At 44.7% G+C, this 205,907-nt stretch overlaps 4 protein-coding genes across 12 annotated transcripts; 2 read left to right on the plus strand and 2 right to left on the minus strand.

Annotated features, from left to right (window-relative positions):
* Window positions 1-4,614: 4,614 nt before the first annotated feature.
* On the minus strand, window positions 4,615-69,079 carry LOC115640988 (pseudouridine-metabolizing bifunctional protein C1861.05-like). Its single transcript, XM_030544047.1, has 20 exons — window positions 69,001-69,079; window positions 56,793-56,984; window positions 54,437-54,540; window positions 53,053-53,167; window positions 50,804-50,978; window positions 48,578-48,689; window positions 47,380-47,486; window positions 45,241-45,367; window positions 42,380-42,500; window positions 41,480-41,565; window positions 40,534-40,658; window positions 38,974-39,033; window positions 21,521-21,587; window positions 19,287-19,381; window positions 18,478-18,606; window positions 15,419-15,533; window positions 14,438-14,575; window positions 12,888-13,054; window positions 11,222-11,310; window positions 4,615-7,257 (listed from the first exon to the last, which is right to left on the minus strand). The coding sequence occupies exons 2-20, from the start codon at window positions 56,921-56,923 to the stop codon at window positions 7,062-7,064; spliced, it is 2,259 nt and encodes a 752-aa protein (XP_030399907.1). The 5' UTR covers window positions 56,924-56,984; window positions 69,001-69,079; the 3' UTR covers window positions 4,615-7,061.
* Window positions 68,687-97,494, plus strand: MKRN1 (makorin ring finger protein 1). 2 transcript variants are annotated; one of them, XM_030544056.1, is made up of 8 exons: window positions 68,688-68,876; window positions 84,132-84,260; window positions 86,102-86,328; window positions 93,894-94,120; window positions 94,615-94,829; window positions 95,551-95,661; window positions 96,140-96,278; window positions 96,603-97,494. In XM_030544056.1, exons 1-8 carry the CDS (start codon window positions 68,728-68,730, stop codon window positions 96,813-96,815), a joined length of 1,410 nt encoding a protein of 469 aa, XP_030399916.1. In that variant the 5' UTR covers window positions 68,688-68,727; the 3' UTR covers window positions 96,816-97,494. The 2 variants fall into 2 exon arrangements, with proteins under 2 accessions (XP_030399922.1, XP_030399916.1); XM_030544062.1 differs by lacking the exon at window positions 95,551-95,661 and having other exon boundaries at window positions 68,687-68,876.
* RAB19 (RAB19, member RAS oncogene family) lies at window positions 84,270-114,440 on the minus strand. 4 transcript variants are annotated; one of them, XM_030544090.1, is made up of 5 exons: window positions 114,138-114,440; window positions 113,325-113,548; window positions 111,071-111,254; window positions 107,521-107,737; window positions 84,270-84,345 (listed from the first exon to the last, which is right to left on the minus strand). In XM_030544090.1, the coding sequence occupies exons 2-5, from the start codon at window positions 113,514-113,516 to the stop codon at window positions 84,282-84,284; spliced, it is 657 nt and encodes a 218-aa protein (XP_030399950.1). In that variant the 5' UTR covers window positions 113,517-113,548; window positions 114,138-114,440; the 3' UTR covers window positions 84,270-84,281. The 4 variants fall into 4 exon arrangements, with proteins under 4 accessions (XP_030399950.1, XP_030399935.1, XP_030399942.1 ...); XM_030544075.1 differs by having other exon boundaries at window positions 113,319-113,548; window positions 114,138-114,437; XM_030544082.1 differs by lacking the exon at window positions 114,138-114,440 and adding an exon at window positions 113,903-114,124 and having other exon boundaries at window positions 113,319-113,548.
* A 2,371-nt stretch (window positions 114,441-116,811) lies between these two features.
* SLC37A3 (solute carrier family 37 member 3) lies at window positions 116,812-155,562 on the plus strand. Of its 5 annotated transcripts, XM_030544131.1 has the most exons (17): window positions 116,830-116,899; window positions 118,017-118,073; window positions 119,981-120,045; window positions 123,585-123,758; window positions 124,913-125,027; window positions 129,696-129,788; window positions 131,117-131,200; window positions 133,535-133,680; window positions 134,725-134,821; window positions 139,952-140,036; window positions 141,160-141,338; window positions 146,399-146,540; window positions 147,743-147,844; window positions 148,652-148,699; window positions 149,370-149,521; window positions 151,331-151,396; window positions 153,223-155,562. In XM_030544131.1, exons 4-17 carry the CDS (start codon window positions 123,658-123,660, stop codon window positions 153,313-153,315), a joined length of 1,503 nt encoding a protein of 500 aa, XP_030399991.1. In that variant the 5' UTR covers window positions 116,830-116,899; window positions 118,017-118,073; window positions 119,981-120,045; window positions 123,585-123,657; the 3' UTR covers window positions 153,316-155,562. The 5 variants fall into 5 exon arrangements, with proteins under 5 accessions (XP_030399988.1, XP_030400014.1, XP_030399991.1 ...); XM_030544141.1 differs by lacking the exon at window positions 119,981-120,045; XM_030544149.1 differs by lacking the exon at window positions 118,017-118,073 and having other exon boundaries at window positions 116,835-116,899.
* The last annotated feature ends 50,345 nt before the right edge of the window (window positions 155,563-205,907 follow it).

Below are 205,907 nucleotides of genomic sequence, written 5' to 3' on the forward strand. Positions count from 1 at the left end.
ACTCAGGGGCGGCTCCAGGCACCAGCATGCCAAGCGCGTGCCTGGGGCAGCAAGCCCAGGGGGGCGCTCTGCTGGTCGCCGCAAGGGCGGCGGACAGGTTGCCTTCGGCGGCATGTCTGCGGAGGGTCTGCTGGTCCCGCGGCTTCGGTGGACCTCCCGCAGGCGCGCTACCGAATCCACGGGACCGGAGACTTCCCGCAGGCAAGCTGCCGAAGGCAGCCTGCCTGCCATGCTTGGGGTGGCAAAATACCTAGAGCCGCCCTGATCCTACTTAAAAGGTGTATCTTAGTGCATATATGCTCAAGTGGGCTTAATGGTGATTGCACACGCAAGCTTAATTCTGGCATTTTCTAACTTGAGTGTTTAACTTTGCAACCCAAATCACTCAGGGTTTGTCTTCAATACAGAGTTAACGGAGGCTAGCTAGTGCCCCATTACTGCCCTGCCTGTAGCTCACTTGTTGAAACTTGGAGGAGTTGTTATGTGCAACACAAAGAGAGGTTTTGAAAAAGTCCAGTGTGGCATTTTGGTGTTGGGTTTTTTAAGTGACACATGTAAAGCCTCTACTGTTTGGCCATCTGTAATGAGCCCCTGATGCGTTCATTGCTGCATTGGGCTGGCTGACATGGGAGTTGTGCAGTACCTGTTTTCCTGGAAACAGCTTTCAAACCACACTTCCCCCTAGGCAGTTTGCAGGTGTAGAGACCTAAGCAGCCATCACAGTCTGAGGGTTTCTGGCAGGTCTTAGACTGAATCCCAGGACAGGAATACTGGAAGGAGAAAGAGAGAGTGAGAGAGAGAGGCTGTCATACCAACACACTTCCTCTGCAACCAACTCCCAGCCCAAGTGATCCCCACACCCTCAAACTATACTGAACTTTAATTCAGGTTTCTAGTGGTTACACTAGTAAATGCACTGAATTCCCCCCAGTTGAGGGGAGGGTTATCTCTAAACATAAACATTTACTTTCTACATAGGCCTTTTCCCATGAAAGTGTGGATCCTGATCTAAATTTCATTTCCTCCTTCTACCCCCGGTATTTGGATCTGGTGGTTTGGTTTGGCTTGTCTTGCTCTAGCACTGAGGAACAGCCATGACATCAGTATCTAGGGTCCAATTTCGAAGCTCCCTTCAGTCCAAAGTTTGGGGTTTCCACAGTTGGAGGTTTAGTTAAGGCCCATCTCTGCACTTCAGGTTAATATTCAAACATTGTGAGGTGGGACTGAGCCCCTGATTCCTCCCTCCTTCCCCTTGGTGGTGCTCACTTTCTTCTAAAACTCTCTAAAGTTGCAGGGTGAGGATTTCAGAGTCCTTAAAACCTGGATTGATCTGGGTCAGGACTGTCTTTTTGTTAAAGTGTGCATGGTGCCTAGCACTGCGGGGCCTCTCGGAACTACAGCCGTGCAAATAATGATCCATCCAAATAAAGTTCTCTTCTTCTCTAGGCATAGCTGCAAATCAATCATAGGGACTAATAAGGCTAGCTCCACAGGGACTTCCTGTTTTTAATTTAGCAAATTATATAACAGCCCTATCTTGTGTAGGCCGCTTAGCAACAACCACATTTAATTACTTGCTCCAGGGCTGAAACATGACAGCAGCTTCTCTTAAAGCTAACTACTTTCCTGGCAGAGGCATGGCAGAGGCAAAAGCATAGACTTTTCACAGCCATTAAGGGCAGGCAGGCACCTAATTGCCATTTGTGCCTTTTAAAAAATCGACCCTAAAGCCACTAAAAGGAGCTTCTGTTTAAAGCTGTACAGCTACCGTGCCATTACTAATTGTGGCTGGCTTCTAAATTGAGCTGCAAAAAGCCATTTAGTCCATTGTTCAGTTTTATCCGTGTCAGTCAATCTCAGGGATTGCACTTGTCATGTGCCATTGTCTCCAGCACTTGCAAATTGACAGCAATAGGGTGTTTGGAAATTAGATGAGCTGAGAAGATCCACTTAATCTCTCCCAGAGAGCTGGAGGGATCTTTAATGAATCCAGGAGAAAATGAAGCCAAGTTGCAAAGTTGACTATGAAGTAATGTGATGAGCATTTGCTGCCTGTTCTGGGCTCCTCACTTCATTTTTCTTAAATGGTCTGGATGTACAATCTACATTAGCTAGACCTTGGCTCTATTTAGATTACCAGGATCTAGAAAGGTCCAGGGGCTTCAGTTCCCATTTTTACAAACATAACAAGCAATGAAGGTAGGACCATGGTTCTAGATCCCTGCTCTCTCCAGGTGGCGTAGCTCTCTTCCATCAATACTGTGCCTCCCAGTGCACCTGGGTATCTAGTATAGCCACACACCTTGTTCTGTGGTGTTGCTTACTGTGATAAAACAGTGTGTCTATAGAGAGAAGTTATAATTTTCTCTCTCTCTTTGGCTGTGTGGATATATATAAAATCTCCTCATCCATTTGAAATTTGCTGGAATGAACCTGCAGGAAGAAACCACCCATATCTCTATAGAGTTGAACTCCAATGTAGAGAGCTAGGAGAAAGAGGTCTGAGTAGGTCTGGATGAACTGAAAATAGTACATGTGGACACCCAGTGCAAGGACATGGACAATGAGCTGGGTTTTATTAGATAAGAACCAATCCCTACCAGAAAGAAGGACATGCAATTGTGGGAGAAGTTGTTGACCAGCTCTCTCCTGGATACCTGCCATTGAGCTAGGGAGGGCGAAGGGGGAAAAAAGCAAAGGGTGCAGACAGGGGACTCTGGCTTGTACAGTTACCTCTACCATCCTTTAGTTTTTGCAATTACGACCCATTGCAGCTGGGTTTGTGTAGTCATTACTTAGACAAAGTTCAAGAAGATGCTTTTCTTTATTGGATTTCTTGGTTTATCCATTTCTTCATTCTCTTAAACAGTATCCTTTCTAAATACAACTCTAATTTGACTTTGACTGTTAATACTGAGTAGGATAAGTTTGAGCTATTGACAGACAACAGAGCCTATGTGTCACTGGCGCCTCCTCCTGGTCGTGCTGGGAATTAGCTTGAGACTAATGCCCCCAACCGTGGTGTGCACACTGGCACTCTGTCTCTGCTCCTGCCTATGGCTCCTCTCTCAGCTCCCAGAACCGCAGTGTCATCTTCTCAACTCAGCCCCCAATTAGATTGCCATCCTTTTTTCCCCTTGCAAGGTGTGGGGGGAAGGATATCTCTGTCCAACAGTCCTGCCACTTCCCCACTGGTGAGTGGGGGGTGACCCAGGCCCGCCTGCTACTCCAAGCCCCAACCCTGGGACCCTGTAAATAGCAGCCTCCTGTTGCTTCTCTGTAACCTTGGTCAATGCTGCTCTGTTTCCCTTGGCCACTTCCCATGGCCCCAGCCCCTAATCTTAGGGCCTCAGCTATTCAGTCCCAGGAACTAGTCACTGCTCTGTCCAAGGTGCTTACAGTTCACTCACCCCTCCAGGAACACAGTCCTTGTTCCCTGGGCTCCCAGCAACAACTGCCCCTACCCTGCAACTCCCTTTTATATGGACCCTCTGGACCCTGATTGGCTGTTCCTCCCAGTTCCTCTCCTCCTGGCTGTTTCCCACGCAGAAGAAAATTTCTGTTTTTTTTTTTTCTTGTTTTGGCAAGGGAACACTGAAGAAAAAAAAACTCGTTTTGGTTTAATGACAGACCCAGATCTTCGGTGACATCACTTTAAGCCCTGCAGACAGAGGAGCTAGACTGGATCACAAAACTGTATGCGCGCATACCACACAGACTAGCTGGTTGTTAGGCAGGCACAGAGACCTCCCAAGAACTCTTTCGTTCTGACTCTCTCATACAGACCCTCAGTATGCCAGCTCCTTCAGGACGGGATGGCTGGGGGAAGAGGATATTCTCTGTTGTCTCCCCAAACCTTAATAATTGGTTTTTATTTCATCCTCTGATAAGATGAACCAGGGTCACTTTCCCACCTCCCCAGAGGCAGCTGTTAGGCAGGGACAAGGTTTGAGGTGGCAGCAAGACAGAGGTGGAGGGCAGTGCTGTGGCGTTATACTCACAGTGTCAGTATTGAATTTTCCATGGCCTTCCAAGTGGTTGCTGGATCCTGGGCTCTTGGGGAGCTGCAGCTGGGGGCTCTGCTGCTTGCTAGTGGCCTTCTGTTTACTGCTTTCTCGCTGTGGCTTGCTCAGCAATTTGCTGTGAGACCTTGCTCCAACTCCAGCGTCTCCTGCCTTCTTCTGCACTCTGGCAGCAGGCTGACACCTCACTGAGCTGCCTTCTGGTGCTTTCTCTCCTCCATCTGATGGCTGAGGTGCTTTTCTCGCTCTCTCAGCTCCCACCTGCCTCTCTGGAGCTACCAACCCTTTCCCATCCCCAGCCTGAACCAGGAAAGAGAGCTGCACCCAGAGGACAGCAATAGTGGTCACTGCATAAACCTTCATCCTTGGGCTCTGGCTTCTTCCCAGCTACTGTGTGTTCCTGTGCCCAGCCCAGGTGCTTGTAGGGAGGATCAGAGCTGCCTATTCCTCAGTTTGGGCAGCTGAAACCCTTTTATAAAGCAGAGCTCTCCCTCCACCCCACCCCTCTTTCTGGGTGTCAATGACACTGAAATTCTAGCTTTCATCTTATACCTGCAAACCTGGCTGCTACTGCTGGGAAACTCCCCCTCCCCCAAACTCTCTCACAGCCCTCCCACTAGCAACACCCCCTGCCCTCTTTCCAAAGGTATCTGTGCACGTCTAGTGTACTCTTTCCCAGTTGTGATCATGGAATATTTTGGCTAAATTATTTGCAGGCAGATTTGAGATAAATAAATATATCTGCAGGCAAACTGTGCACATCAGGTGCAGGGAGGTGCATGAGAGGAAGGGGCTAATTTGGTCTCAAAGGCATCTTTTACAACCATACATTTTTAAATACCTTAGATGACTAATTATGCACTTTCACCACTGGGATATTGGGAGTGCCTGTTTCTTTCACTGGTTCCAATGGAAAGACCCTTGGTCCGCCCACTCTGGTTAGGCTGAGGTTGCCCCCTGAGTACACAAAGGTGGTGGGGAAAGATGTTAGCTCGATGGGAGCTCGTGCAAGTATGTGTACACAAGTAGGGAATCACACCCCCAGCTCATAGTGTAGACATAGTCTTAGTGAAAAATTAATACCCCAGAGACTGTATAACAGGCAGAGAAGATTCCTGCTTTTTTTCCTGTGGTGCAAAGCGCAACTTCCAGTGCTCAGAGGTGAGAAAAAAGTTATTCCTCTACCTTAGCTGGCCTTGCTGCTGAATTTAGCCAATGAATTGCTAACACCACCCGCTGATTTTGAAGAGGAGGAAGGTTGGGCCACTGTAATACTGGAGGGCTAATGCTACACACATACACCCCACAATGGCTCTCTATCAATAAGGGCACCAGTGCAGGAGGTTTAATTGCACAGACAACCACCAGTCCACTTAACTCTGAAGCTGAAAATTGAATAACCCCAAGGAGCAGTGCTTAAAGTTGTAAGGTTGGAAATTAGAGACCCAGTGAGGGAAAAATTGAGCTGGATCACATACACACACACACACACACACACACACACTTTAAGCACTGTCTTACCACAGCTGCTGCTCCCAGCTTACGTGAAACCTCCCACTTTTTTAAGACTACTTTAAGCACTGCCAGCAAGTTCAGGCTGACACATAACAGGATGTTTCACTAACCATATACTTCCATCTAACTTGTAAAACCCCATGGATGTCTTCTGAGCATTTGGAACTGAAAACACATGGACTTGCATAGTGGCTCTTGTGAGGTGAGCTAGGATTTGGTCTTAAAATCATCACCTTCATTGTCACTTGTGACCTGAAAATGGTTTGAGGTGATATCTAGCCCCAGGTCCTCTGAGGTATTTAGGCTCCTGTGACACAGCGGCCCAGCGGTAGTTCACTACTGTGTCTCGGTGACTCTTGTCAGGCCTGACAACCTCATACACCTCTCACACCAGTTATATTTATATAAAAGGTGACATGTAATATACTGTTGGAAATCTACTAACACACTGGTCATTAATGTCACTGTGAAATGTTTGTAACAGCACTCTAAGTGAGATTATAGAGCCTCTGTCTGATACTATGTCTTGGAGACTGAACAGACAAAGGAGACAAAACAGAACTTTTTTCCAAATGAAGGGAACAGAATATGGTGGCAGAAGTCTCATCCAGGAAAGGGGGTCTGACTTGTTGCCTCCAGGTGAGCCAGTGGCTAACCCTCCTGCAGCTTTATAAGGGGGGGAGATGTGACCCTAAGAGCTCCCCAGTGCCAGATGGAATAAAGCTACTTCTCATAGGTTTGTTCTCTCAGTGGTCAGAGGATTAGCAACTTGCCAGAAGCTGAAGGACTGTATCTAATTTGTATTAATGGTGCAAATTGTTACTGCCCTCAGTAATAAAAAGTTGGATGCCAGAAAAGCCATAGGTAGAAGGATGGTCTTGTGGTTAAGCACTGGGCTGGGAACTGGTAAATCTTGGTTCCGTTCCCAGCTGTGCTATAGACTCACTGAGGCCTTGGGGAAGTCACTTAATCTCTGTGCCTCCATCCCCCATTTGTAATACAAGAACGGTGCTTTCCCACCTCAGTGAGGAGATGTGAGGTTATGTTCATATGTGTTTTGGAAGCACTTGGACATTGCAGAGGGGCTATAGAAGTTTCTAGATATTTAAGTCCCAGCGTACAATGCTCTACTTTGATCATGGGGCCATGGTCTAGAACTGTGTGCCAGTGGGCTGCTGTTTGGCCAGCGCATATATAATAAGCATATTGTCTGAGCTATCCATTGTTTTGCCGAAGTGGTGGCTGAGCAGGGCGGTTCAAAGGAGTTTGGTTCAACTCTCTGGGCTGGAGGAACAGCTGACTACGCTACAAATATGGGAGGAAGAAATACAAGCTTTTTCAGGAAGGTGCAACCCAAGCTGTTTAAGCACCCTGATTTTTTGCTTTCTGGGAGATGCAGTACCAGATATTGGCTGTGTTGCATTGGGGGACTGACAGTGGGGGGTAGAAATATGAAGTCATGTTGCGCTTCAGGTGTGGTTGGAATGGCGAGGTAACATCTGCTAGAGCTCTAGAGCACAAGCTCTAATTCATCTTCCACATCTTCACCTCTGGCCAGCTCCTAGCCCTGACCTGTTCCAGGTTCACGCTGACAGAACTGATCTCCTGGGAGATGGGCTCGTATGAACGGAGGGAGAGGCAGGCAGCGAGCAGGCCCATCCGGACGCAGGTATCTGTGTCATGCCCAGCAAGTAGCCCAGCGATTATCCCTGCCATTAAACTGGAAAGAGAAAGAAAAGGCAGTTTTGGACACTGAGGCATGGTTTTGATTCTGCAGAACTTGCCATCTCAGAGAGAGACTAAAGTGTCTCTACTCACAAAACAAAGCTAAGAGCCAAGGGTTCCTACAGCAAATCAACTTACAGGCAACAGAAACTGGGATGGGGGAGATGAGGGTCTAACAAGGGGTTTGGGTATCTGTAAGGAAGACTGAAAGTCCCCTCTCTTGTCGTGTCCCACAGACATTATCCTTTTAATGGAGAAGGGTATCATGTCCTGGAGATGTTCCTTCTTAGGTTCATGACAAGACTTTAAAACAGTGAGTGTCCCCTCATTTTATACTGTCCCAGCATGCCACTGGCTTTGGAAATAGAGATGCCAACCTTCCAGGATTGTCCTGGAGTCTCCAGAAATTAAAGAGTAACCTTTAATTAAAGATTATATTATGAGATGAAACCTCCAGGAATAGGTCCAACCAAAATTGGCACCCCTATTTGGGAGGTTAGTCCGTGCTGCATGGCTACTCAGTGCAGTCATGACCATTAGAGCTCAAAATACGTAGCACAGGTGCCAGAACTGGGGGTGCTAATGCACCCCCTGGCTTGAAGTGGTTTCCATCATGTACAGGGTTTACAGTTTGGTTCAGTGTCTCTCAGCACCCCCAATATACAAATTATTCCAGCACCCCTGATATGTAGCTCACTATTGAGCCTCAGTGCTTTAATTTAAGTACCATTGGGATGTGAAAAAGAGAGACAGAACTTCCATTAGAGACTCTGAGTGATGTTTCTTACCATAACAGAGGAGTTAACAGGAGAAATTCCTTCCTTTGTCATGTGCACAACTGGCTTCTCCCAGTCTCCTAGGGCAGAGTGCACTGCCTCTGAGATGTCTGTGAAATTGGTTTTTAATTTTCTGAGACAAGGTGGGTGAGGTAATATCTTTTATTGGACCAACCTTGGTTTGTGAGAGAGACAAGCTTTGGAGTTACATAGAGCTCTTCTTCAGATCTGGGAAAGGTACTCCCAGCATCACAGCTAAGTACAAGGTGGAACAGACTGCTTAGTGTAAGGAGTTACCACATGTTGCAAGAGACCATGCAAGATCTTTTCCCCCATAGGCATTTAACAATAGGGGTAGGGAATAGTTAGGGTAAAGGTAAGGAATTGTTGGAGTTGGACAATGGGGGATGGGAGTATGAGCTTCTAAGCTGCTGACTTGCTGGTGGCTGGTTCTATTGACTTCTGCTGCTGCATGTGGGGCATTCTGTGCGATGTATTCAAGTTCTATCAAGGGCATCTGGGTATGTGGATAGAAGCCTCTTTCTAGCAGTTGTACATATCTAAATAAATAACTACTGAGACAGAGGAAACAGCAGTGAAGACGAGGCAGAAGAGGAAGAAGGGGAAAAGGAAAGATGAGGAAGAGAGAAGGTGATGGAAATCATAAGAGGAGAAAAAGGGTGGTGATGTGAAGGAGATGGAGAGTGGGGAAGATGAATGGGAAGTCCTAGGAGAATGGAGGAGATAGTACTAATATCAGGGGAAGGGCTTAGGGCTCTAAAACAGAGCTCCCATGTTGGCTGGGGGAAGGGAGTCCTCTACAGATAAAGTAGTCTGTCAGCTTTCAGCCAGTGGTTCATCTAAGGTCTCTGCAGGCCTCATCTGCCTAGTAAAGGCAACAGCAGGTGCAGGTGGCATGTAGCGCTAGAGCCTCATCGGGTCTGGAGAGCTGCACTTAGAGTGCTTGCCTGCACAGGACAAAGGTAGTTATGGGCCAGTAGAGATTTACACTCAGTACCAGCATGGCCTTCCACTCTGGAGAGCGACTACTGCTAAGAGCTTCCAGGTGCTTCTCACTACATCCTAGGGGATGGGAAGGAAAAACTTCCATTTCTTACTTAGATGAATTACCTCAGTTTCTGTTTAACAAAAAGCACAGAACTTTGTGGTTTGTGATGACCTTTCAATCTCTCAACAGCTCCTGAGACTTGGAATAAATATTTGGGGGGGATTATTCCTCTGCAGTGCTGTGTACATGCACGCACTGTTATGTTGTCACAGCAACCAGGGTGCAGGGAGCAAACAGTTTCCACAGACTGACAACGGACCCAGCCATCTGGGCAGGGATTCCAAGAGAACCTTACGATACAAATGACCTGCACGTTCCTCTTGAGCCAGTGCCCCTAACTACACCATTCCCTCCAGTGCCTCCTGCTGGGAGAGACTAAGACTGGAGTAGCTCTGAGCACCTTCCCCAAGTCAGAGCTTTGGCACCATTAACTACAGCACAGTGAACCTTGCTGGATCCCAGCACAGAATTTAAAAGGTGAAACTAACTGAGACATGAATGTGTTGGCTACTTCTGGTTAGATTCCATTGTTCAGTCCCTTGAAACTGCTCACCTCCACCCTGTACGCTGGGGGTTTATACAGCTTTGGTTTCTCAGCACATGTAACCTGTGTGAGCATTGGTCTTAAAGGCCTGGCAACAAGGAGTCTGTTCTTGCACTCAGCACTGTATGGAACAGAGGATTTCTGCAGAGCAAAGCAACACCCATTAGACAGCAGGAGAAGGAAATTACCATAGAAACTAGAAGATTTTGAGAAATGTCAAATGGACTCAGAGAAATTGAGCTTCATGAGAGCAGACCAATTTAACTAATAGGACTACAGTAATACAGATACTAATGGGCCTGAACTTTCAGGGTCCTCTAGGAAGAAAAAGCTAGGCGTCATCAGACATATCATGGACAATGTCTGGCAGGGGAGCAGCTTAAAGCAAATAGGAAGCTTAGGTAAATTTTAAGAGAGCAAATGATAAGATATTAGGCCACTTATAACAATTATTCCAGAGGAGGTTAGGTCATTGTTCAACGTATCGTGCCCAGTTGTGGCCACTCCACCTTCAAGATGTGGCTGAGATTGAAAAAGTCTAGCGAAATGCAATGCAGAGGGATAGAGATATGGCAGGATGATATGAGGAGTGATCAGAAACACTGTGATTATTTAGTCTGGAAAGGAGAAAATCGAGGAGAGTTGACTGAAGTACTCAGAATTACTAAGGTTCCCATGAAACTAACCAGTCCCTTTTTATGCTGTCCTCCAGCATGAGAAAGCAGGAGGCTAATCACTCCTTTAAATTAGTGGCAAATAAATGTGGAAAAATCTGCCTCAGACAGACTTCCTAGACAGTTCACTGCAGTAAACTATCAGTCGTTGCAGTTTATGAAAAAAGGTCTGGATAATTATGACTGTATCACATGTAGTTATACAAGACGAGGATAATAAAGATGTAAGTTGATCACTATGAGGTCAGTAAGTAATGCCTGTCCCCTCCAACCCCAATGTACGGCATTGCATCAATGATTAGGTAAGGTTTGGTGAGAACTCTAAGCATAAGGTACCAGCTACTCCCACAGGCAGAAAACTGGACTTGATGAACTGAACTTGTACTGCGGCAACTGCCTTTAAGGCACTTCCTGGCTTTGGTGGGTCCCACTTTTAGCAAACCCTTACAACGAAGGTTAAGTCTCACTTCCATTGGAGAGAAACGAATTCAGCTTTGTCTTAAGGTCGTTTACTTTATTTTGACTACTGCCATGGTACTTCAGTAGCCAATAAACTTCAAGAAGTTTGGCAGCCCCGCCCAGAGTAATTCAGAACTTGTAGCTGTACTGTTGGGACCTAGGATGCTGTAGCATATGTTCAAGCCAGTTCTGGGAAAAGGAGGATAAGTGGCCAGACTGGCTTCAATAGACATTAAGCTGTTATAGGCAAATTCTTAGTACATGTTGTGGGGATTTATGTTCCTTACTCCTTATTGGGTGGATTTAGTGTTTTATTCCCAAGTATCAGAGTGAAATCAGTCTTCATGGTAGTATTAAAAATTCCAGATTGGAATTCAGCTGCAGAAAATAAAGGAATCCCATAACTGCATCTTTTCTCTGAGTAATTAGTAATATACCTGTCACCCGCTCCTGAGACATTCACTATCTCTTCCCTGGAGATGGGGATTGCTGGGTAGTGGGTGGCACAGAGCTCGCCTGCAGCATTCTATAGAGAGGGAGAGGAGGAGTGACATTACTGGCAACTCACTGAAGTCTAGAAGCAATATTTCGACCTGGCTGATCTTGTCCACAACTGCCTCAATACTTAGAGTCCAAATAATATTTCTTTACATTTTGAATCACATTCACTTTGCCCCTGTTTGCACCCTTTTCGGGTTCGCTTTCCACCACGATTTGTGCAACTGAGTTTTACTAGCATGTAGGTCCATGGAGAGTGTGTTTTAAACTTGCATTCTTTAATTACTGAAGGGAAAGCACATTTTAAATGATTACTTTCTGTGATCACTCCACAGATATGAATCACTGTATGATAGGATGGCCCTTCCTGGAGCGCCCTCCTATGTCAAGCTACAGCATGACTGAGGCACCTGCCTCAGTTTCCCTTTCAGAATCCCCAGTAACTCCTTGCAAGCTTACCCTCCAGTCCTTTGATGTGGTTTATTACCAAAAACATATTTTAAATAATCCAAAACAAAAGTACCAAACATAGTCCATTTCTCACATCCCAGTATATAGAGTCTTTAAAAATCCAACGACATGACACCCCAAATACTACACTCCAGAATTTTCCATCACACCTAGGCTTCTTGTCAGTCCTCTGCTGTCCTTCTGCCAAGACAGCCACCCCAGCCCTTAAGGGTAAGCCCTACTCTCCCCGGCAGGAACCCCCAGAGCCTTGCCAGGGGAGCATCCCTCACTCCCCCTGGCCCTCTTGCTGCTTCCCTGAGGCCAGCTCTTCCGTGTGGAAGGGGGTAAGCCCTGCTGCTATTTCCATCTTCAGCCCTCTCCAGCCCTGGGCTGCAACTTAGATGTCAGCAGGCAACTCCCACTGCTGCTTTCTGGCCTCCAGCCTTGGTCCTCTGGCTTAGGGACACGTGCCAGCCACCAAACCCTTCTTGCTGCTCTCCTGTCTTTAGCCTTTTCCCAAAAACCAACTACAGCTTCCTTCCAGGACCATGCACCATCCCCCTGGTGTGTGGAAGCTCTCACCTGCCCTTTTCCTGACTGACTCAGTTTGTGCTCTAAGACCGCTTTCACTCACCGAGTCTCCTTCCTCTTTCAGATTCTCCTTGATCCTTTATAGTTAGGGCCCTACCAAATTTATGGTCAATTTCATGGTCATAAGATTTTAAAAAATTGTAAGTTTCATGATTTCAGCTACTTAAATCTGAAATTTCACAATGTTGTAATTGTAGGGATCAAGGAGCTGAGGGGGAGGGGGGTCACAAGGTTATTGTAGGGTGGGTTGCGGTACTGCTACCCTTACTTCTGCACTGCTGCTGGCAGGGCACTGCCTTCAGAGCTGGGCGCTTGGCCAACAGCCAGTACTTTCCAGCCACCCACCTCTGAAGGCAGTGCAGAAGTAAGGGTGGCAATGCTATGACCACAGCTAAAATAACCTTGCGACCCCCTGCAGCTCCCCTTTGAACAAGACCCCCAGTTTGAGAACGCTGGTCTCCCCTGTGAAATCTGTATAGTATAGAGTCACTACTATGCCGGTGCTCCCAGACACAAGGGAATGAGAACTCCTTGCCACTCAGTTGGTCTTCTTGAGCCCCCTACCTGTTTGCGAGTTCCAGGGCACAGCGAGACACTCCCTTCCACTCTTCTGCCGCACAAGAGGACTCCATGCATGCCGAGTGTCACCACCACACAATGCAGTTGTGTCAGCAAAGGGTGGGTTAGGGTCATCGCAGTCCTAACAACATCCTCCAGCCTGGATGGCAGCTCTTTAGATAGCAGTGGAAGAAAAGCTGCAACATCACTTCAGACCTCAAAACTACTGACTTGAGCTTTCCATGTCATGGGATGTTGGCCTATTTGTGAGTGGTTTTCAAAGTCTAGCCTGGAGTTTACAATGCTCATGGAAAATGCTGACAGCATGGATCAGAGGCAGCCTCAGAGCTGACATACTGTGCAAAATTCCTACTCACAGCTCTGCCATGTGCTTCTCACTCCTGACCTGCAATCCTCCCCCTACCTGCTATTCCAATCCTGGGCTTCTACGTAGCCCCTCCAGTGCACCTCCATTCTGAAATGAGGGTACCGCCTCTAATGAGTTTACATGTGTGCGTGTGCACAGGGGCACAAAATAACTGTCATGTTGTCGGTATCTTAATGTCATTGCGTTGGTGTCAGCATAGGGCAATGTTTCATCTCCTATAGAGACAGCATCACAGTCTGAAGACAAATACCATCATACTGTGATGCTTCACGGCATCTGAAATAAACTAGTGATCCTCTTTGCTTGGTTGGGCTTATAGCGTGCATGACAAAAACAGTGACTCAGACTCTAGGATATGTAGCCAGGGCCAGCTCCAGGCACCAGCCCAGCAAGCAGGTGCTAGGGGCAGCACGTCCAGCTCTTCGGCAGCAATTCGGCGGCGGGTCCCTCAGTCCCTCTCAGAGTGAAGGACCAGCCACCAAATTGCTGCCAAAGACTGAAGCGGCGGCGGTAGTGCCGCAGATCGCGATCACGGCTTTTTTTTTTCTTGCTGCGTCGGGCGGCAAAAACCCTGGAGCCAGCCCTGTATGTAGCAACCCCAAACCTGCAGCACCCTCTGCTGGACTAGTTTTTTGCCTTATCTGAATCAAGTTTTAGAACTTGTTGAGATTTTGTGAGGTGGTCTAGGAGCCTCATTAGTTAACCAGGGTCTTTATGTTCAGTGTATTTGTTTTAACACACACAGAAACCAAAAAGGGACTAAAACAGAAATTAATTAAAATACAAGTCTGTGTACTAACCCTGGAAAATCCATGTTCTTTCAAAACACACACAGTGGTCACCAGCTCCTCTGCTTCAGTGAACTGCAGCTTCTACGCTAGTTCATCACTCCCCTGCCCAAAGCTGGCCTTCCCTGATTCGTCGGCTTTGTAAAATCTCCAGCTGCTCTAGCTGTTTTGGTAACCAACGTTAACTCTTCTGGAGGCAGTACTAAGACAAACAGCTCTGCTGCTTCTAGAAGTACTGATTCAGCACAGTGAGGGACTTGTGGTGAGTGGGAGCACTTAGTCTGAAATGGCGGCAGGGGTGGGGAAAACCCAGCTCCTGATGCAGTGTCTAGGTTAATCTGAAAGTATTTGTCTCTCATTACCACTTCACTATACTGTACCTGCTGGCACAGGGTGCCCGAGGGTCCGATTTATTGCCCTTAGTTCTCGCAGATTCGGGGAGATGTAGGTCAGCGCTTTCCAGCTGTCTGAAAGGAATGGCTTAGAAGCCTTGTTCTCATCTGTTGGCTCATAGCACACTTCAAAAAAACATTGTAGTTGGTTAGCTGGTGTAACAATCGCTCTGCTTCAGGACAGACAGCTATTTGGAATGCTCACTGTGATTTTTACAATGTTTGGTATCTACCTTTATTATAGCTCGGAAAGGATAGGCTATCTTCAAGCTCCCTTTCTACTGCAACAGTAATGATTAAACTGCTTCTGGCTCTGGGGTGATGCGATGAGAGGCACAGTCAGGAATGGGCATTTAGTTCGATAGACAGGCCAGTGAGCCAGCCAGCCAGCAGGAGCTATCTTTGTAGTCGCTGCTCACTGGCTGAGTCTAGAGAACTGTCTCCCCCTACAGAGCTTACTTCTGAAGAAGGTGGGGGAACAATTCTGAAGTCTTAAGATGGGTTGTGAAGAGTCTTCAGCAAACCAAGATTTTCACAGGGAGTGGGGGTGGGGGGCCAGAATCATTTTTAAAAACAGATAAGTTAAAATGTATTGCTTTGCTGAATGCCACAAACCATGGGAGGCATATAGCGTACAAGTCTGTGCCTGCCTCAGCTTTCAGCTTAGCATTTCAGTTCACCTTTAACTTTTGCTGGTTTTCTGTCAGTGCTAGGAGTCGTAGATGTTACCCTGATAGAAATCTGACATAGTTGCAGAATAAGAAAAACTAAGAATATGTGAAATATGTTTTTAAAAAAACATGGGGAAAGAGGGGAATAACTTGAGATGCAAGATAGCGTTGGTGCCTTCAACTCTCAGTCTCTCACTGAAGTCAGCAGGAGCAGAGGATGCTCAGCACCTTGTGGGCCATGTTTCAGAACACGCAGGATTATGCCCCAAGGGGTCGGCTTGCAGTGAGTTCTCCTTACCGGGTATCTGGTGCTCTGTAGCAATTTCACAGACGTACTGAATGGTGGCAACTGGCACGTTCCCATCAATACATACCAGTGGGGCCAAGCACAGACTCTCCTTGAACCTGGACACCTAGTGAAAATGCAGAACACAGAACAGGGGCAGCTTGATCCAGCTTGACTCAACTGGACAAGAATGAAATATGCCAACCTAGCACATCTTGCTGATTGACTCAGGTGACTAGGATGTATTTGCAATATCAATTTTTGTGGAAACTATTAGACACAGGCTTGACGTGAACCAAGAAGAGCATTTTCCTAGAGAAAGCGGGTCTTACAGGTTCTCAATTTTTTAACTTCTATTTCCCATCCTCCAGGATCAAGCCTTGTACCAGACCAGCCTGTCCTCACAGAGGAAGGTTGCTGGTGGCTCCCACTTAAGATCTTTACTGCTGCTCCTATATCAACTGAAGGTCTCTAGTGAGCAAAATAAGATGCTTCCTCCTCTTGGATTTCCAGTAGGGTGCCTCTACAGAGCTCCCAATCTCAGCTAGACCAGAGAGCAAGGGACCAAATCTCATTCTCAGATCCCCATGTGTTAGTCCATTGCAATATCAACACTAAATTGCAGGACCATCTTGGAGAGGAGCCATTAAAATTTACAACATGTCCCATGGTCAAGCCAGAATGATTAGAGAGGGCAGTTTATTCAGACCCTTGAAAATATTTTATTTCAATGGCAGCTAGACACCTAAATATCTTTTGAGATCTGGCCCTTTTCAAACAACTGTTCTAAACCAAAACAATAGAAATAACAGGCCACATTCAGATTTGATATAAACAAATGCACCAGGTCTGAATTCAGCCCAACATATTTTCCTCATCTCTCTGAAACCTTGTGAAGGTATAAATAGAAGATATGAGTACAAAGGTGACAAAAGACTGATTTGAGTTAGGAGAGGACATCCCAACATATAATGGTAACAGAGCCATCAGTCTAGCACCAAATTCCTTTATCATAATGAGTACCTGCCACCCAAGAAATCCTACCAAATGCATTACCTGCATATGAAGCCTATGCTGAAATTCAGAAGGAAAAGAGGTTCGCATTCAACCCATTTGGGGAGAAGAGCTAGCTAGAAATTGCCTGCACACTATGAAGGCCAAGAAGAAACCACCAAAACCAGACCAACTTTCTAGCCAAGACTTTCAGAAGTGGGGTGCTTAAAGTTAGGCTCCAAATGCCATATTTAGCTAATGGGAACCTCTAGGTGCTCATTACCTTGGAAAATCAGACCACTTTTTAGGAGCATAAATATGGACACCGGAGTCTAATTTTAAGCACTGTCTTAAGCCTTTGAGCTCCTCTGTGTGTTGCACTGAACATATTCCACTCAAAGGCCTTCAGACTCCCATATTCTTACTTAACTCTCTATATTCCTGGGTCTTCAAATCATTCCCCTTCTCTCTGTGTTTGTGTCTATTACTCCATTTGCAAGCCTTCAGATGCCCCCAATTTTTTATTGTTAACTGGCCTTTAAACATCCATTCAGGGAATCATATTTCCCCTCTGCCTTTATCTCTCAGGTCTGAGGCCTCACCTCAGTGCAATCTTTCCCTCCAGTGAGAACGGAATTGAGATTCTCTTCAGCATGCATCATCTCTGCTGCTCCCTAATTACCCAAAGGGGTCACAGGTGTGAGATCAAGATTTCCCTCTCCCAGGGGCTGAAGATACTGTCTCTACGGTACTTCCAGATCTTGACCCCCTCGGGGGTGAATGGCAGCAGAGAGCAGAGGGACTGATCACTTAAGTAAGCAGCCCAGCATTTCTTGTTACTTTTTATTGTTAACTGGCCTTTAAACATCCATTCAGGAAATCAAAATATTAAGGTACAACATTTTAGCAAACGCTTCCTATCACAGGAAGCCATCTCCCACAACCCTGGCATACCTGAGGCAGACGTACAGAATTCAGAGACACTGCGGGAATGTGTGTCCCAGCCCTGCTGTGGCTCTTTCTGGCTGGCGTGACAACACATTGCACAAATGGCTGCCATAGACTTCGTCCCTGCTCCAGTAGTCTCTCTCTCACATATGTCTCTGCTAAATTTCCTTGACGTAAACATCACCACAATGCAGCTTTCATCAGTAGCTAGGTTCAGAGTTTCCATTGGTTATTTTGCAAAGCTCATGAGGATTAACCCATCATATAAAGGTTTTGTTTTCCTGTCTGATGGAAAGGCGTAGGGAGGGGAAGGGTGGAGATGGAAGTGGGAGCAATGACCACTTTCCTTCCCCCCCCCCCCCGCCCCAGGAATTCTGAACCTCCTGGGGGTCCTGCTGATAAGTAAATTACACTTGCCTTCCAAATCACCATCAGTTGTTAAGTACAGGCTCTTGTTTTGTCAATAGTGGAATTAGTGGGGGAAGCAGGTACGGCTGTGGGGGTTTGTTTGAATCAACATCACTTCCATTAGTGTCCTGAAACCTTCCCTAACCACCAGGCTGAGAAGCAGAATCTGTTTAGCTGTGTTTAAATAGCTCAGCATGTAGAAACAGAGGACGGGGGAGTACAGAGAAGGTGATAGGACAGGAAAATGGGCTTTGGGGGATCTATCCATGCTACTTATTTTGGTTTCCAAAGGAGAAACACCATCTCCAGGCTCGTGGGCATGAAGTTACTGGGGGCTCAAAGGGGCCTAGAGAAATAGGCTGCCTTGAATTAGTTTTCGAGACGTCTGTGGCATAGACATTGTGGCTAGGGCAGCATTGATGACCCTCAGTTGGGAAAAGAGTGTTTTCTGTTTCCATCTGGCTAGCTGGAAATAAGTAGCTTTGGCTGGCCAGCAGCTTGCTGCAGTGCCATTTCACTGAGCCAAGTTTGAGGCTACCCTTAGGGTTCCACAGTTGATGCTGCTTTCAGTATGCTGCCACTTGCAATGTATAATGATGTTATCTAGACATCCTCCACCCACACACACATTATCTCGCACCCTTGCACTAGATGCTTGCTGCTGTCACACATCCAGCCTCCTCCTCGTGAATGAAGGAGTATAGGTCAGAGGGCGTCCTTACGTATTGCTCTGTTATCTGCTGGTGGATGTCCATGTCTCCCAAGCCAAGGCTGAGCTCCCCGCTGCCTGTAATCACTGCACAGTAGGTAGCTGTACTGTGCCCTGCAAGCTGAAGGACTCCTGCCATGTCCTAAAACAGGAGGAAAAGTCATAAATGGAGTAAATTTCCCATCTCTGCCACACTCAGCTGACTTCAGGTTTCTCTTTCCCCAGCAGACAGCTTCGTGGCAGCCCACCTATCTGTTCTCGGTTTCACATCCTCCCTATCTTGAGCTGAGCAACATCAGTGAGGAATCCCATAATACCCAACGTGGACAGTACTGGTTGGTGGTTTGTTTTTCATGGGTGTAAGGCACCCAGGCTCCATGGAGATAGGTGCCTTATACATTATTTAGCAAAGGAAGTGACAGATCTCTCCAATAGAGTTTGGTAGAGCCCTGCTCCCACCTCTTTCTGATGCTCTGCCTGAGGAAGGAAGGGGATCTCTGACTTCTGGTATTTATATGGATGATGAGCCAGACACATCCCAGTGATGCACAATACAGTTAGTGGGTTGAAGAAAGCCAGCTAGTTCCCTCCCAGTCCTGGCAGTTTTGGTCCAATGTTCTAATGCAAGCAAGTACCGCTAAGCTATTATCCCAGGTAGATTAGTTCTGCCTGCATTCAGGAGAATGATGACACAGGTTAGAGAGCTGTGTACATTTGGATGAGGGTAGGGGATTATACACATGCAACTCTGGGGTTTCTGTACACCAAAGAAGTTCAATTATCATCTGTCTTCCTCTGGGGAACTGTCATTGCATGACCTACCATGTGATGACAGTAACGCAAGATGGACTCTGAATGTTCATCCTTCCCCAGAGCTGAGATAAAGAGAGGGGTCTTCCCAAGACGGCTTAAACAATCTATAAAAACAAATCGCAAAGGAGCCAGATTATAATCCCAGCAGAGGACCGCACCCTTGAGCGCAAATTCCAACCGTCGAATCTTTGAGCATTTGTAGGAAGGTCCTTCTTGGAAAAACTGGTGCCCTTCTCCACACCCACCAGTCCCTTGCTAGTATGTCTTCAGCAGAACTCTCTATCAGGGCTTCCTGTGGCTGCCCATCAGTCTGTCTGGCATGGGAAAAAGACAAGTTGATATGCTGGTCTTCTGCCACAGAAACTACTGGCTGTGTGGCTAGTTTGAATTGATAATGGGGGAAGTGGAGAGGTGGGCAAGGGAAGAAACACCCCCAAACAACACCTTTCTTCTTTGGGATTCCACCTGCAGAAGTGCAACCCAGAGTTCCCTCCTATCATTTCTATGCACGGACTCTGTGTATATGTCTACACTGCATTTTATCTACACTGCAAGCCTGGGTCGACAGACTCAGAATAGTGCTCTAAAAATGGCTGTGTAGACAGCACTTTGTGGCTTGGATTCTGAAGTCTATAGAAGGGGATGGACTTCAGAACCCGAGTTCCAGCCTGAGCTGCACCTTCAGAGTGCCATCTACACAGCTATTTTTAGAGCACTAGCGCAAGCCCCGCTAACCTGAATCTATCAACTCAGACTGGGAGACTTGCTCCAAAATGCTGTGTAGACATACCCTACAACTGCTAGACTTCTCACTCCACTGCTGTAGCTGTACCTTGGACTAGAACTGACTTCTAGAGGAGAATGTTTCCCAAGCTGTCACAAATATTTCACTGGCATGGAGGGTTTTTTTTAAGCCAATCCATTCCTTGCTCTGAGGTGATGGCAGATTCACGTTAGCATGATTTGGGGACTGAACGCAAAGCTTAAACTTCAGGGTTCACAGATTCTAAGGCCAGAAGGAACCACTGAGATCAGTCTTATACTCAGGTTATACTAGTCTGACCTCCAGTATAACACAGGCCAGAGAACTTCTCCAAAATAATTCCTAGAGTAGATCTTTTAGAAAAACATCCAATCTTGATTACGGTCTGTATGCACCTACGTGGGGAACAAATATTTGGTAATGGACTCTTCAATCTAGCAGAGAAAGGTCTAACAGGATCCAATGGTTGGAAGTTGAAATAGACAAATTCGGACTGGAAATAAGGCATAAATGCTTAGCAGTGAGGGTAATTAACAATTGGAAGAACTTACCAAAGGTTATGGTGGATTCTCCACCATTGACAATTTTTAAATCAAGTCACCCCTTAACCTTCTCTTTGATAAGCTAAATAGATAGACTCAATAAGATCAATCACTACAAGGCACATTTTCTAATCCTTTAATGATTCTCGTGTCTCTTCTCTGAACTGTCTCCAATTTATCAACATCCTTCTTGAATTATGGACACCAGAACTTTGGATATAGTATTCCAGCAACAGTCAAACCAATGCCAAATACAGAGGTGAAATAACTTCTCTGCTCATACATCAGATACATTAGATTTTTTTTCTTTAAACCTTCTCTCCTTTCCCCAAATAAACAAAATATCAAGCTCTGCACATTATGGCACTGGTAATTCCAATAATCTAAACCTGAACTACTGGAGTGGTGTCAAGGACTTCACAGCACATATCTTATTAGGTCACCCTAATGATCACAGCCTTGATGGACCCTTTGTCTGCTTCTCCCATAGATATTTCCATGCTTGCCCGTTATGCTTGGAATGTCCTCCCTGAGTTAATTTCTAAAGCTACTGTGGCTCCTCTAGGAAGTCAGCTAACTAATGCTGATTAGGTTTACAGCAGTTATCAGGGAAGACTGATGTTTGTTGGTTTAATTCTGATTTTGGAGCCACTGCGCTATAAGTAGTTACTGCATGTAATTGCAAGACCTTATTTGCATTACCCTTCCTGACTTCCAGCCCTCCCCTTCTATTTCTTGTAACGTCCATTTATTGCGTTTGGTTTCCTAATAGATCGTAAGTTCTTCAGGGCATGGACTGTGTCCACTTGTGGGTTTGTACAGTGTCTAGCACTGTGGGGCTCTGATCCTGATTGGGGCTTAGTCACTCCTGCAATACAAACAATACACAACAAACCATTATTTGACAGCCCCCACAAACAAAACCCACCACTAAGCACCTGCCAGGTTTCTCCCCACACCTCCGAAAGATTGGCTCACTTGCCCAGCGTTTGTCTGTCCGCCAGCCTGCAAGAGTAAATTGCAAGTTAGGAGAGTTGGGTAAGTTGAATAGAACAGACAGAATTTCTCTGAATATGTTTAAAGTGCTTCTGAAATGATAGGCTTGACACAGCTGTGGAGACTGATATCCTCTAGCTTCAGAACAGAAAACTGTGCACGCTTTCTTATCCTACCCACCTACTTCAACTCTGAGCAGAAAGGACCACTCCTGGGGTAGATCAGAGGGCAGTTCATGCTTCTAGTTCAGTGTTTCCCAAACTGTGTTCCGCGGAACACTGGGGTTCCGAACGATGTGAATAGGGGTTCCGTGAAAGAATCATAATTAGAAAAAAGGGTCTTTATGTTTTTTTTTTAATTTTAAATTTGGCATATTTGAAACGTAGTTTACAACTCTTTTTGAATGACTATAGTTTAACATAAAACTCTTTTTTCTGGTTATTGATAGATCTCGTATTGAATATCATGGTGTAAAAAGAACGTGGCACGCAAGCATGTTGACGTCTACCCCTTTCGGGCACGTTTCAGTTAGTGACATCGTACCCCTTCCACTCAAGGCTGCGTGAACTGCAGTGGTATGTACACACCATTCTCTTTACGCCATGTTGAATATAACATATTCACTCAACACGTTCAAACCTGTGGGTCTTTACGTGTGTGCGATAAGTACAACTAAACTAGCTTCGCTTGAAACAATATAAATATTTGTGACAAACAAAATTTGACAAAAATCAGTATTTCTAAATATTGTTACTAAACTTAATCACCATGGATTTGTGGCTTTGAAATGAAAAGCAAGTTCTTCTGGTACTCCAACTGTGGCCGAAATGAACAAGCAAAATATTGTGACACTTCAAAGTGAGGATGAACAATCGCAGTCTTTTGTTGCCGAAAAATCTGTTAGTACTAGTGAGTTATCCAAGGTGAAAGAATTTCCACTGAAGTATATCAAAAAACAAGGAGAAGCAGGTGTTAAAAGACCAAAACAAAAGTATGATGACAGTTATTTGTCTTTTGGTTTTACGTGTGTTGGAAATAAAGATGTTCCTGAAGCACAGTGCGTCATGTGCAACAAAATACTAGCAAATAATTCATTGACTCCTGCTAAACTTCGTAGGCATTTGGAAACCAAGCATGCTGAATACAAAGATAAAAGTTTTTTCAAGAGGAAGCGTGACTCACTTGGAAATTGTAAACTTTCGATGATTAAAATTGCTAAAACAGACAACAAAAGTGCAACAGAGACATCTTATTGAGTAAGTTACCGTATAGCGCTTGCACTATTGGAGAAACGCTTATCAAGCCTTGTGCAAAAGATATTGTAATGTGCATGTTGAGTGAGCAGTCTGGTAAAAAATTTGATGCTGTACAGTTGTCAAATAATACTGTTGCACACAGTATTAAAGATCTTGCCGATGACATAGAAAAAGAGCTAGTTTGCCAACTAAAAATTTGCCAAGAGTATTCATTGCAACTAGATGAGTCCACTGACATTTCAGGACTTGCTGTGCTACTAGTATTTGTCCAATATAGTGTGACAGACCCAGACTAGTGGGGTACAGGAGTCTGGTAGAGGGCAAATATACTGATCACCGGCTGAGTAGTTTTCTGTTCCCTGAGTGACCAGAGCAGGGGCTGCACTAGCGTAATCAGGAACCTGCTAGAACCAATTAAGACGGACAGGCTGATTAGAACACCTGCAGCCAATCAAGGCAGGCTAATCAGGGCACCTGGGTTTAAAAAGGAGCTCACTCCAGTCAGGTGAGGAGGAGCCAGAGGAGAGGAAGTGTGTGTGAGGAGCTGGGAGCAAGAGGTGCAAGGAGCTGAGAGTGAGAGGCTGTGCTGCTGGAGGACTAAGGAATACAAGTGTTATTAGACACCAGGAGGAAGGTCCTGTGGTGAGGATAAAAAAGGAGTTTGGAGGAGGCCATGGGGAAGTAGCCCGAAGAGTTGTAGCTGTCATGCAGCTGTTACAAGAGGCACTATAGACAGCAGCAATCCACAGGGCCCTGGGCTGGAACCCAGAGTAGAGAGCGGGCCTGGGTTCCCCCCAAACCTCTCAACTCCTGATAAGACACAGGAGGAGTTGATCCAGACTGTGGGGAAGATCACTGAGGTGAGCAAATCTGCCAATAAGCGAAGGACCCATCAAGGTAGAGGAGGAACTTTGTCACAACTGGTGTCAAGCGTGGGATTTGATGTGCGCAGCACGGCAGAAGAAGGAAAGTGATTTAAAAAAAAAGATAGAGCGTTTTTTCTTTTCCACCACAATGGATGACTTAGTATAGGCATTGATATAAGCTCCGGCAGCCCAGCAGGAGGCTACCCGTGTCCAGGCAGCTGCCCAACAGGAGGCAGTGCGGCTGCAGCAAGAGACTAATCACCTGCTGATGGACCAGGCTTCTCAAGACCGGGTTATGTTGCGGGAACTGGTAAACCAGGTAAAGACCCTTACAGAGCTGAACCGCGGCCATGATGGGACGCAGATCATACAGGCCAGCCATTAGCTGCAGAAAATGACGCGGGAGGATGATGCAGAGGCATACCTTCTGGCCTTTGAGAGGACAGCCCTATGGGAGGCCTAGCCTCAAGATCAGTGGTCTGGCATCCTTGCCCCATTCCTGTGTGGGGAGGCCCAGAAGGCTTACTATGATCTGCCTGAAGAGGCTGCAGCAGACTACCCCCAGCTGAAAGCAGAGATCCTGGCCAGATCTGGGGTAACGACCGCAGTGCGAGCCCAACAATATCACAAGTTGGAAGTACCAGGAAAACAAAACTCCGCGGTCCCAATTGTATGACCTCATCCATCTCACACGAAAGTGGTTGCGAATGGAGTCCCAGAGTCCGGAAGAGATACTAGAGGTTCTGGTCATCGACCGATACATGAGGAGACTACCACCAGTCCTTCGTGCCTGGGTAAGCCAGAACGAACCCTCCACCTATGATGAGGTTGTTGCACCGGTAGAGAGGTGAAGGATGGCAAGGGAGCTGACCCGACCAGTTAAGGAAGAGGCACCCCGGGTTAATCTAGCAGCACCAAACCCTAGAGCTCGGGTGACTGGGCCACCAGGAGGGCCCAGGTGGAAAAAGAGAGGTGCTGAAGACCCACCAGAGGCCACAAAGAGTTGAAGCATGGAGGGAGAAGAGGATCATGATGTTAGATTGCTCAAACCAAGAGACCGGGGAATGCCTTGGGCTCCATACAGATGTTATGCCTGTGGGGAGTGGGGACATATAGCTGCACAGTGTCCCAATGCTGAGGAGTTGATGCCGTGTAACCTGGGGAACTGGGCAGACCCATGCTCCCTAATCCACCTTGTGGGGGTCTCACTAACCCCACATATGTACACCAGACCAGTGAAACTAAATGGGGTAGAGACCGCGGCACTGGTTGATTTGGGGAGTGCTATCACGCTTGTCTCGGGGAAGCTCGTCAAGTGTAGTCAGCTGCTGTGGGCTAAGCATACAGGGATAACATGCGTCCATGGGACAGTTGATTATTACCCCACCATCCCAGTAAAACTCGAGATTCAGGGGAACACTACTGAGGTAGCAGCAGGTGTAGTCCCTAAACTCCCATACCCGGTGCTCATAGGGAGGGACTTCCCAGGGTTTGGAAACTTACTCTCAGTAAGAGGATTGGAGGAAAAGGGGAACCCTGAAGTTAGTGAGGCATCCACAGTAGACTGTCAACCCCCAGTCTTCTCTGAAATATCCCCAGATTTATTTTCCGTTTCCAGACAGGGTAGAAAGTCAAAAAGGGAAAGGAGAGCAGCTAAGGCCTTGGGAACCGGAATACTGACTCAAAGCCAGAGGGTCGCTCTCGTAGGTAGGCGGACCTGAGCAGCTGGAAAGGAGGCCACCCAGGAGGGAGAAGCACCTGAGTCTGACCCCCACTCTAACACTTCTGAACCAGTAGAGGCAACAGAGATTGGGCCCCTAGATCTTGGGCAGATTAGCTCCAGGAAAGGAAATTTTGGACGGGACCAGGCTGAAGACCCAAGGTACGACAACATTAGGAAGGAGGTGACTGAAATAGGTGGGGTCCCCGTGGAAGGGAAAACCTAGGGACCAGGACCCTAATTCATAATGAAGAAGAATCTCTTGTACCGGGTTGCACCAGTACAGGGGCAGAAGGTACAGCAGATCCTAGTACCTCAAAACCACCAGAACGCTATATTAAGTCTTGCTCATAATCATTTTTTTGGGGGGCAATTGGGGGTAAAGAAGACCCTGGCACGAGTCCTACAACATTTCTTCTGGTCCAGAGTACATGAAGAAGTGTGGAGGTACTGTGTGTCCTGCCCAGAATGTCAGCTGCACAGTTGCCGTCCCCACCTGAGGGCACCTTTAGTACCCCTTCCCATCATAGAAGTCCCCTTTGAGCGAATAGCCATGGACCTAGTGGGACCCCTGGAGAAGACGGCTCGGGGCCACCAATATATACGTGTTGTTTTGGACTATGCTACTCGCTACTGAGAAGCCGTCCCCCTGTGGAACACAGCCTCTAAAACGATAACCAAAGAGCTGGTGGGGATCTTTGCCCGAGTGGGGCTACCAAAAGAGATATTAACAGACCAAGGAACCTCATTTATGTCAAAGCTAATGAAGGACCTCTGTATGCTGCTCCATATACATACCCTGAGAACTTCAGTCTACCATCCGCAGACTGATGGGTTGGTAGAAAAGTTTAACCGAACCCTCAAAGCTATGATACGGAAGGTGGTAAGTCGGGACGGGAAGGATTGGGACACCCTACTAGCCTATCTTATGTTCGCTATCCGGGAGGTACCTCAGGCCTCAACTGGGTTTTCTCCCTTCGAGTTATTATACAGGCGTCACCCCTGTGGCATACTAGATATCGCCAAAGAGATCTGGGAAGAGGAACCCAATGAGGGGAGAAATATAATAGAACATGTAATACAGATGCGAGACCGGATAGTGCGGGTCACCCCTATTGTACGGGAACATTTGGAAAAGGCACAGGAGGCCCAGAGAACCCATTACAATCGCCAGGCAAAAGTCCGACAGTTCCAACCAGGGGATCGGGTGATGGTATTGGTACCCACGGCAGAAAGCAAGCTTTTGGCCCAATGGCAGGGACCCTATGAGATGGTTGAACCCGTGGGCGAAGGAACCTAAAAGGTGCGGCAACCAGGACGCCGAAAACAAGAACAGATTTATCACATCAACCTTCTGAAACCCTGGCATGCACAGGAGGTGTGCATAACTGTCCAAAAAGACCTAACCCAGGAAAACAAGCCTTCTAAACAGGTGAGAGTGTCTCCCAATTTAACACCAGACCAGAAGAATGAAGTGTCTGAGATGATCTTCCGGAACCAAGATGTGTTCTCGGCAAAACCGGCTCGAACAGCTGAGACATATCACCACATCGTCGCGAACCCTGGGGCCAGAATAACAATGAGGCCCTATCGGGTGCCAGCGGCCAAAAGGGAGGAAATAAAAGCAGAAGTAAAAAAATGTTGGAGTTGGGGATCATCGAAGAATCCCACAGTCAGTGGTCGAGCCCAATCATGCTGGCACCCAAACCTGATGGCACCATAAGGTTTTGCAACGACTTCCGGCGACTAAACGAAGTATCCCAGTTCAATGCGTACCCCATACCTCGCATAGATGAGCTAGTGGACCATCTGGGTAATGCCTGGTATTTGACTACTCTAGACTTGACAAAGGGGTACTGGCAGATTCCCCTTGCAGAAGACGCAAAGGAAAAGACTGCGTTCTCTACACCAGAGGGTCTTTTTCAATATACTGTCCTCCCTTGGATCACATGGGGCCCCAGCTACTTTCCAGCATCTCATGGACAAGCTATTATGCCCGCATAACAGTTATGCTGCTGCCTACTTGGACGATGTGATCATTCACACCGCAGATTGGGAAACCCACCTAGAGAAGGTGGAGGCAGTTCTTGATATCTTCAGGCGAGTTGGCCTTACAGCAAACCCTGTCAAGTGCGCTGTAGGGTTTACAGAGGCCAGATATCTTGGCTACATTTGTGGGAAAAGGTCTAGTAAAACCCCAAGTGACCAAGTTGGAGGCTATCCAAAATTGGCCCCAACCACATCACAAGAAACAAGTCCGGGCATTCCTAGGTGTAGTGGGGTATTACCGACGATTTATCCCCCACTTTGCCACAAGGGCAAGCCCCTTGACAGACCTAGTGAAAGCCCGTGGACCTGATCTGGTGAGATGGTCTGACGCAGCAGAGGAAGCATTCACAGACCTACGGACTGCCCTCTGCAGTAAACTTGTACTGATAGCCCCTGATTTCACCAAGGAATTTATCCTGCAGACAGATGCATCGGAAGTAGGGTTGGGAGCCGTTCTATCACAGATGGTCGGGGAGGAGGAACACCCAATTCTCTACCTCAGTAGGAAACTCCTTCCGAGGGAACAAAAATATGCACTGGTGGAGAGAGAATGCCTCGCCGTAAAATGGGCCATGGAAGCATTGCGCTACTACTTGCTCGGGCACAGATTTGTCCTCGTGACCGACCATGCCCCTCTTCAATGGATGCAGCAGAACAAGAAGAACACAAGGGTGACCAGGTGGTTCTTATCCCTCCAACCTTTCCAGTTCCATGTGCAACACAGAGCAGGGAGCTGTCACGGCAATGCCAATGGCTTGTCACATGTGCACTGTCTGGCTTCCCAAGCTGCCCAACCCCTTGGTGTTGAGCAGGGGGGAAGGATATGTGACAGACCCAGACCAGTGGGGTACAGGAGTCTGGTAGAGGGCAAATATACTGATCACTGGCTGAGTAGTTTTCTGTTCCCTGAGTGACCAGAGCAGGGGCTGCACTAGAGTAATCAGGAACCTGCTAGAACCAATTAAGACAGACAGGCTGATTAGAACACTTGCAGCCAATCAAGGCAGGCTAATCAGGGCACCCGGGTTTAAAAAGGAGCTCACTCCAGTCAGGCGAGGAGGAGCCAGAGGAGAGGAAGTGTGTGTGAGGAGCTGGGAGCAAGAGGGACAAGGAGCTGAGAGTGAGAGGCTGTGCTGCTGGAGGACTACGGAGTACAAGCGTTATTAGACACCAGGAGGAAGGTCCTGTGGTGAGGATAAAGAAGGTGTTTGGAGGAGGCCATGGGGAAGTAGCCCAGGGAGTTGTAGCTGTCATGCAGCTGTTACAAGAGGTACTATAGACAGCAGCAATCCACAGGGCCCTGGGCTGGAACCCGGAGTAGAAGGCGGGCCCGGGTTCCCCCCAAACCTCCCAACTCCTGATCAGACACAGGAGGAGTTGATCCAGACTGTGGGGAAGATCACTGAGGTGAGCAAATCTGCCAGTAAGCGCAGGACCCACCAAGGTAGAGGAGGAACTTTGTCACAATAGATTTAATAATATTATTGAAGAGGACCTGCTCTTATGTGAATCTCTGCAGAGCAACACAACTGGCGAAGAAATATTCAACTGCATCAATAATTTTATCAGAAAGCATGAAATTAGTTGGGGGAAATGTACTGATGTATGTACTGACGATGCTCGGGCAATGATTGGTAAGATGAAGGGAGCTGTAACACGAATCGTAAGTGTGGCACCAGAAAGCACTAAGAGCCATTGTGTTTTACACAGACTGGCACTTGCAGTTAAAAAAATACCAGCATATCTGAAAATTGTGCTCTATGAAGCAGTACAAATTATCAATTTTGTCAAATCTCAACCATTTCAATCCAGGTTATTTAAAATTTTGTGTGAGGAAATGGGTAGTCAGCACAAAGCGCTTCTTTTACATATGGAAATGAGGTGGCTATCCAGAGGAAAAGTGCTTGTGAGCACAGGCGGCGGGTTATATGGGCTCGAGGTGCCCGGGCTCCAGGAATATTCAGGGCCGAGTGTCCTGCTCCAGCAAATTTGGAGCTGGGTCTCTCCTCTGGCCCTGCCTGGATCAGGCCCCGGCCCCTGCTCCCGCGGGTCTTCCCTCACCGCCCCGTCCCTCCGCATCCCTGCCTGGAGCGGGTCCCGTCCTCCGCCTTCCACCCCTCCCCCTGATTTGAAACAAAAGTTTAAGGATCTTCTGCTGAATAATTTCTGGAGCAGCCTAATAGAAGAGTACCCTAATGTGGCTAAACGTGAAGTTCGAGCGCTCCTTCCTTTTGCTACAACTTATTTGTGTGAGAGGGGATTTTCGTATTATACTGCAACAAAAACGAAATATAGGATAGACTTGATGCTGCGCCTGACATGAGGATTCAATTTTCCAGCATTATTCCTAATATTAAGCGCTTTTGTGATAGAAAAACGCAGAAACACCAATCCCATTAAATCCAAATTTGTATTTCTGTTTATAAAAATAGATTTTCCTAGTAAAAATCTAATTTGTTTGGTGTTCATGTATATATAAAAACCGTTTTTTTAAGTAGAACGCTGTTTTTAATTTTGACTCTTGCACTTGATTTTTGTACTACTTTATACGCGCTTTCCAGTTAGAAATCATTAGTTCAAGTTATTTTAAATTTGTATTTTTCCTTTGTTTTATAAAATAAAATATATTTGAGCATAAATAACGCAATTTTTTATTTGAGAAACAAACGACTACAAAATGTGTTCCGTGGCCAAAAAAGTTTGGGAAATGCTGTTCTAGTTCATTGAATATATTGGCCTTATGTGCTGAGATTACTTACACTATACAACTGTAGTGTTTTATGTGATCTGAACAGTTCTGTGCTAAGACAGTGACCAACTCAGACCGGACTGGAACCACTGGCCCTTGGGCAAAAGGCTCTGTATTCCATTACCAGCCTCCAACCCATTCAGTCCCTCATTTAAGCAGTGTAGGAATATCCTTCTTAAATCATTTAATAGATCGTGTTGGATTAATCCTCTGCTTTGCAAGGTCTGCCTGTGCTGTGCATCCTTCTCTCTGTCCCCAGAAGTGTCTGCTTCACTATCTATATATCCTTTCCCCCTCCATTCTCTCCCCAAATGTCTCCGTTCTCATGAATGCCCTTCTGTTCCATCTGTCTGGCTGCTGCTTTCTCTCTCCTCCTGCCCATTCCTTCAACTTTCTCTTGCTTTCTTTAAAGTGCTCTGTCAGTCTGTCACACATATTGTCAGATTCTGGGCTGTGGAACAAATTCTTCTTTCCCCCACCAGTATGTTACCTCACCTGGCTCCTGCTGAGATGAGCAGCAGCCCCAAATCCTCCAGCTAGAAGCAGGACAGGCTACTTGCCTCACCCACCTGGCGAGTGAAAGATCTTTCTCAAGATAGTTGGGGTGTCATCGCTTATTATCAACAGCTCTTAGCGCTCTTAGTGCATGAACCGGAGAAACACGTGTCATAAATGTACACAGGGCAGCTGTACTGAATTGCCTTACCTGTAAGGGGTTAATCAGTTCAGTTAACCTAGTTGGCACCTAACCGGAAGGACCAATGGGGAAAGAAGATACTTTCAAATGGGGGTGGCACAGGGAAAGTTTTGCTTTTGCTCTCTTTGGTTGTTCCCTCTCTCGACGGAGAGAGGGTCCAGGCAGGAAAAGCATCTCCTGGAAACAAACCTGAAATGAGCATCTAAGATTACAAAAACTGTAAGTAAGGCAAGGAAATGTGTTAGATTATCTTTTGTTTTAGTTCGTGAATTTTCCCTATGCTAAGAGGTAATTTCATTCCTGTTTTGTAACTGGAAAGCAGAGTCAGAGGGGAATCCTCTGTGTTTTAAATCTTTTTATTTACCCTGTAAAGTTACCTTCTATCCTGATTTTGCAGGTATGATTCTTTTACTTTTTTTTGTTATAAATAAAATTATTCTTTTAAGAACCTGATTGATTTTCAGTGTCCTAAAAACCAAGGGGGTTGGTTTGTGCTCACATTGTAACCAATTGGTTGGTATACTATTCTCAAGCCTCCCCCAGGAAAGGGGGTGAATGGGCTTGGTGGAATATTTTGGGGAAACAGGGACTCCAAGTGGCCCTTTTTCCTGAATTTGTGTCTAAATCACTTGGTGATGGCAGCAGTACCATCCAAGGACAAGGAAAGGATTTGTGCCCTGGTGAAGTTTTAACCTAAGCTGGTAAAAATAAGCTTAGGGGGTCTTTTATGCAGGTCTCCACATCTGTACCCTAGAGTTCAGTGTGAGGAGGGAACCCTGACATGGTGGCAGCACGGAGGGATCATTTTGAACCAGATGCACAGACCTCAGGATCTTAAAAGGACACATTTTTTCCTTTTTGGCTGCTTGAAAAGGAGCACCTTAAATTCATATAGCCCCTTATGGGTGATGAAGGCTGACCTTTTCTTGGTGGATTCATGTAGCGGTACTTGCCAGTACCCCTTGGTTAAGGGTAAAGTAGAGATAAACTGGGCATGTCCCAGTTTCTCCAATAGCTCATCTATGTGTGGTATTGGAAAGTTGCGAAATGCACCCGCCACCTTCCAGGAAAGGATTTGTGCCTCGGGTGCATTTTAACTAAGCTGGTAAAAATAAGCTTAGGGGATCTTTCATGTGGGTCCCCGCATCTGTACCCTAAAGTTCAGAGTGATGAGGGAACCCTAACAACACGTTTTCCTGTTCTTTCAGGGGAGGTCGTGAGGATTATCATTGCTCTGGAAATCCCAGAGATTTCAAGGAGGGGAGGAATATTTTCTAAGCATACATTTAAACACGAGTGCCGAGGGCTAAAATGCATCCCCAGCCAGCCCCCTGTAGGTGCCAGAGACAGGGGCAAAAGGACCACTGCTCCCACCCCTTTTAAAAAACCTGAAATGCTCATGGCCAATGGCACAATTTAGGTGGAAGGGAAGTTGCCCCCTACCCAGTGATCCTGCATCCTGGGGAGCCCTGGCTGAGGTGAAGTGTAGATTCCCTGGGTTGCAAATGAACTGCATCCCTTTCCCCCTGAGCCGGGAGGCCTGGCTGCAGTTGATGAGCTATGCTAACCCCAGGGTTGCTCCAGAACCCTGCCCTCACCCGGAGAGCCACGACTGACCTCCCCATGCTGAACCCAATGTGTCTGCAGCATCTGCAATCATTCAAATGTCTGACTTAACAGAACAAACTAGTAGGGTCATCCTTTCATAAAGGAGGGATAGCTCAGTGGTTTGAGCATTGGCCTGCTAAAGTCAGGGTTGTGAGTTCAATCCTTAAGGGGGCCATTTAGGGAACTGGGGTAAACATTTGTCTGGGGATTAGTCCTGCTTTGAGCAGGGGGTTGGACTAGATGATCTCCTGAGGTCCCTTCCGATTCTATGATTTCAACCAACTGTACTGTAGATCTAAGTTGGGAAATGTTGTCTGCAAATGCTCAGACAAAGAGGATGAACTGGAGGACCAATAGCCAGACTTTATGCAGCCCACAATGATGCAGAGACAGGCAGTTTGCTGCATATAGAAGTGAAATGAGCAATCGAGTTCCAGAGTCCTGTAGAAGATACACAGTCATCTTCATACCACTGGGTCTTTGCCACCTTACAGAGAATTCGGCTACATAGCTGTTATCACTAACCAAATGAACTCATACAGCCTCCCAGTGGCTGCTGGAGATGCTTACAGTCAGAGAAGTTACTAGACACATTTTCTGGCACTGCCATTGGAACCAAACTTTCTGATGTCACATAAATAGCCTGAAAAATACCTTTGTAACAGTCCTCACATTGGGTCATTTGCATGGACTGAATCTGGAGCATCAGCACCAAAAGCCAGGCCCCTACCACATGAGCTAAACATGTAATGCCATTAGCTGGTATTACAAGTAGGCTTTTATCTTGTAAATGCCTATTACTGCTACCAACTACCAGATTTACTCATTTAACTGGTAGAGGAGCAGTAGACTCATCCTCTATGTGGAGCAGCCGTTAGAGAGGGACAAAACATAACCAGTGTGTTATACCTTTAACGTGTGGTTTAATACAAATCCAACTTACTGTATTCAGGGAAATATTTCCAAATACAGAATGTATTTTTATGGAGTATTTCCCACTGCAGACTGCCACCTATTCACAATAGCAACAGTAGTTGTTGAGAAATGTGTCGCTATGCTATAGCTCACAAAAGAATCTTATGATTTAAGGTGAGACTAGACAACATACCAGGAAAAGTGGGCTTTAGAAAAAGCTACTACTCACAACATAAAATTTCAAACTGAAATACGGACACAGAATAATTCCAGCCTTCCAGGAAAAATATCCCAACAGAAATCAAGGCCCCATTGTACTACAAACTAGACAGGAGAGACAGAAAGACGGGAAGAAAGAATTACCATTATCCTCATTTTAGATACAGGGAAATAAGCACAGAAAAATTAAGTTTGTGTCAGATTCAAGGAATTAAACTCTTCTCTCCTGATGTCTAGGCCAATGCTGTAATCACAAGGCTACCCTACCTTCCCAAGTTTTCAGTCACCTGCATTTCTGCCTGCTGCTTGTTTACCAGTTCATGCTCTATTGCACTATGCACACTGGAAGCTGGAAAAAAGCCAGTAACAATAAATTGTTAATATCCTGGGGTTACTACCTGATCTCATCATTTAATTGAGTAACTGCCTGTATAGTCTGTGAATCTAACAGCTTTCACAGTTGTGTACAATCCCTTAATACACACACAAACAGTTATTTAAAAGGAAAGAAACTCGTCTTGTCCATAGCATATACCGAACAGCAAATGCTCATTTTGCCTAGCTGCAATGACCAACCCAGCAATGACCTAATCCTTTGGCATCTATTACATCTTTGTATCTTTTTTTATATTTTGACCCCATTTTAAATAAAACTGGTTTATAGTACTTTAAAAGAAAGTGCTGGCACTTCACTCCTGCAGGGAAAGGGTGTCAGAATGCAGGGCTCATCAATGAGAGATTTACACTTTTTCAGTTGTTCTGGGCCTAGTCTAAAAGTGTTGCTCCTTTCCTCTGCCCCTCTCTCCCCCCTACGTATAAGGCTGGGATGTAAAAGTATTGTCCCTGAGAGCACAGCATCAGATCTGGCAAACAGTCAAAACTTCACATATTCACAAGTATGTATTGAATACTGTCCCAGAAATCAGAGAGCCTTATGTAAGGGGACTCTTATCCCCTTACTAAAACTCAGTGGGGGTATTTTGGTTGGCTAGCTCCCAGTACCAAAAGAAAGGGGAAAGATTGATGTGAAATCAGGACCCCGAGACTCACAGTCCCCAGGAGCAATGGGGAGAGACCAATGCTCCACATCAGCCTGATTGACAGGGCAGGCAGGTTAATCAGGGAGTCAGGGGGTCCATCCTCCATGTGAGCTAGAATTGCCTGGGACAGACAGACAGTGAGGCTGAGCTAAGGAGAAAGCAGGGGCTCAAACTGAGCTGGGGAACAGAGCCGTGCCAGATTGGGAGGGGCCAGAAAAGTAGCCCAGGAAGCAGGTCAGTGCTGGGAGCAGAGTCACAGAAGCAGCCCACAGAGCAGACCTGTACTGGGAGCAGAACTGCAGCAACCAGAGCCAGAGGGGCCAGAGAAGCAGCCCAGGTTGCTGGAGACAAGGCAGCAGCAGCAGCTGTGCTGAGGCAGAGAGCTGGAGCTGGAGCAGAGGCACAGTGGAGCTGGAGTTAGAGCTGGAGCAGTCCGGAGCCAGGTGCGGTGAACAGCTGGGGAGTACGAGGGGGACCCTGGGCAATGGGCCCAGCGCAGGGAGATGGCCCCAGCCAAAAGGCCTTGCAGGTCAGACTTGAAGGGGGATCATAACCCCGATGGGGCGGGGCAATGTTTGGAAGAAGGGTCCTCCCACCTAGAGCCTGAGAGCGTGTGGCCACCGCCAGAGCAAGTGTCCAACCTGCAGCATCCCTGCAGCACAGCCAGGGCCGGAGGCCTGGGACATGTGAGGAACAGACTGAACTTCCCTTACGTTCCAGAGATGCTGGTTGTTATGTCCCTGTGCCACAGAGCGGGGTGATGTGTTATCCTTTAACCTTTCCCATTTTTTCCTTATTTTTTTTAATTGATTGTTTAATCAATTGTATTTGCTTTGAACTGTATGTAGTGATCAATGCGTCAGGAAAGCATCCAGTGCAGACAGAGTACCCCGGAGTGGGGACACCCTAACCCCTGTCTTAGGTGACCATAGCAGGGTTGGGGGTTGAGCCCCCCAGGAATCCTGGGCCCAGCCTTGTTGGGGTTACAATGACTCTGCCAGACAGGAGAGTGGAAGGGGAGTCCTGAAGGGCAGGGAGGCCTCTGGGTAAAGGAAGTGGGAGCGAGGACTCAGATTCTTTGGTTAGCCAACTTCACTGGGGTAGTGTGTAAGCCAGGAAATTTCCCCACACTAGCGGGACCATTCCACCACTCACACTTAGCCGGTTAAACACACAACTGAGTGAAATCAAAATGGAAACATTTTATAATAAAGCGCCTGGGTATCCCTTCAGTCTTTCTCCCCTACCATTGACTGTTGCTCGTCATTTACTATTGCCTCTGGCCTTCACCCACCTGGCCCATAGGTTAAATTTGTCAATGGTACCTGTGAATTCCTGCTTGCTTTCAGCACTACCAGGAGTAAAGAATTTCCTCCTCTACTTTCCCTAAGTGCTTGCCTATATGAATGCTGCAAGGTTTACATAGCCCCATCTGACGCAGCAGATTTTCAAAGCATTAAGCATGGCTATTTTAACTCTTGACACCCACTGTCAGCAATAGATGTAGCCTCAAAAAATCCCACCAAGGAGCTAAAAGCCAGGATGCTTGTCTGAGTGAGTCAAGGGCACTGCTTTGAAAACTCATCCCTATGTTAACGTTAAAGCAACCTGCTCACAGTGTGAATCCACTGAAAAGCAAATAATTCATTTTCCAGCAATCCCAGTTACATAGATTTCAAAACTGGCTCCAGTAAGAATATTGAAAGGTGCTCACATGCCCAATTCTTCAATCCCTACTTCATTCTTCCCATCACAGCAAACCCTGCAAATTCCTGGTATTATTCAGTCTCCTGAAACAGAGTGCAGCCGCTACAATTCTTTTACCATCACTTTGTGCATAGATCACAGCATGTGAAGCTTTGTCACCCCCCCTTCCCGCCCCCAAGGTTCGTCAGGCATATAGCAGCGGAGAGAAATTAAACCGAACATCTTTTTAAAGCAGCAGGTGATTACTGTTATGGAAAAACTAGCAACCTGCTTTCACAGCAAAAACAGACGACTCCATGTGGAACAGGTTCTGGATCTCCTTGGACAATTATGAGGGTGATACTCAGCTCTCTCTCCCTTTTTTTTTTTTTGCTGAGCCCTGACAGAGCCTGTTTCCTTTTGTTTTTCTAAGATAGAAACTGGATAAAAACCTGCTCACTTGAGCTTATTCAAGACAAGACAGAGGTGATGCTTGCTGGCAGGAGAAAGCATTTGGAGGAACTAAATAGGGACTATGATTTCATTGCTATTGAGGGCCTTTATCCACCTCTTGTCAAGGTGGTGTGCATTCTAGGGGAAAAGAATAGACTCTTCTCTGCTTCTGGATTTCCACATACCATGGTAGCTGCATTGCCTCCCCCTGCATCTTTATCTGGCTAAAAAATTGTGGCCATTCTGCCGCAGGCTAGATTACTTTCCTTTTCAAGCACTCTATTTTGGGCTACCCTTGAGAGTCACTCAGAAGCTACAACCAGTACAGAATGCAACTGTCTTCTTGTTAAAAGGGACAGCATGATGAGAATGCATCACACCCGTGCTCTGATATGAATAGGCAATGCAGAACAATGAGAGCTCTTTTAACAATCTGGCCCTGAAAGCCTTAATAGACTAGGGATCTTGTATTTTACAGTTGGCTTCTTCCTCTGTGCCCTGTCACAGCTGCTGTCACTAAGGCTATTTCTGATGTCAGTTTCCAGATAAAACTCCTGGGGACCAGCAACAGGGTGTTCTCAGCTCTAGAATTCACTCTCAGTGATCTGGCATGGCCCACATCTCATTACATTTGTGTGCAATATAACTTCTTCTTTCCTGTTCCCTAGCTATGAATGCTGAATTCCTCCAGCAATTACTCCCCTGCACAGGTGCAGAGAGCAGGATACCATATTCAAGAGCAGGATTTTGCCCCTAGTCCCTAATTCAGCAATCAGTGTATTGTAATTTAAGCCAGGCCAACCAGGAGTACCATTCAACCTCACATAAATGCATAAAGCCATATTCAGCTGTACTGTACATTACCTCCCATCAGAAACCAAAAAAATAAAAAATACATATACATTTTAAAGGCAAGCAGACATGCTTTGAAATGGAGATGACACAGTTCTTTTCCAGACAAAGCTCTTGAGACATCAAATAGATTTTAAAAGATACTTCCTTAAAAAAAAAAAGTGAGAGAATGACTTGTTGGTGACATTTACAACTTGATTTTTTTTTTTAACTAAAAGTGATTTCCCATCCAAATCCAAGTTAGTTAAGCAGATTTGCTGTTAACTGGAACATCAGGGCTTTTGTGAAAGACTTCTTAAGATTTGTTTCTGTGCAGACAGGCGTTCCCCCTATGTAAATGTTCTCTACCCATACAAACATGCTTCCTGTACACACCCCCAGAACTGTATTATACACTTACTCGCCACGCTATAGTCTGTGCAGTTTGACACACTGATATGCGCTATACACACAAATAAAAATTAACCTACCCTCACTACTCTACATACAGACATTGGACCAGATTTTGGCTCCTACTCCCATTGGTTTGCATCGCTATGGTTTGGCAACAAAAAGGACAAAAAACTTCCTCCTGAGAAGTGCCAGTGTATAAGGGTTATCCTAGGGTGCTGCAGAAGTAGCATAGCTGTTCCATAGCCTCATTTCCAGCATCTGGTACCGGGGAAGTGACTGGAGAAAATGGGAGCCTGGCAGGGCAGCTTTGTGCACCAGCTGTTCTGCTAGAACAGCCCCTTGGGCTTGGGAGCAGCTGGATGTAAATTTGAGCTGCCTTAACTTACACAGCTGGATCAGAGCAGCCTCCAGAAGACAGCCTCTGAACATGAGGTTCACAAAGGTGGTATATTGCCACTTTTGTGCCTCCTCTCCTGCCATGAAATGCACTGAGATCAGGTTGGATGCAGGTCAGATTAGGTTATGATGTGTGCCCACAAACACATATTACACCAGAGGTAGTCAATTATTTTTTGTCAAGGTCCCAATGTCTTGGTCAAGGTATAGTCAATGTCTAGACTTGAGAAAATAATTAAAAGAAAAAAACAATGATGATAATAAGTTAATAAAAATATTCCAGGGTCCATACAAAAGCATCTGGTGGTCTGTATTTGACCCACAGTCCACCTACTGACCACCCTGGTATTACAACAATACATGACATTGTACCCTCCCCATATATAAAGGCACATTAGGCACCCACTCTGCACTTCCATATTCAGATACATGTTTGGTAAACTCGCATGAAAGTGGTTGAGAATGGTAGTGTCTACGCGTGCTTTAGATACAGTACCTGTATGGTGGTATTCCTCGCCTTGGCTATGAAGTCCACATTGATGCCTCCAATCACCACCTTAATAAGAGGGGGAGGGGAGAGTGGAGGAAAAAATTGGCTGGAAGAAGTGCTGAGTTTTGTTTGCTTTTCTCAAGCCAGCTACAGAAGAATAAATTGCTTGGGGCATGCAGGGTATTAGATGCATACACAACACCAAAAATACAAAGTTTTGTCGGCATAGCTATGTTGGTTATGAGTGTGGAAAAAACAATTACCCCCCCCCCAACAAATAGTGTAAATGCAACTAGGCTGACAGAAGAGTGCTTCTGTCAGCCTAGCTAATGTTGTTTGTGGAAGGGGTGTAGCTATGCCAGCAGAATAACTCTTTCTGCAAATTTACACTGTCCCTACAATAGGGGGCTTTGCCAGCATAGCTATATTGGCCAAGGCTCTATATCCAGGGTCTCAAACACACGGCCTATTTCCTACGGCCCACCATAGGCGCTGATTCCACCAGCAGCCAAGCTCCCCTCACTTCCCGGCGGAGCGTGCCACATCCCTGCTCCTCCGCCTACCTCCCAGCGCTTCCCGTCGCAAACAGCTGTTTGCCTGTTTGGTGGCACTTAGGACTTTCCAGGAGGGAGGGGGGAGGAGCGGGGACATAGCGCACTCAGGCAAGGAGGCGGAGAAGATGTGGGGCCGGGGCCGGGGCCGGGATTTGGAATAGGAGCAGAGAAGGGGCAGAGTTGAGGCGGGGACTTTGGGAAAGAGGTTGGAATGGGGGCGGGGAAGGGGTAGGAAGAGGCGGGGCTGGGGTGGGGCCTCATGGAAGGGGTGGAGTGGGGGCGGGGCCGAAGGCAGAGATGGGGGCTTTAACCAAAGTAATTCTAAAAGTAAATGCATGTTTTGTCCTTTGAATGAGTTGCATTACTGAGTGTTTATATTTTATTAAAACCCTTCTTTGCATTACCGTTTTTGAAAAGTGAATACATTGCCTTTTAATAGCATACTATATTACTCTTCAGTTTTTTCAATTTTGACTATACTTTTGTATTATTGTATGAAAAGGTGTCAGTGATGCAGCCCTTGGGCCAATGCACTAGTCCTCATGTGGCCCCCGTGGTGATTTGAGTTTGAAACCCCTGCTCTATAGTGCAGACATGACCTTACCTTGCATTGACATCAACTGAGTTGATGTGTGTGTTGGGAAAGGTTATCTTTGTGGGGGGAAGGGAGGAAATGTGAAAACAAGATAGGACCTTAAAGGCATTTGTAGGAAACCCAAGCTGAATGTGCTAGGGGTCCACTTTGATGACTAAGGCCAATGCCAGTACTAATCACTGAGGCCTCTGGCTTACAGAAACTTTTAGAAAGAGGGAATGAAAATAAAGAGTGAAGATCATTTTAAAAGCACCTGAGGGAAATTAGAGAGCGAAGATTGATTCTCCAACTGTTTACAGCGGAATGAATGGTCCTTGCCCCACAGTGAAGAGTCACCATGTTTTGGACACTGGCTGTGAACTTATCTATAATGCTATTTGTAGATAGGCACTATACACGGAAGAGCAGAGAACTCACAGGCCTAAGTGCAGTTACTTTCTCACACCGAAGCAGGTTGCCCTTCCCTGTGGCAGTTTGGATCTTGCTCAGGGCCACAGCTATGCGGCTGCCCACTCTGGCATTGTTCTGGATCAGAGCAATGTCTGAATGGAAATTCTTTTTTAAAGAAATAAACAGCAAGAACCCGGCCTGGGAGAAGCCTGTGTAGGAACTTCCCTTCCCTAAGGGGAAGAAAACAGGAAGTGGAGGCTGGGACAACAACACAGGGGGACCTCTCGGTCCTGATTCACCCCACTCTAGTTATTGTACATATGCCAGATTCCCCTACTGCGTGGAAACTTCACAATCTTTAAAGGCATTTATCTTTACCACACACCTCGGACTCAGGGAAATGCTATCAGATGGGGAGTCTAACAGTTAGGTGCCTAAATACCTTTGAGGATCTGGCCCTACCTGACTTGCCTAAGATCACACAGGAAGTCTGTAGAGGACTAGGGAATTGAATCCATGTCTCCCAAGTGCACTCCCTCACTGCTGGGACATCCTTTTTCTCCCCAAATGCAGGGTGGTTGATCATACTCCAGTACGCTCAAGCACAAATGCTACTCAAGTGACATATGATAATTATGCCCAGAGTCTTCTCTCTAAGACAGAGGAAGCCTGGCAGCTTGGGTGTTTGGTGTATTGCCTGTCCTGAAAATTGCAGGAGAGCCTTGGCTTTAGAACACCTCCTCTCCTTGCCAGTCACCAGTTTTTATAGCAGAAATTGAGGGAGACAGAGTGTTATTAACAAGTTTAACAACTGTTTCTGTGCATTCAGCTGTTTTGAAATGCTACAGTATTTGCCCTTTCAAGTTTCCAGATTAGCAGCAGTGACAGTATTTTGTGGTCAACCTGTCCAATTAAATTTGGGGCGGGGGGGGGGAGGTTTGTGGCATATTTTTTTTCTTTAGTAAAAGGATACTGGAGTCCAGCGATTTTCCACTAGTCAGTTCATTCACCTTCTGTAGCATAAAGGGAGTCAGCTCTTTCCCTGTGATCCCTTTCGATCTGCAAACAAAAAGAAAATGCCTTTTGATAAGAAGTGAGCTAGCAGGGCATCAGAGTGGATGCACTGGATACTAACAGATAATCTAACTATATAACTGCATGCCATCTAAGGCCCAATAAACAAGCCTCAGTACACAGTACATAGAACTATAGTGAAAATCATATCGGAGTCACCCAGACCTGAGATTAAGGACATAGTCTGCACTATAGCCTTGTTGCAGTATAGGTTAGAAAAATGATCACAGCAAGAGTAATCTGGGGCCCCTGAAATCTGCAACATAATATAAGTATAGGTTTTAAATTACTACTCATTTTTCAATGCAAATAGTTAGAAAAACATTTCCTCCTTTTACTTAGCTGTTAAAAATTGTGTTCTGGGTTTCCCTCACCTCCAAAGAACAGTATTTTTCTGCACTTCCTTAGCTTGCCTTATGAGTTATTACTGATATGGAGTGAAATTCACCTCTCTGCAGAAGAAGGTTCAAGTAGTACATAGATCTTGTTTTGGCCATCTGCACAAGGGTGAATTTCACACATAATGAATAGTTGCAGGGGAAAGTGAAAGGGGGAGCTAATTTTCAAATCGTTTTTGTTTTGAAATATAAATGTATTTACAGTTTCTATGTGTGCCCATAAATTCTGATTTAGGAAAGGAGATGGGAATATTTAATTTTTTTACGGCAATGCTGTTCTCTTTTAAAATGCCCATCCCTGGTCTGTGCCAAGGAGTTGAGTACTTATGATATGCGCTGGAGCCCTTTACATAGTCACAACCACAGAGTAAATGAAGGACAAAGTTTGGAGTGTTTCTCACCGGGCGTTGCTCAGAGCTTCTTGGATGGCATCTTCAATGATCTGTCCTGAAGCAGCGTCCTCCTTAGGGCAGGGCACTGCAATCAGAACTCCACTGCCCAGGCCCAGTGCCAATGTACTGGCTGAGAGAGGAGAGACAGCTGTTAGTTGTGTCTGTGTGAGCTGAATAATCCAATCAAACTGTGAAACACCAAGGTATAGGAGAGAGAGAGCGCGCACACATAAGTGTGATGGAATGTTCCCTTACATCAAGGATTGAACCAATGATCTCCAGAGCTGAAAGCACAAGTCTCTGCAGACTGAGCTAAGAAGAATCAGGCCTCATAGCAGGAGGCTATAACACACATTCTTTGTGGGTTAGGCACAGCTGGGAACACATAAATTACACGAGTCTGTAGGTTGTACGTGTAAACTCTGATGCAGGGCTGGGAGGTCTGTGTATATGTCAGGTGTATGTGTGAGGAAAGCAGAGACGTGAAGGCAACATTTTAAAAAGAGGCTCCCTTGTTGTCTACACCTGCTTTGAGCAGGGTTAGATGAGTGGGTGGTAGTAACACCTGTGCGTCTGTGCTCTGTCTACACTAGTGCTCCCACTGTTGCTGCCAATGGTGGTGCTGCAGCAGTGGGAAATTTCCTAAAAATGGCTAGTTTAGACTTTAGACTAAGCAGTTCCCTTGCCTGGCAGCTGGTCCTCACATTGGCAATGCTGGCAGACAAGATTTTCTGTGGCCTTGATTGTGGGATGGTTGAGTGTGTGGATAGCAGTTCTCTGCTGGCAGTGGGCTGGGTAGTCATTTGGGGAATAAATTCCTTTTGGTTCTTAAGGTGGGCAGGTCTCCCCTGGCCACTGGAGGTCCCTTCTAGCTGGTTTGTATGTAAGTAAGACTGTCTCCCCAATATGGTGAAGTATGAGGATGGGTGGGAGAGTGAGTGGGAGAATGTGGCTCCACACTCCCTCCTAATACCAGCTCTTCTGACTTCAGGCTGGGGCTGGGCAGACATATAATCTCTGGCCAGAATAGTAGGTTGCTGTGGCCACAAGACTCCCATACAGTGCTATAGCAGCTTGGTCCTGTCTCCTCATTCACTGTCAGGGATGGTCTAGAAAATGCTTGGCCCTGCCTTGAGTGCAGGGAGTAGATGACCTCTTGAGATCTCTTCCAATCCTATGATTCTATGACTGCTGGTGGAAGTTTGGAGGGGCTTGCAGGGACCATGTGGGTTCTCCCCCATGACAGGAGACATAAGGAGAGAATTCCCTTTGCAGTAGCTGCAGCCATCGCAGCAATCATGGCTGAATTCAGAGAGGGCTGAAGAGTTTAATGAGCAGAGCCAGCTTCATGTTCCTGGGCAGATTGCAAAACAATTTCTTGTCCCCCTATCTGTAACCAGTTTCTTTCCACAATTATACCATGCATGGGGCTGCACTGAGGATTTTGAGGGAGAGTTTGAGAGATGCTTCTTCAGGATATACCCAAACTAAACTCCAGAGCTGTGCTGGTCCCAAATATTTCATTCCAGGGGGAGTTTCACAATTTCAAAATTGTTTCATCCCAGAAGGGATTGAAAACAAAAAACTCCCTACAAACAAATATTCCAAAAAAAGAAAAAAAGTGTTTTGGGTCAACTGAACTGTTTTGTTTTGACAGAGTAAAATAGTTTGGTTCTGATTTTGACTTTTTTATGACTTCTCGTTTCAATTTTTTCATTTTGTCTTATGAAATCTAATAGAAAATAAAAAAATTGAAACAAAAAGTCATTTTGAAACAGCGGATCAAAACATTCTGTTCTGAAAAAAATCAAAATGGCATGTTTCAACCTTATTGAAATGCTTTTTTTCTATTTTTGTCTCAAAACTGATTTTCATCAAAGGTGACATGATGCATTTCTGCAAAACATTTTGCTTTTCATAGATTATCAGGGTTGGAAGGGACCTCAGGAGATCATCTAGTCCAACCCCCTGCTCAAAGCAGGACCAATCCTTAAATGACCCCCTTAGGGATTGAACTCACAACCCTGGGGGGGGTTAAGTAGGCTAGGGCTCAAACCACTGAGCTATCCCTCCCTCAGCAAATCAATGAGAAACATTTCATTGGAAAATTTCCAAAGCCTCCTCCAGAAGTGGAGCCCAGGGGTGGGTGGCTGGGTGACTGAGAGAGAGATAGAGTGTGCATGCATGCGTGGTAGAGGGAAATCTGTTTGTATTCCCAGCCTGCTCCAGAAGTGGAGACCAGCTGCACAGTCCCTTCAGCCCTAGCAATCAGTTTGCATCAGCTTATGTTTTCAAGTCCATCTTTGCAATGAAAAGGGACAGAGACTACTTCTTACTTTTTTTTTTTTTTTTTAAATAGCTGTGATTCTTCTTCCTGAGGTCCAGAGGCCAGCTTTGTTAACAAGGGGCTCACCTGAAACCCCTCCAAATCCTCAGAGCAGGCAAACTGCATGTATGTGAGAGTGCCAGGGTGTGTGCAAATAATTCTGTGCAACTCAGAGCACAGATGTTGGAACTGGGGCTGCTGGGGGTGCTGCCACACCCCCTGGCTTGAAGTGGTTTCCATCATATACAGGGTTTACAGTTTGGTTCAGTGGGTCTCAGCACTCCCACTATACAAACTGTTCCATAAGCCTTGTCTCAGGGCATATGTAACTTCTGCTTAGTTGGTGCCATCTAAAGGCTGACCCTTTTCTCCTTCTCTGCTTCCAAAGCAAAGGGACAGAAAAGGCTTTCTTCTGGACAGCCACTTCTTCAGGTGAAATTAACACAGAAAGAACATCATTAAAACACAGCAATCCGTGTGAACCTCTGCCTCCTGATCCAAATCTGAACTTCACAGCTTGGGCCTTTCTCCACTGCAAACTCACCAATAAGTTTGGCAGCCTCCTCCTCATTCTGCACCTGACACGGTGCTTGGAAACCACTCTGGCGGGAGAAGAAGGCAGGGAATTCCCTTGAGTCTCCAAAGGCAGCCACACAGACACCCTGAGTTTCCTACAACAGTGAAGATGAGATGAACAAATAATCAGCAGATGGAATGAAGAGCCACCAATAGCGGCTACTTTCCCACCTACCCAGCTAAGAGTTGCCACACCGTGGAACAGAATTTGGTTAGTTTTACACATCTTCTTTTCTACTCTAGATATTGCACAGTAATTTTCAAAGCAAGGAATCAGATACGTAACTGTGGAGGCAAATGCGGTGACCTTAGAACAGAGGTCGGAAACCTTTCAGAAGTGGTGTGCTGAGTATTCATTTATTCATTCTATTCTAATTTAAGGTTTCGCGTGTCGGTAATACATTTTAATGTTTTTTAGAAGGTCTCTCTCTATAAGTCTATATATTATGTAACTAAACTAGTGTTGTATTGTAAAATAAACAAGGTTTTCAAAATGTTTAAGAGGCATCATTTAAAATGAAATTAAAATGTTGATCTTACACTGCTGGCCCGCTCAGCGCGCTGCTGGTCTGGGGTTCTGTTCACCTAGGCTGGCAGCGGGCTGAGCGAGGCCTGTGGCTGGGACCCTGGCTGGCAAGGGTCTGGCAGCCAGAACTCCAGACCAGCAGAGGGCTGTGCAGGGCCGGTGGCCAGGACCCAGAGGGCTGGGGGCAGAGGGCTGGAGTCAGGGCTGGGGGCTCGAGGTGTCAGAGCGGGGGGGGGTTGGTATGAGTGGGGGTGCCAGAGTCAAGGCTAGGGTTGTGTGGCGGGGGGGGGGGAAGAAGGAGTCAAGCAGAGGGCTGGGTGTGTATGAGGGAGGTACAGGGCTCAGGGCAGGGGCCTGGGAGGTGTGCGGGGCTCAGGGCAGAGGGCGTGGTGTGTGTGGGGGGTGGGGCGGGTCAGGGCTCAGGGGAGAGGGTTGGGTGACTGCCCCCCTAAGAACTCCCACCCCCGCTGCTCCTTGTCCCCTGACTACCCCCTCCTGGGACCCCTGCCCCCAACTGCCCCCAAGGACCCCACCCCCTATCTAAGCCTCCCTGTTCCTTGTCCCTGTACTGGACCCTACCCCCTACCTGACCCCTGACTGCCCTGATCCTTATCCACACCCCCGTGCCCAGACAGACCCCCAGGACTCCCATGCCCCATCCAACCGCTCCCCGCCCCCTGACAGGACCCCAGACCTCCCGATCCATCCAACCCCCTCCACTCCCTGCTTTCCCCAACCCCTCTCCACACCCCTGCCTCCTGACAGGACCCCCAGAACTCCCAACTCATACAACCCCCCCCCAGCTCCTTGTCCCCACCACCCCCTCCAGAGACCCCCCCACTCTAACTGCCCCCCAGGACCCTCCTTGCTCCCGGTCCCCTAACTGCCCTGACCCCTATCCACCCCTGCCCCCTCAAAAACCCTGGGACTCCCATGCCCCATCCAACCCCCCCCTTCTCCCTGACCACCCCCTCCAGAGACCCCCACCCCTAGCCATCCCCCCCGGATCCCACCCCGTCCTCCAACCCACCCTGCTCTCTGTCCCCTGACTGCCCCCACCCCTTATCCAACCCCTGCAGCCCTGGGCCCTTTACCTTGAGGCTCCATGCAGAGCCAGACATGCTGCCCCACGGGAACACGCAGCCCGACCCCCAGAGCGCTGCACGTGGCAGCAGGGCTCCAGGGGAGGGGAGAAGGCAGGGGAGGGGCTGGAAGCTTGCTGCACTCGGCCCGGGAGCGCGGACCCCGCGGCTTGCCGTGCCAGGAGAGTGGGGCTATTTGCTCACCCTGTGTGCACGGCTATGCTTCTGCTCCCTACCCCCGCAGGGGTGAGTAGAGGAAAGTGGGCCTGGCTAGGCAGGATTTTTAATGGCATGCTGGAGTCCCGGTAGGCTCCAGCGTGCCATTAAAAATTGGCTCGTGTGCCGTCTTTGGCACGCGTGCCATAGGTTGCCAACCCCTGGCCTTAGAACCTGGTTTAGTGAGACAATGTTGACAAGAATAATGCGGCTATCGGGGGTTGACTGGTTCTCTTCTCTGCCCACATTTTCAGCAGCCCACACAACAACTTGTGCTACCTACCAGATATTCCAGTGTTCTACCAATGTCCAGAATAGACTTAACGCCTGCAGAAACTACAGCAACTGCAGTGCGTCCTAGCTCGGTCAGGTCAGCACTCACATCCATAGCTGTTAAGGAAAAAGTAGTCTTTGTGTTAGTGACAGAGTTGCATTCCTAATTGTTATGCTCTCCTCACTTGCTGGGGAGATGGAAGTGAAGAAGAATGTTGTGTCCAATTAAAATTGCAGGGCAAATTTTACATAAGAGGAATATAATTTGCTAAATTTGGACATTGGCCAGAATACAATGAGTCATACCCCCTCACTTGAAAAATGTGCTGTGGGATCTTGATCACAAGGGATCATGGTCTTGGTTTTACATCTCATCTGAAAGGCAGCCCTTTCAGCAGCACAGTGCCTCCAACACTATGCTTTAGCATTTGGTTCTGTACTGATTCAGAAGAGAGAATGCCACTAAAAAGTCATGTTCCTACAGCATCCTAGGTTGTCCTTTATGGGTCATCCATCCTAAGCAGTGATCAGGGCCCAATTCTGGTCACTTGCAAGACAGTCTCACCTGAGTACAGAGAGCCAAGCATATTTATCCGTATTCCCAATAACTTCAGCTTCCCTGATAGTCTGTATCAGCATAGCTTGCTACTACAAAGGGTGCAGCCGGCTCCCATTGGACTGAATTACTGGCTAGCAAGCAACATCAAATGGTATACACACTATTCTGTGGATGGGAGAAAGGTCAAGAGAAGCTCCCACCTCCCTTGGGGAATATAGGTGTCCCAGAAAAAGAAGTTGAACCTTGTGGAGAGAAAGAATGGGAAAGAAAGGCAGGTGAAATATCAGAGGTCCTGACGACACTCATGCTGAAACCATGCCAGCATCAACTATGTGTCTACAGGCCTGTTCCTGGTAGGATTCTTGTATGATTTCCCTGGCCAGTGTAGTCAGGGATATTTTTCTGAGAAGTGTGCTAATTAAACTTTGTGCTATAGATACCAAGCATAGTGGGGTCAGAACCTTAGTGTAGATTTATCCCCATCTTTGGAATGAGGCTGAGGGTGTTTGTTTTACTCTTCCCAGCAGGAGAATACGGTGGACCTATACAGACTGATCAGAAAAGAGGGAAAAGGTGGATGTAAACAAATAAAACTGTAACATTTAATTCAACAACAAAGAGCCAATATGAAGTGCAATGCTCCTCTTACTCTTCTCTCCTTCGCGATGGACCCCTCCGATCCCTCCTGTCACAAACACGGGGATTCCTGCTTTGTGTGCCACAATCATTGTCCCTGACACAGTGGTACCGCCAGACAAACCCTGTAATGGAACAGTCAGTCATAATCCACACACTATGTGACATGGGGAACTGTATGTTCATGGACAAACTACCAGCAGTTGCAAAACATTCTGCTGTGCCCAGTTTGCAGGTAACAGAGAACTGCTACAGTATTCTTTTTAACAAATCCTCAGGAAAACCAAAAACGTTCCTTTGCAATAATAAACAATAGGGCATACTCAGAGATGGTGTCATACCTTAAATTCCCTTACGCAGCCTGACTCCTAAGGGCACTCAAATAGTACAGAGAGTGCGTGCGTGTGTGTGTGCGCGCGCAATATATGAACTGTGATGGAAAAGTAAGTGCTGAGGAACTTATTCTGATGTAACTGATACACTGCAGAGTGTCTTTAACTTCCACATTCTTGCACCTTGATGGATGTTGCTTTTCTTGCTATAGCCCTCTCTTTTGTATAGCCAGTTATACTATTGTATCTACTGAGAGGCCAGAAGATACAGTATGTGAATTACACTAACTTGGGCTCCTTAACATATCAGTAAGTGGGTGTAAATAGGTCTGAGGAAGTCTAACTGAGTGTAAGAGAGTCTGTCTTATGCCATCTTACATTTGGCACACAGTACAAAACACAAGATGCTGAGCTGCAAAAATAGGGTAACTAATGCAGCCTGGCTCTTGCCATTTTTCAGTGGAGTGGGGAGGTCTAATAGGACTATGGAGGCTGTGGTCTAATAGGACTTTTCCATGTCTAACTTCTGTGAGGGATGTATCTGCTACCATGTTCATGACGTATTCATTATTATTATAAGGTAAGCTTGTGCTCTGGATAGCAGTAGTGATTACCTGGTTAATAAAAAGGTTAATGAGGCATGATTCATACAAGAAAAGGAATGATTGTGACTGGTGTGAGATAAGACGCTGTTAGATATTGCTGATAAGATGTGGAATAATGAAATGATGTGGCTCCCAAAGGATAGCGTTACATGTCTGCTGTTGCCAGAGGTATCAGGTCAAATGGAATCAATGGGGCTGTGTCCATTGACACCAGCAGAGAATTTGATCCATCATTTCTCTATCAGGCATCCTTTCTTGTCAGTATTGCTATTCATGGGTACTATGGTCTCTAGATGCTCATGCAGGCAGACATATTGATGTTGGGCTCCAGAGGTCAGCACTAGACACACGAGCCATAAGAACACCAGGAAGAGAAAGGAGTCTTTCATCATGAGTGGAGAGGAAGTCTCTTGAGTCTTCCTGTATAGACTGTTTAGATGGAGCATCTGTGTCACAAATCTTTGTCCAAGCTATTGGGAAGGAAGACAAGCAAGAAGCCTCAAATTCATGAGGTTTTACTGTAAATATTTGTTTAAAAAATCCTAGTAATGGCTCGTCACCAAACTGAATCCAGTCCAGACAAATAACAACCTAAAGTCATTGCTGTCTTATTGCTGTTCATTGGCCTATGCAAAATGAGCAGATGGTCTCAGTCTAATTCCTAGTGGACAGTCATCCACATCATTAAAAAACAAAACAAAAACCCCACCATAATAATTGGCACCTTCTTAACAATCCCAGCAGAGGGGGCAAAGAAGGAACTCCCCTTCATTCCTGGAAGTGTTCCCATTATACCAGGATTAAGGCACGTTGGCAAGTCTATGTGAGGAGTCTTGTACTGCTGACATTTTTTGCCATGCATGCTTTGCCGATAAACAGAAGATTTCAGGCACCAGGGCTTTCAAATTGGCAACTCTCCTGAGCAGTTAAAATCACTTTAACAGTTGTGTGCATGTTTAAAGTGTATGGCCTATCATTGTTGTTGCATTGACCATCATTTGCAACACACCAGTACTTTTTCACTATAATGTGTATACCCTAAGCCAAGCCTCACTTTTCATGCTGGGAGCCAACACAGAATGATTTCCTTGGGGAAATGGCTATCAAATTGTGATTTCCTAGCTCTACTAGTGTGGAATCTAGTTAGGGACATGTTTTGTGAACATGTCATCTTAATAATAGAAAATTGTATATGACGTCTTCAAGACAATGAGAAGTACTTTTCCCACCTGGGTTTAGGCTGGGGTAGCATAACATTGCTATAAAAAAAATTTGATGGCAATGAAGATCTACATACAGTACCTGGCTGAGAACGTAGGGCAGGTCCCTCCGAGATACCTTAACTAAATTTTTGCTCTTTGCCAGAAACTGAAGTTCCTCATCATTGAGGCCGATGTGGATCCTGCCATTTAAAATGCCCACGGTTGCAGGTACTGACCCATTTGTCCTTACAATCTCTTCCACCTCTCTGGCCATGCTGGAATAATACAGACAGAGCAACAAAAAATAAAACAGAAAAATGATAAGGTGGGAAATATTTTCAGATCTCTCTGCCACCATGTTGCAGTTCCTACTTTATAACATTCCCTCAACTTCTGCTAAATCTGATTCCTCTCCTGAACCTTACAACTAGCAGAAGTCTTTGGATCTCATTGCCAGAGGTGCAGCTCACATTGCCACGTTGCCACATTGCCAATGTTCAGTAGCTCTGAAAATCGGGCCCTTTATATGTTTAGTTTCCAGCGGGTGTCTGAAGGTCTGACCTGCCTGTCTGTGTTGCATAGATTAGAGGAGATATGATTTGTGGTGGAGATGTTTAATTATAGTCTTCCCTAATATGCACCCAGGTCTATTCTGTGGCCAGTGAACAAAAAAGTGCTATATGTCCCGAGTCACTTATCAGTTCTGACTTCATCCTAAAAGGTAAACCAGGGCAGGTATAGGTGGAAGAGACTGAGAACTCTTCCTAAATTGTGCCATAGATTATTTGTGTAAAAGTGGCTTTCCATGTCGCAAAGCAAACAGGTGTGGATGGGATTTGTTTCCATTAATTTGATTTACTGTACTCTGCCAGCTTTTCTGTCCGCCGAACAGCTGAAGGTGAATATCATGGAGAAACGAAGGGTAATGATTTAGTATGTTAAGGAAGCAATTACACATAATCTGGCATGTGCTTATATTAGGTACTTCCATACCTCTTTTGTAAGACATGAAGATGTAGGCCAGGGGCTCTCAAACTGGGGGTCGGGAACCCTCAGAGGGTGGCAAGGGCATTACATGGGGCATCGTGAGCTGTCAGTCTCCACTCCAAACCCCGCTTTGTCTCTAGCATTTATAATGGTGTTAAATATATTCAAAAGTTTTTTTTAATTTATAAGAGGGGTCGCACTCAGAGGCTTCTGTGTAAAAGAGGTCACCAGTACAAACGTTTAAGAACTACTGATGTAGGCCAAGTGCTGTCAGCTCCCTGAAAAGTGAGGGTATTTAGTGCAAATGATCCTCTCGAAGTATGGGATTGTTTTTTATAAAACATATTGTATCAACTGGCTAATGAGTCACAGCTCATACACCTTTACTGGATAGCCACCTATTCCAAGTCTTCATTAGACACTCAAATTCCTCCTCGCATAGTGCTGACTTTGGATATGGACAGTGAAAGGCATGGGATACTGAAAGGCTGCAAGTTGGGGCTTCCTCATCTTTGCAGGCTTTTTATTTACTAATTTGTGAGACTACTTCATTTCTTGTTGAGCAGAATGCAGATTTGGCAGGTCCTTCTGCCCCTGGGGCTTCTGTACCTGTCCTAGGCTGCCTTCTCACTAAAACAGAACTCACTGCATTCTGATCTCTAAGGAACAGCACCAGAGGAAAATAATGGCTGTATAAGAAACTAATAGAAAATTCAGTACAGTAACCTTCCTCTGCCATAGCTCGGTAGCTAAGCAGAAGTATGGGAGATTGCTTACATGTTTGGCATTGTCCCTCAGAGGAATACTTATATAGAGGGTACGCACAAGTAAAGAGTTGGTTGCAGAGATGGGGTTCCTTGGCACAGTGCTGCCTTAGTGTAGGCCAACAATAGAGTCCAGAACATTGCAGTGGCATTTACAGCCAATGTTCTTACAGGTACAGATGAGCAGAGGTCATCACTCTATTCCAGTAACTTTTCCATTATAAAAGATGTAGCCAAAGAAACTGATGAGTACTTGCAAGGTCTCCACAAGCGATACAGCCACAAATGCCTGAGCTCTCTATCCAGATGAGGCAACGTCGTCATTTGCTGCCACTTTGTGAAGAGACCCAGGGATTTGATGCTACAGATGGATATGTATAGTACATGTAAATCTAGGGTTTGTCATGTAGTTCTGATGTCTTTGGAAGCCCAGATGCAGCTGTTTTGTAACCAAAGTCATATTCTGCATGCTTACCACACCCTCAGTTCCCATTAATTGTAGTGGCAGCTTTGGGTGAACCACAAAACAGAAACAGGCCCACAGATTATCAGACACAACTGTACAATTTTGCTGCAATAGGGTCATCAAATCTACAACCTCAAATTCTGGGGATAGGGCATGCCATGTGTAATGATGGTACTCTCCAAGGCTACGATTGGTCTCCCATCAGTCAGAGCTTCCTCCACAGAAGATGAAACCCTGAAATGAGTTCCTAGGAATAAAATATAGGAAAACCATTTATATTTTAAGGTGACGATAGACTTTTTGATTTATCAAACTGATCTACATTAGGCAGCGTGGGGATAGCTGAATAGGGAGATGGAGGATCAAACTGGGATGAGCACATAACCTAATTTTTATGGGACAGTCCCAATTTTTGTGAATCTGTCCTGTGTCCTGCAAAGCCATGCGAAAGCAAAACCTGCTTGAAATGATTAAATCATTTGGGTAAGGAAAAAACCTTTTATGCTTTACAACGTAATTTCGTCACACAATCAGTGTGTTTTTCTCTTCCTGCAGAACAAGATGGGAAAGGTGGTAACACACCAGCATTTGGAGTCCTGAACCCTATGCCTCTCTTGAATACACCAAAAACCCAATAAAATCAAAAAGGGCTGAACAGAGAGTTTTATTCCATATTTTCAGTGGCATCAGATTGTAAAAGAGCAAATGTAGAACTGTTTTGCATATATGGTAATTCAGTATGGACTTTACAGGATTTTTTTTAAAGCTAAATGGTTTACTAAAATTATTCAGACTTTTCAAGTAAATATACTACTTAGTGCCACAAACCAGAAAAGAATTCATCATTTTGAGACCAATTTTAGGGGAAATTTTGAGAAGAGAAAGCTATGAATTTATTCTGTATCAGCTCAGCACCTACAGTACTCGCCACAGGCAGGAATTCAGATAGTCCAAGATCAGATCAATGCCCAAAGTGCCATGAAATTTAGACAAACAATTTTTTTAGGAGTAATGTAGAGCTTGAAGAGTGATTAGGATCCTTTTAATCCGAGGATTATTCTTTATTATTTTTTGTATTGCACTAGCATCAAAGGGTCCCAGTCATGCTTCTCCTGAAATCTGAACTGTGAAGTCAATTGTCAATCAATTTCATATTGAACATTATAGGCCTCATTATCCTCTCCCACCAATTTTATAGCTTATAACTCCAGGGACTTCAATGAAGCTAATCCCAATTTACACTGGTGTAAGTGAGAGGAGAACTGGGCTTTGCAAGTCTGCCATGATTTGGGAAGGGTGTGGTAAAAATACCACCACAGCCAAGACATTACAGTATCATGCACTGAAATTCCCTTGCCCCATACTTTTTCCTATAAATGCCATAAAACAGAAGCTCTCTGTGAAATGGGTTTTAAAAGGCCTCAGGCTACCTTGAGTGAGCTGCCTCTGCATTGTTCCCAGACAGGATCCTGGTTGCATTCCGCTAACAGGGACTTTTTTAGAGGACACTACTCACCATGTAGGAATCTTCTCATCTGGATGATCCTAGGAGCCACAGCACCTGTTTGTCTTCCCAAGGTACAGGCCAGATTTCCAATCATGCTGTGTGCAGGGATGGCACTGTCAGGAGAGCAATGCCATGTCAAATGAAAGTAGTATAGAAGGCAGTGACCTTATTGTTTCCCAAACTGCTTGTTAATCATGAACTGCAGCCCAGCTCCCTGTGATCTCCAGATTGAGAAAACAAGTTGTATGTGTTGTAGAGGATGGGCTAGCAGACGGAAAAATCCTATGTGTAGATGAACTGGGGTTTTGGGTGCCTTAGACAAAGTGGTAAGCAGTATGGTAAAATGTGCAAAGAAAGAAACCTGCAGACAAAGAGAAAGCCAGTTGGCAGCAGGGTCGGTGCAAGGAAGTTTCGCGCCCTAGGCAAAACTTCCACCTTGTGCCCCCCCAGCCCTGCAGCAGCTCCCCTCTGCCCTGAGGTGCCCTCCCCCCCACGGCAGCTCCCAACCCCCAGGCCCGGGGAGCCCTGCGGTACCTCCCCACCCTAGCTCACCTCTGCTCCGCGTCCTCTCTCAGCACGCTGTCCTGCTCTAATTCTCCTCTCAGGCTTGTGGCGCCAAACAGCTGATTGGCACCGCAAGCCTGGGAGGCGGGAGAAGCAAAGCAGTGACTGCACGGTGGAACCCCAGGCTGCTGGCAGTGGCGCGCTGACCCCGGGGAACCCCAGGCTGCCGACAGTGGCACGCTGACCCAGGGGAACCCCTGGGCTGCCGGCGGCAGCACGCTGACCCAGGGGAACCCCTGGGCTGCCGGCGGCAGCTCAGACTCCCTCTCCCTCCCAGGGCAGTGGCCGTTCAAACACTTAAAAGAAAAATTGGAGGGCGCCGCTTTTTGGCGCCCCCAAATCCTGGCGTCCTAGGCAACCGCCTAGTCTGCCTAAATGGTAGCACCGGCCCTGGATGGCAGATAGTAAATACAGAGAGACAGACTAGCTTCCCCAGAAACAAGAGGGCTGAATAATCTCTTACTTTATGTAATCACTACATAAAAAGGTACAAAGGGCTGGAAATGGGGAGTTTCAGTTCAACTCCAACAATAGTTCCTTCAGTCCTTCTCCAGAAGCTATTCTTTTCTCTGAACAACTTCTGTTAATGTCTGTGAAACTATTCCTTCATTCTAAAAAACTTATATATCTAAATAGAAAGTTAGTTGCATAGAAAGAGATGGGCTTGTGGTGAAGGCAATGGACTGGGAGTCAGGAGCAATTCTTGGCTCCTTCACAGACTTCCTGTGTGAACCAGGGCAAGTCTCTTAATCCTCTGGGTCTCGGTTTTCCAGCTGTGAAATGGGATAATACTTCCTTTGTCTATCTTGTCCAGTTAGACTGTAAATTCTTCAGGACAGGAAGTGTCTTTTTACTACGGGTTCATGCAGTGCCTAGCACAGTGAGGCCCTGTTCTCAGTTGGGACCTCTAGGCATTACTATAATAGAAATAATTAATAATAATTAATATATACACACTCAGTAGGTGATTTTTGATAGAATCTCAGAAATCCACCTGTAAGGAAGGAATGGGTCTGTTTGGTATAAAGGGGGGAATAGTTCTTACAGACATTCTCTCTCAAGCCACCAAACATCAGTTGCCAAGAGAGATGAGACACTCCTGACCTAAACAGTGGGCCAAATCCAGATGTCAATACTCCTCTTTTAATTTGTCCTTACTAAAACAAAACCTCTATTTCATTAAATGTTTGGAATCAGATATGATATCTGGGGAGCAAAATCCCCCTTCTATATATGTGCTCTTTATTAGATCTGTGCTAAACTCCAACAGTTTGGGATCCCCAAGGGTTCACACGAACTTTCTAGTTTTGAGTTGTTAGCCTGCCACCCACAGGCCAAATTCAGCCCTCGTGTAACCCCTTTGAAGACAGTTGGATATCAGGTCACTCCAGTTTGGTGCTGAGTTTCCAGTTTTAAATAAGCCCCCAAACTGAATGTGAAACATCAGCTGAAATTGCCAAGTTGCACCTGTTTGGGAATCAAAACCAACTTGTTTCCACTCAAAGCCCTACATTACTTCAGGTTTACTAGAAACTATTCAGCCAACATTCACTTAATATTCAGACTAGGTTTACTGAGAGATTTTTGAACTTGGCAGACATTTTAGCAAACCCTGCCTGAACTTTTGGTTTATAACAAAAGATATGAAGTTTCATTACAAAAGTTTCACACAGTTCTAGTTTAAACTAGCTTTTCCCCAAGTAACCCTCCCCCAAACCCTCCCAGCTAGAAGCTCTTTGTTATGTGCCATCAGCATTTTGATTTCATTAAGTGGTGGACTGGTATGTTGTCAGTCTCTTACCTCTGAGTTTCTGTCTGACATACATGGGCTGTTGTCTGCACTAAATTGTCACTCAAGCAGCTCTGCAGGGAGGTGGGACTGGTGGGGCTTGCAGCAGAATTGGCTTGAGCTGTTCCGCATTCCAGCCACATGCTCAACGCTGAGATAGTCTATCATTAACAGCCTAAGCAGCTGGGGCTCTGCAACTGGTCCCTGCATAGGGGGTAGGAGAGAATTTCACAACTGAATGGGGATTTCTTTTGCTAACTCGGTGCCAAATATTTTCCCCTCTTTTCACATCACTTTTTTTTTTCACTTTTCATGTTCCTTTGTTCTTTGTATGGGTCTTAAACATGAACTTAGTGCTGGTGAAAGTCAGTAAATGGAGAGCCCTGGAGATTTAAGTTCTACTTATTTATCCACAGACAGTGCAGAAAGTAGCAACACAAGCTTCCTTTACAGCCCTCCCAACATGGGAGGTGTTAAACCCATCTTTGGAGGAGAGCAGGTAATTCACTCTAAATGCCCGTTCAGTCCTTGAAGGCTCCGCAAGGAATGCTGCTGGAGTTGGTGCCAGGTTTGGTTATACTCAGAGGTGAAAGTAAGCCAGTACGGTCTGGTATGGGGTACCGGCAAGAGCCAGTACGCCGTGCCGGAAGCATCGACTTCCATGGTGGGGATTGAAAGGGCTCTGGGCTGCCCGCAGCTGCAGGCAGCCCAGAGCCCTTTGAATCCTGGCCACGGCTCTGGCGGCCGGGCCGGAGCTGGGATTTAAAGGGCTCAAAGCTCCCCGCGGCTGTGGTCAGCCCAGAGCCCTTTAAATCCCGGCCGCGGCTCCAGTGGCAGGGCTGGGGCCGGGATTTAAAGGGCTCAGAGCTCCCCATGGCTGCGGCAGCCCAGAGCTCTTTGACTCCCGCCACACCTCTGGCGGCTGGGCTGGGGCCAGGATTTAAAGGGCTCCAGGCTTCCCTCAGTGACAGGAGCTCTGGGCCCTTTAAATCCCTGCCCCAGCCCCACAAAGCTTGGGGTTCCCCCTGGTGGCCAGAGCCTTGGGCCCTTTAATTTGCCCCTTAGGCTCCCAGTCACCTCTGCAGCTAGGAGCCCCTGGTTGATTTAAAGGCTCTGGGTCTCCCAGCCACAGCTAGTTCCCCAGGGCCTTTAAATCTTGAGAGGACACACCTCTTCCAGATGAGGCCACGCCTCTTCTGGATGAGGCCACACCCCCTCAGGACTCCGGCAGTACCAGTAAGTCCTGTAAGTTGCTTTCACCCCTGGTTATACTTTTTCTGACATGGATACCTGTCCCCTGGGACATTTACAGAGAACACTAGCTCATTTCACAAAAGCCACTGGATAGCTCTCAAGCTGTAATGACTTTCAGACCCTACAGATCTGAGCTGGATTCAGACTTGGAACTAGAATTGAAATAGTCTTTATCCCCTTTCCAAAATAAAAGCTTACATGAAGCTATATAAAATGGAGAGCCCTGGAGATTTACAAACACAGTGTTTGTTTAGATGAATCAAATAAAAACCTCTAGAAAGAACTAAACAATTAAAATAAACAATATGTCATATTTTCACGAGATTATATCAAATTTAAGGTCAGGGTGGATCTCATAACTTATCATAACATCACAGTTTCTCAAACACCATGAATTTTAGTCTGGAAATTCCAATCTAAATTTAAATCTACTTTAAATTCCAAGTTAAAGTTCCACTTTACAGAACAAGCAAACAAATAAAGTCGAAAGCTTTGGGAAGATACAAATATACAGAGTCACGCACACAAATTCTGCCCTGTGGTACCTTCCTGAGCACAATGAGTCACTCTAAGTTAACCTCATTCATCTATATCACAGGTTCCTCTGATTAGTGACCATCAAAAGGACCTTACCAGAGTCCCCTGTGATCACTGATCCAATCCCAAACTCTTAGGCTGGAGGAGGTTCTACACAAACTGCCTTATCACTGGACCCATCTTTTTCTTCTGTGTACTTTTTTTCTGAAGGGGATGCTAGTCTGCAGCCTAGGGTTAAACACGTTACTATCCATTACTTTTGTTGGCAATCCTTTTATCTGGTATGAATTATAATCTCATGGGATCCATCCAGTACAGCCACAATCTTTCTGTGCAACTTCCATGCAGAACATAAAAGTAACTAAAGTAATCAGTAGCCTATTATTTCTATACCAAGTAAGCAGTAATATGTAACTGATTCCACTGAAACTCCATAATCAGTAAATCCTAGAAGATTAATTTGGAAAGTAACATATATGCCTTGCAGTTACCCTTTCCAAATAGAGCTGTCTACAATTTTGCTAATGATAGCAGTAGTGTTTCCTTCTCCCTCAACTGTTTCAATAAAACACCTCAAGAAAACTGCATGCAAAAATATGTACGTGATCCAATTCTGACTTGCACACACTGCAAGGGAATTTAACTGCAGGGAAAGATAGGGTGTGCCCACAAATACAGTAAGTGGATATTGCACATTTCTTGAATTAATGTAATATTTTGTGGGGAGTATACGTAGTTCATTTGCTTTATTTCACATTCAGGAAGGTTTTCTTGGAAACATGACAGTACTGTAGAAACTTAGCTGGGCTATCACTTTATTTTTTAGAGACACCAGGTGGAGGTAATATCTTTTATTGGACCAACTTTTATTGGTGAAACACACACGCGTTCAAGCTTACACAAAGCTCTTCTTCAGGTCTGGGAAAGGTATTCAGAGTGTCCCAGCCTAAATCTTTGCAGGCTACCATACAAATCAATTTGGAAATCAAGCTGCATAACCAGTTGTTGACCCCTGTTCTAGTAAAATGACACTTTTGCCAAGGCTGTTCTCATTCAATGTGACCTCAGCATGCAGTTCATCATATCAGGAAATCCGAGTTTAACAGTTCTGAAGAAAATGCAGCCTTCCGTGTATGTTTTCTTCTGTTATTTTTCTCCCCAAACCAAATGGAAACCATTCTCTCTGTGGGTGTCAGAATTGCAGCTCAGCTCTGCAACTTAGCCATGTAAAGCACAGGTGTCACTATACTACCCTGGTCATGTGCTGGTAATCTTACACTTCTTGTAACCTTACACCTCAGATATCTGGAGTACATATTTTAGGTTTGCCATAATGAACATATGAACTTTCGTGAACAATACTGGGAGCCCAGTTCTTCCCTCAGTTCAATTTAAAGCCATTAGGCTTCATAATCAGTGAAAGAGAATAAATGACTTTGATACTGAATACTCCTCCATATAAGAGGCAGACTAGCAGCAATGTTCTAGAGAGAACAGAAGCTTCTGGGATGGGGAATACAGTGAGTAATGTCAGAAGGACCAGAGACAGGGGCAGGAGTGGGGTGGAGAGTCTAAAAGACAGTGACAGCTGGAGTCAGTCAAAGAGAGGAAAACTGCTCAGGAAGGATAGACAGGGGAAAAAGGGAGGAGGTGTTGCCTTATATATTAAAAATGTATACACTTGGCCTGAGGTGGAGATGGACATAGGAGACGGAAGTGTGGAGAGTCTCTGGGTTAGGCTAAAAGGGGTAAAAAACACAGGTGATGTCGTGCTGGGAGTCTACTACAGGCCACCTAATCAGGTGGAAGAGGTGGATGAGGCTTTTTTCAAACAACTAACAAAATCACCCAAAGCCCAAGATTTGGTGGTGATGGGGGACTTCAACTATCCAGATATATGTTGGGAAAATAACACCGCGGGGCACAGACTATCCAATAAGTTCCTGGACTGCATTGCAGACAACTTTTTATTTCAGAAAGTTGAAAAAGCTACTGGGGGGAAGCTGTTCTAGACATGATTTTAACAAATAGGGAGGAACTTGTTGAGAATTTGAAAGTAGAAGGAAGCTTGGAACTTGTTGAGAATTTGAAAGTAGAAGGAAGCTTGGGTGAAAGTGATCATGAAATCATAGAATTTGCAATTCTAAGGAAGGGTAGAAGGGAGTACAGCAGAATAGAAACAATGGATTTCAGGAAGGCAGATTTTGGTAAGCTCAGAGAGCTGATAGGTAAGGTCCCATGGGAATTAAGACTAAGGGGAAAAACAACTGAGGAAAGTTGGCAGTTTTTCAAAGGGACGCTATTAAGGGCCCAAAAGCAAGTTATTCCGATGGTTAGGAAAGATAGAAAATGTGGCAAAAGACCACCTTGGCTTACCCTTGAGATCTTGCGTGACATACAAAATAAAAAGGCGTCATATAAAAAATGGAAACTAGGTCAGATTACAAAGGATGAATATAGGCAAATAACACAGGAATGCAGAGGCTAGATTAGAAAAGCAAAGGCACAAAATGAACTCAAACTAGCTATGGGAATAAAGGGAAACAAGAAGACTTTTTATCAATACATTAGAAGCAAGAGGAAGACCAAAGACAGGGTAGGCCCACTGCTCAATGAGGAGGGGGAAACAGTAACGGGAGACTTGGAAATGGCAGAGATGCTTAATGACTTCTTTGTCTCAGTCTTCACTGAGAAGTCTGAAGGAATGTCTAGTATAGTGAATGCTTACGGGAAGAGGGTAGGTTTAGAAGATAAAATAAGAAAAGAGCAAGTAAAAAATCACTTAGAAGAGTTAGATGCCTGCAAGTCACCAGGGCCTGATGAAATGCATCCTAGAATACTCAAGGAGTTAATAGAAGAGGTATCTGAGCCTCTAGCTATTATCTTTGGGAAATCATGGGAGACGGGGGAGATTCCAGAAGACTGGAAGGGGGCAAATATAGTGCCCATCTATAAAAAGGGAAATAAAAACAACCCAGGAAACTACAGACCAGTTAGTTTAACTTCTGTGCCAGGGAAGATAATGGAGCAGGTAATCAAAGAAATCATCTGCAAACACTTGGAAGGTGGTAAGGTGATAGGGAATAGCCAGCATGGATTTGTAAAGAACAAATCGTGTCAAACTAATCTGATAGCGTTCTTTGATAGGATAACGAGCCTTGTGGATAAGGGAGAAGCGGTGGATGTGATATACCTAGACTTTAGTAAGGCATTTGATACAGTCTCGCATGATATTCTTATAGATAAACTAGGAAAGTACAATTTAGATGGGGCTACTATAAGGTGGGTGCATAACTGGCTGGATAACCGTACTCAGAGAGTAGTTGTTAATGGCTCCCAATCCTGCTGGAAAGGTATAACAAGTGGGGTTCCGCAGGGGTCTGTTTTGGGACCGGTTCTGTTCAATATCTTCATCAACGATTTAGATGTTGGCATAGAAAGTACGCTTATTAAGTTTGCGGAAGATACCAAACTGGGAGGGATTGCAACTGCTTTGGAGGACAGGGTCAAAATTCAAAATGATCTGGACAAATTGGAGAAATGGTCTGAGGTAAACAGGATGAAGTTCAATAAAGATAAATGCAAAGTGCTCCACCTAGGAAGGAACAATCAGTTTCACACATACAGAATGGGAAGAGAATGTCTAGGAAAGAGTATGGCAGAAAGAGATCTAGGGGTCATAGTGGACCACAAGCTTAATATGAGTCAACAGTGTGATACTGTTGCAAAAAAAGCAAACGTGATTCTGGGATGCATTAACAGGTGTGTTGTAAACAAGACACGAGAAGTCATTCTTCCGCTTTACTCTGCGCTGGTTAGGCCTCAATTGGAGTACTGTGTCCAGTTCTGGGCACCACATTTCAAGAAAGATGTGGAGAAATTTGAGAGGGTCCAGAGAAGAGCAACAAGAATGATTAAAGGTCTTGAGAACATGACCTATGAAGGAAGGCTGAAGGAATTGGGTTTGTTTAGTTTGGAAAAGAGAAGACTGAGAGGGGACCTGATAGCAGTTTTCAGGTATCTAAAAGGGTGTCATCAGGAGGAGGGAGAAAACTTGTTCACCTTAGCCTCCAATGATAGAACAAGAAGCAATGGGCTTAAACTGCAGCAAGGGAGATTTAGGTTGGACATTAGGAAAAAGTTCCTGTCAGGGTAGTTAAACACTGGAATAAATTGCCTAGGGAGGTTGTGGAATCTCCATCTCTGGAGATATTTAAGAGTAGGTTAGATAAATGTCTATTAGGGATGGTCTAGACAGTATTTGGTCCTGCCATGAGGGCAGGGAACTGGACTCGATGACCTCTCGAGGTCCCTTCCAGTCCTAGAGTCTATGAGTCTATGACTGTCATTTGGGAGCCAGCAGATCAGACTCTAAACTGAAGTAAGTTGTTTCCCAAAGCCCTAAGGAAAGGGAGTTTGCCGCTAGAACTGGTTGGGAATTTTCTGAGGTATTCATTGGAAAATGACAATTCATGGAAAGCAAAATGTTACACAGAAATTAGGGCTGTCAAGCGATTAAAATGATTAATTGTGTGATTAATCGAACATTTAAACAATAATTGAATACCATTTACTTAAATATTTTTGGATGTTTTCTACATTTTCAAATATATTGATTTCAGTTACAACACAGAATACAAAGTATACAGTGCTCACTTAATATTTAGTTTTGATTACAAGTATTTGCACTGTAAAAAAACAAAAAAAAATAGTATTTTGCAATTCACCTAATACAACTACTGTAGTACAATCTCTTTATCATGAAAGTTGAACTTACAAATGTAGAATTATGTACAAAATAAACTGCATTCAAAAATAAAACAATGTAAAATTTTAGAGCCTGAAAGTCCACTCAGTCCTACTTCTAGTTCAGACAAACAAGTTTGTTTACATTTTAGGAGATAATGCTGCCCACTTCTTGCTTACAATGTCACTTGAAAGTGAGAACAGGCATTCTCATGGCACTGTTGTGGCTGCTGCTGCAAGATATTTACGTGCCAGATGTGCTAAAGATTCATATGTCCCTTCATACTTCAACCTCCATTCCAGGGGACATGCGTCCATGCTGATGACAGGTTCTGCTCGATAATAACCCAAAGCAGTGTGCGCCGACGCATGTTCATTTTTATTATCTCGGTCAGATGCCACCAGCAGAAGGTTGATATTCTTTTTTGGTGGTTTTGCTGTTTCTGTAGTTTCCACATTGGAGTGTTACTCTTTTAAGACTTCTGAAAGCAAACTCCACACCTCATCCCTCTCAGGTTTTGGAAGGCACTTGAGATTCTTAAAACTTGTGTCAAGTGCTGTAGCTATCTTTAGAAATCTCACATTGGTACCTTCTTTGCATTCTGTCAAATCTGCAGTGAAAGTGTTTCTAAAATGAACCACATGTTCGGGGTCATCATCTGAGACTGCTGTAACATGAAATATATAGCAGAATGCAGATAAAACAGTGCATGGGACATACAATTCTCCCCCAAGGAGATCAGTCACAAATTTAATTAACACATTATTTTTTTAATGAGCGTCATCAGCATGGAAGCATGTCCTCTAGAATGATGGCCAAAGCACAAAGGGGCAAACGAATGTTCATGTTTAGCATATCTGGAACGTAAATACCTTGCAATGCCGGCTACAAAAGTAGGAGCGTTGCCAGCAGATCGAGGGAAGTGATTACTGCCCTCTATTTGGCACTGGTGAGGCCACATCTGGAATACTATATCCAGTTTTGGGCCCTCACTATAGAAAGGATGTGGAGAAATTGGAGAGTCCTGCAGAGGGCAACGAAAATGATTAGGGGGCTGGGGCACATGACTTATGAGGAGAGGCTGAGGGAACTGGGCTTATTTAGTCTCCAGAAGAGATGAGTGAGTGGAGATTTGATAGCAGCCTTCAACTACGTGAAGGGTGGGTGTGATGTTATTGATATGAACTGTGAGCATATAGATCATTGTTGCAACCAAAGTCATATAGTTGCACCAAATCTTGTACAAAAGAGGTCAAGTAAGATGTCTATGAAAAGGTTATGATTTGCTGTTTATGATTTTGCTATCTCTATGAATGTATCATTTTTGTATTTAAAGTTATAAGTATTGGCTCTATACTGTATTTCAAACTTGTGCTATGATTCTGGGTGACACCCCAGACAATTTGGCATCAGCACTGCCTAGCCTGTTTGATGGCCCATTAAGGACCATCAGCTATACAAATGACCCATTGAGAGAGGGCAGATACACCTTGTTACTCAGCAAAGCATGCAGGGACATGCCTATGAACAGAACTCTAAAGTTTTTCCATGCCATGTGCTGGGTAGCTTTTGTTTGGAACAAAGGAAGCACAAGCCACATGGCAAAAGGACTGTAAAAAGCAGCTGCACCATCTCCATTTTGTCTTCAGTCCTGCTTCTTACCTCTGGAGGAACTTTGCTACACTGAAGCTCTGAACAGAGAACTGAATGACCCATCCAAGCTTTGGATTTGAGTCTGCAGTTTATTCCATCACTGCTACAAACCTGAACCGAGAACTTTGCCATTGCTGTATGTAATTGATTACTTTGACCATTGTTTGCTTTCATCTATATTTATTTTTTTGAACAAACCTTTAGATTTTAGATTTTAAAGGATTGGCATAAGCATGATTTATGGGTAAGATCTGACTCAGAGGTGAAAGTAACTTACAGGACTTACCAATGCTGCTGGAGTCCTGAAAGGGGCGTGGCCTCAACTGGAAGAGGCGTGGCCTCAGCTGGAGGAGTTGGGGCCTCTCGAGATTTGAAGGGCCTGGGGCACCGGCAGTGGCTGGGAGCCCCAGGGCCTTTAAATCAACCCGGGGCTCTCAGCTGCACAGATGGCTGGGAGCCCCCGGGGCTCAGAGGCAAATTAAAGAACCCAAGGCTCCAGCCCCTTTCAATCCCCACCACAGCTCCGGCAGCTGGAGCCGCAGGCAGGATTTAAAGTACTCTGGGCTGACCGCAGCCGCGGCAGCCCAGAGCCCTTTAAATCCAGCCCCAACTCGGCCGCCAGAGCCACTGCAGTGTGTGTGTGGGTGTTAAAGGGCTTTGGGCTGACCGCAGCTGCGGTAGCCCACAGCCCTTTAAATCTGGCCCCAGCTCGGCCGCCGGAGCCGCGGGTGGGGGGTTTCAGGGCTCTGGGCTGCCTGCAGCCGTGGCAGCCCAGAGCCCTTTAAATCCGACCCCAGCACAGCCGCCCGAGCTGCAGGCGGGATTCTAAGGGCTCTGGGCTGCCCGCAGCCACGGTGAGCTCTGAGCCCTTTAAATCCCCCCCGCGGAAGCCGGTGCTGTCTGGCATGGTGTACTGGCTCTTGCCAGTACGCTGTACCGGACCATACCGGCTTACTTTCACCTCTGATCTGACTTATATATTGTCCTGGGTCTGCAGCTTGGTCCTTTGGGATCAGGAGATCCTTTTTCCTTTTACTTGGATATTGGTTTTCATAACCATTCATCCCCATAAGGAGTGGTGCTGGTAGTGATAAAGGGAACAGGAGTATTTGAGGGAATTGCTTGTATGACTTCTGGTTAGCCAGTGGGGTAAAACCAAAGTCCTCTCTGTTTGGCTGGTTTGGCGTGCCTTAATAGTAAAGGAACTCCAGCTTTGGGCTGTAACTGCCCTGCTCTAAGCAATTTGTCCTGAACAAGGAGTAGTGGTCTCAAGTTGCAGTGGGGGAGGTCTAGGTTGGATATTAGGAAAAACTATTTCACTAGGAGGGTGGTAAAGCACTGGAATGGGTTACCTAGGGAGGTGGTGGAATCTGCATCCTTAGAGGTTTTAAAGGGCCTGCTTGACAAAGCCCTGGCTGGGATGATTTAGTTGGGGTTGGTCCAGCTTTGAGCAGGGAGTTGGACTAGATGACCTCCTGAGGTCTCTTCCAACCCTAATCTTCTATGATTCTAAGAAGAGGGCAGCATTATCTCCTGTAAATGTAAACAAACTTGTTTGTTTTAGCGATTGGCTGAGCATGGAGGAGGACTGAGTGGACTTGTAGGCTCTGAAGTTTTACTTTGTTTTGTTTTTGTACACTTTTTGATTTCAGTTACAGCACAGAATACAATATATATGAAAATGTAGAAGAACATCCAAAATATTTAATAAATTTCAATTAGTATTCTATTGTTTAACAGTGTGACTAAAACTGCCATTAATTGTGATTAATTTTTTAAATTTGTTAATTTTAAGTTAATCACGTGAGTTAACTGCAATTAATTGAAAGCCCTAACACAAATGTTTTTATTAACTTCTGATGAAACACATGGAGCTGTCCATAAGTTTCCCTCCAGTTCACAAGGGCGTCCAGTTGTGCAGCTCCAGGGCACCCTGCTTTGCAGGGCTGCCCCAAGGTCAGAGATCCCTGTGATGCCAGAGCTTCCGGGTTCCCATTTCTGTGACAGAGTATCTGGAAGCCTGGGGAACCCCAGCTCCCAAATTCTGAGGCTCCTGGTTCAGGCATGGTTCACTGGGCTTCTAGGCTTCCAGCTCCCTATCAGTCCATGCTGCCAGGGAGCTGGGAACTTAGAAGCCCCTTAAGCCACGACTGAGCAAGGAATCGCAGAGCTTGGGCTCCATGGCTCAATTTTGTTTCAAAACTTTTGAAATGGAAAGTTTCTAACATTGCTAAATGATTTTTTTTTCAGACTTTCCCTTCCACAAGAAATTCTGAAAATTCTACTTTTGGTTCAAAAGAGGACCGGATCTTTCTGCAGAATTTCCTACAGAATGTAAGTTCCAACTTTCAATGATCTCCAATAACAGGAAAAAACTGTTTTTAAAAGTATGTCCTGCATGACTATTTTACCTATAATTGTAGGTAGTCCTATCTTAACCCAGATTTCTAATCTCTGGGGTTTGGATCTCAGCAAGTTCCCCAACAGTCTCTGTTTCCCCCAACCACCCCCCATCTCCATGCCCTGAGGCAGGGCCGGCTCTAGCAATTTCACCACCCCAAGCACAGCGGCACGCCGCGGGGGGGTGCTCTGCCACTCGCCGGTCCCATGGCTCCGGTGGACCTCCCGCAGGCGTGCCTGCGGATGCTCCACCGGAGCCGCGGGAACAGCAGACCCTCCGCAGGCATGCCTGCGGGAGCTCCACTGGAGCCGCCTGCCGCCCTCCCAGCAACCGACAGAGGCCTCTGTTAATGCCCAGAGCAGGTACAGCATGGGCAGCATCTGTGTGGGCTTCCCAAGTGGCTGGCCAGTGTGCCTCCCCAATTCTAGCGTGAGAGGATTATGATGCTTCTGTGCTAGGGTGACCAGGCATCCTGATATTTAGGTGTTTGTCTCGCAATTTCTCTCTGCTGGCAACACTCAGGTTTTTTTTTTCTCTGCCAGCGGACCCCCCCCCCCCATGTGTCCCGATATTTTCTCCCTCTCATTTGATCACCCTATTTTGTGCACATTGAGGCTGTGGCTTCCCTGATGCTGCGGACAGGGTGAGGTCCCTGTCTGGCTGCCGCACCTGTGTGGCTGACAATGTGGCAACACCACACTGTGGGGTACAGCACCGTGCACAAGGCTGACACATTGGAACCCCTCCCCAGGGGTGTTAGCTCCGCTGGGGCCCCAGCAAACGTGATGTGCTGGGCCTCAAACTGCCCTGCAGCTCCTGAGCCCAGCCCCTGCCACTGGGGCACTGCCTAAGGCAGCCCCCTGTGCCACAGGCTAAGCTCCGTCCCGCTGCTGCCCTGGGGTCGGGTCAGGCGGCCACAGCCAGCCAGGCAGTGAAGAGGCTGGGTATGGGGGGGGCGGGAGGAAGCAGGCTACGGAGATCGCCGAACCCTTTCGCTCCCCGGTTCCCGCGGCTTTCATTCTACGGGCGAGTGGGCGTGGCCAAATGGTTCCAAACGCCCCGCCCACCGAGATCGTGACCGCGCCCCTCCCGGCCTCACACGTCGCGCTCCTGAGTGGGCGTTACTAATGCGCCGATCCACCAATCAGCGTTGTCCTTCCGAGTGGGCGGTTCCACGGTGTGTTCTTCCCGAGCTTACGCCTGCCCGCCAGGCCCCCCCCAGCAAAACAAAGGGGCGGGGCCACAGGGGTCCCCTGAGGCCCTCCAGACTCGTCCGCTCGCCCTCCCTCCCCCGCCTGACCGGAAGGATGTGCTCCCGGAAGTTCCGGTGCCGTCGCTGTGTGGGATAAACAGTAATGGCGGAGGCTGCGGCTCCGGGAACAACAGCGGCAACACCGGGAGCAGCGGCCACGGCCTCCAGCCCCACAGCCGCGCCCCTCGCGCCGCCGGCTGCAGCGGGCTCGGGAGGAGGCGGCGGCGGCTGGACCAAGCAGGTCACCTGCAGGTAACGCGCTTTCAGGGGAGCGGAGTGGCACCGGGGACCCCTCGGGGCTGCTGCCCTTTCCCCGCCTGGGTCCCCGGCGGCTGCAGCCGGGCCGGCTCCTTCCCAGTTCCTGCCCCCACCTCACCTCTGTCTGGGCCCCCCGGCAGCGGTCCGGCTAGGGAGGCATCGTCTCTGTGTAGCCTTGCACCGCCGTGACTGTGCCCAGGAGGGGCCCCCGCCAGACCGGGCTCCGCCTCTAATCCAGCAGCTCCTCACCCATCCCGGCGCCGGCCCGGGCCCGGGCCCCTGTACAATTGGTCAAACTTCTTATGTTGTTGTGAAGAAGCTGGCGCTGCCTGCCCTCTGGGCGCTGCCGTGTAAACAAGAGTGAGGAATCGGATCTGCTCTCTGAGGCTGAGGGAGGGAGGGAGAGAATTTTTTTTTAAATGCCTCCCTCCCCTCCAACATCTCAGTGACCCAAATTTGCCAAAGCGACTAGAGATTTTGCTGATCCAATTGGAGATCTCTTAAAGAGGTCTGTTTTTTCAGAAAATGTTGGGTGTCCTTACAGTTTAAACATCAGGCTCTTTTAAGGTATCTCAAACTGGACATCCAAAAATCAAAATAATACAAATGGCTCGATGTGATGAAAAATCCAGTGTGTTTGGGTTTTGTTTTAAATCGGAGGCAGACCTTATCCTATCTCATTCAAGTTGGAATGGTGGGAGAGAAGTAGGTATTGCCCAAAAAGAAAATAACCAGCTCATGTAAGATGCATTTAATTGCAGCGTCTTCCAAATGGAAAATGCTGAAAGGTGGAACTTGCTGCAGCAGATGGGTGGGGAAGGGTTGACAGGGTGTTCTTCCTGGCTGCTGGTTTACCTGGTTCAACTGTGGGAATGACCTATTCTGAGTATCTCTTTAAAGTGTCTGGGCAGGTAGTTGCATGGAGAAATGACTACAGCTGAACCAACTGGCTGTTCTTGGTTCGACAGCAGGAGCTGTTTCTTTGTGTGGGATTATGTCCCACCAATGATGGATGCACATAGCTGTCAGGACACAATGTGGAAGACCCACAGTGATGATCCAAAGAGGATGATAAATGCAGGAAGTGTAAAATGTGGGAGCATTACATTCTCGGTTTCAGATATAAATAATGTAGCATTTACTAAAATATTGGATTTATGGCTGACCTGCCCAAATCTTGACATTTAATAAACAATGACACAGGAGAAAGCTACAAAAAAGTAGGGAAATTTCTCACTTTTGCAGTACATTATGTTGATCTTTGGCACGCTGTATGATTCTTTTATATAATTTTGCTTCCTTCAAGCTTATTTTATTTCTGCAGGACCATCAGAAATACAGAGATTTGACACATTCTGCTGAGACTTTTTCAGTTTACAGAAATCTGCAAATTATAAACTCTACAGGGCAAGATTGGCAGAATGGGCTGCTTTTGAACCATCTATTGTAGGGATGCTTGCAAGTAGAAATAAATGTGAAATATTGCTGTTTTGGTAATTCACAATAATTAAGGTAAAAATCAGGTCATACTGCAGTCTGCAATAATTCAAATACTACAATATACACAGCAAAACAAAAATTCAAGCTGATAGCTGGGCTCATTCTTTTAATTTCTTGGCATATAAATATGTTTGACATTGCAAAGGTAAAAAAGTATTCCTCTCTTGGATTAACAGGTAGATTGTGTCATTCTGCAATACCATATTCCTTGTTGCTTTGTACAACGATTAAACAAAAGAGACCATTCTCTAAGTTAGAAGACATGCAACATTGCAATTGCTATCAGAGAGTGTAGCTTGGAGTGTTTTGCCCATTAATAACAATAGTTCTGTAAGTGTACATAGAGCTTTACAAACCACAAAGATGCTTCAGGTTCCTGACCTGAAGAGTTCATAATCACTTTCTGATAATAAGGTACGCAAGATGACAGTCCAGTCATGAGCAGGTCTATGAAAATTTTCCTGTGATCTTTAATCCTTAATATTTTGTTCTGATAATCAGAATTGATATGAGTGGATGTTGTTGTAGTTCTAACTCTTATTCTGAGAGGGGAGAAATGTATTTCATTTCACAAGCTAATTTTTTAGCTTTGCTGACTTTAAAATCTAATTCTAAGTGGAACATACAACACTTGTTTCATTAAAGTAGGGGTGTGAAATTTGACATATCACATTTTACTGTCACTTCTTTAACTATAAGTGGGATTACCAAAAAAAACACAGAGAAAAACTGAAGAGTATTTTGACAGCGACAAATAATTTCCTGTCTTGAAAGTCAACTGCTGACTGTACTAGAGAACATTAAGTAATGATATCAGACTTTTAGCAATTAGCAAGAGAAATACTGTCAAGTTTCATCTAAACATTTAAATAAAATCAGTTGTTTAGAAAGTAAGAATGTCAAGTTATACAGAAGCATAATTAAGGAACTGCTCAGCTTGCGGGCAAAGTCTGCTGAATTGCAATTAAAATGGGCATATTTAATATACTGTAGTAAAAATATTCCAAAACCACATGGGGAGGTAAAATAGAGAACTATTCTTGGGAGGGAAGTATAAAGAACAAATTCTAGCTTTGAATCGCATACCGTCTGTCTCTTCTCCTGTATATCTTCTAGTAGAGCAAATGTACCCTCAAAACTATTATCTGAAAATAATACAGTAGAACCTCAGAGTTAAACATCTCCTGAATGGAGGTTGTGCATCACTCTGAAATGTTCGTAACTCTGAACAAAGCACTATGGTTGGTCTTTCAAAAGTTTCCAGCTGAACATTGACATGATATAGCTTTGAAACTTTACTATGCAGAAGAAAAAGGCTGCTTTTAATCATCTTAATTTAATTGAAACAAGCACAGAAATGGTTTCCTTACCATGTCAAATCTCTTTTTTAAAACTTTCCCTTTATTTTTTTTAGTACTGTACAGTACTTGCTTTTTTTTGTCGCTGCTGATTGCATACTTCTGGTTGCAAAATGAGATCTGTGGCTGACCGATCAGTTTGTAACTCTGATGCTTGTAACTCTGTGGTACTACTGTAAGAAGCTAGCTAGGAAGCTGGCTGACCATGTTTCAGATATTTGCTCTTTTGAAAGTGGCCTGGAGTGTCTACAGCCTGCTATTATAAATGGTGTTGATATTTAGGATTGAATATCTCCATGCTGAGTGATGGGCAGCTGTAAAACGATGTGACTACTTGGACAAGGAAAGCTAGGTCCTGTAAGAGAACTGGAAAACTGGTCTGTTTAAAATAATGTGAGCCAGGGCCATGTCTGACTCCTTGGAAGGTAAGAGGTTGTCTCATTTGTGCTATTAGTGTAGATGTTTTGGGGTACCTCTAATGGAAGGAATCTCAGATCTGATAAGATTATATAGTGGGAAAACAAATGTTGAATTTTGGGGGAGTATTGAGGGCTGGCTTGTACATTTTTGTAAGTGTGCTCTTAGCATAGACTGTTGGGTCTACTCTACTCTGTTCACAAGTGAAACTCCCATTAATCTCAAAGGCAGTTGAACATGCTTATAGACGCAGTGCGGAGCTGTTGAATGTGAAGCAGCAGAAGGAGAAATGGCAGAGAACTGTGCCTAGTTATGTACTATGTGGACTGGAAGAGAAGGAAACAGTTTGTCTTCAATATACAGAATGTAGCCTATTAATTTCTGAAGGCCAAGCTGGTTATGTGGAATTAAATAAACTAGTGATCTGGTGTGTGTTTGTTCTTGTTCGCAATTTGCTCAGATGAATGGATGAGTTATTTAGTCATGTCATTTTGAAAGCACCTGCTGCCATGGTACACAAGTATCACACCGATCAGTGTCAGTATTGCCCAGCCTAATGACCATACATAATTACTTGTATATAAATGTATTCAAGCCCACAGAATTTTGTTGTGTAGTAGAAATAGACCTGGAATTATATGGTTTATCAGACGCATGCAACCACAAGTTAATAGTAGGCTATCAAAAGTTGCTCTTTGATAACTGCTAACCTGATGTGCTCTAATGCAAGCTTTGCAGAAAAACTGTGATATTAGCTGTGGATGAATGATGATGCAAAGAGTGATGGGGCGGAATTCATTCTGTTTCAGTAACTTTCTAGTGACCTGATTTATTTATTTATTTCCTGGTGAATTTCTTGATTTTTAAAGCTAAATGTATGTGCACTTCTGTACTTCCAAGCTTTTGTGAACGTGTGGAAAAAAATAGTTTGCCTAAGTTCAATTTGCTAATAGGGTTCATTAGTAGATAATTTTTGTTGCCATTGTTTTGAGGTTTTTATTGTACCTTCTTAGTTGGGGTAAAAAGGCTTGGTTCTTGCTCTGAAATTTTATTTTAGTTCTAGTAAAACAAGCCTGAATCTTACCATGAAATGTGACAGGACATAATAGTCTTCCTAAACAAAGATGATTACTGGCTTGTCTCAAGAAGCAGTTTCTTTGATCTTAAATACTCATGAGAAATGCTTCTCTTACCCTAAGGAAGTCCAGAGCAAGTAGTTTGCTCTGACGGATGTTTTAATCTCTTGCATCATGTTGAGGAGCTTAACCTCAGATGGATATCAGCTATTAGGCAGATGTTCTCAATCCGTGGTACAAAATGTAATATTGAAACAAAGACGGGAAGATTTTTAAGGTTTGAATATTTTGAGGTTAGGGAGCAGGAGGAGGAAGAAACAAGATTGAAATATTCTAGGTAACTATTCTAGATGAGTTGTGGTGTTGTCAGCAACCCTTCATTACTGTGTGAAACTTTGGGATGGTTATCCACAGAGATTCAAGACTTGCGTATAGGGAACTCACCCTCTGCTTCACAGTTTGTGGTAAAGATTTCTAGTTGTTGCTTTGGAATTTTATAGTGGAACTGCATCTATCTTAATACTTTCTCTGTGTAAGACCATATGCCCTGTATATCTGTGTTCTTTTTGATGTTGGGTAGTCACTGAAATGCGTGCGGGTAGAAATGAAAGGAGTAATGGTTACTGTTATAAACATACAGCTAAGGGTAGCATAAAATCCCTCTTTACCCTGTAAAGGGTTAATTTCTCTTTTACCTGTAAAGGGTTAAGAAGCTCAGATAACCTGAGTGACACCTGACCGAAAGGACCAATAAGGGAAGAAGATACTTTCAAATCTGTGGGGGGAGGTTTTAATCTCGAGCCAGCCAAGAAACCAGGCAGGAAAATTACATCTTCTTAAGTCTTTCTGACCTAAGCATCTAGTCTTGCAGAGATAGTAAGAAATAGCAGAAAAGAAATGTTAGTTTACCTTTTAGTTTAGCTTGTGAATTTTCCCTGTACTAAGAGGGAGGTTTATCCCTGTTTTTGTAGCTTTAAGATTTTGCCTAGAGGGGAAATCTTCTGTGTTCTTGAGTCTTTTGCTATTCAGTAAAGTACTTACCATCCTGATTTTACAGAGGTGATTCTTTTACCTTTTCTTTAATTAAAATTCTTTCTTTAAGAACCTGATTGATTTTTTTCATTGTTCTTAAGATCTGTGTTGGGTCTGTGTTCACCTGTACCAATTGTTGAGGATGATATTCTAAAGCCTCCCCAGGAAAGGGGGTGTAGGGCTTTGGGGGGGGATATTTGGGGAAGGTAGGGCTCCAAGTGGCCCTCCCTAAGTGTTTGTTTAAATCACTTGGTGGTGGCAGTGATACTAAGTCCAGAAAGGAATTTGTGCCTTGGGGAAGTTTTAACCTGAACTGGTAAAAATAAGCTTGGGGGGGTCTTTCATGTGGATCCCCACATCTGTACCCCAGAGTTCAGAGTGGGGAAGGAACCCTGACAGTTACCATGACACACTGTACCTCAGAATGACACCCTGTAACCCCTATATTCATAATTCATATATGGTTGTGATATTTCATACAAAGCATGCTATGTGAGTTATCATATGAAAGGTCATAATCTGCTGAAACCTGTTGTCTTGTCTAAATATTTATCACTAGTATGTATACAATTATGAGATTGTGCTGTATTGTTACTGAAATACGCTGTAAGTTTGCTAGTGGCAGACAAAGAATCCTTGGCCAGGTGGGTGTTGACTGCCCATTACAACTGGGAGTGGATGGGTCATTACACAAAGTAAAAACTATTTCCCCATGCTAATTTTTCCCCTATTGTTACTCACACCTTCTTGTCAACTTTGGAAATGGGCCATCCTGATTATCACTACAAAAGTTTTTTTTTCTCCTGCTGATAATAGCTCACCTTAATTGATTAGACTCATTATAGTTGGTATGGCAACACCCATTTTTTCTGTATGTATATATCTTCCTACTGTATTTTCTACTGCATACATCTGATGAAGTGGGTTTTAGCCCACAAAAGCTTATACTCGAATAAATTTGTTAGTCTGTAAGTTCCACAAGTATTCCTCGTTCTCATTACAACTGTATGACTCAACTATGCAAACACCACATAAGAAGAACTGCACTGTGATCTGGGGGCTGCTTGTTCACTGTGACTCTCACCAAAGCCCATCAGGACATGTGTGGGCTAGTGTCTGCCAGGCACATGGGCCAAGGGTATAAAATAAGGGGGGCAGTTAAAGTCTCTAGTATAGGTTCTTCATACCTATGGCTAGGTAGGGAATTCCCTAACCGTAAATGATATTGTTTTATCCAAACAGGTGGAAAGTGCCTAGAATGGTGACCAAAAAATCCATGTCACTCATCTGAGTTTTCAGTTCTCTCTTGAATGTATGATTTGTTAATCTGTTGATTACTCAGCCATGGTATGTTACAAATACGGTGTCCATTAGATGATTGGGGGAGGAGGACGACAAGGTGAACAGAATGAAGAACCTTAGTTTGTCCCTTTTGTTCCATTTTTGAGGATCTTCCACTTGTGTATTTCTGGAACCAAAACTGAAGGGGTTAAAATTATGTATTAACTGATGCTTTGACCAATTATCAGACACTTACTGTGGGGTTTCTTCTTGTTGGTAATAATGCTACAAGCAGTGCACCATAAATCTAGGGGTACTTTTAGTGCCCTCGGCTAAAAAGTAGAATTTCTTAATGAGTCCCATGAAATGTTTCTCTTAATCTCAGTTTACAAGAAATATGGCAGAGTCTGTCAAACCATATGATAGAAATATAGAAACAAATATTGTTAACTGTACTAAGAGCTATTGTCACGTAAACTGTACCATTTTTCTTTTTTCTGGAAAACTACCACCATTTGTTAATACACCTCTACTCCAATATAACGCTGGGACCCAAAAAATCTGACTGCGTTATAGGTGAAACCGTGTTGTATTGAACTTGCTTTGATTCTCCAGAGTGCACAGCCGCGCCCACCCAGAGCACTGCTTTACCGCGTTAGAACACGAATTCGGATATATCGGGTGGCGTTATATCGGGGTAGAGGTGACTCTTCCAACACTTTCACAGTGCAATATGAATGTTGGTTCTCTTGCCCTTTTTATTTTGAGGCATCCCCTACTTAATCTTTAGATAAGGATCTGTATTAGTGTCCTTTTTTCCATCAGCAGACTGGAGGATTTGAATGAAACTGATATGATGGCTTGCTAGATCACTATCAGTACTCTGTACAAAGTGTTCTGTATGTTAAGAACAAACAATTTTCCATTTCTACTTGAAGTAAATTCTTGCATACCTGTTGGAGGATGGTAGTTCTTAAAGGGAATGGAATAGAACAAATCTAGCATTCACTCTTGTTAATAACAGCAGTATTAACGAGTCTTTGGCTGCTTCCTTAGGCCATGTCTACATCTAAAATTTTGCAGCGCTGGTTGTTACAGCTGTATTAGTACAGCTGTATAGGGCCAGCGCTGCAGAGTGGCCACACTTACAGCAACCAGCGCTGCAAGTGGTGTTAGATGTGGCCACACTGCAGCGCTGTTGGGCGGCTTCAAGGGGGGTTCCGGGACGAGAGAGCAAACCGGGAAAGGAAACCAGCTTCCCCGTGGTTTGCTCTCTCGGTCCCGGAGCCAGCCAGCAAACCGCAGGGAAGGAGACCTGCTTGCTCGGGGTTCCGGGACCGAGAGAGCAAACCGGGAACGCCGCGGTTTGCTCTCTCGGTCCCGGAGCCAGCCAGCAAACCGCAGGGAAGGAGACCTGCTTGCTCGGGGTTCCGGGACCGAGAGAGCAAACCGGGAACGCCGCGGTTTGCTCTCTCGGTCCCGGAGCCAGCCAGCAAACCGCAGGGAAGGAGACCTGCTTGCTCGGGATTCCGGGACCGAGAGAGCAAACCGGGAAAGGAAACCAGCTTCGCCGCGGTTTGCTCTCTCGGTCCCGGAATCCCGAGCAAGCAGGTCTCCTTCCCTGCGGTTTGCTGGGTGGCTCCGGGACCGAGAGAGCAAACCGCGGCGAAGCTGGTTTCCTTTCCCGGTTTGCTCTCTCGGTCCCGGAATCCCGAGCAAGCAGGTCTCCTTCCCTGCGGTTTGCTGGGTGGCTCCGGGACCGAGAGAGCAAACCGGGAACGCCGCGGTTTGCTCTCTCGGTCCCGGAACCCCGAGCAAGCAGGTCTCCTTCCCTGCTGTTTGCTGGGTGGCTCCGGGACCGAGAGAGCAAACCGGGAAAGGAGACCAGCTTGATTACCAGAGGCTTCCTCCTTCCACGGAGGTCAAGAAAAGCGCTGGTAACTGTCTACATTGGATTAACAGCGCTGGATCACCAGCGCTGGATCCTCTACACCCGAGACAAAACGGGAGTACGGCCAGCGCTGCAAACAGGGAGTTGCAGCGCTGGTGGTGCCCTGCAGATGTGTACACCTTCAAAGTTGCAGCGCTGTAACTCCCTCACCAGCGCTGCAACTTTCTGATGTAGACAAGCCCTTAGACAGTGTAAGACTTGCAGAAGAATGACAACTTTTTTGAGGGGGAAAACAGATGAACAATGGCTAGGTGAATGACGTGGTATCTTAGTAATAAATTATAATATCTAGTTTTTGTCCGTTACATACAGAGCTGCGCGGGGGGCGGACAAGTGGGGCCCTGGCCCGGCGGTGGTCTGGGTCTTCGGTGGCATTTCAGCGGCGGGGGGGTGCTGCCAAAGACACAGAGCGACTGAAGGGCCCCCCGTCGCCGCAGTGCCGCCGAAGACCCAGGCTGCTGCCAGGTGAGCACAAGCACCCGTCTTGTCCCAGGCTTCCTGAATCCTCTGGGTGGCCCTGGTTACATATCTGTATTTGAATATAGTCCTATTTTTCTTTGTGAATAACATATAACCTTCCCATTCAGGAATTAATTGTTGCTTCTGAATAAAGAGCACTCATGAAAGAACTGTGTTTTACAAGACTTTGTTTTTACTGAGCATTCTGATCCTTCCATGAAATGCTGTCGTCTTGAAAGGAGAATACTAGCCTTTATTAAACTCACTGTGTTATCCATCTAAAAATAGAAGGAAAACTCTTTCCAGGAGAGTGTGTGTTTGAATGACTATAGTAGTTTTCTCTCTAATTGACCTAGACTCTCTGATTTAGGAATTGTAATGTTAACTTCAGATGTTTTTGTGTGTTCTCACACTTCTTCATTGTTCTCCCTCCCCCCCCCACTGACCCCATGGACTACTAACTCAATTTCTTTGATCCTAGTGAAGTCTTATATTGCTACCTATAAAAATTATATGAACTGGCTCATAATGTCTTTTGAATGATCTGTATACACATATACCCACTTCTCAATTCACCATCTTTGCTGAAAACTTAAACCGTTTATTATGCTCTAGAAGCAGCTGCCTAACCAGCACAGGGAACTCAGTTAAACTAATGAATTCTGTCCCTGGTATCTATTACTGGAGTACAATGAAGTGGCCATGGAGCCTGGTTAGCTTGTTAACTTAATCTGAAACAAATAGAAAAATATATCTTCTTCAGGTGGATAAGAAGAAAGAAAGGAAGAAAAATATTTGTTAAAACATAGATGGTATGTTCAGAAATAAAATGGGAGGTTTTTTTTAGTTCATAACAAGCATGCGAGTTTCTTTGAGTCCCAGGACACTAAACAAATACAAACGAGCATGATCTGACAGATTTGTGTGGGTTTCTGAATTTAAAGATTGGCACAGTCCCCAGGCAGCACCTTAAAATGTCAAAAGGTACTAATAACAATTGTATACATATTTTTTCCTTAGTTGGCATTTGGGGATCCTCTGAAGAGGAACTAGATCCGTTTTCACAGGGCCCACATAGAGGTCAACGTCACTGAATTGAAAAGGGTGGAGACAGTGGCTGAAAAAACAAAATGGAGCTACTTGGAGACAGAATCAAGTACACTAAATTCAGAACTGATATACTTGAACAGACAAATCTATTAAAAAGACCTTCCAAATCCATGGAAAGGAAATGTTGCATATTGACTTGACTAATAGTTGTACTCTTGATAAGACATTTGTATAACAGGAGCTACTGGAAAAGCAAATACAAACTTGTAATTCAAGACTGACTATCTGCACTCAAATGTGGAGGTGACCACTTTTTGGAATAATCGGTTACAAACATACTTGTTCTCTTCTCAGGTGAGCTTTAAGTTATAGTTAAAGCTGTAAATAATTCTATTAAGTGAAAATCTTCAGTAGGATACTTAGTCTTATATCCAGGCAATTCACAGTTGGTTACACTTAAAATTTAAAAAATTAGAAATGGAAATAGAGTACAAATAGGAATGACAGAGTAGGTCATCTTGGTGAAGAGGTCATGCTACTAAAGCAGTGGCAGTATGTTTTAAAAAAAGGAGAGGGGGGGAAATCAAGATTAAAATCTTAAATGATTCAAACTGTACCATAGAATCTCTCTGGATAGAAATTCCATGCTTGAGTAATAAGATTATAGCAGTAGGATTATACCACAGATCATCTGATCAGGATGATGGCATTGGTTGTGAAATGCTAAGGGAGGCTAAAGAGGCTGCAAAACCAGAAAACAATATAGTGGGGATTTCAACTATCCTCATATTGACTGACAGTCACCTCAGGGCGCAATGCAGAGATAAAATTTCTAGACACCATAAATGACTGCTTCTTGGAGCAACTAGTCCTATAACCCACAAGGGGAGAGGCGATTCTTGATTTAGTCCTAAGTGAAGCACAGGGTCTTGTTCAAGAGGTAGCTGTAGCTGAATGGCTCAGTAATAGTGACCATAATATAATTAAATTTTGTTTAGCATCCTTTTTTGGGGGGGCGGAGTACCAAAAAACCTCACCACAATGACATTTAACTTTACAAAGGGCAACTGCACAAGTATGAGGACACTAGATAGACAGAAATTAAAAAGAGCAATGCCAAGAATAAAATGCCTGCAAGCAGCATGGAGACTACTTTAAATGCATAATAGAGGCTCAGACTAAATGTATACCCCAAATCAAAAAGATGGCAGGAGGACCAAAAGAATGTCACCATGGCTAAACAGCTGCATAATGGAGGCCATTAGAGGCAAAAAAGCATCCTTTAAAATTCAGAAGTCAGATTCTAGTGAGAATAATAACATTCACAAACTCTGGCAGGTTAGGTATAAATATAATAAGGCAGGCCAATAAAGAACTTGAGAAGTATCTTGCCAAAACACTCAAACTAACAGTAAGAAATTATTTTTTAAGTACTTCAGAAGCAGGAAGCCTGGCAAACAGGCACTGGGGCCACTAGATGACCAAAGTGTTGTGGGAGCGCTCAAAGAAAACAAGACCATTGCAAAGAAGCTACATGAATTCTTTGCTTCAGTCTCCACTGCAGAGGGTTTGAGGAAGATACCCAGATAGATTTGTCACCCAGAAAAGGATAGCTCTAAAATGCTGTCCAACAATGATGTGCCAATTTTAGAACAAATTGATAAATTTAAAAAGCAATAAGTCATCAAGAACAGATGGTATTCACCCAAGAGTTCTGAAGGATCTCAAATATGGAATTGCAGAACTACTAACTGTAATCTGTAACCTATCACTGAAACAAGCTTCTGGAACAGATGACTGGAAGGGAACCAGTGCAATGCTGGTGAGGTGATTCTGATAATTACAGGACAGTGAGCCTAACTTCAGTACCAGACAAATTGGTGAGGCATGATTTCCTTTTACAAAAGTCATGTTGATTCTTCCCCCCCGACAATTTGAGTTTATGTATGTGTCTGATAATTCTTTCCTTTACTATAGTTTCAACCAATCTATTAGTATTATTTTGAGGGAGTCAGCAAGTATGTGGATAAGGGTGACCTACATTCGAAAACCAGTAGGAGAACACTTCAACCTCTCTAATCACTCAGTGACAGACGTTAAGGTGGCAATTTTGCAACAGAAAAGCTTCAAAAACCGACTCCAATGAGAAGCTGCTGAACTTAAATTAATATGCAAACTAGATACCATTAACTTAAGTTTGAACAGAGGCTGGGAATGGCTCAGTCATTACACTAATTGAATCTATTTCCCCATGTTAAAGTAGCCTTCGTGTCAACTGTCCGAAATTGGCCATCTTGATTATCACTTCAAAAGTTTTTCTCCCCTGCTGATGATAGCTTATCTTAATTAATTAGCCTCTTACAGTTGGTATGGGTACTTCCACCTTTTCATGTTCTCTTTTATGTATAAATATCTTCTTACTGTATATTCCATTCTATGCATCCGATGAAGTGGGCTGTAGCCCACGAAAGCTTATGCTCAAATTCGTTAGTCTCTAAGGCTGCGTCTTCACTACCCACCATATCGGCGGGTAGCAATCGATTGCTCGGGGATCGATTATATCGCATCTCATCTCGACGCGATATATCTATCCCCAAACGCGCTTATATCGATTCCAGAACTCCACCAACCTGAACGGAGTTGCGGAGTCGACATGGGGAACCGCGGACATCGATCCCGTGCCGTGAGGACAGTGAGTAATTTGATCTTAGATACTTTGAATTCAGCTACGTTATTCACGTAACTGAAGTTGCATATCTGAGATCGATTTTCCCCCGTAGTGTAGACCAGCTCTAAGGTGCCACAAGTACTCCTGTTCTTTCTACTTGATGTAGTGTACTTGAATTTTCAGAAAGCCTTTGACAAGGTACCTCCATTGAAGGTTTTTAAGGAAACTTAATTGCCAGGTGATAGAGGGAAGGTCCTTTCATGGATCAGTAACTGGTTAAAAGATAGGAAACAAAGGATAAGAATAAACAGTCAGTTTTCACAATGCAGAGAGGTGAACAGTGCGATCCACCCAAGGCTATGTACTTGGATATGTGCTGTTCAACATGTTCATTAATGACCTAGAAAAGAGACCGAACAGTGAAGTAGCAAAATTTGCAGACAGTACAAAATTATTGAAGATTGGTAAGTCCAAAGCAGATGGCAAGGAGTTACAGGGGGATCTCACAAAACAGTGACTGACTGGACAAGAAAATGGCAGATGAAATCAGTGTTGATAAATTCAAAATAATGCACACTTGAAAGAATAATCCCAACTATACATATACAATGATGAGTCCAAAATTACCTGTTACCACTAAAGAAAGAGATCTTGGCGTCTCCGTGGACAGTTCTCAGAAAAACTTCTACTCTATAGCTGCAATCAAAAAAGGCTAACACTATGGGATTTCCATTTGACACATCAGCAAAATCTCCGACAGACCTCTACAATAACATAAGTTTCATAGAACAGTTAAAACTTGAAAGGACACCAAGAATCTGTATTTGAATCATATGACAACCAAATTAATTAGTTCTCCATGTATGTGCAATTCCAACCCTTCAGAAACAGCTGTTGCTGCAAGGCAGTGTGTCATTAGGACTAACTTAGAATTCAGGGGCACCCTAGGTAAAAGGACTAAATTGGTCTTTGTTGAAGGATCGTACGAGGGTTCATTGCTATAAACCAACCTGTATATTTTGATCCCGAGATGGTAAAATGGGAGTGGGGTGTATTGTCTCAAATTTACACTCTCTCTTGAACATTTCTAGTTTGACTTTCTCGAAAATATTGAAAATATTGAAATCAGTATAGTTGTCGAGAGTTTCTGATAGCTAAAGTTTTCTGATAGCTAAATTTGAGAAGTGACTTTACTTATAAAATAGAAGTTTGTGTTGCTACTTTTTCTAGTTCAGTCTCTCAGGATGTAATAATGTGATCTGTTTAGCTTATTGCTTCCAGCTAAATTTAAAGATTATCTTTCCTTAATATAAATTTATAAATGCTCACTTTTGAATCTGAACACTTGTGTCATGACTCAGTTTCTAGTATCTTGAAAATGAATCTATATCTGTGTTTACAGTTTGAGCCATAATGTTATCTCAAGCAGCCTTTCAGGGACGTATGTAGGCATAAGTAAGCACCCTATATGGTATTCTCAAATGTGTCCAATGTGACTGTTATGCAGTCAGAACTTTGAATTTCCTGACTTTTGAATCTCAAGAACAATGTTGCATTAAGTTTAATTATAACCATAATATTCAAGTGAATTTTGTTTACAATATTTAAGCTAACTTTGAACATTATCTTTTAAAGGTTGAATGAAGGGCTTCACTATCTATACGGGGTAGGAAACTCAGTTTCTTCCAAATCATCCAGTAAAGAGCAGGATTGCCAGGGAGTTCAGCCATCTGAATTCACTGATGGCCCCAAATTGGTGTTGATTTCACGACGCTTGCCGGCAGCAGAAGCATACTATTGAGGCAAAGTACCTCTGCAAGGTTCCTTTGGATCCTGACTTCACTATGGCAGCTTAGCTCCTTCAGGAACTTTGCTGATGTGGTCTTGTCAGTGACAGCATTGCAGGCCTCAGTGATAGAGGTTGCATTATTAGAAGTGATGTTACAGCTGGTTGAACAAACAGTATCTTTCAGGTAGATTTCAGCCCCCTGGCTTTTCCCTGGCCCAGAGCCATCAGTGGGCTTCTGTGGTACCTGGGTCAAAGTGAGAGAATAAACTGCTACTCTCCTCACAGAATTGGTGTTCTCATTTCCTTCTCCTGGGTTTTGCTACCCTCTGCACCAGTGTATCAGGGCAGCATGTGGCTCACTGGCTTTTTTTTCCTTTTGACAGTCTAACAACATAATCTTTAAATTTAAAAGTACAACCCAAGTGCGTTTAAAATGGGATACCTCTCACCATGATTTACTCTTTACCACCTTCATTTAAACTTATGTATAGCCTTACAGTGGCATGTGGTCCAAGAGCTCATCACTCTTTATTACTGAAGTTCTTATTAATTCAACATTGCTTTCATTTCATTTACATTTACATTTACTTGTATGGTAATATATCTGAAAATCCTAATCTGCACAGCTCTCTTCCATTGATTCACTTCTGTAATCTTTTGTCTTGCAGGTATTTCATGCATGGGGTTTGCAAGGAAGGGAACAACTGCCGTTACTCCCATGATCTCTCCACAAGTCAGTCTGCTATGGTGTGCAGGTATTATCAGCGAGGATGCTGTGCTTACGGAGATCGTTGCCGGTAAGGAAATATTGCTGAATGTTATTTCTTTGAAAGAGGGACTTTCATCTTCAAGTTCCAGTGTGGAAGACTCAGCGGAGGTTGTCTATTAATGGGAGAAAATAAGAGATAAAACAAAACTTGAGCAATATTTTCCTATATTCCATTGAAACTGCCAAATTGTTTTAATAAGAGTCTCCCCTTCACAGCCCACCTCCTCCCTTTTGCTGGGTCCTACAGTGACATCTCAAATGTATTGCTTGCTTCACAGCAGGAATAAATAGGCACAGGGAGGGAGGAACCATTGTTCAGACACAGCAGAATTCAGCTCTAACAAATGCATAATTAGATATATTTGTCAAAATCTAGATAACTTTCAGACTGACAGGGCTGGTTAGATGATCAGTTACACTTGGTAAGTAGGTTGTTGTCTGCAGAAATAACTGATTCCCCTTTCAGCAGTGCTTCTGATTGTACTCATAGCTGTTGAAAAGTGAGCATGTGACACTTTTGAGGCCCTTTCTAGGGAATATAACTTTGAAGTATAGTAGCAAGGCATCTAAAGCATTGTCTGTGCAAACAGATGTGAACTTGCTCATGCAAACTTAACCTTACTTTAAAACCAGAGGCCTGTAACTCCAACAAAAGGCGTGTGCATGCAAAGGATTTTGAAATTGTCCCAGTGTGGACCGGGTTTAGCAAGGCTAAACAGTCATAAATTGAATAAACTTCAAAGACTACTCTTAGGTCTCTGTCTTAAGTTATTGAAACCTGCATATAGTCAAATATTTATAGCATGATTGTGTACAGTTGCACACTGCAGAAACACTAATGTTACCAAAATAAAACCTAGTACAAAATCTAATCTTTTTTTCTCTCTCATGGATAGTGGAATTACTATTATATGAATGTAAACCTGGGGAAATCTCTGAACAGTCATTTTTATATGCTGGCCTATATCACTTAGTCATCATCCACTTGAAGATGTGTGTAGGTGTGAAGGCTTAAGATTCTCAACTGAAAGAGCAAGGGAACCATGCTGAGAGGCATGGTTGACTTCCCTTTGAAAACGTTTCTGATTTACACAGAACTAGGACACCCTCTCCAGTCAAACTGAGCACTTCTCCGCTTTTTATGTTTTAACAATTGTATCTTCTTCATAAACTGTTCCCATCAATGTAAAAATCTTTGGCAAATATCTCTGAAATATTAACAGAAAAATAAATCTTAGATCTGTGAATGAAACTACTTTTCTAGTCTCTGGAGCCTGAGGGCTGGCAGGACTTGGACTTCTAAGGAAGCAACATTTTCAGTCCCTTAGTGGATAGGGGATTAAGGGCTCTCATTAGTAAATAGTGACACCTTTTGTGTTCATCATGGATGTAAGGCCGGGGAGTTTGGATGGGGAGGGGAAAAGTATGTTTACTGAGTCAAAGTAACTGTTTGGTTTTTAATGTCTGAAGTTAGACAGAAGGCTATCTGAATGAGGCACAATGATGAAATGTTGATCAAGTAGGAAGTATTCAATAATGGCATATCTGCATATGCTTTGAAAGGGCCAGCTTCAGATATGGTTGAAATAAGCAGTTGTAAGAAGCACACAGGCAAACTTGCTGTGGACTGCTTCATCTCCTGCAAAATCACTAATAGCTACTGTCCCCTTAAACAGTGCTGGTAGGTTTTAAAGTAAACTGTGTCTATGTAACGGGTCACTTTTCTAATCTAGCTCTGGGATATCTAGGGCACCTCTGGTATTATGCCTCAGTGACACCATCTCCCTGTGCTTGCATATCAGTCCTTTGTACAAGGCTATTGTATGGGTGACTTCTTACTGAGTTCACAATCAGCATTTAATTTGTTAGATATGAACATACCAAGCCATTGAAGCGGGAAGAAGTGACTACTGTGAATCCAGTTGCAAAATCTTATCCATCAGCATCTTCAGACCTCCCGTCTCTCCCTGAAGCACTTGAAGCAAGCACTGGTGAGACTGACCTTGAAGATACAGATCTGGCAGCTACAGGAGCAGGTGCTGAAGACTGGGTGAATGCTGTAGAATTTGTCCCTGGGCAGCCATATTGTGGACGTGGTAAGCTGATCATGGGATAACGGTAATTTTCTTTTGTGGGTTCCCAAATTACATGCAGTGTGCAAACTACATGTTCAGTGTTTTGTCATCTTAAGCCATCTGTAATGAGTGTGAATGTTGTTTGTATTTTTAAAGTGGAATAGTTTCTTCATTAATTGTTTTTAATTGAGCCCCCTGTCCTGAAGTTGGCTCGCACACTCTTGCATGGCCAATGCAATGATTCCACAGCAGTTATTGGGGACAATGTTGCACCTGGGGCACAGACCCAAATGTTCTAGAACCTATATAATGAAGGACTCACCCTATAGTTCCTCAGTTCCTTTTTTCCCCTTGGTCTAAGTAGGTTGCAGAACCTTCTCCTTCAAGTTCCCTCTCTCTCCCCTTAGCGAAAGAAGGGGTGCATGTGTTAGTTGTACATATACAGTTTTTTAATATTAAACACTAGAAAGAAAATAATCTATCCTTCTGTAATTGACTTTTTGTAGGACACCATGGATGATGGTGGCAAGAAATCAGATTGCAAGTGGGTGCTCTTGTTACCAAAATATGTGATCGGTACATCTGTTGTCTGGTCTGCCTTGGAGAATCTTTGTGTTGCCATTATTCCCAGGCCCAGGAGGAAACAAGCTGGCTGAAAATGCTTACTTAGAAGAGGTTTTGCTGCCTGGCCATATAGCATCCGTGAATCAGGGCAACAAATACTTCAAATAAGACCTTGGAGCATGTGTAGCTGTTGCCACCACACCATTATGGCTGGGGTGGAGGGAACTTTGGGGTTGACCCATTATAGTTCTGAGATTTTTTTTAGACCTGTTCCGTTCCTGCAGCAACCCTTGATGCCCTCATATCTGCATACTGAGTCCACCATCTACCTCTGCTGTTAGTGTGAACAGGGAATAATTTCACAGTTGAGACTTCAAGGAAAGGGCAGCTTTTGGTGCTGTTTGATTTGAAAGCAGTCATCTTGCAGAGTGAATTCCGTTCTGGAGGTATCAGAATTGGTAACTGCAGATAATCATTTGGTCCACGTAGCGTGGATGTTCCGGTATGTCCACAGGAATAAAGACCCACCTGTTTTCCCTTACAGTGCTTCTTATCTATAGTGCCAGTATGCTGATCTCTGTTTTCACTGGGGCAAAGGGGCACATTGTTTTTTAAAACTAACAAACCCCTTCTGCTTGTAAAATCAGTTGAATAATGGATGTGAGAGCAGAGCTGTGTGTTTTGATGTTTCTTCTTCTTCTTCTTCAGTGCCTTGGCATTTAGGAATGCTGTCTGGCCAACATTCTTAACCTGCTTGGTCTTACTGAGTTTGGGTCCCCTCCATGCTTGGTCAGGGACACAATTTATGGAGATTCAGGGTCACCAGAGCATGAGTCTAACAAAGCTGAGAGGCATCATCAATACAGAGGATGATACTGAAAGAACTGGATGACTTTGAAGACTGGAGTAATAGAAATTGAATTAAAATTAATAGTATAAAGTGCAAGGTCTTGCATTTAGGGACTAACAAGAATTTTTGCTATGAACTGGGGTGGTGTCAGGTTAGGGGACCAGATGTCCCATTTGTAAAGGGACAGTTGTGTATTTAAGCCCTCCTGCAGATGTCCCAACTTTTTCTTAGAAGATATGGGACAATTTGCTCATTTTATCTCCCCCCGCACGCCCCATCAGTACTGACAGGTCCTCCTGCTGACTGGAGAGGGTCGGGGTTTAGTGGCCATCAATGGGGATGGGAGTGGGTGTGAAAGGCTAGTGGCGGGGGCAAAGATGCAGTGCGTGGGGCTGGCTCCTCCCCCTGCTGTGTGCCGGCTCTTGGCCAGCAGGGCCCCGTCCCGTTTCCTGCCAGTGCTGGCTGCGTGCTGTGGTGGCTGGTGAGTGTGGGTAAGCGCCAGGCGGCAGCCGGTTACATGTCACCTCTTCTGCCCACCTATCAGCCCTTTTTGCGTACCCCCTCTTGCTGTCCTCTCCCTGCTTTGCCCCCCAGCCCCTGGTCAAAGCGCTCAGCTCACCAACAGCCTGGCTGTGGGGCTCCTTCCTTCCCCCACTGCCTCTGGCTGGGCTGGTGCTGCAGAAAAGCCCAAGACCCTCTGGTCCAGGGCACTGGCCAGGAGGAGCTGAGCCCTGCATGTGCCAAAGCCCCGCACAGCGCTGGCATGGGGCAGCCTCTCTGCCCCTCAGCTAAGCTCTGGAGTGGTAGGGGAAAGCGATTTCCAGCCTGTTCACACCCTGAACCTGCAGACTCCACAGCAATCCCCAGGGCAGGGACTTAGCACCCTCTTCACCTGCCCTTCCCCCCACCCTGGGTCCTGCCCCCAGGGAGCATGGGGCTGCTCCGTCCCCTAGGCACCCTCCCCTGCTGAGCCAGCTCTCTGGCTGGATTTGCTGAAGCCCCTGCAATCAGGATCCCTGGTGTACAATGCATCCTTAAGGCTTAACCCCTTCCTGCCCATGCTGTAGTCAGAGGTGGCTGGGTTATGTCGGTGGCCAGCAGCAGCCTGGAGGTGTTAGCTGCCTTTCGACTCTACATGGGCAGGATGGGACAAGCTGCTTCCAGCCACACAGGGTGGGTGGGGGGAGACGAGATGAGCTCTGCAGACTCTACAGATCAACTCTTCCCCACCACCACCTCACCCTGTGGCTGGAAGCAGCTCCCGTCCCTTCCTTCCCGCACAGTGCCGGAAGGCTGCTGCTGGCCATATTCTGGTGTGAACCCTGGCAGAAATCTGGCAAGGGGAGCTTGTGATCCTGCATGCCTCCCCACTTGTTGCCTCAGGAAGACGCTGCACCAGGTACCAGGTGAGGCAGGTCCGTGCCGGAGGCCCAGCCTGGCAAGGAGGGTGGAGAGCACTGGGCAGGGGGGTTGGGTTGGTTGGTCACCCCCTGTGTGTGTGAGAGGTGTACGAGCCACCACTCCCCATGTGAACCTTAAAGATAAGAAGGTAAATAAAAAGAAGCCAAATATGCAGGATTTCTTTTTAACAGGGGCTCAGTCAAGTTGTTGTTTAATTTGAATGTTTGTACTGCATAGTTCTGATTGATTGCTGTTGAACTCGCTTGAATACCAGTAATTTTACCAAGTGTCCCGTATTCAGCATAGGGAAATATGGTCACCCTACATCAGGTGGAAATGATAGAAAGACCTGAGTGTATTAGTCAGTCACATGATGACTGAGCCATCGGTGTGATGTGGTGGTGAAAAAGGCAAATGCAATCCTAGGATTGCATCAGGCAAGGTATTTCCAGTAGAGATGAGAAATATTAGAGGCGATGGTAAAACCTTATCTGTACTATGTACAATTTTGGTCACCTGTGGTTTTTTTGAGAGAGAAAATTGGAACAGGTGCAGAGGAGGGCTACCAGGATGAGCAGGGGAATGGAGAACCTAACTTATGAGGGGAGACCAAAAGAGCATGGCTTGCTTAGCCTAAAAGAATTAAGGCTGAGAAGGGTTATGATTGCTCTGTAAATACATTGCAGGGGCTGGGGGAGTTAAACGGCAGAAGAGCTATTTAAGCTAAAGGATAATGCTGACATAAGAACAAACGGATAGCTCTGCCCATAAATTCAGGCTGGAAATTAGAACGTGATTTTTAGCCATCTGAGGAGTGATGTTCTGGAACAGCCTTCCAGTAGGGAGCTAACAATGGGGACTAACAATCTAACTAGTTTTAAGATGGAGGTTGGTAAATTTCTAATGCAATTACAGTAACTCCTCACTTAACATTGTAGTTATGTTCCTGAAAAATGCAACTTTAAGTGAAACAATGTTAAAAGAATCCAATTTTCCCATAAGATTTCATGTAAATGTGGGGAGTTAGGTTCCAAGGAAAATTTGGGGGGGCAGACAAAAGGCATTATATACTGTACAATACTGAACAGTGGTGGGGAGATGCCCCTGGCTTACCCCCTGGGGCTCAGGACTGGGGGTGCTGGGTCTGGGAGGGAGTTAGGGTGTGGGAGGGCCTCAAGGTGGGGGTGCAGGAGGAGACTCACAGCTGGGGCAGGCAGGAGGTGCAGAGCGCTTACTTGGGGCAGCTCCTGTTTGCTGCAGGGGGTGTGCAAGTGGCTCTGCGCAGCACTGCTCCCATGACCACGATTCTGGGAGCTATCACCCCCCACCCCCAGCAGGCAGGGCTACCCTACCATGTTGCATGAGGAATATAGCCCAGCTTCTTCTTGTTTTAATACATGCCAATGATACTAGACTCTTGAGAACTTTTTGTATATGCAATTCAGGAAAAGACAAAATCTTTAGTATGTTGAGAGATTTTTAAAGATATCCAGCACATAAAGCTGCAGATAAGCATCTAGTGGGATTTTCAAAGAGGACTATCTGCATTTTTAGGTGCCAAGATAGCTTTAAAAGATAGCTAGCTTTAAAAATCTAGCCCTGGGAATCAAAAGAGGGAAATATTAGTGTGCCTAATGGCATCTACAAAAAAGCTTCTGTTGCAGCTAGCCATTTGTTTCACAAGCAAAGAACCTTTTTCAGGCCCACAAGGACTTGCCTGACTCCAGGTTCTCAATTGGTTTTGACAGCCATTATTTGGACAAGATGATCAGGTCTTCCAAGGCTGTAAGATCAGCACCTCTGGAAAATAATTTGAGGACACTAGGTCAAATGGATAAGAGCCAATGCAGTTGTGTTCTTTTGTTGGTTCTTAATGAAGATTGCCATTTATCAGAGTGTTAAAGCAAAATTATGATTTGCACCTTTAGTCCAACCTCCTGCCCTTCTTGGAATATTATTGTTAACCAAGAGAAATGAAAGCTGTTACTTGGGAATGTCAGGAAACTGCTAAAGATAATGTTGTGTGCTGCTAACAATATATCTCATACATGTGATGTTCTGAAAGTGACCTTAAGAAGACATCTGTATCTCAGAGCTTCCAGGTTGTATCTGTAAAGTTCAAGATTCAAGCTTTAATGGAAAATTATGCACAATAACTTGAAAAGCAAAAATGCTTTTCCTCAGGATTGGTGTAGAAGCCTTGGTCTTCGAGTTGTATGCTTCATGTATGTTTGGAGTAGCAAACACCCAGGAAATACTCTTGAGGTTCGAGCTTGGCAGTTCACTTCCAGCACAGGTATATCACCATAACCCAGTGTTTCCTAATGAGTGAGGCAAGCCATGCTGAGGGCACCAAACTAGTCTGTGGAGTGGCTGAGAAGAACAGCCAAGCAGTGTGGAGGGGAAAACTTCATGATCCAGGATCTACCCTATTTCTCCATTGTAAACATCTTGAAAGCTGCTTCCTTCCCCTGATGCAGATGAAAGAATAGCTTGCAGGCTCACTCAACAGCCTGCTGGATTAAATTTTGTTTTGCTCACCAAGGAGAGTTACATGTACTCTGGCAACCAGATGCCAACGGAGGTCCCTTCATCCCAATGTAGTATCATGATGCATGGAGGATTGAAGAAGGGGAGCAACTGGAGAGCTTGCTCTTTGTTAAAAAGCAATTCCTTGGGATTAGTGAGTTGAGAATTAAGTCATTCTTTTGTCTTTCACTTGCCTGGGGCAAAAAAAAATCCATAGCAAACAAGCTGAGCCAGGATCAATATGACTGATCTTTAAAGTAAGCCATTTGTGCTTCAATTTACCTTGAAGTGGGGGCATCCAGAAATACTTATTTGCTTCTGCAGAGAATACCAAATGCCTGACAATTTGCACAAAAGCAGTGATGCCTGCCCCATACTTTTTTGCTCTATGGGGGTGGAGACCTTAGTTTTTTCTCTTCTTTTGCCTGTGGTTCTTAAAGAGAAGATGCAAGAGGCAACACACAATTCTTGTAGTACCAGATTATAAAGTAGTTCTGGTTCTAGGTCTCATTCTGGCAGAGGAGCAACAGGTGATTCTTCTCTACTTTTCCAGACCTGTTATCTCACAAGGGAAGATTGAACCTGCACCCAGATCCATAGTTCCTTCCTCTGGCATTTTACATCTTGGAGTTTAGTAGATGAAGATTGCTCTTGGAAGAAGTGCAGCAAATTACATTAGAATCTTATAAGCCGTCCATTGGAAATCTTATACCCTAAGGTGGAAATGTTTCTCATTCCTTTAAGGAAAGAGCCTCCGGATCCTGTCCTCTTTGTTTTATATTGGATTGTTTTCTCTTTCCCATATCAAATCTTGGATTATCTTTTTCCACAGTTAAAGTGGCATCTCAGTTGTCATTTAAACTGAACCATTGTCTTTTTTTGTCTTATGACTGAGTTGGTGAGGTTATTCCATAATTTGGATGATAAAGGGAAATTCAGTTATACCACTTCACAAATCATCCTGTAGGTTCCTGGCATAAAGGGAGAAATCCCAAGAGAAATCCATCTCAGCCCAGAGAGAGTAGACAAATGGATATGGTTTTCAGCTCAATTTATGACCAGGCAGGAATCCTGCTAATCAAAAGCTCTTGAGACTCCTTTTACTAGGCTTGCTGCAACACTGCCAATTTAATTTAGTCTGTAGAACTATTTAGGAATTTGGAGAGCATTTTCTTTAAATTTTAATTCACAAGCTTACTCAGTGCTGTTCTCTTGATGACCAGGACAAATCATGTGGCCGTTTAGGAACAAAAGTCCTTCAGTCCTTTAATCACTGTTTCAGCTAGTTCCTGAGGGACTAATGCTGCTAGTTCTTCTCCCCAGAATGAAGAACAGCCGAGGCAATTTATGAAGAGGAAACAAAGATTACTTACCTGTGATCAGAATTCTCTGCAGGTATGATCTCAACAAATCCATGCTCATTATCCCTCCTTACACTTCAGAAGGGGGATTTGAGATTTGCCACAGTAGTAAGAGACTTGGGCAGGATTCTTATATCCTCTGTTCTAGAACATTTCTTATGAGTCCAGCAGTGAAAGCCGCCCCAGCAACTAACTGCTTAAGAACTGCAGCCTGTGCAACAGCATGCTAACTAACATGACTCATTAGCATAAGAATCTGTTGAGGCAGTATTTTTGGAGCTCCAAGTTAGTCCTTCTGGTAAGTATCCTTCCTCTTCTACAGGGCCTGCGTGTTGGCTGTATAGGGACAAAACACCAGTTTTAGTGGTTGAAGCACAAGAGTTTAACCACCATGTACTGAAGCTTGTTTCAGCCTGTGTAAATCACTTTTGAACTGGTTCAAAAAGCAAGAGGGACAGGGTTGTTAACCTACTTTTGGCATGATTTAATTCAGTTCTTACTTGATCCAAACCTTGTTACAAGCATGGTTGACCCACAAGAGTATTTACCAACTTTCAGAATTGGTCAGTTTTCTTAGTATTGACCTTGTCCTGTTGGATGAAGTTGAATCTCACCACTAATGCACTGATTGTCTTGCCTTGCTTATACTAAGAGCTGAGAAAATTAGATTTGAAACTGTTTCCTTCTGGGGTGAAGAAATTGCTAAATCATTTCAGGGTGAGGTTTTGAGGGATTTATTGACGCAAGCCTTGTGCATTTTCTGTTATGTTCCTTGGATAAACTGAGTTGGTTTACCCAAAGTTTTTATAGCTGAAAAGCATGCATTGCAAACCCTAGCCCTCAAATGTAACACATATACCATCTCTAACTTCCCCCTGCAGCTGCCCCTTCCTGCATCGAAACACCCTTGCAGGGAATGGTAATTGAGGAAGAGTATGAAAAGCAGCAAGCAAATGTGGAGATGAAGAAGCAACTGTGCCCCTACGCTGCAGTAGGAGAATGTCGTTACGGAGAGAACTGCGTGTATATCCATGGGGATGTGTGTGACATGTGTGGGTTGCAGGTCCTACATCCAGTTGATGCTGCCCAGAGATCCCAACACATAAAGGTAAGCATATGAATGGCTTGTTGAATAGCTTCAAGTTACTCCCTTGCCTTGTGCAATCACTGGTCATTCATTCCCTTTCTTCTGAATTTGACTGCATACAAGTCAGTCAGTTAACAAGAAGGTTCACATTGCAAACTGAACTATTTCCTGGTCAAGGCTGTTTTCAAAGCAGCTTTGTTTAAAAGAAGCTGGACCCTGTCTGCACTGAGGACAAAGTCTGTATAACTGTACTAATATTCACTTAGGTCACTTTTTGTGAAGTTTTAGTTCAGCTATTTCTGCCTGGGCTCTTGGAAAAGAGCCTGAACTTGACGTTGACCATTGCCTCCTATTACCTAAAAGACTGTTTGTTTTTTGAGGACCTGAACCTCCCAGTTGGTTTGTTCTTTTTAGTTTAGAATGTGGGGAGAATAAACTTAAGATGAAACTAGTGAGTTAAAACCTATTAAATAGTGCACAAGATTACAGGCTGGTTTTCTCTCTCTCCTCTTCAGTCTTGCATTGAGGCTCATGAGAAGGACATGGAGCTCTCATTTGCCGTCCAGCGTAGTAAAGACATGGTGTGTGGGATCTGCATGGAGGTGGTATATGAAAAAGCCAACCCCAGCGAGCGCCGCTTTGGGATCCTCTCCAACTGCAACCATACTTACTGTCTCAAATGCATCCGGAAGTGGAGGAGCGCTAAACAATTTGAGAGCAAGATTATAAAGTGAGGCACTTCCCCATCTTGATTGAGCTTTGTTACATGGGAAGAATTTAGTGTCTTGTGACAACTTGCAACAAAGTCCCCCCACAAAGACTGCATTTAATGCATCCTAACTAACGTTAATCCAGAATTGAAGTCATCTTCCAGGGGTAGCATTTTGTTTGTATTTACACTCTGACCTAGTTAATCTAGATTAGTTTGCAAAATCCACTTGTTTGGATGAAAGTCATGTTTTGTCTTCAGTTAGTTACCATTTAAAGGTTTCAGGCACCCAGATTAGATGGTGAAAACAGATTAACCAGTTCTGAATGTATGTTTCCTATCTTTTCACTGCCCTGATTAATTAGCCAGCCACCGACCCATATCCTCTTTAAGGTGTTCTAAAGAAACCCAAGCAAACAAATACAAAAACCAAACAAAACTACAAAAAATAAATTTATCTAAATCTAAAGAAAAAGGAGTCTGTGTGAAATGTTTTTTCCCCTCAAGTTCTATGGAGACAAAATGATCAGCTGCTGAGTTGAGTTCTGAAAGAAGAGGAAGAGTTTAGGGTGTCTTCTGCAAAAGAGAACGTAAATTGAAAAAGTATAAAGTCCTGGCAGTAAGTGCCCAGGCACAATAGGATACATCTTTAAAGATGGGATATGTGCCATGGTATGTTTTATAATAGGACAGAGCGCCCCTGTAATGTGGAATTTTGCAGTGCAGTCTCTTCGTTCCCCAGGTCCTGCCCAGAATGTCGGATCACATCTAACTTTGTCATTCCAAGTGAGTACTGGGTGGAGGAGAAGGAAGAGAAGCAGAAACTCATTCAGAAATACAAGGAGGCAATGAGGTACGAGTGCTGCAGCCTTTTATCAAGTTAAGACTGCAGAGATAAGGGCACACCTGGAGAACAAGGGTGTTTATCTAAAGCCCTCTCATACCTCCTTTCCACCCCCACACATGTGAGTGCATCCTTACTTATCCACCCGCAGATGCATGCATCCACACAGTCACCTAGCTTTCCTATGTACTTATTGACCTCACAAGCTTTTCCTTACCCACCCAATACATAATTGATACAGCCATAAGGTAGTAAACTTGTGCACTGAGAGTCATCAACTTCCCTATGCATGCATCTACCCACGCGCACATCTGTTGGGTATGCACATAGTGTAATACATCATTTCTGTGTATGTATTTTTATTGATAAAATGGCGTCAGCAGCAAATGGTGCATATTTAAAGAGACCCCCTGGACCATAAGCAAATGCAATACTGAATTCTGAGTGGCTCTGCTGTGAGTAAGGGTTGCGATATTTTCCTTTCCAGCAACAAGCCATGCAGGTATTTTGATGAAGGCCGTGGGAGCTGTCCATTTGGAGGGAACTGTTTTTACAAACATGCATATCCCGATGGTCGCCGAGAGGAGCCACAGAGACAGAAAGTGGGAACATCGAGTAGATATAGGGTAAGTCTCACTGCTTTTAGACTTTTTTGGAAGAGGGAAGGAAAAGGTGTGAATGCCTCAGATTTGCTTATGTAGTAAAACATACGTAGTGGATTGGAGGGGAGAGTGGTCCAAAGAATGGAAGTGATGAAGGGGAGACTATGGAAGAGACACATTTCTTAATGTCACCTGTATCTTGAAGAAGTGTTGGTGATCAGCTATGATAGGAGTAAATGCAGATCCCATTGTGAAGCATGACTAGCTGCATGTTCTATGCCTGGGAGCTGAGCATATGTATCTTGTAACTCTCGGTCACACAAGAGCAATAACTGTGTTCCCTTGCAGGCCCAGCGAAGGAATCGGTTCTGGGAATTCATTGAGGAGAGGGAGAGCAGCGATCCCTTCGAGAACGATGAGGATGAGGTTGTGACCTTTGAGCTCGGCGAGATGTTGCTCATGCTTTTGGCAGCAGGAGGTGATGATGAGTTGACAGACTCCGAGGATGAGTGGGACTTGTTTCATGATGAGCTGGAAGATTATTATGACTTGGATCTATAGCACCTGTCAGCGGAGTTTGGACTGTCTGCTCAGCACAGGCAGTAGCTCTTTCCTGTGGTGTTGTGGCAGTGCCTGTGTTTCTCCTAGGCAGGCCTATCAATTCCAGGTGCTGTTGTAATAACTTTTACCCAGGGTCTGTCTCCTCCCCTTGCCCCAGGAGTGTTTGTTTTTCTCTGTTTAAACAAATAACAAGAAATCTTTAAAACGTTAGTTTTTGTAAAATGAATTAACTGTCAAACAGTTAGCTTAGGTTTGTTGCTTCATCTGTGTTCCCGACAGGATTCACCCAGTTCCAGGGTTAAAGTGTTTACAGGACTTCCACACTCATCTTGAAGAGCCCAGATACAAAAATGAGAGCAGTGGCCATGCAGTGGGGGATATAAATTGGCCAGTGGCCTTTTTCTGCTGTGGACTTCAAATCAATACTTCCGATTTTAGGCCAGACACATGTACTTCTTGCTGGCTTCAGCTCTGTTCCAACCCCCTCATGTACACATCTTCATTTGTGGTTTTGGTCTCTTGTTTACTTGCACATTACTATTACTACTGTGTAACCAGAACCAGGTGCGAATGTTCCAGGTTTTTACTGTGTTTAGCATGAAAGGAAAATGTGTTTGTACGTGAAAGGAGAACTTTCAATGTGTATAAACAAATAAACGCAGAGTTGGATCTCAAGGGCTGGGAGACTCTGTATATGTTTAAAAAACCAAAAACTAACTCTCCTCCCCTTTTGGTGCACGAATTATAGTCTCCAATTGGACACGAAACTGGTTTAGTGGTCTCAGCCCAGTCTGTGGCAATGGTCTTAACTGTCAGGTATAACTTGGCACTCCTTAGTACACCAGCTCTCTCTGATGTATATTATAGGGACTGACTAAAAGTAGGAACCTGGTGAGCCAGAAGAGGGTTCTCACCATATTGTTATCCAGTAGAACATCAAGTCGGGATCCCTTAATTGCATTGCTCACATGGTTTTATACCATTGATAACCACTCAAGCCATGAGCTTATCCAGGAAATCACTATACTACTTAGTTGGTTCAAGGCTCTCCTGGCTCATATCCCATCTGAATTATGCCAGTTGCTTGAAAGAGCTGCGAACTTGTGAGTTATTGGGTTACCTAGAAAAGATCTAGCAGTCATGCAATAGCAAGATAGAATTCCATTGATAAGAGCTCATATCTTGCCACCAAAGCTCCAATGCAGGAATTTTCACCTTGCATTAAATTATTGCTGCTCTTTTAATGACTCATGGATGCCCCATGATCTGTTCTTCTGCTTCTCTTGCCCTGAGACAGCCTCTCCTTTCACTTTTAAAATGGAATAAGAAGTTGTTGCTGAGCTCTGATGCATTGTTTTGCAGCTACCTTTTGTAAGAAGCACTTTTCCGAAATAAAAAACAAACAAACAATTAAACAAGAAGTCTGTTCTTTCTTTAAGCTGAGACTTTCTAGATCTCAGCCTCTCTTTGTATGCCCTTAGTGTAAACTAGTCTGGTTACTACTAATTACTGAGTCCTCTGCAATGCCGTAGTCATGTTGCAGCATTAATACACAATTGTATCTTGTCAACACCCTTATGCAAAACAGGAAATTCTATAATATATAAAGAGAGAACATTTTATGAATAAAGGCAGCTGAGACCACCAAACTATGAAAGTGCTTGGGATTACCACTGAGTGATAAGAGGTGGTTTTCCTTCTCAGAATTGAGTTCTAAGACTAGCTCAATTCTGTCAGTTTGTTCTGGGCTGTACATTTTATAACATGCACATCCAATATTGCTTGTGGTGTCAGTGGGTAATAAACGCCTGCTATAATACTTTGTACTTAGTACTGTTTATCCAGAGAACTCAAAGCACTACTGTACGCTAATTACTTCCTGGTAGACCACATGCTCCTTTACGGGCCACTGTGTATATTACATTGTAAACCACCTTTGTCACTGGGAATCGGGAGATACTTAAGTAAACAGCTGTGAAAATGTTTTCAAACTGTGGGGGCAGGGATGAAGGAAGAGGTGAGTACTGTTGAAACTGGTCTTAGACCAGGGGTTCTCAAACTAGGGGTCGGGAGCTCTCGGGGTTGCGAGGTCATTACATGAGGGGTCGTGAGCTGTCAACCTCCACCCCAAACCGCACTTGCCTCCAGCATTTATGATGTTAAATATATTTTAAAAGAGTGTTTAATTTATTGGGGGGGGTCACACTCAGAGGCTTGCGATGTGAAAGGGGTCACAAGTAAACAAAAAGTTTGAGACCTACTGTCTTAGACTATCCAGATACCTTATCCTGCATCCAGACATTATGAGGTGGCTAGTAGAGTGCACAGATCCCAAACAGGAGGGAGAAGTGTGGGGGTGGTAGAGGCCAGGCAGCGTTGAGGAAAAGGATACAGAGCTAGGTCAGGGAGATGAAAGCATAGGAGAAATAGGGAAGGATGCAGCAGAAGAGTAACAACAGTTTTGGAAGGAAATGAGAGAGGAGGAAAAAAAGATTTAATGGAGAGAAAGCAGAATCAAACATGGACAAATTAACTTTCCTTTAGAAAGCTAGGTGCCAAATCATTTACAGATGTGCACAGACTGTTATTTTAACAACAAAAAAATGACTGTAAGATGTGTTGTGGGAGAGGAGGAAGTGTTGAGAGGGAAGGCAGGGAGGTAGCAGACTTGGCTGTGCAAAGGAAAGGAACGAGGGAGACCAATGTTCTCTGCAGGGGTTAGGGATAGAATAGTATGCTTTTATTTCCATTGAGAATAAGATGTGTGCACTGAAAGATGTTGATTTTGGCTTTTGAATAGTCTCATGCACCATTTGTTTCTGCATCTCACATCAGATGCAATTGGGCACTTGGGTTATTTTGGGTGCTCGTTCATTGGTATATCAACAGAATCTAGCTGGCCACAGACAGGTTCTCCTAGTACAGAATTCCAGCTCAATACAAGGTAGGCACTTCCTTTCTCTGATTTTTTTTTTCTTATGAAATGTTCCTATTTTTTTTAAAATGCAAGCAATTGTACCTGTTTTATTTTCCCAAGGGAAGGTGCCTTCCTGTATCATTGCACAGCCTCTCCACTTGAACTTGGCTGGCAATGGGTCTGATTATTAATAAATAACCAGACTTGTTTATAATCAACTCTGATTCTGACTGAATTCTGATGGGGCCAGCAATGCAACAGATTCAGTCTTCAAGAAGAGGCTAAGAGGATATGTGAGCTAAGAGGCTAAGAGGATATGTATACAAAAAAAAAATGGTATAAACAATCATTGGCTTGTATGTACACTTTCTCAGCATACAAGAGTAAGAGGAATTTCAATAAGATTGAAAGGCAACAGATTTTGAAATGGTAAGCGGAAATGTTTGTAAACAAAATTGATCTGTGAAATGTGCTACTACAGTGGGGGGGTGTGTGTGTTTTTGTTTGTTTGTTTTTTTTAGAAAGTTTTACATTCAGAAATAGATGAGACTAATAACATCCACAGTAATTCAGGATAAAAATGTATAAACTCTCATGCTTCAAGGCATAATCTTGCCAATGAAAACTTGGAATTAGAAAAACTTCTCTCACAGCCATGTTCCTTCTTCTAAATTTCACCTCTGCTAAATAATTATGGGATGGAAATTTACATTGATTCACTTGACACAACCCTTCCCACATAGTATAAAGTTGTTCGTATGTGGGTAAATATTCCAGCATAGGTCCTGGCACAGTGTTCCCTCTCATTTATGTCCATGTGCGGAATGAATTTTGTTATGTGCACCAATATGGAGGTGATGTGTGATGGGGGTGGGGCCACGGGGTTTGGAGTGTGGGAAGGGGCTCAGGGCTAGGGTTGGGGTGTCAGGGGATGAGGGCTCTAGATGGGGATGCAGGCTCTGGGGTGAGGCTGGGGATGAAGTGTTTGGGGTGCAGGAGGGAGTTCAGGGCTGGGGCAGAGGGTTGGGTGCAGGGGGTGAGGGCTCTGGTATGGGGCTGGAGATGAGGTTCAGGGGATGGGGCTCAAGGCTGGGGCAGAGAGTTGGGGTGGATGGGTGCGAGCTCGGGTGGGGCTCAGGGGTTTGAGGTGTAGGCTGTGGCAGGGGGAGAGAACTCCCCACAGCCTTCTCTCGCCACAGCAGCTCGGGGCCAGGTGAGAGAGTCCTCTCCCTGGCTGCTGCAGCTCTGGTGGGTGGGGCTGGGCTGGGGAAGGGGGTCCTCTTCCCAGCCACTGCAGCTCTGGTGGGGTGGGGCTCCGCCAAGGAAGGGGCTCCTCTCTCCAGAAGCTCTGGCGGGGCAGGGCTGGGCTGGGCCAGGGGAAGGGGGTGCTTCTCCTTGCCTGTGTGGCCCTTGCTAGCCTGCTGGCTGCATGACCATGCAGCTTACAGGAAATTTAGGTCCTGGGAGCAGGATGATTTGCCATAGCAAACCACAGTGGGACAGGTGCTATATATTTTGTTAAATAGCATTTTAACATATTAATATATCATACATTTTGTAAAATGAAATGATATTGCATAGCAATATCCAGTGCTTCTATATCGTGAGGCTAACTTTTCCCAGCCTAGCGCTGAAAATTTCCCAAATCTTCTCACCAGCCTTTGTTAGATAAAAAATGGAAAGAGATCTCTGAAATAATGGAGTGCAATAATTAGTATAATGTATATTTCAATTTATATTTAAATCGAAGGGAACATATATATTATTACCTAACACCGTAGGCAAAGATATTTAATATTTGCCTGGAGGAAGGTGCTGTTACAAATTTATGAACAGCCGAATACTCTGGTCCACATTCTCTGTGCAACTGCAAGCACGAAAGACAAAATTTTAGAGATTTAATGACCAAGAAACGAATCATAATCAGTAAATATTGCAATATATTTAATTATTGGAAGAAACCTTATCGAGAAGATAAATTTGATAACCATCTCATTACCCACCAGCCAGCGTGTTGCTGAGGTTGGTTTGTTGTGAGTGCATGTGTGCACTTGTCTCTTCACTTGTGCCGTCATGATATAGTACATTGAAGCACCACCAACAGGAGAGCAGCACAGGCCAATTATGAAAATCACGTGACAAATATTCACCAATGGAAGAACATATTTTGAGGGAAATTTAAAAGAAGCGCAAATATTTTACTTTTTATGAAAACTTCCCGGGATTTTTGAGATTTGGAAAGTCTTTGCTTCCTATGAAATTTTCCGAGGATTATTTAGGTTTTGAATGAAAATTCCAAATTTCCCAAGTTGAAACATTTTACTCAGAAATTCTCAGATTTTGGGAAGTTTCCCAGGATATAGAAGTACTGGCAATATCTGTTTTCTTTTTAAGCAATAATCCTGAAATGGGTATGAGTTTTCTTTTATAAGTATTGTATGTATGCATTGCTAATCAGCACTGCAATAGCTCAAACCTGGAAAAATCATCAGAATGGGAGTAAAGGCAAAGAGTAGTGACTCCAGAGATTGCTGAGTCTTGTGGGATTGTGCTGTAAGGATCACTTGCAACTGCAATGTCCATTCTTTCAGTCTAATTGCATTAGAATGGTGTAGTGACCTCAAGCATGTACATAATTGAGGTGAATCTTCTTCCAAACAAGTAAAATTGCAACAGGGATGGCACAGCTTGTGCATCGTGGTATTCTGTTTTGTGTGTGAACACGAGCTGAATTACGCTCAATTCCCGGAATACTCTGCAGTAAACTAATCTTAATTCTGGACCAAGGTCCCTAGATATTTTTTTCCACTTTTGGTGTGGCAGCTATATTTAATTTTTTTTTAAAAAACCACTGACTGCATTGTCAATTTTGTTTAATTAAGTCACTAGGGCCTTGGCTTGCTGAACATAGTTTGTCCTTTGGACACCGAACCCAGACTGACTGCAATCAGTAATGGTTCAGTTTCATACTATAGACAATGTTGATGCAGGCAGGTGTAATGGAGTACAGCCTTAATTTACAGCTACCTTGTAAACACTTCTTCCAGGAAGTAGCTAATATTGCTATTTTAAATCTCATTATAGGTAGTGTTTACTCTTTTTATACCATGTTTTATAAAAACCATATTACTGCCTAGTAACGTAAGATTAAAATATTGACTTCCAGTGAGATTTAGGCTCCTAATTCCTTTTTAAAAAGGAAATTAAGATCCTAATTCACTTATGTGCCTTTGAAAAAAAAAATGTACCCTTAGGCTCTCCTAAGGGGAACTTTCTACCCAGTTTTAAACCAGTTCAATTAAAACAGAGCAGTTATATAGAACTGGGTTTTGGTGGCCTAACCTGTTTTTACTGAAAATTTCAAGATTGATGATGCTCTAAGCTATAAGTGTAATCAGTTTGTTAATTGCCCAGTGTAAACAGACCCTGAAAGCTCGAGGCCCCTGTCTGTATGGGGATATAAAAATGTTTGTCATTATTCCACGTAAAACCTTTTAAAGCATGACTCTGGGTAGCATTTGACTCTCCTGTCGACTGGTCTGACATGACTCTTGCAGTTGGAAGAAGAGTTGCAGTATTTCTAAATCTTGTAATATTTTATGTTTGACAGCCCCAGCTCCTACAGTGAGTACATGAGCCTCTCAGCTTTCATTATAAACCCCACTTCAAAATAAGTTCTGTTCCTCATTGTTGTGGAAAAAAAAATCTTGAAAACATGAGCGTACCCTAAACATTCAAAAGCCAGAAAGCAAGTAAAAAGACCCCACATTTAATACTTGTAGCTTTTAAGCCAATCATGATATTTTGAGGGCCCTGACTCACTTTTAAGTGCTCAGGATTGGCCATACTGCAGTTGATGTGTTATGGACACCACTGATAACCATAGGTTTCTTTCAAACAGTCTCAGCTGACACCAGTGTAAAAGTCTGATGTTAGTGAGTGTAACAGTCACTTGAAACTAGTTTTATGGGATTTTAAAGGTGGTTTTTAACAAAATTAGGCTCTGTCCATCTTTTCAGTAGCTAAGAGGGCTTTTAACTAGAGGACATGAAATACCAGCAAGCTTGTGAAATGGCACCATGAATATCTAGCCTCATTTTCTACCTGCTTGTTAATGGAGATGTTAAACACAATACATTTACAGATGGTAGGAGTGGGAAGTGGAACAAATACAAAGAATCCCAGAGCAGTTTAAAAGAAAAATCACCTTGCCTTGGCCCAGGCTATATACCCATGTGCTTTTTAGGGAGACACGTGCTAAATAAGAGTTAAATTGTTCTAATTTGGCAGATACCTATTTTTCCTCTGCTGGGTGCCTTTTGTGTCCCAGAATCTAAGCTTCCATTTTCAATAAAGTTTCTCAGTGTTATGGTTTAATTTATACTGGAAAATATTCTGTAATCATTAATATTGCCCAGTAGGGCTTGTGCATTAGGAATCCTCTTGCACTTTACTACATTGCTGAGTATGAATGCACAGAAAAGTGTTGTTAAACACATTGCCCATTGGGCTCTGACCCAGCATGATTACTTTAGTCAAGAGCTTGGGAGAGATTTCAAAAGGGAGTCTGAGTAGAAGGTTCAGTGGAATTATGGGAGATGGGATAAAACTCCTGAAATTCCCAGGGAAGAGTAGCCTTTTCCTTAATATCATCCCAAAATGGAGGCTAAGCTGAATTCTCAGTGGTAAGATTATCTGCTTGAGCTACTGCAGACTTGCCAAGAGTCCCCCAATAGGAAATGGCATGCACTCACTTCATGCAAAAAGGCTCTGCTCCCTCCTCTACAAGGTAGAGGGAAGGGGAACCTGTGCCAGGTGAAACAACAACTGCAGACCAGTGAGTGTTCTTCACACGGTGCACAGAACAATGCTGCAGAACCTCTTGATGAGAAGAGACCACTCTTGTCAGATTTATTCCCTCAGGCAAAGCGAGTAGCATTAGCCCTGGGGAAGCTGCCTACACCAGACAAATTACTGGTTAGTGGAATATCAGGTTGGGGAAGTCACAATAGGTCCAGTAGTGCTGGAAGTATGCAGGGACATGTAATTAACCTAGCAAATGGACTGACAAGCATTGAGGGGCTTCTCTAACAAACAGTCCTGCAGCCTTTGTTGGTAGGTACCTAGTCTCCAGCCACTCTATCAGCACAAGAGAAGTATTAAGAAAGGCTACTCATCATGGTAACTTTTGTGGACTGGCTTATCAGTCTTGGCTATCAAAAGAAAGAGGCCAGATAAAGTGCACAAGGGTAAATGGTTTTTGGTTGTTTTTATTTTATTAAGGCTGTTTTAGAAGGGAAAGTTGCACAAAGGTGTAAGTGGACTCTCACATAAGTGGGACTTGATTTGCATGCAGAGCATGGGGGAATGCTTTAATTAAACAAAAAAAACCACTACAGCCCCTGCCTTTACACTGTTAAGTAATGTCAGATGAGCAAGCATCGATCACTGTACCAGCCCCAAAACGTGAGTGATTTTTGGATTGTTAAAACACCATATTACAGCAGAGGGAGCAGTACTACCTCTCTGTTCAACTAAGTCTGCATTCGATCCTAGGCCCCTAGTCACTGAGAAGTTAAATAGGAGGGAATGGTAAAGAGGCTGGATAGGCTGATTGAAGGAGCATATTTGGTGTAACTAATGACAACCAACATAGGCTATAACTTTCCATTAGGTCTACCCAGCCAGGGGGAATAGAATTATGCAGATAAGTATTAGGCTGACATGGTAAATGTAGGCTAAATAGCAGGTGGTAAATGTGAGTGCTCTGTCTGTAGCCAGTAGTGGGAATCCCCCATCACTTCAGCTTAGTTCATAGAACAGCATGATGGCTAATATTAGGCATGTTAACAGCTATGTTTAACAAACACGAGAAGAAACTGGGCCAGAGGAAGTTTCATTGTGTTTAAATATATGCCAAACAAACCACAAGCCTTCAGTCTAAAAGTCAATGTTTAACATTCTTTGTGCTTGATCAGACAAGCTTTTTCATAAAGGAGAGATTCTGCCACCTGTTATTCAAAAGCAGAGAAGAAGGTGTGAACCTTAAGATACCAAAGGCAGTTTATCAAACCTGACACACCTAATTCTTTGGCTCCTGTGCATTATGACTAAGTCTGTATTTTATTGTAATAAAGTGGGAATTCTAGCTTGTAATTCACCAGTGACAGCATAACTAAAGAGGCATTTGAGTAGAGTACAGAGGGACACAGCCAAGGTTTTTTAGGGCTATGCTTTGAGTATCCCTTGGGCAATCTTCTCAAAAAGGGTTAAAACTGGTATTATTTCACCTCCCCCAACCCCTAGTTAGAAATTATGGAGTTAAAAGGAACAGTATCCTGGAGTCTTCCAATAAACTGAGTAGGAGACCTATGGTAGCAGAAGCTTCTTTGTCAGGAATGGTAGAAATGTGTCCACTGTTAACACAACCGACCATTTTAGCAGCTCTCCCCTCAAATTTCTCATTAGAAATCTTCCAAAGCAGTGAAGAAATTGAGTTTACAGAGAATCAATTTGCAAAGCAAAGCATACTTTTGAGCTGTCATGACAGGAAACGTACTCCCTTGCTGAAGAGAAGCTTCACGATACAAAAGTTCGATTGGCCAGCTTTTGTTGGCCGCAATACTGGTTTCAATGTCTTACTGAAAAATGCCACCCAATAGCAGTTCTAAGGGCATCCCCATCCTGCTCCATTGCTGAAAATCAATTACTTAGTGAGCCATTCTGCCTGTCTAAGCAGCTGTACAGAAGCCTGAAAGCTATCTTTGAGTTCTAAGACTAAACTATGGTGTCATTGCCACAATCTGACCAGCAACTATTTTAGATAGGCTTTTGACTAAAAATCATCCCTTCAGTTTAAGCAAGGGATTAGTAATAATAGGGAATCTTTCATCTCTAATTTGAATTCTGGCCATTACTAGTGGCTTGGAAGGGGCTTCGCTAGCGAGTCTATATCACAACAGCAAGCACCAAAAAGTGGCCCTGGTACTAGTCAGTGTCAGCAGAAAGACCACAGATGACGACTGAAGGCAGCTCTTCCCACCCCTTGAAGTTGGGGAAAAAATCTTGGGGGTACCGCTAGACCCACTGGCATACCAGTCAGATTATTCTGGCTGTTATGCAAGCAATAGGGATGGAGGCTAAGCTGTCTGGCAAAGGGAGGAAGACAGATGTGGCAGCATTGTCTACTTGATCACAATACCGGTAGTAAGTTATGGCACTATCTGCCACAGGCCTGCCATCAGCATCTCCCTGAATGGAGATCTGAACACTGGAGCAATGCAAGACAAACAGCCATGAACAAAAAAAAAAGTACACGTCACACATTGTAAAGCTATTTATGAAGACCAAAGAATTTGACCTACAGCAGGTTGTGTATCCTAAAGGAAACAGTCAGCACAAAACCTGGTTACAGTCAGCCTCTGGCACAGCCAGAAGACTATTTAGAGAGTCTATTCAAAGGCAGTTGCTTCCATTTAGGAGTAAAAGTCTTCACGGTTCTTTTCAGGCTAGCAGTGCCTAATCTTCTCCTCTCAGCTCAAAGTCTTTGCTTAAGTACCAACAACTGCCATGTTCAAGGCAATCCAGCACTTTTGACCATTGCAACACCTATCTCCTGGAGAGAGTTACAGGTCAAAACAGCAAGGCAGTGATACATTAGAATGATGGCTTGAGGCCAAACAGGAAACGTATGAAATCATCAGCCACACCTTCACAGCTCTTATGATTGAGACATCTCATCAGCAAGAGCACTGGGACTTCTCTGCACTTGGACTAACAATCACTGGCCTGGAGTCCAGATAGATGTTGTTTGGAGGATGCCCCCCATGAAGCTGCAAGGTGTTGCGGGCTATCAGCTCCTTTGCCATCAATATAAACACCTCATCTACATTCTGGGCCTCTTTGGCTGAAGTCTCCAGTACAGCCAATAGCCCATGCTTCTCTGCCAGTGTACAGGCATCTTCAAAAAGGACTTGGCGGTTCTCAGCTACATCCGATTTGTTCCCTTTAAATAAAAAAAGGCTTCCATTAATGGTCTGCATTCTAATGTATAAATGCAAACAATGCAATTGGTTAGTTTCCCCAATGTTTTTTTTAATTTTTATTTTTAAAGGGATTTTGTGCAAAGGAATAAAATTATGCCAAACAAGATTTTTAGTGAGCAGTACACTAAAACCAAGAAAGTTTCGTACATGGAAACTGCAGCAACTTTTTGGGACCTGTGGTGAAGGTTACCCAGTTCATGCTGCAAATTGTTAATACATTTTCTTGCTCCTGGACTTGCTGTAGGGAAATGGTGCAGGAGTACTGACTTGGAAAGAATTGGATTCACCTACCACTTTGTAACTTCTTAGAGGTTTTGCTGAGTTAGAGAATTCAGTTCTATACAGGTGTTATTTCTAATTTGGCTATTTTTTCTTTCTAGGTAGCTTAGCTGTTAAAGTGATCACACATAAAACGCCAAGAGGATCTTGTGCACAGTATAGCTCCTTATAAAGCATGTCTCCATGTGTTCCAAATATTTGGGTAAATTTTCTCACCAGTATCAAACATCCATTCAGAAGACCATTAACAGAAGCCATATATATTCTGGTACTACCAAATTAATTTGGCCTATATCTTTAGGTGGATGCAGAGATCCTAATACCAATACTGGGATATTGCTAGACTAATTCAGGTCTTCTGAGAAAACAGGAACATTTATAGCCTCAGCCCATGGTAAGGGAATACCTTCCCAGCTTTGGATATTAACAAGGTCCAGTATTACAATTAAGGAGTTTGGAGGTCAAGTCAGAAGGTACATGACCCTATCACTGCTGGCCAGCTTTATATAAGCTACAATTTAAATATAAATAAGCAGCAACTATGCATACGCAGATTGACTGTATAACAGTTCTATCAGTACAAATCAAAACCTAGTCCAAAACCAGAAGGCACCTCTAGCTAATAATAGTGTCATTAAACAATTTCACCGTACACACACAAACCAATGGAAATATTTCCATTGATAACAGAAATGTACAGATAGACAAAGTAGGAAAAACACTTAGAGGTGAAAGTAAGCTGGTACAGTCCGTTCCGGCGTACTGGCAAGAGCCAGTACACCGTGCTGGACAGCACCGGCTTTCACAGTGGGGATTTAAAGGGCTCGGAGCTCCCGCAGCCACAGGAAGCCCAGAGCCCGTTAAATCCCACCCGCGGCTCCAGCAGCTGGGCTGGGGCCGGGATTTAAAGAGCTCAGAGCTCCCCACCACTGCAGATAGCCCAGAGCCCTTTAAATCCCGGTGGTGGCTCTGGTGGCTGGGCTGGGACCAGATTTAAAGGGCTTGGGGCTCCCCGCAGTGGCAGGAGCTCTGGGCCCTTTAAATCCCGGCCTCAGCCCGGCAAGGCTCGGGGTTCCCCACAGCCACGGGAGCTCCAGGTCCTTTAAATCCTGCCCGTAGCTCCGGCAGCGGAGCTGCGGTGGGGATTTAAAGGACCTGGAGCTCCACAGCAGCCAGAGCCCCGGGCCCTTTAATTTGCCCCCATCACCTCTGCAGCTGGGAGCCCCAGGTTGATTAAAGGCCCTGGGGCTCCCAGCCACAGCCGGTGCCCCAGGGCCTTTACATCTTGAGAGGCCCTGCCCCTTCTGGTTGAGTCCACACCTCTTCCAGATGAGGCCACGCCCCCCTCAGGACTCCAGCAGTACCAGTCAGTCTTGTAAGTTACTTTCACCCCTGAAAACACTGCTTTAGAACTTACTAGAGTTTGATTTAAGGCTATTTAATTTATTTTTATATATAAAATGTGTTTTAATGGTTATAAAGTTGCATATCCATCTTATAAAAGAGATTTTCTTCCCCTGCCTGAACCTCCATATTCTCCTGGCATGTATGATATTTTACTAGTGATAAGTTTCAACATCCCTGAGCAATTTGAAAGTTGTCTTTTCAGCAAATTCAAAACATATACTGTCAGGAGTCAATCTTTTTCTAGAAGGGCTTTATAAAAAAAGCCACACCCCAGCTTTATAGCGTATCTGTTTATTTTCTTCCATGTCTCTCCTCTTTCCCCAAGCCCATTTCAAATGTGAAAGGGTAGGAATCAAATTATTTTGCATTAGAAATTTACATTAGAATGAATTATTATATAACTGAATAGATGGGAAAGATTCAGTCAGACAGTTTGAGTAGCAAGTGAAAGCTAAGCAGTACCAGCCTTTGAAATACAGTTAATGTTTTATTCTGAGACACTGAATCTATACTGGACATTTTCCAAAGAGTTTAGGGCTTTCTTCATTTGTGTCGAGCATAATAGATTATTATTTCTTTCCTGAAATGGAAACAAACAGACTAAGGGCTATAGAGTTCAAGTGATGCCTAGCCCCTTGTTCACACCAAGATCTACAGCTCCATGCAAGTCAGAACTTGTTTTTCATGTCACATCTTCAGAAGAGTACTAGGAAGGACTTACCTAATTCTTCATAAATAGGAGTATAGTATTTTAAAGTGTGTGGTAGCAGGGACTCAGATCCCACAGCTACAAGGCTTGGGGGTCCAGCCTTGCCAAACTACAGGGCCAAGTCAGATTGTTGTTCTGCGGCTTGTATAAATATGCTGCTCTCAGCACAGTGCTGATAACAGAACAGGCAAAAGCAGGAGGCTCTCTCACTTTGCCAGCTCAACCCTCTTTCCTGTGGATGAGAGAAGCAATAACTACAACTTCTGATTGCAGGAGGGAGGGAAGGGAGGAATATCCCTGCTTCCCATCAACCACTCTCCTTGTCTGTGAGGAAAGAGAGGGGGAGACATAGGCAGCAGCCTTCCTGCTCTGGAAGAGGGTACCCATTGCCAGCCTGTTTCCACTTAGGATCAGCCCCCCTGGGCAGTAGAAGCAAGTGCACATCAGTAGACTGGACACGGGAAGGCAAACATATGGAATATCAGAGAGGGGTCTGAGATGGGTGCATTTTTGCCCGCTGACAACTTGTTATGCTCGTGCATATTGTATTGGAACCATTGGGCTAAATTCATCATTTCTGAAAGTGGGCCCATATCCAGTGACCTCAAGAGAGTTGCCCTGGTTAGACTAGCAGTAAGTTTTTTCCATTATAATGGGGCAAAAACAAGGAATAGGATATGAATACTTGATATTGCTTGGTTCTGCTGTATAGACAGGAATGGGTCACTTTCTTTCAAAAAAATATAGCTCAAGTGAGTACACTCATTTTGTTCTCTGTATTTTGAAAAATTCATGTAACTAGAGCCTGAGATGAAGTGGGGGAGGGGGAGAAAGAGGGAGGTTAAGGTTATGTATCAAAAATAAAAACTAAAATAGAAAAAAAAAGTTTGACTCCTACCAATTAACATCAGGACTAAGTTAGCAGCTCCATATTTTTCAATTTCATTAATCCAATGAGGAATAGATTCAAATGTGGACCTCCTGGTAAGGTCATAGGCAAGGATGGCACCATGGGCACTGCGATAGTAACTCTGAGTTATTGTCCGGAAGCGCTCCTGGCCCGCTGTGTCCCACACCTGGATCTGTAGGAGAAAAAAAAAAAAAAAAAAAGGAAGTACTGCTAGTGAAGTCTAGTGAATGCCACTTCAGAGTTTGCACTGGAATTTATGACATTCAATACTACTAGGCCTTATCTACACTCAGGGTATGGCTACCCTAGAGATCTTATAGCAGCACAGCTCCACCGAAGCAGCTATGCCGCTGTAAACTCTGTAGTGTAGATGCTCTAGGCTAATGGGAGAGAGCTCTCCCATCAACTTAATTAATCCACCCCCAGTGAACAGCAGCAATTATGTAAGTGGGAGAAGCTCTCCTGCGCACACTGGAGTTTAGGTCAGTGTAACTTGGGTCACTCAGGGGGTGGCTTATTTATACCCTGAGCGACAAGTTTTGCTGATTTACGTGGGAGTGTAGACATCGCCTAAAGCTACAACCGCTTTAGTGAACCCATTGACAAGATGGTTTGGTTTTGCCTGTGTAGAGGTGACAAACTATGTTATAACAAAGGTGCAGCATGGTTATAACACAATTCAGGCTGGTCTACGCAGACAGAATCAAACCATGCTTTAATGTGTCTTAGACATTCTGGAAAAATTATTTTTCCTAACTGGTTTGTAATTGTATTATGGAGAGGGCTATCATGTTGTGTCCTTAGGAGTGGGAGAGAAGAAAAGAGACAGTAGCTTGTGCAGCTAATGTATGGAAAAGGATGAAATCCATCAGTCTATTCTATATAGCCCAATACTCAGGGCTGATCTGGGAGGAAGCTCAAAATAAGCACTAGCTAATTTTTTCTATAGTGCTAATCACCACAGTATCCCAGTTCTTCAGCTTTCCTCAGAATTGAGTGCACTGCCATTCAAGGAATTGCAGATCTTGGGGAAAGCAAAGACCCAAGTTCATGTCTCCCAACTTGATCACTGGATTCAGCTTCTAGAGTGCCATCCTCTTCACCACAGAGGTTAGGGGGAGAGGCCCAAGCCCAAACCAGCCTTCAAATAGCTCATCTATTTCCATCGGGGTTAATCCTCAAGATTATTATGTTTTTAGATGTACATATAAGTCAAAATACATGCACAAATAATACAGCCAGACAGCACTCAGGTTTTACCCTGCTGTTCCTTTGGAGCACACTAGAATACTATATGTACATTGATGGGGGCAAGTTCTTTCCTGGTCTTCAGCAGAGCTAGTGGGGGTGAGTCCAGCTCATTTTAGGAGGGACACAAGGAATAATGAGGAATTTGGAGGCCAAGGGGACATCTGGGCAGAGCTAGGAACAAAACCCACCTCTAGCCTGTGCTTGAACTAGGAGACAGAGTTTTCCCCATCCATGGGGGCTGACAGGAACAGGGATGGCCCACCTCACCTGCAAGTTAGCACTCACTTGCTGTGACCTGGCACAGAGGGCATGAGCAGTATCTGAGCTGTAGCCCTCCAGAGAAGATTTCTACTCCTCACAAGAGAGCCCACCCAACGGGCTCAAGGGGCAACATGCGCTGAGCTTTGCCCAGGGCTGAAACAACAGGCAGGGCTTGCTGCCTGCAGGTAAGTTTCAGGCAGGTGCACGGGGGACCCTTGCAGCACAGTGCACCTCGACCGCCGGCTGCAATATCACTCAGGGCTTGGCTACGCTTGAAACTCCAAAGCGCTGCCACGGGAGCACTCCTGCAGCAGCGCTTTGAAGTGAGAGTGTGGTCGCTGCACCAGCACTGGGAGAGAGCTCTCCTAGCACTGCATGTACTCCACCTCCCCGAGGGGATTAGCTTGCAGCGGGGCACTCTTTACACTGGCACTTTGCAGCGCTGTAACTTGCTGCGCTCAGGGGGGTGTTTTTTCACACCCCTGAGCAAGAAAATTGCAACACTGTAAAGTGCCAGTGTAGCCAAGGCCTCAGATTCCTAGTCATTGCAACCCATTTCTTCCTCCCCCATTCCCAGGTGCAGGCAGCTAGTTTGTTCCGCGCAGGGCACATGAGCGGAGGGAGGAATTGTCGTCCCCGCCCCCCGTGCGGATCACAATGTTTAGTCACAACTGTCTCCTGCTCTGGGTCACCTGTCACCACTGAGCCCACGACAGCCACTAACCTTCACCTTCTTGCCATCGATTTCCAGCGAGCGCACAGTGAAGTCCACCCCTATGGTGTTCTGCTGCTTCTCGTGGTACTGCCCTGACTTAAAGCGGTGCACTACGCAAGTCTTCCCCACGTTGGAGTCTCCGATTAGGATAATCTTGAACAAGTAATCGAAGGCTTCCTCCGACCCGGAGCTGGAGAAGGGCATCATCCTCCTCCCGCTCTTGGCTCAGCCTCTCCCCCCTGAGTGAAGAGAACAGAGATAGCACTCAGAGCTCCGGGGCATGGCCAACCATGTTGCATGTGGGGCCTCCCACGCAGGTCATATAAACTGCAGAGCGCTTGGGCAGCGGGCAGATGCAGAGCCGCTGGCTCGAGAGGGCCACTCCTCTCCCCCGGAGCAAGGAGCCGCCTTGCCTGCTCCTCCCCGCCAAAGGCTTCTGCCGCCTCTTTCGGGAGTCGCTTTGGGGCAGAGTTTAATTAGAGCTGCGCGCCCGGTGAAACCCCACTCGCCTGGCCTCCCCTCCCGCTGCCTTGCAAAGTGCCTTCAACCCAAAGAAAACAACCCCACGCTCTTTCCGGAAGGCGCAGCTTCACCTCCGAATCAGAGTGTGCTGAAGCCACGTGTCTTCCCTGCACCCTTTCCCGCATTGGATCGAGCCCGTCTTAGCTTGGTTTCCTTCGAACTTCTACCCGGCGCTAGCGCCGGCCGGCGGCTCTGCCTTCTCCAAGGGGACCACGCGGAGAGTTCCCGAGGCCCTGAGCCGCACGCAGCCATAAGCGCCCAAGCCAAATTCTACGCGCCTCCCTTCCCCCGCCTAGGTTTACTCACCTGTTACTCACCCCTCTCTCGTACCTGTGTGAGCAGGTATCGCTAGCTCTCTTTGTACCCTCGCCCGCCCCTTCTGGCCTTTTCCTCACTGGCCGCTGGGAAACGTAGTTCGGAGACAGGGAGAGCTGCTTAACGCAGCGCCTCTAGCCACCCCCTAACGCCCACCTTGGAAACGCGCTGAGCGCCCCAGGGCTGTGTAGCTAGCAGCCCCCCGCCCAGTCTCCCCCTCCCCGGAATATTTCTTTGTGGATTACGGGAAGAATAATGGGAAACGAGCTCAGCCAACGCTCACAGAGCAGCCTGTGTTTGCTTCGGTTGTAGATCTCTTATCTCCCTACAGCGTGCATCAGAGTCTTCTTAAATAGCCAGGGTGGCTCCGCGTGGGAGGAGTCAATGATCATTAGCTCGGATGGTCGCCGGGGTGGTGTGTTTATTACAAGAAGCGGGGCCGGGCCACAGTAAAAGAGGAAAACTCCGAGTGGCGGGTAGACCCGGCGGGACGTGCTGAGCCGCGGGTTGATGGTGCAGAATGGGAATCTGGGCTTCCCGTGTGCCTGGGAACGGGTTCACTGGGGCTGCCAGGGGCGCACGTTGTTACTTGACTAGCTGTTTCTGCGGTGCCTGGCCCTGAAGTTGTCTCTCACATGACGTCATTATCCTCTGGAAACTGGCTTGGGGCTTCCCCCCACACAGCTGCCAGCTGGGAAGCTAATGTGCGCAGAGCTGCCCTGGTGATAGTTATTGTGTCACACTAACTGGGTTTCCCTCCAACGTGCCCCGGGAAGTTTGTCCAGCTAGCAGCCCTCCCAGTCTACAGTGATCCTGGGGTTTTATCGTCTCTCCCTTGCCCCCCTCAAACCTGCCCCCATGTTCTGAAAGGCTCCTTGGGGATCCAGTGTTAGGGGGAGCACTGAAAATAACAGTCCCATGGCTGACAGGTTTCAGAGTGGTAGCAGTGTTAGTATCAGCAAAAAGAACAAGGAGTCCTTGTGGCATCTTAGAGACTAACAAATTTATTTGAGCATAAGCTTTTGTGGGCTAAAACCCACTTCATCAGATGCATAGAATGGAAAATATAGTAGAAAGATATATATGTATATACAGAGAACATAAAAAATGGGTGTTGCCATCACGGCTGGCGCTACCATTTAGGCAGCCTAGGCAATCGCCTAGGGCGCCAAGATTATTCGGGGGGTGGCATTTTGCCGGGGGGGCGGCAGGCGGCCTGCGGAGGGTGGAGCTCTGGTGGAGCTGCCACAGTCATGCCTGCGGACGGTCGGCTGCTTGCGTGGCTCCGGTGGACCTCCCGCAGGCACGACTGTGGCAGCTCCACCAGAGCCGTGGGACCAGCGCACGGGGCGGCGAAATTGCCGTGCGCCTAGGGCGCAAGAAATCCTAGCACTGGTCCTGGCTGCCATACCAGTTATAATGAGAGTGATCAGTTAAGGTGGGCTATTATCAGCAGGAGAAAAAACACCTTTTGTAGTCAAGTATCAGAGGGGTAGCCTTGTTAGTCTGGATCTGTAAAAGCAGCAAAGAGTCCTGTGGTACCTTATAGACTAAGGCCTTGGCTACACTGGTGCTTTACAGCGCTGCAACTTTCTCACTCAGGGGTGTGAAAAAACACCCCCCGGAGCGCAGCAAGTTACAGCGCTGCAAAGCACCAGTGTAAACAGTGCCCCAGCGCTGCAAGCTAATCATCCGGGGGAGGTGGCATACCTGCAGCGCTGGGAGAGCTCTCTTCCAGTGCTGGTGCCGCCACCACACTCGCACTTCAAAGCACTCCTGTGGCAGTGCTTTGGAGTTTCAAGTGTAGCCAAGCCCTAACAGACGTTTTGGAGCATGAGCTTTCGTGGGTGAATACCCACTTGGTTGGATGCATGTAGTGGAAATTTCCAGGGGCAAAACCAGTTTCTCCTCCCTGGGTTTTCACATCTCAGTTGCTAGAAGAGGGGCCTCATCCTCCCTGATTGAACTAACCTTGTTATCTCTAGCCTGCTTCTTGCTTGCATGTACATACCTGCCCCTGAAAATTTCCACTACGTGCATCCTACAAAGTGGGTATTCACCCACGAACGCTCATGCTCCAAAACGTCTGTTAGTCTATAAGGTGCCACACAACTCTTTGCTGCTTTTACCTTTTGTAGTGATAATCAGGATGGCCCATTTCCAAAAGTTGACAAGAAGGCGTGAGTAACAATAGAGGGAAAAAATAAGCATGGGGAAACAGTTGTACTTTGTGTAATGACCCAGCCTTATTCAAGCCTAATTTAATGGTGTGCAGTTTGCAATTTAATTTCAATTCAGCAGTTTCTTGTTGGAGTCTGTTTTCGAAGTTTTTTTTGCTGTAAATTGTGACTTTTAGATCTGTAATCAAGTGACCAGGGAGGTTGAAGTGCTCTCTGACTGGTTTTTGAATGTTATAATTCTTGACGGCTGACGGGTGTGCACGGTCTGGGATGTAGGTGTGGCACTGGGAAGAAGATGCAGCAGCAGCCACAGCCCGCAGCCTCGTGGGCAGCGCGGCCACTCCCTTGCGTTACCGCTATTGCCCCAGTGCGGGGGGAACTCAGCCGGGTGGAAGGCGAATTAGCGGGAACGGACTACAACTCCCAGCATGCACTAGCGAGGCGTAGGCGGCCTTCCTCCCCGGAAGAGGCAGGATCACGTGACTTCCTGTGGTTGGTCTGGAGATGCTGGCAGGTGAGCCGCGTTGACGTGGAAGGAGTCGGCGAGACGCCTCTGAGCGCCTCGAAAGCGAGGTGAGCGCCGGGCCGGGCGAGGTTCGTTCCTGCCCCGTTTCACTGCACTCCGGGGGGCGGGCGTGCCCTGTGGCAACTCTGTTCCCGCCCGGGGCTGAGCCTCGCTCACTCTACGAACGGGCTTCTTTGCCCGGGGGGGGTATTGCCAGCTTTTCTCCTCCGTGCCAGCTGGGAGCTGCTAGCTCCGCTGCTGCTCCAGAGCCGAGCTCTCCTTTGTCTTCTCTTCTGCCAGAAGATCCTTGTTGTTTTTCTTAATACCAGTCGGGCTCCCCCCAGCCCCCTTGTTTCCTCGTGTGGGGTTTAAGGTCTGTATGGCTCGGGAGTTGTCACTGTTTTCAGGCCTGGAAGAGTGGGGTTGGGGTGCTTGATCGGAAACCAAACTTGTTTGTATTCAGTAGTGTTTTCCATCTGAGGATTTCGAAGTGCTTTGTGAGTTGTAATGCTTCATGGGTCCTCTCTGAGTTTAAAAAAAAAGGCAATACTCCTGCGCCTAATGCAGACCTTCACAACCTTTGTGTGCAGAAATGCAGGGCCCTCTGCTGCAGGTGTGAAACCAGAGGCAATGCAGTATCCTTTGGAACCTAAGCTAACGACCTCGGTGTTCTGCAGCAGACTGCTTTAACAGGAATAGTGCCACTGCTACATGGGTGTAGCTTATTGAAAAAGTTAATGAAAGGGCAAGTAATGATGCTATGCAAATACTGGTAATCAAACTCAACACTCATTTTTTAATAATAATTCCTTACTGTGGTCTTTTTCCATGAAGATTTTTTTCCAGTAAACTCAGTTCTTAAAATAGTCAAGAACAGTGAACACAGTCAAAAGAAAGTGTTCAAAATTGTGAGTGAATTCATTGACTCTGTAGCATTTATTCTTCTCTACTTAAGAGTCATTGTTGATATTTGAAGAAATCTCTCTCTTTTGCAATAACAGTTAAAGCAATTAGAAATTTTGGATGTGTTAAAATCCAATAGTCTGGCTTTAGAGCTGACCTGCAAATGGCTTTAGAGAGATCTGCTCTTGTACCCTTTTTTTTTTGTTCTTTATAATGTGGACAGAGAGAGTCTGAAAAGACTTTTTTTTTTTTTAAGCTTTTCTTCTGGTTTTTCACCTTTAGAAATATCAAGAATATTAATTTGGGTCTTCCCTGGCTGCTTTGGAGGATCACTGGCTGGTATGAGACATGTTTGTGAGCTCTTAACACCTTAATTGAAGTGGGGGAGGAGGATGTTGAGCCTTTAACAAAGGGTTGTTCAGAATGTTAATTGGTTGAAGTTAAATAGGGATAAACAAACTGACAAGACAGTTTTAAACAGTCTGAACTAAGACCTTCCACTCTTAAAGGCTTAACTTTCACTTATTGGGTTCCTATCACTTCACTTGTTCTCTTGTCCCCACAGTATCTTCTAGACAGGGCATTAATTCCTAATGTGTAAAAGTGTTTTTCTGACTTGGTTTAAAAAAACAAACAAACCCCGGGCCTTCTTTTATACACACAGTATATTTCCCTTGCCATATCCCTGCAGATCCCAGCTACATTTCCTGAAGGTGATTGAAAAGCTCCAGAGAAGGGCACCTCAGATACAGTAAAGATATGTGCTCTATAAATACCGTAGCGGCCATAGGGTCAAAACTGTGGTTAGATATTGAAAAGGGTGGGGTAACTCTCTCACAAGTAAGATTTGCATTGTATATGCTAAAACAGTGTCAAGTAACGCTCATGTTTCAGACTGTAAGCCAGAGTAGTCAATAGATGGACTGAGGGCAAAATCTGGACTGCCAGATGCTTTTGAATGGGCCCTGAAATCTTTATATTTACTTATTATATTTTTTATTTTCTCTGAAGTCTGGACCTTGACTATACATTGACCAAGAAACTTGAACCTTGACAAAAAAATAGACTATCCCTGTAAGCTGAACACATCAGGAAGGATTATTTTTCCCTTTCAGTACCATTGGCAAAGTGCCTTAGGGCATGCTTAAATTTCCTCTAAAGAACTGGGTATTTTTCATTGCTTGGTTGCTATGAAGGGTGGATGGACAAAGATGTCAGGATATCTGATTTGATGCAGCAATCATTTGATTCTGTATAGCAAATCATATGCTCCTATAGTTGTGTTGAGGGAGGCAGCAGGATTCAGTCGATAGGGTGCTGGATGGGGACTCTGGAGACTTGGGTTCTAGTCTTGGCTCTGTCACTGACCCCCTGGGAGCCCTTGGGCTAGTCACTTCCTCTGTGCCTCTGTTTCCCCGTCTGTAAAATGTGGCTAATGATACTGACCTCCCTTGTAAAGTGCTTTGAGATCTGCTGATAAGTGCTATATAAGAACTAACAATTATATAATTTATTCCCAGTGGCAAGCAAGAATCCTGTGGTTTTTTGCCCATCAATAAAATGAGGATAATACTGCTTAGCTGTCACAGAAATGCTGAGTCTTAAATCATTAATGTTTGAAGAACACTTTTTGAGATCCTTGAGGGAAGGGACCCTACCAGTTAAATGCTGTTATAACTAAGGCTGGCCAGAAAATGAGACTTGTTCCATGAAACACTTTGAGAGTTCAATATTTGTCTTTGTTCCAATATGGAATGAAAACCTATTGAATGATTTTGTAAAAAAAGAGAGACCAGGACTCACCCAATAGTCTCGTTTGAACCAGAGTCTCACATTCTAAGTGAGTGCTCTCACTGTCAGGCTAATGGTTATTCTGAGGCACATGTACACTCTGTATGCTTCCATCTCCCCAACCAGTCCTACTTATAACCTCAGCCAGATTGGCAGTCAAAAGATGGTTGTCCCTGTATCTTTCTCTTCCACTATTCCCAGGGTAGGTGCTTTGCCTAGTTAAAGAAACGAGCCAACCCTGGAACACTTTGCCACTTAACATTCATTAGCAGTTAGTGGCTGTAGCATATGTAGGGTCAGGCATGTCTGTCTTAGGAGACCTTAGAAGTAAGACTTTCACTGTGGGTGTTCATACAATGGAATCTTAAAAAAAATTGGAAGGAAGAGGAAAAGAAGAACCCGAGGAGTAACCATGGGATGGGGGTTTCCATAAACATTTTGCTTTTCTGCCCTAGGGCTCAATTGAGAAGCAGTGCAGCAGCCAGTAACCCAGAAAAGAGGGAGGGAGAGAGACTGGGTGGTGAGTGTTAAGTGCCCCAGATTGGATTGTGTGGCTGAAAATTTGAGATGTCCACTTTATTTTAGTCCTGTCAAACATGCGAATCATCGCAAAGGCATCTGCACATGTGAAGGAAGACAAAGGAATTCTGTTTCTCCTGTCCTGCTAAGTTCTCTTTGGTAAACTGGCACACACTCCAAAGGAGGAATGTTTCCATAACTGGAATTCAGACTGTCTACTGGGTTTGAGTGCTGTTTTGCAACACTGCTCCCACTGAATGTTTTTCTAATTTGATTTGGCTAGCCAGTGTTGACAGGGCTAAATCACAAGTCTCCCCACCCATGCAGTGTTTTAAATGTTTGTATAGCACAGTGTATTGACACTTTTTTTACTTGCATAAAATAAACTGTGGGAGGGAAAGGGAGTGTTAACTAGCTGGAAATTGGCTAGTGGTAATATTCCCAGAGACAACTGTATAGCAGGCTTGAGGATATGCTCTCTAGGGAACAGTTCAGCCCTGGTGGGGCGGAGGGGATGTATTAGGGCTTGGCTACACTCACACTTTACAGTGCTGCAACTGGGGTGTGAAAAAACACCCCCCTGAGCGCTGCAAGATACAGTGCTGTAAAGTGTCAGTGTAATCAGGGCAGCAGTGCTGGGAGCGCGGCTCCCAGCGCTGCACGCTACACCCGTAAGGGATGTGGTTTACATGCAGCGCTGGGAGAGCTCTCTCCTAGCGCTGCCGCTCTGACTACACTCACACTTCAAAGCGCTGCCGCGGCAGCGCTTTGAAATTCCAAATGTAGCCATACCCTTAGAGCAGTAGTCGCTGACTGGTCAATCCCGGAGACTCTCCCAGTTGATCGTGATCTCCAGCGGCTAAAAGTCTGGCGGCTCAGCAGGGCTGCCACTAAGGCAGGCTCTCTGTCTATCCTGGCCCCATATTGCTCCTGGAAGTGGGCCCCCGCAGCCGAGAGGGTGGGGCCAGGGATCTCTGTGTGCTGCTCCTGCCTGCAAGCACCACCCCCGCAGCTCCCATTGGGTGAGAATGGGGAACTGCGGCTAATGGGAGCTGTGGGGGCGTGGCCTGCAGAGGGACAGTGCACAGAGCCATGTGCCCCTTCCCCATGGGCTGCAGGGGTGCATTGGCTCCTTCCCGGAGTGGCATGGGGCAGGCAAGGAGCCTGCATTTACCCCTACTGCACTGCTGGGAACTGACTAAGGTATATGCTGCCTGGTGGAAGCCCAGCCTTGAGCCCCCTTCAAGACCCAGCACCCCATACCCCCACCTGCAACCCATGCCCCCTCCTGCACTCCACTACTCTGCCCAAGCCCGCAGCCCCCTCCTGCACCCAAACTCCCTCCCAGAGCTTGTACCCTCATCCCCTCGGGTACCTCCAACCTGGAGCCCCCTCCCATACTCGAAACCCCTTGGTCCCAGCCCAGAGCCTGCTCCCGAACCCCAACCCTAGGCTAGTGAAAGTGAATGAGGGTTGGGGAGAGCAAGTGATGGAGGATGGAGTGAGCAGGGCAGGGCCTTGGGGAAGGGGTGGGGTAGATCTTGGGTTGCACTTAAATTCAAAAAGTGATCTTGGGCATAAAAAGGTTGGAGACCACTGTTAGAGCTAGTAGATGTTAATTAACAATAGCTTCAGGGGAATTTCTCTTCATGGTTGACTTTGCAGCTGGGAGTAAAGGGGATCTTACACTAGGGAGTCTGTCTCACCCTTCATAGCCCCTGTAGACCAAGCGCCGGGGGCTCCTTGCATTCTTCCATTCCCAACCACCAGCTCCCTGTGCCCCACCTTCCCATCCCCTCTATTTTATGGGCCCCTCGCAGCTTCCTCACTGGCAGCAGCTCTGTGTGTGCATCCCTTCCCTCCCTGTGCTAGGTGTTTTGTGTGACCCACTTGGCCCATACCAGTTCCCCCATGAGGATCTGTGTATCCCATTGTTTCCCCCATTGCAGGATTCCCACATGCTTACCTGTCATAGAGAATGTCTCCTCTATAGTGCCTCCTGCTGGCATAACAAGGCCCTGCAGACATATTTTCCTCAGTTTCCTCTACTGGGGTTTTCAGAAATAAACCGCTCGCCTCCAGCAGCTTTACACAATATGTACTTCATTTGGGTTCAGTTTATACAGTTTTCCCCAAAAGCATCCCTTTCATGTCAGGGGTCTTCCCAGCCTTTCTCCTAGGGACTGGGGTTTTCCATCAGGCAGTGCCCTGTGTTTCTTACCTCAGGACAGCTATGACTTTCCAGTGGCTCCTTCTGTTGGTTCTGGTCTCTAAGCAGCCCACCAGGGTTCAGCAAGTAGGCTGCCTCCTGCTGGTGTCTGTGCTAAGAGCTGAGTCAGGATGTATGCATACAGCCCTCTTTCCCAGCCAATGGAAGTGCAGAGCCCTGTGGCCCCCCCGACTGGAGGGCAGCGCAGTGTTGGAAAAGGGGCGCAGCGCAGTGTTGAAAAAGGTAGGCACTAGCTTGCGTTAGCTGGGCAGCACTGCTGATGGGACTTTTAACGTCCCGGTCGGCGGTGCTGACTAGAGCAAGGTGACCCAGTGCTGAGTCATGACCCATGGTTTGAAAAACATTGGTCTGGTTCATTCCTCTGGTTTTTAGCAAGCATTGTATACTCCTTCCTTGCTGTGGTTTCACTGATCTAGCTGTAAGTCTCTAAAGTGTTACACTCTTTGACTTGCCCTTAGTGTCAGAACCCTTTCACTAACAATACCTTGCAACTGTAAAAGGTTGGGCAGGTATAAACATCCATCTACAGATGGGGATGGTGAGGTGCAGAGAAGTTAAGTGGCTTGCTCAATGTCGTACATCATGACAGTGGCCGAGATGGGACTAGAATATAGGGCATAGGACTGGTAGGCCTATCTACTGGACCTCACCACCCCATAATTTCTAAGCTAAGCTTCCCCTTTTCCTACTGTTTGTCTGCTCTTTTTTGTATATGGTCTCTTGTTGACATCTTATTGGCAAAGGAAGAGACATTTAAATTCAAAATCTCATGCTTGACTCCAGCAGATACTGGCAAGAGTCAGATGCCTGAATGTGAACTATCGCTTTAAGATCACTGGTGTGTGTCAGTCATATAACAGTAGTAAGAGACTCTTATGATCAGTCTGTAGGGTGCAAAGAATGTTCATTCACTGAGCATCTTGCAATCTAAGTTGGACAAATATGAATAGGGGATGGATGACTATTCAGGAACTGGGGAGAGACCCCCTGGGGAGTTTGTCCGCTGATGGGCACCCTTTAAGAACCTAGACAGGCAGGTCATAGGAAGGGCATGTGAAAGAAGTGGGGCTATGAAGGTGCTTGGTGCATGAGAGAAACTGTTCCAGGCATTATTGGTGCCAGGAAAGGAGAAGCTGATGAGAAGGGCACAGAGATGTGTAGAACATTGAAGGTGAGGTTACAGACTCGAACTTCACTGGGAACAAGTGGAGTAGCATTGTACCCCTTGCTGTGTTCCAGCTACTTGCTGAACATTGTTTTATAAGTGAGCTTTTCTTCAAATGTTTTTTTCTTCCTTTTTTCCTTTTAAGTGAGAAGAGAAATGACCTAAACTAACTTTCAGCCTTTGAGGCCAAGGGCCGGAAGGAGGGCGAGGCCAGAAGTATGGCTGTGCCTAGGAATTTGCGAAGGCAGCCTGCAAATGGGTCCCTTGTGTCCCATTGCACTCATCACCACATTGCTGTGTTCCTGCTTACCTTCTTCAGGTAGGTTGGCCACTCCTGGATCTGCATGACATTTGTCCAGTTGAGTTTGGGGAGTGGATGTGTGGAGAGAAAGCAAGGGAGGATAATGAGAAGACCTGACCATTGGTTTTTATAAAAAGCCAAGTAGTAATAATGATGAGTGGAGGGAGGCACAGTGTCAGTAATGTTGTTCCAGGGTTTCCTGTGCATTCAAATAACGAAATGCATATTCTCTGTGTGAATACTGACATAAATCAGTGATTTTCAACCTATGGTCTGTGGACCCCAGAAGGACTGCAGGCTATGTCTAAGGGATCCACAAAAGGTGGTTGTTACCATAGGACAGTGGTCTTCAACTTCCACCAAAAAATAGGGTCTTAGCTGGCTCTGAAGTACCTTAATGTGCAGTTAGATACTCTGGTTGTTAGTGTGGAGAGGAATGCGACTGTGGTCTGTGGACCACGGGGGTCTGCAGACTTATATCTAGGATTTTCAAAGGGGACTGCAGCTCCATTCAAAATTTATTAGGGTTCCACAAATGAAAAAAGGTTGAAAACCACTGACATAAATAGGACTCATGATGGACTTCACTGACCTGTCCATCTCCCTGCATGCAGAGTTATACTATGGAAGAATGGAAGCAAGTGGAGTCTTCCAAAACCAGGGGGAAATAAACCCTCAATCTCAACAATGAGCACATTTAATGAGAGCTCTAACCAGTGTGAAGTGCTCTGCCAGTGCAGTTGGTAGCTTCTTTCTCCTCTTTGCATTCTACACATGCAGAGTTCTGGAGGAAAGAGGATATCTGATGCGTCTTTAGACGAGAACCTATGGTGGTGATTAGCTGGGCAAGTGTTTTCGTGTGTGTGTTAAGTATATAACCATTGGTGGACATTTCATCTCCCCCTTCTTTAAAAAAAAAAAAAAAAAAAGATGATAATTCAGTCCCTCCAAATTGAGATGTCGATCACACTCCTAGGCCTGGCATTCCTCCCTACACTAACAACAATCAGAGTATGTAACTGCAAATTAGAGTGCTTCCACTCCCACCAAAAAATAAAGAATAGGTTCTTGACTGGGCCCTGAGGCAGACTGTGTATGGAATTTTGGGTCCCTTTCGCTTTTTGTTGCAGTGAAGATCTGTCAAACCTATGTGTGTACACTCTGTTTTGCAGTTACTCCCTGCTCCATGCTTCCAGAAAGACATTCAGCAATGTCAAGGTCAGCATTTCCAGCCAATGGACTCCTTCCGACATAAATACCACGACCCTGGAGCTCCAGCCATATGAGGTGAGTACAGTCAGGACTATCAACCTAGCTGGCAAGTTTTAATACAGGCACATGAATGCTGGTTCGTGAATGGTCCAACTCAGACACTGGTGCGAAAGAGATTATTTTTTGCCAGAGATACCCCTTGCTACTTGAGTACTTGCATAGGTGAGAGTCTCAAGTGACATAAAACAGTAGATCCCCCACTATAGTCTCTGGATCACCAGTGGTCAGCAGAGCCTTTCGTAGTGAGCCACAAAATGAAACTTTTTGAGAAGCTGGGGAGTCATGGTGTTGGGATGGGAACTGGGTCCACAGAAACATCTGTGTATGGTAATCAGCAGAATGCAAAAGATGGAAAACCCACTGACTGTAACTTCAGGTGCCTGTGTGTGAAATGAGCAATGGAGAGAGTTGCATCTCACAAGTGGAGGTGTTAGTAACATCGTGGTTTGTGGTTTTGTTAGTAGTAGTGCTTTTATTTCCTTCTGGAAAGGACGGCTAACGTGGGAGGGAAGAAAACTGCTACAATCCAAGCTAGTTATTTGTAGCGGCCAAGAAATTCCTAAAACTAGGCCGCTGTGTCCACATTTAAACGCTTGAGTAAGTGACTGGATTTTCAGAAATGCAGAATTATCAGCAGCTCCCACTGCCTTTAAAATCCCAGTTCCTTGGTTGTGAATGAGTGTTGCCTTGTGATCAGTAGGACCAGGATTTGACCTTATGCAAGTCGATGTACTGTACTTGCTTACATACAGTTGTACTGGATTTCCACGAGGGGTAAATGAGCGCAGAACGTGGCCTATTATCTTCTACAAGGCCTTCTCTGAGAGCCAGCTAAATATTTACTATGATAGGTGTGAGGTTTTTAGAGCAGCTGGCTGGCTAGGCCAGCAGGGAGAGGAATTTTGACTCTCTTCTTCCTCAGATTGCACATTTTCTAGGCTTCTATTTTTAGACTCACATGTTGAAAAAAAATACTTGTTCTCCCTTCCTTACTAACAGGTAAGTGCCATTAAAGTGCAACACAAGTGGGATAGATCTACTTGTATTGGGAACACAAGAACTGCCTTATTGGATTGGACCCATGGTACATCTGGTCCAGTATCCTGTCTCCAACGATGACCAGCACCAGATACTTTAGAGGAAGGTCCAAGAAGCCTTGTATATAACCTACACATAAGGAAAATTTCTTCCTAGCCCCATGAGTTAGAGTTTGGATATTACCCTTCCAAACGTCTTGGGTAGTGGTGTTTCTTTAAATCCTTGTTACTGTAACTCTGAATGTTCTTGTTATCCATAGGAATGTCTGTTCCTTTGCTGAATTCTTGGCTAAAGGATAAATCATAAAAATCATTGAAACATAGGACTAGAAGGGACCTCAGTAGGTCGTCTAATCCAGTCTGCTGCACTGACGCTGGACTAAGTATTATTTAGACCTGTGGTTTTCAACCTTATTTCATTTGTGGACCCTTAAAAAACTTCAAATGGAGTTGCAGCCCCTTTGGAAGTCTTAGACATAATCTGCAGACCCTCAGGGCTCTGCGGGCCACAGGTTGAAAACCACAGATCTAGACCATCCCTGACAGATGATTGTCTAACCTGTACTTAAAAACCTCCAATGATGGAGATTCCACAACTTCCCTAGATACTTTGTTCCAGTGGTTAACTACCCTGACAGGAAGTTTTTCCCAATTTCTAACCTAAATCTGCCTTGCTGCAATTTAATTTCATTACTACTTGTCCTGTCCTCAGAAATTAAGGAAAACAATTTATCACCCTCCTCTTTATAACAACCTTTTATATACTTAAATATGTGTGTGTGTGTGTATGTGTGTGTGTGTGTGTGTGTATGTGTATATATATATATAATAATGTTCCACCCCCACCCTGTCTTCTCTTCTCCAGACTAAACAAACCCAGTTTTTTCAATCTTTCCTAGTAGGTCATGTTTTCTAGACCTTTAATGATTTTTGTTGTTCTCCTCTGCACTTTTTCCAGTTTGTCCACTTCTTTCCCAAAGTGTGGTGCTCAGAGCTGGACACAGTATTCCAGCGGAGGCCTTGTCATTGCTGAGTTGAGTGGAAGAATTCCTTCTCATGTCTTGCTTACAACAATCTTGGGTGCAATCCAGACCGCTGAGGGGTTGTGTCACCTCCTGCTGTGCAACCTTGGGTGCCTCACAATGCTTTGCTGTTGTGGCTTGCAACTGGGGCCGCTCTCAAACAGCTAAACAGCATTCAGGTCACACCCTGATTGTGTGTACAGCTACAGCCCTGGTCCAGCAACTCTGACCCCAGTAGCCTGTCAGCAACACACCAGCCACATTCAGGCTTCTACTAGCCTTAGTTAACATGTGCAGAGCAACCCCAACACCCTCCCAGTCCTGAATTTTCCCAAAAACTTATGTTGTGCACTGTTCAGCCCTCTCCTGGGCAGTTCAGAAATTAGAGGTTTGTTGCACCTGTAAGGGGTGCAACAGTTTGCTTCTTTAATTGGAGTTCCCCAATCAGTTCAGTTTAAACACAGCACTGGATTAGTTTTGATTTAAAAAAATAAAACACATTTAACTACAAAGAGAGATTAAGTGAGTACAGATATAGGGTATTAAAATCAGAAATGTTTACAGTAAAAAGAAAGATAAAACGCTTCCTAGTAGCTAAGACATAACAAACTAGACTTGGCTCTAGGTAAAATCTTTACCACGTGCTCCAAGCAACATAATTGACCAAATTCTCAAGGCAGGATTTGCTCCCACACTCCAAAGGGCTGATGCTTTTGTCATCTTAGATGACAGAAAGAAAGATAGAATCCCTTGGGCTTTTTTGTCCCTCACTTTTATAGCCCAATCACTCTTTGAAATGCATTTTCATGAGAGTTACCGTAGATTAAGTTCCTTCCCCCTGTGAAGACGGAGACATGGAATCTTGTGGTAAAAAAGGTTCCATGTTTGTTAAAATGCAGATCAATCTTTTCCTGCTCCCCTTCATTGCCAAAGAATGGCCACTTGACCAGTGATTGCCAGTCAGCTTTGACGCCCGGCCAGAGCTGTCAGCTTGTCCTTTGTCTTTGAGAAACAGGATTTTCCCAGACTTGTCTGGTAAATGGATTTTAGTCATAATTTCAGTTTATGTCCATAACTCTTAATATACACATTTTGTAGATAAACATTATACACATTTCACCATGATACTATTGATACTACTTTTCAAATGATAACTCATTAGGAATGTTGTATACAAATTATTACAGTGGTGTGAATATAGGGGTTCATTCAGTCACAACGTCTCAGACTGATGTTCGGGGTTTTTTTGCAACAGTATTATAATTTTGACTCATTTAGTTTGTAATCTCCTGTAACTCTCAGATCTTTTTCTGCAATACTCTTTCCTAGGTAATCATTTCCCATTTTGTATTTATGTAACGGACTGTTCCTTCCTAACTGTAGTATTTTGCATTTGTTCTTATTGAATTTTATCCTGTTTATTTCAGACCATTTCTCAAGTTTAAGATCATTTTGAATTCTAATCTTGTCCTCCAAAGCACTTGCAACCCCTCCAACTTGGATGCCTGTTTGTAATAAGTGTAAAATGTAAAGTGTAAACTTTTGGAGTGTAATCTGTTTGGATCAGGGACCTTAGGTTTTTATTATGTTATAGTAAAGGGTCTAACACACCTGTGAGTGCTCTAAAATTAAGTATTGTGGATGTATATTCTACCCATTAATCGGTATTTAACCACTCATTCCTGATATGCTCAGCATTCTGAGCTAGCAATACAGTTTATTAATAGACTGACAGATGGATACTACTGACCTCTAGTGGCAGCAGTAATTTTCTTCAGTGACTTTACCTTTTATTATTGAATCTCTTTTTTACACACTGCATTTTTTGGAAACCATAACTAAATAGAAGCCACATCTGTCAGCTGCTGCCTGGTCAGCTGAATAAGGCTAGCTGTGACCAGTACTTGGGTCGAAGGCACTCCAGATACAGCCAGGCCTGTCCTGACTGTAGGCAGTGAGATGTGTGGAAGCACAGCTATCATTTACTATTACAGTAGTGCCTTAGGGCCACAATCACAGATCAGAGCACCATTTTTCAAATGCATAATTAAAAAGTGGTCCCTACCTTGAAGAACTTGTTCTATGGCAAAAACTAAAATGGAGTTGATGAAAGTTGAGCATAGGAAATGTCACCTTTAAGGTTGATCTGCCCCCTCTCTCTCCCCTCCCCCCTTTATTAATTCCTTCTACTCTTCCTTCAAATCCATCCTCAAAGCTTGCTACTTTTTCAGCTCATGTTCTGTCACTAATCTCATCTCTGGGACTACTGATTCCTCTGTTCTCTCCCTCCTCCTGGTCATTTCCTTTTATGTTGTCCATTTAATGTAGATTGCAAGATCCTGAGAGCCCAGGCATTATGTATAAAGCAGCATGTAGATCAGTAACATTGTTACCATAAATATTAATTGCAGTGTTTATTGCTCCTGGTGTGCTAGAAGTTAATTGAGGTCTCTAGTAGGAAAAAAGTGCTTTTCATAGAATTTGAAGTCAGAGTTGATCCTGATTCAGTCAATTAGCTAAAGCATTTCAGAGATGGGATGTTACTGGAGCCAGGTATTTCTTGTATATTGTAGATGAGATCTGTCTCTTTGGAAGTCTCATGATGCAATTGCTTCTCTTTGTAGCTCTGGAACAGTAGCCATTTATTTCCCAATGCAGAAGAAGCCACTCTTTTCCTGGGGACGTTGGACACTATCTTTCTCTTTTCCTATGCTGTGGTGAGTAAAACTTAATCACAGCTGCCAAAGTTTGGGTGGGAAGGATGGTGTGGATGACCCATCACGTTTGAGGGTGGAGGGACAGGATCTGCTTTCTGCTCCTGACTAACACAAAGGGTTTGGGAAGTGAACAGATTCCCTTTGGCTGCATTACTTTTGCCCTCACGCCACACTGGACATGTTACAACTTTTTAAGGGGTCTGCAAATAGATGTATTTCTCTTAAACCTATTTGAGAATTGCATGCTGAATGCTCCAGATAGCAATGGCGAAAGGCTGTCAGCATATAATCTGCTTTAAATTTACCTTCTCTGTCCTCACAACCTCTTTCAGGTCTCCTAGAATCCATTACTGTCTCCAACACCATACATTAGCGGCAATGTCACATCCACCACAAAGTCTGACATAGCAAGGAGCCAGACAGTAGAGGAGTTTGGGGAGGAGTGTTGTAGGATTAAATAAATGCCTTTTGCACTGGTATATTGTGCAGATTTATGGAGGCTTTTTCAAGTGGTTCTGTATCATGCAGGGTAACACACACTCTGCAAAAGTCACTTATTGGGCACCTCCCCCAATACTCTAGCTCCCTACTGAAGTCTGCTGTAGTAATGATGTGACATCATCATAGAATAGCAGGGTTGGAAGGGACCTCAAGGAGGCCATCTAGTCCAACCCCCCACTCAAATTCCCCTGCCAGAATATCTCACAGGTGCATGGCAATTTGCACTTCAGGAGGCTTGAAAGGACTGCGGAAGATGGGGAGCTATATTTAAAGTAAAATATTTGCTGGTACATGTACCCTTGCTGTTTGGGACACTTATTATATCACTCTAAAGTGAATGACATTTTCTTAACCTTTAAAGTCATATTTATTAAATTTGGCAAATTTCTTTACTGATGTTATTAGTAACACCTTAGATTATTAAAGCTGAATTTTTAGAAATCTACGCTTTCACTATTGTTTGCTTTGTGTTTATCTACAGTTGGACACCAAGGACAGACTTTTTGCTTCTGTTCATAGTCCAATCAGTGTCACTTTCTTGATCTAGTACACCAGCACAATGTTACCATGTTTGCACTGCAAATGTTGCAGGAGAGCCTCTGTCAAAACAAAGTCATTGTGACTGAAATTGCAGTTGCCGTAAGTTAATAGAAGCACTTCTGTTTGTATTCGATCTTGTAAAAACAAACACCGCCACCAGACTTCTACACACCTGTTCTTGAGGTCAGATTTGAGCTCCCAGCATTCCTTCAACTCTTCTTACAGATCATGTTGAAAACAAATGTAAACTATGTGGCTTTGCTTAACATACTCATCTGTGTTCTTAGGGTCTCTTTGTCAGTGGCATAGTTGGGGATCGCCTGAATTTACGATGGGTCTTGTCTTTCGGCATGTGCTCCTCTGCTTTAGTGGTAAGTTGAAAAATGTGTGTTTCGATGAAGCGTGATTATGTGATTTAGAAACTCTCCTTCCCTCTAAAACACTTGGCTCTGGTTCTTGTTTAGAGTAGAATAGCAGAATTTATCTGATCCTAGCCTGTGGGTGCAGGGGCTGGCATAGTAATAATACTTGTCCTAAACCCCAGTGCTTCCTAAGTAGCCTTATTAGGGGAGTGCTATGCTAAGCTGTTCAGAATGCCTCATTTTTATTTTATTTTTTGAACTTTGTGGCAAAAATAGTTTGTTTATGGAGTTTGGTGTTGGGCCAGATTTACTGTTTTGTATCATGACCAGAGTCTGAGGCCTACAGAAGAGCACTTCCTTCCCCCGCCCTCCCAAAGCCTTTGTGGCAGTATGCATTTGTGTAAGGATAGTGGAGACGTTTCTTCAAACATAGATGTTGTTACCTAAGATACGAACAAGAGTTGCTTGAGTATGCAGAGCCCAAATCTGGGCCTACACATTCTCTTCTTCAGTCTGTTTTCTGTGTGTATTGGGACTGTTTTCCAAACCCACATAACATTTTAAAATGGCTTTCCTTCCAAAAAAATCCTTCTTTTTCGTTTCTCTTATAAGAAAACACTAACATTAATAAACTAATATTAACTTACTTGATTTTGCGCTGGCCGTGGGTGAAATAAATCAGAAGGAATATCTGTAAGGAAAGACTTCTGCAGTTTCAAGCTTCCATGGACAAACACTGAATATATTTTATCTTATTGGGTTTTTAATCATTAACCTTACATGGCTATGCCCATACTTTAATTCATCTCAATGACTGAGGCACCTGTTGGTGGATTATTACATTTTGCAAATATGGATAAAAACACTTGCATAAATCAAGTATATTGCATCGCAAAGCATGCTTTGTTTATCCTGGATAGTGCAGGTTAGGGCTAATGTTTCTGTCAGTCCCACATGATATTCTTATAACCAAACTAGGGAAATGCGGTTTTGATTAAATTATTGTAAGATGGGTGCACAACTGGTTGAAAAATCATATTCAGAGAATAGTTATCAGTGGTTCACGGTCAAACTGGTTCCCTGTCCAGAGGGAGCAAGAAAAGAGGTGTAGAAAACATGGCCTATGAGGAAAGGTTGAAAGAACTTGGATGTTTAGGGCATGTCTACACTATAAGTGCTGCTGCAGCAGCTATGCTATTGTAGTGTAGACACTTGCTACAATGATGGAAGAGATTTTTCCATTGCTTCAGTTAATCCACTCCCTCAAAAGGTCGACAGAAGAATTCTTCCACTGACCTAGTTATATCAACACTGGGGCTAAGGTCATCTTAACTATGTGTCTCAGGGGTCTGAATTTTTCACATCCATGAGCAGCGTAGCTCGATCAACTGAAGATTTAGGTACAGACCAGGCCTTAATCTAGAGAAGACTGGGGGTCTGAGAGGGACTGTTAATCTTCAAATATGTAGAAGGTAGTTATAAAGAGGACAGCGATCAATTTTTGTTCTTCGTGGTCATTGAGGGCAGGGCAAGAAGTAATCAGTTTATTTTACAGCAAGAGGGATTTAGGTTAGATATTAGGAAAAGCTTTCTAACTATAAGGATAGTTAAGGTCTGGAATAGGTTACCTGGGAAGGTTTTTGAGAAAAGGTGACCCAAACACCTGTCAAGAGTGTTCTAGGTATACTTAATCCTGCCGCAGTGTGGGAGGATGGAGGTTTCTTTCAGCTGTACACTGCTGAGATTCTATACTTTTTATGCTCCCTAATGACTGTACTTTTACTAGAACATCATCTGTTACATTGGTGATGATTTTGTAATTTGAGACCTGACTATAGCACTCTTTTCTATTAAGTGTTTGCTGATAAAGACCGTGAAACCACTGTAGGTTTTTTGCAGGGGTTTATGCATCAATAAAGTGGGAATTAGTGAGACTTTCCTGTATTTCAGTATTGTTGCATATTTAATTTGACAGGTGTTTTGTCCATCAGTCTTTGATTCAAGTTTTATTTTTGTAAATTAATGGCAACCGCTACTCCTGGGCTGGGCTGTAACTAAGCTGAGTACCACACTTGGGAGGGAGGCATGTTTAAATGCTGCAGGACATGCTGTTGGTGACTCAGCAGGTGGTGCTGTTACCTCTGAGTCACCACTGAACATTGTCTGAGCATGGTATTTAGGAACACCTGAGCTGTTGGAGATGCTGTCACTTGAATGAAATGTAAAATATAGGCTTTGAACCACTTCCTCTCCCCGCTGCCCCCTTTCAGTTTTGCATTGACACTTCTGATCAGCCTGGAAGATTTGTAGTAGGATCATAGTTTTCCTCTCTTTTCCCCACAGGAGTTTGTATTCGGCACTCTCACAGAATGGCTGCATTTCTACAACAAATGGTTCTACTGCTGCCTATGGGTTATGAATGGCTTGCTGCAGTCCACTGGCTGGCCCTGTGTTGTTGCCATCATGGGCAACTGGTTTGGAAAAGCTGGGTACTTGGTATTTCTCTTCGGTTTAGTAGCTTATCTGTGATGCAGAACAGCAGTTTCGGCTGAATTCCCAAACCAAAACTATTCTCTGGCAAATCCTGTTATGGTGGCTAAACGAGAATGTGCTTACCTATTGTAACCTGAGCATTGAAGGCAGTAAATGAATAGTGAACGACAGAACTCTTACATGTCCCAAATAAACAATAAACAAACTACTCTTATCAGATATAAAATACAGTAATGCATATTTCTTCACTACATAACAGCTTTAACTCTGACAACATAGTTTTCATTTTGGGTCAGATTAAGGCTGTTGTATTGTGCCGAAACTTGCATTATTTTTGGGCTTTGTTTCCCCTTGTAAAATGGTGATAATGATATTGACCTCCCTTTGTAAAGTGCTTTGAGATCTAGGGATCAAAAAAGTTCTATAAGAGCTGGGTATCATTATTGTACGTTTTCTGCTCTTTGTTGATTTGGCCATTGACATATATTAAACTCAATTTGAACTCCCAATTGCAATGACTGTGATTACACACAGAGTGTGCAACTGCACAGCTAAATTATTGGAAAATCTGGCCCATAAAGTATTGTCGTTAGATTTAAGGTTTCAAACATCTCTGAAGGCTGTTTCAGAGCACCTAAGGTAGGGCAACAGCAGGTCACATTCATAAGGGCTAGATAGAAACTTTGACCTGTTGTAGAATGAGAATTTGTCAGATTTACGTGGATAAATGTATGCTGTGTCCTCTGATCTGGTGTCGTGACACCACTGATCTAGACCTTGGTTTGACTCAAGTGAAACAGAATGGGACATGATAGATAAACTTGTCTATCATGAGCTGATTATTTTACAGTATATTTTATTTTAAATGAAGCTGCTTCTGTGTGTGGGGGAGGGGGGGTGTGGAGGAGAATTTAATACTATTACATATCAGTTAAGGCCAGTGTTAACTCTGTATCTTCTCTGTGTGTCTGTCTGTCTGTCTCTGTCTCTCCCCCTCCCCCCCCACATTTTCCCCCCTCCATTTTGCTGTGCTTTCTTAGGAGGGGTTTTGTTTTTGGACTCTGGAGTGCCTGTGCATCAGTGGGGAACATTCTGGGAGCATTCCTTGCCTCCTGTGTTCTGCAGTATGGCTATGAGGTGAGTAGTTGCTTTCTGACTTGGAGTTGTGCATAGGGGCTGTCTTATCCCAGGGAGTCTTTCCCTGTCTCTGGCCCACTGAGACCAGATGAGCAGATAAATGATGGGTTTTTTTTTCTTTCCCATGTCTATGGGGGAACTCTGCTCGCTATATCTTTGTGACGACAGGTGGTAGAGCATAGTAATCCTCTCCTTTCCTTCTCAACTCCAGAGAGTACAGAATATTGCATGAGATTTGGAGGGGCTCTATCCCTTTAAAACGTACCCATTGTGTGTGTGGGAGGGGGGACAGGACACTTGGTCCCTTTAAAACTTACCCATTTCTGCTGAGCCCCTATGTCATGGTCACCTACCATCTTACTGACTTGGGAGAGGACAAAGTGGTGTTTGGAGCCAAATCTAATGCTGCATGTCAGCTGGCTGACAGACACTGCTGTTAAGCAGTGGTAAGGCAAGGACAGGGCCGGATTAACCTATAGGCTAAGAAGGCCATAGCCTTAGGCCCTCCTATTTTTAGGCCCTTCTTTAAGCCTAATTTTTAGACCGTACTCTAGGCCCTCCATTCCATATTCAAGTAACAGCTGAGCGGCGGTAGCAGAGCCATTGGGAAATGCTTTGTCTCATTAGATATTGCTTTGTACAAATGAATCCATCAAGACTGTGAATTCAATTTATGGTGGTTGTGATTTTGTCTTTGTGGGCTGAGTAAGTGTTTGTGCGCCCAAGCAATATAGAACCTTGTACACAATAGGCCTACACTGGAGAATAGAAACCATGTCGAAGAAAGGAGGATGGCAGAAATTGAAGGCAGCCAAAGAAAGACAGCAAAGACAAGATGTAGTACTCAAAGGTATTCCTTCGTTCCTAACGTTTTTTTCTCCTACTGAGTCTGGTGATGAGGAAGTCCAGGCGAATACCAGCCCAAGTGAACCTGCTGCGCCTGCACTTGATGAAAAGGAGTGGCCTCCTGTGACTTCTCTAGGTGCAGTCTCACACCACCCCTCTCAAGGCTTTCCCAGTGATAGTAATATAAAAAAATCCTTCTCCAGTCATCTGGGTGCGTGGGACATGACTTCTCAAGATCTCATTTCATATTGAACTGAGAAGGGCTCACAGAAATGCCAGAATCTAGATGCTGACTTGTGATTGACAAAGCGAGAGTACACCGATCAGAATCCTTATCTGACCAAATCAATGTTTGAATATGCGAAGCCTAGCAAACAGATTGGCAAGCGAGAATGGCTCATCTATTTGCCTTTTAAAAAAAAAATGTACTGTTTTTATTGCCACCTGTTTTCTAAAGTGGAGGTTGTTCTGCAAAGTCTTCAGTGGTTGGACGAATACTGCATACATTACCAATCTTACAATGAGCGAGCAGCATACATTGTCAGTCAGCAGCTACCATGCCCGATAGAAAGTTAGTGGTAGAATTGATACCCGAATGGAAAACCAGTTTTTGGAAGGTTGTGCTTATAGGAAGAATATTCTCAGACGCATAGCTGAAAGCACAGTTTTTCTTGCTAAACGTGGTCTGCCATTCCGTGGCTCAGGTGAGACTGTTGGATCGAAACACAGTGGCAACTACCTTGGTGTTCTAGAGCTAATCACTAAGTTTGACCCTTGCTTAACTCGGCACATCAATGAACACGCAAATTATGGAAAAGGCTGTGCATCATATCTATCAAAGACTATTTGATGAATTCATTGCACTGCTGGCAAAGAAGACACTATCAACCGTTGCAGATGAGATTGAAGACATGGGATATTTTTCAGTGTCTGTCGACTCAACACTGGATGTGTCACATGTAGATCAGCTGACTGTCCATCTTGCGTTATGTGCTACCTCGCAGACCAGTTGAGCATTTCATGACTTCATAAACATCACCAACCACACAGGAGAAACTTGCCTTGTACCTACACGATTTCCTCACCGAAAATGGGATTGATATCGGCCTTTGTCGTGGCCAAAGCTATGATAATGCAAGTAATGAGTGGCAAATATTCAGGGATGCAGGCAAAGATAAGAGCGCCATGCTTTGATTACATACCATGTGCTGCTCACTCACGCAACCTTGTTGGCCAGTCTGCCGTGGATTGTGTTGAAGCAGTTTCTCTTTTTTTGGTTTTGTCCAAGAATTGTGTGGTGTTTTTTTTTTTTGTTTTTTTTAATTCTCTGCATCAACCAGTCGTTGGATGATTCTTAGAGATTAACTACCAAAGGGATGCCCAGTGCCCAAATCACTCTCGGGGACATGGTGGAGTGCCAACGCTGAAGATGTGAATGCGGTTGTTCTGGGAAACCTGAACATCCTTGAAGCGCTAGAGAGAATCAAGGATGACGAATCTAAAAAATCAACAACAAGAAAAGATGTGAAGATCCTGAGTGATGCAGTACTCACTTTGGAAACTGGTATTTTGTGGTCTGGAATGATATACTTCAGCCATTCAGCAGATGCAGTCTAAGCTTGCAAAGTGCTCAAGTTGACCTTTCCACTTCTGTAAATCTAGTGAGGAGTCTTGGAACTGTTCAACAAATGCAGGATAGCTTTGAGTATGAAATTCAGGGGGTTGCAAGGATTGCTAACCATGAGTATAAGTCAGCCAAATGCTGCAAAAGACAGAAGACATATGATGATGCTATTGCCCACTCAGTCAGTGACAAGGAGGCCTTCAAAGCTAATACCTTCATCACAATCATTGACAAACTGAAAAGTTAATTGGAACATCGGCTCAAGACTTACAAAAATACTGACAAAACCTTTAGTGTACTGGCAAATTTTTCGCCAAACATTTCAAGCTCCGAAGTCAGTGAAGGTATCAAATGCGTCAGAAATATCCAGACGATCTCCCAATAGATTTTACTAAATAATTTCTTCAATTTGTTGAATTCACATCACTCTCAGATATAGAGAGAAAAGGTGACGAAAGTAATTCGTATTTGTACGTACCAAGTTATCACTGAATCCAGTGTGATAGAATGTTTTGCAAATGTCGAAATTTCATTATGCCTGTATTTGTCACTAATGATCACTAACTATAGTGGAGAATGTTCCTTCTCTCTTCTAACCAGGGTCAAAAATGTCTTCCGATCCACCATGCCTCAAGAGCATCTCAGTGCTTTGTCCCTCTTGAGCGTTGAGAATGAAATGGTCAAGTCTTTGAATTACGATGACGTCATTCATGACTTTGCCACAGCTAAAGCTGGGGGGGGGGGGCGGCGGCGGCAAATTTTGTTTGAAGAGTTGAGTGTAGTGAGAGTAGAATTAACTTGTTAGTTTTACATAAATAATACATAAATACATATGTAGATAAATGTTTGACTTCATAATTTTTGTGCAATATATAATTCATACTTAGACCCTTCCCTCCCATTAGCCTTAGCCCTCATAACCTTAATCCGGCCCTGGGCACGGACATCCATCAGGGTGTGAGGATGGACATGCCACTGCTTCAGGGAGCATTTAACAAGGATTAGCAATTAATATGGCCTCTTATAGAAATAGACTCAAATTATGATATAGTTAAGGTAGCAAAACAGCTTTCTTTATAACTACCTATTTTCAGCCACACTCAGCTTCCCAAAACATCCACCTTTTGGGCTGGAATTATCTATTCTTGACTTCCTCCTGGAGGTAAACGCTTTTTTGAAAGATTGAGTAAAATACCTTCAGCTGTTTTTGTGTTACGGACCAGTAAAAATTTCCCTTACTACTACATATTTTTATATATACTTTTAAAGAGGTTAGGCTGAAATTTGAAATGTAGTTCTCACTGTGGAGTTTGTGCTGTTCTTTTCTTTTGGGGACGGGATATAAAAATAATCAGTGCTAAGTTCAATCTGACTGTGCTCAGTGAGCATCTTGTTAGATTTTTAGCAGAGTCTAAGAAAACTAGGCCTCCGTTATGACATCCCTGTACTTGCCTGGCTTGAGCAGGTGCAATCTGGTGCTTGAGAACAATAATATTATACTTAAAAACAGAACTCCTCCCCCAACTGCCAACCATCACTTGAGTAAAAATAGTTCCTTCAGGTAGACATATTTATTGATTTGATATTTTTTTTTGAGTTCTCTAGGATAAAAGAACTGCTCTCCTGTGCTGTAGGTGTTCTTGACAATATTGAAATATAAAAGTATTATAAGTTACAACTTGATCTCCAGCACTTCTCCACCCCACAATGGCCAAGCAACAAAAAGATGTTAAACCCACTGTATCACCAAAAGCCAGGGAGAAAAGAAAAGGCTTTTGCATTGTGGCTTAAAGGCCAGACGTAAGCTGTTTTGGACCAAGTTTGGGGAAGAGCTTCAAAGTCAAGGACCCTTCACAGAGAATCCCCTGTTGGCAGCCTTTTCTCTCTTACACCGAGGGGGCTTCAGCTCGAGCATGTCCACTGACTGCAACTCCAGTCTTCACCTTTTGGACAATACAACCTGATTTTAGGAATTCTCTCCTTGTCTGCCGACCCCGCCCCTTGTAAAGCAATATTATATAGCTAGTGAGCTGAGAACAGGGTAGTATTTATGGACTCAATACACACACCTCCAATATTCACTCTCATGGAAATCTTAAATGCAGCAGAGTGTAAAGGGAGGAAAGTTCATGTGCTCTGCTCATGTAGCTGACGGTCCTTATTGCACAAACTTGAAAAATAGTATAGAAATACAGTAGCTTATTATTCATTCGTTAGGGTTCACCCTTCTGAATGGCAGATGCCTGTACGTACTCTGCCTTGTAACCACAAAGAGCAGTGAGCTGTGGCCACTACTGTAAGACAAAATGTTCATTAGCTGCCTGCATTAAAGGAAAAGTGAATAAAATCTAGTGTTCAGTGTCTAAGCTCCTTCCCCACCGTCATGTGTTCCATTCCAGTGCTCCCCCTCAAGCGTGGTAAACAGTATAGAGTCTACTCTGGAGGCAGGGGTGACTTTGTTTCTAGGTTTTATGGAGATAGTCTATGTTGGTATGGCTTACTCTCGCACAGAGATGGAGTACAGAGAAATTGCCTGTCTCATTGCATGGAAACCATTTGTGATTGAAAGTGGTTGGAAAAATAGAGATGAATGTTTAATTTAGAATGAGATGCCAAAGAGCAATGTGAAAGGTAGTTCTTTTATTCTCTCTTCTCTCCAGTATGCCTTCCTGGTGACAGCATCAGTGCAGTTTGCTGGAGGAATCATTGTTTTCTTTGGACTTTTGATTTCCCCGAAAGAAGTGGGTAAGTAAAAGAGGTCCGTGTCATCTTAAACCCTAGTCGGCAAGCAGGTTTGCAGCTCCCCTGTGTGGCATTAAAAATGTGGTTAACATTGCCACGTCACTTCAAAAACCCAATTCCTGCTGCCAAAAGTTCATGTCATTGACACAGTTCTAAACTTGCCTTGAAGCCCTGTAATGGCTACCTGAGTGAACGTTTTCCAGGCCTGCAACACGCTAGGTGCAGACAACATTATTCACGTGGACAGAGGATCAAAGAGGGGTTCAACTAGTGTGCAAACCATATTCCTTAGAATGCACCCATTTTCCAAGTATTCTTCCTATGGAACTAGGTGTTTTTCTAAGAGTTAATAGAGGAACATGCAAGTAACTACTATGGGAGTAGTTTGTGTTGAGCAGTAGGTTCAGAATCCTCTCCATCCCATGAGGGGAAAGAATGCCTTGGGTTTGCAAAACTCCACCAGCTGTTGAAAGATTGGCATATAGGCTCTAAAGGGGGCACAGGCCTTATCTGAGAAGATGGTTGACAAGGCAGAGTCTCCAGTGTGAGTAGAAAAGAGATCTTCAGGGCATTGTCAGGGACATGGTGGAGCCTCCCAAGTTTTTGGGGAGGCTGCAGAGGAGGTAACTGTTGAAGTGTTGGAATGTATATAAGGATGTCCTCCAGGTCAGACAGCGTAGGACAGCTTCTAGCAAATCCACCATACAGAGTCTTCCTGTTAGTTCATGTGTCAGAACTGCTTCTGGTACACTGTGAGCATCCATGTTCAAATTCTGCTTGAGGTGATGTGTGCAGGAACCACGCACAGGGAGTCTAGCCATTAAATAGGGGGAAATGCACTAATTTGTTGTGTCTTCCAACTAATGGCCAGACACTCAGAACAGACAAAGCCGACGCCAGGATCAGACAGAATACTTTCAAGAGCGCTAGAAGACAAAGGGTAGTTTCTACTGGCGACTCTGCAGAACACCATCTAGAAGAGTTTCTAAGCCAAAGGAGGATGGAGGTATGGGAGAGCAAGGGGGTGTCAGAAGGGAGAAATGCTTAAAAGGAGTGAGCATGGGTTTTGTGTGGGGAAAGAATGGTGGTGTCCTTTGTTACTAGTGTACATTCTCATGTGTTATAGGCCTCCCTGAGCTTGGAGAAGAACAGGAGGGCAGTGCTGAAGAAGATGCAAACAAACCCTTAATCAGCAACGATGAGGATGAGGATGATCAAAATTACTCTATTCAAGCACCTGATACTCGCAACCAGCCCAAGGCCATTGGCTTTTTCCAAGCTTGTTGTCTACCAGGTGTTGTACTGGTAAGGACTCAGCATTGTTGTTTGTGATGAAGATTTACAGATTTAAAAATTTTATTAAAGCTAATGTTAAATAGGTTGGGAAAAGTGTCCACAGCTGGATATAGTGCTTAGATCAGGGGTTGGCAACCTTTCAGAAGTGATGTGCCGAGTCTTCATTTATTCACTCTAATTTAAAGTTTCGCGTGCCAGTAATACATTTTAACATTTTTGAAGGTCTCTTTCTATAAGTCTATATTATATAACCAAACTATTGTTGTATGTAAAGTAAATAAGGTTTTTAAAATGTTTAAGAAGCTTCATTTAAAATAAATTAAAATGCAGAGCCCCTCGGACCGGTGGCCAGGACCCGGGCAGGGTGAGTGCCACTGAAAATCAGCTCGCGTGCCGCCTTCGGCGCATGAGCCATAGGTTGCCTACCCCTGGCTTCGATTATCCACAAATATAAAGTTAGTTTTTTAAAAGTCATAAGATCCATAGAGTGCACAATCAGCAATAACCCAAATTTAGGTGAATAGATTTAACAATACAGTTTATATATTAGACTCCAGATACTCGGATACATCACTCATAAAAAGTTGTACAGAGATTTGGTTGTGGAAAGCGAAATATATCAGTGAGTGGCGATTGTCCTCAGTAATTGAGAATTAGGTTGGCTGTCCATTTAGAAAAACAATCCATGAGGAAAGTGTTTTACTTTCCTGACTGCGCTTCTCATCGGCGGTCCAGCTCATTCCTCCTGGTATTGCCGATGTCCAGTGAAGAATACAGATCACACAGTCATCACTCCAAGAGCTAGAACCATGCTGATAAGGATCCTGAAGGATGCCATCCGCTGCTAATACGTGGAAAACCTGAAATGGAAGCCAGACCAGGGGAAGACATTCAAGGTGATATGCAAGTGGAACTCCAGCAACCACTTCCTCGCCAGGGGCAGCTTCACCCGTTTTGCCAACTGGCAGTTCATCTACAGTGCCCAGTTCAACTGCTTCCCGCTCAATGGAGCAGTCCGCCATGGGAATCGGTACAAGCGATGCAGGTAGTGCAGCTGTGCCAACGAGACGCTACCCCATGTCTTTTGTAGCTGCAAGCCCCATTTGAGAGCTTGGCAGCTGCGACACACAGCCATCCAAGATCTCCTGGCCAGAGCCATCCCACCACCTATGGGGAAGGTTGCCGTGAACTCTGCCATCCCCGGAACCGACAGCCAATGGTGAGCGGACATCGTCATCACCACCTAGGACCGAAAGATCTTCATCATCATCATGGTAGACGTCTAGTGCATTTCGAGAACAGGACCCTGGTCTTCCACGATGCCTGAGCTCAAAAGGTAGAGAAATACGGCCCTCTGGCTGAAACCTTGAGAACTAAGGGTTACCAGGTTCAGACACATGCACTGATTGTCAGAGCCTTGGGTGCATGGGACCCCACTAATAAGCGAGTGCTGCGAGAATGTGGAATCAGTCAACGCTATGCTCGGCTGATGTGGCAACTCATGGTGTCAGATGCCATCAGGTGGTTCAGGGACATCTATACAATACATCACTGGACACGCACAAACTGTGTTAAAAGAACATTGTTAAGGTTACAAAATCAAGCACTCAAAAGTTAGGAAATGCCAGGATTAAGGTCACCTATGCAATCAGAATTGACAGCCCCACAGGCAGATGGACAGATATGGAAGTGAGGGGGACACAGGATTAATTAGAATGTTGAGGCTAGGGGAGAAGCTGGGAACTCCACACCATCAGGCAACCAGCGAGAGGTCCTGCAGTGAGGGCCAAAATTACCTTACCTCATAACTTTGGGGAAACAAACATGCATGTGGGGTGGGGGGAGTACAAAAAATCAAGACAGAGCAAAAGCCCCACTAATCTTTTTTGGTCATGTGTTGATTTTGAGGGCTCTGAGTCATACATGTCAAACTTTTGGAGTTGGCAATACTGCCCTTGTGTGTATGCATTATGGTAATCTTTAATTACAGGATTGCACTTTTTCCCTACAGGACACCTGTGTTGTTCAGTGCACAGGATGGACAGTGCTCAATTAGTGAGCAGCTATTCAATATTTTGTGTTATCCTTGTTCAGTGTATGGCCCCCAGCCTTATTTGCTACACACTATTCAAACCCTGTTCTGAGTATAGAATTTTAAATCCCTCCTGGGCTTTCTGATGGCGCTCATCACTACAGTATCTGAATGCTTCACAAGTAGTAATTTATGTTCATAACAACCACTGGGAGCACAAGAGAGATGGGCTCCCTGCCCTGTTCTGGTGCTCAGCCCTAACCTGGAGCAGCTGGGAGCTGCAACTGTAAGGAATGTCTGGGTTTGGCTCTCTACTCCTGGGCTGTCACATGCACAATCCAGTCACACACAGGAGTTGTGAGGAGGTGCTGCATGTTCCATTGCTCTGTGGGGTTGGCATGTGTGTAGTCTGGTCAATGCTGGGACTTGCTGGGGGGCTGGAGCAGTGGCTTGAAAGGCAGGTATAAACATGGACTTTCCACCCCCACCCTCCAAAGGCTTATAACATGGCAGATATTCAGAGGAATAGCAAAAGGCCCATCCCTGATCTTGACACACATGCCCCCCTCTGTGAAGCGTCAACTTCCTGTTCCAAGTGTGGGGCACTAGAACTTTTCAAAGCAATAGTCAGAAATGTTTTTAACATAGGAAGGACAGTGTGAGAGTAGCCTTAAGCTGACTCACCACTCTGGGCACTTGATAAACATCCCCACATGGGACAAATTCGGGAGATAATTGGTTAAGGATTGAATGATTGATTAACCAGGTGGTTCGCACATGGGCTGAGGACAGCTAAAAGTCAGACAGGAAGAGCGGAAGGATAAGCTGGAAGGGCCAGAGAAGCCCAAGGTCTCTTCCCTCTTACCCTGTGCCTAGGGAGAATGTATGAACCATGAGCTGTGGGGAACTTTTTCTGGCTTATTTACAGTGTGACTATAGCCCTTCTCGTTGGACTTGTCACTAGCTGTGCGTGAGGACTGTTTGCAGACGGGAATCTAGGGTGAAGGAACCCTGCCTCGTGACAATGGGCAAAAGAACCTTGTTCTCAGAAATGGCTAAACAATTTTGGCTTAAACTTAAAGGCAAAACCCCACTAACCTGAGGAGCACACTGGCATGGAAAACTTCACTCCCAATGATAAAGTTTGGTAAAATTATAAACAACTGACAACAGGGTTTTATACTGAAACATGTTTGATAACCTTAATAACAGGCAATGCTGCCACCCCACTTATGCTTACAGTAGCACCTAACGGCCACAGTAAGAATAGGGCTGCCATTAGACAGGGTGCTGTACAGACACCTCAGTCACTGAGGAATTCCATGTATACAGCTTGGTGAAGTGATGACTAAGGGGAACATAACCACCTTGAGCTGTGTAAAGGCCATACAAGAAGAGGACTAATTTTTTTGGTGGGGCGGGGGAGGTTCTGGGAGAAATGGGCTAAAACGGTGAATGAAATGGAAGCTGAATATTAGAAAAAAGGTTCTGATGGTGGAATAACTCCCTGAAGAAGTAGTGGAAGTCCCCTCACTTGAGCCCTGTAAAATTAGGTTGGTCAGAGTGCTAACAAATACATTGGAGGAACAATCCTGCTTGGCCAGGGCAAAGGACTGGAAGATCAAATCGATCATCTGTTCTGTGTTGTTCCAGAATTGCTTCATTGTACTAATGGGGCCTTGTGAGCAGCTTGGATGTGAGACTGGGAAGTGAATGTGGATCCCTGAATACAAGCAAGGATAACTTCCAAGAGATAGATACACTTATAAAACAAATCAACTATATTCCTACTCTGGTTTTCTTCAGTTTTTCCCCTTCCCCAACTGAACAAGTGCAGTGGAACTGTCTTTACACTGACAGCCTTCCTCTCGGGTCTCTGAAGATGAAGAATGGCTAGTGTCTCAAGCAATCCAGTCGACCATTCTGAAGTGCTTTGTAATGATAAGCAGTGGGCTCAGTAAGGCCCAGTCCTGCTCTTCCTGAAGAACTTTTGTTGACTTCAGTGGGAATCCTGCCCATGAGACACATAGTGTCGGACACTATAAAGACAGGAGGCTTAAGGGGAGGCAAGCCTCCGTTCTTCTGCTTTCTAATCAAACGGCTGCTGAAGAAATCTGTGTGTTAGGAGGCATTTATTTTATATCATATGTCTTTGGCGCTAATCGCTGTATCATCTGTTTCTTACCATGTTAAAACAAGCCGATAATTACATATCCACAATCTATCCTCTTGGATACCTTAAAAAGCTACGGCACTTGGCACTCAGCGCTGGAACTCTGCAAACATGGCTCCCTTCTACTGCAAGAGTGATGGTCAGCCAAAGGCCTGACAAAATAAGCATACCTTATACCTGCCCTGACAGCTGCTGAACCGGGTCTTCGGGCTGCCTGAGGGGAGGTGTTTGCACTGAGAGCGCCCTCCTGCAAGCTAAGGCAAGTTCACTCCCCAGAACTATAGCAAGAGCACCACAAACAGTCTCAGCTGTAGGAAGACGTGATACTCTCAAGCATGCCTAAAGCTTGTGTCTTGAGCTCTGGGATACAAACATTTGGGTATTACAAGGAGTTCTTTGTAGGGTGCTTTGAGTATGTAGCAATATTCTGAATGGAACACAGTGATGCAGATAGACTATGGCAAGCACCACATTTTTTCTCAACATAGTGCGCAAATAATTAAGAGCCCCTGGCTTGCTTAGTGTCATGTGGTTAACTTCCTCTGATCTAGGAGATGAACTAATTGTTTTCTTCTTTAGAAGCTTGTGCTTCAAGTGAAGCTGCTGGAAGAAATGGTGTTTCAACCCATTGTGTCCGATGAAAAGAACACTAAAAATAGACATCCTGGTTGATTTTTCTCCTCCCCCAAATCTGTCCCTTTGATATTCAGCACTGGGCTTTCCTGACATTGCATTCTCCTGTGAAATGCAGAAGCACTTAACCATGGGAGCTTCAACTGTGGGCTTATTGGAAGGAGGAGGAATTGCTACTTGTGTTTTTCTAATGCTAACTGCTTGCTGGTGTTTTTGCTGTTTTTGTCTTAGTATTCCCTGGCCTATGCCTGCTTGAAACTAGTGAATTACTCCTTCTTCTTCTGGCTGCCGTTCTACCTCAGCGAAAACTTTGGATGGAAGGAGGCTGAAGCTGACCGGCTTTCAATTTGGTATGATGTGGGAGGAATTGTAGGTAGGTGCAGCAAGCAAACAACTTTTTTTTGGTTGCCCAGCTCTTAGGTTTCTTGCTCTTGAACATGAAGGAACTATATGGGCCCAGTTTACTGAATGTGCCCAGCATGCAAGGCCTGGTTACATACACTGCTGCTTTGGCTGCATTGTAAAACATAGGACATAGTGAGTACCTCTAGAGAGCTCACAGCCTGTTTAAAGGGGTACTACCCTATTTCTGTACACTTCAGCAATGAGAGTTTTTTGTCACTTGCTATGAACACGAGAGTATCCCACTCAATCAGATGTCCCTCAGGTTTCCTGCCCTACTTCCCACTGGCATCCCTGAGCGATAGGGTAGGTCTAGATTAGGGGTACCTTCTACCCTAGCAACTGTTCCCACGTTGCTGCAAACAAAGGGCTCGGTTCAGCACTGGAGTGAGCGGGCACAACTTCATTGTCTTCAATGGAGCCAAGTGTAGTTGTGCTTGTTTGCCAGTGGTAAAATCTGTACCTGTGCCTCCAGCCAGAACAAAGAGAGCCTCTCTTTATGGCTTGAGCTCTGTTCTCCCAGGTTCACTGTTCTTTGGCTGGGTAAGTAGTCCACTCTGTTTTCCTGCAAGACACTTCAGATCCGTTCTGGCTCTGCTTTGATTCTATGGCCTTGTTTATACTGGAATTATTTCCTAATGCTTTATCGGCAGTGCAGCTCCACTGGTAATTGCCATGATGGGCATGCTAGTGTAGACAAAGCTGCCAGCATTGTAACCCTTGTGGTGATAGATCTGCTCTGAGCAGAGTTAGACAACAGTGTTAAAAGTGTCACTGGGGTGCCTAGAATCGGTTGTGTGCTAGTGCTCCCACCAGCAGAGCAGAGCCATTAATAGGAACAGTAGGAAACTCTAGGAGACGGCCACAGTGTGTTACATTGCGCAGACCTGAACTGAGATTACAGGAAGGGTGTGTGGGGAAAGGAACAAACAGCAGAAGCGCTGACTGGCTATACGCATAGAGAGCGAGACATAGTAATCAATCCTCGCTACTGTGTCCTGAGTACCCTGATCTGATATTGCCTTGACTGTGTCTCAGGCGGCAGTGAGAGTTTTGTCCACAATAAAGGTGCCAGAGGTAAAGAGAAAAGAACAGAGTTCAGTAAGTGCAGCAGTGTATGTGTTCCATATGTTAATTGGAAGGGCACGATGAGCTTTCATTTTATTTTTGCAGGTGGGACAATCCAAGGCTTGATTTCCGATATGCTACAGAAGCGAGCTCCAGTGCTAGCGATCAGCTTGCTTCTGGCTATAGGGTCTCTCTTTGGATACAGTCGTGAGTATATTTTGCATTCCCATGGGCAAGGGGGGGACCTCTTGTGTCAGATGGATGGACACTTGCCAGTTTCTATGCCTTGAACCTGTTTCTGGTTCAGGATATTGCCCTTCAGAGTATATTTCTGGGCCAGTCACACTCTGCAATGTTGTATTGCCCCAGGAGATCATGGCATCTGGGAAGAAGTCTTTCTTCAGATTTTTGTTAAGGATGGGGAAAGATGTGGGTTGAGTGCTTGGGTTTCTTTGTGCCAGTGGGAAGCTGGCACTAGATGTGCTCCTTTGGCTGCATTTCTAGCATTGCCAACATGTCAAAATTACAACCCGTAAAGCAGTAATGCAAAGGTGCGAACATCTTGAAAGAGGAAAAGCCAATGGGTAGGGGTGAGGGGAGGGTAAAAAGTGAGAGAAGATCTAGGAAAGGATAAGTCAGAAGCTCTTAGACTTCAAACCATTTACAGAAGCACTCCAGCATCTGGCAACTAATGGGATTTGGAAACAGTCTGTTAGGACAACTAATTAAAGGACACATCTAGGCTCAACAAGACAGTGGACTTGGGAGCCATCATAAGGTTGAAGATCTCACATGTATGCTCTCTGGCTCCACCAAAGGAATCCTTTAATTGGGTGACCTTTGGCAGGTTACTTGACCACTCTTTGCCTCCATCTCCCCATCTAAAATGGGGGGTGATGAAGCTGATCTTTGTAAAGTGCTTTGAGATCTACAAATGAAAAGCTCTGTATAAGAGCTAGATATAATTATTTCTTATTTTATTAACACTCCTCTTTTCTGTCTACCCCCTGGCAGGTTCTCCAAACAGCAAACCCATCAACGCGTTCATCATGGCCATTACAGGTATGTCATATAAATGCCACTTTCACCCCAGTAGCCGTGTAGACAGAAAAACAATAACACTGCTGTAAAACCTTGTTAATATATTCAAGTGTGCTTCCTTCTCAGCTAAATGCCATGGCTGCAACAGGAGTGACCATGAAGGCCCAACTGTTTTTGTTTGTTTTTTTTAAAAAACACTGTTTTAAGAAGCTTTCACAAACAGAGGTGTGGAATAAGGAATTATGCTGCAGACTAGAATAGCTCAGATGGCAAGCGTCTCTTGCGTTCTTTATACTACAAGAAACTATAAGCTTCTTCTGCCACTAAAGGTGCATACTTGGGAGCTTCCTTGGAAGCACCCCGTGATGTGAACTCTTTATTAACCAGCACGAGTGAGGGTCCTTGGTTTCAAACACCCATATTTTAGGGGCTTCTGTGAATTTCCCCCAACTTCCTCCCTTAGACACACAGAGAAGCACATAACAACCACTGTGAGGGATAACTAAACCCTCTGGGACTGAAGCATTTTTCCCCTTACTGCAACCTGTTCCCTTAACTGAGACTTCCAGAACATCCCCAGCCCTTGACATTTGGGTGGCAGAAAATCCCTGCCGTGTGAAACTCTTGGGTTGTGCCAATGGCAGCCTCCTTGCAGTGCTGTCATTGGAAGATGGTCTTTTGGTGCTTTCAGGGTTTTTCATTGGAGGCCCATCTAACATGATCAGCTCTGCAATTTCCGCTGACCTGGGACGTCAAGAATTGGTCAGAGGGAACAGTGAGGCTCTGGCAACAGTCACTGGAATTGTGGACGGAACTGGGAGCATTGGAGCTGCGGTGGGCCAGGTGAGATTACGAGAGAAGAGCTGAGGAATTAGGGAATGTGCCTTTAAAATTCTACGTGGGAGTGACATGGGGTCTGGGAAAAAAGCTTCCAACCCCAGCTGAAACGTTTCCATTCATCCTTTTTTAACTTCCAGTGGAAACAGTGTTTTTTAACAAACAAAACTTCTCTGCAGAGTTTGTAATGCAAATATTGTGGCAACAAATTTTGAGAATGAAATGGGGTTTAGACACTTCCATAACTTGAGCCGTTGAGATACGGAAAACATTTACACTCCATAAATAGTGAAAAGAAAATTGGATTTTTGAATTATTTTCAGTTTTTAAATAAGGTGTTAGCAGCTCTGAAGAAATGTATTTATGAAATATTGTTTTTAAGATGAATGTCCCCTTTACATAGAACATAAGAATTTGTTATGTTAGACTAGTTTGGGTGTGATTCTCTTTATCTAGGGCAGACTTCACATCCTGTAAAACTAGTATCACTTGCTTTCATCTTCCACGCTGGGTGCTGTTATAGGATTTGACCACGAATTGTTACTGAAGCAGAAGCTGAGGGCATCAGCAATAGGAACATACTTGTTATGCAGAAACAAAATTCATGCACATGAAAGAACATAGTGCTGATTTTGGGGTTGGACAGGGCCTGTGATGTATCTGGCCCCATAATACTAGAGAGAGTGTAACATCATGAAATACCAAGATGTATGTTGGAGTGGAGTCCACACCCCCATTTCCCAAAGGAATTAGGATTCATAATTGGCACTTCTGGGAATATTCCTGTGAATATCAGCAGTGCTGATTGCAGGCAGAGAAGAACTTGTTAACTGCTGACTGAGATGTTTCTCCCCAGTAAATGAAATATTCGTTCTTTCTCTGAGAGATGCTTAGTTTTCCACATTTAACAGGCTGCTAACACCTTTCAAATCTTGTTTGGAAACAAATTTCCCAGTGTACCATGCTTCCTGCATCTTCCCCTTCCCACACATTTACCACTTCTTAAGGAGAGTATCATGAGAAGTGGGTCTCTCTTTCTGAAAAGTTCTGCCTGTCACTGCTTTGCTATCTGGACTTGCACTCAGATCAGTGTCACTCCAGGTGGGGGAATAAGCAGCAGAAGCACCAGGAACGCTTCCATAATGAAGATCCTGTGTTTTGTGCCCATGTGCTCAGTAACAGAGAGGTACAGAGGTGCTTTAATCAGAGTTGTATTCAAATACTGCATATAAAGGATAATTTCTGCCTTTACTTGAAGCTTGCAAAGCCCTGTTGAGCTCAGGATGTAAATCAGTGCAGAAGCTTGAGCATCTTATCTGCATAACAGGGTGTTGGAAAGGGTTAACTAGCTAATGCTTGTATAGCTGCTGAAAATGCATGTCCTTTTTAAGTTGTACATCTTCCTAGAGGGTTCAGCTTCTCTAAGGGTATTTACATTCACTTATGTAACTGTATGTTCTGTGCAATAAAATCCTTCGTTCACTCTAGTCAAATTGTCGCTCCTTGAAGCTGTAATTAGTTTTTCTCCTCACTGAACATTGTTACCTGTAAAGCTTCAGCTGGTATCTCTATTTCACCGATCTTGTATGGATTTATATAGAAGGATTAAGGCAGCAAGTCTCCCATTATGCCAGGGCAGGAGCCGCTAGATCTAAAAGAGAGAATTTGTGATTGGCTTTTTTTTTCTTTTTCTTTCTCTGTGATAAAAGTACACAAACTCAGGGAGATGCAAATGAAAGGGTGACACCAGAAAAACACCCCTCACAGATGTGCGTGTATTGATGATCCTAAATATCGTATTTTGTTTCTTTACAGTATCTAGTTTCTTTGATCCAGGACAATCTGGGATGGATGTGGGTTTTCTATTTCTTCATTCTTATGGTAAGAGGTCTTTTCTTCTTTAGCTTTTTCACCCATGTTGAGTCTGCAGCTGAAAAGAATTTCTGAACCCTAGAATAATAAACAAATAAATAATAGGACCTTTTTTGTGAGAGCTTTAATGACTTTCACACCTTAAACTGTTTCTACCACAGCCATTAATTATAATGCTACTTCCAGAGCTGGTATATGGCTGGGGCACAGCAGGAAGTGATCTAAATCAGCCATGGTAATATCAGTTCCTTCCACCAATCAAAAAATGGATTTTGAATTATTATTGCCAAATGAACAAGAATAGATTTTTAAAGCAGGTTTTCTAAGTGATAGAAAGGGAAGCACTTGACATTATCCCTTTTAAAAATTCTTGTATCTGGTGTGCAATATTCGTTTTAGTTGAATTTCACTCTAATTTCCAAGTTAGGATTCTGCCCCCTCCAACTCCCCTGTGTGCAAGTGCATTGTCACATGGCTTCCAGTGTTTCCAAGGAACTGATGTTACATAAGAACAGCCATACTGGGTCAGACCAAAGGTCCATCAAGTTCAGTATCCTGTCCTCTAACAGTGGCCAATGGCAGGTGCCCCAAAGGGAATGAACACACAGGTTATCATCAAGTGATCCATGCCCTGTCACCCCGTCACAGCTTCTGGCAAAGAAAGGCTAGGGACACCATTCCTGCCCATCCTGGCTAATAGGTCCATCAATGGCATCTTCCATGAATATATCTAGCTCCCTTTTGAACATTAAGTATCAGAGGGGGTAGCCGTGTTAGTCTGGATCTGTAAAAGCACTAAAGAGTCCTGTGGCACCTTGTAGACAAAGAGACGTATTGGAGCATGAGCTTTCGTGGGTGAATACCCACTTTGTCGGATGCATGCATCCGACGAAGTGGGTATTCACCCACAAAAGCTCATGCTCCAATACCTCTGTTTGTCTATAAGGTGCCACAGGACACTCTTGCTGCTTTTGAACCCTGTTATCATATTGGCCTTCACAACACCCTCTGGCAAGGAGTTCCAGAGGTTGACAGCGCATTGTATGAAAAAATATTTTCTTGTGTTTTTTGTTTTAAACCTGCTACCTATGAATTTCCATTGGTGGCCCCTTGTTCTTATATTATTGGAAGGAGGAAATAACACTTCCTTATTTACTTTCTCTGTACCGCTCATGATTTTATAGACCCCTATCATATCCCCCCTTAGTCGCCTCTTTTCCCAGTCTTATTAAACTTTCCTCATACGGAAGCCGTTCTATACCCCTAATCATTTTTGTTGCCCTTTTCTGAACCTTTTCCCGTTCCAATATATCTTTTTTGAGACGGGGTGACCACATCTGCATGCAGTTGAGCTGATAATTTGTGCAGACCTTTCTTTTGGGTTGGTGGGAGGGATGATCAGACATTGAGGGACCAAAATGAAAATGTTCTGTAGGGCTGGCCCAGTATGGTGGAAGCACAGTGCTTCTGTCTAGAAGATCAGAGTTCACACCCTGAGCTGCTCAGGTTGGTAGTGGCTGGGAGTCTTTCATAATCCACCTGCTTCTCCTTTAGGGCTAGGGCTGAGGTGTTGCCTTGCTTTGCTCTGTGATTCCTTTTTTGCACTGCTCTCTCTGGAGCCTATCAAAGCCATGGAGTAGAGGGAAGAGCCTTAGCTTATACAGAAACTTCCGTGAAAGTCTAAAGCCCACTTCTGTCCTTCTGATAGGCAAACTTTGACTTTCCTATTTCACTTCCAGCTTTCTGTGCTTACAAATGCCTCTAAAATGTGTTGGAGGGAAGATGCAGCGACATGTACATGTGTTAATTGTCCTTCATGTTGTTTCTTTCCACAGACAAGTTCAACAATCCTATTCATCTCACCGTTACTAGTGAGGGAAATTAGATTGCTCCTGCATGAGAGACACTTGTGTACGCAGACTGGGTGACTGCTGCTTCCCTTCAGAGGGACTGTCCAAGGAAAATCAACAACTGGGAGACAAATCAAAATTCTGGGAGGTTTGTTTTTCTTTTCTCCCCCTCCTGCCCTGCAAGTTTGGACTAATTCAGAATGTGCCACAAGGTTTTGCAGACCAGCCTTGGAGAACTTGCTGTTGGAATACCAAATACCCAAATGGATTGAGACCATCTGCAACATGGAGCTGCTGTTCCAAGATAGAGGGATTAATCAGTTTGGCTGTAGTCCCACCGGAGCCTTTCAAGTCAGCAAGTGCACTCTTTTTCCTCCTGGTTTGTGGTCCCATTGCTATAACCTTTACTGATTATTTCTGGATGTCCTGACAAGTGTCAGATCTTTAAAACTGAAGATGGGGAGTCAATCTTACAGCGAATGGTGAGACCTCATTATGCTGGGGAAACCGTACAGCCCACTTCGTGAATATTCTGAAGTTCTTTCTTGCTTTGGTTTAGAAGAATGAGCAAAAAGTTTCTTTGGAATCGGATGCATTTGTGCTGTCCAGGTGTCCTGAAAATACCTTTGCTAAATCTATACACAGATTAATCTCTACTATCCTTAGTTAATAACCCTCTCATATACAGATAATTTCTCCATCAGAAGCTAAGTCCATGCTTGATGTTGTTGTTGTTGTTGTTGCGAAACCCTGCGATTTCTGAATATTTAAGTAGCCAAATACTGTAGAATAGGAGGATAATCTTTTAACACTAATTTTCAAGGATTGCAGTAAACTTTATAGATCTAACAGCGGCCATTTATATGGCTTTGAGGATTGGGACTGGGATACAGATTCTTTTACCAGTTGGCTGTCAGATCAGTTGTGACCTGAAGTCGTTGTTCTCTGCATTTGATGGCTATTTGGGTGACACTTCTGAAAGAAGCTGGTGTCATCGGTCCTGTTCTCTGTGGACAGTTGACCATTTATCCTTCCTTAGCACAGCAGACCCAGGACTGAATGAAATGAGTCTGAATTATTTCTCTGCCTTTATATGTGATGCTTCTGGGTTAGGATTGAGGCTCATTAGTGAGGTAGTGTGATGAAACTGACACGGCATTGCCCAGGCTTTACTGACGTGATGGACAGACAGAAACCTTCAGGCTCCAGGGCTGTCAGTCTGATAACACATTTATTTTTCTTATAAAAGCCAGATACAAAGGCATATAATTCTAGTCTATGCTTAACACCATTGCATCTGAGCACCTTCCCATAGTGCATTAAGCAAGTTACTAACATCTGTCACATGGATGGAAAAATTCTTAGGTAACTGAGAATTTGGGGGGAAAAAAGGAATTTTTAAAATAGAAAATGGCCTTTTATAAACTTAGTGTACAGTGATTTTTTTTAAATGTCTGAATGTAAATGTTTAATCATGTGATTAATGTGGGAAATTGTTAGTGCCTTTATTGTATTGAATTGTTGCTCAGACATTGTTTGCTGATCCTGCAGTGCCAACTGTTTTCACAGCTTCACTTACTGGGAAAACATGGTTGCTCTATTTCTTCTATGGTTTCTGAAAGTCCTCCTCCTTTTTTGTCTCAGATGTTTTTCTGCTTTTAGATCTCTTCCTCTCTGCTTTTAGATAACCTTCAGACAGTCCAGTGGTTGGGGAGAAGGCATAGTTAATCATATAAGGGACCCATGTTCTTGTCTCTTCCCACTCTTATTCCAATTTTTGCCATTTTAATTTGGGGTGGTCCTGAGGAGATGCTGTTCGGGGACCTACCCTTGTGCCCTCAACTCATTGGGGCACTTAGCTTAGTATTCAGATCCCAAACCAGTCCTTAGTCCATTTCTAAATGGAAGTGGACTCCTTGAAATTCATATTGGAAATAGTTGGTGGCACTGTTTGCCCAGTTCTTGTGTCTGAGAATGGAGGTTTTGGATTCCAGGCTTTGGTTGACTGTCGAGGTGCCAAGTAAGTTCTGACGGAAATGAAGATTGCAGCCTTCAGAGCAAATCACTTCATGTCAAATTGGTTGCAGACTCCATCTGCACACTGAGCTGCAGAGCATATGCAACTGTTCAGAGGGTATTTTGGAGACAGCATATTTATTGCTAATACTTGATTGGCTGTGCATTCCACCCAAATCTTAATATATTTATTTTTGCACTAGACCTTTTGGCTGGTGTATTTCCTCAAGCAGCGGTGATGAGAAATGTTTTGATTCTGATAATGTCAAATCAATGTCATCTGAATAAATCATTATTTTTGGTGAACTCCTGTGGAATTCTTTTGTGTGTGCTTTATTCCACTCCACCACACCCTTCTGAAATCATTAAGTTCACCAAACAGAACTCTTCCTCCTTTTTTAAATAGTTCCCAGTTACAGGTGTAATAGTGTTGTTGCAGTTGTTTTCCTAGTAATTAGTTCTGAAGAGCTGGGCCTACACAGCCCTTGCCTGCTGTGTATGCCTGTTTCTCCTCGGTGTTCTCACTTCCTAACTCTTGCGACCTCTTACAACAAATCCCCATCCCAACCAGAAAGAGGCAACGTTGCTGTTCGTTAGTTTGGCGCACTTCCTGATCAATTTCATAAGAAGCTTTGTGAGACTCCCTGCCAGAGGCACTGAGAACAGTGTGATTAATGGCCTCTGAGAAACCACACATACCTGACTCAAATGTAGAAGTCATATGCTGCTCATTCAGTATTAAACACAACATGCTTGCTATCCTTGTTAGGTACCCTCTTTGCTCGTTTAACTCGCCCTGGCTCCTATCTTAGATGGACACAGTGGGGAGCTTTTTAATTGTGTTCTTGTTTCATAGCACTCTGTAAACTCAGATTGGGGTGAGAGGTTGGCTTTCTTGAGACACCCAGAGATCATGGTCATGTGCCTGGTCCCTCACTACCTACAAGAAAACTATTTAGCAGTAGTTTTTCTGAGAAGCAGTGATTTCTTGCCCTGCTTCCATGTTTCTGTGAATGACTAGAATCAGAATATCCTATCCTCTAGGTACTTGAAGAAAACTTTATTTCATTTTAATGGCTATTTGAACAAGATAATGCTAAACAACCTCAATCCCTCTATCCCCTCACCAAAAAAGCCCTCCCACCACTATGATCATGACCATGATGTCTGGAACCTATCATTTGAGCAAGGAGAGAGGCAGAAATATTGATTAATTTTCAGAGTTTAAAATTATAGAATAGCAAAATATCAGAAATGCTCCCCAGGTGTCTGGGTGTTACCCAGAATGTGACCGATCTAGGGGGTAATCAAGTTGGTGGGGAACAAATTTAAAGGATGTGCACTGGCTAGCCCTTTGTACCACCCCTACAATACTTTCCCATTTTAAATTACACTCATCTGGTAGACCCCTTTCAAGTATCTTGAATAGTGGAATGTCATGCCCTGGATACTAAGCTAGTCAGTCTAGATCCTGCCAGTAAAGTTCATGCACTGGAATGCCCTGGGTCTGTGTGATCAGACACTGCACATCTCTTAGCTGGATATCATCTGCCATTGCTATCTCCAGTAGTGGTATGTACCCAATTTTGCCTTAACCACTGGGGACCTATAAAGATCCTATGTAATATTTTTTTTTTCTCCTGAGTTTTTGGGGAGAACCTTTGCTCTAAAGGAGAGAGTGCATTTTAAATACTCTCCATTTCCCCTTACATCTCCCTCCCCTACCTCCAATTAAAACGTCTGATCCATTTTAAATTGCCTACTGTTCTCTGAAAACCTGAAATACAGGCAAGATTTACAATTCCTAGACACTTCTGTGGTGGTTGGATTCCTGGTGTGACCAAGTATGCTGGACGTGCGACCTTTCTCTGTCTCCTAAGCTTAGGATAGATTCATCTCTATGATTACTACAATATTGAGTAAGATTTGGGAAACTGATTCAGAATGTTCTCTTGGACTCCCATGTAGCCAGTGCTTCTCCCAAGAGTCCATATGTCAGACTATTGATTCCAGAGTCTCTGCGATTTGGCAAATGCCTTTTGAGGGTGCCAAAAGAGGATGTGCCAAGGGTGCCTATGAAAGCCATTGCACGTGTGAGATCCAACATTTTCATCAAAGTCCCCTGATGCTAATAGACTGTTTTGTCCTTCCAATATACTTCGAACTATTCAGTAGAGAAGGAGGGCTTCTGTCTGAGATCAGTTAGCAGGGCTCCTACATAGTCTGTCTTAGGAAAAAGCTGTTTTATGTTGGGTAGTATGAATTGTAATGAGCTTCACTTGACAGACAAGTAGCTGATCTGGTATGACAAATTCTGCATTCAGACCCTTGAAATCCTCTGTGCACTTTCCTTGATCAGCCATCTATCCAGACATGGGAATGACACCCAGATTCTCATCCCATATGGATTTAGGGTGACGAGATGTCTCAATTTCATAGGGACAGTCCCAATATTTGGGGCGTAGTCTTATAGAGGCATTTATTACCCCACACCCTGTCCCTATTTTTCACACTTACTATCTGGTCACCCCATATGGATTCATCCTTAGAAGCATATAAGTGGCCTTCAGATCCAGAGCGCATAAGTCCTCTGCCTTCTTACAAGAACTGGAATATTCAGACAGTGTTTAAAACTCCTCTTTTGTAACCTATTGATTGAGGTCTCTGAGTTTCAGGATGGGTTGTAATGCTCTGGATTTTTGGACTCCAGATGCAGCTGGAAGAAATCCTGTTCCCCTTATTTGTCCCCAGTGGTACAGGTTCACTTGTTTTTTCAATCTGGCAGGTGGGACAGGCTTTCCAAAACTAGCTCTTCCTGATATTACTGATCTCAAGTTCATGTCTGAGGGGAGCAATGTGTCTTCTCAAAGCCAGATGCTTATATGCGGCTAGTAACAGAGTAATGGTTACAGTAGGTCTTACTCTAGATTTGCTACTGTGGAGAAGAGAGGTTCTGCAAGTGGATGGAGGTTGGGGGATGTAATGGTCTCAGGGGTTGCTGCTTTCTCTGATCTTGACTCTTACATCAAATCATTCCAATACATCTGCTTGGAACCAGTCTGGTCTGCTCTTCATCTCTCCTACCTCATGACAACAAGCACAACACACGGAAGCAGGTGACTGTGTTTTCAGCCACTGGCGTGTGAAGAAGCAGCTGTACTGGTGACCATACAGATGAACATGTTCCTGCAATAATATGGAGTGTGGTGCGGGAATTGTATTAGCCACAGCAATTAGTAAATTAGTACCCCATTTTGACTGTCTTGGAAAGTGTAATGGAGCACAAACTCTGAGTTGGTAGGCACGGCGGAATAGCTCTTTGTAGCTAGTGTCATGTGCATGCACCTACACAAGATTTTTCTGGGGTGGGATGTACCGTTTGATAATGAGGACACCTTTTTATACTAGTGCCTTGTTTGTCTAAGCTCATGTGCCGGCTGTTCTCAAAAACATTTTCCTGAGGAAGGGAGGATGTTGTTAAAGCATGATTGCTACTAAAGTAGCCTCCAAAATTTGTTAGATGTTGTACTTATATACAGGGAAGATGGTCCCTGCCCCAGTGAACTTAAAATCTTCAGGCTAGTTCATGTTTCTGCCTCTACTAAATATGCAGGTCCAACTCCAAATTCATCCCTAGTGTAAGGCCTTTGGATGAATTTGGTCCACAACCTTTTTCTTTCATTCTCCCTTCACTAATTTTGTCGGGCTGCCTGGGAAGGAGCCGGTACATTCTGTACTAACAAAGGGAGCATTGTAATGTAATGACGGTATGGGTGGATGTGAATGATGAAGGATGTACTCCTGGTAGGGGGTGGATTGGAGCTCCAAAGTGACTTTGGAATTTCATACATTCACACACAACTTCCTCAGAGAATTAAAAGGGGACGAAAAAATGTGATAAATGAAGCGTCGGAAGTAAATACATTTACATAGTATATGCTTATAAAGCATAAATATTTCCATGGTGAGGAGCCTCCTTCAGAATCCAAGGTAGTACCTATGTAGAAACAATTGTTCAAATCGAGTAGGAAAAAACAGATTGTTTAGGTGAGAACATTTTAGTTTGGCTCTATAGGCCACAATCTCAACTGAACGGTCCAGGAAGGTGGATGAGTAACCCATGGTGTGGTACATGCAGTCTAGTTGGCCTCTTGGTACAATACATTTCTTGCTCACTTAACAGGTGAGAAGGAGGTGGGGGAAAGCCTTTACTAGAGAAAACAAAGTTGCTCTCTGTCAGTCAGACTGATTGATTGGCTGTTGAAAAATGTTTAGCTGGCATCGCCTGCACTCTGCAACAGTGGTCCCAACTGTATTCATTCCTTTTAAATCTATCCTTAATCCAATTCCCTTAGCCCTCCCCCATTTATAATCTTTGGCAAAGTGGTTTAACTACAGTAAATTCTACCTGGGATGCTTTCCTTTGCAACTGTTACCTTTGGAATCTGTCTGAAACTGATGCATGTTTCTTGTTTTACAAAGGGAGAAGAATTTTTTGTTTGCCTACAAAAATGTGCCTGTGTGGTTAGATCTGATATGTGTAGTGTCAGAGCAGATTATTCAGACTGCCAGATGTTACTAAACGCAGGATGTTTGCCTCTCCTAGTGCCTTCATCCCGTGATCTCAACATGCCTTACAAACATCCCGTGCAGTAGATATTATTCCCATTTTACAGATGGATAAACATGCACAGAGTAGTTGGGAGAGTTGGCTAAGGCCACACACTGAGCTGGGAATAGAATCCAGGAGTTTCAACTCCTGCTCCCATGCTCTAACCATCAGACAGTACGACTACCCTACTGTCAGTAGAACTACAGGGCCATAACCCAGCCTACAGCTACTGTACAATGCAGACAGTCTGTGGTGCAATCACATTACAAGCTGAGACATCAAAAAGAGAAGACACTCTTTTTTACTAGAAAATCTGGCCTGGCCCAGCTGCTTAAATGACCAGTCCAGGGGGGTTTCGGGTGTGGTCCCTCAGCTCTCTGAAATGGTAGTGTTAGAGAGCACTGCAGAGAAAACACCAAACTTCTGGATGGGGGTCCTTCATCTGAGCCATTTCCCTCTGGCTGATCGAGGCACAATTTTGATGGGGTCTTGTGACAGCTTACCAGCCAGTCCTTCACAACCAGAAGGGAAGGGCAATGTGGGGCCTTTGAAGGCAGTAGGAGGCAGGATCTCACAGAAGATTTTTTTTCCCCTCTACCAACAAGCTGCTCTTGTACCAGCACTGGGGTTTCAGCTCTCCTGCTGGCAGCTGGCTTTGATAGACTGAGCAGTAGAGCGGAGAGAGAAACTGTATTCAGAAGGAAACACCTCTGTAATTCTTATAGGACATTTATACTTGTTAGTGCAACAGTGCTGTTAAAACAATTGCATTTTCCTGGGTGTAAAATGAGTGTTCTACAGCTTCCTCGAGGAAGGTGGGTCCTGTGGAGACAGCACTGGCCTGGACTTCAGAGAGTCTGGGTTCTACTCTCTGACTTCCTGGCCGAGTTGCGTAGTTGCTATGTGCCATGGTTCCTCATCTATAAAATGGGGGTGGTAATGGTCTCTTCCTCCCACCCTTTGTCTTGTCCATTTAGACTGTAACCAGTTTCTTTCTATGTGGGGTACATTTATAGTCCCCATTTCCATAGCACTTGAGTGCCTCACAGTCTTAATGTACTTCTCTCATCTCTCTGAGGGGCAGAGAAGTGTTATCCCCAATTTTACAGATGGGGAACTGAACCCAGACAGTTAGTGGCCCAAGATCATACCAGGAGTTGCACAGTGGCACAGAATTCCCCAAGGAGTATGTGCAGAATTCATGTCCTCCAGAGATTTCTTTGCTTCCCTGCAGACCCTCCCGCCCAGAACACCCCCCCGCCCGGCCGAGCCCCACTCTTCCTGCATCTGAACCACCTGGATGAGTTGCCCAGATTCCCACCCCACTAAGCCCTAACCAGCTGCACCTGGATCTCCATCCCACTGAGCCCACCCAGCATCTGGACCCTCACTGATCCCCAGGCCAATCTCTATCTCCCCCCACTTACCAAGACCCCCACTGCTGAGCCCCAACCACCTTCACCTGAATTCCCCTCCTGAGTCCCATAACCATTGAACCCAGAACTCCCTAACAAGCCTGTGCATCCAGGTCTCCTCACACACCTGAATCCCCCACTCAGCTGCCCACGCCCAGATTGCCCCACACAAAACCTTCTCAGTTCACACCTGGATCCCCCCACACGCAACCCCTCCATACTTGGCTCCTCCCTCACTGAGTCTGCATGACTAGCCACACCTGGTGCACCTGGCACTGAGGGGAAGGGCCTGTCCTTGCACTGTGTTAGGGCTGGCTGCAGCCTCACCACTGAGTCCATGTCCCAAGGGGGGAGCTGTACGGTGATCTCCCACCTCTGTGAAGCCAGGGGCCTTGTGCTCCCCAATGCCATGCTGGAGCATCCACATTTAGTTGACAAAATTTGCAGAATTGTGCAGAATTTTAAAATATTGTGTGCAGAACTTTTTAATTTTTTGGTGCAGAATTCCCTCCGGAATAAGGCAATCTGCCGCAGAGCTGGCTGTTGAACAAGGGTCTCCCCAAGTCCTAGGCTAGCTGCCCTAACGATTGGATAATCTCTCCTCTCCCTTTTTGTTACAGTTGTACGGTACCTAACACAATGGGGCCTGGATCTCAGGCTGGACCCCTCACCATTGCATTGCGACAAATACAAAATGCAATAAGCCCCTTTCAAATTAAAGGAATAATTCTTTTGAAAGAAAAGCTTCCAGGGCTCCAAAAGAGAAAATGCCATAGCAAAGTGAACTGGTGTAGAAATAACACACACAATTACTATAACCTAGAGATTTTGCGTACACTTTGGTGCTAGCAGAAACATCCTTCTTTGAGAAGTAGATTGTGCAAGCGCAGCTCATGAAAAGGTTCTACTGGTGTGTACAATTCAGCATATGCTGCTTCATCAGTAAAAATATCACACACACAAACTGTGCGAAAAAGCCTCTTTCTAATTGGTATTAATTACTTGTATATGTTGTGTTAGCAATATAAGAGCAACATCGAATTCTGAGCTATATCAAGCTATACACAGGATAGATATAGAAAATAAAAATTACATCTTGTTACAAACTACTAAATGAATCTATACAAGATTATACTTTAACATCTGATGATTACAAAATACGACATTTAACTCTCCTTCACTTCTGTCGTTATCTTACCATCAAATATTGATTTGCATTTGAATTTAAATTGCCTAGGGAGGTTGTGGAATCTCCATCATTGGAGATTTTTAAGAGTAGGTTAGACAAACACCTGTCAGGAATCATCTAATACTTAGTCCTGCCATGACTGCAGGGGACTGGACTAGATGACCTCTCAAGGTCCCTTCCAGTGCTGTGATTCTATACCCTATCTCAGAAATACTAGTTTGAGCCTGAACAATTGCATTTATCCAACTCTTAAATAATTTTATTTTCTCTGCAATATGGTATTCTGTATTAATCATTAAAAAAAAATCCACTTAAACTTGGATACTGCTAATTTGGAAAACAAACAAACAAACCCTAAAAAAAAATCTAGAATCTTAACCTAAAATCTAACTGTCCATCTTCATTGACCTCAATCTATAGACAACCCTTCTTCAAACTGACAAGCAAACCAGAATATAATGATTGGATAAGGATTGGGTATAACTGAATCTGAGCAATTAATAAAGCAGAATGAAATATTGTCAGTGGAAGAAATTGAGAGCCAATTCAGATTACCGTACTTACCTATCCTTACTGAATGCTTAGAAATACCTTTGCTACAAACCAAAGATGCAATAATTTGAGCACAATGAAATTGAGAGCTTCAAAACTGCATGAATAAGTGTCAATACTATGTGAATAATGAAGTCATACACTTTTGTATGTATGCAAATGTCTACTATCTACTTGCTTACCCTTGAAAAATACCTATGACACTGTGGCAGAGGTGGATTCATGTTCACAAACATGACTCTTGGCCTTAGGTACACAGAGATTAATCCAATATTTCAATCTGTACTTCTCACCTTACCACACAGTATCAGATTACACAATGTATCTTGCCCTCAAGGAAGTTTTTGTGTGATGGGAGGAGCAGATAACGAAGCGTGTTGGGAAGAGATGGCTCTTCTAATTGTCTTCACGGGGCTTGGATGAGGTTGACCCCAGAGCCAGGAATTCTGTAGACTAGAAACTGAACAATGGGAATTGATCATCAATGAATGTATTGTGTTGAGTCTGAAGTTAGTATTGTCAGGCTAGGATGGCAACCTTTGTAAACAGACATGCTCACTGTATAGTTTTGTTCCTTAGGGACTTGCATAGGAAACTGCTGCTGAGTGCTGAAATCCACAAACCTCAACAGACAAACTAATGAAGTTTAGGAAGTGCTGCTCCTAAACAACAATTTGAAAATAGATACACATAACAAATACCTTATTAAACCAGTGGTTTCTCCTGAAAGGGAAACCCACATAAAGAAGCCTTCTATCTTTGTCAGTTTTTCACCTTGTTGTCCTTGGACTTTATATAAAATACAGAAAAGGATCTATCTGCTCTATTCCCGGTGAGGTGGCTGGTTTCTTGTATTCTGTAATGGTAGATCATTCTTGATTATATTTTTGTAGATTGGTGCATTGCATCTTACTGTTCCCTTTTCCCTATTTTGTGAATGTGCTTGTCTGTGTACTGTACTGCCGACTTACAGTTTTAAAACAATGATATTGGTGGAATATATGAACCTTGTGTTTCACAAGACACAACCTCCTCTGCCCAAGAATGTATAGTGTCCTGAAAACATATGTGTAATATCACTTTCCTTCCATCTGAGGGAAGCAAATATTCAAAGGCTTTCTGCTGAGTCTGCATTTCCCTAGTATTAAAAGGTCAACAACTACCGTATATGTGTCCACTATTAGCACAGATTTATTTCCCTAATTAAACTGATACACTGGGTATAATGCCAGTATAAATAAGTGAGGCTCTTTCATTCATTTAATGCTGTACTGAAGAATCAAACAGGGCTTACGTTTAACAGTGTTTTGATTTTCATTTGCTGACTTTCTCAAGAAAACCAGGAAATGAAGCTGTGCGTGCATGTCTGGGTGTGCACTTGTGTCGGAGTGGGAGAGAGCTGGTGGAGCAAGTTTAGATGACGATCCTGGGGCAGAGAAGGAAGTGGTTTGGGTAAACGAGACTGTGAGTAACGGAATGTGAAGGTGACACATAATTGTTCTCACGCTAGAAAACAGTATGTACAACACTATGAGAGCACGTGATACAGCTATATTACTGAGTTCATGCACTGCATTTAAAGGGACCCTGCCACGGTTGCTTTTCTTTTTCAGATGAGTTTACAGCACAAAATGTAGATCGACCTTTCCCTAAAGTTTGGGGGTGTCCTAGCTTGCAAAATACATCAGGCTGATAGGTACTCTGACAATGTAAGGGGTTTTTATTATTATTATTATTTATTATTTATTTTATTATAGATCAATTCCCTCAGATCCCTTGAGGGCAATGAAGTACAGTATAGGTCCCTCTTTCAAACATGGAACTATACAAAGCATGGCTGTGGGCTAAGTGGAAAAGAATGTTGATGCCCTCTTTCCCCTGCCTTTACCAATGTTGCTGTTATCAATCCGTAGAGGAGAAGTGCTATGGACCTGATCAAAGGCCCACTGATGTCAAATAGTGAGTCTTTTCAGTCGGGTTTGGTTCAGACCTTTTAAATATTTATTCTCAAGTGTGAACACAAGGACAATTCTGATTGGGCAGGCTGCTTTAAATCAAGCAAAGAGCATCTTGCAGGTGAGGCAAGTTTACTATAGTCCTGGGCATGGGTGGACGCTTTTTGGCTCATGTGATCCAGCAGCTGCCAGCAAAGGACTAGGGACCCATTTTGACTTTTCACTGCTTTGCTATGTTAACAGGTGCCTCTGCAAGGAAAGCAATGGAGCTGAACTCTCGATCCAATAAAAGAATAAGTATTTCTTGAGCAGGCACTGTTAATGACTTTTCAAATGTTAATACTGAGTCATTTTGTTTCTAAATTTAAAAAGGAATATGTTCAGAGTAAGGGGTCAATGCACACAGGAAACTTCCATTGCAGCTAATGGCAGTTGTGTGTGCAGATCAGCCTCTTCAGGGACTAATGATTAATACATAGCGCTTTAGCCTTTTAAAGCACTGCAAAGATTAACTAATCCTCTCAACTCCCCTGTGAGGGAGGGAAATATTATACCCCTTTTACAGGTGGAAAAACTGAAGAGGACAAGTTAAGTGACGTGCTCAAAACCAGAGAGGAAATCAAATCTGGGATTAGAAGTCAGGAATTCTGTGTTTCTTGCCCTGTGCTCAGATCGCTAAACTAGGAGACCTCTCAGCAGATTTTGTTTTAGAACATATGGGGTGATCAATGAGAGGGCCAGTCAGAGGTGAAAGTAAGCGGGTACGGGCCGGTACGGAGGACCGGTAAGAAAAGGAGACTGACTGAGGGAGGGAGAGAGAAGCCTGCTCCCTGCATAAGAATAGTTTAAATTTAGCTGTTCCCTGATGGTTCAGCCCCTAGGGCTAGGTTTCTGGCATCCTTGTTAATTTCACTCACAGGGGAGGGGGTCGAGGGGAGGGTGTGTTTGACCATGGCAGAGACAGTCCTTTTCTGCCCCAGAGGATGAGGAAATCTCTCCAATACTAATATATACAACAAATACAAGCATTTGGCTGCACAGCTTAAATCCAGAGCTAATAAAAGCAGGTGGAAGGGGAAAACTCACTGTCACATTGGTTTCTCGTCTCCTCTCTCCCCCTCCTCCAGCCAGGTTGCAGACAAGGTTCTGCATTCCTCCCCCAATACTTCCAGCAGAGGTTCTCCTCTAGGCTCTAGCTTGCAGTAGGGACACTGGCTGAGATGCCTGCGGCTACTGCTGCCTGCAAAAGAACAGTTTAAACTCAGCTGTTCCCTGTGCAGTTCAGTGTCCAGAGTTAGGAGCCGTTTCTGGCATCCTTGTTAATTTCACTCCCAGGTGGTGTTGGGGGTGTGTGCCTATGGCAGAGGCAGTTCTTTTCTGCCCCAGGGATTAGGGGATCTCCTAAAACACAATCAAAATCAGGAACCATTTCCAAGTTCAAATCTATCCCATTCCCTCCCCAGCAGCGAATCATGGTTGTGATGTCCAAACTGTTTGCAGATCGTCTTTGAAATGTTACTGTTTAAAAAAACAACGCAAGAAACATGGAGAACGTGGTCGAAAGATGTGTCATGATGATTAGGGTTTATTTTGGGCAAAGCAACTAAAGATTCACAGGGAAAGCAAATAGCCTCCATAGACAAAACCACAAAGGGATTGGAGGGGAAAACAGAATATTCAGGGAAATTATTGTGCCTCCTTTGAAAGAAATAGTATTTTTCATTCCAGTCCACTCTCTTTATATATTGATTTAAACACCTGAAATGTCCTTAGAACATCGGGTGCAATCTCAGATCTCTTTTTGTTTTGTCCTGCCTGCAGAGTGCAGAGGCTGAAATTGACAAAACTTTCTCTATCTTGTATATTTCATGAAGGCTATTCCAGTTGTCCTTCATTAACCCCTGACTTCCCCTCTCCCCCTCCCACCCCCGGCTCCCTGCCTGGCTGGCGGGCTGTGGTTTTTGCCTTGGTTACTTACTCCTTGGCAGACCCAGCCCAGCAGTACCTGCTGGCTCTTTGCAGGCAGCAGCCCACAGGGGCCGGTTGCTGGGGTCACTGCTGGTCAGTGGCAGGCTGCAGCTGCTTTGTTTGTGACACATTCATACACATACACACACATACAGTCAGAGGTGAAAGTAAACTGGTCTGGTCCGGCATACCGGCAAGAGCCAGTATGCCGTGCTGGACTGCATCGACTTCCACGGTGGGGATTGAAAGGGCTCTGAGCTGCCCGCGGCTGCGGGCAGCCCTGAGCCCTTTAAATCCCAGCTGCGGCTGAGATTTAAAGGGCTCGGAGCTCCCCGCGGCTTTGGGCAGCCCAGAGCCCTTTAAATCCCGGCCACGGCTCTGGTGGCGGGGCTGGTGCTGGGATTTAAAGGGCTCGGGGCTCCCCTCAGCGGCAGGAGCTCGGGGCTCCCCTCAGCGGCAGGAGCTCTGGGCCATTTAAATCCCAGCACAAGCCCCGCAAAGCTCGGGGTTCCCCCTGGCAGCCAGAACACCGGGCCCTTTAATTTGCCCCTGAGCCCTGGGGGGCTCCCAGCTACCTCTGCAGCTGGGAGTCCCTGGTTGATTTAAAGGCTCTGGGTCTCCCAACCACAACTGGTTCCCCAGGGCCTATAAATCTTGAGAGGCCATGTCTCTTCCAGATGAGGCCATGCCCCCTCAGGACTCCAGCAGTACCGGTAAGTCCTGTAAGTTACTTTCTCCCCTCGCCGGCTAGTGAAACCCAAGAGGACTCCCCAAAAGAGCAAACAGATTGTTGTTTGTGCACAAATATACTGCAATTGTAGAAAACTGCCGGGGTCCAGGTACGTTGCAGGGTCACCAACGAGCATAAATAAGACTTAGATGTCTACTCAAGTATTTCTTTTTTGTGGGAACTAGCTTTTCAGGAATCATGAAAAATACATGAACGATCTCATTCTATATTAAAGGTCAACTTTAAGGCAATGCTTAAGTATGAAGAGTAACCTGTAGATTCCAATATTGGTCTCATTGCTCACTCATAAACCTGAGCCTGCTGGAAGAGATGCCTGTCAGGGGGCTTATCACCAAGCAGCCATGCCATAAAATTGTCTGCAGTTCTGGGTTTGTTTATTTTTAGGATTTACATAGAGATACAGTGACAGGAGGTCTTTTGTTTGAGGATTTAGAGGGAAAGCTGAGAACTAACTCCAGTCAGTCTGAATTGATAAAAAAAAAAAGTTTGTTTTTTTGGTTACCAAGCTGTGACTGCTATGAATTTGGCTTCCAGCAGCCAGTGGTCTATGTGAGGAGCACACAGAGAGGTGTCTGGGGACAGGGCATCATGAAAGGGTGGGTAATTACTTCTCTCTCTCTTTTTTTTTTTTTTAAAGGGACTTAATGAAAATGTATTTTCAGGTGTGGTGTTTGGTGTTGTGTGTGTGCTCAAGGGGTTCTGATCACATTCCAGTGTGGCTGTTGTTTCATTTCTCTAACTTCATCATCAACTCTCTCTGTGTTCTTCTTGGAGCTGTTTCTCTCTCCCGCCCCCTCCACAAGTTCTACTATCTTTAATTTTATTTATTTTGTCATCCATGGCCCCGAGCCTTACCCACAGGAGTAGTCCTACTTAACTCAATTGAATTACTTGTGTGTAAAGCTACTCCCAGACTTGTTTTGCAGGGTCAGGGCCTTAGTCTGGGACTATAAGTGTTGGTAACATTCTCTAAAGGTATCATTGGAAAAATGTAGGACGGAGGTATTCATGAAACTGTCTGCAATATTCTGTCACTCAGGGGCACTTGCCCGTGGTGCTGGCCTGGAACAATTTCTCTGGTGGAGGTGCTGAAGGCAGAAACCTTGTCTGCTGGGTTGTCATTGCTACCTTAAAACAGCACTTACAGCAGTTGCAGTCAGTTGGATTGTCCTTCTTTATCACCCAGGATTCATTCTGGATTAGGTAGGCAGCAGAGCATTGTCTATGGCACTGCCTCCTTTAAGGACCTCCGTCAGGAGCCATTTGTTTTCAGAACTCCCTGGACTGCCTTCCCATTTGATTCAATGTCTCCATGGCCATCTAACGTCCCTTATTTCTCTGGATTCCTCTGCTGTGGTGGGGGGATGAGTGGAAGTCTGGAGACTATGTTTAAGTAAGCTGGGACACTGGGGCAGATTTGTGGTTTTTAACTGAATTGTTGTACAGCCCCCAGGTGTCTTTTCTGCAATGGAGGCTTAATGAATTACTTAAATAAATAAAATACTCTCCTGCTCCTGTGTTAGGGCTCCATATTCCAAGGGCACTGAAGGTTGTGAGCTTTCATTTAACACTCGTAAAGCACATTGTCATCCTTAGAGGTGGAATGTTATAGAAATTATCCGTCCTCTGAATTGTGGTGATGTTTTTATCTCCCAGTTCTTTACTTATTAGCCAGACTAATACATACTGTGGCTTGTCTCTCTCTCCATCTGCTCTGACTTTAGTTTATTCACTTTTCTGTAGTATTGTCCAGTACTCCAGTCTTTTCGTTAACAGTTTCTGGGGAAAGTTTCCCTTCAATGGGTCTCTTTTTTTCATTTTCTAGGTCTCATCAATAATCAGGTGCTATTCATATGTTTCCAGTATACCTTAACCATCTGCTGTATTTCATCTCCATGGTGTCCAGGCCAAATTTCAACTCTGGTAATTACATCCTGCCTGCCCACATTCCTTCTGAAGTTTTAACCAGCTATGGTGGCTTTTTCACTTTCTGTCCTGAAGGACTATGTAGTTTTGCTTTTGCATTTCATTGCAGCGGTGATGGATTTGGTGGTTGCTTTTCAGTAACCAATGAAGAGATCACAGTCTAAAAGTACCTTCATGGGGAAGAGGTTTCTGAAAGTAGATGAGTTTTTTTCGTCAATCAGAAATAGGCATAACAAGATCCAATGGCTGGAAGCAAAAATTAGATACATTCGGACTCGATATAAGGTGTAAATTTTTAGCAGAGAATGTTATTAACTATTAGAACAACTCACTTATGGACAGTGGTGCTGGAACAATTTGTATAGTGGAGGTGCTGATGTAACCCACACACCTCCTGGGTGTGATGTTCTGTCCCCTCTAGTGGCACCAAGACCACTTAGAGATGAATAAGTCAGCCTGCTACAGCCTTATGTAGGAACCATGTGGCATTTAGCTCATTCAACAGAGGCTCATGCATTTAGCTCCAGAGGTCCCAGGTTCAATCCTGCCCGTCGATGATCAGGGTCTGTAAGTGTTATACTGAGAGGCATTGAACCAAATTGTAAACCCTGTAGCGATAGAAACCACTTCAATCTGTGGGGTTGTAGCAGCACCCCCAGTTCCAGCACCTGTGGATATGGTGGCTTCTCCATCACTTTAAGTCTTTAAATCAAGACTAGATCTCATTCTCAAATATACACTATAGCACAACCAGAGATTATTGGCTTGATGCAGAAATAATTGAGTGAGGTTCTTTGGAGGAGGTCAGACTAAATAATCATCATGGTTCCTTCTGGTCTTAAAAATCTATAAATCCATGAAACTTAGTCAAGGGCCCAATCCATATGGGTGACCTCTGTGCCCATGTGACGCTTCTTTGATTTCAGTGAGGCTCTGTGTGTTTGGTACGATATACTAACTCAGATCCGATTGCACAGTCAGGGCCTATTGCTCTTCTCCTCTATCACTGGAGCCAATGTGAGCTTCATAATTCATTCAAGGGGGCAGGATCAGATATTATATTTGTAAATGGTTGTGGGGTGAAAGGAATGAACTAATATTTTTTTAAACTGGGCTCTCATCTTTGAAAAGTCCTACACTTAAAATTAAACTGTATTTTTCAATGCTGTATTTCTTAGTATGGAAAAATCCATTCTCCAGACTTTCAACCCTATTATTCTGGCATGTATTAATGCCTCGGGTAGCTGGAAGTGGGCAGATAGCCAAGGGCGGCTCTATGTATTTTGCTGCCCCAAGCATAGCAGTTAGGCGGCTTTCGGCAGCATATCTGCGGGAGGTCCACTGGTAACACGGATTCGGCGGCATGCCTGCAGGAGGTCTGCCGGTCCTGCGCCTTCAGCGTACCTGCAGCCGAATTGCTGCCAAAGCCGTGGGACCGGCGGACCTCCTGCAGGCATGCCGCAGACGGCAGCCTGACTGCTGCCCTAATGGCAACCGGCAGGATGCCTCCCATGGCTTGCCGCCCCAGGCACGCGCTTGCTACGCTGGTGCCTGGAGCCGCCCCTGCTGATAGCATACAGGCACTATACTGTGTGGTTTGTTATCTTTGGCTATGATTCTTTGATATTAAAACTCTAGTCAAGTTGTGATGTTGAATCAGGTACTGATGGCTATGAATTATCAATGTCTGATGGGTATTTATGCTCTCCTTAGGTCTATTGCTTGTTGATGGTTAATAATTAATCTAATTACTGTTTTAATTATAACAATCTTGTTCAGGTCAGAATAAATAATTGAATCCTCCAACCACAAAATGGTTAGTTTGTTAACTTGCTCTGTTTGTACAATTTGGGATGGCAGTTTTGAGAAATTCCCTTCTAATCACCTTCAGGAGTGAAGTTTACAACACAAATCCAGAGATTGCTGCCTCCCATGAATGTCCTCAAGAGCATTACTAACATGCCAAATTATCTGTGGAGGCGGCTATTCCTCAGGCTTGCAATCCAATGAGTATGCATTTATTCTTCTTGTAGGCAATTTCTATGGTGCTCATCACCGTAGAAACTGAGTTGGATGAATAGTAACAATTTCTTTGCTGAAAGGGATAGCTGAATGCTCTAAGCATTGGGTCTGAAATTCCTCGGCTTCTCAAAATCTAATCCTGGCTAGACTGACTCAACCCCTTCATTCTCTGAAGTAAATACATTGAGTTCCTTGTGGATTACTGTGTGACAGTCTTTTGGAGGATGAGACATTAAAACCAAAATACTGTCTACTCTGTGTGACTAATAAAGATTGTGGGGCACTTTTTGTAAAAGAAGGGTTTTGCCCTGGAGTACTGACCAAAGTTTCCCTCTGCTTTCCCTAGTGTTATGCAGTATGTTGGTAGGATTAGGGTGACCAGATGTCCCGATTTTGGGGTCTTTTTTTAATATAGGATCCTATTACCTCCCACTCCCGTCTCGATTTTTCCCACTTGCTGTCTGGTCACCCTATGGTAGTTTATCTGGATAATGTCCTCCACTCCAAGCAAGTTTATCCATAGTCATTTAACCTCTTCTATTTCCTTTCCATTTACCCTTTTCTGCAGATTGGGGGATGGGCTGGGATTGGAATTTGGGTCTGTTTTATGCTTTTTAACTATTGGTTATATTTATGTAGAGTGTCCAAGTGCCTTTTTGGTTATGGACACTGACTACATTTATTTACATATTAACATAGCATGTTTTATTTTCAGAGCATTTTGCGGATATTAACTGATACTCCAAACACCCCTGCAAGGCAGGTAGATTAGGATAATAAAAACTGCAATAATACCTAGCACTTTTTGTTTGATTGTTATCTTCATTCTATAGATAAGGTGTAAGTGATTTGCACAAAGCCACAAACAGAGACAGTGTCAAAACTTGGATTATAATTTGCAGCACCCCTTGCTTTGTGAGCAATTTCTCTATAAGACTTCAAGCACCTTGTAGTTTCAGTTGGTTTGGAAATACCAAAGGAGGAAGTGGAACTGTGGGAGTATTCTGGTTAAGGTTGCCACAAAAAGTCTGAGTCTCCACCAAACCAGGAAAAGAAACTCCTGGGTCTTGTCTCAACAGAATTCCTCTTGCTCTTTCCTGTATGGTAGTTCATGGCCTTCCTTTAATACCATTAAGATGCCTACTCTGCTGCTATTTTGCAATTAAGGATGCTATTTTAGCTTAGATGGTTTTCTTTATAAAGCAGGCAGACCAACCAGCATCTCGGGCGGTGGGGGAGGGGAAGGGGAGGAAAAGGAAGACAAGACTAGGATTAACTGTATTAGATTTAGCAATAACATTGTAATAAAGTTCTTTGAAGTAGGGTGACTGACCTTGTAGGTCCCCATCTGATCTATGTTCTTTGATTATTATTTGTATTCCAGCAGTGCCTAGAGGACCCCTCTGAGATGGTGGGCCCCATTGTGCTAGGCTTTATACATGCACACAGAAGAGCTTGTCCCTAAAGAATGTAGAATCTAAATACACAAGATATACAAATGGTGGGAGATAGGAAGGATTATTGTTCCATTTTACACGTGGGGGGCAGAGATTAATGGCTAGCTTTTAAAGGTATTTAGGTGCACCAAAGATGTATATATGTGCCTAGTAAAGTTTTCTTAAATGCATACGCATCTAATTCCCAGTGGGACTCTGAAGGGAGCACCCTCCAGGGATCCTTTGCTGATATGGCCCATTGGTCCACCAAGAGAAATGTGCAAGAAGAAAGATTTTGGGCCCCATCTATACCACACAAACTAAATGTAACAATCGGTAAAGGCTGGTTGTTGCCCAAGTATAACGTAAAATGGTTCAGCCTGGACAGTGTGGAAGGGCCCAAATTGTTTTAGAACTGGACTTTTAACCCCTCTCGAACTCTCTGCCCAAAGTTTCCTTGGGCTAGAAAGCAGTTTCTGAACCCCTGTGTTATAACCTTGTTAGGCCTCCTCAATGCAGGCCAGGCCAAACTATGTTAGATTCTGTTTAGGCAGCAATTGCATTTAACAGCGCTGCTGATCTTTGTGGTTTGTGTAGGGCAGACAGAGCCTTAAGCTTACAGTGCCAAAAGCCAGTCTCGGAACTGCAGAGCTGTTCAGTGCACCTAAGAGCTGAGAAGTAGCAGAGGTTGGAGCTGGCTGAATGATAACTGGACTCACTATTTCACTTCTAGAACAAGTTTCCCTGTGGCCCATGACTGGGGCCTTGCCAATGCTGGGGATTTGCCCCAATCCCACTGAAGTTACGTTGTACTGGTGCAAATAGTGGCTTTGCCTGTCTATGCTATGAGGTTGCCTTGGTGCAGCTATGTTGGCAGCTGGCCCATAATGGTTGAAATCAGGGCAAATCCCCAGAACAGACAAGTCCATAGACTGCAGCTTCCTGTTTTGCAGTGTAATACATCTGAATGCAAGTAATGGTATTTGTTGTTCCAGGTCAGATAGCAGGACAGCAGTGACTTGCTGATTCTCTTCGGCACCTGAAGTGTTTAATGATCAAATTATTTCTATTGTTTTTTTTTTTACGCATTCCAGGCCACTGCCTTGAAGGTGTTTATTTTGTAACATGACCTGTGCTTTGCAATTCACAGCTGACACCCAAGCCCTAAGCACACATGTAAGGCCCCAGGGGACCCTGTTCAGCTACTACTCCCAGCAGCTCGGGTTTAAAAGCAACAAAACAAAACCTATTTATTAACTAGCGGCTTCTAGGTGGCAAATTCCAAATCCTGCATTTTCAATCATAAGCATGAACCTTCTATGCCATTAACATCAGACTTTGCCTGAAACACAATAGTATGCGATGCAACTGTTTTTAGAGAATCCATCACACAGCATATCTACGTAAGGCATAAAGGATTTAATATCCAAGATGGTGCAGCCATATCTCTTTCTTTCAATCCTCTAATCGCTGCCCATCCCTATCAAAACAATAGGCAAGATGCACATGAGGTGGCAGAGGCTACCAGGTGCACAGATCTTTTGGATGTGCAGGAAAGTTGTTAGTGATCTTTCTCCTCTCCTGTTCCCTTCCTACCAGCAGGATCACGAGAAAGGGAGCCTGCTATTAGCTGTCATTCCCTCCTTCTGAAGACCAAGAATGGAGCTGGCTCCCCACCATAATCCTGTCCCAACACTTCTCCAAGAGAAACTTGCTCTCTCATGTGCACATCCTGAATCTGCTGGAGCAGAGATGGAATAATAGGATTTGTACACATCAGGTGGCTGGAAAAGAATTGTCACCCCGATTAGTTTGGTTTGCTTGAGCTAATCCAAATGGAAGGCTTTCCTGAGAATTCTTGACCCTACTACCCTGTTAAATATGCAATGTTTCTGATCTTATTAAATTAGTCCTGAACCTGAAGTCTTTAGGATGGAGATTAATGCTGCGATAGGCAGTTCAAGAGAAGACAGAAAAAGCAAACCTTCAGAGCACTAACTCTACATGTCAGCTCACCAATATCCCCTATGTGGCATTCCTTCTGTTAAGGTCACCACAGTGAGTGTGAATACTTACAGGGAGAGCTGAGCGGCCCAACTCAGAATTAAGTATGTCTGCATAATAATTAGTGTCAACCACTGCCTTGGGTCACTTTGTAAGATGTCTGCACCCATTTAAGAAAGCTACAGTCAAAGGCAAAGCATCCATAAACCTCGAAGTAAGTACATGCTCCACAGTATCAAAAGTGCTGTTAATATCCAAAGAGAAAGCCATCTTAGCTGTCCACCCCAGCAGAGACAGCTCAAAAAAACCTTTCAGGTATTCTTTATCCCTCATAAAGAAGTGAAAAGGACACAAACCAATTTTTTTCCTATGCAGATCATCTATACTTGTAAATTAATCCAGTCAAAGGAGGTGTCTCCCTCCCCTCAAATCCTTTATTGCTTAAAATATTATATAAGTCTAGCCTGGCCTGAACCCTGGCAGCTTGTTGGCAGGGGCGGCTCTAGGGATTGTGCCGCCCCAAGCATGGCAGGCAGGCTGCCTTCGGCGGTTTGCCTGTGGAGGGTCCGCTGGTCCTGCGGCTTTGGCCGACCTCCGAAGCTGTGGGGCCAGTGTACCCTCCACAGGCAAGCAGCCGGAGGCACCCTGCCTGCCGCCCTTGCGGTGCTGGCAGAGTGCCCACCGCAGCTTGCTGCCTCAAGCATGCGCTTGGCGTGCTGGGGCCTGGAGCCGCCTCTGCTTATTGGTCATCCAGGTAGAACAGGTTCTGTGTCTCTGTCTTAGAGAATTCAAAGATATCAAGGCTCTGACTGCCCTCCACTTTTCTTGTCTTCAGTGTTTTCTGAATTTTCTTGTGGTGTCCTCCCCCCACCCCCCATTTCCCAGAGACTGGATCCTTATTTCAGGTCAAAGCTCCTCTCTCTTCTTCCGAAGCCATGGCAAGCAAGCCTATGTGGGGAGATCAGATTAACAGAACAGTCTTTTGTATGTCCTGGAACACAGCTGTAGAAGAGTAAGTCAAATGGTCACTCTGAGGCCACGTCTACACTTACAGTTTTGCAGCGCTGGTAGTTACAGCTGTGTTCGTACAGCTGTGTAGGGCCAGCGCTGCAGTGTGGCCACACTGACAGCTACCAGCGCTGCAGTGTGGCCACATTTGCAGCACTTGCAGCGCTGTTGGGAGTGGTGCATTGTGGGCAGCTATCCCACAGAGCAGCTCGTCCCATTTTGGCACTGTGGCTTGTGGGAAGGGGAAGGAAGGGTGAGGGTCTTTCCGCTTCCTGTTCCAACCCCCCGTGGTGCTTTGCTGCACATTCCGAGCAGTTTGGCGGCATTGTGAGTCTGCAGCGCGATTTCTGAGATTTCTGTTACAAATGGAGCCTGAGCTGCTGAGGACCTTGCTGATGAATGTTGCCAGCACATCACGCATGGCAGTGGAGCTATTCCTTCAGCTGCAAAGTGACAGTGAGGAGTCAGACGATGATATTGAAACGCCTGAGACTCAAGACACTCAATTGCTTGTGGCAGTAACAGACGTGCTCAGCACCGTGGAACGGCGCCTTTGGGCTCGGGAAACCAGCACTCAGTGGTGGGATCACATCATCCTGCAAGCCTGGGATGACGAGCAGTGGCTGCAGAACTTTCGGATGAGAAAAGCCACTTTCATGGCACTGTGTGCTGAGCTCGCCCCTACCCTGCGGCACAGGGACACGAGATTGAGACCTGCCCTGCCAGTGGAGAAGCGGGTGGCTATTGCAATCTGGAAGCTGGCAACTCCGGACAGCTACTGATCGGTGGCGAACCAGTTTGGAGTGGGAAAGTCCACCGTTGGAATGGTGCTGATGCAAGTTTGCAGGGCCATTAATCGCACCCTGCTAAGAAGAACTGTGACTCTGGGGAACGTGCAGGACATTGTGGATGGCTTTGCACAAATGGGTTTCCCTAACTGTGGAGGGGCAATAGATGGGACGCATATTCCTATTCTGTCCCCACCCCACCTGGCATCAGAGTACGTGAATCGCAAGGGGTATTTCTCCATGGTTCTGCAAGCGCTTGTGGATCACCATGGGCGTTTCACTGACATTTACTCAGGATGGCCTGGAAAGGTGCATGATGCACGCATCTTTTGGAACTGTGCCCTGTTCAGGAGGCTGAGGGCCGGGACTTTTTCCCAGACCGCAAGATCACAGTAGGGGACGTCGAAATACCCACTGTGATCCTTGGAGACCCCGCTTACCCCTTAATGCCATGGCTCATGAAACCATATACAGGGAAGCTTGACAGGAGCAAGGACCGGTTCAACTACAGGCTAAGCCGGTGCAGAATGACTGTGGAGTGTGCTTTTGGCCGTTTGAAAGCCCGCTGGAGGTGTCTTTATGGGAAGCTAGATTTGGGGGAAAGCAGCATCTCCGCTGTTATATCCGCATGCTGTACCCTCCATAATATTTGTGAAGGGAAGGGTGAAAGATTCAGTGAGGAATGGACCTCCGAGGTTCGACGCCTAGAGGATGAATTTGCACAGCAGAGAGCAGGGCTACTAGAGAGGCCCAGGAAAGGGCTTCAAGGATTAGGGATGCCTTAAGGGAGCAATTTGATGCTGAGAGCCAACAGTAATGTTTGGTGCTTTTGCTGTGCTCCTTTCTACCTTGGGGTACAATATTTACCACTTCCTGCAATAATAAAATGTATTGTAAAAGCCATAAAATCCTTTATTCAAAGTACAGTACATAAAAGGCCAGGGGGGTTAGGGTGGTGGACTGTACATTCAGAGGTTTGAATCTGTCCTGTTTGGATTACTGTTCAATGTCTGCTGCACTTCAGGATTACTATGCTGCAGGGTAATGGGGGTGGAGTGTACAGGATAAGAATTGTAGTTATCAGGGCTGGTAGGTGATCGTACAGGTGTTGGGGGCAGCTGGGGGTAATAAGAAACTGGCTGCTGGAGAAAGGGTGTTTTGTGCAAATACTGGGGAACAAGAAAGAGAGCTTTGGGAGGGGTGTGGGTTACCACGGTACAGATCTGCCTGCATGGCTACGAGAGACCCGAAAGACTCAGTTTGGCGAGCCAGGAGGCTTATCATCTGCTTTGAGGTTTTTTTTGGTAGCCAATTCCTTTCTCCTGCTTTCTGTTTGCCTCCACTCATACATTTTCTCTCTCCATTCCTGCGTCTTCCTACTTTCTCTGTTGTAGTGAATCATAACTGCTTTGATCAATTCTTCTTTTGATTTTCGCGGATTTTTTCTCAAGTTCTGCAAGCGACGTGAGGCCGGTGATCTGGCTGCATTAGTCAAGGTCACTAAAAAAAACATAGATAGAAACATGTAATACACAGAGGCTACATTGTTTATTATCACACAGTGAAGGAGATTTTAGACTTTTTGTAGCATCCTTCCCACATACCTAACATAACACAGAGAGGCCAGGGAAGCGAAGGCATGGCGAGCAATGGGGTGTGTGTTTCTGCCCCGCCTGCACCTGGGAGGGGGAATTGACCGATGGGTCACTGGGGTTTATCTGCACTGGGTACAGGAGGTAGCTGGTGTCCTACACAGGGGACAGTAGTGAACAGGAAGGTGGCGAGCTGCTGGTGGGGGGGGTGGTACGTGTAACTGCCGGCCTGCTGGTGAGGGGGGGTGAAACCGGAGCGCACCGCGGGGCTGGCTGCCTGCTGGAAAGGAGGGGGAGAGACCGGAGCACACTGCGGGGCTGGCTGCCTGCTGGAAAGGGGGGGGGAAGAGACCAGAGCGCACCGCGGGGCTGGCTACGTGCTGAAAGGGGGGGGGAGAGACCGGAGCGCACCGCGGGGCTGGCTACGTGCTGGAAGGGGGAGGGAGAGACCGGAGCGCACCGCAGGGCTGACTGCCTGCTGGAAAGGGAGGGGAGAGACCGGAGCGCACCACGGGGCTGGCTGCCTGCTGGGAGGGGGGGTGTGGAGACCGGAAGGCACCGTGGGGCTGGGGGGGACCGCGAACCTGGCGCCCTGCACTCAAGTATCCCTAAATTCTCAACAGGGTTTCCTACTGCCAGATATATCACTGCTGCGTGTTACCTGGGAAGAGAGGGAGGGTCTTCTACAGCAATGTGGATTCCGCCCTGGCCCCTATGCAGCTTGCCTGTGTGCAGCCATGGTCCCCCCACCCCTCGCTGCACAGTGGATCGGACGAGTTAGCCTGACCGGGACCGGGACAAGGACCACGATGGCTCTCCCGATAAACTTGAGAAAGCACATTGCGCACACTCTGGCTGCAACTTTTCAAGAGATTACCGAGGCAGATTACAGAGACGTGATAGAGCAAATCAATGGGCTATTCCACGTTTAGGCATGCAGGCAGCCATAACCCAAACCCTCCTCTCCCAAAACATAAAAATCTGCTTACCCCGAGCACACTTCTCTGCTTCTTCACCAGCAACTTCCCGCTGCTGCGACTGGCTAGCCTCCTCCTGGCTTGAGAAGAGCTCCTGGCTGCATGCCTCCTAGGACTCCGGGGTGTCTCCCTCCACCCCAGTAGCCTCACTCTCGGCTTCCTCTACACCCTCCCCCACTTCTCCCTGCTCTGAACTCTCCATCGTGGTCCTCGGATTGGCAGTGGGGTCACACCCAAGTATGGCATCCAGCTCCTTGTAAAAACGGCTCCTTGTGGGGGCAGCTCCTGAGCGGCGATTTCCCTCACAGGCTTTGCAGTAAGCACTCCTCAGCTCTTTTATTTTGACCCTGCACTGCAACGCATCCCGTTCATGGCCCCTTCTCAGCAAGGACTGTGATATCTGCCCATAGGTATCATAATTTCTCCGGCTGGAGCGCAGCTGTGCTTGCACAGCTTCCTCACCCCAAACACTGATGAGGTCCTGCAGCTCAGAATTGTTCTATGCTGGGGCTTGTTTGGGGCGTGGAGGCATGGTCACTGATTGATTGATTGATTGATTGCACTCCACACCTGGCTGAGCAAACAGGAAGGGGATTTTTAAAATTCCCGGGGCATTTAAAGGTGGGGTCAGCTGAACCCAGGGCAGTGGAGTGTGCATGATTACCAGAGAGGCTTCTAAGGTATGCTGGGATACCTCCTTATACCACGGAGGTCAATAAAAGCGCTGGTGGGCGTCCACACTTGCTGACCAGCGCTGGATCACCAGCGCTGGAATCTCTACACCCGAGGCTCGACCGGGTGTACAGCCAGCGCTGCAACCAGGGAGTTGCAGTGCTGGCCGTGCTTTGCAAGTGTAGCCACATCCTAGGTTGCAGCGCTGTAACCCCCTCACCAGCGCTGCAACTCTCCAGTGTAGCCATGGCCTTATTTATACTTCTCCTTAGAAGAGTGGGGGATAAGGAACACTTTGTTCCTGCAGACTCAGTGTACAATTAGAAGTGTGATGAATATGTTATAAACCATCCCCTTAACAACAGACATAGAGAACACAGCTTAGAGTCTTTTCCCCTAGACCTGGTAGGTGATTAAGAGTGATTAAAAGTCCACATATTATATGCCCCCAAGGGCTTGGAAGTAGGCATCCTAGTAACTATTAGTGCAGTTAGCACCTAATTTAAACAGGACTAAAGCAATGGCCCCTAGTGGATCCAAAGTAAATCATACTCGGACATAGTAGTATAGTCAAAAATTGTTAAAAAGAATATTAGGCTGGTTGGGTGTGCACTCAAAAATCAGGACCTGTCTAAGATAAGGTTACATGTGCACCTTTAACTCTGTCCTTCTGCATGTATGTATTGGAAGAAGCTTTTCCTTACACGAGATATCAGTATTTTTATACAAGCGTAGACATATGTGTAGTGTTTTGTAGGGCCGTTGACTACTCTGCATGTCAGACTGTTTGTGTGCAAGATGCACAGTGAATGAGGACCTTTACAAGGTGGATGTTTGCGAGGCTGTAGAAAAACTGTACGACAGTATGGTGTACTTGAGAATACCCTTGGTGTATTTGTATCCTAAGCAGGTTCCTGCACAAGGGGAGAGAGTTAAGCTTGTGTGCAACCAGGTGTTTCCAAAGCCAAGGTGATAAAGCCACAGGGCAGAACACAACACAATAAAGCAGGACAGTTACAATTCTGTGACCCCTTAGCACACACAGGACCCAGTATCTGCCACCCTACTCACTCTGAGCAATCCCTTACCTTTCAGTAGTCCTGCTGAAGTCAATGGAATCAGTCTGAGTAGGGTTGGCGGAATCTTGCCCTAAGGAAGGAGGTGAAGGCACCGGACTTATCCAGAATTCCAGTTCTGTTGCTCTGTCCCTTACTGCCTGAAGGAGAACTGGTTCACCTGCTTCAGACCAGTGGGAGGACAGCAGCGTGGGCTTCCTCCTTGCAGAAAGAAGCTGTACTAGACTCTTCAGGCCAAGGACTTAAACGATTACAATAGTGAATTTTTTGGTGTAGTCCCATTGCTGTAGTAAGAGCCAGGATTCAAAGCAAGAGATCCACTTGTTGACTGCGATCTGTTAGTCTCCTGGATACACAAATTTATGCTTGCAGCTATGTTCTTCTTAAGTCCCCGCTAAATACTCCTCTTTGAATATCAAGTTCACAGTCCACCCTCTAGTGCTTCTAGTCTAACTTTGAACAGCACCTAGCTAGCCTAGCATCCTCCTCCTTGATTTGGTTAATAAGTAGCCTGTTGCTATCCAAATGCCTCAGGGTATGTCTACACTACGAGATTATACCGATTTTACATAAACTGGTTTTGTAAAAAAGATTGTATAAAGTCGAGTGCATGCGGCCACACTAAGCACATTAATTTGGTGATATGCGTCCATGGTCCGAGGCTAGCGTCGATTTCTGGAGCGTTGCACTCTGGGTAGCTATCCTGTAGCTATCCCATAGTTCCCGCAGTCTCCCCCTCCCATGGAATTCTGGGTTGAGACCCCAATGCATGATGGTGCAAAAACAGTGTCGCGGGTGATTCTGGGTAAATGTCATCACTCATTCCTTTCTCCGTGAACGCAAAGGCAGACAATCATTTTGCGCCCTTTTTCCCTGGATTGCTCTGGCAGATGCCATAGCATGGCAACCATGGAGCCCATTCAGCTTTTTTTTACTGTCACTGTATGTCTACTGGATGTTGCTAACAGACGCGGTACTGCAGCGCTACACAGCAGCATTCATTTGCCTTTGCAAGATAGCAGAGACGGTTATCAGTTGTTCTGTACCGTCTGCCATGCCATTGTAAATTGGCGATGAGATGATGGTTATGAGTTGTTTTGTACCGTCTGCTGCTGTCATAGGTGCCCCTGGCTGAGGTCGGCCGTGGGTGCAAAGACAAAAATGGGAATGACTCCCCGAGTCAATCCCTCCTTTATGGTATCTAAAAATAGAGTCAGTCCTGCCTAGAATATGGTGCAAGTGTACTAGAGAACCAGTGTACCAGAGAACCAGAGAGCATAGCCGCTCCGTGTCAGATCCCGCAGAAAAGATGAGCTACATGCCATTCTAGGGGGTGCCCCTGCAACAACCCCACCCATTGCTTCCCTGCTCCCTCAACCCTCCTGGGCTACCCTTGCAGTGTGCCCCCCATTTGTGTCATGAAGTAATAAAGAATGCAGGAATAAGAAACTCTGATTTGTTAGTGAGATAAAATGAGGGGGAGGCAGCCTCCAGCTGCTATGATAGTCCAGGCAGGACATTAAACGGTGCGGGAGAGAGGAGCCCAGCATCCCGCTGCTATGATAGTCCAGGCAGTACAGAATCTTTTCTTTACACATGAAAGGGAGGGGGCTAATAGAGCTCGGCGCCCAGTTGCTCTAATGAAGACGGTTACCAGCCGTTCTGTACCATCTACTGGGGATGACTGGGAGTCATTCCTATTTTTACCCAGGCGCCCCCGGCCGACCTCACCTGGGGCCAGCCAGGAGCACTCACGGGCTGATGATGACGACGGATAAGTCATATTGTACCGTCTGCCACCAGGGAGAGGAAGGGAGAGGATACTGCTGTTCACTGCCGCAGCATCGTGTCTACCAGCAGCATGCAGTAGACGTAGGGTGACATTGAAAAAAGCCAAGAAACTATTTTTTTCCCTTTTCTTTCACGGAGGGGGGACGGGGTAAATTAACGAGCTATAACCCTGAACCACCCTGGACAATGTTTTTGACCCTACAGGCATTGGGAGCTCAGCCAAGAATGCAAATACTTTTAGGAGACTGCTGGGGACTGTGGGAGAGCTGGAGTCCTCAGTACCCCCTCCCTCCCTCCATGAACGTCCATTTGATTCTTTGGCTTTCCGTTACGCTTGTCACGCAGCACTGTGCTGTGGACTCTGTATCATAGCCTGGAGATTTTTTTCAAATGCTTTGGCATTTCGTCTTCTGTCACGGAGCTCTGATAGAACAGATTTGTCTCCCCATACAGCGGTCAGATCCAGTATCTCCCACACGATCCATGCTGGAGCTCTTTTTGGATTTGGGACTGCATGGCCACCCATGCTGATCAGAGCTCCACACTGGGCAAACAGGAAATGAAATTCAAAAGTTTGCGGGGCTTTTCCTATCTACCTGGCCAGTGCATCCAAGTTCAGATTGCTGTCCAGAGCGGTCACAATGGTGCACTGTGGGATACTGCCCAGAGGCCAATACCCTCGATTTGCGGCCACACTAACCCTAATCCAATATGGTAATACCGAATTCAGCGCTACTCCTCTTGTTGGGGAGGAGTATAGAAACTGATTTAAAGAGCCCTTTATATCGATATAAAGGGCCTCGTGTGTGGATGGGTGCAGTGTTAAATCGGTTTAACGCTGCTAAAATCGGTTTAAACACATAGTGTAGACCAGGCCAAAGATTTATCAGTAGAAGAGGTAACATGTTTAGTCATTGTGTTAATTATCTGTATTCCCATCCAGTGCGGTGAAAAGAAACTGGAGGTGCTGATCATCTGTTTTGTCCTGTATTTGCCTCCCTTTGCTTGGGCCATTCATTTTTATTCCTTTCTTGTCCTTGATCTTGGGTCTTTTTGAACCATTTGAATTAGTGTGTCGAAACACACTGCTGTAAATATCCAGGAAAAGGTAGTGAAAATAATTTGCACTTACATAGTATCTTTCACCTGAGGAATTGGACCCAGATCCACAAGGATACTTAGGTGCTGCAAAATCCCAGGAACAACACTGCAATCCACAAAGCCAGAGTTAGGCACCTAGGCTCCCTGTACAATCAATGGGGAGAGACAGGCACCTTAGAATGCAATCCACAAAAGCCAGCATGCTAGGTGGGGAGCTGCCTTAGGTAGGTAGCAGATGGGAGAAGCTGACAAAAGAGCCCTGAGCCCTGGCACGCCACAGGGCCAAAGGTAATGAAACCTCACTACTCCCCTGTTAGGCAAGTACTGTTATACTCTCAAGTGATAACAGATTTCTGTAGTGGTAGTAGCGCTTATGTTCTTTATAGGCTAGAACCACTAGTGCATGGCATGACCATACTATCTACAGTTTGTGATGCACTATTTAGCCAGTAGAGGGTGACATGATCTTTCTGGCTCTCTCTCAAACAGGTTAAGGATTCCATCCTGTAGCAAGGTAATCAAATTGTAAAGCACCACAAAATTATTCTTTTTCTTTCTCTGTTAAGGAGTCATTCCCATTGTCTTAGTGGTCAGTACAGTATGTAGACATATGTAGAGTCTCTGATCTCTTAGCTCTGAGTTTCTAAAATAAGTAAACCAGCCTGTGAGGATTTAATGTACCATTAGGTTAGTGACTACAGGAATCACAGCTGGTTTCTTGCACATGACAGCACTGAGACTCCTGGGAGAAACAGCCTGTTCAGCCTCTAGATCTGATGTTCAGACCTGTGCTGGCTAGCTCACCAGACCCTACTCATGCAGTGACAAAGACATTGTTTTTTCCAGGTGACATAGTTTGCTGAACATTTCTGTCTCCAAATTAGGGCACTGGAGACATAGTTCTATTTAGGGCTAACAACTAGGCATAAAGGAAATATTAAAAATGTACAGCATTTCCGACTTGACAAATCCCCCGTCTGATTCAAAACCAAACGAAAACTGCCTTTTAGATCAAGAATTTCCTACTGATACCATGGACTGCTTCAGGCTTTAATGAGGCGCAAAGCTGCTTTGTTGTGAGAGAATAGGGATCCAGTGACACGTGCATTGGATGTACCGGCTGATGTAAATGACTCCGGTACCACTAGTAGAAGCTGATTACATCTGAGGGTGGCTAGGTAAATAAACAAGATCAATTTACAGCACAAATAGAAGGTTGTAAATTAAATGTGTCTGGGGTAGTGGGGGGGATGTGGGAAGGTCATGCTTTCTTCCAAGAATCTTTTTTATTCTTTGAAAGCAAGTGCAATGTGCTTTTCAAGTCCCAGTTAAGACCTTGATGAAAAAAGTATGTAACGTGCTTTACTTTGATTACAGGGGTATTCACATTGTTACATTAAGCACAAACATAAGTGGCTTGCTGGACAGAGATGGTAAATTCCCTGCTTTTCAGTAAGCTGTCCCTCATCATGCCTAATTTAAAAAGAAAGAAAATGGCCTCACTTTATGCAGGTAGTCTCTTTGTTCCATCACATTTTGTCTTCTGCTCGTGGTGTCGGCTCATCTCTTCCACTGTGGGTTGTAACAACCCACCCAAGAGATGTTTTCCTTTTTCAGTTGCTGGCTGAAAGTCTGCATGGGGAAATGCCAGCTTGCTGCAGGGAGAACAAGGGAAGGGGCAGAAACAGAACAACAGGGATGCCCTGGCAAGCATCTTTGCTTTAGGGCTTGACCTTTCACTTGAGACGCTGTGTGGTCTAGCAAATAAAGCACAGGACTAAGAGTCAGAAGACCTCAATTTATTCCCAGCTCTGGCGCTGACCAGCTCTATGACCTTGAGTGAGTCGCTTCGCCTTTGTCTGGTTTTTTAGATTGTAAGCTCTTTGGTGAAGGACTGTCTCTTACTCTGTGTGTGTGTGCGTGTGCGTGTGTGCGTGTGCGCGCATGCAGTGCCTTGCACAACAAAGCCTCCATCTCAGTTGGGACTTTAGGAACTACCCTTACGATTATATTAATATAATCTTCTATGGCTGGAGTATGCCTACCACCCCCTGTCTTCAGTGGAAGTGTCAGGTAGGTGCACTTTCCGACTGGGCTTTTAAAGAACTTCACTAAGAAGTTTGAATTTTAGAAGGAATGGCTCTGCTTATGTGCTTATTAATTCTATTCCCTTGTTTTGTATGAGGTGAGCAACAAAAACAGAATTTTTCACAGTTTCTTCTTTCTTAATTCTGAACCAAAATCATAACCCACTGTGACATTATAGCTGGTTGCTATGGAGAGGCTTTGATGTCACAAATGAAGGATTGTAGTTGCGTTATTTAACGTTTACAGTCATTTAAAATACATTTTCTTGTAGCTCAAGAGCAGGAAGAGAAGCTGAACTTTAAATCAGAAATCCTGATGTAAAATCCTCAGTACAGTATAAAAGAAAAATCTGCAGGAAAAAAATATTTCATGTACCTGCAGAATGAATTCAATGAGCACATTTTAAACTGTCCTTTTACAAAAGCATGAGATATTCTTTAAATAAACCTGCTCCCCATTCTAACACCTCTCCGCAACCCCCGCTGTGTGCCCTGCATCCCTGTGCTGGCCCATAGGTGGCCTATAAAAAGAGAGTAATCTCAGAGTAGGTCCTAGTGCACAAGCATCTCACTGTATCACAAAACCCCCATAAACTGGCATTCCATCAGAGATGGTGTTGGAGACCAAATTGCCCTCTCACTCAAGGGGGTAGGTAGACATACACCATGTGCTCCATCATGTGTTGTTTATCTAGAGCAGCAACATTTCCTGTAGAGTCTGGCTGGTTCTTCTAAATTAGGCCCCAGTCTTTTAAATACTTAAGCATGTAGATAACTTCATTCACGTGAGGGGGTTCTACTGATTTCACTGAATGAAGATGTCAGAGAATTAAGCGTATGCAGAACTGGGGCCTTTTTGATCACATAGAGTAGGCTATTGCATGCTAACAAATACTTGAGAGATTATTGTCATGTTGCAGCCAAGGCTTGATCCCTAAAGATGGCGTTGCAATTGTGGCTCTGTGCAAGGACTTCGGAGAGCTGGGTTCTACACCCAGTTCTGCCACAGACTTTCTGTGTGACCTTGTGCAAATCACTTAATCTTTCTGTACCTCAGATCTTCATCTGTAAAATGGGGATAATACCTTCCTATCTCACAAGATTGTTGCAAGGATAAGACTATGTCTACACCACCACTCTTGTCAGTCAGGGGTGACAAATGCACTGGTGTGGACAACACTATGTTGGCAGGACACACTCTCCTGGCAACATAGCTACTGCTGTTCATGGCTGATGGGAGAGCTCTCCCCCGCCAGCACAGAGCAGAGACAAGGAAGACCTTACAGCAGTGCATCTGTAGTGGCACAGGCGCTGACTCCGTGGGTGCTGGAAAAATTAGTGAGTTCTCCACACCCACCGGCACCCAAGCTCCCCCCATCCCCATCTCCTCCGCCAAGCGCACTGCGTCACCACTCCTCCTCCTCCCAGCACTTCTCGCCCGCCACTTAACAGCTGTTTGGCAATTATTAGGATTTTCTGGGAGGGAGGGGGGAGGAGTGGGGATGCGGCGTGCTTGAGGGAGGAGGCGGTAAAGAAGTAGGGAAGGGGGTGGAATTGGGGCGGTGCAGGGGCGGCCAGGGGTGGGGTCGAGCACCTCTGGGGCAGAGGGGAAGTCAGTACCTATGTGCAGTGGTACAGCTGTGCCACTGTAACATCTGTAGTGTAGACATAGCCTTCATCTAGGAAAATGTGGAAGGTGGTCACATACAGTGGTGCTGCGTGGGGTGTCCTATAAATAATCAGGCCTGGTCTACTCCTAAAGCTTAGGTTCACCTGAGAGACACCGTTAAGATGACTTAAGCCCCAGTGTAGTCTAGTCAGCATTAGGTCAACAGAAGAATTCTTTCAACAGACCACCTACCACCTCCTTGGAGAAGTGGATTTAGAGCGTTGACAGAACCACTCCCATCGCTGTCGTGTCTGCGATACAGAAGCGCAGTTTTAGTGCTGTCACTGTGCCACGGTAGTGTTTCTAGTGGTGACAACAGGCCCTCTCATAGCAAAGGAATCAGTGTGTGTAAAAAAATTTTTAAACTGCTTGATATCACCCTGGCTCTCATCTTTAGAAATCTCCCCCACACCCCATGGGCCAGGACTGAGGTAGAATCATAGAAGATTAGGGTTGGAAGAGACCTCAGGAGGTCATCTAGTCCAACCCCCTGCTCAAAGCAGGACCAACCCCAACTAAATCATCCCAGCCAGGGCTTTGTCAAGCCGGGCCTTAAACACTTCTAAGGATGGAGATTCCACCACCTCCCTAGGTAACCCATTCCTGGTACATAGCCATGGCAGCATGGGAAAGCTTGCACTACTGCAGCCTTTGCTCTACCTGTTCCCTGGCAGTGCGGATGGAATGTACCAGACTGACAGCTCTGAATTCACTATTTAAAAACATGTTTTAATAGAGGAATTTTTGTGCAACAACACTTTTCAGCCTACGTCAGCCTTTTGCATTTGCCTCACTACAGTCTTGGTTCAGAAGCACAAAAGAATAAAAACCATTGAGTCAAAAGACAGCATTCCTTAAAACTCTTAGCAAATAAATTAGCTGGTTTTAGTCCCTGCCTCCCTCCTTTTTGGGCAGTTAACAGTGGCCTCCTTCACATGGATCCTTTGTCCCTGCTGTGGCTGTCTGCCAAGGGTGAGACAGGCAGGTGAGTGGTGCACAAGGGAGAAGGCTGGTGACAGGCTATAGCAGATGCATATTAATAGATTCCCCAGCCTGTCACCAGGCTTTTGATTTGATTCACTCCACCCCCAACTCCCCAAGTCTCTAGAGCTACTGCTTAGGCCTGGGATGAGGATGATGCCATTGTCTGCTGGATCTTGGATGGCTGCTGCTGCTGCTACCTCCACGTCTATCAAAGGACTTTGCACCTTTGCCCAGTGCCTTAACTTCCTGCCTATTAGAGGTGCCTGTGTTTCCACGACAATAAGAGGAGGAGCCTGCCAATCACTATACACTGCACGTGCTGCACGTTCCCTGCCAGGCCAATATCTTTGCTGCTGCCTTAGACTCTGCAAAGGAAAGAAGCTAGGCAGGCAGCTTTGCAAACACGATGTCTTAAAGACCAAAAGCAATTGTATTCCAGTTGTAATGTGCTGCGTTCAAAAAATGTTTCCTGTGTAAATGGAAATGCTCCCATACCCAACATTAGTGGCATGGAGAAATAAAGTACATTAAATCCTTTCAATGGAAAAAATGACTGATGGCCTTATACCAGGATCCAGTGATTTCATAATGTCTGGAATGGTTTGGAATTTGAACGAACTAAAGATACAGATAGTGATAAGAGATTAACCAAACACAAATGGATCTTTCAAAGCTAATAAATGCAAGCTATGAATTCAGATTTGTTACTATGTGCATGGAAAGTTAATGTATGTTAATAATGGTGAAAATAAAAAGTTAAAAACCAGAAACTTCCATCATGATTGCAGAGTCCTTGATACTAAATGCTTTGCTACAAATGGGATAGTTTAGATTAATTAGACTCTGTCTTCTGTTTCCCCCACCCCAAAACACACATGCTTTTAGCTCCTTCAGGAGCTGTTGATATTTGGGGAGCAAATGTGCTTGAGGAAGTGGGAGCAGAAAGACTATCCTGGAAAAAGGCTGACGGTGGACAGGGTGCTGCTTCCTGGGCATGCAGTGCAATGCCCTTGAACACTGGCATTTTGAGTGAGTGTCACATTTCATTTCTTATGGCACTTATAGAACAATGTTAAGTATATCTCGTAAAAATTTTCCTATGAAATGGCACTTTCTTGAAATTTTGTTGCAATTTTGTTTTTATTTTTTCCATTTTTGACACCTTCACCTCGCAATTACCAGTTTTAGTTTTTACTTTTTCAATTTGCCTCTCTCCCTTTTCTCTCCTAATAAACTGAAAGATGAACTAGCTGAAAAAAACATTTTTGCTTTTTTTTGTCAAACCAAAACATTTTGAAAAAGTCAACATTTTGTTTTTGATTTACTTTTAAATCAAGGTTTGAATGAAAAAAGTGAATGAAGAACTTGTGTGGTTCACTTTCTCATAATAAACACAGGTGTGCAAACCCTGAGTTGGATGGGCTTTGAAACGAGCAGGCTGAATCATTGGATTCCCTGCAGACAGAAGGGAAAACTGTACTAATTTAGACACTGAGCCTGCGTATGTTTATGCTTGTGCTTAACTTTACTACTGTGAATACTACCATTGCACGCAGGTGGTAAGTTAAGCATATGTGTGGTTGCAGGATTGGGGCCTCAGTTGCCAAGGCAATACAAAGCAAGTTTCATACATTTTAATGTGTAGGTTGTGTGTCTGTATGCAGCGTGAAAATGATGAGAGATGTAAATCCTCATTATCCAGTTCCTTGGATGTTAAATCTGAAGTCTAATGAGGACCGTGGAAAACTCAACTTTAATTATTTATTTGTAAATTATTTAAGTAATCCAGTGGAACAGAAAAAGCCAAAGAGAAGAAAGCAAGGGGTGGCAAAAACGTCTGGCCATGTCTAGATCCCTCATCAGATTACATTTGTACAAGAAGACACACCGAAACAAACTGACTCTCATGTTAGCTACGAGGTGGGACTCCAACAACAACCCTCTCCGCAAGGCTGGAGACACTTCTTGATTCTTAACTGACAAATATTTCCATGTACTTAAAAATATTAAACTCAAGACCTGTGCTTGCCATGGATGAGGACAATTTGAGATGCAGAGGCCTTCGGCTGTAGCTGCCAGTGAAGTCTGGAGAATGATCCTTTGTTTGCAGATTCTAGGGAACGGCGTGAGCATTTGTAGCTGCCAGGTGAGAAGAGGACGCCTGGAACTGAGAGCTTATCTTTGATGAACAGCTTCAGCCAAATTACCTTCCCCACTTTATAAATTGCCAATAAATGCTCAGGAAGTATGTGTGTGATAGTTGCCTCTTTGGTAAATGGATCAAGAAACTACAAGATTCATATGCTCAACCACATAGAGGTTTTCAACAATGTTCACCTGCTTTCAACTGAAACCAAAGAAGTGAAGGTAATTTAGAATCAATTGATTTACTGTGTTAGATCATCTCTAATTCGGGTTTCATGAAGGAAACATTTTGCTCTCTTAGTGATAAATCCAGAATTACTGGAGAGGGCTATTTTTCTGCAAGCTTATTTGGGAGTCTCTTGTATTTGGCAATAGCCTTTTGTCTGTTACGAATCTGAACAAATCAAAACACTGCAATAGCCAAACTGCCAGCCTCAGACCTTCACTCTGTACTGCATGTGGTTCCTGAACGATAAATCAAGAATTTGGTTTGGGAGAAGTAGTGCCAGGCTTCCTGTTCATACTTCTTCCTCTGCTGCCCTCAAAGCTTGTTCTTTCTTTCTGTGTGTCCTGTGAAACTGTTTATGCTTACAGCACTCTGTAACTAAAACACAACTGGGTGCCTTTTGCTCTGATTAAAATCATGCTATGTAAAAGGAGATATAAATTAGGTGTGGCCCTTGGGCTCCCGACAAGTTTCATATGCAGCCTTCAGAGCTGCAAATATTGCGTAATTCTGCTGTACCCAAAGCACCATTTCCTCTTCCCTCACAAGCCGGAAGTGGCTTTGTAGAACCTTGCTTTACTCATTAATATTTCAATAATCTCTTTTCATTAAAGGAGGAAGCGTTCATTCTAACAACAGACTGAACTGAAAGAACTTGTTTCCCCCTGCTCGGATAAAGTAATTAATGTAATATTATACCTAGGAAGAAGGTAGAAAGCAAGTAGTTTCCCTTGTTAATTATTTACCAGTCAGATCCTGACATTTGAACAAACACTCCCAAGTCATTACACTGTGATGACTGACTTTACTCTGAGAGATACTGAACTGACTTGTAGTATGGCCACCATAGTGTTGCTTTTAATACCTGACATTTCAGTTCAGGGAAGCAATGCTGAGCAACATGGATGTCTCTGAAAGAGGTGGATGCTTTGGCTACATTTAGGCATTGTTCCACAAGTTTGTCAATTCTTCTGGATTTAGAGGTACAAGACACTTTCTAGTCTGCCCTGAGGGTTTGAATAAGTCAGTCTTGTAGAGTCCATGACCTTGCTTGTCTTGCCTTATAAAGTTTCAAGAGTTTGTCTTAATCTCACATGAAGCTGCAAGTAACATGTTGATTTCTGGCAAAAAGCATTTAAGATGCCTCCTCCTGGGCACATCCACCAAACACAATCAAGACTCAATAGTGAATGAGTTTAAAATGACATTGCCAGTTTCAAGTCGTGCGTAGGCAGAACGTGGGTGAGGATTTCTGTGCACTTGGAGTTCTCTAAAGGTCTCTGAAGCATGAGGCATGACTGAATGATTTGTATTTTCTTCAAATGAGGTGTGGGTGAATCTTTAGGCTGCTTTTATTTTTGTAAGACTTGTGTGGGAGGACAACATGACTCAGTATTTTCTTTGCAGATGCAAAGATCACATTGCCAATTTTAGGTAGATTCATGCTGAGATCTGGGAAGTATCAGAGCTTTGCTTTTTGGCAGCTTGAAACTTGATTTAAAAAGAAACTAAAATGAATGAATTTGCAAAATGTGCAAAAAATACATTGAAAAGCTATTTAGGACTGTGAATCCCTTTTCACTCTTTTCCCAGCAATATCCTAAATCTCTTGATCTATGGGATATGTTACCTCCAGTGTTTATGTGTAACCAGTGCTCTCCTGCCGAACTGCGCGACTAGAGGATTAAGGCCCTGATCCTGTGAACTCTTACTCACATGCTTAACTTTACTACCATGAGTCAAGCACATGCATAAATGCTTGCTAAAGACCAAGGCTAAATAAAGATTACATCTAATTTACCTTATTATCTAGTTATACTTTTTTATGTCTAATGTAACTGGCATGAAATTGTATTTTTTAAAAGCATTTGATTAAATAGTTAAATAAATGCTTCACTCAGTGCTGGGAAGTGTATTGATAGAGGGTGGTTTTTTAAGTCTCCTATTTTTCACCTATTGTGTAATCTTGGCCTTTTATAACCTTTTTGCTGAATATTCATGGACATTACACTGTTTAGTAGAATCTGACAGGAAGGAGCTGTCCGAGAGTAGAGCTAGCCTGGGACTATTTTATTTTTCATGTTTTATAGAAAATAAATTAGGTTTTTTTTCTCCCCATGGGGTTCCCACCAATCACCCATGTCTTTTCATCCTTAATTATGATTCAATGAACAATGAAATGCTGTTTGCAATAGCAGTCAAGTGCAATAGCCGTAGATTACATTGTAAATTGTCTCCTCACGGTTAACACTGTACCTGAATTCTATTAGAAAAATCCTAAGGAGTTGTTAGGAGCCGTCCAAAGCTCCTAAGTTCTATGTTGTAGTAAAGGCTAGGATAGACAGAGGACCTTGTGAAGAGCTGAAAGATACTGTTGGCCCAAGCTTTTCCTCCTCCTGCTCAACCTCTACTGTTTGGGCCAAAGACAGTTGCCTACCACTGGCTGAACTCCAATTATTGCCATCCCCAGCACTAAATCAACCAATGCTGAGCCACCCCCAAACAAAAAAAATCCCGCCCACATAGTAAATGAAAGCTAAATCAACCTGTGCTCTCCCCCACCTCAGGCCCTCTACTGGAGTGATGGGAGAGGTGGATAGAGGCCCTCCACAAACACAGCCCTCTGCTGGGGTTGTGACTAAGGGTATGTCTATACTACTCACTGGATTGGTGGGTAGCATTCGATGTATTGGGGATGGATTTATCGTGTCTCATCTGGACGTGATAAATCGATCCCCGGATCAATGCCCGTACTCTACCTCAGCAGGAGGAGTAAGCGGAGTCGACGGGGGAGCTGCAGCAGTTGACTCGCCGCTATGAGGATGACCAGGTAAGTCGAACTAAGGCGAACAGCATAGCTGAAGTTGCGTACTTAGTCTGAAATCTCCCCCTCCCCCCCCAGTGTAGCCAAGGCCTAAGGTTTCTTTTCTGGACCAAATACTCACCCACCCCAAACAAGGAAGCAATGGCCATGGCCTGCCTGAAGATCATTGGTAGCTAGCACCTGCCTGCCACCCTACTGGTAGACCACTATTTCTGACTCTTCCAACTACACCCCACCTCACTAAGCAGAGGGCCCTGTTTGTAGGCTCCTCCTATTACCCCAGTGGGCCCCTCTACTTGCATGGTGATAGTGGTGGCAGTGGACCTCTTATGCCCCATAGAATGGGAGTGACTGGACGCTCCCACATGCAGTCTTCCACTAGGGTAACACTGGTCCCCTCTTTTGGGGGTTACTGTTGGGCACTCTGCTCCTAGAATGTGGTCCTCATTATGAAAAAAAGTTTGAGGTAACCTGGTTTTGGAGGCTTTTGGAGACACATTTATTTCAGGTGGGGATTCATATGTCAAATAGTTGTTCTTTGAACTGATGTTCCACCATACTCATACATAACAACAACCCTAACTTAAAGCTGTCCTGATTTTTTTTATTTTTTGGTCTGTTAGTAGTTGTATGATTATGTGAATTGCTTTTGCAAGATCTTGTAGGTCCAACAAGTAAGGTCCAGCTATGTACAACTCATTAGATATGCATTAGGGTAAGATTCCTACTTTAATAATAGATTATACTGTTGACGGTTACCCCACTGTTTATAATAAACCCTTAGGTCTTGAAACTATCATTTATTTCCCAACTCTTTTTTTTTTAAACTTGTATTATGCTCATACTAGTTTGTTAGAGGAAGATTACGTGTGTGTGTGTGTGTGTGTGTGTGTGTGTGTGTGTGTGTGTGTGTGTGTGTGTGTGTGTGTTCTAAGCTGCTGAAATACAGGAATATTTTGCAGAAGAAATAACACTGAAGTGACTTTTTTAAAACTTCCCCTCATACAGTTACATATGCTGTGTAACAAGATCAAATTTTGGACCAGCATCCCTTATCATTCTTTAAAAGTCCTATACTTTTCCTATATTTATTTCTCCATTAGTTCTGATTACCAAGAAACTTGTGTGTTGGGTTTTTTGTATAAAAATGCTTTGCTGCCCAGTTTCGTCAGTAATCTGTGATATAACAATCAAGGGTTACCACCCTTTGTAAATATTAACATTAGCTTGCCTCACAATGGCAGGTGGAAAACGAAACATTAACTGTAAAGTGTTCCCTACCCAAATGCAAGTATAGGAATTTTTGCTGTTGCTGGTGACGTATGACAAGGGATGTAAAGTACAAATGTTGGATATGATTCTATAACCATAATGACCATGGTAGCATGCACTGCCACATCATAATTGTTATTGTTCTACTATTTATTTGCTATTATTATTATTATGGAAGATAAGATTATTGGGGCAGGTTCCTCTGTGGAAGCATAATCTACACCCCTTGAGATGCTATCTGCCGGCTAGCAGACTAAAAAATACAAGCTTTTCCAAGCAGATGGAAAACCAAGGTTAGTGAAAATACCTTATTAAGAATTTTCAAGTGCTTCACTGACAAAGCAGTAAGAACTATAGGAAAAAGGTGATTCCAAGAAGGCTGAAATATTTGGGTTTAAACTATAGTCTCTTCCCCAGAGCAGCATATCAGGTGTCAACATTTCTTTTCTACCATGAGATGAAGGCTGATTTTATAAAGTATGGAATAGCCTTAAAATGTACTTTGGGAGTTCCACAACAGTTAAAGTCATTACAAAACCATCCAAACAGTACAAGAGCAATGGACCTTTCTAGGCTCCTTATAACTTATTTAGATGTGTCTCAGAGCTCACTGATCTCCCAAGGAAAAGTGGAACTGCAGACCTATTACAGCCATATAATGTGCCAAAGATAATCCTTGCATGGGTAAGTGGGTTCTCCAAAACACACAGTCAGCTAATGCTTCATTGTGTTTCCATGACCGTTGCCTGACCACTTTCATTGAGGCCACATGGTGAACAAATAACGGTTTGCCATTTTATGAAAATACTTTTGTCACAGTTTAGGACAACTGCACTTGAATTCCCCCCCTGCAAGGGGACCCACTCTTAGGCTTATGGCTCCCAGCCATCACTTCTCTTGGATGGAGACTGTGAAGGTCCATGCCCTAGGGTCAGGGCAGCATGGGCTAGCGACCAGAGTCTATAGTGCCACCCTTCGGTGCAGGGCAGTGGGGCCTAATGGCCAGAGTCCATAAAGCAGCCCTTTGGTGCAGGGCAGCGTGGCCTAGTGGCCAGAGTCTATAGCATCAGGGCACCTCTTATGGGGTGTCGTCGCGATATGATGGCTCATAAGGTGGGTTAATCCCTGGCAGGTTGATAGCATGTTGGGGAAATCCTTTATGAGCTGCGTCTCTTGGGCCCGCAGCAGGTTCTCCAGGGCGAAAGCCCCCAAGGCTTGAAGCTGTTCTCAGAGATATAACACATACTGGGTGGTTCCAAGGATTCACGTCTCCTGTGCCTCCCAGTCTTCCCTCAGGAGGGCCAGGATCCCTCACTGCTGCCTGCCATACAAGAGTTCAAAGGGCGAGAACCCAGTTGACGCTTGGGGTACCTCCCTTATGGCGAACAGTAGGGCTGGCAATAGTGTATCCCAATGGCTGGGGTCTTTCTCCACAAACTTCTGCAACATGGACTTCAGGGTACTATTAAAACGCTCCACTAGACCATCAGTTTGTGGATGGTAAACCGACGTTTGGAGTGTCTGTATATTCAGGAGGCGGCACAGCTCTGCTATCAGTTTAGAGGATACGTTAGTAACCTGGTCAGTCAGGATCTCCGCAGGTATCCCAACCCTAGTGAAGACCTTCACAGGTTTGGCGGCAGTCACCAGTGCCGTGGTTGCTCGGAGGGGAACAGCCTCAGGGTAATGTGTTGCGTAGTCCACGATCACTAAAATAAATAGATTCCCTGTCTTGTGTCTTTCTAAGGGCCCAACCAAGTCCATTCCAATGCATTCAAAGGGTACCCCAACCATGGACAAGGGTACTAACGAGGCTTGGGGTACACCCTTTGATCTGGCCCACTGGCATTCCAGGCAAGATGTGCAATACTCCCGGACCTCTTGATGAATGCCAGTCCAAAAAAAAAATAAAATAAATAATCGGCGGGCCACCTTCTGAAGGGTCTTTTCCTGCCCCAGGTGTCCTGCTCAGGAGTTTGCATGTGCTAACTGTAGAAGACCTCATTGCAACCTCCGGGGAACCAAGAGCTGACAGAGTGGGTCAGGTGTCTGTGTTTCCTGTACCACCCAATATAGGTGGTCCTGCTGGATCTCAAACCGGGACCCCTGCGGAGGTCTCGGAGGTGTGTCCTCTCCAGGGCCGGGGACGGTGGCCTGTTCCCAGGTCCTACTCAGGGTCAGGTCTTCTCTCTGCTCTCTCACGAAGTCAATATCCCACTCCAGGTCTATCTGCGCATCTTCCATGGATGGAGGTTGGGTGTTGGCAGGCACCTTCCTCACTGCAGACGTCCCTTCCCTGGGTCTGCCTCCGGTGTGTGTCTGAGCAGTCCTGTCCCTGGAGATGTAGCCCCTTCCATTCGTGGAGTGGGTGGTTGATATTGCTGGAGGACCTCCCTAAATTCTGGGCAATCTCGCCCCAGCACTATGGGGTAGGCCAATCTGGGGGCCACGCCCACAAGGAAGACTTCCTCCCGCTGGCCAATCTCGATCCTCACCCAGGCTGTGGGGTAAGGGCGGATGTCCCCAAGGACACACTGTAGGTGTATTTTCTCGCCCGAGAGTCTAAGGTCCAGGACCAGCCCCTCCCGTAAGAGGGTCTGACTGCATCCCGAGTCCACAAGAGCATTTGTGGGGGTCCCCTCGAACCACACAGGGATCACTAATTTTCCCAGCCGTGTTTTCTGGGCTCTGTGTCCGGCAACCCACACTTGCTCATAGTTGCAATCCATGAAGGGGCTTTCCTGCTGAAAATGTCCCTCTTGTCCGCGCTCCCAGCAGTGATTCCGGCCTTCTGAGATCCAAGGCCTTCCCTTGGCAGGCTCTGCCCTCCTTGTGGGGCCATTCCCTTCGAATTGGAGTCTGAATGACCCTGTGTCTTGGTTCAGGGCTGGGAGGCTTAGTGGGTGCGGAACGGGTGTTGGACGGAGATTTCCGAGCCTCCGCTCCCTGAAGGCTTCCCTTGTCTGGCCCGTCTCTGCTGCTCAGGTTTCCAGACCTCCATGGGGCCTCAGCTTCCTCGGCCGCCAGGTAGTCCTCCATCAGGCCCACGGCTGCTGACAAGGTCGCCGGTTGGTGATGTTGCACCCATGCCTTCCCTCCTGCCAGGAGGATCTGGGTGAACTGTACGAGTGCCACCATCTCTGCCACCTGAGGCCTGGTCAAGCCTTCTGGCTCCAACCATCTCCAACAGAGATCCTGTACCCGTTGGGCCACGGCCCGAGGTTGAGCCCCAGGAGGGCACCATTCTTTACGGAGGTACTGGCAGTACATCTCAGGGCTAATGCCAGTATGGTATAAAACGGCCGCTTTCACCCGGAGGTACACCAGGGCCTCTCAAGGTTACGGTAGGCCATATGCGCTCGTCTCGTCAAATAAGGGGCTAGCTTGGTGGCCCAGTGTTTCGGGGGCGACCGAGCAGCGGTGGTGACCTGCTTGAACGTGACCAGGAATGCCTCGGGATCATCACATGGTCCCATCTTAGTGAGGCGAACCGGCAGCCCCACCAGAGTCTCCAGATCCCGCTCCTGTGTGTGTGGGGGCTGGCACTCCTGGCAGGCACAGCAGAGTTGCCACTTGTTGGACTAGGCTTTCTTGTTGTAATTCTTGATGGGCAGCCAGCTCTCGAAGGAGTTGCTGCTGTTGTTCCTAGTGCTGGATCATCTTTAACTGCTGCTGACTGGCCATCTGCTGCATCATGTAAGCCTGCTGCTGTTGCTGTTGGGAGTCTGCTCTTGCTGATTCCCCAGCAACCCCTTTAGAAGCTTCTCTGTATCCATCTTAGACGACAATGGGGCTCCTGTCATCTAGATTCCTGGCATTGGACCTTTTAGCAGGTCCTGGGTCTTATCCACATTCTCCACCATGTATGAAGGTCCACACCCCTAGGGTCAGGGGCTATCAGTCACAGTCCATGAAGCAGCCTTTTAGTACAGGGCAGCGTGGTCCAGCGGCTAAGTCTATAGCACCACCTTTCAGTGCAGGGCAGCGTACCTTAGTGACCAGAGTCTATAGTGTTGGGGTGCCCCTTATGGGGTGTAACTGCCCCAGTAGGGGGGCTTGGGCCCACTCGACTGCATCAGGCTCCAACCCAGGGCCCTAACAATGGCATAGCGGCTTGCCACTGACTCAGCGGGGGGGTCCTACCAAAACATGCTGAGCTTCCCCGGGCGGGAGGTACCACTCCATCACCCTCCCTGGGTCACTTCCTACCAGAGTCTGCGGTGGGGTTTCCCTTGAGGTGTTGGGTCCTCTGTGTTCGGCAGGGCCGGTCATCTTCAGGGTTTCCTCCAGTCACCAGGATGCAGGTGGGCCGTGGATAGCTTTGATTCCTGGCGCTCCCACAGGCTGTGGCTGGCACTCCACAGGAGCTTCCCAGGCAGGTCCTTCCCCTGTAACCTCCAGTCCAGAACAAGCTGGTCTCCCTCTCTTTATACTACTAGAGCACTTGGAGCATGCCCAGTCTTCCCAGGGAGGCGGGACTTCTGCTGTCAATATCTGGGGCTTAACCCTGTCTGGGCTAGTGCGGGGTAAGCAGACCCCATCATAGAGACCCACATGTCTTTCCCTCCTGACTGGGGTTTTTTCAGGTTGCACAGTTTCCTGCCTACACAGTGTTATTCCCAGCAAGCCAGACTGACTAAACAGGCTAGCATCTGCACTTTGCTCTCTCTCCAGAGGCTGAAAACAGCATACTTGCTCACAGTTATAAATTACCACACAGTTCTTGCTAAGCAAGCACATTTATTCTTACAGAGAAAAGATATTAAAAACAATAAAAGAACCTACACACATGCTAATAAGCTTACCAGAGATTACCCTCCAACTCCAGCCTGGGTTTTGGGAAGAGTTGTCCTTCAAACCCCACCAGGAGTTTTTTCTGTGATTACAAACTCGTAACCGTCTCAGCTTAGGTTAGTCCCATGTGTAGATTAGTTTTTCCTTTATACAGCCGGAGCCTTTGATATTCAGATTCTGGGAACAGGTAATCAGTGGTCCCTTTCTCAGGGCATAGCTTCAAAAGGCTAGGTTTTAGCATAAGGATTTTGCTTTCCAACCCTCTCCCCTCCCCCATGATATTTCCTAGGAAATCCACTTCACACGTATTGTTCCAAAAGACTAATTTTCATCTGCCATATTGCTCAATATAGTCCGTTGATCATCCAGGCCCACAATAATATATAAGGTTTGCATTTAAAACCATGAACTCCAAGGATATTTAAACTTAATTCAGTAAGGCTTTTCAAGGATATTGCAGGAAACTGCCACATCTGTCACAACTTCCTTAAGTTATCAGATCACTGCAGGTGCTGTGCACAGAAGTAAATGGGCTCCCTCTGCTCCTGGCAGCCACACCAAAGAGCTGATGATTGGAGATCGTATTCAGAATCAGCTCACGATGTAGAAGGCAGGGGAAAGCATTACAACATCCCATGCTTCTGCAGCTGACAAACCTTACATGGTTCATCGGAAGTCAGTTTTATTTCTGGAAACAACAGTCGGTTCACTGACTGGAAAAAAAAGGTAAGTGCTAGTGCTTCCCCTTCTCCAGTCCCATTGAGTGGCTCCTGCATGCCTCTCTATCCCTCAGCTCCTGACAGCCCACTTCCCATCTCAGCATATCTCTAATATGAGTTTCTGATTTTCACAGGGCATCTGTATGGGGGAGAAGGGAAGGTAGGGTGACCAGATGTCCCGATTTTACAGGGACAGTCCTGATTTTTAGGTCTTTTTCTTATATAGGTTCCTATTACCCCCCTACCCATCCCAATTTTTCACATTTGCTGTCTGGTCACCCTAAGGGAAGGGCAGAGTGACGGTTGTTTAGGAGGCTTGCTTGAGAAGTGTAACCTTAACTGAATTTTCTGGGATTCTAATATTTTTTTTTAATTTGAAAACTAATATTCTTGAAATGTAATATACTCACATCACTGATGTGACTACACACTTATAAAGTTCTTTGTGTGAGATTAATATTGATTAGTTAAATAATGCTTTGTAATCTTAAACCATATGAAATAGTTTGTTTTAAATATTCAGAACGACTTTATGTCACGGATAGATGCTGAAAATTAAAATAACTGAATAACTGTAACGTTCTATACATAGGTTCACTCAAAGTTTTTTTTCTTCTGTTGCTAGCTCTTTGAGGCTTATTCAAGACCATACACTGTACAGTCCATTGTGTCCCATAACTTCCTCCTATTTTAAATGGCTCCCTTATAGAGAAGATATTGGGCAATGTAAAGAAATGCAAATATACCACAGCAATCTGTTCCTTTCTTCAAACACATGGTAGGGGGGCAGAGGGGTTAGAAATCCTTCACCATTTCAAAAGGAAGAACTTTCTTTCTTCACACGCTGCAACGATTTTTCTTTGTCACAGAAAAATACTAAAGTGTCCCTCTCTTGTAACTGCCCTCAGCAGTAGTTCCTTCAGCTTGTTTTGGAAGGTAGTCCCAAATTTATCTAATGTGAAGAACATTAAAATTTCTAAATTTTACTTCAGATTGGTAAAAATTTTCCACTGAGGTATGACATCATTTTTTTTTTTAACTTGCAAACCAAATTCTGAAAGATAGCAATGCTAGTAATCAAAAAGCATTTGCAAGCTCTGTGGGTTCTTATATCGCAGTGGTATCTAAGGATACGTCTATTCTACCTGCCAAATCGGTGGATAGTGTTCGATGTATCAGGGATTGATTTATCGTGTCTCGTCTAGAGTAATTCTAGTACAGATAGGGACGTGTTATTACCATTATACAAGGCGCTGGTGAGACCTCACCTGGAATGCTGCATGCAGCTGAGGTCTCCAATGTTTAAGAATAATGAATTCAAAGTGGAACAGTGGCAGAGAAGAACTACGAGGACAATCAGAGAAATGGAAAACTTACCTTATGAAAGGAAACTTCAGGAGTTTGGCTTGTTTAGCCTAACAAAATGAAAATTGAGGGGGATATGATTGCTTTCTATAAATACATCAGAGGAATAAACACCAGGGAGAGAGAGGAATTATTTAAATTAAGCCCAATATTGGCATAAGAACAAATGGCTACAAACTGACTATTAATAAGTTTAGGCTTGAAATTAGATGAAGGTTTCCATCCATCAGAGGGAAGTTCTACAGCAGCCTTCTCAGGGGAGTAGTGGTGGCAAAAATTGCAACTTGTTTCAAGACTGAGGGGATGGTATTATGAGATTACCTACTGTGGCGTAAGGCCCATCTGTGACTGCTATTAGCAAATATCTTAAATGGATGGAGATGGGACACTAGATGGGGAGGTTTCTGAGTTATTACAGAGAATTATTTTCCAGGGGTCTGGAAATGTGGGTCTTGCCCACATGCTCAGGGTCTAACTGATCTGATATTTTGGGTCTGGAAGGAATCTTTCCCCAGGTCACACTGGCAAACCTTGAGGATTTTTCCTCTTCCGCTGCATCGTGGGGCATGGGCTGAACTAGAGTAAATGGTGGATTCTCTATAACTTGAAATCTTTAAATCAAGATTTGAGGACTTCTGTAACTCAGCCAGAGGTGATGGGCCTATTATAAGAGTGTGTGTGTGAGGCCCTATGGCCTGCGATGAGCAGGTCAGACTAGATGATCATGATGTTCCCAACTGCTCTTAAATTCTATGAGTCAATGCCCTGTATGTCCCTACAGTGCCATGCCCTATGGACTTCCTAGCAAACACCCTGTGTTGCCTAGTGCCAGGCTTTATATATCCCTATAGCACCATGCCCTGTAGGTGTTACAGTAAGTGCCCTGTGCTGCTCGGTGCCAAGCCCTACATGTCCCTATAATGCTGTGCCCCTCCCAACAGATGCCCTATGCCTCCTCACACCAGGTCCTACCTGTTCCAGGGTGGACTGATTTAAACTAAGATGATTTAAACCACCAAGTAGAAAGCTTCAATTTAAATAAATTTTAATAAACTTTTCTGTTTGTACTGCAGTTATTTTCTAAAGAAAGGTGAATTCTCTTTAGTTCGTTTCACCCTCAAACCATGAAAAGAACAGGAGTACTTGTGGCACCTTAGAGACTAACAAATGTATTTCAGCATGAGCTTTCATGAGCTACAGCTCACTTCTTCGGATGCATAGAATGGAACACACAGACAGGAGATATTTATACATACAGAGAACATGAAAAGGTGGAGGTATGCATACCAACAGGAAGAGACTAATTAATTGAGATGAGCTATCATCTACCAGACAGAACCAGAAGAGTACCCAGAAGCCACCTACTACAGGACAGGCCCAACAAAGAAAATAACAAAATGCCACTAGCCATCACCTACAGCCCCCAACTAAAACCTCTCCAGCGCATCATCAAAGATCTACAACCTATCCTTAAAGATGATCCCTCACTCTCACAGATCTTGGGAGACAGGCCAGTCCTCGCTTACAGACAGCCTCCCAATCTGGAGCAAATACTCACCAGCAACGGCACATCATACTACATAAACACTAACCCAGGAACCTATCCTTGCAACAAAGCCAGATGCCAGTTCTGTCCACATATCTATTCAAGTGACACCCATCATAGGACCTAATCACATCAGCCACACCATCAGGGGCTCGTTCATCTGCACATCTACCAACATGATATATGCCATCATGTGCCAGCAATGCCCCTCTGCCATGTACATTGGCCAAACCGGACAGTCTCTATGCAAAAGAATAAATGGACACAAATCTAGCATCAGTAATCATAACATTCAAAAACCAGTGGGAGAACACTTCAACCTCTCTAACCACTCAGTGATAGACTTGAAGTTGGCAATTTTGCAACAAAAAAACTTCAAACACAGACTCCAAAGAGAGACTGCTGAACTCAAATTAATATGCAAATTAGATACAATTAACTCAGGCTTAAACAGAAACTGGGAATGGTTGGGTCATTACACTAATTGAATCTATTTCCCTCTGTTAAGTTCTCCTCACACCCTCTATGGGTCATCTTAATTATCACTTCAAAAGTTTTTTTTCTCCTGCTGACGATAGCTCTTCTCAATTGATTAGACTCTTCCTGTTAGTATGCATACCTCCACCTTTTCATGTTCTCTGTATGTATAAATATCTCCTGTCTGTGTGTTCCATTCTATGCATCTGAAGAAGTGAGCTGTAGCTCATGAAAGCTCATGCTGAAATAAATTTGTTAGTCTCTAAGGTGCCACAAGTACTCCTGCTCTTTTTGTGGATACAGACTAAAACGGCTGCTACTCTGAAACCTCAAACCATGCTGATTTACAACTAGGTCGGGCCTTTGCACTAAGTTTAGTGTATTATTTTGCCCCTTGAGAAGGTACACTATATACATTTATTTAAGTAGTGATATAGCTTAATATTTTCAGATTCAGAGTAATTGTACATATTTAGTATGCAAGAAAATAGTGAAAGATATTTCTTATTAGATAATTAAGTTTTTGCTTATGTTTTGTGACAAGCTGCATTAGAATGGTAACTGGAATTTAATTAAATGCACAATATCTAACATTTATTTTTCTTAAACAAAACAAATACATTTCTTTTTTAATTTCACATTTACAACTATGTGATCTATTAAAGGAGCAGTGGGATTAACTGTAGTCATTGAATTAAATTGATTATTTCAGGTCAGCCTCAGAAAATTTTCAAATATGCCTAAGTGAAAGTGACTGGAGTTTAAGTTCCTACTCCCTAAGTTTCTTGAAAATGAGACATCAGTTTTGTAAATTACTTAGGCTGTCCTTCAGACTTATAAAACTAGTAGATCACATCCCCTTCCTCCTCATTTTTATTCATAGACTGGAAGAGAGAGACAAGTTTTCCAGCTTTTTCAACTCCCAATCGATTTCTCAACTTTGAGTGAATTAGTCCAAATGAAGAAAATATTCTGTGCCTGCAGAAAAAGCTGTTGCTGTCAAAAGCTGATTTAGCACTTCAACTAACTCTGGTCCCAGGTGCTTAGCCAGTTCAATGGTGTGACTTTCTTTAAAACATCAACAGAAAACAGGTACTGCTTGAGTGGTTCACCTCCAGCCTTGATATTTATTATAGTTGGAATGACTGAGGGGTGATTATTAGATGTCCATGTTATAACAGCAGTATGTTCTTCAGCAGTTAGGCATCTACCCTGGTCCCTGATACTTTTGATTGAAAATAATGGCATGGAAAATCGGTAGAGTAAGTGCTTGATTCATTTACTTCTTTACTGCCTGCAGTTTAACTTTGTTGTTGGGTATTCTTTCTTCAGTGTCTCTTGCAGTTCTTTCCAAATTTTAACAGTGTCAGCAACACAACAGTAATCTTTCTAGAGTTTGCCCAAAGAAGGCATGGATCAGCATTCACATTGCACTCCCCGTCAGTACCTGTCCTGGGCCGGAGAAGCTAATGATCCAACCAGTAGACCAAAATTCGGTGATGAATCCTGGTGATGTGCCACCTGAGGCATGTTGCACATACACTAAGAAGTTTGTCCAAGGCTATGGAAATAGGTTTCAGTAACGTCAGCATGTCTTACACATTTCTCTTTAGTCCGATGCTGACTATTTTGTCTATGATAATCCTATCTATTTTGTCACAATTTTCTTCACAAATTTTCATCAGAATAGGCCAGTTCTTAATAAACAGCT

The sequence above is a fragment of the Gopherus evgoodei genome, chromosome 1 (genome assembly GCF_007399415.2).
Source record: "Gopherus evgoodei ecotype Sinaloan lineage chromosome 1, rGopEvg1_v1.p, whole genome shotgun sequence".
In the NCBI taxonomy this organism is placed as follows: Eukaryota; Metazoa; Chordata; order Testudines; family Testudinidae; genus Gopherus; species Gopherus evgoodei.

Coding starts and splice junctions, on each gene's coding strand:
- SLC37A3 (XM_030544128.1), top strand. CDS start 123,658: ATGGCTGTGCCTAGGAATTTGCGAAGGCAGCCTGCAAATGGGTCCCTT. Junction 129,789..131,116: donor TTCTCTTTTCCTATGCTGTG/GTGAGTAAAACT, acceptor CTGTGTTCTTAG/GGTCTCTTTGTCAGTGGCAT. Junction 133,681..134,724: donor AACTGGTTTGGAAAAGCTGG/GTACTTGGTATT, acceptor GTGCTTTCTTAG/GAGGGGTTTTGTTTTTGGAC.
- MKRN1 (XM_030544056.1), top strand. CDS start 68,728: ATGGCGGAGGCTGCGGCTCCGGGAACAACAGCGGCAACACCGGGAGCA. Junction 84,261..86,101: donor GCTTACGGAGATCGTTGCCG/GTAAGGAAATAT, acceptor TTAATTTGTTAG/ATATGAACATACCAAGCCAT. Junction 94,830..95,550: donor TTTGAGAGCAAGATTATAAA/GTGAGGCACTTC, acceptor TTCGTTCCCCAG/GTCCTGCCCAGAATGTCGGA.
- RAB19 (XM_030544075.1), bottom strand. CDS start 113,516: ATGATGCCCTTCTCCAGCTCCGGGTCGGAGGAAGCCTTCGATTACTTG. Junction 107,738..111,070: donor CTTAGTCCTGATGTTAATTG/GTAGGAGTCAAA, acceptor TTTTATTTAAAG/GGAACAAATCGGATGTAGCT. Junction 84,346..107,520: donor AACATCTATCTGGACTCCAG/GCCAGTGATTGT, acceptor TCCCATTAATAG/ACAACCTCCGCTGAGTCTTC.
- LOC115640988 (XM_030544047.1), bottom strand. CDS start 56,923: ATGTGGCTGGAATGCGGAACAGCTCAAGCCAATTCTGCTGCAAGCCCC. Junction 47,487..48,577: donor CCATCGCGAAGGAGAGAAGA/GTAAGAGGAGCA, acceptor TTTCCTTAACAG/CTATGGATGTGAGTGCTGAC. Junction 39,034..40,533: donor AAGTAACTGCACTTAGGCCT/GTGAGTTCTCTG, acceptor CCTCTTATTAAG/GTGGTGATTGGAGGCATCAA.